This window comes from Tachyglossus aculeatus, chromosome 5, assembly GCF_015852505.1.
Source record: "Tachyglossus aculeatus isolate mTacAcu1 chromosome 5, mTacAcu1.pri, whole genome shotgun sequence".
In the NCBI taxonomy this organism is placed as follows: domain Eukaryota; kingdom Metazoa; phylum Chordata; class Mammalia; order Monotremata; family Tachyglossidae; genus Tachyglossus; species Tachyglossus aculeatus.
This window is the reverse complement of record NC_052070.1, coordinates 18045699-18334056: the sequence shown is the minus strand read 5'-3', so window position 1 is coordinate 18334056 and position 288358 is coordinate 18045699. Positions and strand designations below refer to the sequence as shown.

General features: G+C 45.5%; 2 protein-coding genes and 2 non-coding genes across 4 annotated transcripts; 1 reads left to right on the top strand and 3 right to left on the bottom strand.

The window, feature by feature from the left end:
• Window positions 1-46436: 46436 nt before the first annotated feature.
• On the bottom strand, window positions 46437-46574 carry LOC119929081. The gene has a single exon (XR_005451223.1). It is a non-coding gene; the product is annotated as a small nucleolar RNA SNORA7 (small nucleolar RNA).
• A 14417-nt stretch (window positions 46575-60991) lies between these two features.
• LOC119929200 lies at window positions 60992-61129 on the bottom strand. The gene has a single exon (XR_005451336.1). It is a non-coding gene; the product is annotated as a small nucleolar RNA SNORA7 (small nucleolar RNA).
• A 17234-nt stretch (window positions 61130-78363) lies between these two features.
• Window positions 78364-265497, bottom strand: MTCL1 (microtubule crosslinking factor 1). The gene is given in 16 exon segments (XM_038746495.1): window positions 78364-79574; window positions 93446-94994; window positions 97596-97627; window positions 103595-103894; window positions 116588-116833; window positions 126072-126239; window positions 139363-139554; window positions 147118-147348; window positions 151002-151124; window positions 160213-160368; window positions 161459-162616; window positions 162618-162794; window positions 170919-170978; window positions 240174-240332; window positions 244231-244455; window positions 265414-265497. Coding segments are annotated over 16 exon segments (5007 nt in total). The 5' UTR covers window positions 265450-265497; the 3' UTR covers window positions 78364-79379.
• A 452-nt stretch (window positions 265498-265949) lies between these two features.
• On the top strand, window positions 265950-268945 carry LOC119928745 (basic proline-rich protein-like). The gene is made up of 3 exons (XM_038747261.1): window positions 265950-266936; window positions 267024-267742; window positions 268249-268945. The coding sequence occupies exons 1-3, from the start codon at window positions 265950-265952 to the stop codon at window positions 268943-268945; spliced, it is 2403 nt and encodes an 800-aa protein (XP_038603189.1).
• Window positions 268946-288358: the final 19413 nt, after the last annotated feature.

The window sequence follows — 288358 nt, the reverse complement described above, 5'->3', positions numbered from 1 at the left end:
GTGTCCTTTTCTTGTGTATACTGCTGCAGCAATGTTTAGAGCGGAAGGTTCATTCCCTTGAGCACTAAGAAATCTGCCAATCTGCGTAGTTCCTACAAATGTGATCCCTGCACCGCAGAAGTGCATTTTAAACATTTATGTCCCTATCAATTTAGATTGCCAGGCTCAAAAGTAAGACTCCATTAAGCTATTTCTACCCTGTTCTTGGTGGATTCCCCAGAGAACTGAATTGTGTTCCATCTTGGAGAGAAACCGGGATGTGGGCTTGGATTGATGTGATGATGATGATGGTATTTGCTCAGTGCTTACTCTGTGCCAGGCACTGTACTAAACAGTGGGGTGGACCCAAGCAAATCAAGCTGGACTCAGTCTTTGTCCCAAATGGGGCTCACAATCTCAATCCCCATTTTACAGATGAGTCAACGGAGGCCCAGAGAAGTGAAGTGACTTGTCCAAGGTCACAAAGCAGACAAGTGGAGGAGCTGGGATTAGAACCCACGACCTTCTGATTCCCAGGCCTGTACTCGATCCATTATGCCATGCTGCAGGCCGCTCTCTCATTTGAGCTGGGATCGTTGTCATTTTTGTTATGGTATTTTTAAATCAATCAATCAATCGTATTTATTGAGCGCTTACTGTGTGCAGAGCACTGTACTAATCGCTTGGGAAGTACAAGTTGGCAACATGTAGAGACAGTCCCTACACAATGGTGGGCTCACAGTCTAAAAAGTACCTACTAGGTACTTTAAAGTACCTACTAGGTACTATTACCTACTAGTACCTACTAGGTGTCAAGTACATACTAGGTGTCAAGTACCTACTAGGTGTCAAGTCTGGTTCTAAGCACTGTGATAGACACAAAGTTTATCAGGTTGGTTCACAGACTAAGTAGGAGGGAGAACAGGTGTTCAATCCCCATTTTACAGATGAGGAAACTGTGGCACAGAGAAGTGAAGTTACTTGACCAAAGTCACACAATTAGTCAGTCAGTCGTATCTATTGAGCACTGACTGTGTTCAGAACACTGTACTAAACACACGGGAGTGTACAATATAACAATATAACTGACATATTCTCTGCCCACAACAAGTTTATAGTCTACAGTTTACAAAGCAAGTAAGTGGCAGAGCTGGGATTAGAACCCAGGTCCTTCTTACTCCCAGGCCTATGCTCTTTCCACTAATAATAATAATAATAATTGTGGCATTTGTTAAGCACTTACTATGTGCCAGGCACTGTACTAAGCTCTGGGTTGGATACAAACAAACCAGGTTGGACACAGTCCCTGTCCCCTGTGGGGCTCACAGCCTTAATCCCCATTTTACAGATGAGGTAACTGAGGCCCAGAGAACGAAGTGACTTAGCCAAGGTCACACAGCAGATAAGTGGCAGAGCTGGGATTAGAACCCATGACCCTCTGACTCCCAGGCTGTTGCTTTATCCGCTACGCTGTGCTGTTTCTCATGCGTGACCATTAGGTCATGCAGCTTTCCTGTGATGTGGCCATGGGAGCTTTTGTGATTCTGGTGGCTCTGCTCAGCCATGCTCCCCTTCTGGGGGAACATGACCCATGACCCCTCAGGACCCTGGGCATAATTCACATTTACAGGATTTCCAAGGAGGTCCAGGGTGAGGGTGTCTGTGCATAGCCGCATAGCACTTACTTGCCGTAAGGCCCTGCTGAGAAATCACCTCCTCCAGGAGGCCTTCCCAGACTGAGCCCCTTCCTTCCTCTCCCCCTCATCCCCCTCTCCATCCCCCCATCTTACCTCCTTCCCTTCCCCACAGCACCTGTATATATGTATATATGTTTGTACATATTTATTACTCTATTTATTTATTTATTTATTTTATTTGTACATATCTATTCTATTTATTTTATTTTGTTAGTATGTTTGGTTTTGTTCTCTGTCTCCCCCTTTTAGACTGTGAGCCCACTGTTGGGTAGGGACTGTCTCTATATGTTGCCAATTTGTACTTCCCAAGCGCTTAGTACAGTGCTCTGCACATAGTAAGCACTCAATAAATACGATTGATGATTGATAATGACTTGCCTGCTTTGTGACCTTGGGAAAATCATTGAACTTTCCTGTCCTCAGTTTCCTTATCTGTAAAATGGGGATAAAATTCCTGTCCTCCCTCCCTTTTAGACTGTATCCCCCTTGCCAGACAGGAACTGTGTCCTTTCAGGTTATCTTGTATGATAATAATAATAATAATTTTGGTATTTGTTAAGTGCTTACTATGTGTAAAGCACTTATTCTAAGCGCTGGGGAGGATACAAGGTGATCAGGTTGTCCCAAGTGGGGCTCACAATCTTAATCCCCATTTTACAGATGAGGTAACTGAGGCACAGAGAAGTTAAGTGACTTGCCCAAAGTCACACAGCTAACAGTCGGCGGAGCCAGGATTTGAACCCATGACCTCTGACTCCCAAGCCCATGCTCTTTCCACTGAGCCTGCATATATGTATATATGTCCTGTATATATGTATATATGTTTGTACATATTTATTACTCTATTTATTTATTTATTTATTTTACTTGTACATATCTATTCTATTTATTTTATTTTGTCAGTATGTTTGGTTTTGTTCTCTGTCTCCCCCTTTTAGACTGTGAGCCCAATGTTGGGTAGGGACTGTCTCTATATGTTGCCAATTTGTACTTCCCAAGCGCTTAGTACAGTGCTCTGCACATATGATGATGATGATGCTGACTCCTGCTCTTAGCACAGTGCTTAGCATACAAGAAGTGCATAATAAATAAAAGCAACAACAACAAAAAACAGCCCACCGCCCACCCAGGGGGAGAGGAATTGGCTGCAATAACTGCTTGAACCCAGTTTCCCCTGTGCATCAGGGAACATGGAATTCCTAAGTAGAGACAGGAAATAAGTCTCCCCAGGAATTCTCTGGCTCCAGCAGAGCTCAGTTTTCATTGCGCCATCACCATTTAACTGAGAGCAGAGCTACACAGTTGACAATTAGGGAGCACATTCAAAACCAGTCAACCTGGAAATAAAATACTGGCGCTGAGAAATGCTACAGTTCAGCTTTAGAGCTCGCAGGCTTTCTTTTTCTTGTTCAGTGTAGGACTATCCCGGGAAGTGGTGCCCATGCTGAAAGCCCAATTTTTCGCCATTCTTACCATGGTGATTTGTACACACAGTAGACCAAAGAACATAATGAAAAAAGAAAAGGAAATCAGGGATGAGGTACTTATAGACAATTTCCTTTCTTCCAGAGGAGTTTTAGAAGTTCTAAGCTCTTGAAAATGTGTAATAAAACTCTCCATAAATAATTGTGGTGTTTGTTCAGCATTTACTATGTGCCAGGCACTGTACTAAGCACTGGGATCAATATAAGCAAATTGTGTAGGGCAGAGTCTCTGTCCCACATGGGGCTCACAGCCTTAATCCCCATTTTATAGATGAGGGAACTGAGGCACAGAGAAGTTAAATGACTTACCCAAGGTTACACAGCAGACAAATGGCAGAACCGGGATAAGAACCCAGGTCCTTCTGACTTCCAGGTTCGGGTTTGCTCCTCCAAGCCGCACTACTTCTCTATAGATCACGGGCCTGGGAGTGGAAAGTCATGGGTTTTTAATCCCGGCTCTGTCATTTGTCTGCTGTGTGACCTTAGGCAAGCCGCTTAACTTCTCTGGGCCTCAGGTACCTCATCTGTAAAATGGGGATTGAGACTGTGAGCCCCATGTGGGACAGGGACTGTGTCCAACTCGATTTGCTTGGGTCCACTCCAGTGCTTAATACAGTTCATGGCACATAATAAGGGCATAACAAATGCCATTATTGTTATTATTATTAATAATAATTATAATAAACACAGGAACCCTAGCAATGTACAATATGCTTACTAAATTTTGGACTCTTCCCTCACTTCTCTGGTCCATTCACATTCACAGGCTGGGTTCTTCTGGCTGAAAACAGGGAGACAACTGCACAGACAGACCAGCATGGCATACTGCAATCCAGACAGAAGCAGGATGCTTCAGTAGAATGGTGAGACAGAAAGGCAGAAGTGAAAACATGACCAACTGCTGCGAACTCCACACACAACAGCACAACAAAGAACAATCTTTGTGTGTGTACAGGTTGATCAGGACTGTGGGTCCCACGTTGACCTTTTAATCCACCTATAGGTGAATTCTTCCATGCCAGTATGAGAAGCAAAATCGTAGTTCCTTCTTCATGACAGAAGTATTTATTGAATGTTCACCGTGTGCAGAGCACTGTACTAAGTGCCTGGGAAAGTAGACAGACACATTCCCTGCCCAAAACAAGCTTACGGTCTAGAGGGGGAGACACACATTAATATAAATGAATAAATTACGGATATGTACGTAAGTGCTATGGGCTGAGGGAGAGGGTGAATAAAGGGAGTAAATCAGGGTGACACAGAATAGAGAAGGAGAAAAGGAAATGAGAAGAATGTTAGGATAATCTCCTACTAGGCCTCTAGGTTTAGGCCCTAACTCCTGTAAGGAATGTGAGATTTTCTGTATTGCCTCAGACAGGGACCTAATCAATTAATTAATTAATTAATTAATTAATTAATTAATCCGTTTCCTCATCTGTAAAATGGGATTCAATGCCTTTTCTCCCTCCTAATTAGACTGTGAGGCCTATGTGGACGGGGGCTGTGTATGATCTAATTAATTTATACCTTGTAGTTGCTTAGTGCAGTGCCTGGAACATAGTAAGTGCTTTACAGATGCCACAAGTATTATTATTATTATTATTATAACTAGGCTTTAGGCATTTAGGAATAATAATGATTATATAATTACGATTCTAATTAGACTTTGGGAATTTGTTCTCTAGTTGGATGTAACTTGACAGTTGCCTGTCCTGAGTCGGACTAATTGTTAACTGTGACCTGCTTTGCCATTACAGATGCAACTAGATCAATTTCTTCCTCACACAGGAGATGTATCAGTACCTCCTGAAAGTTTTCCAGGAATTGGATTATCAATTCTGAAGCGTAATGTCTTTAAGGGCTGTATGTCTGCACCCCGGACCCTGAAATAGCCTGTACATAAAAGCATATCTCAGGAAATAGCTCAGCTTGTCTGGCTCCCATGGTAGGGGATGAATAGCTAAGCTCAGCACTGGGTTGGTATGGGACACGATTCTTCTCGACCCCCACCTGCCCTAGGCAGCATGATCCAATATGTTGCATATTTACACACGGCCACATCCTCGCAACGACGGAATAAACATTGAGTAAGGGACAGAGGCTCTGTTGTGGCTTCTGGGATCAAGGGGAGGGATGCTATTTCCTGGTAGTGGGAGTAATTACGTCTCTTTCCGATATGAAATACTTAGCGTTCACGGGTCCTGCGGTCTTTAAGGAGCTTTATTATCATTAAGAAGCTTTATCATTGTCCCCTAGTCAGGTGTTTTACTGCCTGCTTTGCTCCAATTCTCCGTTCAAGGAGGCCTTCTCCCCCAAATAAAATCCTTCTGCAAAGACATCTACAAGCTCTAACCACTAGCCCACATAATTCTCACTTTCCTTTTCCTCCTCCAGCTTCAGGCTATTGGGGTGACCCTTATTAGGATCAGGTGAAAATCCAGCCCCCACTGGGGCACGTGAAGGCATGGAAATGGGTCTCCGACCTCTTATTCAGCGTGGCTTAGTAGATAAAGCCTGGGCCTGGAAGCCAGAGGACCTGGGTTCTAATCCCGGCTCTGCCACTTGCCTACTGTGTGACCGTGGGCAAGTCACTTAACTTTTCTGTGCTTCAGTTACCCCATTTATCTGTAAAATGGGGATTGAGACTGTGAATCCTACGTGGGACAGGGACTGTGTCCAACCCGATTTGCCAGTATCCACCCCAGCTCTTAGTAAAGTGCCTGGCACATAGTAAGTGCTGAACAAATACCACAATTATTATTATTATTATTCCTGCTCTCAAACAGAATTACTTGTGCCTCAGTTCACAGAGCTAAACAACTCACCCAGGAACAGAAACTTCACAAGATCGCGTTAAGTGACTTGATGCCATCTGCCAGTTGTGGGCGTGGATGGTCTCTATTTGTTGCTAAATAGTATTTCCCAAGAGCTTAGTACAGGGCTCTGCACACAGTAAGCGCTCAATAAATACAATTGAATGAATGAATGAATGAATGCAATTATCTGGGAATAAACATTATTTTTCTGCACAGAATTCTTTCTTGGCCAGGAGCTGGGGCTGAAGTCTAGTGTCCAAGGAGCCCTGCATAGTCTTTTAGGTGGAGATTTGTGACACAGGGTGTCACAGCCCAGTTGGGTCCCAGGAACATTCCAGGAAGGGATAGTCTGGTTTATTTTTATTTTCATGTGAATCCAATAATGAGAAGCCCCCTAGTCAGGTGCTTTACTGCCTGCTTCGCTCCAAATCTCCCACAAATAAAATCCTTCCCCAAAGACATCTACAAGGTCTAACCACTAAGCCCACATAATTCTCACTTGTCTTTTCCTCCTACAGGCTCAGGCTATTGGGGTGCCCCTTATTGGGATCAGTGAAAATCCTGTTACACCCCCCCATCAGCCCCCCAGCTATCCCTGCCCTCCTAATCCCTGATGGCTCATACTCTCCAAACTTGCCCATGATTGCCTATACTGTCTCTGACCTTTGGCTACTACTTAATGGACAGAGTGCGGGTTTGGGTGTCAGAAGACCTGGGTTCTAATTCTGCCTCCACCCCGTGTCTGCCATGTGACCTTGGGCAAGACACTAAACTTCTCTGGGCCTCAGTTACCTCGCCTGTAAAATGGGGATTAAGAGTGTGAGTCTCATGTGGGACAGGGACTGTGTCCAATCTGATCAACTTTTATCTCCCCCAATGCTTAAAACAGTGTTTGGCACACAGTAAGCGCTTAACAAGTACCATAGGTTTTTTTTTAACCAACCCCTTATTTCTGACTGATAATAATAATTATTATTTTATTTGCTAAATGCTTTCAAGTCCCAAGCACTGTATGAAGACCTGAGGTAGATGCGACACAATCAGGTCAGGTATAGTTGCTGTCCCACATAGGGCTTACAGTTTAAGTAGGAGGGAGAACAAGCATTGAATTCCCATTTTACAGCTGATAAAATGGAGGCTCATAGATGTTAAATGACTTGTTTGAGGTCACATGGGAAGAATCCAAGTGGTCCGATGCCCAGGCCCATACTCTTTCCGTTAGGCCATGCTGGTCCTATAGATCACGCTATTTTTGTGGTGACCTCTGGATCATCACACTTTGCATTCTCACTGAAGTTTCCCAAATCAAAGCCCTAGACAAAATTACGTCCCTCACAGTGGCTTCTCTTTTGTCCAATTTAACGCCTTGACCTTTCTCCAAAATATTCATCATCTTCATCACCATAGATTGTAAGCTTGTTGAGGGCAGGGAATGTGTATCGAATCTGTTATATTGTACACTCTCATGTGGCTCAATGGAAAGAGTGTGGGTTTTGGAGCCAGAGGTCATGGGTTCAAATTATAATAATAATAATAATAATAATAATAATAATAATAATAGTATTTGTTAAGCGCTTAGTACGTGCAAAGCTCTGTTCTAAGCTCTGGGGAGGTTACAAGGTCTAAGTGCTGGGGAGGTTACAAGGTGATCAGGTTGTCCCACAGGGGGCTCACAGTTTTAATCCCCATTTTACAGATGAGGTACCTGAGGCACAGAGAAGTTAAGTGACTTGCCCAAAGTCACACAGCTGACAGCCGGCGGAGCTGGGATTCGAACCCATGACCACTGACTCCAAAGCCCGGGCTCTTCCCACTGAGCCATGCTGCTTCTCTAATCCCAAATCCCCACTCTGTCACTTGTCAGCTGTGTGACTTTGGGCAAGTCACTTCACTTCTCTGTGCCTCAGTTACCTCATCTGTAAAATGGGGATGAAGACTGTGAGCCCCACGTGGGACAAACTGATCACCTTGTACCCTCCCCAGCCCTTAAAACCATGCTTTGTACATAGTAAGCGCTTAATAAATGCCATTATTATTAGTAGTAGTAGTAGTACAGTGCTCTGCATACAGTAAGCGCACAATAAATGTGATTTGATTTATTGATCATTAAAAGTGCTGAGTGGCCTACCAGAGTTATGTTCCCTTACTCTGGGCAATCCCATTCCCTATTCCTAGCCTCACCTTTAAAGTAGGAATGATGTTCTGAGTTCTTGCTATATATCTGAACTCCCAAGTCTTCTCTTAGAGAAGCAGCATAGCCTAATGGATAGAGCACAAGCCTGGGAGTCCTTGTCTACTGTGTGACCTTGGCCAAGTCACTTAATTTCCCTGTGTCTCAGTTACCTTATCAGCAAAGTGGAAATGGAAACTGTGAGCCGCATGTGGGATAGGGACATTGTCCAACCTGATTAGCTTTTATTTACCCAAGCATTTAATAAAGGGCCTGGCATTTAACAAATACCATAAAATAATAATGGATTTCTACTCCTTCAGTAGTGGTGACAGTGGAACAACACAACAACAATACTCTATTTATTTATTTATTTTACTTGTACATAGCTATTCTATTTATTTTATTTTGTTAGTATGTTTGGTTTTGTTCTCTGTCTCCCCCTTTTAGACTGTGAGCCCACTGTTGGGTAGGGACTGTCTCAGTATGTTGCCAGTTCGTACTTCCCAAGCGCTTAGTACAGTGCTCTGCACATAGTAAGCGCTCAATAAATACGATTGATGATGATGATGATGAACAAGATCGCTAGCCCTGATGGGGGCAAGTGGGCTTCCAAGTGCAATGCCCTGGGACTGAAAATCAGCATGCCATTCCTAATTCCAGCTGCCCCACCAGTACTGGGTTTGTTAAATCATTTTAACTCAAGCTTCGCTTTCTCCATCCTTGAAATGGTGCAAGCTCTGTTTACTCCCTGGATAAAGAGTTTCTGCTGACAAACTGTACTTTTCCTTAAGAGAGGACCTGGTCTTACTCGGGTGAAGGGAGTGGATGTCCCAATCTTTAGGAGATGCTCAATTCTTTAGCTCTCATTTAGTCACCGGCCCCTTCAGGACCCTAGTGAGAGGGATGCCTGAAAGAAGTAAAATATGTCACAAAATGGGCACTCTGCTTCCTCTAGTTGGTAAGCTCCTTGTGGGCAGGGAACATGTTATATTGTAATAATAATAATGATAATTATGGGTTTTGTTCATTCACTTATTCATTCAATCGTATTTATTGAGTGCTTACCGTATGCTAAACGCTTGGGAAGTACAAGTCGGCAACATATAGAGATGGTCCTACCCAACAACGGGCTCACAGTCTAGAAGGGGTAGAAAGACAACAAAACAAAACATGTAGACAGGTGTCAAAACCATCAGAATAAATAGAACTATAGCTATATATACATCATTAATAAAATAGAGTAGTAAATATGTACAAGTAAAATAGAGTAATAAACATGTACAAATATATACAAGTGCTGTGCAGAGGGGAAGGAGGTAGGGTGGGGGGAGATGGGGAGGAGGGGAGGAAAAAGGGGACTCAGTCTGGGAAGGCTTCCTGGAGGAGGTGAGCTCCCAGTAGGGACTGAGTTGTTAAGTTTTGTATTTTAAGTTTTGTTAAGTTTTTTGAGTTTTGTTAAGTGCTTACTATGTGCCAAACACAGTTCTAACAGCAGGGGTAGATACAAGGCAATCAGGCTGGACACAATCCCTGTCCCACATGAGGCTCACAGTCTTAATCTCCATTTTACAGATGAGATCACTGAGGCACAGAAAAGTGAAACGACTTGCCCAAGGTCACACAGCAGACCAGCGGTGGAGCCGGGATTAGAACCCATGTCTTCTGACTTCCAAGCCCATGGTCTTGCCGCTATGTCTTGCTCCTTCTCTCTTCACGCAGTAAACACTCAGTGAGTGCATTTATCTGAATGAACGAATGAATGTGCAGCCCTGAGTCAGCCTGGCAGCTGGCTATGAGGTAATACATATGTACATATTTATTACTCTATTTATTTATTTATTTATTTTACTTGTACATATCTATTCTATTTATTTTATTTTGTTAGCATGTTTGGTTTTTTTTTCTCTGTCTCCCCCTTTTAGACTGTGAGCCCAATGTTGGGTAGGGACTGTCTCTATATGTTGCCAATTTGTACTTCCCAAGCGCTTAGTACAGTGCTCTGCACATAGTAAGTGCTCAATAAATATGATTGATTGATTGATTGATTGATAAAGGAGCACAGACTTTGAAAGAGGATGACACCCTTCTCCCACCTAAGCAATCGCAGTGGCCCCAAAGTAGGGACTGAAGCAACACTGAACCAAATGCCGACATCTCTAAGCTGGCATAAGCACGACCTCAGTCAGTTGATCCTATCTGTTGAATGTTTATTATTGTAATAACAATAACATATTGTTATTATAACAATATAACAGACACATTCTCTGCCCACAGTGAGCTTCCAGTGTAGAGGCCCTCCATTCAAAATGACTGTAAACTTGTTATGGGACGGGATTGTGTCTCCTAATTCTGTCGTATTGCACTCTCCCAAGCACTTAGTACAATGCTCTACACATAGTAAGCACTCAAAAAATACCATTGATTGACTGGACTATAAGTTCTTATGCAAGACTGTTAGTTTTTCCACTGGACTTCAAGTTCCTCAGGTCCCTTAAGGACAGGGATAAGGGTCTCTACCAGTTCTATTGTACTCTCAAACAACCAATCGGTGGTATTTATTGAGTCTTACTGGATGCAGAGCAGTGCATTAAGTGCTTGGAGGAATACGATACAACAGAGAAGGTAGACATGTTCTCTGTCCACAAAGAGCTTACAGTCTAAGAGCAGCCCAATGCTAAGCACAGTGCTATGAACAGAAGTGCCCAATAAATAGTATTGATTGATAGAATGATTGTTTAATAATAATAATAATGATGATGGCATTTATTAAGTGTTTACTGTGTGCAAAGGACTGTTCTAAACACTGGGGAGATTACAAGGTGATCAAGTTGTCCCATGGGGGGCTCACAATCCTAATCCCCATTTTACAGATGAGGTAACTGAGGCCCAGAGAAGTTAAGTGACTTACCCAAAGTCACACAGCTGACAATTGGTGGAGCTGGGATTCGAACCCACGAACTCTGACTCCAAAGCCCGTGCTCTTTCCACTGAGCCACACTGCATTGTCTGAGTCCCCTCCCCAACCTGCACCCTAAGCTTTAGTCGCTGATGAGAACTACTTGGTGAGGTAGGGAATGAGACGGTGCATTATCCCACTACAAATACTTATCCGGCCAAGAAAGGCCGCCAACACCCTTGGCTAAGAGTTTGACAGTTCGACCTGGGAGATTCAATTCTATTTAAAATGAACATTTAGTGCAGGTGATTTTTAAGTAAGGTCCACGAGCCATAGGAAAGAACAAAACTGACTCCCCTTCACCCCACTGCCTCCCACCCCTGAGCTTCTTCTAAATGCACAGTTGGGAACCTTATGGGCAGCTCTTAAGCCTGCTGTCACTAAGGCAAACAAGATAGAGGGGGAAAATTCATTCCCAATGCCGTTCTGTGGTGAAGCACTTAGTTCTTTTGAGCATGGCCTTGTAGATCTGCTGAACAGGGACAGCTCTGAAAGGAATGGTTTGGAAAGGAAAAGGGGATTCTGGAGTGCGGCTGAATAAACCTCATTCTCTATTCATTCATTCATTCAATCATATTTATTGAGCGTTTACTGTGTGCAGAGCACTGAACTAAGAGCTTGGAAAGTACAAATCAGCAACATATAGAGACGGTGCCTACCCAACAATGGGCTCACAAGCTGTTGAGTGGCTTTACCTGGAGAAAGGAAAATATTGGCATTGTAACTTTTCCCTATGCCTCAGAGAGAAATTGAAGTGGCATCTAGCACAGTTGGTTTGCAATTTTCAATTGTGCCTGAATCTAGGGTTTGTCAGAAAAAGCAGCCTTCAACTTGCAAAGTCATGCCAGGGCATGTTCTTGCTGAACAGACATGCAAACTAAAGAGAGAAACATGAAGGTAAAAAATCCATTTGATCATTCTCTGCTGAGTAATGGGTAGTTTCAACAAAGGTTTCCATGGCACAGCAAATCATTCTGACAATGTGGGCAAAGTTAGGGCTTTTAAGGAGGTTTTCAGAATGGCAGACACCTTGGCCTAGTTCCTCTTTCTCATCATTCAATTGTATTTATTCAGTTTACTGTGTGCACAGCACTGTACTACTACTAATAATAATGATAGCATTTATTAAGCACTTACCATGTGCAAAGCACTGTTTTAAGCACTGGGGAAGTTACAAGGTGATCAGGTTGTCCCACAGGGGCTCACAGTCTTAATCCCCATTTTGCAGATGAGGTAACTGAGGAGCAGAGCAGTGAAGTGACTTGCCCAAAGTCACACAGCTGACAATTGGCGGAGCCGGGATTTGAACCCATGACCTCTGACTCCAAAGCCCGGGCTCTCTCCACTGAACCACGTGCTCTCCCCAGTGCTTGGGAGAGTACACTATAACAATAAACAGACACATTCCCTGCCTACAACAAGCTTACAGTCTAGAGGAGGAGACAAACATTAATTATAAATAATAACAATAATAACAATTATAGCGGTACTATGTGCCAATCACTATTCTAAGTGCTGGGGTAGATACAGGGTAATCAGGTTGTCCCATGTGGGATTTACAGTCTTAATCCTTGTTTGACAGATGAGGTAACAGAGGAATAGAGAAGTGAAGTGGCTTGTCCAAGGTCACAGAGCTGACAAGTAGTGGAGGCGGAATTAGAACCCACATCCTCTGACTCCCAAGTCTGTGCTCTTGCCATTAGGCCATGCTGCAAATTACAAAGATGCTGAGGGGCTGGGAGGGGGGATGAATAAAGGGAGTAAGTCAGGGTGAGGGAGAGGGAGTGGGAAAAGAGGGAAAGAGGGCTTAGTCAGGGAAGGCTTCTTGGAGGAGATGGACCATCAATATGGCTTTGAATGGGTGTGAAGAGAAACCAGCAGAGCTGAGGTTTGAGTTCAGAGGCTTTAAAATAGGGTACATATCTACATCCCCTCTCAGGATCACACCTGGAGAGTTTCCAGTGCTCTACCAGTCTTGGCTATGGGAGGGAGAGTCAAGCAGAGGCCTATCCATTCCACTCCTAGCTTGGGCAGCAGTGGCATAGGAGAGAATCAAGGGTGGAGACTCAAATTTACTGCATGCAAGAAGGCAATGGTAAACCACTTCTGCATTTTTACCGAGAAAACTCTATGGATACACTACCAGAACGATTGCAGATGGAGGTGGGGTGTTCTGGGAGAGATGTGCCCATGGGCTTTGATATTTATTTATTATTTATTGAGCACAGGTATTTAATCCCCATTTTACAGTTGAGGAAACTTAGGCACAGAGAAGTGAAGTGACTTGCCCAAGGTCGCACAGCAAGCAACTGGTAGAGCAGGAATTAGGACCCAGGATCTTATAGGATAAGTGGGGAAGGGGAAATATGCTTTGAGTGAAATCTGGAGGAAGGTGGGGGATTATTTCTTAAGAAATAATCTCTTATATTGTACTATCTCAAGGACATGTAAGCTCCAAATAAATACCACTGATGACGAAGAAGGTTGAAAACTCCTTCATTAGGGCATCTAGACTGTGACCCCCTTGTTGGAAAGGGATTGCCTCTATCTGTTGTCGAATTGTACTTTCCAAGCACTTAGTACAGTGCTCTGCACACAGTAAGCACTCAATAAATATGACTGACTGACTGACTGACTGACTGACTGAATGAATGAATGAATGGGGACTCTTCTGCAGTTCCCAAAAATCCATTCTGCTTTTTCTCTGTCAGGTACGTGGCCCGGATCTAACGGCTCCTATAAAACTGAAAGTTCCCAGAGCTGACAGAACAAAAATTTCCAGGTTGACACAGTCAGTATGTGTCCTTTAGTCCCATTACTGGGGTAAAAAAGTGTCCATGTCTTTCATTGGAACATTCACTGCTGCTCTTAACCTTCACTTTCCTTGTGTTTGTTAGTTTGTATTGCCGCTCAAGAATGCTTCATCTTAAATATTGTTATCCCAACTGAATGCTTCTCATTCTTAAGGGCTCCTACTGAAGATCTGTTTTTGTTGAATTGGAACAAAGAACTGCTTCAGTCCCCTAGTCATTGGATGAGCAATATTTACCCAAAACAGAGGCAGGAAATGAGAATTGGCTGAGGAGATTTAGATGCCTCATCAGTAAACAGAGAAAGAACGGAAACTCTGTAAAGCCCTGACACAGCGCTGGACCCCCAAAATTTTCAATGATTACTTTGGACTACTATGAATAATTTTCTGTTGTTTCCTCCATTAGTGTGTAAGTTTCTTGAGGGCAGGGAACATGTGATTTCTTTGTTCTGTACTTGCCCTGTACTTGTACTTGTCTAGTTCAGGGCACTGAACCAAGCTGGCATCCAATAAATACTACTAATTCTACAACTATTATCAAGAAGGCTTCATTTGAGGGCAGTGTGCTTTGTGGAGACTTAGACTCAGCCCCACAGTATTTATGTCCGTGTCTGGAATTTATTTATTTACATTAATGTCTGTCTCCCCTTCTAGACTGTAAGCTTGTTGTCGACAGGGAACGTGACTACCAACTCTATTGTATTGTCCTCTCCTAAGAGCTTAGTATGGCGCTTTGCACACAGTAAGTGCTCAATAAATATGATTGATTGATTGAATGATTGATTAATGGGAGATGGATTAAGCCAACCCTTTAATCTCCACAGCCAGTCCACAGTGCATCAAAATCCATATAGATGTTCTGGTCTGGGGAGGCGAGACCAGACTGGGTCTTTTGGGGAAGCCCGGGCAATCTGGTCCAAGTTTCACTGGGTAATAATAATAACACTTATGGTATTTGTTAACCATTTACTATGTGCCAGGTTGCTCTCTGTGCTGGATGGGAAGTGAAATACGAATCGTCTAATTTTCTTCACATCAGATCTGAGTTCCTTTTAAGGTTTTAAGCATTTAAAATAGAACCAGAATTAACTGAATGTATATTTTTAATATTTTATTTTGTTAATGATATGCATCTAGCTTTACTTCTATTTATTCTGATGACTTGACACCGTTCACATGTTTTGTTTTGTTGTCTGTCTCCCCCTTCTAGACTGTGAGCCTGTTGTTGGGTAGGGACCGTCTCTATATGTTGCCGACTTGTACTTCCCAAGCACTTTGTACAGTGCTCTGCACACAGTAAGCGCTCAATAAATATGATTGAATGAATGAATGAATGAATAAATCTGATCTCATAAAATGTGAAAGGATAGTTATAGTTTTGGTTTTCGAGTTGAATAGGTGAGCCATATTTTCTCCTGGGGCTCCTGAGGACCCAGAGGTGTCTACTCTATTGTCTTGTGCGTATAGCTTTAATTCTATTTGTTCTGACGACTTTGACACCTGTCTACATGTTTTGTTCTGTTATCTGTCTCCCCCTTCTAGACTGTGAGCCCGCTGTTGGGTAGGGACTGTCTTTATATGTTGCCAACTTGTACTTCCCAAGTGCTTAGTACAGTGCTCTGCATACAATAAGTGCCAAATATATACGATTGAATGAATGAATGAATACTCTTCACTGTGGGAGCCAAACCAAGCAGCTGACAATAATAATGATAACAATAATAATAATTATGGTACTTGTTAAGCACTTACTCTGTGCTAAGCACTGTTCTAAGCATGGTCTAAGCACTGGGGTAGATAATAATAATAATAATAATAATAATGGCATTTATTAAGCGCTTACTACGTGCACAGCACTGTTCTAAGCACTGGGGAGGTTACAAGGTGATAAGGTTGTCCCATGGGGAGCTCACAGTCTTCATCCCCATTTTACAGATGAGGTAACTGAGGCACGGAGAAGTTAACTGACTTGCCCAAAGTCACACAACTAACAATTGGTGAAGCCAGGATTTGAACTCATGACCTCTGACTCCAAAGCCCGGGCTCTTTTCACTGAGCCACGCTGCTTCTCCAATAGATACAGGACAATCAGGTTGGACACAGTCCCTGTCCCAAATGGGGCTCACGCTCTAAATCTCCATTTTACAGAGGAGGTAAGTGAGGCCCAGAGAAGTGAAGTGACTTGCCTGAGGTCACGCAGAAGATGAGGGGCAGAACCCAGATTAGAACCCCAGTCCTTCTGACTCTCAGATCCATAGTGTATCCACTAGGCCATGCTGCTTGGTTATTGTGACCTCCCCTCCCTGTGCACACTCAGCTCCCACCACTGCAGCTGAGGAACTCTTCCTGCTCTCAGCATGCTCTGTGCACCCGGGGAAGGGTTTAGAAGCCACTGCTCTGCCTCTTCAGCCCCTCTCTTCCATCACAGCCGAGCAAAATCTGCGCGCTTGGCCCTCTCTCAGTAGCTCTGCACATGCTGGGCTCAAGTCACTGCTCTGTCTTCTTGGCCTCTGGAGCTGACATTTGCAGCCTGGCCTCCCTGAGGGCCCTTAGACCCCCTTCCCATGGCTGAGCAAACTGCCTTCCCCCTTTGGCTGACATCAGCTCCCCTATGCACCATCAAGGAGACCCCATCCCATCCTGCTGCCCATGGCACCCCTGGGAATGAGAATTCTTTCATTCATTCATTCAATCGTATTTATTGAGTGCTTACTGTGTACAGAGCACTGTACTATGTACTTGAGAAGCACAAGTCAGCAGCATATAGAGATGGTCCCTACCCAACAACGGGCTCACAGTCTAGAAGGGGGAGACGGACAACAAAACAAAACATGTAGACAGGTGTCAAAACCGTCAGAATAAATAGAATTATAGCTATAGGCACAACATTAATAAAATAGAGTAGTAAATATGTACATTAAATAAATAGAGTAATAAATCTGTACAAATATATATACAAGTACTGTGGGGAGGAGAAGGAGGTAGGGCGGGGGGGATGGGGAGGAGGAGAGAAAAAAGGGGGCTCAGTCTGGGAAGGCCTCCTGGAGGAGGTGAGCTCTCAGTAGGGCTTCGAAGGGAGGAAGATAGCTAGCTTGGCGGATATTTGGAGGGAGGGAATTCCAGGCTAGAGGAAGGACGTGGGCCAGGGGTTGATGGCGGGACAGGCGAGAACGAGGCACAGTGAGGAGGTTAGCGGCAGAGGAGCGGAGGGTGCGGGCTGGGCTGTAGAAGGAGAGAAGGGAGGTGAGGTAAGAGGCGGGGAGGTGATGGAGAGCCCTGAAGCCAAGAGTGAGGAGTTCTTGCTTGATTCATAGGTTGAGAGGCAACCACGGGAGATTTTTGACTAGGGGAGTGACATGCCCAGAGCATTTCTGTACAAAGACAATCTGGGCAACAGAGTGAAGTATAGACTGAAGTAGGGAGAGACAGGATGACACCTGCAGCTTGAAGCCTCACAGGACTTTGGGAAAGCTAATGGCTGGGCAGCCATGTGGGGTGGACTCTGAATCATGAAGAGATATTCTGCTCCTTACCAAGAAAACTCTATGGATATACTACCAGAACAATTGCAGATGGCAATGGGGCATTCTGGGAGAAATGTTTCCTTGGCATCACTGTTGGTCAGACATGACTCGGCAGCATAGGATAACAACAACCACAGCTCCGTACTACTTTTTGTTCTTATTTTGTGTACTGTATTTTCACCCTAGTCCTTTATTCCATTTTAATGTTTGAGTGTTTCATTGCTTACAATGTGTCTGTCTACAGCCTTTCCCCACCTTCTATAGCCATAGATTCTGAGTCCCTGGAGGGAGAGGGTACAAAACTAATTCCCACCTATGTGCTCTTCACCAGTACCTAGTACAGTGCTCTTCACAAAGTAAGTGCTTAATAAATACCACTACTGCTGCATCTACTACTAATAATAGTGGTATTTGTTAAGCCCTAACTATGAGCCAAGCGCTGTTCTTAGCCCTGCAGTAGATACAAGATAATCAGGTCCCATAAGAGGCTCACAGTCTAAGTAGAAAGGAGAACAGGTATTGAATTCCCATCCTGCAGATGAGAGAATCAAGGCACAGAGAAGTGGAGTGACTTGCCAAGGTCACACAGCAGACAAGTGGCCGAGCCTGTATTAGAATCTGGGTCCTCTGACTCCCTGCCCCTGCTCTTTCCATTAGACCAAGCTACTTCTCCTCTGTGCCCCGGTTACTTCCAGGGCTGTGCTGCCTTTCTCCCCAGCTCCCCGATTCAGTGTGGGAAGGAGGCAAATGCTCAGGAAGCTCAGTGACTCAGTGAAGTGTCTGAGCCTAAGGGTTTCCTGTCAGGGCCCAGGCACCCTGGGGAATGGGTTGAAAAGGAGGTCATGCTCTGGCCTGCAGATGTGTGAGGGAGAAGCTGAGGGGAATTCAGCTGGGCAAGTTCCTGATGACCCTTCTCAGGGTCACTCCTGGAGAGTTTCCAGTCCTCTACCAGTCTCAACTACGGGAGGGAGAGTCAAGCAGAGACCTATCCATTCCATTCCTAGCTTGGGCTAGTGAGTGGAAGGCAATCTGCTACAAGTCAAAATTCACCTGTGCTTGGCAGCAGCAGCATGGGAGAGAGTCGAGGGTGGAGATTTAAGTTTACTGTGCGGAAGGAGGCAGTGGCAAATCACTTCTGTATTTTTACCGAGAAAACTCTATGGATACACTACCAGAACGATTGCAGAGGGAAGTGGGGCATTCTGGGAGAGATGTGTCCCTGGCATCGCTATGGGTCAGAGATCAATCAATCAATCAATCAATTGTATTTATTGAGCGCTTACTGTGTGCAGAGCACTGTACTAAGCGCTTGGAAAGTACAAGTTGGCAACATATAGAGACAGTCCCTACCCAACAGTGGGCTCACAGTCTAAAAAGAGATGATTTGACAACATAAGACAAGACAAGAAAAGAAGAGCCTGGGCCCGTGGGTCAGAGGACTTGGGTTCTAATCCAAGCTCCACCACTTGTCTGCTGTGTGACCCTGGGCAAGTCACTTAAATTCTCTATACCTCAGTTCCCTCATCTATAAAGTGGGGATTAAGACTGTGAGCCCGACTGTGGGACAGGGACTGTGTCCAACCCCATTATTTTGTATCTACCCCAGCACTTTGAACTGTGCCTGGCACATAGTAAGCACCTAACAAATACTACTACTACTAATAATTATGGTATTATTACTCTACTTATTTATTTATTCTACTTGTACATATCTATTCTATTTATTTTATTTTGTTAGTATGTTTGTTTTTGTTCTCTGTCTTCCCCTTTTAGACTGTGAGCCCAATGTTGGGTAGGGACTGTCTCTATATGTTGCCAACTTGTACTTCCCAAGCACTTAGTACAGTGCTCTGCACACAGTAAGCGCTCAATAAATACGATTGATTGATTTGTTAAACTCTTACTATATGCCAAGCACTGTTGTAAACGGTGGGGTAGAAACAAGGTAATCAAGGTAATCAAGACTGTGGGGTTCACAGTCTTAATTCCATTTTACAGATGGGGTAACTAGGCACAGAGAATTTAAGTGACTTGCCCAAAGTCATCCAGCAACAAGTGGCGGAGGCAGGATTAGAACCCACGTCCTCTGACTACCAAGCCCATGCTCTTTCCACTAAGCCACACTGCTGCTTCTTTATTATTTTATGGGACAGGGACTGTGTCCAATCTATCTTGCATCTACCCCAGTGCTTAGTACAAATACTAATGACTCCAACCTGATTTCCTTTTATCCACCCTCGCCCTTAGAACAGTGCCTTGCACATAATAAGCGATAAGTGTTTAAGAAATACTATGGAAAAAAAGGTGGCAGAGCCAGGACTAGAATCCAGGTTCTCCTAGCTCCTAGGCCCATGCTTCAACCACTAGTCCACACTGCTTCCTAGTGAGGATCACCCCCTTCTTGAAACATTAACTTTGACTTCCCCAACGCTGTTGTCTGATCTCTGATCACTCCTAGCTCTCTGATCACTCCTTCTCAATCTTCCATGGCTTCAACTACCAACTCTATGTGGATGATTCCCCAGGCTACCTCTCCAACCCTGACCTCTCTCCTGGAATGCAATTTCTCGTTTCCTCCTGCCTTCAGGACATCTCTAGATTGATGTCCTGCTGACACCTCAAAAATAACATGTCCAAAACAGAAGTCCTCGTCTTCCCACTCAAACCCTATCCTCCCCCTGTCTTTCCCATCTCTATAGTCAGTGCCGCCATCCTCCCTGTCTCACAAGCCTGTAACCTTGAAATTATCCTTGGCTCATCTCTCTCATTCAACCCACATGTTCAATCTGTCACCAAATCCTGTCAGTTTTTCCTTTACATCACCAAAATCCACCCTTTCCTTTCCAACCCAATTGCTACTATGATGATTCAAGCACCTATAATATCCCACTTTGACTATTGCAGCAGCCTCCTCACTGACTTCCCTGCATCTTCTCTCTCCTCACTCCAGTCCATACTTTGTTCCACTGCCAGGATCATTTTTCTAAAAAGACATTCAGTCCATGTCTCCCTACTCTTCCCAGAGTGTCCCATAGCTACATTCATTCATTCATTCATTCATTCATTCAATTGTATTTTTTGAGTGCTTAATGTGTGCAGAGCACTGTACTAAGTGCTTGGGAAGTACAAGTCGGCAACATATAGAGACGGTCCCTACCCAACAACGGGCTCATCAATGAGAAACTCCTTACCATTGGCTTTAAGGCTCTCAATCAGCTTTCTCCCTAATCTGCACACTCTACTGCCAACCTACTCATTGTACCTCAATCCTGTCTATCCCCCCACTGACTCTATGCCCATATCCTCCCTCTGGCATGGAACTCCCTCTCCCTTCACATACAACAGACAACCACTCTCACCATCTTCAAAGCCCTACTAAAATCTCATTTCTTCAATGAGGCCTTTCCTGGAGCAGGATTAGAACCCATGACCTCCAGACTCCCATTCCCATGCTCTATCCACTAGCCCACACTGTTTTCCTGCACTATTATCCCTCAATCAATCAACTGATCAGTTATATTTATTGAGGGCTTACTGTATGCAGAGCACTGTACTAAGCATCTGGAAAAGTACAATATAACAGAATTGGTAGGCAACTCCCCCTCCCTCTGCATCACCTATACACTTGGATCTGTACATCCTAAGCATTCTGTTACTCACCTCAGCTCCACAGCACTTATGTACATAGCCTTATCCCTATCCGTAATTTTTTAAATTTCTGTCTCCCCAGCTAGACTCTAAGCTCCTCTTAGACACGGCAAGTATCTACCAACTCTCTAGTATCGTACCATCCCAATAATAATAATAATCATGGTATTTGTTAAGCGCTTATTATGTGTCAAACACTGAACTAAGCACTGGGGTAAATAAAAGAGAATCGGGTCCCACATGGGGTTCACAGTCTAAGTAGGAAGGAGAACAGGTATTACATTCCCATTCTTGCAAATGAGAGAACTGAGGCACAGGGAAGTTAGGTGACTTGCCCAAGGTCACAAAGAAGACAAGTGGCAGTGACAGGATTAGAACCAAGAACTGAGTAGTGCTCTGCACGCTGTAAGTGCTCAAAAAATACCACTGACTGATTGACTGACCGGGTATTCATGAATTTATCCAAGCCCTTCTTAAACCAGTTGACATTTCTGCCTGTCCAGCTTCCTACAATAGCAAATTCTTTATGCTTACCACCTGCTGAGGAAAGAACAGTTTCCCACCTCCTCACCTCAACCTTCCCCAAAGAACTCTCCGGAGCCGACAGCAGTGAGATCCTTGCCACTCATATTTCACAGTAACGTAGCAGGAAAACACTAGGGAAATAAAAAAAAGTTTTGGCATCTTCCTTCTCCCCAGGTTAGATGACATGATATCGCACCATCCCCTTCCCTGGGTCAGTGGGGAAATAAACCATGTGAATCTTATTGCTAATAGCAGTGTGACCTAGTGGAAAGATCATGGGCCTGGAAATCAGAGGACCTGGGTTCTAAATCTGGCTTTGCAATTTACCGGCTTAGCCCTTTGTTGGGTAGGGACCGTCTCTATATGCTGTCAACTTGTACTTCCCAAGCACTTAGTACGGTGCTCTGCACACGGTAAGTGCTCAATAAATACGATTGAATGAATGAATGATCTTGGGCAAGTCACAACTTCTCTGTGCCTCAATTCCTTTTTTTTAAAATAGTATTTGTTAAGCGCTTACTATTTGTCAAGCATTATTTTAAGCTCTGGGGTAGACAGGAGCCAATCAGGGTGGATACAGTCCCTGTCCCACATCCCACATGTAATGTAATGTAATAATGGCATTTGTTAAGCGCTTACTATATGCAAAGCACTGTTCTAAGCGCTGGGGGGGATATAAGGTGATCAGGTTGTCCCACGTGGGGCTCACAGTCTCAATCCCCATTTTACAGATGAGGGAACTGAGGCTCAGAGAAGTTAAGTGACTTGCCCAAGATCACTCAGGGTCACGTAACAGATCAGGAATTAGAACCCAGGTCCTTCTGACTCTCAGGCCTGTGCTCTATTATTATTATGGTATTTGCTTATTAAGCGCTACGTGCCAAGCACTCTTCTAAGTGCTGGGGTAGATACAAGGTAATGAGGATATCCCACATGGGGCTTACACTCTTAACCCCCATTTTACAGACGAGGTAAATGAGGCACAGAGAAGTTAAGTGGCTTGCCCAAGGTCACACAGCTGACAAGTTGCAGAGCCAGAATTAGAACCCATGTCCTCCGACTCCCAAGCCCATGCTCTTTCCATTAAGCTACGCTGCTTCTTTACTCACTAGGCCACACTTACTTCCTTCAATTGTGTTCCCTCTTACTTTGTGAACCTTATGTGGGATCTGATTATCTTGTATCTATTCCAGTGCTTAGTACAGTGCTCGGCACATAATAAGTGCTTAACGAATACCAGCATCATTATTATTATAATTATGGTTATTCTGTGTAAGCCCCTGGTTTTCAAACTGACTGAACTGGGATCTGCTCTCTGCAGGTGTCTTATTGGTGTAAAGAACCTTGGAAATAGATGTATATCATTCATGTCGAGAATCAACTGAAGTTCATATTTTTCTAAGGACAAGAACACAAATTATTTGCCCTCTGTCCTCTGTGCAAGAAGCCTACAGAAAATCCCAAATAACTTTTATTGCAACAGTTGAAGGTACATGAGGGAATTATATGTGGTGGTAAATATTGTGGTGCTCTGGAGAGATGGTTATGCTATAAAGCTAAGGTGTAATTGCTATCATTTCCTTCACTATTTTTCACAGTATGGTTGCCACTGGAAGAGGCCTGTAATTTTCCACTATGCAATAGTAGTAGTAATAGTATTTATTTAAACAGAGAAGCATTTTGGTCTAGTAAAAAAAGCATGGCCCTGCGAGTCACAGGACCTGGGTTCTAATCCCAACTCCATCACTTGTCTGCTGTGTGACCTTGGGCAAGTCCCTTCACTTCTCTGTGCCTCAGTTACCTCATCTGTAAAATGGGCATTAAGACCGTGAGCCCTTGATGAGACAGGGACTGTGTCCAACCCGATTATCTTGTATTGATCTTAGCGCTTTGTACAGTACCTGGCACATAGTAAATGCTTAACACATACCTTAAAATATATTAAGCGTTTACTGTGTGCAGAACACTGTACTAAACACTGGGAAAGAATGCCCAGGTGGGAATTAAACATTGCCCTTGTTCCTCGGGGTGCTCACAATCTAAAAAATGGTTAATCGTTCCAACAAAAATTTCAGATTTACCTGTTTAAAGGGGAAAATATATCTAAAATATTTCTAATGTTGAATAATTGGGAAACTTCCTGGCTGTTTTTCTTTGAGGTGAACAGGTTTAAAGGGTAAATCAGTTAATGGTACCAGGCTTATCAATTATTTTTAAGAGAGCCGAAAGAACACCTAAATTGCAAAACAAGGTAAGAGAATCTAAAGCTCCTTGAGGTGGGATGAGAATCTTAAGAACGACAGCTACCAAAGAAACAAGTAAACAACCCCGATGTGCTCTCTGGCTAATTTTCGGAAGGGAAGAGAATGAGCCATCTGCCAGAAAAATGCTGCCATGGGAACGGATGGATCTCGGGGCAGGATGAAAAATGTGGCATCATTAGTGGCAGCCTCAAAATAGAAACCTCAGCATTGCACATCCCGTTGTCATGGAGATCTCTCTGCAATCTCACCCTCCCTCCCTGAGGCCAGGCTTCTTTCTGCGGACTTCCATCTGGCTCTGGCCTTTTTATTTTGCTCAGTGACATGAACCCAACTGCTCATTTGTCACCTCAGAGCTGGGGTGCGGTCCCATGTGCTGGGCGAGGGGACCCGGATAAGCAGATGGCATAGCAGGGTAGAGAAGCTGGCAGGTGCAAGCGAGAGTGCGACAATTGTTGGGTGGACACAGCGTCTGGAGAATGAAGACTAATAAGAGCCACATTTGAGGATCATATGTTTCCTAGCTTTTGCCCCAGAAGTCAATGGACTGATTTTCCTAGGGCTTTCTGACTGCTAGAATAAGCTGCTCCTTCTTATACTATTGTTATATTGACTCTCCCAAGCGCTTAGTAATAATAATAATAATAATGATAATGGCATTTATTAAGCGCTTACTATGTGCAAAGCACTGTTCTAAGCACTGGGGAGGTTACAAGGTGATCAGATTGTCCCAAAGGGGGGGCTCCCAGTCTTCATCCTCATTTTACAGATGAGGTAACTGAGGCACAGAGAAGTGATTTGCCCAAAGTCACACAGCTGACAATTGGGAGAGCTAGTACAGTGCTCTATACACAGGAAGTGCTCAATAAATATGATTGACTGACTACATTTCTTTTTCATATTTGTTTTTTGGCAGCTACAGCTGGATCTCCAATGTTTCATTGCTTGGCTAAGCAATTTGGGAATAGAGTCTATTGCAATATATTCTAGCATCTGTCTTCTCTTCTAGACTGCTTTGTGGACAGGGAACACGTCTACCGACTCTGCTGTATTGTACTCTCCCAAGTGCTTAGTACAGTGCTCTGCACATAGTAAGCATTCAATAAATACCATTGATCGATTGACTGTAAGCTCCTTTAGGGCAGGAATCATGTCTATTAACTCTATCATACTATACTATCCCCAAGCTGCTAGTACAGTGCTCTGCAAAGAGTAACCACCCAGTAAATACTATTGATCAATTGATTGTCGAGTCAGTGTCACAAAGTTTAAGTCATTTAAAGAAGAAGGGGGGCTTGGTTTTAGAGAGAACCTCCTAGGGTTTTCCTTAGGGCTCCTCTCATTTCTGACTTAAAATTAAAATCAATCAATCAATAGCATTTATTGAATTCCTGCTGTGTGCAGAAAGCACTGTATTAAGTGCTTGTAAGAGTGCAGTGTAACAGAGTTGGTAGATACGTTCCCTGCCCACAAGGAGCTTTCAGTCCAGACGGAAGTCAAGGATGGAGATTCAGTCGATCAATCAATCCATCAAAGGTATTTATTGAGCACTTATTATTCATTCACTCGTTAATTCAATCATATTTATTGATTAAGTGCACTTACTGGGTGAAGAGCATTCTACTAAGTGCTTGGGAGAGTACAATAACAGTAAACAGACATACTTGTACTTCCCAAGTGCTTAGTACAGTGCTCTGCACACAGTAAGCACTCAATAAATACGATTGATTGATTGATTGATTGATATTTCCTGCCCACAACCAACTTGCAGTCTAGAAGTCGAGGAAGCAGACATTAATATAAATAAAGATGTTACAAAGGTGTGTATAAGTGCTGTGGGGCAGCGAGGGGGAAAGAACAAAGGGAGGAAGTCAGGGAGATGCAGAAGGGAGTGGGAGAAGATGAAAGGTGGGGCTTAGTCAGGGAAGGCTTCTAGGAGGAGATGTGCCTTCAATAAGGGTTTGAAGGCGGGGAATGCCATTTTCTGTCAGATTTGAGGAAGAAGGGCATTCCAGGCCACAGGCAGGACATGAGCTTGGGGTCAGCGGCGAGATAGACGATATCAGGCACAGTGAGAAGGTTAGCATTAGAGAAGCGAAGTGTGCTGGCTGGGTGGTAGTAGGAGAATAGTGAGGTGAGGTAAGAGGGGGCAAGGTGATGGACTGCTTTGAAGCCAATGGTGAGGAGTTTTGGTTCGATGGTTTGATGGTTTGAGTTTTGGTTTGGTTTGTGAAGCAGTGTGGCTCAATGGAAAGAGCCCGGTTTTTGGAGTCAGAGGTCATGGGTTCAAATCCCAGTTCCACCACTTGTCAGCTGTGTGACTTTGAGCAAGTCATTTAACTTCTCTGGCCCTCAGTTACCTCATCTGTAAAAATGGGGATTAAAACTGTGAGCCTCCCATGGGACAACCTGATCACCTTGTAACCTCACCAATGCTTAGAACAGTGCTTTGCACATAGTAAGTGCTTAATAAATGCCATTATTATTATTATTATGTGGCGGTGGAACGACAACCACTGGAGTGTTTTTGAAGAGTGGGGAAACATGTTCTGAACGTTTTTGGAGAAAAATGAGCTGGGCAGCAAGGTGAAGTATGGATTCAAGCACTTAGTACAGTGCTCTGCACCTAATAACACTCAATAAACATGATTGAATGAATGAATGGCTGGAGTGGGGCGAGACAGGAGGCTGGGAGGTCCCCAAGGAGGTTGATGCAGTAATCCAGGAGGGATAATAATAATAATAATAATAATAATGGCATTTGTTAAGCACTTACTATGTGCCAGGCACTTTATTAAGCACTGGGTTGGATACAAGCAAATCGAGTTTGACACAGTCCCTGCCCCATGTGGGGCGCACAGTCTCGATTCCCATTTTACATATGAGGTAACTGAGGCACAGAGAAGTGAAGCAACTTGCCCAAGATCACACAGCAGAAATATGACAGAGTCGGGATTAGAACCTATAACCTCTGGACTCCTAGGCCCACGCTCTATCCACTACGCCATGCTGCCTCTTTGCCACTTCACTCATAGGATGAGTGATTGCATTAATGTGGTAGCAGTTTAGACGGAGAGGAAAGAGCATATATTAGCAATGTTTTGAAGGTGGGACCTACAGGATTTAGCGAAGGAGTGGGTATGTGGGTTGAATGACAGGGAGGAGTCAAGGATAATGCCAATGTTGTGGGCTATGTACTATGTGCAGAACGCTGTACTAAGCACTTGGGAGAGCACAATACAACAGAATTGCAGAAACAGGGCTCCTGCCCATTAGGAGCTTCCAGCCTAGAGACTGGGGTCCTGTAGTCAGCACAGTCTGAATAATAATAATAATAATATTTGATATTTGTTAAGCACTTACTATGTGCCAAGCACTGTTCTAAGCAATGGGGTAGACACAAGACTGTCAGGTTGTCCCATGTGGGGCTCACAGTTCTAATCCCCATTTTACAGATGAGATAATTGAGGCACAGAGAAGTTAAGTGACTTGCCCAAAGTCACACAGCTGACAAGTGGCGGTGCCGGGATTAGAACCCATGACCTCTGACTTCCAAGCCCATGCTCTTTCCATGAAGCCACACTGCTTCTCTGAAGATCTGCCCATTTGCAGGATCGACGAAGGTGATCTCAGGATCAGATTTGGCCATCAGTCAGTGTAGACTTTTTCCTCACATTTGTGACCGTCTGGAGTTAGATTCCACCAGTGTGACTTACAAGTGACTCCATGAAGGAAAGCTTAAACAGGGCCTGGAGACTTCTCCTCCCCAGACTCATTCTCCAGAATTCCAGCAGATCCTAAAGATGGTTCAGCTTCCCCATATTTCCGTGCTCAGAGAAGACGGTTGGCCTTGCGGCGATTCCATTCACGGGACAAAGCTGAACAGTGCAGGATCCAGAAATGAGAATCTGAGTCTCACCCTGCTGGGCGGCTGTTTAATCAATCAATCAATCAATCAATCAATCGTATTTATTGAGCGCTTACTATGTGCAGAGCACTGTACTAAGCGCTTGGGAAGTACAAATTGGCATCACATAGAGACAGTCCCTACCCAACAGTGGGCTCACAGTCTAAAAGGGGGAGACAGAGAACAGAACCAAACATACCAACAAAATAAAATAAGTAGGATAGAAATGTACAAGTAAAATAAATAAATAAATAAATAAATAAATAAATAGAGTAATAAATATGTACAACCATATATACATATCTGTGGGGAAGGGAAGGAGGTAAGACGGGGGGATGGAGAGGGGGACGAGGGGGAGAGGAAAGAAGGGGCTCAGTCTGTTAAGACTCCAGGAGCAGATGGTTAGCGTTTAAAAGTCATTAACAGCGGATGCTCTTTGTGCAAGGAGGGGCGACTTATCTTATGCTAATTGGCATGGATCCACAATATTGCGCAGACGGCATCCGCTGACAATAATTGGCACCTCTGCTGGCTCTCTCAACACTACGTCTGGCCTGAAGGTCTCCTCAGAAAGGAGCTGGGTTCTCCAACCTCTGGTCTACCCTAAGTTTGGTCTAACCTCATTTCCTCTTCTCCCACTCCCTTCTGCATAGCCCTCACACTTGGATTTGCTCCTTTTATTCACCCCCCTCCCTCAGTCCCACAGCACCTGTGTACATAACCATAATTTATTTGTTTATATCAATGTCTGCGTTCCCCTCTAGACTGTAAACTCATTATAGGCAGGGAGCATATTTATCAACTCTATTATATTGTAATCTCCCAGCTGCTTAACTTCTACATCCACAACACTGCACACAGTAATTGCTCAGTAAATACAATTGATTGATTGACTTTTGGAGTAACTCCTTGAGCTCTACGAATTGTTCCCCTTCTCTACTTTCACTTATTGGTTTTGGGGGCTCCAAGCAGGTTTAGCGGTGAGAAGGAATCAGGAGAAAAATTAAGACCCACTAAAGGAAGAAATAATATTATACAAGCTTGTAAATGGCCTGAAGAATTTCAAGCCAACCCAAATTTGACTCTTTGGGAAGTCTGTCAGTCATTCAGTCAGTTGTGTTTTACTGAGTGCTTACTGTGTGCAGAGCATTGTGCTAAGTGCTAGGAAGAACACAATTAAACAAAACAATAGACATATTCCCTGCCCACAGTGATCTTACAGTCTACAGGGGGTGACATATTATAATATAAATAAATATACTTCCTCCGCAAGAGGAAGCATATTTCTGGTTCTCCTATTATCTCTCTGGCCATTCATTCTCAGTCTCCTTTGCGGGTTCCTCCTCCCCCTCCCATCCCCTTACTGTAGGGGTTCCTCAAGGGTCAGTTCTTGGTCCCCTTCTGCTCTCTATCTACACTCACTCCCTTGGTGATCTCATTCGCTCCCATGGCTTCAACTATCATCTCTATGCTGATGACACCCAAATCTACATCTCTGCCCCTGGTCTCTCTCCCTCCCTTCAGGCTCGTGTCTCCTCCTGCCTTCAGGACATCTCCATCTGGATGTCTGCCCGCCATCTAAAACTCAATATGTCCAAGACTGAACTCCTTATCTTCCCTCCCAAACCCTGCCCTCTCCCTGATTTTCCCGTCACTGTAGACGGCACTACCATCCTTCCCGTCTCACAAGCCCGCAACCTTGGTGTCATCCTTGACTCCGCTCTCTCGTTCACACCTTACATCCAATCCGTTACCAAAACCTGCCAGTCTCTCCTCCATAACATTGCCGAGATCCACCCATTCCTCTCCATCCAAACCGCTACCTTGCTGGTTCAATCTCTCATTTTATCCCGCCCGATTGGATTACTGCATCAGCCTCCTCTCTGATCTCCCATCCTCTTGTCTCTCCCCACTTCAGTCTATACTTCACACTGCTGCCCGGATCATCTTTGTACAGAAATGCTCTGTGCATGTAACTCCCCTCCTCAAAAATCTCCAGCGGCTGCCTGTCAACCTACGCATCAAACAAAAGCTCCTCAGTCTCAGCTTCAAGGCTGTCCATCCCCTCGCCCCCTCCTACCTCACCTCCCTTCTCTCCTTCTCCAGCCCAGCCATCACCCTCCGCTCCTCCGCCGCTAATCTCCTCACCGTACCTCGTTCTCGCCTGTCCCGCCGTCGACCCCCGGCCCACGTCCTCCCCCTGACTTGGAATGCCGTCCCTCTACACATTCACCAAGCTAGCTCTCTTCCTCCCTTCAAAGCCCTACTGAGAGCTCACCTCCTCCAAGGGACCTTCTCAGACTGAGCCCACTTTTTCCTCTCCTCCTCCCCATGCCCCCCACCCTACCTCCTTCCCCTCCCCACAGCACCTGTATATATGTTTGTACAGATTTATTACTCTATATATTTTACTTGTGCATATTTACTATTCTATTTATTTTGTTAATGATGTGTATTTAGCTAATTTTATTTGTTCTGACGACTTGACACCTGACCACTTGTTTTGTTTTGTTGTCTGTCTCCCCCTTCTAGACTGTGAGCCCATTCTTGGGTAGGGACCGTCTTTATATATTGCCAACTTGTACTTCCCAAGCACTTGGTACAGTGCTCTGTACACAGTAAGCACTCAATAAATACAATTGAATGAATGAATGAATACCCTTGTATGCTTCTATTTCCATCGTTCTTGTTAAGTTACCCAACTTTGGGCATCCTCCCTTGAGGAAGAGGAGGAAAGATGGATCTTCAGTTCCACCAGAGTACAGACTTGGCTCGTTCTGGGCAAGGAACATTTCTATCTACTCTGTTGTATTGTAGTCTCCCAAGAACTTAATTCAGTGTTCTGCCCACAGGAAATGCTCAATCTAATCTTGGCTTCTCCACGTGTCTGCTGTGTGACCCTGGGCAAGTAAGTTTATTTCTCTGTGCCTCAGTTCCCCCATCTGTAAAATGGGGATTAAGCCTGGGAGCTCCACGTGGAATAGGGACTGTGTCCAACCTTTACTGTTCTATTTATTTTATTTTGTTAATATGTTTTGTTTTGTTGTCTGTCTCCCCCCTCTAGACTGTGAGCCCACTGTTGGGTAGGGACTGTCTCTATATGTTGCCAACTTGTACTTCCCAACCACTTAGTACAGTGCTCTGCACACAGTAAGTGCTCAATAAATACAACTGAATGAATGAATGAATGAATGAATGAACCTGACTCCAGTCTTAGAACAGTGCTTGGCATATAGTAAGCGCTCAACAAGTATAATAATTATTAAATACCATTGAGGCCTTCCCAGACTGAGCCCCTTCCTTCCTCTCCCCCTCGTCCCCATCTCCATCCCCCCCATCTTACCTCCTTCCCTTCCCCACAGCACCTGTATATATGTATTATATGTTTGTACATATTTATTACTCTATTTATTTATTTATTTTACTTGTACATATCTATTCTATTTATTTTATTTTGTTAGTATGTTTGGTTTTGTTCTCTGTCTCCCCCCTTTTTAGACTGTGAGCCCACTGTTGGGTAGGGACTGTCTCTATATGTTGCCAACTTGTACTTCCCAAGGGCTTAGTACAGTGCTCTGCACACAGTAAGCGCTCAATAAATATGATTGATTGATTGATTGATTGATGATGATGATGATGATAATTAGTCCTTTATGGACTGAAACCATGGTGGCACTCTGTAGCCATACTGGTCTCTGGCTACTTTTATTCCCTGTTGCTAGGATCGATTTTATTTCCAGAAAAGCAAGAGGTAAGATTCCTGGACCCTAGGTGACAGGCGATGAGGTGTACCACTGACAGCAAATTGGAATCATATTTTAAAAATGAAATTAAAGTGTCAGATAATCCCACAGAGAAGGGCCAAGAGGTACTGGAGAGGCCTGGAGACAATACTAGTAATAATAATAATAATAGTAATAGTATTATTTATTAAGCACTTATATTCCAAGCATTGTATTAAGTGTTGGGTAGAAACAAGATCAGCTCAGTGGAAAGAGCACAGGCTTTGGAGTCAGAGGTCAGGGGTTCAAATCCCGGCTCTGCCAATTGTCAGCTGTGTGACTTCAGGCAAGTCACTTAACTTCTCTGTGCCTCAGTCACCTTATCTGTAAAATGGGGATGATGACTGTGAGCCCCCCATGGGACAACTTGATCACCTTGTAACCTCCCCAGCACTAAGAACAGTGCTTTGCACATAGTAAGTGCTTAATAAAAGCCATTATTATTATTATTATTATGAGTCAGACAAGTCCCTGTCCCATGGGACTCACAGTTGAAGTAGGAGGTGAACAGGCCTTTAATTCTCATTTAACAAATGAGGAAACTGAAGAACAGAAAAGTTAAGTGACTTGCATAAGGTCATACGGCAGGCTAGTGGAAGAGCTGGGATTAGAGCCCAGGCCCTCTGATTTCCAGCCCAGCACTTTTTCCATTCCACTTCCCCTGGAAAACTTGAGATGCTTTGCTCAGATGCTTTGGGAATAGAGGAGAGTTTGGGCAAAGCAGCCACCAATGAGCCACCCAGTTCTGTTTGGGGAAATGGAAGGTGAACTATTCAGATTAGTCTGAATTGATTTCTGAGTGAGACCTGCCACCTCCACTCCAAAGACCCCTGAAGAAAGTTCTCTCATGTTGTCACCCTTTTCTAAGACTTTAGAAAGATGACTTTGAAATCTTAAAGGCTGTCCTGCTCAAATCTCTATGCTAATGGACTCGATGTGTGAGCTTCTGGATGTCTGGTTGGCATGGCAACAGCCAAAGGCTCATCCCGGAGAAACCAGGGAGTGATGGCCAAGATTCACAAACAAAGTCATATCAATCAATCGTATTTATTGAGCGCTTACTGTGTGCAGAGCACTGTACTAAGCGCTTAGCGCTTACTAAGCACTAAGCAATATCCAGATCCTTCTCAAGGGGACAGAGGGCTACATCCCTGGTTTATTCCTACCCTCAGTAATAGGGAATGGGATTGCCCAGAGTAAGGGAACATAACTCTGGTAGGCCACTCAGCACTTTTGATGATCAATAAATCAAATCATATTTATTGTGTGCTTACTGTATGCAGAGCACTGTACTACTACTACTACTAATAATAATGGCATTTATTAAGCGCTTACTATGTGCAAAGCACGGTTTTAAGGGCTGGGGAGGATAAAAGGTGATCAGGTTATCCCACATGGGGCTCACTGTCTTCACCGCACCTTCAGCCCCACAGCAATCAATCAATCAATCAATCAATCGCATTTATTGAGTGCTTACTGTGTGCAGAGCACTGTACTAAGCGCTTGGGAAGTACAAGTTGGCAACATATAGAGACAGTCCCTACCCAACAGTGGGCTCACAGTCTAGAAGGGGGAGACAGAGAACAAAACCAAACATATTAACAAAATAAAATAAATAGAATAGATATGTACAAGTAAAATAAATAAATAGAGTAATAAATATGTACACACATATATACATATATACAGGTGCTGTGGGGAAGGGAAGGAGGTAAGATGGGGGGGATGGAGAGGGGGACGAGGGGGAGAGGAAGGAAGGGGCTCAGTCTGGGAAGGCCTCCTGGAGGAGGTGAGCTCTCAGCAGGGCCTTGAAGGGATTCAATACCTGTTCTCCCTCCTACTTAAGCTGTGAGCCTCATGTCAGGTGGTCAGTTAGCCGTATTTATTGAGTGTTTACTGTGTGCAGAGCACTGTACTAAACTCTAGGGAGAGTACAATATAATAGATACATTTCTTGCCCACCACGAGCTTACAGTTAAGAGGGGGAATAATCATGTGGGATCTGATTATCTAGTATTTACCCCAGCACTAGGTACAGTGCTTGCCACATAGTAAGTGCTTCATAAATACTAAAATTATTATTAGCAGTAGAAGTACTTTTTCCTCTCCTCCTCCCCATCCCCCCACCCTACCTCCTTCCCGTCACCACAGCACCTGTATATATGTACAGATTTATTACTCTATTTATTTTACTTGTACATACCTGCTATTCTATTTATTTTGTTAATGATGTGCATTTAGCTTTAATTCTATTTATTCTGATGACTTGACACCTGTCCACGTGTTTTGTTTTGTTGTCCGTCTCTCCCTTCTAGACTGTGAGCCCGTTGTTGGGTAGGGACCGTCTCTATATGTCACCAACTTGTACTTCCCAAGCGCTTAGAACAGTACTCTGCACACAGTAAGTGCTCAATAAATATGATTGAATGAATGAATGGCAAAGAGGGAAATAGAAGACAAATGGGAAAGAAGGAAAGAGAAATAAAGAAAAAATAAAGTGGCTGTTGATAAAAGGAATCAGGAGAAAGACTGAGAAAGACCCATCAGCTGTGCTCGTCGTCTCTGCCACTGCCTGTGTCTGGTGGTGGTAGTGGCTCTGGCATTGACACTGCCTATGCCGGGCCAGCTTATCTGGGGCAGTTTCTGGGCCTGCCGTTCACTCATTAATTCATTCAATCGTGTTTATTGAGCGCTTCCTGTGTGCAGAGCACTGTACTAAGCGCTTGGGAAATACAAGTTGGCAACATCTAGAGATGGCCCCTACCCAACAGCGGGCTCACAGTCTAAAAGGGGTAGACAGACAACGAAACAAAACATATTAACAAAATAAAATAAATAGAATAAATATGTACAAGTAAAATACATAGAGTAATAAATATGTACAAACATGTACCCGCTTTGAATCTTGCTTAGCTGGACATGACTTATTCTGGTGGCTCCGAAAAAGCTGTCCATTTACCACTGGACACAGCACCAAAGGTCAGCGACCCCAGCTGAACCAGCCCCACCTGGCCTGGCCTGTGGCTGTACATATTTATTACTCTATTTATTTATTTTACTTGTACATATTTATTCTATTTATTTTATTTTGTTAATATGTTTTGTTTTGTTGTCTGTCTCCCCCTTCTAGACTGTGAGCCCGCTGTTGGGTAGGGGACCGTCTCTATATGTTGCCAACTTGGACTTCCCAAGCGCTTAGTTGAGGTTTCCAACAGCGTCGCAGCATAGGAGAACTCACCCTGGCTGGCCTATGGAATCCTGCCCTAGGTCATTCGGATGACGGAATGGCACTCCCAAGAACTGAATCAGCATACCTTATAGGGGGTGACTCGCCCCTAAAACTCTGAGGAGTTTAAAAAGAACACCTGGAAAGGGCTCAGTTTCCTAGGAGCATTCCAAAATCTGGCCAGGGTTGGCTGAATAATAATAATAATAACAACAATAATAATAATAATAATATAATAATAATTGAGGTAGTCCTCTGCCCATCCGCCAAGCTAGCTCTCTTCCTCCCTTCAAGGCCCTACTGAGAGCTCACCTACTCCAGGAGGCCTTCCCAGACTGAGCCCCTTCCTTCCTCTCCCCCTCGTCCCCCTCTCCATCCCCTCATCTTACCTCCTTCTCTTCCCCACAGCACCTGTATATATGTATATATGTTTGTACATATTTGTTACTTTATTTATTTATTTACCTATTTTACTTGTACATATCTATTCTATTTATTTTATTTTGTTAGTATGTTTGGTTTTGTTCTCTGTCTCCCCCTTTTAGACTGTGAGCCCACTGTTGGGTAGGGACTGTCACTATATGTTGCCAACTTGTACTTCCCAAGGGCTTAGTACAGTGCTCTGCACACAGTAAGCGCTCAGTAAATACAATTGATGATGATGATGATGATTAAGCGCTTACTATGTACCAGACACTGCATAAACACTGGGGTGGATACTAGCAAATTGGGCTGGACTCAGTCACTCTTCCACATGGGGCTCACAACTCAATCCCCATTTTACAGATGGGGTAACTGAGGCACAGAAAGTGAAGAGGCTTGCCCAAGGCCACACAGCAGACAAGTGGAGGATCCAGGATTGTAACCCATGACCTTCTGATTCGCACAGAGCATTTTGGAAACCAAAAATCCTTTTCCCACTGAAAAGGAGAAGCAGTGTGGCTTGTTGGAAAGAGCATAGGTCTGGGAATCGGGGCACATGAGCTCTAATCCTGCCTCTGACGGTTGCCTGCTGTGAGATCTTGGGCAAATCCCTCAGTGCCTCTGCGTCTCAATTTCCTCAACTGTAAAATGGGGATTAAACATTAGTTCTCCTTCCCCCTAACTTTGCAAGCCTCATGTGAGACAGGGACTTTGTCTGATCTGGATATCTTGTATCTACCCCATTGCTTAGTAGTCTTGACAAATATGCCGCAATTATTATTACTGTTTCCAATTGCATTCCTGCCCTTCTCAGAGTCACACCTGGAGAATTTCCAGTACTCTACCACTCTCAACTGTGGGAGGGAAAGTCAAACAGAGGCATATCCATCCGATTCCTAGCTTGGACACTGGCTACCAAGTGGAAGGCAACCTGCTACAAGTCAAAACTCACCTGTGCTGGGCAGCAACTGCATGGGAGAGAGTGGAAGGCGGAGAGGTAGATTTACTGTGCGGAAGGAAGCAATGGTAAACCACTTTTGCATTTTTACCAAGGAAACTCTATGGATATACTGCCAGAATGATTGCAGATGGAGGTGGGGCGTTCCGGGAGAGATGTGTGTGGCTCAGTGGAAAGAGCCCTGGCTTTGGAGTCAGAGGTCATCAATCAATCAATCGTATTTATTGAGCGCTTACTGTGTGCAGAGCACTGTACTAAGCACTTGGGAAGTACAAGTTGGCAACATATAGAGACAGTCCCTACCCAACAGTGGACTCACAGTCTAAAAGGGGGGAAGGTCATGAGTTCAAATTCTGGTTCTGCCAATTGTCAGCTGTGTCTCTTTGGGCAAGTCACTTCGCTTCTCTGAGCCTCAGTTATCTCATCTATAAAATAGACATTAAGACTGTGAGCCCCCCATGGGACAACCTGATCACCTTGTAAACTCCCCAGTGCTTAGAACAGTGCTTTGCACATAGTAAGCGCTTAATAAATGCCATTATCATTGTTATTATTATTATTATTATGTGTCCATGATGTTGCTATATGTCAGAGATGACTCGACAGCATAAGACAATTGCACTCCTAGCTAATAAGGAGGAGCTGGAACCTATAGAGGGAGTTCAAAAGTTCTATATGAAATACTAGTCTCCAGGTGTTCAGTGTAATGCAATATATGCTGGGATTGCAGGCCCAGCATTCTTATGGGGACCAAGCTAGCCTGCTCGTATCTCAGTTTGGTTTGGTTGCCCCGGGCACAGAGGTGAGAAAGAGGAGCCCGCTGTGCTGACCCCTGCCCATTTTTGAAGCAGTCCTAGGACTATTTGCCCAGGGCTCTTTTGAGTTTTTAAGTAGCCCTGTTTCTCCCTCACCATCCCCTGCTCCTTCAGTTGCCCCAGTTAAGGAGAATCAGGCCAGGCCACAAGGGAGGAAGGAGGTAGAAGCTATGATGGGGGTGGAGGGAGTTTATTAGCATATTTTTGCTCAGATCCACTTAAATCTGAATGTGGTATAGCTCACAGGTCACTTTCTCCAGCCACAGTCCATTACCACCTACACCCACTCTCTATTACAGCCCCCATCATACACCTCACTGGATTTACCGCTACAAGAAACTTTGCAAGTACATAATGTCTACAAGTTTTAGAATAGTTTAAATAATGTAGAGGCAAGATGCTTATAATGGCTTATTAGAGACAAAAGTTAGAGAATAATAACAATCAAAATCATAGTAATAAGCACCTATAAACACTGAAGTAGATAGATCCCAACCTGCTGTGTGACACTGGGCAAGTCACTTCATTTCTCTGTGCCTCACTTTCCTCAACTGCAAAATGGGCATTCAATATCTTTTCTCCCTCCTACTTAGACTGTGAGCCCCATGTGGGACAGGGACTGCATTTGGCCTGGTTAGCTCATATCCACCCCAGCACTTAGAACAGTGCTTGACAAATACTATGGGCTTAACAAATACCATGAAAAAAAAAAGATCAGACACAGCCGCTGACCCACATAGAGCTCCACAATCTAAAGGGTAGAGAGGTTCATCCCCAACCAAGAGGTGGTAAAACAGTGAGAGTAACTAACCATCACCTCAGGCATCCTATCACCATGACAACATCAGGATAATGGACAGGATAGTCCAGTAGTCTGACCTTTTTGCTCCACTGCACGTGGTCATGTGTTATTACTCTAACCTTGTTCTTATTTTTTAGACTGTGAGCTCAATGTTGTGATGTACTCTCCCAAGTGCTTAGTACAGTGCTTTGCACACAGTAAGCACTCAATAAATATGATTAATAATAATAATAATAACCAATCCATCAATGCTATTTACTGAGCGTTTACTGTGTGCAGAGCACTGTACTAAGTTGGACTAGAGTTGGAAGCCTGAAATGCCTTTCCATGAAGCTGGGAGGGTGGGGAAGGGAGCGGGGTGGATATTAAGCTCCCAGAAATCCTAGTCACAATAGCATCCTACCACCACTGCAACGTCTGATTCTGGTGTCCATGTGGATGGCCCTGCCAGGCTCTCCTTCTCTTTATGGGTGACAGACCATACTGGATGGTGGCTCAGTGTCCTGGATTCAACATAGTGGGGAACCAGTCAACTAATCACTCAATTAATGATGATTATTGAGCATTTACTGTGTGCAGAACACTGTACTAAGCGCTCAAGAGATTACATTATAACAGAGTTGATAGACATATTCCCTGTTCACAACAAACTAGAGGGAAACTAACTCTGCTATGGTATTATTCATTCATTCACTGACATTGACATTTTTTCACTGACACTGTCCTCTCCTGGTTCTCCTCCTATCTCTCTGGCCACTCATTCTCAGTCTCTTTAGTGGGCTCCTCTTCTGCCTCCCATCCCCTAATTGTGGGGGGTCCCTCAAGGTTCAATTCTGGGTCCCCTACTTTTCTCCATCAAGACCCACTCCCTTGGAAAATTCATTCACTCACAAGCCTTCAGCTATCACCTCTATGCTGATGACACTCAAATCTACATCTCCAGCCCTGATGTGTCTCCCTCTCTGCAGTCTCGCATTTCCTCCTGCCTTCAAGACCTCTCTACTTGGATGTCCTCCAGTCATCTCAAACGTAATATGGCTAAAACTGAACTTATCTTCACACCCAAACCCTGTCCTCCCACTCACATTCTCATCACTGTTGACGACATCACCATCCTTCCTGTCTCACAAGCCGGTAACCTTGGGTTTATCCTTGACTCCCCTTTCTTGTTCCACCCACGTATTCTGTCACCAAATCCTGTCAGTCCTACCTTCACAGCATAGCTAAAATCCACCCTTTCCTCTCTATCCATAATGCTACCACATGAATACAATCACCCATCCTATCCCGTCTGGATTACTGCATCAGCCTCCTTGCTAACCTCCCAGTCTGCTGTCTCTCCCCACTCCAGTCCATACTACACTCTGCTGCCTGGATCATTTTTCTACAAAAACGTTCTGGACACGTCACCACACTCCTCAAAAAACTCCGGTGGTTGCTCATCCACCTCGATATAAAACAAAAGCTCCTTTCCATTGCCTTAAGCACTCCATCACCTTACCCCCTCCTAAATCACCTCGCTTCTCTCCTTTTACAACCCAGCTCACACACTTTGCTCCTCTAGTGTGAACCTTCTCACTGTGCCTCCATCTCGCCTGTCTCACCACCAACCCCTTGCCCACATCCTGCCTCTGGCCTGGAAAACCCTCCCTCCTCTAAACTGACAGACATGCAATCTCCTCTGCTTCAAAGCCTATCGAAGGCACGTCTCCTCTGAGAGACCTTCCCAGACTAAGCCCCGCTTTTCCTCATGTAACACTCCCTTCTGTGCTGCCCTGACTTGCTCCCTTTGCTCTTCTCCCCTCCCAGCCCCAAAGCACTTACTGTTATTTTATTTATCCCTTTGCTCTTCCCCCCAAAGCCCCAAAACACTTATTTACATATCTGTAATTTAATGTATTTGTATTGCTGTCTCCCCCACTCGAAACTATGAGCCCACTGGGGAAAGAAATGTCACTGTTTATTGTTGTATTATACTTTCCCAAGCACTTAGTACAGTGCTCTGCACACAGTAAGCTCTCAATAAATCTGATTTCATGACTGAATGAACAGGGACTCTGTCTAACCCAATTAGTTTGTATCTACCCCAGCGGTTAGTACAGTACCTAGTAAAGCACTTAGCAGATATTGCTATTATTGTTATTGTTATTATCATGTGTCAAGCACTGGAAAATGGGGATTAAGACAGTGAGCCCCATGAGGGATATACACTATGTCCAACTGATTATCTTGTATCTACCCCAGTGCTTAGTATAGTGCCTGGCACATAGTAAGTGTTTAACAAATACCATTAAGATGAAGAAGAAGCAGCACTGGCTAGAGACAAGATAATCAGGTCAGACATAATCCCCGTCCCATGGGGCTCACAGTCAGACTAGGAGGGACAACAGGTATTGAATCCCCATTTTACAGCTATTTCCCAGCCCATGATCTTTTCACTAGCCCACACTGCTTTTCCTGGGGGCTCAGGGCAGAACCTGCCCACTAGGGCCTCTCATATTCCAACATGCATGTTCTTCTGCAAAGTTAAGGTTTCCCAAAATACCTGGTGCCGCTGCCTGGGGGATGCGATTTCCCAGCAACAGGAAACAGGGACTCCCCAAAGCAAGGAGCACCACTTCAGCCAACCCTGAATCTTCTCAGTATGGCACCAGCCCATGCTCATTTGCCTTGTAGCCAGATGCCAAGCCGGGCCAGGGCTGCACAGTGTCTATGCCCTGCAGCCCAGGGTGGCCCCGCCTAGCCAGAGGTTGCCTTCATTCTTGGGATGACTACCATTCATTCATTCAGTCAGTCAGTCAATTGTATTTAATGAGCACTTACTGTGTGCAGAACACTATACTAAGTGCATGGGAGAGTACAACAGAACAATATACAGACACATTCCCTGTCCAAACAAGACTACAATCTAGAGGGAGGGAGATAGACTTTAATATAAAAAAAGAAATTGCAGATATGTACATCTCCCACACTGTAAAGATAGTGTGAATGCAGCTTCCTTCCTGCCACAAAACCCTTGGAACTGTCAGCTTCCAGGGACAAGCCTGACTTGGAAACATAATAATAATGATAGTAATAATAATCATAATTGTGGCATTCGTTAAGTGCTTACTATGTGCTAGGCACTGTACTAAGCACTGGGATAGATACAGGGCAAATGGGTTGGACACAGTCCCTGTCCCACCTGCGGCTCACAGTCTTAATCCCCATTTTACAGATGAGGTAACTGAGGCACAGAGAAGTGAAGTGACTTGCCAAGTTCACAGAGCAGACACATGGAGGAGACAGGATTAGAAACCAGGTCTTTCTGACTCGTAGGCCCGTGCTGCTTCTCGGAGCCTAGTGGATAGAATACTAGAGTACTATCCATTAGGGTGAGGATTGCTTGACCCATAGTTCATGCTGGCTTAATCCACTCAGGAGAACCCATGACTACTGCTCTCCCCAATTATATGGCAAGGCACGAGTTGGGGCACGGTTGAAAAAGGGTGGCAGGAGAGGAAAGAGTGCTGGAGAGCCCCAGCTTCTGGAGGGAGGCCTGCAGGACTTGTTCATCCCAAGCAGAGAGAATGACAACATTTGCGGGAAAAAGGAAACAGAAAGAAGCAGCATGGCCTAGGGAATAGGAGCCTTGGTCTGGGACTCAGGAAGACTTGTCTTCTAATCCTGCTCTGTCATTTGTCTGCTGTGTGACTTTGAGCAAGTTGAATTCCTCAACTCCGACTCTCTCCTGGACCTCCTCCAATCTTGATTCCGTTCCCTCCACTCCACCGAAACTACCCTCTCTAAGGTCACCAATGACCTCCTTCTTTCCAAATCCAATGGCTCCTACTCTATCCTAATCCTCCTGGACTTCTCAGCTGCCTTTGACACTGTCGACCATCCCCTTCTCCTCAACACATTATCCAACCTTGGCTTCATGGACTCTGTCCTCTCCTGGTTCTCCTCTTATCTCTCTGACCGTTCATTCTCAGTCTCCTCTGTGGGCTCCACCTCCCCCTTCCATCCCCTTACTGTAGGGGTTCATCAAGGGTCAGTTCTTGGTCCCCTTCTGTTTTCCATCTTGTACTTCCCAAGTGCTTAGTACAGTGCTCTGCACACAGTAAGTGCTCAATAAATATGATTCATTGAATGAATGAATGAATACTCACTCCCTTGGTGAACTCATTCGCTCCCACAGCTTTAACTACCATCTCTATGCAGATGACACCCAAATCTATATCTCTTCCCCTGTTCTCTCTCCCTCCCTCCAGGCTCGTTATCTCCTCCTGCTTTCAGGACATCTCCACTTGGATGTCCGCCCACCACCTAAAACTCAACGTGTCTAAGACTGAGCTCCTTATCTTCCCTCCCAAACCCTGTCCTCTCCCTGAATTTCCCATCACTGTGGACAGCACTACCATCCTTCCAGGCTCACAAGCCCACAACCTTGGAGTCACCCTTGACTCCGCTCTCTCATTTACCTCACACACCCAATCCACCACCAAAACCTGCCAGTCTCACCTTCACAATATCGCCAAGATCTGCCTTTTCCTATCTATCCAAACTGCTACCTTGTTGGTACAATCTCTCATCACATCCTGAATGGATTACTGCATCAGCATCCTTTCTAACCTCCCAACCTCCTGTCTCTCCCCACTTCAGTCTATACTTCACTCTGTTGCCTGGATTATCTCTCTACAGAAACGCTCTGGGCATGTCACCCCTTCCTCAAAAATCTCCATTGGTTGCCTATCCCTTCACATCGAGCAAAAACTCCTCACTATTGTCTTCAAAGATCTCTATCACCTTGCTCCCTCCTACCTCACCTCCTTTCTCTTCCTCTACGGCCCAGCCCACACACTCTGCTTCTCTGCTTCTCTTCTCTTCTCTCCTCATTGCACCTCATTCTCTCCTGTTCCGCCGTCGAGCCCTGGCCCACATCCTACCTCTGGCCTGGAATGCCCTCCTTCCTCATGTCCGCCAAACTAGCTCTCAACCCCCTTCAAAGCCCTATTGAGAACTCACCTCCTCCAGGAGGCCTTCCCTGACTGAGCCCCCCTTTTCCTCTGCTCCTCCTCCCCCCACCATTGCCCCTACTCCCTCCCTCTGCCCTACCCCCTTCCCCACCCCACAGCACTTGTGCATATTTGTACATATTTTTTATTATATTTATTTTATTAATGATGTGTATATATCTATAATTTTATTCATCGATTTTGATGATATTGATGCTTGTCTACTTGTTTTGGTTTGTTGCCTGTCTCCCCCTTCTAGACTGTGAGCCTGTTGTTGGGTAGGGATTGTCTCTATCTGTTGACAAATTGTACTTTCTAAGTGCTTTGTACAGTGCTCTGTATACAGGAAGCGCTCAACAAATATGATTGCATGAATGAATGAAAGTCAGTTCACTTCTCTGTGCCTCAGTTTCCTCATCTGTAAAATGGGAATTAAGACTGTGAGCCCCAAGTGGGACATGGACTGTATTCAATCTGATTAGCTTACATTTACCCCAGTGCTTCGTAGCGTGCCTGGCATGAAGTAAGCACTTAACAAATACCACTAAAAAAAAAACTAAACTCAAGAATCAAAGTGAGACAAGGAAGAAGCAGGGAAATGGATTATTAGCTTTGCAGAAGTGAGTGTTTTGGGGCTTAAATATTTTCATATAGTCTAGAAGGCCTCTTTCTGCAAATTAAATTAAGCACATAATTAGCATTAATCAACAGGAGAGCTGAGAGTTTTCCACAATTGTTGGGTTAGGGATGAGGGAAAAGCCTGGGGGAGGATTTGTGGCAAATTGAAAACGCCGTCAGCAGTAGTCTGAGGATCTTCTTCTTACACATCGGAACAAGTGCCCAGGGATCCATCCATAACAGCTCTCTGACCGGGGCTCCAGCCTACAGAGTTCTCTCATGAGGAGGGAAGCGACCTGGAAAGCAAACCAGTCTCACTTATGCCTGATCAATTTTAATCTTTTAATCCCAGCCCCATTTATGAAAATGTCCTCATACCCTACTATTTCCACTAACCCTTAATTTAGTTTAAAATTGATACAACAGATGATACAACAACAACAGACAATGTTTTAATCCCAGTCCTATTTACGAAACTGTCCTTATACCCTACTATTTCCACTAATCCTTAATTCAGTTTATCTGCCTCCCCTGTAGATGGTAAGCTCCTTGTGGGTAGGGATCATGTCGATCATTTCTGTTGTATCATGCTTTCCTAAGCGTTTAATACAGTGGACAGCACACAGCGACTGCTCAATAAATACCAATAATTGATTGATTAATTGAGTCCTCTCCATCCCCCTTCTGGTCCGAACCTTCCTCTCTCCTTGCCTCCTCCAAATACCAACCCATTTGGACTCTGGGCCCATCTCACCAGCTCCAGGGTAGGTGAGCATATAGTAGCCGAGTCTGTGGCTTATCCACTGCTCTCTCCATTAGCACGGATAATTGAGGGTGAATGATTTTACATTTTAAAAGAGTCACAGACAGTTAATTTTTTCTCTAAAGTAGGGTTGCTGGATGCCCTGGTTTCAGTTCTAGCTGGTCTCCACTTTTGCACTGAGGTTTTTCTGGTTTTTCTAGTTCCACATGCCTCATTTTCCCCAACTGAAAGATTAGATTATCTCTGATCAATCTTGTTTACCCTTCTGAGATACTGGATTGGAGAGACAGATATTTATGAGAAGATTTGACCTCAGAAAAAGGCACAAAAAGTGTTTAAGGTCAAATGAAATGAAACTCATTTTATTTTCATGATAATTGCATTTGGGCTGTGAACTATCTCAGAAATCCAGTCCATTTAGCCAAACAAAAAAAGGCTGTCAGATGCTACGTGAGCCGAGGTTATCCGTCAATTCCTGGTAGATAGGAGGAGGGTGGGAAGACATTAGCTCTGGAGTGTAATTTACCGATGACAAATTGTGAATGATGGAGGAATTATACTCTGTACAAAGGAAAGAATCTCAGGTAGCTGAAAAGCCTCAATGGGCCACAGGGCTCATAAACTAGTAATAAATGATCAGTGAGGCTCAGATAGAGGTCAATTCGGTAGTCCCCCTAGAATCGTACTCTCTATAACCAGTTTTGTGCACAGTACCCTGCATTGCACCCAGGGAGCACTCAGCAAAAGCCATTAGTACTACTTTCACACTTAAATAATTTACTTTTACACACCAAAAGGTATAATTACTGAGCAGGAGCCATACATGAACAATCAGGGGGAAAAAAAATCAAAAGAATAAAAAGGTTAAAAAATGTACAGAGTATTGTGTGGTGTTGCAGTAGTGCACATTGTGTACTCCTGCTACATTAGAGAGAAGCCTGTTGGACATGGTTTCTGATTAGGACTAGGGGATTCAGTAATACATGTGACTGAAATGTACCCCATTCTTCACCCCTTCTGTGAATATGTTGTGTCAGAATTGCTTGTGTGTGTTTTCCAGGAGATTGCATTTGTTTTCCAGCACACAACTGTATTTCAGCATACAACACCCCTAAGAGCAGCAGCCAGGCATCAAAAACTGGAAATTAACTCCATAAACATATACATAAATGTGTTTATAGGCAGCAGAAGTTCTCAAACGCAACTTCCTCTAATTCACGCACTTCTGCCTGAATTAATCAAGGAGTTGTTTTTAAAATGTAAATAAAATTCAACTCTCTGGCAACTGTACCCTGCCAGCAAACCCTAAAGCAGCTGCCTTCCAGAGAGCGATTCCCATACGTCACCTGGATTGGCTTTCCAGATTTGAGATCTTGAAAGATTCCTGGTCCTGGAGATTTGCATAAATCAGAGCTGCCTGCTAAGTAGGCCTAACTGCGTAAAGTCTGGCAAAATAGGTCTCCTTAACCTCAGACACTGAGACTGGAGCAGATAGAATAGAATTATACTGATGAACTTGAACTTTGCCAGTGAAATAATGGGCTTGAGGGTCAAGATCAAGGGATACATTCTCTAGGTCCTCATTGGCAATGAGGAAACAGTACCACATTCCCCATAAAGTTCATTATTTAGGCGCAATCTGTCGTGCTGGCATTTCCAGCCTCAGTAGTGACTGGTGTGAATTATGCTTGGGTGAAAGATTTCCACTGAGGGGGCCATTTGAGCAAGTGAGACTGGACTCTAGGAGGCCAAGCCAGGGGTTCGTAAACAAATTTATGAACTAATTCCCCATTCCCTTAGTGTTTGGATAAACAGGGATTTCTTTAGTTTGGCCTCATGCTCAGGAGAGAAACTCTCTGGCATGAAATCCTAAATGCCTGGAAAATTCAATTGAATTTCACTGAATAACCAAATCAGTGCAGAGCCACATTGAATCCCCCAGTGTGAGGTTGTGCTTTGCTTTGTTTTCGCAGGAGCAGAAATCAATCCCTAAGGTTCACAGCCTTATACTAAATTCTCATATATACACATATGCCTCTTTCCCCTTGTTTAGTCTTATTTTGTCTTATGCTGTCGAGTCATCTCTGACCCATAGCGACTCCATGGACACGTGTCTCCCAGAACACTCCACCTCATCTGAAATCGTTCTGGTAGTGCATCCATAGAGTTTTCTTGGTAAAAATAAGGAAGTGGTTTACCACAGCAGTAAACTTGAATCTTTGCCCTCGATTCTCTCCCGTGCTGTTGCTGCCCAGCATGAGTGAGTTTTGACTTGTAGCAGATTGCCTTCCACTCACTAGCCACTGGCCAAGCTAGGAATGGAATGGGCATGCCTCTGCTTGACTCTTCCTCCCACAACCGAGACTGGCAGAGTACTGGAAACTCTGCGGGTGAGATCCTGAGAGGGGCCTTGTTTAGTAGATGGATATATTTTACCAATGCAGAAACAGAGAACATCTCACAGGGGGGAAGGAACAAAAAGTAAGCTCCAAATTCCATTTTTGTAGGTATTTGTTAAGTGCTTACTATGTGCCAGGCACTTCGGAAAGTAAAACACAACTTGGGTAGATACGAGTTAATCATGCATTCAATCACTCCTTCAGTACTATTTATTGAATGCTTACTGTGTGCAGAGCACTTTACTATGCACTTGGGAAAGTAAAATACAACAACAGAATAGACACATTCCTTGCCCACAACGAGTTTACAGTCTAGAGGGGGTTAGACAGACAGTTGGACACAGTCCATGTCCTACATGGGGCTCATAATTTTAATCCCCATTTTATAGATGAGACAGTCAGTCAGTCAGTCAATTGTATTTATTGAGTGCTTACTGTGTGCAAAGCACTGTACTAAGTGCTTGGGAGAGTACAATACAACAATAAACAGACACATTCCCTACACACAACAAGCTTTCAGTCTAGGGGAAGCTTACAGTCTAGAGGAGAACTGAGGCACAGAGAAGTGAAGTGATTTGCTCAAGGTCACTCTGCAGACAAATTCATTCATTCATTCATTCATTCGTATTTATTGAGCACTTACTGTGTGCAGAGCACTGTACTAAGTGCTTGGGAAGTACAAGTCGGCAACATATAGAGATGGTCCCTACCCAACAATGGGCTCACAGTCCAGAATGGGGAGGCAGACAACAAACCAAAACAAGGAGACACATGTCAGTACCATCAGAATAAATAGAATTATAGCTATATACACATCATTAATAAAATAAATAGAGTAATAAATATTTATAAATATACACAAGTGCTGTGGGGAGGGGAAGGGAGTAGAGTAGAGGGAGGGAGGGGGGCAATGAGGAGGGGAGGATGAGGAGGAGAGGAAAAAAGGGGGGGCTCAGTCTGGAAAGGCCTCCTGGAGGAGGTGAGCCCTCCATAGGGCTTTGAAGGGGGGAAGAGAGCTAGCTTGGTGGATGTGTGGAGGGAGGGCATTCCAGGCCCGGGGGAGGATGTGGGCCGGGGGCGACGGCGGGACAGGCGAGAACGAGTCCCAGTGAGGAGGTTAGCGGCAGAGGAGCAGAGGGTGTGGGCTGGGCTGGAGAAGGAAAGAAGGGAGGTTAGGTAGGAGGGGATGAGGTGATGAAGAGCCTTGAAGCTGAGAGTGAGGAGTTTTTGCTTGATGCGTAGGTTGATTGGTAGCCACTGGAGATTTTTGAGAAGGGGAGTAAACATGCTCAGAGCATTTCTGCACAAAGATGATCCGGGCAACAGTGTGAAGTATAGATTGAAGTGGGGAGAGACAGGAGGATGGGAGATCAGAGAGGAGGCTGATGCAGTAATCCAGTCAGGATAGGATGAGAGATTGAACCAGCAGGGTAGCGGTTTGGATGGAGTGGAAAGGGCGGATCTTGGCAATGTTGCAGAGGTGAGACTGGCAGTTTTTGGTGACAGACTGGATGTGAGGGGTGAACGAGAGCAGAGTCGAGGATGACACCAAGGTTGTGGGCTTTTGATACAGGAAGGATGGTAGAGTCATCAACAGTGATGGGAAAGTCAGGGAGAGGGCAGGGTTTGGGAGGGAAGATAAGGAGTTCAGTCTTGGACATATTGAGTTTTAGATGGCAGGCAGACATCCAGATGGAGATGTCTTCAAGGCAGGAGGAGACATGAGCCTGAAGGGAGAGAGAGAGAGCAGGGCAGAGATGTAGATTTGGGTGTCATCAGCATAGAGATGATAGTTGAAGCCGTGGGAGCGAATGAGTTCACCAAGGGAGTGAGTGTAGATAGAGAACAGAAGGGGACCAAGAACTGACCCTTGAGGAACCCCTACAGTAAGGGGATGGGAGGGGGAGGAGGAGCCCACCAAAGAGACTGAGAATGAACGGCCGGAGAGATAAGAGGAGAACCAGGAGAGGACAGAGTCTGTGAAGCCTATATTGGATTGCATGTTGAGGAGAAGGGGGTGGTCCACAGTGTCGAAGGCAGCTGAGAGGTCGAGGAGGATTAGGATAGAGTAGGAGCCGTTGGATTTGGCAAGCAGGAGGTCATTGGTGACCTTTGAGAGGGCAGTTTAGTTGGAATGTAGGGGACAGAAGCCAGATTGGAGGGGGTTGAGGAGAGAGTTGTCATTGAGAAATTTGAGGCAGCGGGTGTAGATGACAAGTTCAAGGATTTTGGAAAGGAAAGGTAGGAGGGAGATAGGGCAATAACTAGAAGGGGAGGTAAGGTCAAAAGAGGGTTTTTTTAGGATGGGGGAGATGTGGGCATGTTTGAAAGCAGAGGGTAACGGGAATCTAGACTAGGGTACAGGTGTGGGTGTTTGGAGGAGGCAATAGTGAACATTCCTGGCAAAACTAGAGCTATGAATGGGTAGGAGGGAGGTACTGGACTTGGCTCTATACAGTAGAAGTATACAGTACCAACTCTGTTATACTCCCCCAAGTGCTTAGTACAGTGCTCCTCACACAGTAAGCACTCAATCAACGTGATTGGTTGATTGACTGATTGGAGGGGGATGATCAACCTAAGGCCAAAAGAATATCGCCTGCCATTTCATGATGGTGCCACATGGCCTTTTGGCTGGCAGCCCCAGTGGCTTGTAATGGGCCATAATCAATACTCTCCTAGTAAGAAAAGTGGAAGCCACGATTATATCACTTTCTTTGAATAATTCATCATTTCCCTCCAGCATTAGGAATTGAAATCTTGCCAGACACTGAGTCATCTAAAAGGCTGGACTGCCTTTCTTGAAGGAATGTAATTTAGGGCAGGTCTTCACAAGCAAACTTGCAATTATCCAGTCAAAAAACTTGGCTTTTGACTGAACTGAAAGTGAATACCTGTGGATAACAGCTCCCTATTCTCCCTTTCCCTTTTCTATATGGGTAGACCTGGTCTCGGGGCTTTAATGCTCTTGGGAACAAACAGTGCTAAGCGCTTAGTACAGTGCTTTACACAAAGTGTTCAATAAATACAACTGAATGAATGAATGAATGAATGAATGAAAGAAGGGATGCTGAGGTGCTCCTGTTGGGGTTTCCTGGATTCTCAAAGTAGACAGCTCCTGAACAGTAATCATATAGCGTGCAAAGTGCTAAGTATGCTGCCAAACAATTACAAGGAGCTCCCCACTGGAGCCAGTTGGAAACTGATTTGACGCCCCACTGGCTACCTAAACTGGCTACCTAAAGTTACCTGTGGCCTCACCATCATGCCCAAATCAATCAATCCTATTTATTGAGCACTTAATGTGCATGGAGCACTGTACTAAGCTCTTGGAGAGTACAAAATAACAGAATTGGTAGACTTGTTCCCTTCCCACACCTGGCTTACAGTCGAGAAAGGGAGACAGACATTAATATAAATAGATGAATTACAGATATGTACATATGTATGCTGAGTGAGGGGTGAATAAAGAGTTCAAATCCAAGTGCAAGGGCGACACAGGAAATGAGGGATTAGTTGGGAAAGGTCTCTTGGAGGAGACATGCTTTTAATATGGCTTTTAAGGTGGGGAGAGCTATTATTGTCTGTCAGATATGAAGAGGCAGGGAGTTCCAGGCCGGAGGCAGGATGTGGGTAAGATGCTGGCGATGAGATAGATGAAATCAAGGTACAGTGAATAAGTTGGCATTAGAGGAGTAAAGTGTGCCGGCTGGGTTGTAGTAGGAGAGCAGTGAGGTGAGGAAGGAGGGGCAAGGTGATGGAGTGCTTTAAAGCAGATGGCAAGGAGTTTCTGTTTGATGTGGAGGCCAATGGGCAACCCCTGAAGGTTCTTGAAGAGTGGGGAAACATGGACTGAATGCTTTTCTTAGAAAAAATGATCCATACAGTAGAGTAAAAGTATGGACTGGAGTGGGGGAGAGACTGGCGGTAGGGTGGTCAGCTGGGAGGCTGATGCAGTAATCAAGGTGGGATAGGATAAATACTTGATTTAATTTAGAAGCAGTTGGATGGAGAGGAAAGGGTGGACCAAACATGCACAGAGAAGCAGCGTGGCTCAGTGGAAAAATCCCGGGCTTTGGAGTCAGAGGTCATGGGTTCAAATCCTAGCTCCGCCAACTGACAGCTGTGTGACTTGGGCAAGTCACTTCACTTCTCTGGGCCTCAGTTACCTCATCTGGAAAATGGGGATTAAAACTGTGAGCCCCCCGTGGGACAACCTGATCACCTTGTAACCGCCCCAGCTCTAAGAACAGTTCTTTGCACATAGTAAGCGCTTAACAAATACCATTATTATTATTATTATTATTATTGTCATTATAAAAGCATAGCATAATGGAAAGAGCATTAGCCTGGGAGTCCGAAGGTCATGGGCTCTAATTCTGGATCCCCCACTTGTCTGCTGTGTGACCTTGGGCAAGTCACTTCACTTTGCCTAAGTTACCTCATCTGTAAAATGGGGATTGAGCTTTGAGCCCTATGTAGGACAGGGACTGTATCCAACCCAACTTGCTTTGTATCCACCCCAGTGATTGTACAGTGCTACAGTGCCTAGCACACAGTAAGCTCTTAACAAATACCACAATTATTCTTCTTATTGTTATTATTAAGAGATTCATTTCCATGGTCGTGCCAAGCATATATAACTTGCAAGCATGCACTAAGCTTGCACAGTAGACTGCATTCAAGAGGGAGGACATGATCAACATCACTCTGCCCTCTGGGTAATGCTCATATAAAAATAAGACTGTGAACCCAGGGTGGAGAGACAGGGGATTTTTTTCAGGCAGCAGTCTGCAGTGGGGCATGGCCTGTACAGGGAGTGATGTACAGGGGGAGGGGGCTGCCTGTCAATGGACTCAGACATTCAACTCAACACTGCACTTGGATTCACATCCTTTATCCCCGCCTTGAGCCCCCCTAGCACTTATTTGCATGCCCGTAATTCATTTATTTATATTCATGTCTGTCTCCTCCCTTAGACTGTAAACTTGTGGAAAGGGAGCATGCCTACCAATTCTGTTACAGTGTGCTCTCCCAAATGTGTAGTACAGTGCTCTATGCACAGTAAGCGCTCAGTAAATTTGATTGATTGATTACAATGGATCTCTCTTGTTGATGGGGAATTGGGGAGGGTCTGCTGGGGATGTAAACTAACAATCTGTTCCATGCTGGGAACTAAACCACAGACATCACTTGCTGTAGGAGAACCTGGGGAAGAGCTGCTGGGCATTCTGGCTAACAATGGGGATGATGATGATGATGATGATGATGGAGTCTTCCACTGTGAAAGATGAGCGAGACTTGTTTCTCCTTTAAGACCAACAGCCTGTGCAAAGTGATAGTGATTTCCATAGCATCCTTCACACTCTCTTGTCCCTCACTCATAGCATCTTACACACTTATACTACTCATAAAGATTATTTTTGAGAGCCTACTGAGTGTCAAGTGTTGTACTAAATGCTTGGAAAGTTTAACAGAAGCACCGGATACATTCTCTGCCCACAAGGAGCTAACTCCCTAATAGAAAGACAAAGAAATCTTCACAAGTAGTGGAATCAGACTAAATAAAATTGAATGTTTAATAAAATTTACCTACATATATATATACAAAAGGGCTTAGAATGGGTACTATCCTTGATTCAGCTCCCTGCTTCAACCCCTATATTCAGTCAGTCACTAAATCCTGTCTGTTCTGTCTTTGCAACATCTCTAGATCCTATCTCTTTGTCTCCTTCCAAACTGCTATCAGGCTGGTCCAACCACTTGTCATAGTCCATCTCAATTACTGCACCAACCTCCTCTCTGATCTTCCTGTCCCCAACTTCTCCTACCTCTAGTCCATACTTCAGTTTGCTGCCAATATCATTACACTTAAAAAAATTCATTCTGTGCGCAACTCCCCACTGCTCAAAAACCTCCAAGGTTTGCCCATCCTTTTCCACATCAAGCAAAAACTTTTTCACCATCAGATTTAAGGCATTCAATTGGTGTTCTCCCTCTTACCTATCCTCATTCCTCTTCCATTACAACCCAGCTTGTACATTTCACTCCTCGAAAACCAACCTATATACTGTGCCTTGATTAAATTCCTCTTGCTGTTTCTGCCCCTTGCTCTCACACTCCCTCATGCCTGGAACTCCCTCCTCCTTCACAGTCAATGGACTACTTTGCTTTCAATATTGATAATAATAATAATGGCATCTGTTAAACACTTACTATGTGCAAAGCACTGTTCTAAGCACTGGGGGGAATGCAAGGTTATCAGGTTGTCCCACGTGGGGCTCTCAATCTTCATCCCCATTTTACAGATGAGGAGACTGAGGCTCGGAGAAGTTAAGTGACTTGCCCAAGGTCACACAGCAGACATGTGGCGGAGTCAGGATTAGAACCGATGACCTCTGACTCCCAAGCCCGGGCTCCTTCCACTGAGCCATGCTGCTTCTCTAATGATAACAACAATAATAATAAATAGGTGGTGTTTTTAAAGCATTTACTATGTGCCAAGCACTGTACTAAGTACTGGGGTAATAATAACAAAATAATTGTGGTACTAGTTAAGCACTTATTGTGTACAAAGCACTGTACTAAGCATTGGGATTGATAAAAAATATAAGCAGATATAAATCCCTGTCCTTCATGGGACTCCCCATCTAAGATACACATAGATGCAAGATGATCAGATTCCACATGGGGCTCACACTCTTAAGTAGAATGGAGAATAAATATTGAATCCCCATTTTGCAGATGAGGGAGCTGAGGTATAGAGAAGTTAAAGTGACCTACTCAAGGTCACACAGCAGAGAAGTGACAGAGATGGGGTTAGAATCCAGGTGCCCTGACTCTAAACCCTGTGCTCTTTCCCCTAGGCCTCTGCTTCTCTAAGCCCTACTAAAATTACATTTCCTTCAGGAAGCCTTTCCTGACTAACCTCTTATCTCTGTTCCCAATTTTCCCTCCCTTCTGAGCCACCCTTCCCTTTTGTCCTATAAGCACTTATCTACTCACCTGTTCTTATGTCCACGTCCTTAGACTTGATTGTCTCCCCTACCTATAATTTATTTTAATGTCTCTCTCCCCTGCTAGACTGTATGCTCTCCTTGAGGCTGGGATCTTGTCTTCTTACTCTATTGTACTCTAAGTTAATTTGTGCTTAGTTCTTTTTTCATGGTACTTATTAAGCGCTTACTATGTGCCAGGCACTGTTTCAGGCACTGGGGTAGATGAAAATCAGGCTGGACACAATCCATGTCCCACGGGAGGCCCATGGTGTTTAGTGCAGTGCTTTGAACACAGTAAGCACTTAATAAATTCCACTGATGATGATGATGATCATCATCATCAATCGTATTTATTGAGCACTTACTATGTGCAGAGCACTGTACTAAGCGCTTGGGAAGTACAAATTGGCAACATATAGAGACAGTCCCTACCCAACAGTGGGCTCACAGTCTAAAAGTGATTCCTGCTTCCCAGAGCTGTGCTCTTTCCACAGGACCCACAGCAGGGCTTATCATTTCTTCCGGAAACATCAATGGTAATTACATCCCTCAGATTCCAGACATCTATTTTGATTTATAATGGGAGCCACATCATCATCACCCACCTTCTTTGGAAAGCGAAGCGTCAGTCACCATCAGATGGTATTTCCCCAAGCACTCAGTACAGTGCTCTGCACACTGGAAGTGCTCAATAAATGTGACCCCGTTCCTCAGGTAAAGTTTAACTTGGGAGAGTTTGGCCTCAACCACCCAGTAAATGCTCAAGGGAAACTCAATCTTTGGGTTGTCTGAGATCTCCCTAAGCACTATAAATAATTTTGGTATTTGTTAAGCATTTACTTTGTGCCAAAAACTCTACTAAGCACTGGGGTAGACACAAGGTAATCAGGTACCATATGGGACTGACAGGGCAAGTAGGAGAGAGAATGGGCATTGAATCCCCATTCTGCAGATTGATCAATCATATTTTATGAGCACTTAGTAGAGTACTTAAGCGCTTAGTACAATGCTCAAGTGCTTAGTACAGTGCTCTGCACACAGTAAGCACTCAATAAATACAATTGAATGAATGAATGCAGAGCACTATACTAAGAGCTTGGGAGAGTACAGCATAACAACAGTTACATTCCCTGCCCACAGTGAGCTTACAGCCTAGAGGGAGAGACAGACATTAATATAAATATATAAATTGCAGATACGTGCATAAGTGAGCCCCCTCCTTCCTCTCTCCCTCCTCCCCTCCCCATCTACCCACCCTACCTTCATCCCCTCCCCACAGCACCTGTATATATGTTTGTACAGATTTATTACTCTATTTCACTTGTACATATGTACTATTCTATTTATTTTATTTTGTTAATATGTTTTGTTCTGTTGTCTGTCTCCCCCTTCTAGACTGTGAGCCCATTGTTGGGTAGGGACCGTCCCTATATGTTGCCAACTTGTACTTCCCAAGCACTTAGTACAGTGCTCTGCACACGGTAAGCGCTCAATAAATCAATCAATCAATCAATCGTATTTATTGAGCGCTTACTATGTGCAGAGCACTGTACTAAGCGCTTGGGAAGTACAAATTGGCATCACATAGAGACAGTCCCTACCCAACAGTGGGCTCACAGTCTAAAAGGGGGAGACAGAGAACAGAACCAAACATACCAACAAAATAAAATAAGTAGGATAGAAATGTACAAGTAAAATAAATAAATAAATAAATAAATAGAGTAATAAATATGTACAACCATATATACATATATACAGGTGCTGTGGGGAAGGGAAGGAGGTAAGACGGGGGGATGGAGAGGGGGACGAGGGGAGAGGAAAGAAGGGGCTCAGTCTGGGAAGGCCTCCTGGAGGAGGTGAGCTCTCAGCAGGGCCTTGAAGGGAGGAAGAGAGCTAGCTTGGCGGATGGGCAGAGGGAGGGCATTCCAGGCCCGGGGGATGACGTGGGCCGGGGGTCGATGGCGGGACAGGCGAGAGCGAGGTACAGTGAGGAGATTAGTGGTGGAGGAGCGGAGGGTGCGGGCTGGGCAGTAGAAGGAGAGAAGGGAGGTGAGGTAGGAGGGGGCGAGGTGATGGACAGCCTTGAAGCCCAGGGTGAGGAGTTTCTGCTTGATGCGCAGATTGATCGGTAGCCATTGGAGGTTTTTGAGGAGGGGAGTAATATGTCCAGAGCGTTTCTGGACAAAGATAATCCGGGCCGCAGCATGAAGTATGGATTGAAGTGGAGAGAGACACGAGGATGGGAGATCAGAGAGAAGGCTAGTGCAGTAGTCCAGACGGGATAGGATGAGAGCTTGAATTAGCAGCTGATTGATTGAATGAATGAAATTCATTTGAATTGATTGAATGAATGAATTGAATTGATTGAATGAATGAAAGTGCTGTGGGGTTAGGGGTTAATAATAATGAATGAATGAATTGAATTGATTGAATGAATGAAAGTGCTGTGGGGTTAGGGGTTAATAAAAGCTGCAAGTAGGGGAGACACAGAGGGGAGCAGAATAAAAGGAAATGAGAGCTTAGTTGCGAAGGTTTCTCAGAGGAGAAGTGCCTCAATAAAGCTTTGAAGGCGGGTAGAGTTATTGTCAGATTTGAAGAGGGAGGACTAGGCTAGAGGCAGGACTAGGGAAAGGGGTAGGCATGAGATAGATGGGCTCGAGGTACAGTGGGTAAGTTGGAATTAGAGGAGCAAGGTGCGTGGGCTGGGTTGTAGTAGGAGAACAGTGAGGTGAGGTAACTAGGGATAAAGTGACTGAGCACTTTAAAGCCAATGGTAAGGACTTTCCGTTTGATTCAGAGGTGGATGGTCAACCACTGAACGTTCTTGTGGAGTGGGGAAATGGACTGAACATTTACTGAAGCACAGAGAAGTGAAGTGACTCGCTCAAGGTCACACAGAAGGCAAGGGACAGAGCCAGGATCAGAACCCAGGTCATGCTTTTTCTTTCATTCATTCATTCATTCATTTATTTATTAAGCACTTACTGTACGCAGAGCACTGTACTAAGCACTCGGGAGAGTACAAACAACAATAAAAAGACACATTCCCTGCCCACAACGAGCTTACAGTCTAGGCCACACTGTTTTTCTAACGTAGGAACTTAAGAGCTCAATGACTGGCTCTGACAGATAGATCAGCACTTAGAACAGTGCTTTTCACATAGTAAGCGCTTAATAAATGCCATCATCATTATTGTTATTGTTATGAAAGGACACACAATTAATGTCAAAGGAGATGGGTTCTGCTAATTGGGTATTAGATCAGAGTTTTGGGGCTGACAATTTGATTTCTGTGTGTCTCACCCAATTAATACTGGCTCCATTAAACAGAGTGTAAATCTCTGTCTCTCTCACCCTTCCCTACCCCTCTGGTGAACTTTCTTATTATCCCTGGACAAGGTATGCTTTGAGCTCAAGTAACCACGAAATGTTTGGTTTATAAAGTCATTCAGTCGTGTGTTAAAAGAGATGCCCCTGAAAATACAACAGAAGACAACCTTTTGGTGTTCCCAGTATAAACGGAACAGAGATCCCACATTGGCCTTTTAAGCTATACACATAATCATAGATGAACTTCACCACTAGTGACTCTGAGGTCTGAGTGGGACAGGGACTGTGGCCAACTTTATTATCTTTTTCTTTTATGGTATTTATTATGCACTTACTATGTGCTCTAGACTGTTAGCTCATCTCTAGACTGTAAGCTCGATGTGGACAGGGACTTTATTCTTCTACTGAACTCTCCCAAGTGCTTAGTACAGTGTTTTACACAAAGCAAGTGCTCAGTAAATACAACTGAATGAATGAATATGTGTCAGGAACTGTACTAAGTGCTGGGGTAATAATAACAATAACAATAATAATAATAATAATAATGGCATTTGTTGAGTGCTTACTATGTGCAAAGAACTGTTCTAAGCACTGGGGAGGTTACAAGGTGATCAGGTTGTCCCACGGTGGGCTCACAGTCTTTATCCCCATTTTACAGATGAGGTAACTGAGGCACAGAGAAGTGAAGTGACTTGCCCAAAGTCACACGGCTGACAATTGGAGGATCAGGATTTGAACCCATGACCTCTGACTCCAAAACCCGTGCTCTTTCTACTGAGCCACACTGCTACAACCTAATCAGGTTGGACACAGTCAATATCCCACATGAGGCCCACAATATAAATCACCATTTTACAGATAATAACTGAGGCACAGAGAGGTTAAATGACGAGAAGTTAAATCAATCAATCGTATTTATTGAGCGCTTACTGTGTGTAGAGCACTGTACTAAGCGCTTGGGAAGTACAAGTTGGCAACACATAGAGACAGTCCCTACCCAACAGTGGGCTCACAGTCTAAAAATGACTTGCCCAAGGTCACAGAGCAGACAAGTGGCAGGGCCAGGATAAGAATCCGGGTCCTTCTGACTCCCGGGCTCATGGTCTATCCACTAGGCCATATGGCTTCTTGTGTCTACCCCAGCACTTACTACAGTACTTGGCACATAGGAAGGACTTAAATGCAGTTATCATCATCATCCATCATGATTTTTTTTGGTCTCAGGAAATCAATTGGCTCACAACCTCTGTGGCTTAGGAACCAGTAATGTATTGCTTGGAAGGGAAGGGGGATGGTTTGATGAGCAGAATTATTTCACTTTTTCAGTTGTTCTACTCCTTAACTACTCCTTCTCCCTCTAATCCTGCGGACCTTAAACTGAGTTTAGGACATCGGCTCTGCCCTGACCAGTTTGTTTATCCCCCATATCCCCTTAGGACAGACCAGAGTGGGAATACACACAATTCCCAGAGTCTGACAACTTCCCGCTCACTATTCAAGGCAGTTCAGGCTTCACTGCTCCAACCTCTGGCCAAGGGCCACATGCAAACCAGTGGAACCACTAGCCCAGAATTTAGGAAGAGTGGCCTAGTGGAAAGTATACGGAGCTGGGAGTCAAGAAACCTGACTCTGCCACTGATCCCAGGCCTGCCATTCACTTGCTGTGTGACCTTGGGGAAGTCACTTCACTTCTCTGTGCCTAAGTGTCCCAAGGTGACTTTGGGATACCCACCATCTCAGGGGCAAATGCTATCTCTTGACCACCTGAGCTAGCAGGCGGAACTTGGAAGTGTGGGTGGGATACCGCCCCTTCAACCAAAACTGTTAGATTGACAGCCCAAGCCAGGAATTGCCAATTTGTTGCCAATTTGCCAAATTGCCAAATTGTGTTGCCAACTTGTACTTCCCAAGCGCTTAGTACCGTGCTCTGCATACAGTAAGCACTCAATAAATATGATTGATTGATTGATTGATTGAATACAGAAGGTGTCCCTCGCCCCCGTGCCAATCAAACTAGGGATGGAGGATGGGGGAGGGCAGAGATCGGATGAACTGAGGCCGGAAGCCGGAATGGCCTAGGAGCAAAGGTGATAAATACCTGTGGCCTCTGACCTTCCGTGCAGCAGATCGAGAGTTGCAGCAGCCGTCTGAGGGACGCCTCTGCCCAGAACGTGAGAAGCCCGCTCTGCCTGCACCAAGTGAGGAGCCGTGGGATGAGTGAGTGTCCCATCCTGCTGATCGATGAGTATTTTCCACATTAACCAGGTCTAGGGTTTTCTTTCCAGCTTCAAGCCTGCTCAGGTGACTCCTTCCGGGTCTCAGCTGTTTCTCCCATTGGGCTTTCTCACACAGACCCTTCGAATGACTCAGCAACCTTGTCGATCAATCAATCAATCAATCAATTGTATTTATTGAGCGCTTACTGTGTGCAGAGCACTGTACTAAGCGCTTGGGAAGTACAAGTTGGCAACATATAGAGACAGTCCCTACCCAACAGTGGGCTCACAGTCTAAAAGGGGGAGACAGAGAACAAAAGTAAGTTGCTTGAATCACTCCCACCTTGACTTCTCCCCAGGGGAAGCAGTGTGGCCTAATAGATGGAGCACGAGCCCGAGAGTCAGAAGGACCTGGGTTCCAATCCTGGATCCACCACTTGTCTGTGTGATCTTGGGCAAGCCACTCCGCTTTCCTGTGTCTCAGTTACCTCATCTGTAAAATGGGAATTAAGGCTGTGAGCACCACGTGGGACATGGATGTGTCCCACCTGATTAGCCTGTATCTGCCCCAGTGTTTAGTACAGTGTCTGGCACACAGTAAGCACATAACAAAAACTATAGGACTATAGAGAAGCAGCATGGCTCAATAGAAAGAGCACGGGCTTTGGAGTCAGAGGTCATGGGTTCAAATCCCGGCTCTGCCAATTGTCAGTTGTGTGTCTTCGGGCAAGTCACTTAACTTCTCTGAGCCTCAGTTACTTCATCTACAAAATGGTCATTAAGACTGTGAGCTCCCTGTGGGACAACCTGATCATCTTGTAACCGCCCCAGCGCTTAGAATAGTGCTTTGCACATAGTAAGCGCTTAATAAATGCCATTATTATTATTATTGTAAAAAAGGGAGTGTCAGGGATAGTTCATCAATTAAATCCCATAAAAACTTAATAGATTGCATAAGGCCATTTCCAGTTTTAACCTTCTGAATCACCCTTGCACTTGGATTTGTACACTTTATTCACCCCGCCCTCAGCCCCACAGCACTTATGTGTTTCCCTATATTCTCCCATTTCCCTAACAGGAATTTATTTTTAAGTCTGTCTCCCCCTCTAAACAGTAAACACCTTGTGGGCAGGGAACATGCCTATCACCTCTGTTATACTGTACCCTCCCAAGCTCTTAGTACGGTGCACTGCACACGCTAGGCACTCAATCAATATGAATAATTGACTGATTAAGATAAGATTTCTTCAATAACAGAATTACAGAGTCTAAAGCAAAGGGGATTCTTATCAAGTTCTTTAGAAGAACATTTTGGAAGAGGAACCAGGGAGACCATAAAAAACAGATGTTTGTATTCCAATTAACACCTTTTCAGTCTGCAGCATAGGACTAGTAAGAGGCTGTCTCTTACCAACACATTCCTTTCTATCCTCTGCCACTTCACCAGGACAACCAACTCCATTTGGGCTGTCAGGGATGTCTGGATTTTTACAGGATGAGTATTTTCCAATTATAATAATAATTAATAATTATGGTACTTGTTAAGTGCTTATTATATGCCAAGCCCTGTTCTAAGAACTGGGGTAGTTACAAGTTTAATAGGTTGGACACAGTCCCTGTCCCATATGGGGCTCACATTCTCTTAGTCACTATTTTGTCTGCTCTTATGGGGTCAAATCGTCTCTGAACTGTAGCAACTCCATGGATATAGCTCTCCCAGAACATCCCACCTCCATCTGCAATCGTTCTTGCAGTGTATCCAGAGAGTTTTGTTGGTGAAAATACAGAAGTGGTTTACCATCGCCTTCTTCTGTGCAGTAAACTTGAGTCTCTGCCCTTAACTCTCTCCCATGTTACTGCTGCCCAGCACAGGTACGTTTTGACTTGTAGCAGATTACCTTCCACTCGCTAGCCACTGGCCAAGCTAGAAATGGAATGGGTATGCCTCCGCTTGACTCTCCTTCTCATAGCTGAGACTGGCAGAGAATTGGAAACTCTCCAGTTGTGATCCTGAGAGGATAGTACCCATTTCACAGATGAGGTAACAGAGGCCCAGAGAAGTTAAGCGACTTGCCCAAGGTCACACAGTAGATGTGTGGCAGAGCTGGAATTAGAACGCAGGACCTTCTGACTCACAGGCCCGTTCTGTATCCACTGTCTACACTTTATGGACTCAAGTGCCCTTTAGCTTCCAGGAAAATACTTCTGGGCTCACACCATCCATTCCTGAGATTTTTGAAAGACCATCAGATATAGTTTTTGAATCAATTTGGAGCAACAGAAGACTCCCTTGAAATGGGACACTGACTACAAATGGTCTCACCCAGATCACTTCTCTTTGCTAGAAACAAAGGGAACAAAGGATGCATCTGTTTTTAAATGTGACATTCTTTCCAATGTGAAATTCTTCTAAGTTTGTTGCCATGTTGCCTTTAGCCAAAAGTATGAGATGTTTCATTTTCTGAGACAGAGTTGAATTGTGTGTGTGTGTGTGTGTGTGTGTGTGTGTGTGTGTGTGTGTGTCTATACATGAGTGTGTAGGGGGAAGAGGAGGTAGGAGGCAGTGACTTTGAAAGGCAGCCAAGTAGCTGTGTATTACAATCCTTATATCATCTTTTAAAAACTCTCACCCCTTCCCTCCTCTCCTCCTTAACTTCCATCTCCAAGCACTCACTATCCAATGATTTCTTCCCCTCTGCCTTCAAACATGCCCACGTCTCTCCCATCCTAAAAAACCCCTCTCTTGACCCCACTGCCCCTTCCAGTTATCGCCCTATCTCCCTCCCTTCCTTTCCAAACTCCTAGGAAGAGTCATCTACACTTGCTGCCTCAAATTCCTCTCCTCCAACTCTCTCCTGGACCCCCTCCAATCTGGCTTCTGTCCCCTGCATTCCACCAAAATTGCCCTCTCAAAGGTCACCAATGATCTCCTTCTTGCCAAATCCAATGGTTCCTACACTATCATAACCCTCCTCGAACTCTCAGCTGCCTTTAACACTTTTGACCATCCCCTTATCCTCAGCATGTTATCCAAACTTGGCTTCATGGACTCTGTCCTCTCCTGGTTCTCTTCTTATCTCTGTTCCCATACATTCTCAATATCCTTCACGGGCTCCTCCTCCCCCTCCCATCCTCTTACTGTAGGGGCTCCTCAAGGGACAGTTCTTGGTTACCTTCTGTTCTCCAACTGTACTTACTCCCTTGGTGACCTCATTCACTCCCACGGCTTCAACTATCATCTCTATGCAGATGACACCCAAATCTACATCTCCTCCCCTGTTCCCTCTCCCTCCCTCCAGGCTCGTATCTGCTCCTGCCTTCAGGACATTTCCACCTCGATGTGTACCCGCCACCTAAAGCTCAACAAGCCCAAGACTGAGCTCCTTATCTTCCCTCCCAAACCCTGTCCTCTCCCTGACTTTCCCATCACTCTGGACAGCACGACCATCTTTCCCATCTCACAATCCTGCAACCTTGGTGTCATCCTTGACTCCACTCTCTCATTCACCACTCACATCCAATCCGTTACCAAAAACTGCCGGTCTCATATTCGCAACATCTCCAAGATCCACCCTTTCCTCTCCATCCATATTGCTACCTTGTTGGTTCAATCTCTCATCCTATCCCGACTGAATTACTGTATCAGCCTCCTTTCTGATCTCCCATCCTCCTGTCTCTCCCCACTGCAGTCTATTCTTCACTCTGCTGCCTGGCTTATCTTCGTACAGAAACACTCTGGGCATGTCACTCTCCTCCCCCAAAATCTCCGGTGGTTGCCTATCAAACTTCGCATGAAGCAAAAACTCCTCACCCTCGGCTTCAAAGCTCTCCATCACCTCGCCCCCTCCTACCTCGCCTCCCTTCTCTCCTTCTACAGCCCAGCCCGCTCACTCTGCTCCTCTGCCGCTAACCTCCTCACTGTGCCTCAGTCTCGCCTATCCTGCCATCGATCCCTGGCCCACGTTCTACCCCTGGCCTGGAATGCCCTCCCTCCGCACATCCACCAAACTAGCTCTTTTTCTCCCTTCAAAGCCCTACTGAGAGCTCACCTCCTGCAGGAGGCCTTCCCAGACTGAGCCCCCCCTTTTCCTCTGCTCCTCCTCCCCTCCCCGTCACCCCCACTCCCTTCCTCTGTCCTACCCCCTTCCTCACCCCACAGCACCTGTGTATATTTGTACATATTTATTACTCTATTTTATTAATGATGTGCATATAGCTATAATTCTATTTATTCTGATGGCATTGATACACGTCTACTTATTTTGTTTTGTTGTCTGTCTCCCCTTTCAAGACTATGAGCCCGTTGTTGGGTAGGGACTGACTCCATATGTTGCCGACTTGTACTTTCCAAGTGCTTATTACAGTGCTCTGCACACAGTAAGCACTCAGTAAATACAATTGAATGAATGCATGAATCCTTCAATCAAAAGGTCTAATACATTTTAGGGAGGGGTTTCTCTCCCAGAGCCTACCTATCAAGCAGAAGCAGTACAAATGCTTGAAAAATTCTCAATGGTTGGGGGCATGGGAGCTAAATGGCATGGCTTAATATTATTATTATTATTGTTAAGAAATTATTCTTAACAATAGTAGTAATAATAGCAATAATGGTATTTGTTAAGCACTTACTATATGCCAGGCACTATACTAAGCGCTGGGGTAGTTACAAACAAAATCAAGTTGGATACACTCCCTGTCCCAGGTGGGGCTCACAGTCTCAATCTTCATGTCACAGTTGAGGTAACTGAGGCACAGAGAAATGAAGTGACTCACCCAAGGCTACAATGCAAACAAGTGGCAAAGCAGGGATTAGAACCCATGACCTTCTGTCTCCCAGGCCCACCTTCTACTCACTGAGCCATGCTACAATTCATCAACCCAACAGTAACAAATGCCTCTTTGGTCATTTTTATGTATCCTTTTTTCAGGTAAAGAGAAAAGAAGCTCCAATAAGGAAGTAATGTGGCCTAGTGGAAAGAGCATGAGCCCAGGAGTCATTCATTGATTCATTCATTCAATCGTATTTATTGAGTGCTTGCTGTGTGCAGAGTACTCTACTAAGCACTTGGGAAGTACAAGTCGGCAACATATAGAGACGGTCCATACCCAACAATGGGTTCACAGTCTAGAAGGGGGAGACAGACAACAAAACAAAACATGTGGGCAGGTGTCAAGTCATCAGAATAAATACAGTTAAAACTAAATGCACATCATTAACAAAATAAATAGAATAGTAAATGTGTACAAGTAAAATAAATAGAGTAATAAAACTGTATAAACATATATACGGGTGCTGTGGGGAGGGGAAGGAGGTAGGGCGGGGGGAGGAGAGGAAAAAGGGGGCTCAGTCTGGGAAGGCCTCTTGGAGGAGGTGAGCTCTCAGTAGGGCTTTGAAGGGGGGAAGAGAGCTAGCTTGGTGGATGTGTGGAGGAAGGGCATTCCAGGCCAGGGGGAGGATGTGGGCCGGGGGTCGATGGCGGGACAGGTGAGAACGAGGTACAGTGAGGAGGTTAGTGGCAGAGGAATGGAGGGTGTGGGCTGGGCTGTAGAAGGAGATAAGGGAGGTGACGTAGGAGGGGGCGAGATGACAGAGAGCCTTGAAGCCGAGAGTGAGGAGTTTTTGCTTGATGTGTAGGTTGACAGGCAGTCGCTGGAGATTTTTGAGGAGGGGAGTAACATGCCCAGAGCGTTTCTGCACAAAGATGATCTGGGCAGCAGCGTGAAGTATAGACTGAAGTGGGGAGAGACAGGGGAATAGGAGATCAGAGAGGAGGCTGATGCAGTAATGCAGTCAGGATAGGATGAGAGATTGAACCAGCAAGGTATCAGTTTGGATGGAGAGGAAAGGGCAGATCTTGGCAATGTTATGGAGGTGAGACTGGCAGGTTTTTGTGACAGATTGGATGTGAGGGGTGAACGAGAGAGCAGAGTCAAGGATGACACCAGGGTTTCAGGATTGTGAGATGGGAAGGATGGCAGTGCCATCAGCAGTGATGGGAAAGTCAGGGAGAGGGCAGGGTTTGGGAGGGAAGATTTTATAGAAACAGCATGGTCTAATGGAAAGACCACAGGCTTGGGAGTCAAATGACCTGGGTTCTAGTCCTGGCTCTGCCACTTTTCTGTGGTGTGACCTATGGAAAGTCACTGAACTTCTCTGTGCCTCAGTTCCCTCATCTGTAAAATGGGGATTCAATACCTGTTCTTCCTCTTACTTAGACTGTGATCCACATGTGGGATGTGATAATCTATCTACCTCAGCGCAGTGCCAGAGGCTACAGTGCTTGAGATTCATCCATTCATTCAATTGCACCTATTGAGTGCTTACTGTTTGCAGAGCACTGTACTAAGTACTTGGGAAAGTACAAGACAGCAATAAAGAGAAATAATCCCTGCCAACAGTGAGCTCACAGCGATTGAATGAATGCGATTGAATGAATTCATTCAATCATATTTACTGAGCGCTTTCTGTGTGCACAGCACTGTACTAAGCGCTTGGGAAGTACAAGTCCGCAACATATAGAGACGGTCCCTACCCAACAATGGGCTGAATGAATGAATATCAAGCACAATGAGTCACAGTCAACAAGATCACAGACAGACAACAGTACAAATAGACATCAATGTAAATAAATAAAATTACAACTATATGCATAAGCACTGTGGGGTGTGGGGGGGAAGCAAAGGGAGCAAGTCAGGTTGACACAGAAGGAAGTGGGAGATGAGGAAAAGTGGGGCTTAATCTGGGAAGGCCTCTTGGAGGAGACGTGCCTTCAGTAAGGCTTTGAAGAGGTGGAGAGAAATTGTCTGGCAGATTTGAGGAGGGAGGGCATTCCAGGCCAGAGGTAGGACTTCGGCCATGGGTCGGTGGCGAGACAGGCAGGATGGAGGCCCAGTGAGAAGGTTAGCACCAGCGGAGCAAAGTATGCAGGCTGGATTGTGAAAGGAGAGAAGCAAGATGAGGTAGGAGGAGGCAAGGTGTTGGAGTTTTTGGACAATGGTAAGGAGTTTTTGTTTGATATGGAGGTGGATAAGCAAGAACTGGAGATTTTTCAGGAGGGGTGTGATACACAGTAAGTGCTAAAACAAATAACACAGCTATTATTTATAAAGCAGCAGAACCCTGGCCTTTATTTTCCTTTCTTTTCAGCTTTTCCTCTCCTGCTCTTCTCCCTGCTTCTTTTCCACCCTCCTCCCTCAAATTCTCCTTGACTTTACCTTGTTCAAGTCCCCCAAGTCTATTCATGCCTCACTTAAAATCCAGTGCACTCAAGCAGGCTCTGACACATATGCAACTAACAAGTCAGTCAATTGTATTTATTGAGCACTTACTGTGTGCAGAACATTGTACTAAGCACTTGGGAGAGTACAATACAACAAAAACCAGACACATTCCCTGCCCACAAGCTTACAGTTTACAGGGGGAGAGAGCCATTAATATAAATAAATTACAGACATGAACACATGTACTGTGAGGCTGGGAGGGAGGATGAATGAAAGAAGCAAGAGAATGATGGTCTTCATTTGAATTCCCATGTGAAAGGTTGACTTCCCAAGGCAGGGTGTCCCATAGGAACACTTGGGATTCTGCATTGCATGTGCTAAGATTTGGAATACAGAGGCAGGGCTTGCCAAGGAAACCCTCTCAATCAATCAATCCTATTTATTGAGCACTTAATGTGTGCAGAGCACTGAATTAAACACCCCCCCCATCTTTTGTGTAGACATTTAAAGCATTGGCTGATCTCAGTGGCCATCAGTCAATCAGTGCAAAGGCCCAAGTCCATCTTCTCCCGCGTTTTTGGTTTACCTGACTCGTCTACATTTTCAGTTTCCCTCAGAGGCTCCCTAATGGTGCCTGGCTCACATCGATTGACATTTCAAACAGGCGAAAACTAGGCTGTCGTCTCCTTGCAGAATGAGACTCCATTTATCATGTAGCAAGACAGGGGAAGAGGATGCATCTCACTGTTGCTATTTTGGGGCAGTCAATGTGCTCTATTCCTGGACCAGCCTAGAGTTCTCAGCCAATCAATGACAGAGACATGCCAGCCCACCTCAAATGGCCAATCTGATTATTGTGAGAGGCTTCAAACCTGGTTGGCAGACTGACAGCCTGTTTCTAGCCACTTCACATTAACCTGCACCTGTTTAAAGAGTGAAGTGAAATATACGGTGGGAGGAAGGCCACCTTGGACACTTGCTCAAAAAGCTCAATCTCCATATCCTTATGCTCATCAAAGTTGTCAAAAATGTATCCAGACAAAGATGCTTAGTTTCTGGCCTTTAAAAGTAGATTCTGGAGAGCTCTTGTCAATCCACCATACACCTTGGTTCCCAGCTAGATCAGTGGTTGCAATTACTAACACAACTTCAAATCACCTATGGGACTACTTGGGAATTTTGGCTGCTGCTAGTCAGACAGACAGAGAATCCTGGCTTACAGTACACAGAAGCAACATGGTGCCCTCTGAAGAAAGATGTCATCTAGAAGAACATGCACCAATGATACTGTCCCAGTAAGTATGTTGATGATAGTAATAATCATTCTGGAGAGTACCACAATTATTATTATTACAAATGTTATTATTATTATTAGTAATAATAATAATAGTGTTAAGTCCTTACTATGTACCAAGCACTGACCAAGTACTGGGGTAGATACAAGATAATAGCAATTATGGTACTTGTTAGGCACTTACTTTGTGCCAGGCACTAGGGTAGGTACAAGTTAAACAGGGTGGACATGATACCTGTCTCACATGGGGATCACAGTCGTAATCCCCATTTTACAGATGAGGGAACTGAGGTCCAGAAAAGTTAAGTGACTTGTCCAATGCCAAACAGCAGACATGTGGTAGAGCCAGGATTAGAACGCAGTCCTTCTGTCTCCAAGGCTCATTCATTCATTCAATGGTATTTACTGAGCGCTTATTGTGTGCAGAGTTATTTAATCCTCATTTTACAGATGAGGAAACAGTCACCGAAAAGTTATTTGCTCAAGATCACACAGCAGGCAACTGGTGAAGGAGGGAGAAGAATACAGGCCTTCTGACACCCTGTTCTTTCTATTTATACAGTGTGGAATGGATGGTTGCCCTTATATTGGCCTTTTGGGCCAGCTTTGAATGCAATTTAGACTGACCTAGCATATGATTCAGTTGCACTGAGTTCCCAGAGTTTCCTCCAGACTGCCAAACACCAGTAAAGAGTGATCAACATGGTGTCTTTCTATTTATCATACCAAAAAGGGGCTTATTTGAATGGATCATTACCCTCCTGACACACTTTTCAAATGTATGTTTCTTTTAGTCGCCCCACCAGCTCAGGTTGCTTTGGGCAAATCTTACTAAAACAATCACAGCTCTGCACATTTTACTATTTCTTTCCCCAAGAATTTCCCAGTTCATCCTCACTGAACTGAGTCCCCTTTCATCTTTTTCCATTGGTTCTGACTCTGAAATGGAAATACCATGTCAGAAGCCATTTTCCAAGCCATCACCTGCCTAACTGAAACTCGAGTCCATTAGGGACATATCCCAGTAAACTGGCTGGGAGAAAATCTCCTTCCTGAGAAATGATTAGGTTCTTTTCTTCCACCCTACAGAAGTTGAGGGAACCTTCGAGAGGCCAGGACCAGAAACCGCATGAGAGTTTGGATAGAAAAAGCCCCATTTACAAGCTATGTCCTCCACCCCCGACACTGCTGCACCGATCTGAGAGCTGTCCAGGAATCACTGCAAAACCCCAACCCAGAGTAAGAATTGGAAACAAGTAAGAAATGAGAGACAGCATAGCCTAGTGGATAGAGCACTGGCCTGGGAGCCAGAGGGATGTGAGTTTTAATCCCGGCTTCGCTACCTGTCGGCTGTATGACCTTGAGCAAGTCACTTCACTTCTCTGTGCCTCAGTTACCTTATCTGTAAAATGGGGATTAAGACTATGTACCCTATGTACCTGTATATATGTACATATGTTTGTACATATTTATTACTCTATTTATTTATTTTACTTGTACATATCTATTCTATTTATTTTATTTTGTTAATATGTTTGGTTTTGTTCTCTGTCTCTCCCTTCTAGACTGTGACACCGCTGTTGGGTAGGGGCCATCTCTATATGTTGCCAACTTGTACTTCCCAAGTGCTTAGTACAGTGCTCTGCACACAGTAAGCGCTCAATAAATACGATTGATTGATTGATTGATTGATAAGGGACAGGGAATGTGTCCAATCTGGTTAGCTTGTATCTACCTCAGCACTTAGATCAGTGCCTGGCACATAGTAGCTGCTTAATGGATATATAATAAGCGTGGCTCAGTGGAAAGAGCATGGGCTTTGGAGTCAGTGGTCATGGGATCAAATCCTGGCTCCGCCAATTGTCAGCTGTGTGACTTTGGGTAAGTCACTTAACTTCTCTGTGCCTCAGTAACCTCATCTTTAAAATGGGGATTGACTGTAAGCCCCCCAAGGGACAAACTGATCACCTTGTAACCTCCCAGCGCTTAGAACAGAAGTGCTTAATAAATGCCATCATTACTATTATTATTACAGTGCTTGGCACATAGGATGTGCTAGACAAATACTATAAAAAAGTGACTCTGACAATGAATAAAGACAAAGTAAATGACCGAAGACATACCAGCTTGGGTGCTTCCATTGTATCTACCAACTCTGATATACTGTATTCTCCTAAGGGCTTAGTTCAGTGTTCTGCACATAGTAAGCCCTCAATAAATGCAAATGATGGATTGATTTATTCCATTCAAGAGCAGAGCAGGGCAGGCCCAGCTTCTGCAGGGCTTGCCCTTTCCAGAGTAACAGTTTTGCCCATTTGTCTGACCGGCAGAATAGGCTCTGAGGTTTTTCACAAATGGCTTCAGCTCCCCGCAGAAAGCTCGACTTTGGCTGCCTGTTGGGCCAGGACCATTCCAGAGAGGAAAATCTGAGGGATGGAATGCTGAGCAGAAGTGATGGGACACAAGCCCGGAAACTAAACAGATCCTTTGTTCCCACCCCCCAGCTCATGTTCTGTAGCCAAACACCTGCTGGTTGTGACTCTGAGGAGGAGCTTACCTGCATAAGAGTCTAAGAGAGCTAAGAGCATAAGAGCTAGCTCTCTTTCTCTCTTCAAGGCCCTATTGAGAGCTCACCTCCTACAGGAGGCCTTCCCAGACTGAGCCCCTTCTTTCCTCTCCCCCTCGTCCCCCTCTCCATCCCCCTCATCTTACCTCCTTCCCTTCCCCACAGCACCTGTATATATGTATATGCTTGTACATATTTATTACTCTATTTTACTTGTACATATCTATTCTATTTATTTTATTTTGTTAGTATGTTTGGTTTTGTTCTCTGTCTCCCCCTTTTAGACTGTGAGCCCACTGTTGGGTAGGGACTGTCTCTATATGTTGCCAACTTGTACTTCCCAAGCGCTTAGTACAGTGCTCTGCACACAGTAAGCGCTCAATAAATACGATTGATTGATTGATTGATTGATAAGAGTCCCAGGGCTCCTTTGCTCCTCTCTCTGCTTGGGTGTGGGATCTGACACTTTGGCTGGATTCCTCAGCCCTCATTTCAGCAATGCTAGGCCAAGTCAGAGGCTGCCTAGCCTAATGACTGTTCGGTCTGGGAGTCAGGAAACAATCTCTCTAATTCTAATATGTTGGGCAAATAATAATTGTGGTATTTGTTAAACATTTACTATGTCCCAAGAGCTGCACTAGACGCTGGAAATTCTCAGCTGTGTGACTTTGGGCAAGTCACAACTTCTCTATGCCTCAGTTACCTCATCTGTAAAATGGGGATGAAGACTGTGAGCCCTGCTTGGGACAATCTGATCACCTTGAAGCAGCGTGGCTCAGTGGAAAGAGCACGGGCTTTGGAGTCAGAGGTCATGGGTTCGAATTCTGACCCCACCACATAATAATAATAATAATGATGGCATTTGTTAAGCGCTTATCATGTGCAAAGCACTGTTCTAAGTGCTGAGGATTTTACAAGGTGATCAAGTTGTCCCACGTGGGGCTCACAGTCTTAATCCCCATTTTCCAGATGCGGTCACTGAGGCCCAGAGAAGTGAAGTGACTTGCCCAAAGTCACCCAGCTGACAAGTGGCGGAGCCGGGATTTGAACCCATGACCTCTGACTCCAAAGCCCGGGCTCTTTCCACTGAGCCACGCTGCTTCATGTCTGCTGTGTGACCTTGGGCAAGTCACTTAACTTCTCTGAGCCTCAGTTACCTCATCTGTAAAATGGGGATGAAGACTGTGAGTCCCACGTAGGACAACTTGATCACCTTGTATCCCCCCCAGCGCTTAGAACAGTGCTCTGCACATAGTAAGCGCTTAATAAATGCCATTATTATTATTATTATTGTATCCTCCCCAGCACTTAGAACAGTGCTTTGCACATAGTAAGCGCTTAACAAATGCCATCATTATTATTATACAAGATAATCAGTCCCACATGGGGCTCACAGTTGAAGTAGGAGGGAGAATAGGTACTGAATTCCCATTTTACAGTTGAGGGAACTGAGGCCCAGAGAAGTTAAGTGATTTGACCGAGGTCACAGGGCAGAAATGGGGAGGAGCCAGGATTAAGAAGGCAAATCCTCTGACTGCCAGGCCTACTCTCTTTTCACTAGATCATGCTGCTTTCCACTGAAGTAATTTTATTTCAGGGCCTTCATCTTGTAATACTGAGGCTAAATTACCTTCCCCTCCTCCTCTCCTCCTCCCCATCCCCCCCACCCTACCTCCTTCCCCTTCCTACAGCACTTGTATATATATTTGTACGGATTTATTACTCTATTTTACTTGTACATATTTACTATTCCATCTATTTTGTTAATGATGTGCATATAGCTTTAATTCTATTAGTTCTGATGATTTTGACACCTGTCTACATCTTTTGTTTTGTTGTTTGTCTCCCCCCTTCTAGACTGTGAGCCCGTTGTTGGGTAGGAACCGCCTCTATATGTTGCCGACCTGTACTTCCCAAGCGCTTAGTACAGTGCTCTGCACACAGTAAGCGCTCAATAAATACGATTCAATGAATGAATGAATGAATTATCAACCCTGCATGCGACAGGAATGGACTGCTCTGATGATCTTGTGTCTACTTAAGAACATAGCATAGTATTTATGCGTTGTAAGCAGTTAATTAACTAAAGATCCACCAATTCTCATTTCTTGCTTAGGGTCCTTCTGTCAGTTCACACTGAGAGCTGACTCCTTCCCTGCCTTTGCCTTTAGATCTTTTCAAGATGCGGGAGGGTTTCCACAGCTCCCATAGGGGAGCAAAGGGGAGAGAAAAGGTGTCCTGTTTCCAAATGAATAACCACTGTGCAGGAAGTAGTGTGGCCTAGTAGATACAGAAGGACCTGGGTTATAATCCTGGCTCTGCCACTTGTCTGTTGTGTGACTCAGGCCCGCTACTTTACTTCTCTGTGCCTCAGTTCCCTCATCTGTAAAATGGGGATTTAGACTATGAGCCCTATGTGGGATAAGGACTGTGTCTAAGCTGATTACCTTGTATCTACCCCAGCTCTTAGAACAGTCCCTGGCACACAGTAAGCACTTAACAAGTACCACATTTATTATTGTTATTATTATTATTCATTCATTCAATTGTATTTATTGAGTGCTTACTGTGTGCACAGCACTGCACTAAGCGCTTGGGAATATCTTCTTGAAAGTTTTAAATCCCTTCCTAAAATGGGTAACTTGTCTGTTTGGATGGTTAGCCCTTTTCCTCAGCGATGATCATTCTGGAGACTCAGTCAATGGTATTTTTTGACTGCTTACTGTGCAGAGCACTGTACGAAGCACGTGGGAGAGTTTACAATACAGTAGAGTTGGTGGATACAGCGCCTGCTTTCATGGAGTTTACAATCTATTGAAGATGTATTTGCTGAACTTCTCACCCTTTAGTAAGGGAGTGGAATAGGAGAGGACTTCTGTACTGGAATTCTCCCTAAGTTCTGAGCAGTGTGCTTTCCCCCAGTGGGTCATTAATTAGGACTTCACTTATCACAGGAAGGTCCAGGCCTCTTTGCATGCACTGCTTGGCAGGCATTTGGGATTCCCGCTGCCCATGGCACCTACTAAAACAGTCCCAGGCCTGGGCCAAGCTTTTCAAATTGTGCCATTACCTCAAGCGCAAACTTTTTGCAACATACAGTCTTACAGGTGGATAGCTTAATTACCACATTAGTCCTATGAGGGGCTTGTGGGAAACTTGCTGGAGAGAAGCTGTAACCTCCAAGAAGCAGACGAGTTTTTTTAAACAACATAGCTTCTCTAAACTGTTAGCTCATCTCTAGACTGTTAGCTTGTCTGTAGACCGTAAACTCGTTATGGGCAGGAAACGTGTCTGCTAATTCTGTTGTAGTTTGTACTGTTCCAGGTGCTTAATACAGTGTTCTGCACATAGTAAGCACTCAGTAAATACCACTGATTGATTATGCAGGTGTGATGAAGGAGTAGGAAGATGGGGAAGCAGCGTGGTCTAGTGGATAGAGCATGGGCCTGAGAGTCAGAAGGACCTGTGTTCTAATCCCAGCTCCGCCACTTGTCTGCTGTGTGACCTTGGGCAAATTGCTTAACCTCTCTGTGTAAATGGGGATTGAGACTGTGAGCCCTATGGACAGGGACTGTGTACAACCTGATTAGCTTGTTTTTCCCCCAGTGCTTAGTACAACATGCGGAACATAGCACTTAACTAATACTATGACCAAAAAAAGGAAGTTTGGGGGTTTAAGGGACAAAACCCCCAATCATCCTGTGGACTTCACTCCTGCTGACTCAGGTTGGATTGGGGAAGAGGAAGAAAGAAAACAAGCAGACCGTTGCTGGGAATCTCTGGCTTTCATCCCAACTAAAAGTAGATAGTTGGGAAAAACTCCATTATGTGTCTTTTAAATCAAGAACCATGAAGCAGCCAAAAATTGCCTTGGTACAGATTAACAATCCATGCTGGGAAAAGGTCTTTGATGCAAGCAAAGCAGAAAGGTAGCCTCAACCTTAGCCAACAGGCTAACACCTGCAGAGGACGGGGGTCGGATGGGTAAAAGGCTCTGAATTCCTCTGGAGCCTGGTGGCTGCTTTAAAAACCCCAGAGAAGCAGCATGGCTCAGTGGAAAGAGCACGGGCTTGGGAGTCGGACTCCTGACTCCGCCACTTGTCAGCTGTGTGACTTTGGGCAAGTCGCTTAACTTCTCTGTGCCTCATTTCCCTCATCGGTAAAATGGGGATTAAGACTGTGAGCCCCATGTGGGGCAACCAGATTACCTTTTATCCCCCCACAGTGCTTAGAACAGTGCTTGGCACATAGTAAGTGCTTAACAAATACCATTATTATTATTATTAGCCCAACATCACAACTGGTTTAGAGAATAGAACGTGAACCTGGGAATCAGGAGTCCTGGGTTCTAGTCCTAACTCTGCCACTGTCCTCTTGGGGGACATTGGACAAGTCACTTAACCTCCCTTTAGTTTTGTTTCCTCATCCATTAAAACAGGGATAATCATAACTGCCTTATCTTAGCTCACAGGGATGGTGTGAGGATAAAAGTGAAAATAGCATTGTAAAAGCAACTAGAAAAGCAGCCATCCAGATCAAAAAATAATTTCTACTGATAGCTCAGCTATCATCTTATCACCCGGCTGACAATTTAAGGAACCAGCTGCCACTTTAACTGTCACTGAAGTGATCTAAGGGAAAGAGTCAAGGGCAAGATGGATTGTGCCTCTTTGGGAGTGTAATGGAGGGAATTAGACTGTGTAATGTGAGTTAGTGGTGGTGGCAGTCCAGGATAAGAGTGACCAAACATCCCACCAGGATAATAATGATGGCACTTATTAAGCACTTACTATGTGCAAAGCACTGTTCTAAGCGCTGGGGAGGTTACAAAGTGATCAGGTTGTCCCATGGGGGGCTCACAGTCTTAATCCCCATTTTACGTTTTTCCTCCCTTCAAGGCCCTGCTGAGAGCTCACCTCCTCCAGGAGGCCTTCCCAGACTGAGCCCCTTCCTTCCTCTCCCCCTCGTCCCCCTCTCCATCCCCCCATCTTACCTCCTTCCCTTCCCCACAGCACCTGTATATATGTATATATGGTTGTACATATTTATTACTCTATTTATTTATTTATTTATTTATTTTACTTGTACATTTCTATCCTATTTATTTTATTTTGTTGGTATGTTTGGTTCTGTTCTCTGTCTCCCCCTTTTAGACTGTGAGCCCACTGTTGGGTAGGGACTGTCTCTATGTGTTGCCAATTTGTACTTCCCAAGCGCTTAGTACAGTACTCTGCACATAGTAAGCGCTCAATAAATACGATTGATTGATTGATTGATTGATTTACAGATGAGGTAACTGAGGCCCAGAGAAGTGAAATGACTAGCCCAAAGTCACACAGCTGACAATTGGTGGAGCCTGGATTTGAACCCATGGTCTCTGACTCCAAAGCCCGTGCTCTTTCCACAGACAAGGGGCACGAGATTCGAGGTAGGTCTGACAGGATGATATTAAGTCACACAAATATCCTCCTGGGTTGAAGTGGGTGAGATGCAGGTTTCAAGGAGATGCTTTGCACTGAGACTAACCTGCATTTGCCCCTGGGTTTTTCCAAGAAGGAAAAATTCTATTGGAACTCACTGCCCCATTCATTCATTCAATCATATTTATTGAGCCCTTACTGTGTGCAGAGCACTGTACTAAGAGCTTGGGAAGTACAAGTCGGCAACATATAGTGACGGTCCCTACCCTATAGTGGGCTCACAGTCTAGAAGCCCCAGTGAAGCTTCAGGGCTCTGCCACCCCTACACCACAACCTCCGACCACAAAAGACCAAGCTGTCGATTGATCGGCCACATGATCACGGTAAAAGGAAATGAAATGTTTGGATTCCCACCCCTATCCTCCTTCCTGCACTGGGTTTAACTGAATTTGACTTATACTGTGAATCCTCCAAGATTCCAACAAACATAAGATGGATGTGCTACCACAATCATGAGCGGTAATGGGATGAACAGCTCCAGACAGCTCAGAGTTTACCTCCCGTCAACTTCCTTCGTTCCAGATGATGTCCATCCTCCCAGTGAAGTATCCTCAGTTATCAAAGCTGGGATCATTTGCCACGGAAGGCTATGCCCTCATTGGAGTGTAGACCACTTCAGCCCAGGTGAATCCACTTAGGTTTAATATAATTTAGTCACCAGGAGTGGCCTAGTGAAGAAGGTCAATCAGTACAGCTGGCCAATCTCTGCACACAGTAAGCGCTCAATAAATATAGTTTATTGATTGACTGGCTTTCTTAATGTAAAATTGACTCGTGGCTCAGTGGAAAGAGCATGGGTTTGGAGTCAGAGGTCATGGGTTCAAATCCTGGCTCCGCCACTTGTCAGCTGTGGGCAAGTCACAACTTCTCTGTGCCTCAGTTACCTCATTTGTAAAATGGGGATTAAGACTGTGAGCCCCCTGTGGGACAACCTGATCACTTTGTAACCTCCCCAGCCCTTAGAACAGTGCTTTGCACATAGTAAGCGCTTAATAAATGTCATTATTATTATTAAAGGGGAAGACAAACATTAAAATGAATTACAGAGAGGAGAAATAGAGTACAAGATGTGAACAAAAGTGTTGTGGAGCTGGGGTGAATATCAAAGGACTTAAGGAATTCTCAGCTAAGTGCAGGGCAACACAAAAGGGAAATGAAGTCTAGGAAGGCCTCTTGGAGAAGAAGGTTTTTAGGATGGTTTTGAAGATGAAGAGAGTAGTGGTCTGTCATAAATGAAGGGGGAAGGAGTTCCAGGCCAGAGGAAGGGTGTGGGCAAAGGTTCAGTGGTGGGACCCACTCCCTCTGCATAGCCCTGACTTGTTTTTCTGTTCTTCCCCCCTCTGAGCCCTACAGTACTTATGTACGTATCTGCAATTTATTTGTATTGATGTCTGTCTCCCCATCTCTAGAGTGTAAGATCATTGTGGGCAGGGATTTCATCTGTTTATTGTTGTCCTGTACTCTCCCAAGTGTTTAGTACAGTACTCTGAACACAGTAAGTGCTCAATAAATACGACAACGAATGGCTAGGTGAGGCTGAGGTACAGAGGGTAAGTAATCATTAGCACAACAAAATATGCAGACTGGACTAAGTAGATACAAGTTAATTGGATCAGTCACAAGCTGTGTCTCGCATGGGGCTCACAGTCCAAGTAGGACTGCCATAAAGCTGAGGCGTTTCTGTTTGATGCAGAGGTATATGGGCAACTGAGGTGAGCAAGAGTGAATCCATCTTGTAGCACAGAAGCCATTTCACAAGAGACTGTTCGTTGACCCCATGAGCAACAATGTCAAAAGAGGAATTTGAGGAGAAATGGAATTGTAGAGGAGTTTGAGGAGGAATTGAATTGTCCTGCTGTCAGACAGGAGAGACTGTGCAATGAGGGTGCGGAGGGAGGGGTAGCTGTCCCTCCTGGCTTCACCCAGAAACGAGCTTGAGACAGCAGGTGATCAGAGCAGCAAATCAGGACACCCCCCCCCCAAAAAAAAAAAACCCAACAACTGATAAAAGGGAGAAAGAACTGGTCCCCCGGGCCACAGAAAAACCATCTAAGAAATGCAGGTACAGCTAAGACTGGAGTCAGGATGACATGCTGCGGACAGCCGGACTCCTCAAACTTCCCCGATGTGGGAACATCTGCACAAACTTGAGGCAAACAGTTGGACGGGTAGCTATGTTTTCTGTAGTAGAGAGAGTGTGTGTGTGTGTTTGTGAGTGTTTACGCACTTTACCCCTTCTAATTACACTAAGCATGGAATAAAAACTTTTCTGCTACATACAGTGGTGGTTTGGTGTCGCTTTGAACTTGTCAGCAAATGCCTGGCCCACTAGGAGCTCCCGGTTAATTAGGGTTGCTCAGTAGGAGAGGTGAATCTACAGCTCTCTTCCCAGGGGACCAGGAATCTGAGGGAGGTGAATGCATGGATCTCTCCCCAGGGGAGCAGGAATCTAGATGAGGTGAATCTTTAGCAGCCTGGGGGAAGCCAGGCAGGACAAAGATTTCAGGCATGGCTCATGACAGCAACCACTGGAGATTTTTGAAGAGTAGGGAGGTATGGACTGGACTGTTTTTCAGAAAAATGATCCAAGCAGCAGAATGAAGCGTGGACCAGAGAGGGGAGAGACAGGAGGCAGGGAGGTTGGCAAGGAGGCTGATGAGGTAGGGGCGCAATAAATCTCAATGAGGATGATCTTGTAAATATCAAGGCTTTTATTCCACTTCAGAGTGGTCCTTTTCTGCAGACTTCCTTAGACGTGGTCGTTGTTTCCATTTGGTATGTCCAAATCTTTACCACATACCCTTCCCAAACAAGAAAGTTCTCAGTAAACACTGTACATTGTCAGTTGAACTTTTTGACAATAGTTTAAAAATATTTTTGTTGTATCATCAACGTGAGAGGACCAACAATAAAAGTACAGTACAGGGAAATTCACGACAATATTACGGTGAAACCTACTGACTCACATTAAGATGTTAGTAAGAATACAGTAGCAATATGTATATGCACTAAAGTGCTATAAACCCAAAGGCATGCCAGTCAAGTAGAGTATGTGTATTATACAGCTAATGTCATAAGACTTTCTGAGGCCTTCTTTGTCACTTAGGTTTTCTAGTTACCTGTATTCCCTCCAGCTTATAGAATACCATTCTAGTCAACTAGTTTAATGGCTTTCTTCACTACGTAAAATCGACTACTTCAGGGAGCCTGAAGTTCCATAATTTTGTGTTTTTTTTCTTTTAAATGGCGACACGATATCCAAATGGAATAAAACTAATGTAAAATGCCTTAAACAAGAAAATAAATCCAACTGAAATGTAACAGTGCAAATTCAACGAAAAGGCAGTCAGTATGCAGAGAGCGAGTGCATCCGGGAGCTCTTTTTAAAATGTACATTTGTAAAACTCTTACTCTTTAAATGTATATCTTATTTATCCTTTTTGTTAATATACTGTGTGTAGAAAAGATGGAGACAAAAATAGTTTTCTGAGCTATGAAAAAAATTAAGGTATTCCAGGCACGTTAACTGTTTCATTCTAGAAACATTTCTGTTTCACAGGTTGAACATTCAGCAGCTGCGTTTGGTTGAGACCTTCTCTGACCTCGGGAAAACAACTCGATCTCTCCTCGGGTGGAGCTGGGTCACGGTGGAGGGGCGGCTATGCGGATTACGGGGAATTACTGGAGTTGGGATTCATGCAGGCTCGAGTCACTGGATGGGATTGTCCAAGCTTGGCTCCTGGCATCCGGGCTCCTCGGGGGGCTTCGGCTCTCCCGGTGACTGGGGCTGGGAAGCGAGAGGGGAGTGTGCGGCCCAGCGGGAAGGCGGGCGTTGGTTTGCTGGTCTCTCCGGTCGGGAGAAGCAGGGGTCAAGGGGTGGAGCTAGTGCGGAACAAGGTAGTTCCTTCGTGATAGAGAAATGAGAAAGTTATTAACGTTTCTAGAACTTACCGCACACGAGAACACGATCAAGCCGGGACGCTACAAGCACGCAACACGCCTGTCCCCGCATACTCAGTGAGCCTGGCAGTAATGCAACCGGCTCGGCTTTCCCGGCAACTGCTCCTTCACCCTAGAGTGAGCAACTATGGAACACGCCAGTCTGGAAATTCGATAAAGCCGATGGGGGCTGCAATGGCTTGCATGGGCTGGGCTAAGATCAAAATGGACCAGCCCAATGTCAGCAAAATCAAGCCCAAATGGGTCTCTGGATTTCCTCAGCTGCTTCCAAGCCTGGCTTGAGAAAGATGGAAGACATAGGAAGGCATGGGAAACTGAGATGGGAGATGAAGACCAACTGCAACAGCAATGAGATACACACACAACCACACTCCGGCAGCAAAGATACGTACCCTGCAGGAGTAAAGACACACTTCAGCAGCAGAAACACTGCAGCAATGAAGACACACACACTCTGCAGCAGCAGAGACACACATGCTGCAGCAGCGAGACACCCACACAACAAACTTCTGTTGGCTAAATGAGCGAGACGGTTGGAAAGTTGACCACTGCAATAGGAAGAACTTATATGTTCAAAAAGTGGAAAAATTGCCACAAGTGGGGAAATCTTAATTGAGATCTAGTTGTGAGCATCTCCTCATTATAGTGCGGTCGGAGGCAAAGTGGAAGTGTGATTTTTCCTTTACAAGTGTCCCCGTGCACTCAAGTTGTTAATTGTGACCTACATTCCTGAACGGGATGCAAGAAGCCATTGGTATCTATTGTGTCAAAGTTTCATTAGTGTTTTAAGTGACAAAATAAAACAGAAAAAAGGAAATTTGTGTGTTGGTGATTACTCTGTATGTTGAAATGCAAGAAAGTATCAAACTGAAATGGGCCAACTCAATGCTGAGGTTGGCAAAGGTTTGTGTGTGTGTTGGAGGGGGAAATGTTGGGGAAGGGTTAGGTTGACAGGGTGTAGAAGCTGTTTGCAAATAGCAGATGTGCAATTAAATGGCAAGGTGGTAGGAGATGATGGTGGAAGGCTTGAGTCACATAATGCAGAGGGAGAGCTACATGGGGACACTGAGAGCCAGGAATCAGTCAGCTGGTAAATTGGGTACCGGAGGATTTAATAGAATACGACATGCTACATAAAGGGGACAGGATGCAGCTAGATAATACTGCAGTAGCGCAGCAATGCACCAGGCCGAGAGAGCAAGGGGTAGTTCAGTGCTCCAGTGCTTTGAACAGTGCTTTGCACATAGTAAGCGCTTAACAAATACCATCATTATTATTATTCAGCAGCACAGTCTGAACAAGGAGGTTGAGGGGCAGAATGAACCTTCATGGGATGGATCGTGGCAATCAGACACCAGGAGGAACGTCCAGAAGAACTGAACTGTGGTCCGAGTGTGCTGGGAAGGGCAGAGCCCCAGAATGTGGCTGGTATTCCTGACTGGACAGCGGTAAAATGGGGATTAAATAACTCTTCTCCCTCCTACTGACCATGAGCTCCAGGAGGGACAGGGACTGGGCCCGTCCTGATTCTGTGTTTACCCCCCTCTTAGTACAGTACTTGGCACATAGTAAGCACTTAACAAATGTCATAATTATTATTAAGGGACATCATACCACACAAGACCCCGCTTTAATCTACTTGTTTTTTTAGTGGTTGGGATTGCCTATTAAGGGATTGATAACTCAGTTAGCAAATCTTCCAATGACTATGGACGTAACCAAATTGGTGGCCACACCTCCCTTCAGTTAAAATGGCCCCAGAGCTGAGACACAAACCAACAAGGGGGATAGCTACCTCTGTGTCCTTAGGCCACCCCATCCTTTTGTGGAGAAGGGAACATATGGTCTTGCTGTCTTGCGACTCCCTGATCGAACACCATAGGGGCTGAGCTCCCTGCAAGAGGACTGACAGAGGTTTGGTTTGTGTTGCTTTGCATCTCTGCTTCTGCTATTTTCATCTTTTTGCAAAGGGAAGAAGGTTCCCGTGGTTTTGATGTGAATCACCACGGTCCCTGACTCCCACCTCTCTTGACGGGAAGGGGACTGAGTGTTTGAGAGCATGCCTCCCCCTGCATAGCTCTCTTTGAAGTGACTTTCACTCCTGGGCCCTGGGCCCTAGAGCATGCCAATGCTTTTGTCTCACAGGCAATGGGCAGTGAGTGTTAGGCTAGGAAGGCCAGAGAGGAAGAGTGTGGTCTCTTCAGCAACCTGAGGCTCTTCCTCATCCAGAGTTCTCTAGACCACCCCCAGAAAGGGTCCCCAAGAGCTGAAAGGCAGCTGCCACTAAAGATTCTTGCCAGGAAAACTCCTCCTTGTAATGGTGACCTACCCGAGTCTCTGTGGCAAGCCTCTGGCTAGGGGGAGCACAGATGGGACCCTCCCCTGTCTGTTGTCAGAGTGGAATCGACCTTAACCCGACCTGAGGATCAGGGAGCTCTGAAGTCAATCCCCACTTATCAAAGAGGAGTTTGAACCTTTCTCTGAGGGGCCCTGGGTGGAGGGAGGACGCGGAGCTGGTCAGGAAGCAGCCGCTTATCTTGGCCATTACGCTTTGTGCTTTTACAAACACCCGGACGCCAACGAAAAACACTGTGTAATCTGTTCGCTTCAGACAGTTTCGGAAACAAGGTAGAAGAGACTTACAGCAGTGAGGCAGGCAAGGTTAGAGTCCCCAGGGGGTAGTTAGTAAGACAGTTTGGTTCTGGACAGAACAGAGAGGGGAAAAAAAAAGAAAGCAAGTAGGTTGGAAATGAAATTTTCAAAAGAAAAACAGAGTGAAGGTTTTGCAGTCAACAAGAAGGATGACTGGAGATCAAGGTCCACCATCCCCATGGGGAGCTAACAGCCCCTGACAGAACCAGTTAAATTTACTCCCAGGGAGATGCAGGAAATACAGTTTCTGCCTCTGAGCTGAAGAAACGGCCTACCACCTTTCATCCAGTCAGAGTTAGAAGTGATGATCAAGGACACCAATCGTCAGTTCCAACCCAGATTCCCTGGCCCCTCGGGGACTCCCCTGTTCTTCCTTGGGAACACAGGAAGCCCAAGTCATGCATCTGTGCTTCTGAAGCCATTCACGGCCAAGGCTGTTGGGTCAGTGGGGCTTTGTGGCCACAAATGAGGACGATGAGGCTGGGCTGTCATTGCTCACCAGGAGCCATCTCCCTCACCCACTGCAGTCAGGTCTGGAGATAAAGAAGGTTCACCGGGGGTGGGGAGAGGGGTGAGGGAGGAGGAGGAATAGAATACTTTGCTCCTCTCTGTCGGTCCCTGTCACTGTCCTCCTCCTGGCCCAGCAAGGCCTAAAAGGAATGGTGATGGGCCAATCAGCTGGAAATGGTGGCTAATGCTCCTCCCCAATGTTCAATGTTCTCCCTCTCAGGCTTTCCCTTTCCCAGGGGACCCTCCCTTCCTACCCCTGCCCCCAGGAACAAAAACTGGAAAAGGGGAAAATACAGGATTGGAATTTGGGAGACCTGGGTTCTAATCCCAGCCCTGCTGGGTGGCCTTGGGCAAATAATTTAATCTCTCTGTCCCTCAGTTTCCCCATCAGTAAAGTGGGGTTTAAATACCTGTTCTCCCTCTCATTTAGACTGGGAACTCAATTCAGGACAGGGACCGTGCCTGATCTGATTATTGTGTATCCATACTAGTGCCGGCATATAATAAGCACTTTAGAAACAGCACAATTATGATTACATTATAACCTGCATCTGGTGATGAGGGTAATGCCTAGATGCTGATCAGGTCAAAGGGGATGACAGTCTGGAACGATTCAACCAATGTGTTCAGACAGAGGAGGCAAAGGGGTGTGATTAAAAGTTGACCATTTTGAGTGAGGCCACAAAAGTCATTTGATCAGGACACCGAGAGCAAGTCAAAGTACACTCTCAAAGGAAAAATAAATCCAAAGGGGCTACCAGTCAGTACTCCATGCAGGATTTAAATCGAAAGAGGTTGGGGATACTCCATGGTAGACAGTCAGATTGGTTGTCTGGGCACACTGAGAAGGAAATAAATGCAAAATTCAACTTTTTATGCAAAGCATAAGACACAGTTATCCTGCTCCACTAAAGCATTCTCTGCAGCCCACAATGATAATACTTCTCCTTCAGAAGGCAGTGTTACTTTGGTCACCACAGATGCCGTGGGGCAGGAAGGTGTTGGGACGCAATGACCCATCAGTGGTTTCATTTCTAATGTTCAATGGGCACCTAACCGGCATACACACTTCCAGAACAGTAATGCACAGTGGTGGTTAATCCACTGGACCCAAGCACATGAAGTCATTTCTCTCCTGAGCCTTGGGCAGAATTGGGGCATTTACATAAGAACGGGTTTGAAGCAAATGGCACTGCCAATTGGCAAAAACATCACTCACCTGTACATATTCCACCGCTTGGAACAGTGCTTCGCACATAGTAAGTGCTTAACAAATACCATCATCATCATCATCATCATATTGGATCCCCAAGAGAGGGAGAGGTGGAAGGGGAGCAATTCACAGGCACCCTTGTGTCAAAAAGAACACATATGCACCAGCATTTGATCTCCAAATGTAAGCAACTTGAGAGCAAAGTTTGGTTACATATTGGAATCAATGCGGTTAGTTCTCTGGTTCCAGAGGCAGAGCGCTGAACTAGACATGTAAAGTTTACAGAGGGGAAATTTAAAACTCTTCTTTCAGTTTTAAAACATTCTGTGGGCCTTCAATGGTAGAAGCGTGCATTTTTGTGAAAGAGGAAACAGTGGGGACAAAGATATTAATGTCAAATGAGAAGGACCTCAAATGGTTCTCTAAACCAAGGAAACTTCTTGCCATACATTTTCGTCATTATCTGTTTTAATAAAGGATCATTTCTTTTCATTCTCTTTACCCTCAATGTTCAATGATGTGGCTACAAATATCTTGGGGATTCTTTATATTCTGAAGGAAAAAAATATCACTGGTAATTTCATAACTCCGTTAGTGAGAAGGGAAGAGTTTACAGTCACCATTGTGGGCAGAGAATGTGTCTGTTTACTGTTGTATTCTCCCAAGTGCTTAATACAGTGCTCTGCACACAGTAAGCGCTCAATAAATACGACTGATTGAATGAATGAATGAATGAATAAAGAACATCTTTATGGATTTAATCCCTCGGAGGAACTAAGCATATGACTCAGAGAGATGGGCTGTGACGAAATTTCAATTGGTTGAATAACTTTTCCGTCCATTAAGCACGCAGTCGAGGAGAAGTGCAGAGTAAGGGAAGCACTGACTTTCATGTCTGATTTTCTGTTGATGCTCCGGATACTGTACCAGTGTTTGCAGGCCCAATGGTAGCTGTGTTGGCTAAATGCTTATGACTCGTTTATTTTGTTTACCCCATCGCCTTCATCCACCCTTTAGTTCTTGGAAAATGCAAACTTTTAAAAGGGAGGCCTGAAGGAGAACTGTTTAGGGTGGCCTAGTGGAAAGAACACAAGCTTGGGAGTCAGAGGACCCGAGGTTCTAATCCTGGCTCTGCCACCTGCCTGCTGTGTGACCTTGGCTTTGTCATTTAACTTCTCTGTTCTTCGGTTTCCTCATCTATAAAATGGAGATTAAACACCTGTTCTCCCTCCTTCTTAAATTTTGAGTCCAATGTGGGACAGGGACTGAGTCTGGTCTGATTATCATATAACCAACCTAGAGCTTGGCACACAGTAAGAACTTGACAAATACCATAATTATTATTGGTATTACTCTAAATAACCAAGTCTCTAGTGTTAAGCATAGAGAAACTTCATAGGGATGGCAAATACGCCTCAGTGGGCACTGAGGAGTTGTTCCCTGGACCACTAAAGGCGAATCTGACCAAGACCTTGGGGAATAGTAGCCAAAAAGCTACTATTGAGAAGCTGCATAGCCTAGTGGATAAAGTCTGGGCCTGAAAGTCAGAAGGACCTGTGTTCTAATCCTGGCTCTGCCACTTGTTTGCTGTGTGACCTTGGGCAAGCCACTTCTGAGACTTCTGTGTGCTTCCAGTTTCTTAATCTGTAAAACGGGGGTTAAGATTGTAAACCCTTTGTTGGACAGGGACTGTGTCCAACCTGATTATTTTGTAACTGCCCCAGCATTTAGTAGGGAAGGGAAAGTTAGACAGTCTGCTGTGCAAATCCCTGAAATGTCAGGCCTGTGGACAGACGGTGGGGAGGCGTTCTGAACATGACAGACAGGGGCCAGGAGTCATTTCCCACTTCCAAATCCACGGATTTCAGGCCCACTGCTCCACATGCACACAGTGTGGCAGGTCTGTCAGTCACACATCTCTTTCATCCACGTCCACATACTTGGAGAAGATCTCACCTTTCCCAATGTCCTCTTCAAACCCCAAAGACAGCTAAGTGCATCTGCTAGAATTACAGGTATCAGTCCTATCTGCTCACTGATTCTGAGACATCCGCTTAGCATTGTTTGAATGACTAAGCATCGGTTTTGCCCGGGTCCTTGCAGAAGGTCAGTCTAGACCAAGCAGTGTGGCCTAATGGAAAGGGCCCGGGCCTGGGAGTTGGAGGACGTGGGTCATTCATTCATTCAATCGTATTTATTGAGCGCCTACTGTGTGCAGAGCACTGTACTGAGCGCTTGGGAAGTACAGGTTGGCAACATATAGAGACGGTCCCTACCCAACAGTGGGCTCACAGTGTACAAGGGTCCTAATCCTGGCTCTGCCACATGTCTGATGTGTGGCCTTGGGCAAGTCACTTAACTTCTCTTTGCCTCAGTTACCTCATCTGTAAGATGAGGATGAAGACCGTGAGCCCCATGTGGGACAGGGACTGTGTCCAACCTGATTACCTTGTATCTACCCTAGTGCTTAGAACAGTGCTAGGCACATAGTAAGTGTTTAACAAATATCACACTTATTATGATCTTACCATCGGCACTAAATGACTTCTTAGTAGCCTGCTGAAATGGACCAAAATCCTTCAACCCATCACTACTGTTTTAGAAATGAGTTATGAATCCTGTAGATTGTCCTGATGGGGGATGGGTGTCAGAGGGTCTGTATGAATGAGGAATGCCTACCTCGATCTCATCTGTCTCGCCATTGACCTCTTGCCCACATCCTACCTCTGGCCTGGAATGCCCTCCCTCTTCCTATCAGACAGGCAATTGCTCTCCCCCACTTCAAAATCTTATTTAAGGCACATCTCCTCCAAGAAGCCTTCCCTAACTATGCCCTCCTCTCCTCTTCTCCCACTCCCTTCTGCGCCACTCTTCCTGGCTCTTTCATTCATCCTCCCTCCCATCCCCACAGCCTATAACCTGTAATTTATTTATATTAATATCCACATCACTCTCCAGACTTTGAGCTCACTGTGGGCAGGAATGTGTCTGTTTGTTGTTATACTGTACTCTCCCAAGAGCTTAGTACAGTGCTTCGCACACAGTAAATGTTCAATAAATATGACTTATAAGTGCCTGTGTTCATACGAGGAGAGGAGAAGATGGACTGCGATTATCCTGTCAAGATCCTGAAACAGGACAACAAACATCCAGAAAGGTCTCTGTCAACACCTAGGGAAGCCCTCACAGGTCAGCCCTGAATCTATGTCTTAGTGAAAAAACCACGGGCCTAGGAGTCAGAGGACTTGGGTTCTAATCCCGGGTCCACCCCTGCCTGCTGTGTGACTTTGGGCAAGTCGCTTAACTTCTCTGGACTTCAATTTCCTCATTTGTAAATGCACACAGTAAGCACTCAATAAATTCGACTGAATGAATGAATGACTGGGATTCGATACCTGTTCTCCCTCCTAGACTGTAAATTTGTTGTGGGCAGGGAGCATGTCTACCAACTTCATTATATTGTACTCTCCCAAGCACTGAGTACAGTGCTCTTCAAACAATAAGTGCTCAATAAATACCACTGATTGATTGACCAATACTTAGACTGTGAGCCCCACATGGGACAGGGAGTATGTCCAACCTGATGATCCTGTTTTTACCCATGACACTTAGCGAAGTGCTTGGCACATAGTAAATGCTTAACAAATACCACAGTTATTGTTATTAAAAGCTGAGTATCATCAGGGAACTATGATTCAATCTTCTCTGCTGCGGGGCACGAAGCCCCTTCCCACAAAACTCTGGCCTGAGGGGAAAGCCCAGGACTGACCATCTCCAGGACAGAAGATCCAAGGTGTGAAAAACTGATTTGTACAGTCCTTAAAGATTCAAAAGGAGATACCAAGAGGTGCCTGCCTGGAGCTCATCTCCAACCAGCCTCCAGGACGAAGACTTGAAACCACAATGGGCTCTGTGAGTATTGACTGTAACACTAATGATGGTATTTGTTAAGCACTTTCTATGTGTCAGGCACTGTACTAAACACTGGGGTGTATACAAGCAAGTCGAGTTGGATAAGTCCCTGTCCCATGTGAGGCTCACAGTCTTAATCCCCATTTTACAGATGAGGTAATTGAGGACTAGAGGAAGTAAAGGGACTTGCCCAAGGTCACACAGCAGACAAGTGGTGGAGTCGGGATTAGAACTAATGAAGTTCTGACTCCCAGGGTCGTGTTCTATCCACAACAGAGGTCCTTAAGGGCAGGGATCCTGTCTGTCAATCAATCAATCAATGGTAATAACTGAGTGATTACCATGTGCAGAGCATTCTACTAAGCTGTTGGGAGAGTACAATATAACAGAGTTGGTAGATACATTCCCTGCCCAAAACGAACTTACAATCTACCAACTCTACTGCACTGCACTCTCCCAAAATCTTAGTATCATCAATGGTGTGAATTTGTATTTATTAACATTTAATACAGGGCTCAATAAATTTTGGTGATTGATTGGTGTGTATGACAAAGCCAGTGTGTAGATAAAGCTGGAGGGGTAAGGTGCAGCTGCTCTAGCCTGCTCTGCTTCCTACTGTTTTAAAGCCTGGCCAAGGGGACACTTGTCCCTGGACAAGTCACTTCACTTCTCTGTGCTTCAGTTTCCTCAACTGTAAAATGGGGATTCAATGGCTGCTCTTCCTCCTATTTCGACTGTGAGCCCCATGCGGGATAGGGACTGTGTTCAACCTAATTAACTTGTACTTACCCCAGTGCTTAGAACACTATCTGACACATAGTAAGTGCCTAACAAATACCATTAAAAACAAAACAGAAAATGCTTTTTCCTCCACAACCATGAGGCTCTCTAGCTGGCAAAAGAAGACACTGTCATCCATCTAGGACAAGTACCAATCAAATCCAAGTGGTGGGGATTGAATGGCGCTGGCTGGGAAGTTCTGTGGGCCTTCCTCCAGCCAATACTTAATAATAATAATATTAATAATGATGACGGTATTTGTTAAGCGCTATGTGCCAAGCACTGTTCTAAGTGCTGGGTGGATACAAGGTGATCAGGTTGTCCCACGTGGGGCTCACAGTCTTAATCCCCATTTTACAGGTGAGGTAACTGAGGAATAGAGAAGTTAAGTGACTTGCCCAAAGTCACGAAGCTGACAAGTGGTGGATCCGGGATTAGAACCCATGACCTCTGACTCCCAAGCCCGTGCTCTTTCCACTGAACCAGTGTGCCCCACTCTTTTCCAGAGCCAGGAAGAACTCCTGAAACACAAATGGCTTCAACCTTTCATTGTTTTCTTTGTACCTTGTCAATTGAGTTACATTTGTTTACTAGTTACTTTAGGTACATCAATTACTCCTCTAAAGCCACACTCTTCCCTCAGCTTTGCCTATCTCATCAGTCAATCAATTGATGATATTTATTGAGCACTTACTGTGTGCAGAGCACTGTACTAAGTGCTTGGAAGAGTACAATACAATAGAGTTGGCAGATAATAATAATAATAATAATGACGGCATTTATTAAGCGCTTACTATGTACAAAGCACTGTTCTAAGCGCTGGGGAATTTACAAGGTGATCAGGTTGTCCCACGTGGGGCTCACAGTCTTAATCCCCATTTTACAGAGGATTTATTACTCTATTTTACTTGTACATATTTACTGTTCTATTTATTTTGTTAACGATGTGCATCTAGCTTTAATTCTATTTGTTCTGACGGCTTGACACCTGTCCACATGTTTTGTTTTGTTGTCTGTTTCTCCCTTCTAGACTGCGAGCCCGTTGTTGGGTAGGGATCGCCTCTATATGTTGCCGACTTGTACTTCCCAAGCGCTTAGTACAGTGCTCTGCACACAGTAAGCACTCAATAAATACGATTGAATGAATGAATGAGGTGACTGAGGCCCAGAGAAGTGAAGTGACTTGCCCAAAGTCACACAGCTGACAAGTGGCAGAGCCGGGATTTGAACCGATGACCTCTGACTTCAAAGCCCGGGCTCTTTCCGCTGAGCCACGCTGCTTCCCTCTTAAGGGAGCTTAGAAATTTCATCCTTTTGCTCCTCTGACCTGCCCTCAAAGTATTTTGTCTTCAGCCAGGTCAAGGTGGAGGGTGAGCTTTTCAATCATGGGCAAATGGGAGACTCTGAGTTGGATGAGAGGAGGGTTCAGACTTCACCAGAATCTTTCTCCGGCCCTGGGTGACTACTTCCCATATGGAACCTCAGGTATCCATGACACTGCATGGCCCCTGTAAATTGAATACTCTTGCCTGGAACTGGGCTAGGGAGAGGGCCAGAGTTGATGCTTGCTAACTGGATGCCACTACCCTACTCTTCCCCCATCCTTCCCTCTAGCCATCGTAAAAGCGCAGGATAACTGGAGTTCCTCGGTGTTACCTTGAGCGCCCATGGGGTTAGTTTGAAGCTGAGAAGGGATCTTTAGCAGTCCACTACAATCAACCATGTCGTCTAGTGAATAGAGCCCGGGCCCGGGAGCCAGAAAGACTTGGATTCCAAACCTGGCTCCCCCACTGGTCTGCTGTGTGACCTTGGGCAAGCGCTCAATAATTACGATTGAATGAATGAATGAATGAAAGTCACTTCACTTCTCTGAGCTTCAGTTACCTCATCTGTAAAATGGGGATTAAGCCTGTGAGCCCCACGTGGGGCAGGGACTGGGCCTAACCTAACTGCCTTGTGTCTACTCCAGCACACAGTACAGTGCCCGGTGCATAGTAAGTGTTTAACAAAATACCACAGTTATTAACAAGCAACACAATTATTATTAGTAGTACTCAAATGAACGCTATGGGGAAATTTCCCCAGGCAGACTCACAGGGAATCAGAATTGAAATCTTGGCACTATGCTGTTTATTGTTCTTTTTATTATTGTGGTATTTGTTAAGCGCTTACTATGGGCCAGGCACTGAACTAAATGCTGGGGTGGATACAAGCAAATCAGGTTTGACACAGTCCCTGTGCCACATGGGGCTCACAGTCTTAACCCCCATTTTACAGACGAGGGAACTGAGGCACAGAGAAGTGAAGTGACTTGCCCAAGATCACATAGCAGACAAGGGATGGAGTCGGGATTAGAACCCAGGACCTTATGACTCCCAGGCCGATGCTCTATCCACTGAAGCATTAACTGTCCCAAGGTCAGAATTGCTAATGGCTTTACCAGTGCTGACTCTATACTAAATCTGAGAATGGACAGTATTAGCGTTAAACTGAAAAGGTGCTTTCCAAGTCTTGGTTTGGTTTGGTTGAAACTAAGTGTGAAAAAATGTTTACAGCTTTTTGAACAAATTACCACCCCCAATGCCTCTTTTCCAAATGATGTAGAACTGGACACTTTAGACGGTAAAGTCCTCCTGTAGCCTGTAAGTTCTTTGAGGGCAGGGATAACTGTACTGTGTTTTCCTAAGCACTCAGTACAGTGCTCTACACACAGTAAGCGCTCCCATTGATTCAAAACTGGCTGGAATGCCCAAGGCAAAGGGAGGTGAGGAATGGCAGAGTCCTTCATGGCTTAGAGGTCTCAAACATGGGTTGAAGGATGACTGCTTGGCTAATTACTGATCTTGGTTAGCCTCTTTTTTCACGATTCGACAGGGGAAGGAGTAAGACGGTTAATGAACCGGCAGGAGGTGGAAGATCCAAAAACAGTTTTCATCAGAGTAGATGAAAATAGTGCAGTGGGATCTATAACGCTAGATCCAGACCCAGAAAACAACAAAATTAGACATCTCCCATCTACTTATAAATTCCTATCAGTCCAGCACTAAACTCTCAGGAGTTATCTGCAAAAATAAAAGCCAACTCATTAGGAACTCCCTCTCCCATCCACAACAGAGACCTATAGCAGTCAGGAAATAGAGCCAAGAGACTAATAGCGTGACTGGTGACAGTGACCTAATTCTGCTATGGAACTGACAGGCTTCTCTTGCTGCTCTGGTCTGATGCCTCACTGGACAAGCCCTGGGATTGCTCTTGGAATAGAACAGTCTCGACACGCCTAAATAGCAGCTAAAGTGAAGGCCTAGAACTCTGATGGAAGGAAGGGACGGGGTTGGTCCGAGAGGAACAATTAGGTGAACCAAATTCCATGACCAGAGAGGAAAAATCCCAAGAAGTGAGGAGAATCGGATCAAAAAAATAAAAGAAAGAAGAAAATTTAGGTGAAATACCTATCTAAGAACAGTTAGGACTTGGTTGGAAAAACACTATAAAGATCACGGGGAAGGTCTAGCTGATGGACTAGAGGTTTGTCCAAATGACTAGTTGAATTCTTTTTTATCTTTGATTTCTGGTGCTTCTCGTCAGACCTCTTTGTGGACTAACTGAGCGGAGATGGGCAGCAATGCCAACCAAAGGGCCACACATGATCACACCTCTTACCCGAGGGAAATGACCGATGGCCTCAGGAGTCCACTTCCATACCTCACTCTCGAGAAAATTTCATTTGTCACTCTCACTGACTTGGTCTTCCAGTTCAGGGCCATGGAGGTAGCAAAATTATCTGGATGATTTTCTCCACGCAAACAACCCAACTGGATAATTCAGGCCTGATTTGTCCGGGTGAAGTTTGCTGGAGTAAATGAATCAGGTAATTGTTCCATTTGCTGCCTCATTTTAACTGTGCAGGCCCAGCCAAGATCCTAAAAAGGAGAGGTTAGAAGGTGCCTCTGGCACCCATCACAACCCATTATCCTACTCCTGCTGGAGAAGAAACCGAGGCAGCTTCAGACCTCTGCAAGCCCCTGACAAGAACCTGAAGGTGCGGACTGAGCTGGCACAGACCCCGACCCCGAGGAGAAGAGGACTCAATGGACATTTCCATGCCTTTGTTTTAGGGATAAGCACAGGCTGGGAAAGAGCTTGAACAACTTGTCCAAGCACGGCTAAGAAAACTAAGAAACATTTCTCCAGTTTCAGAAATGAAAACTTCCCGACACGATGCGCCTGAAAGTCCTTTTTGTGTAGAGTCTGGGCATAAGGACCAAATTTTGGGTTCACCTTTCTGCAACTCCATTCTGAGTATGGAATTTTGCAGATATGAGCCCTTGGTTTATAACCTGACCAAGAATTTAAATGATAACAGCAAATATTTTCCAACTCCTTTTATAGGGCATTGAGGAACCTGAATTAATTCCAGACGAGACATCCTGATACAGAACATGCATACCAACATTCACACGCTAAATTCTGCTCTCTGCTCCCCAATTCAATTCTCAATTAAAAACCATGGACGCAGTGCGGAGTTCGCTCCTTTTCAGACTCCCATCTCTTAAAGGAAACAAAAATAATTTCTCTTGGTCTTGAACAAGGATAGAGTTTACCCATGGAAGCACCCCCATTTATTCTACCATCCCCGAGCTTGCACTGTGCCCCCCAACCCATTTCCCTCCCATTTTTTCAAGGAGTTGAGGGGCTAGGGGCTTGAGATCCCCGCCGAGTTAACCAAGGGAGGGCAGGCCGCCCATTACCTCAATGGACCCTGGTTCAACTTTGACCATTTCTCCCACGCCGCTGTCGCCGTTCAGACCGGTGGGGATGTGAGAGACTTGTTTTCGCTCCTCCTTTAAGGCATGCTCCAAGAGCCTCTTGTTGAGGATTCTGGTGGCATTCTCCGTGAGCGTGTACCCGGGGGGAGCAGACAAGTCCTGCCTGATGGGCGTGCCCTCCCCACCCCCTTCCTCCCTGCATGTCTCTGGGGCCCCAGGGCTGGGGGATCTACCCCGGGAGCTCGTGCCCGTCTCCTGCCCCGGGCCCGGCTCGGTCACCCAGGCCCGGCCTCCTGAGGCACCCCCTTTCAGGAAGAGGTCGTGCACCACGGGGGTGTGATCAATGATGTTGAAGAGGCTGGAGAGCCCATCGTTGATGGTGGTGTGGACTGGGCTCTCCCGGGTGGTGGTGGAGCGGGCCCAGGCAGACTCGCTGAACCCCTTCTGGGGCGTGCCCGGCCCGGGCCGGGGATTCGGCGTGTCGGCTCTGGGGAGGCCCTTCCGCTGCAGCTTGGGGGACCCATACTTGGGGGAGCAGCACGTGCGTTCAAACTTGGCCTGGACCTTCTCGATGGCGGGAGCTACCTGGCGGCCCCGCAGACTCCGCGAGGGAGACGAGACGGGCGTGGGGCCAGCCCCGGCCTTGGGCGTCAGACACCTGTGGGGGCTGCTGGCGTTGCTGCCTCGCAGGGTGTCCGTCTGCAGGCCGACACTGATGGTCTGGGTGGTTTGGGTGCCCCTGGTCCGGGCGCCGTTGGTCTGGCAGGCCGTGTCCTTGAACTGGGGCTCCGAGGCGCCCGACCGGATGGCGTTCCGGACGGAGAAAGCCACCTCCTTCATGTCGTCACTCATGTTCTTGGACAGGCCCAGGCCGCGCAAGGAGTTGGCCAAACCCAGACTGCAAATGGGGCCCTCGAGGGGCCGGAGACCACCCTCCAGGTAGTCTCTGTGGTGTCTGGGGAGGTCGCAGGACCACCTACCAAACACAAGTTCGGGGCGATCCCCTTTCCCCTCCCCGGCGTTCCCTTTGGCTTTGGGCCCAGAGAACAGGAAGTCTGGGTCCCCCTGGTTCTTGGTCTCCCCGCCTGCGATCACCGAGCCCTCAAACCTCCGGACCCCCGGTGGGCTGTGGAACACCCGGACCCCCATTTTCTCCGCCATGACTTGGCTCCTCAAGGGCTGCTTCTGGCAGTGCTCTGGGCTGGTCAGGGTGTTGGTGGTCATGGTGACGCTTGTGGTCAGGTACCATCCCGATGCCGGGAACGGCTCCAAGGGGACGTCTTCCCCAGATCGCCCCACCTCGGTCCTCTCCACCCAGGCATCTGGAGGTCGCCCCGTGCCCCCACCGTGACTCCCGGTGAGGGGGTAGTCCCAGCTCTTGTTGAACTCTTCGATGTACTTCAGGTCATCAGGGGAGAGTGGGGGAGTGATGTCCTCCTTGCTGCTGGCTGAAGGCAGAGCCTTTTCCGGGAGGAAAGGAGAAATGTCCATCAGACGCTGGAACTCGGACATGGAGGACACGGACACGGCCCTGGAAGCAAACGCAGGAAACAAAGAATAAAATCTCTGCTAGCCCTCCCAGACACGTTGTTTCTATTAAGACTGGTTCCACCACCACCTAGCTTTCTCCTCAGAGAGAAATGATGCTTTGCTATGTTGAATAATCGTTTGACTTTCCAGGGCAGATTCTTGACAAGGTTTTTTTTTCTAAATCCATTGGCAAACACATTAAGCTTGTTCAGTGTTACCAAGGGGTGCTTGAGGAGGGTGGAATTCATTCAATTCATTCAATCGTATTTATTGAGTGCTTACTGTGTGCAGAGTACTGTACTAAGCGCCTACGAAGTACAATAAGGCAATGAAGAGAGACAATCCCAGCCCACAATGGGATTGAATGGAATACAACCGACTGCTCTGGTCTGAGGAGAGCAAGGAAAACCTCCTCTTTACTCATTTAAACTCCCTGAACTTCGTATCACAGTGTGCACAAACAACAAGGATTGATTTGAGGATTTCTTCTCCCTGCCACACCCAGTCTCTTGTGAAAGAGTTCACCAGCTACAAGAGGGGCAAAAGTCTGGTCTACTGAGGGTTGGTGGGGATGGTGGAAGCGGCAGCAGGTGATGAGGACTCAAAAAAGCCCAATTTGGGCTCGTTCTCATTTACAATCAGTTTAAAATAATAGCATATACACTCATCTTCTCTGAAAGCTAAGCAAAAAGGAAAGAGAAAGGCAGGGAATATTAAATTTCTTTTAGAGCACTACCTGATTTCTACTGGGCTTGCCCTGGTTTATAATAGACCAAACTGATGGTGTTGATTCTAATAATTGGACAAAGCAGTGTTCAGAACTGACTACAGAGTGTTGGCTGTAACTAATAGCATCGTGTATCAGTGGAACCAATCTCCAAGGAGTTTAAAGTGCTTGGCACATCCTGAATCCCTGAATTATTCATCCATCCCTGTTTTTTTGATGTTGCTGGTGCCTAGGTAATCTGTCCTCCAATTCAGAAGAAGTACACGACCATAGACCATACTAGACTACTTAGAGAAGCAGAATGGTGTAGTGGATAGACCGCGGACCTGGCGAGTCAGAAGGTCATGGGTTCTAATCCCAGTTCTGCCACTTGTCTTCTGTGTGACCTTGGGCAAGTCACTTCACTTCTCTGGGCCTCAGTTCCCTCACCTGAAAAATGGGGATTGAAACTGTGAGCCCCAACTGGGACACGGACTGTGTCCAACTTAATTTGCTTGCAGCCACTCCCACGCTTAGTACAGTGCCTGGCACAGAGAAAGCACTTAACAAATACCATTATTATTATTATTATTATTATTACTAGACCATACATATCACACAGTGGCACATCCTGGAATAGGATTCTGGAGGCCCATGGGGTTTGTGAGCCTCAGAAGTGTCAAGGTGATTGTTAAAGGGCCAGACACTGAAGTGGAGAGAGAAAGGGAAGGAGAGGAGAGGAAGAGAGGCAGAGAGGGAGGGGGAGAAGATGCAAAGAAGAATCAGTGGTGGCAAAGTTGCTAATCTAAAGGAATGACTGAAACTGAAGGAAGTAGAAAGTGGCAGTAATTGCTAGTCTTCAAATTCAGAGAAAAATCTGTTTTGGGAACAGATTGACTGGACTAGGCAAGGAGGTTCATTCACTCATCATTCTTTGTGGTGGCTGTGGAGTGAACAGGGGAATTGAAGAAAAGGAGGAAGGTGATCAAAACTAGACTGGGAGGAAAATCTGGGGTGGAACAGCTCTTTACTCTTCATTTATGATTTTCTCAAGGTTTGTCTTCTAAGCCCTGCCAACGCCTAGCAAGCAAGTCAACCAAGCTATCTAGGGAAGGACAGCAGTCTCCGGTTGTGGCTGGAGAATTGAGGCCCAGGCCAGTAGCTGTGCCAATTTTTCAGCCACTTCCAGTTTGTCAGTCTGGGCTTGGGGGGCTGGTGGTGAACTCTCCTGGGCAGTTCAGCAACATCATGGATCATTTTTTTCTGGTGGGAGGGAGGGGTCTGTGGCCCCGGGTACTGGCCCGGAGAGCTGCCTGCTGATCCATGAACAATGGTGGTTACGTCCCAAGTACACTTCTCTCTGAAGCTTCTGCATCTCACTCCTTGGATCTGTGTGGCAACCATTTTGGGTAAGGGAAGTGCTAACAACACCCTTGTAACAGAGTTTTCACAAACAAACTTTCCTGTGTGAAAGTTCTTAGCACACCCTAAGGCAGTTTCTCAAACCTGTGAATGGGGGCAGAGGGAAAAAAGAGAATTTTGGTTTTTAGCTGGCTTGGGGAGTTTAACTCTCATTGTGTCCCTCAAAGTGAATTTTGCCCTGCGAATTCCAACAGAACTTGGACATATTTTAAATAATTTTTATTTTGATCAAAAAAGGACTTTTATAAAGCTGAGGATTGGACTGATGGACAGTAAAGGATGGCATTTTGGTTTCAAGTAATTACTGAAATCTTGCTTAAGACATACTAATATCTGATCACGAACTGCTCACGATGCACCGACGTTTAACAGTTACGGAGTTACTGCAAGCAGGTCCAACAACTTCATCAAGATAGGAAACAAAAACCCTAATTCTGGTCAGAAGCAATCATTCACTCCTATCAGCCTGCTTACCTCTGAAGATTTCCCTTATGGGCTTCTTCTTCCTATAAGGAAAAAAAAATACATTCATAGTTTCAGCTATTTCATTTTCATATGGTTGTTAGTACAAGGATGAGATGGGAAACCTATACCCGCTACCGTACCACTTGTGACAATTTTACCGATTGGGGAAAAGACTTCATTAATTTTGATAGTGTTGTAAATATTTTTTCTGGAAAGACTTTATTTGAGAGTATAGTAAATATTTTAGGTTTAGCTCTCCAGATACAGTGTAAGTTCCTTGTGGACGGGGCATGCATCCTTTATTCTGCATTTCCCAAGCCTCTAGTACAGTGCTGTGCTAAGTGGATGGTCAATAAATGAAACTGCTGCAGTTTCAAGAGCACGGGCTTGGGAGTCTAGGGGATGTGGTTTCTAATCCCGGCTCCACCACTTGTCTGCTCTGTGACCTTGGGCAAGTCAACTTAACTTCTCTGTGCCTCAGTTCCCTCATCTGTAAAATGGAAATTAAGACTGGGAGCTCCTCGTGGGACAGGGACTGTGTTCAACCTGATTACCTTACATCTATCCCAGCTCTTAAAATAGTGCTTGACACACAGTAAGTGCTTAACAAATACCATAATCATTACTATTATTAACTACTACTAATACTACTACAGTCATTCATTCATTCATTCAATTGTATTTATTGAGCGCTTACTGTGTGCACAGCACTGTGCTAAGCACTTGAGAAGTACAAGTTGGCAACATATAGAGATGGTCCCTACCCAACACCAAGTTCGTGTCTAGAAGTGGGAGGCAGACAACAAAACAAAACATATTAACAAAATAAAATAAATAGAATAAATACGTACAAGTAAAATAGAGTAATAAATATGTACAAACATATATAGATATATACAGGTGCTGTGGGGAGGGGAAGGAGGTAAGGTGGGGGGGATGGGGAGGGGGAGGAGGGGAAGAGGACGGAGGGGGCTCAGTCTGGGAAGGCCACTGGAGTGTTCTTCAATTTGACCCTCCTTCCTGCCCCATGCACTGGTTTTTTTTCAATGCTATCTGTTAAGTGGCTACTATGTGCTAGGCACTACACTAAGCACTGGGAAAGACACAAGATAGTAGGGTTGAATACAATCCCTGTCCTACACAGGGCTCACAGTCTTATTCCCTGTTTTACAGATGAGGTAATTGAGAGACACAGAGTAGTTAAGTGACTGCCCAAAGTCACACAGCAGACAAGTGGTGGAGAAGGCATTATAATGGAGAAGGCATTAGAACTCAGGTCCTCTGACAGCTTGACCTTTGCTCCTTCTACCACTTCTTCTCAGACTTTGTTCAAAGTCAAAGTTAAATGATTTTGTGTGTCACTGATTACAGAGGGTCTCAAGCCCTCAAGGGAAGGCAGAGCATAGATAGAACCATCTGGGGAGACCTAGGACATGAGCAGCCTGGCACAGAGGAATGAGCACAGGCTTGGGAGTCAGAGGACCTGAATTCTAATCCAGCTCCACCACTTGCCTGCTGTGTGACTTTGGGTAAATCACTTAATTTCTCTATGCCTCAGTTTCCTCATCTGTAAAAGGAGAATTTCATACCTGTTTTCCCTTCTACTTAGTCTGTGAATCCCTTGGAGGACTGTGTCTGACCTGATTAACCTGTAGCTACCCTAGCACTTTGAACAGCAAGCACTTAACAAATATAATAACAATAATAATGATAATTATATTAATTTGAGGTACTCTAGTGTCTATTATATGATAATTTGGACTCTTCTCACAACTACTGGGTTCCAAATCCAGAAAAGACCTATGTGGAATGATGGAAGAACTCATTGTGGGCAGGGAATATGTCTACCAAATCTGTTGGATTGTACTCTCCCAAGAGCTTAGTATAATGTTCTGTGCAAAGTGCTCACCACTGATTGATTGACTGACTGATTGGTAGCTTTTCTGGTTAATAAATGCCAACATTGGATTTACCCACCATATTCTGGGAGGTAGAGTCAGGGATGGGGGAGAAGCCCGTTGTTGGTTAGGGACCGTCTCTGAATGCTGCCGATTTGTGCTTCCCAAGCCCTTAGTACAGTGCTCTGAACACAGTCAGCACTCAATAAATACGATTGAATGAATGATTGAATGAAAGATTATCCAGTTATAGGATACATGTATAGACCTGTTGATGAGTAAACATTTTCCCAAATGTTCTAAACAAACTGCAGGAAAGAACTGAAATTTCACTTTTTCTCCAAGATAGTTAAGAGGTACAGATTTCCAAACTGAGCTCCCACTAGTTTGGCTGGCCAAACTAGGACCCTGCTACAAGAAATCAGGCAGTTAAAATATTTTCTAGAAATTGAAAATATGAGCTACCACTTTAATAGTTTGTCTTTCCCTTCACAATGTGGCCTATTGTACAGAGCACTGGCATGAGAGTCAGAAGGACATTGGTTCTAAACCCAGCTCCTACACTTGTCTGCTATGTGGCCTTGGGTAAGTCACTTCACTTCTCTGTGCCTCAGCTACCTCATCTGTAAAATGGGGATTGAGACTGTGAGCCCCATGTGGGACAGGGACTGTGTCCAACCCGATTAGCTTGTATCCACCCCAGTGCTTAGTACAGATCCTGGCACATAGTAAGAGCTTAAGAAATTCCACTATTATTATTATTATTATCATTGGGTTTGTTAGTTTGCGAAGTATGATGATTGGAGGCTAATGAAATTTCTTTTGGGTGGGACTATTTGAGATTTTCACCTTTTCTGCATTAGTCCTAATAGGTTTGTAGACACATGGGCCAAAGAACTCAGCTCAAGGACTAAATCTCTTCTGAATTACCAACTCTACAGTTCTCTTCTAAGCACCTAGTACAGTGCTTGGCACACAGAACGTGCTCAATAAGTACTGCTGATCAGTTGATTGACTGATTTTGATCTTTTCTAATTTGAGCGACCATCAAGAAAATGTCATTTTTTTTTCTTTGTTCAGCTCCAATTCCAATACCAGTTTTCCAACCATGTTCATAAGGCTTAGGACGATTTTCAGAGTCAATCAATAGCATTAACTGAACATTTACTATATGCAGAACACTATTCTGAAAACTTGGAAGAGTATCTCCTCCTCTGGACTGTACGCTCATTGTGGGCAGCCAACTCTATCATACTGTACTCTCCCAAGTGCTTAGTACGGTGCTCTGCACACAGTAAGTGCTCAATAAATACCATCAACTGATTTATTAATTATAGTAGTTAACAGACACAATCCCTTCCCTCAAGGAGCTTGTGATCTAGTTGTCAAGTCTCTTCAATTAAAAATTCAATTGTCCTGAGGGAGGGGATTCAATCTGTTCCTTTAATTCAGGCCTCCAATGCAAGATTTAAATACTGGTTTCAAAGTAATTTCACACTTCTTCCATTCCCGTTGACAGGCCTTAAAAACACATGGGAAGATATTTACTCCTTTTCCAAGGGTAACACCCTCAGAGTGTTCCTGATATTAAGTTGCTGTTCCCTGGTAACTGTTTCTATAATCAAATTCTTAAACACGGGGTTTCCTAACTCCTTGAAAGACAGACCCAGCTAGGGAGAACTGCTTGGATTAAATAAATTCCAAGAGGTAGCTCAACTCATCCCATTTGCCCGAGTGGCTTGTATCCTGTAAATCAGGCAGTTAGAAACACCACCTGCTGTTTGAGGAACTCTGCCAAGACTTCAGCACAATGGGATAAATATAGGATTCAGTTCAAATATGCAATTTAAGTGTCTGTGTCTTGGTGAGACTGAGTTAAATCCTTTCTTTCATAAACATTAAGATGATTAGAAAACTATATTATTATAGAGTGAAATTTAACATCCCTTTTGTACAAAGGCATTTCAAAAATTCAGGCCCTGTTTTTCAGCCATTACATTATTTAGGGTCAGACTGGTCTGTCTGTAACTGAAAATATAGAACAAGCATGATGGAAATTTCCCGGGTGAGCTTGAAACTTGAATTTTTCTGACTTCTTTTTCAATAACCCATTGTATGGTTTTCTTCCAATCATTTAGTACAGTGCTCTGCACAAGGTAACTAGGCAGGGAATGTGTCTGTTTATTGTTAAATTGTACTCTCCCAAGCACTTAGTACAGTGCTTTACACGCAGTAAGCGCTCAATAAATACAACTGAATGAATGAATGGGTAATTATTCAATAAACACCATTGATTTGCTGATTGATCCTAGCTACTTCCACACACTGTGGCCCTATCAAGATGCCGATTACAAATTCCTACAGGGAGAACTAGTAAGAGTTTGTAGACAGGATCCCCTCCTCTTCAGTTCCTCTGAGGCAAAGGACAGAATCCAGTTGAAGTACAAAAAGAGAGGGAAGTGAGGAATTCAGAGTTCTCTGCCCTGTATCCTATAAGCTTGTTGTGGGCAGGGAATGTGTCTATTGTATTGTTCTATTGTACTCTTCTCAGAGTGCTCTGCACACAGTAAATGCTCAATAAAAAAGATTGACTGACTAATCTTGTCCTATGAAGAGCAATCAATCAATCAGTGAATCAAGCAATGATATTTATTGAGCGCTTACTATATGCAAAGCACTGTACTAAGCTCTGGGAAGAGTACACTATAGCAGAATTAGTAGATACTTCCCCCACCCATAATGAGCTTACAGTCTAAACCAGATCAGTAATTCTGAGGCTTGCAGGTCTACCTTGGGGGAACACTGTCTGAGCTGGCTTCTGGACTGTTGTGGGAGAGGGGAGAGAATGGGTAGGAGGCATTATTCAGCCAACCATCCCCTTCCATGATTCCTCTTCTAGAGCAGCTCACAAGATCCAATACCTCTTAGGCTCATTCTTGAGGAGAGAAATAACAAGATTGGAAATGGGCTAGATAGCGATCTGATGTCTGAAATGCCAATTTAACTGTTCTTTGATTTGTGATTCAATTACTGAGTCGATTTGATCCGTTGTGGGTGGGGAGCACCAGGGGATATGGTGGAGTATGAAGAATTAGTGCTTTGTCCCTTTTCTCTGTTGCTAATCCAGGACTCTTACAACTGTGCCCTTGGATCAGGGAATGGGGAAAACTTTTTTTTCCCTGATTATCTAGTCCAGGCACCCCCCTCTAACTGGTGTCAACTGGGATTCTCACCTTAATTTTAATCTGGGAAGCAAGACTGAAATTTGCTCCTCTGGCCACTACTGAAAGTGAAGGAATCTATTCTTTTCCCAAAGTCCCACTCCCCAAATTCCCACAATCCCAAAGCCTTCCCTCCCCACGATCCTATGGGAATAGCTGGAAAGAAGAAAGGACTTGTGAAGCCAGTCACATGGGCAGCAACTGAGGCTTCAGTAAAAGTCCTGCTCTGGCCTAGTGGATAGAGACTGGGCCTGCGAGTCAGAAGGACCTGGGTTCTAATCCAGGCACTGCCACATGTCTGCTGGGTAACCCTGGACAAGACACTTCACTTCTCTGGGCCTGAGTTCCCTCATCTGTAAAATGGGGATTAAGATTGTGAGCCCCATGTGGGTCAGGGACCATGTCCAACCAGTTTAACTTGTGTCTATTCCAGCACCTAGAACAGTGTTTGGCACAGAGTAAGCGTGTAACATTTTTACATTATTAACATTACCATTATTATCATTATCCTGGCTTTGCCACTTGCTTTCTCTGTGACCTTGGGTAAATCACTTCACTTCTCTGGGCCTCAGTCACCTCATCTATAAAATGGAGATTAACACTCTGAGCCCCACATGAGGCAGGAACTCTGTCCAATTGGATTAGCTTGTGTCCACCCCAGTGCTTACAACAGTGCCTGTTACATAGTAAGCGCTTAACAAGCACTATCATTATTGCTATTATTATTATTATTATCCCTTCTCCTGCTTTAATCTTCCTTTCCAAAATCTCCTTTCCTCCTTTCTACTCCCGCACCCCTGGAAGAGTAGCTAAGTGGGGTAAATCAAGCCTTTGCACTCCCATGGCCTCATTTTCAAGGAATCAGGATGAAGAGAAAACTTCAATTTACTTCATGCAGGCAAGTCACAAATTTCTCCCGCTCCAATCTCCGGGGCTGGGGTTCATCGGGCTCATCATCCAGAGACAGGACATCGAGGAAGAGGTTCTCTGTGGCAGTGCATCGATCCGTGTCTTTCAGTCTGGACAGAGTTCGGTCTTCGAACTGGGCAGCATCTGAGTCAGAATAGGCTCGCTTCCCCATCGGATGAGGTAAGTGGAGGCTTCCCTGGGCTGAGAATGGACGGATGTTGTCCTCTTTTTGGTCACATAGGAAGCTGTCGCCTCTCTGGGTGCTAGTTTCTTTCTGCAACTTCAAAAGATTTAAAGAAGAAATGATTAGTGAGGGCTGACAACTGCACGTGGCTCTTTTGCCCGGTGGAACTTCTCTCACTTTATGAATCAGCTGTTCATTCTGTTACTGATACATAACCTTGTACTTCCCAAGCGCTTAGTACAGTGCTCTGCATACAGTAAGTGCTCAATAAATACGATTGAATGAATGAATGAATAACCGTAATTGGGTATGTATTTGTAATTATGTATATAGCCATAATGTATTGATTTATGTTAATGTCCATCTCCCCCTTTGGACTGTAAGCTCATTATGGAGAGGAAATGGGTCTGCTAATTCTGTTGCACTGTACTCTCCCAAGGTCTTAGTACAGTGCTCTGCACATAGTAAGCACTCAATGAATACCATTGATTGATTGATTGGGCATGGAATGCATCTACCAACTCTGTTATCCTGCACTCCCCCAGGCACTTAGTATAGTGCTCTAAACACAGGAAACATTTAATAAATATCCTTGATTGATAGTGATAGACCACTTCTTAAGGACCACGGATTCCCAAAGTACCAGACTCGAAGGCAAATGTTTATACCAGCTTGCAAGTGGTTTCAAAACCAAACAAGGATCTAACAATTAGCTTTGAACTGGGAATAAGGGGATTTGGGTTCTAATCCCAGCTCTGCCACTAGCCTGCTGGGTGATCTTGGGCTTCACTTTCCTCATCTGTCGAATAATAATTAATTTCCTGTTTTCCCTATCCTCCGACTGTGAATTAGAGACTTTATCTGATCTATTTCAATCGTATTTGATGAATGCTTATTGGGTGCTGGGCGCTGTACTAAGTCCTTGGGAGAATACAACACAACAATTCATTCAATAACAATATACTGTATGCAACAATATAACAGACACATTCCCTGCCCACAACGAGCTACAGTCTGCTTGTACTGGATCTACTCCAGTGCTTAGTATGATTTTGGGGACATAGTAAGTACTTAACAAATATCACAAGTATTATCGTTATCATTGTTATTATTTTTAATTATGGTATCAGGGTCTCTTCTTACCTACCAAGTCATCTCTCCTTTTAACTTTTTTTCTTAACATTTGTTAAGAGAACACAAGGATCGCCTTCCAGCAAATACGTTCAGCTGTCCTAGTGCCCAGGTTTCCATGGAAACCAAATAAAAGGGACACAGAAAGGAGATTGTATTAATTCTTTTAACCCACCACCTGATTTTCAATACGGCCTGCCCTGGATTTTTTCAGTCACTGGGCACATGGGCCAGTTCTGATTTTTTTGACTTCCCTGTGCCTTTTACTTCTGTGGATTGTTCAGGCCCCTAGGGACTGACAGCTATTAAACAGTTTAGTCAATGTGGATCTGTAGGGAACTGTTAAAGCAGGAGGAGCAATCTCCTAGGATCTGAGACCTTGATCAGAAGCCCTTGAAGCCCTGCTGATATTCCAATTTCCCCCCAGAACAATTTGTAGTTACTTTCCTCTCCAAACAGACATGCACAATTCAGATATTTTCCTTTAAGTTTTTCAACTGAAGTTTTTAGAAGTCAATTCCACTGGGTTGACGGCACTCTTAAAAAAGTAAACTATATGAACGATTGAATTCACACTTAGACTGGATTTGAAGGGGCAGCAGAATAAAGATTTTGAGTCATTTGGGAAAGAGACTGAGCCAGGAAATTGTACAATTGCCTAGAAAGAGAGTCAGGGATTAAAAAAAGCAACTCTAGTAGACCACACTGGAAGCACATAGCTGTAGTTTGAACTCTGGCCCATTAATCAGTCAATTAATCAGTCAATGGCATTTACTGAGCACTTACTGTGTGCAGAGCACTTGGGAGAATACAATAGAGTTGGTGGACTTGTTCCCTAACAACAAAGAGCTTATAGCCTAGAGGAGGAGCTCATAGTCTAGAGGAGGAGTTTACAGTCTAGAGGAGGAGCTCACAGTCTAGAGGAGTTTACAGTCCAGAGGAAGATCTTACAATCAATCAATCAATCAATCAATCAATCGCATTTATTGAGCGCTTACTATGTGCAGAGCACTGTACTAAGCGCTTAGGATTTCACTGCCTAGAGGAGGAGTTTACAGTCTATGGGAGGAGCTTACAATCAATCACTTATACTTATTGAGTGCTTACTGTGTGCAGAACCCTGTACAGAGCACTTGGAAGACTACACTATAACAGCTGGTAGACATGTTCCCTTACCCATGTCAAGCTTACAGTCTAATCTGGCCCAAATGCAAGGCACATAGACAAGGGCAGCCCATATTATTATTATTATTATTATTATTATTATTATTATTATTATTACTAAGTGTCAAGCATCATTTCATTTTCAACAGACTTATTCTAAAGCAGATATGGAATCTCATTTTTAAAAATCATCTCCGCAATCCTCAAACTCCAGCTCAGGGCCATCTTCTCCATTCTCTAAATAGAGAAATGAGGACCCAAGAGAAACTTGTCCAAGCTTGTAGACACAGCCGTAGCAAAGATGGGAAGAGCTGCAGGATTTCCAGCTCAGCTCCAGGCAACCGTCCTAATGCTTAGGGCAGATGCCTCACTCCCTGGCTCTCCCTCCCTCCCCAGCCCTAGAAGAAAAGCACCTTGCAGCTGGCTGGCCCCTCTACAAGTTCTCATTTTTAGATGAAGGAAAAAAAAGTTAAAAGGAACAGTGAAAGTGAAAAGAATTGACCTTACAGTGGATGCCTAAAGAAGGGAGCTTGAGCCCATGTGCATTCTTCGAGTGTTTGTCAAGGACAAGGAATTAAAATTCATTAAGCCTGCTGGAAGAATTGGCGAATATGCATAGATGGTAATAACTGCCGGGGGTGGGCGGAGGGTGGGAAAGATGAGTAAAGTTCCGGAACTACATGGCAGAGTGGTAAATCAAGATTTTAAAACTAATTTGGTCGAGCCAATTCACTTTCGGACGTGGAACTGTGTATTTCTGGAAAACTAACTTTGGAGCCTGATATTTATGGCTCAAATCCCTGTAGAGCAGGCAGGACTCTACGCCATCTGGTCAACCCTGAGTGAAACCTGTAGACACCAGCATTTTCTGGAGGCGCCGACGGCAGGCTGAAGATTTAGATGAAGGAAAAAGGAACTGGGAGAGAGAGAGAGAGTGAAGCCAATACCACGGGTAGGTAAGCCCATTCCTGGGTCAGATCAGTGTTCCCTCCAGCCCAGGATTCTATCTCCAACAGGGGCATCAGACCACTCAGTGGAAGCGTGTGAGTGTTACCTATCCCATTGCCTCATTATATGGTTAAGGATATACAATCTGACCATGAAAAGAGGGCAGAGAAAGAAAGAATGAGGTCCATCCAGTGGGGAATTTGTGACCAGATGTCCCGCAATAGGCAGGATGGATATACATTGGAAGTTGAGGAGGATGGGGTATTCTGGCAGGTGAACAGAGTCCCCTCAGCACTGCCAGTGACGAGCAGTGGGATAGAAGAGGTCACAGTCATCCGAGAAACAGTGTGGTCTGACCTTGGGCAAGCCACTAAATTCTCTATGCCTCAATTTCCTCATTTGTAAAATGGGGATTCAATTCCTGTTCTCTCAGACTGGGAATCTCGTGTGGGACGGGAACCGCATCATATCTGATTAACTTGAAAATGTTTTTTTTTAATAATGGCATTTATTAAGTGCTTCCTATGTGCAAAGCACTGTTCTAAGCGCTGGGGAGGTTACAAGGTGATCAGATTGTCCCACGTGGGGCTCACAGTCTTAATCCTCATTTTACAGATGAGGTAAGTGAGGCACAGAGAAGTGACTTGCCCAAAAGTCACACAGCTGACAATTGGAAGAGCCAGAATTTGAACCCATAACCTCTGACTTCAAAGCCCGTGCTCTTTCCACTGAGCTACACTGCTTCCAACCTTTAGCATGGTGTTTGGCACACGGTAAGGCTTCAGAATGACCACAATTGTTATTATTATAATAAGGGTCACTTTAAAGCCACTGCCATCACCATGAAAACATCGGTTTTCCCAAAAGCCACTCAGCTTCACTGCCGGCTCCACCACTACTTCCACCAAGGCGGTAGCACCAACAGCAGCTGACTTTTCTTTTTTCCCATTTCTTCTCTCTTCTTGCAGAGAAGCAGCATGGCTCAGTGGAAAGAGCACGGGCTTTGCAGTCAGAGGTCATGGGTTCAAATCCCAACTCCGCCAATTGTCAGCTGTGTGACTTTGGGGAAGTCACTTAACTTCTCTGTGCCTCAGTTCCCTCATCTGTAAAATGGAGATTAAGACTGTGAGCCCCACATGGGACAACCTGATCACCTTGTATCCCCCCAGTGCTTAGAACAGTGCTTTGTACATAGTAAGTGCTTAACAAATACCATTATTATTATTATTATTATTATTATTATCAGTTTTATTATTCTCTCTATCTGCCACTTCACCTGATTTCTCTTTTATTTTCCCCCACTTCTCTTTGGTCTTGCCCCTTAAAGACCCACTACAGACCACTAGAGACCCACTAGAAGCAGCATGGCTCAGTGGAAAGAGCCCGTGGGTTCAAAGCGCTTAGTACAGTGCTCTGCACACAGTAAGTGCTCAATAAATACGACTGAATGAATGAAAATCCCGGCTCTGGCAATTGCCAGCTGTGTGACTTTGGGTAAGACACTTAACTTCTCTGGGCCTCAGTTACCTCATCTGTAAAATGGGGATTAAGACTGTGAGCCCCCCGTGGGGCAACCTGATCCCCTTGTAACCTCCTCAGAGCTTAGAACAGTGCTTTGCACATAGTAAGTGCTTAATTAATGCCATTATTATTATTATTATTATTATTATTATTATTATTATGTCCAAGGTGACCAGGCATTTGGAGTGTTTGGAGAAATAGCCTCAGGTCCACTGACAATGTAGGGCCACAGAAATTCTACAGGACTGGAGCACAACATTTAGCCCATCTGAACTTAGTCCACTGAACTGAGTGCTGTGGGGAGTTAGGCAGGGAGCATGAGAGATGACTCTTAAAAGGCAAAAATAATGAATAATAATTATGGCACCTGAGAGTCAGAAGGTCATGGGTTCTAATCCCAGCTCCGCCACTTGTCTGCTGTGTGACCTTGGGCAAATCACTTCACTTCTCTGTGCCTCAGTTACCTCATCTGTAAAATGGGGACTGAGACTGTGAGCCCCACACGGGACAGGGACTGCGTCTAACCCGATTTGCCTGTATCCATCCCAGCACTTAGTACAGTGCCTGGCACACAGTTAGTGCTTAACAAACACCACATTAATAATTATTATTATTATATGCCAAGCACTGTTCTAAGTGCTGGGTTAGATAAAAGTTATCTACCCTAGGCAAGATATCCTCTGCGAGCCACTGGAGGGATAGGAATAACATGGCAAAACAGTGTGATCTGGTGGAAAGAGGATCTGGGTTCTAATCCTGTCTCTGCCACCTGCCGATTGTTTGATCTTGGGTAAGTCACTTCACTCTCTGTGTCTCAATGTCCTCATCTGTAAAATGGGGATTCAATACCCATTTTTCCTCTTACTTAGACTGTTAATTCCATGTTGGGCAGGGGCTCTGACACACAGTAAAGTGCTTCACAAATACCACAATCAGTATCATTCATTTAGGACCTTGCAGTAGAATTCAAATAATAAACATCGATCAGGGAAGCAGTGTGGCTCAGTGGAAAGAGCCCGGGCTTGGGAGTCAGAGGTCATGGGTTCTAATCCCGGCTCTGCCACTTGTCAGCTGTGTGACTTTGGGCAAGTCACTTAACTTCTCTGTGCCTCAGTTACCTCATTTGTAAAATGGGGATTAAGACTGAGCCCCACGTGGAACAACCTGATCACCTTGTATTTCCCCCAGTGCTTAGAACAGTGCTCCACACATAGTAAGAGCTTAACAAATACCATCATCATTATTATCAGAAATCATGCAGAAGCTGCATCTCACCTCAATGAACCTAAAGAAAAAGTAACATCATGAATAATCTTTCCAAAATAATCCCCGCTGCCCACAGAGGGTAACATCCTCACGTTAACTGAAGACTCCAGGTGTCTCATGGGTTTTCCTTTTATTCTACAGCCCAATCAACCAGGGTTTATCAGTGAGTCATCTGAGCATCCATAGAGTGTGCAATGCTGCAATAACAAGTCTGCACACGAACTAGTAAATTGCCAACTCCAAAGGAGGCCGCAGTTCCTAGCCTGAATGTATTTCGTGGTGGTAGCATGTAGTTGAAGTCATAACAGCTCTCTCCCAGTGAATGTAGTTCAATCTAAGGTGAAGATTGAACACAAGGGCCTTGCTGCAATGTGGCTCCTGCAATCAGGCATCAGATTAAATGTCTTACACAGGGGACAGTTTATGTAGGAACTTCAGCTATGCAAGAAGTCTATGAACTAGGCTCAGGGGACCGCCTGACCATCTGCAGGAGGTTTCCGTATGGGAGGTTATGAGGCTTCTAAATCTGCTAAGCCCACTGCTAATCATTACCTGAGGGACGTTCAGTAGGGCTTACTGCTTCCTCGGAAAGAAATGCGTGATCATGAGCAAATGGCATAGGAGCCAGCTCCCCAAACGTGATCAATCAATCAATGAATGGTGTTTACTGAGCACTTACTGTGTGCAGAGCACTCTACTATGACTGTGAGCCCATGTGGGACAGTGGCTGTGTCTGACCTGATTACCTTGTATCTAACCTAGTGCTTAGAACAGTGCTTCACACATAGTAAACACTTAACAAGTACTATTATTATTGTTATTATTATTATGTGCTTGGGAGTGTACAATGTAATAGAGTTAATAATAATAATTATGGAATTTGTTAAAGGCTTACTATGTGCCAGGCACTGTACTAAGTGCTGGAGTGGATACAAGTAAATCGGGTTGGACACAGTCCTTTCTCCATGTGGGGCTCACAGTCTCAATCCCCATTTTACAGATGAGGTAATTGAGGCCCAGAGAAGTGAAGTGATTTGCCCAAGGTCACACAGCAGACAAATGGCGGAGCCAGGATTAGAAACTATGACCTTCTGATTCCCAGGCCTGTGCTCTATCCACTATTCCATGCAGACATGATCACTGCTCACAGGAAGCTTACAGTCTACAGGAGAGTTGGATACAAATTATACATAGTAGGGAATACCCTACTGCCATTAGATTGCCGGGGTCGACACCAACACTTGAGACCACAAAGAACCTTGGGAATAGACCAGCTTTATTCATCTTAGAAAGCCACAGTAGCATGTCTGTAGCACGAGATACATCATTCTCTAAAAACAACAGTCAAAGCTTCAACTAAAGGGTTTAGGGTCCATTCTCTGACACTAAATTGCAGAAGGAAGCTTGAATCTTATATGTAGGTTAATAATCCATACATAACCTGAAAATTTAAGTTATACAAGGCTGCCAGACTAGTGTAAGCAGCTTGCAGTGCGGCGAGGCCTTTCTAAGAGAAAACAATGGGTACCCACATGGACATGTCCCTAGGATAATAATAATGACATTTATTAAGCACTTACTGTGTGCAAAGCACTGCTCTAAGTGCTGGAAGCACAGTTCTAAGCGCTTAGCGCTCCTGCCTCCTCAGTTGCCCTAAACAGAGCCCAGCAGATGTTTTATACGTTCAATACGTAACTGTGATGGGCACATTCCCAAGGCCTTTGCTTCAGGGGATTTCTTGTGATTCGGATGATTTGGGAAAGAAAGCAATCTAGCCCCCATCCACGCAGCTCCAACTCTGATTTTAACATGGATGTCAGAAAGGGGGAAAATTTCCTATTACAACCCAGCCTGCATACTTTGCTCCTCTAACATCAACATACTTGCTTTACCTCAGTCTCATCTATCTCCCTGCTCACCCCCTCAGCCACGTCTTGCCACTGGCCTGGAACACCTCCCACCCCCTTCAAAGCTAACAGACGATCACTCTCCCCACCTTCAGAGCTTTATTAAAAGCACCTCTCCTCTAAGAGGTCTTCCCTGACTAAGCCCTCATTGCCTCTTCACCCAATCCCTTCTGCATCACCCTTGCACTTGGATTTGTATCCTTTATTCACCCCACAGTCAACCCCACAGCACTTATGTCCATACCTGAAATTTATTTACTTAGATTAATGTCCACCTCCCCCTCTAGACTGTAAGCTCATTGTGGGCAGTGAAAGTGATTCACCAACTCTGCTATATGGTTCTCTCCCAAGCACTTAGTACAGAGCTCTGCGCGCAGGAACTGCTCTATAAATACGATTGGCTGACTGATTGAAAGAGACTCATGATGGTCTATCCCTATTATAGTGATAAGGCTGCAGGGCAGCGATCCTCTAATTTGGATCTCTTTTTAAGGGCTTCGAGGGACTTTGGGAAATCTTCCCCTGTGGGTTGAACATGAGAACTCTATTGAGCCTGGAAGCAGCATGGCTTAGTGGAAAGAGCACGGGGTTGGGAGTCAGAGGACATGGGTTCTAATCCCGGCTCCACCACTTGTCTTGTTGGGTGACCCATCCAGGCCCAAGAAAAAATGGCCAAGAAAAAAACCTTCCTGGTCCCTGGCACCTATCTCTGTCTCTTTTCTTGTTTCTGCTTTTGACTCTCACTCTTTCTCTCTCTCTTAAACACACACACAAACACCCACATGACAGCTCCTCTCTAGACTGGAAGCTCGTTTTGGGCAGGAAAATTGTCTACTAATTTTGTTGTACTGTATTCGCCCAAGTGCTTTAATATGATGCTCTGAACACAGTAAGCACTTAGAGAAGTGGCATGGCTTAGTGGAAAGAGCAAGGGCTTGAGATCAGAGGACGTGGGTTCTAATCCCGGCTCCGCCACTTGTCTGCTGTTTGACCTTGGGCAAGTCACTTAACTTCTCTGTGCTTCAGTTACCTCATCTGTAAAATGGGGATTAAGACTGTGAGCCCTATGTGAGACAACCTGATTACCTTGTATGTACCCCAGCGCTTAGAACAGTGCTTGGCACATAGTAAGTGCTTGACAAATATCATTATTATTATTATTATTATTATTACATTTTTAGTGAATACCACTGATTGATTGATTAAATACCACTGATTACTACTACTATTATTATTACTTATCCTGTCTTTTGATATCGAGTCATTTCCGACTCATAGACATATCTCTCCCAGAATGCCCCACCTCTAACTGCAATCGTTCTGGTAGTGTATCCATAGAGTTTTCTTGGTAAAAATATGGAATTGGTTTACCATTGCCTCCTTCTGCCCAGTAAATTTGAGTCTCTGCCCTCAACAACAACTCTCTCCTCGACCCCCTCCAGTCTGGCTTCCGTCCCCTTCATTCCACGGAAACTGCCCTCTCAAAGGTCACCAATGACCTCCTGCTTGCCAAATCCAACGGCTCATATTCTGTCCTAATCCTCCTCGACCTCTCAGCTGCCTTTGACACTGTGGACCACCCCCTTCTCCTCAACACGCTATCTGACCTTGGCTTCACAGACTCCGTCCTCTCCTGGTTCTCCTCTTATCTCTCCGGTCGTTCTTTCTCAGTCTCTTTTGCAGGCTCCTCCTCCCCCTCCCATCCTCTTACTGTGGGGGTTCCCCAAGGTTCAGTGCTTGGTCCCCTTCTGTTCTCAATCTACACTCACTCCCTTGGTGACCTCATTCGCTCCCACGGCTTCAACTATCATCTCTACGCTGATGACACCCAGATCTACATCTCTGCCCCTGCTCTCTCCCCCTCCCTCCAGGCTCGCATCTCCTCCTGCCTTCAGGACATCTCCATCTGGATGTCCGCCCGCCACCTAAAGCTCAACATGTCAAAGACTGAGCTCCTTGTCTTCCCTCCCAAACCTTGTCCTCTCCCTGACTTTCCCATCTCTGTTGACGGCACTACCATCCTTCCCGTCTCACAAGCCCGCAACCTTGGTGTCATCCTCGACTCCGCTCTCTCATTCACCCCTCACATCCAAGCCGTCACCAAAACCTGCCGGTCTCAGCTCCGCAACATTGCCAAGATCCGCCCTTTCCTCTCCATCCAAACTGCTATCCTGCTCATTCAAGCTCTCATCCTATCCCGTCTGGACTACTGCACCAGCCTTCTCTCTGATCTCCCATCCTCGTGTCTCTCTCCACTTCAATCCATACTTCATGCTGCTGCCCAGATTATCTTTGTCCAGAAACGCTCTGGGCATATTACTCCCCTCCTCAAAAATCTCCAGTGGCTACCAATCAATCTGCGCATCAGGCAGAAACTCCTCACCCTGGGCTTCAAGGCTGTCCATCACCTCGCCCCCTCCTACCTCACCTCCCTTCTCTCCTTCTACTGCCCAGCCCGCAACCTCCGCTCCTCTGCCGCTAATCTCCTCACTGTACCTCGTTCTTGCCTGTCCCGCCGTCGACCCCCGGCCCACGTCATCCCCCGGGCCTGGAATGCCCTCCCTCTGCCCCTCCGCCAAGCTAGCTCTCTTCCTCCCTTCAAGGCCCTGCTGAGAGCTCACCTCCTCCAGGAGGCCTTCCCAGACTGAGCCCCTTCCTTCCTCTCCCCCTCGTCCCCCTCTCCATCCCCCCATCTTACCTCCTTCCCTTCCCCACAGCACCTGTATATATGTATATATGGTTGTACATATTTATTACTCTATTTATTTATTTATTTATTTATTTATTTTACTTGTACATTTCTATCCTATTTATCTTATTTTGTTGGTATGTTTGGTTCTGTTCTCTGTCTCCCCCTTTTAGACTGTGAGCCCACTGTTGGGTAGGGACTGTCTCTATGTGTTGCCAATTTGTACTTCCCAAGCGCTTAGTACAGTGCTCTGCACATAGTAAGCGCTCAATAAATACGATTGATTGATTCTCTCCCATGCCCAGCACAGGCGAGTTTTGACTTATAGCAGATTGCCTTCCATTCACTAGCCACTAGCCAAGCTAGGAATGGAATGGATAGGTCTCTGCTTGAATCTCCCTCCCGTAGTCGAGACTGGTAGAGTACTGGAAACTCTCCCCTGAGAGGGGACTATTACTACTACTACTACTACTACTACTAATGGTACTTGTTAAGCACTTACTATGTACCAGGCATTGTACTAAGCCCTGGGGTGGATACAAGCCAATTGGGTTGGACAAAGTCTCTATCCCACACAGGGCTAACAGTCTCAATCCCCATTTCACAGATGCGATAACCGAGGCACAGGGAAGGTCACACAACTGAAAAGTGGCAAAGACTCCAAGGTCCATGCTCTTTCATTCATTCATTCATTCATTCATTCATTCAATCACAATTTTTGAGCACTTACTGTGTGCAGAGTACTGTTCTAAGCACTTGGGAGAGTACAATATAACAATAAACAGACACACACCCTGTCCGCTACTACTAAAACAATTCTTCTGGGGTTGGCGACAATAACTTCATCTTAGGCAGCAAGCTGAGATATCAGGCTGTCCTTTCCTAGACAAACCAGGTAAGACTGTTAATTTCCATGGGGGATTTAGAATTTAAGTGCCTTCAAATACATTACATAAAAACTTTGATATACAAAAACCTGGTACATTATAGAATGAAGTATGAAATTACCCTCAACGTGGAACTTACTTCTCATGTGTTAGTAATTCAACCAAGGTAATTCAGTGCTTTGCTCTTCTCTTCCCCGGAGTCTTATACTTTGCACAGCAGGAAGCCTTCCAAGCAGCAAGGTACACTAAAATATTTTTTTTTCATTCTAATAAAGACCTCAGGCCCCTGGCCTAGACCAGTCATGTCACCCTCTCCCTTCTGTGCCATCTAAAATAATAATGATGATATTTTTTAAGCGCTTACTATGTGCCAAGCACCGTTCTAGGCGCTGGGGTAGATACAAGGTTATCAGGTTGTCCCATGTGGGGTTCAGAGTCTTAATCCCCATTTTACAGATGAGGTAACTGAGGCCCAGAGAAGTTAAGTGATTGCCCAAAGTCACACAGCTGACAAGTGGCGGAACCGGGATTAGAACCCACATCCTCCGACTCTCAAGCCCGTGCTCTTTCCACTAAGCCAAGGGACCTCTGCCCTTTGGGCATTTGGTATTCACCCCACCTTCTGCCCCACAGCACCTTTGTACATATTCTTTATTTAAATTATAAATAATTTATTTCTATTAATGTCTGTCTCCCCCTCTAGACTGTAAGCTCCTTGTGGGCAGGGAACATGTCTACCAACTCTGTTCATTCATTCATTCAATCGTATTTATTGAGCGCTTACTGTGTGTAGAGTACTGTACTAAGCGCTTGCACTGTACTAAGCTCTGTTAAATTTTATTCATCTCCCCTCCCAGTCCCACAGCACTTATGTGCATATCTGTAATTTATTTATTACTATTAATGTCTGTCTCCCCATTCATTCATTCAATCATATTTATTGAGCGCTTACTGTGTGCAGAGCACTGTACTAAGCACTTAGCACTAAGCTTGTTGTGGGCAGGGAATGTGTCTGTTTATTGTTAGAATGTACTCTCCCAAGCATTTAGAATAGTGCTTTGCACACAGTAAACACTAAATAAAAATGATCAACTAGCTGACTACTCTCCCAAGCACTAAGTGCAGTACTCTGCATGCAGAAAGCACTCAATTTCTTTTATGGTATTTGAGAGCCTACTATGTGCCAGGCACTGCTCAGTAAATACCACGGATTGATGGACCGATTGATTGACTGATGCCCAAGGCTGATTTGCACCCATTTGGTGGGAATCCATACCTGCTCGATTCTCCAGAGGAGCTCCTTCTTCTGCCAGTCCCATTCCCGCCGGTCCCGGTCCAGCTGGTTGAGAAGCTCCACCTTTTCCCTGTTCCAGTTCTTCTCGCTGTGCTGGACTTGCCAACGCAGATCCATGACCAGCCCGTGACTGTCTGCCAGGAGCTTCCTGTGCTCTTCCCTCTCCTTCTTCAAAGTCCCCTTGGTATCGCCAGCCTCGCCCAGAAGCCTCTCACTTTCCCTCTCCAGCTGGCAAGGAAATAAGCAGGGGTAAGTGCCTCCTCCTTTGGCCATCTCCAGGAGAAGGGGAAATTCATTCATCCATTCATTCAATCATATTTTTTGAGCGCTTACTGTGTGCAGAGCACTGTACTAAGCGCTTGGAAAGTACACGATAGCAATCAAGACAATCCCTGCCAACAGCAGGTTTACAGTCTAGAGGGGGAGGTGAGACAGATATCGAAACAAACATGAATCAATATAAATAAGTAGAATTATAGATGTATATATTTAGGCATAAGTATCGTGGGGTGGGGAGTGGGGGAAGAGCAAAGGGAGTGAGTTGAGGTGATGCAGAAGGGAGGGGAAGCTGAGGAAAAGGGGGCTTAGTCTGGGAAGGCCTCTTGGAGGAGGTGCATCTTCAGTAGGGCATTGGAGGGGGAAAGGGCGACTGTTTCGGGGAAATGGTTTCCCCAAACCATGAAGCAGCCTGGCATAGTGGATAGAGCACAAGTCTGGGAGTTAGCAGGATCTGGGTTCACAACATCGCCAAGATCCGCCCTTTCCTCTCCATCCAAACCGTTACCTTGTTGGTTCAATATCTCATACTACCCCAACTGGATTACTGCGTCGGCCTCCTCTCTGATCTCCCATCCTCCTGTCTCTCCCCGCTTCAGTCTATTATTCACTCTGCTGCCCGGATTATCTTTGTACAGAAATGCACTGGGCATGTCACTCCCCACCTCAAAAATCTCCAGTGGTTGCCTATCAACCGTCGCTTGAAGCAAAAACTCCTTATTCTCGTCTTCAAAGCGCTCCATCACCTCGCCCCCTCCTACCTCACCTCCCTTCTCTCCTTCTCCAGCCCAGCCTGCATACTCCAGTCCTCTGCCACTAACCTCCTCACTGTGCCTCGTTCTCACCTGTCCTACTGTCGACGCTGGCCCACGTCCTACCAATGGCTAGGAATGGCCTCCCTCCACCCATCCGCCAAGCTCTCTCTCTTCCTCCCTTCAAAGCCCTACTGAGAGCTCACCTTCTCCAGGATGCCTTCCTAGACTGAGCCCCCTTTTTCCTCTCCTCCTCCCTTCCCCATCGCCCCCACTCCCTCCCTCTGCCCTCGCCGTCCCCCTCCCCTCAGCACTTGTATATGTTTGCACATATTTATTACTCTATTTTATTAATGATGTGTATATAGCTATAATTCTATTTATTCTGATGGCATTGACACCTGTCTACTTGTTTTGTTTTGTTGTCTGTCTCCCCCTTCTACACTGTGAGCCCATTGTTGGGTAGGGACTGTCTCTATATGTTGCCGATTTGTACTTCCCAAGTGCTTAGTACAGTGCTCTGCACACAGTAAGTGCTCAATAAATACGATTGAATGAGTGAATGAATGAATGAATGAATGAATGGATGGGTTCTAATTCCAGCTATGCCACTTGTCTACTGGGTGATCTTGGGCAAGTCACTTCACTTCTCTGGGCCTCAGTTACCTTATCTGTAAAATGGGGATTGAGACTGTGAGCCCTATGTGGAACAGGGACTGTGTCCATCCTGATTAGTCTGTATCTATCCCAGCACTTAGTACGGTACCTGGCACAAAGTAAGAACTTAACAAGTACTCTTAAAGCAAAAATCAAAACAATAAAACCCTCAATGCCGTCAAGTTCACGCCCAATTTTAAGAAAGTTCTCCCATCCCAAAGGCTCAACCAAACAGAGGAGAACAAAGACTGAATAGGATACAGTTTTTGTGAAAATTCAGAAAGTAGCATGGCTTGCAAGTCAGAGGATGTATGTTCTAATCCTATCTCCATGACTTTTTTTCTTTGTGACCTTGGGCAAGTCACTTAATATCTCTGTACCTCAGTTTCTTCAAGTGTAAAATGGGGATTCAGTGCCCATTCTCTCTCCTACCAAGACTGTGAGCCCCATGCGGTACAGGGACTATGTCTGACCTGATTATCTTGAATAACTCCAGCGCCAGCTCAGAGTTAAGTGTTTAACAAATACCACAATTATCATTACTATAATTATCATCAACACCATCATTATCATCATCATCACAGGATAAGAATAGTCTCACCACCTAAAAAACTATTCCCTACACGTTGGAACTGCCCTATACTGATAAGGAGACAAGTGACTAAATCTTTTTCTTGTGTGTGTGGTATTTGTTAAGCATTTATCATGAGAAGCAGCATGGCTCAGTGGAAAGAGCACGGGCTTTGGAGTCAGAGGACATGGGTTCAAATCCCAGCTCCACCAACTGTCAGCTGTGGGACTTTGGGCAAGTCACTTAAATTCTCTGTGCCTCAGTTACCTCTTCTGGAAAATGGGGATTAAGACTGTGAGACCCCATGGGACAACCTGATCACCTTGTAACCTCCCCAGCACTTAGTACAGTGCTTTGCACATAGTAAGTGCTTAATAAATGCCATCATTATTATTATGCACCAGACACTGGGGTGGATACAAGTTAATCAGGTTGGACACAGTCCCAGTCCCACATGGGGCTCACATTCTTAATCCCTATTTTCAGATGAGGTAACTGAAGCACAGAGAGTTAAGTGGCTTTCCCAGCAGCTTGACCTAATGGATAGAGCATGGGCCTAGAAACTGGAAGGATCTGGGTTCTAATCCTGGCTCTGGCACTTGTCTGCTGTGTGACCTTTGGGAAGTCCCTTCACTTCTCAGTGCCTCTGTTCCCTCATCTGTAAAATGGGGTTAAGACTGTGAGACAGGGACTGTGTCCAACCCAATTATCTTGAATCTACTCCAGTGCTTAAACAGCGTCTGGCATATAGTAAGTGCTGAACAAATACCACAATTATTATTATTATTATTGTTTCCCAAGGTCACACAGCAGACAGGTGGTGGAGTGGGATCAGAGCTCAGGTTTATCAAGTCCCAGGCCCATGCTCCTTTCACCAGCTTGTGCTGTTTATCTTTAATTTCTGTGCTGAGACTAAAAGTGCTTAGCTCACCTCCTCCAGGAGGCCTTCCCAGACTGAGCACAGCACTTGTATATATTTGAAAAGATTTATCACTCTATTCATTTTACTTGTACACACTTACTATTCTATTTATTTTGTTAATGATGTGCTTATTGCTTTAATTCTATTTCTACTGATGATTTTGACACCTGTCTACATGTTTTGTTTTGTTGTCTGTCTCCCCCTTCTAGACTAGGAGCCCATTGTTGGGTAGGGACCGTCTCTATATGTTGCCGACTTGTACTTCCCAAGCGCTTAGTACAGTGCTCTGCACACAGTAAGCACTCAATAAATATGATTGAATGAATGAATGAATGAATGGTCACCTTGGACATAGAAGACAGCCAAAGTTCTCTGCCTTTCCCTCCTACAATATAACCAACGACCTCTGTGCACAGAACAGGGCTGACCTTGCTTGCTACACATAGATCAAACGTGGCTTTAACTTTCTACAGGTGGCCTATTAAATACAAAATCAATTCCCCTTGACCTAAAAAACCCACAAAAATCTGAACTAGCTCATTCAGCTATTTATATAGCACTCAAGGAAAAAAAAATCAATCTTTTTCAAGGGGGAAGAGATAAAATCAAAACAAAAAAAACTACCAAGCTTCTCTGGAGGATGTCATGGGGCATGAAGAGCTACCTAAAAGATTTTCCAAATGATTCCTGGCAGCCTCACTTTCAGCGGAAAACCACGCCCTCTGAATGCCTTAGGGCAGTGATGAACCAGCTTTAGAAGTCACATCACCCCGCTGTTCTCACACTGCTGTAGATACTTTTCATTTCTCACAACAGGCTTCCCCATTTCCTCCTTAGTGTTTTCCTTACCCGCTCCAGCACCCCTTCCTCCATTTCCCTTATAAAGACCTTCTGCTTACTACTGATCTGAGTGTTCAAATGGCGAGCAGTTGGGCAGGTGGTGGTATTGCCTCAAAGAACTTGGTCCACCACACTAGCGTGGAAATAAAATTGTGCCTAGAGAGGCAGCAAGACCTAGTGGAAAAAGCACTGGGTTGGAAATCAGGAAACCTGGGTTTTAGTCCCTGTTCTCCACTACTCTGCTGGGTGATCTTGGGTGAGCAACCTCTTTGGGCCTCAGTTTCCTCATCTGCAAAATAGCGATAAGATAAGGCTTAGGTTGTGAGCTCTGTATGGGAAAATGATCAAGTCCAATTTGATTATCTTTTATCTACATCAGTGCTTAGCACGGTTGCTATGATACATAGTAAACACTTAATACTACTCTTCTTTTTATCATTATAATCATTATTAAGAAGACTCCAGCCTTCCTCGGGACCACAGAGATCATCACTCTGTGAGCCCCACATAGGACCAGGTACTGCCCCCAACCCGATTTGCTTGTATCCAGCCCAGTGTGTAGTATAGTGCCTGGCATATAAAGCTGAACAAATGTCATCATCATTATTATTATTATTGTTGTTGTTTTACATCTGTACCTGAGCCACTCCCCTAAGATCCATTCACAACTCCAGGCCACTGTGTTTCAACTGTGTGGCCTCATGGCAGAGAACTGACTGTAGTACACTGAGATTCAGGACTTTTTGCTTTTCCATTATCTTTAGAACATGTAAGCCCAGTGTGGGCAGGGATTGTCTCCATTTCTGAATTGTACTTTCCAAGCACTTAGTACAGTGCTCCGCACACAGTAAGTGTTCAATAAATACAATTGAATGAATGAATCAAATAAATTGAAGCCACTGTTCATCAGCTGCAGATTCAGTATTAGTAATATTAATGACCTGTGGCATACTCTCGCATGACTGAAGATCTGGTAAGCAAATTTTTCAGTTCTCCAAAGAGCTGTTTACTTTCCTTTCTCTGCAGTCTGGGTTCAGTCAGAGGAGAAAAGAGTGGGAGGTGTGTGTAGTGGGGAAAGGCTGAAATAAATAACCATCTTCCATGGCCCAGGTATCTTTGCCTCTGCTTCAGTTCTGGTGTCTGAGGAAGGGCAAGGCTACTGGGAAGGAAGGGTTGGCTGGGTTCCCCTTCTTACCTCTGGTGGGATTCAGGGTGTCCGGGTCAGATCCCAGCCAGGGATCAGAAATTAGGCCTCAAATCCCCGAGTCCTTAGATGTCCAAATTGGACTAATACTGATCTCGGCACTTCTCAGTAGAAAAGCAGCACGGCTTGGTGGAAAGAGCATGGACCTGGTTTCTCTTCCCAGAGCTGCCACTTGTATGCTGTTTGACCTTGGGCAAGTCACTGGGCCTCAGTTTTCTCATCTGGAAAATGGGGATTAAATCCTCCTCCCTCCTCCCTAAATTATTGGACAGATATATTGGACAGACCCCATATTGAACAGATACTGTGCCTAACCCATAAGCACTGGTGGTTCAGTGGTAGAACTGTCTCCTGCCAGGCAGGAAGCCTGTGTTTGATTCCCGGCAAAAGCACCCAACATTCCCTCTATAACATAAACTCGTTATGGATAGGGAACATATCTGCTAATTCTGTTGCAGTGTACTTTTCTAAACCCTTAGTATAGTGCTCCACACATAGTAGGCACTCAATAAATACCATTGATTGATTTACCCCAATCTTTAGAACAGTGCTTGTCACATAGTAAGCACTTGACAATGCTACAAAAAATACCTGAGTATTGTGTGTGTGCACATGTGTACATGTTTGGGTAAAGTCGGTTACGCCATATTGCACATTTTGTTATATATTTTGGGATAGAATGCTTCTCAGAATTAGGGAACACTCTTCCCACAGTACATGTCTCTATATGTGGTGCAGTGCTGAAAGAAGCTGCTCTGACATGCAGGCAGTAGCAGACGCAGTGGAAATACTATGATGCAAGTTTCTGTTAGAGCAGAACTGTCTGTACTGGTCATAATTAAGAAGGGAAGCCAGAAATCTATGCACCCAATTCTCTAGCAAATCACCTTGATTTTCCGGCATCAAATCATCCTGAGGTGCTTAAAGGCAGCAGAAAGAAACTTTATCGATCATCCCAAGGCTGGATGCAGGCGTTGCATGGTGTTCCTACACTACCACCCCTGCTATCTCACAGTGCGGCCAAGGATGTTGTCCCGGCCTGTCCAGTTTCCCTTGTGAAACCAGGCTGGGGTGACAGGGTCTGAGCAAACCCTTATTCCTGAAGGTACCAGGCTGTCAGAAGAAAGCTTCCCTGCTTGCCCTGTGTGGTACAGCCTGGCAGGGGCTGACGGGTGAGACCCAGGTACCTGGACATGAGGTCAGTTTAGGTCAGATCTCGCTGCTATGAGCCAGAAACTAGGTTCACATTGTTGGGGCTTGGTTTAGGATATTGGCCCAACAGGCTCCAGGCTAGGGGAGACAAGGATTCTGGGCAACTTTTTTGGGAAGAAAGGGAAATTTCCATTTTGCTGCCTCTCCCGGGGCCAGCATCCACACTGCCATTCTGTGCCTAGGACTGGGCTTTGCTCTCCGCTCTTCCTTCCACCTCTGCTACCATGGCTCACGGTTGGCAAGTGCAAGACAGAGGGTCTCACTGTAGCTACTGGGACTTCTTCAGTAGCTGTTCGTCCACACTCCTGGGGATGGAACTATGGGGTCCCATGCCACAAGTTTTAGATTTGGGCTCAGAAAACCATCCAGGCGGTCTTTTGGCCTGGATCCACACACATATTTATACACACACACACACACACACACAGCCACCCCCCCGCCCCATTCTGAGGAATGGCTTTCTACCCTGCTAACCCCGTCAGAGTAGAGAGAAGCAAGAAAAGTCTGTCTTTGAGCCCAGTCTAGCTGAAAAATTTCTCCTGCAAGGAATGTGCAAGTTCTTTCCTTCAGTCAATGTCACCTAGAAGGCTGCTTGATGGCAACCATAGACTCCAGCATAATTTTAGCTCTTGGTTTTGCCCACAGGCTCACTGAAGGGAAACTCTATAATCATCTCCTCTGCCTGGAGAAGCTCTGGCAGGGTCATGACAGGGATGTCGTGGGTCTGAGTTCCAAGCTGAAACATATTTTTTTCCCAATGACAGATACGGAGTGGACAATTCCACCCCAGCTCTCCACACCTGGCTCTATCTGGAAGCGGAAGCTTATTCAGCAGCCCCCGAGCAAACTTTGGAGGTCACCAAATGATCGGGGACATCAAAGGAAAAGATGCTTTCTCATCTCTGCCGAATTCTTTAACTTCGTTTGAAGAGTCAAAGAAAGCTGCTAGATATCTGTTCACAGAGAAAGGGTGCAGGGACAGAGAGCATATTAGCCTGGAAGTCAGGAGGCCAGGGTTTTATTTCTGGTGATGGTAGTCCTGTAACCTATCTGGACCTTGGTTTCATCATCTGTTAAATGCATATGATGATTAAGACATCCCTTGTTTCCTATGTGCCAAACAAAGTGGAGTCAAGCCATGAATTGGAAAGGGGAATAAAAATAATAATAATAATAGCAACAAAAATAATACTTGTTAAGCACTTACTATGTGCCAAACACTTTACTAAGCCCTTGGGTACACAGAAGATATTCAATCAATCAATCACACTGATTTAATGCTTACTGTGTGCAGAGCACTGTACTAAGTGCTTGGGAGAGTACAATATAACAGCATTGGTAGACACATTCCTTGTCCAGAACAAGTTTACAGTCTAGAGGGACAAAATAATCAGGTCGGACACAGTCCATGTCCCATATGAGGCTCACAGTCTTAATCTCCATTTTACAGATGAGGTAACTAAGGCACAGAGAAGTTAAGTGACTTACCCAAGGTCACACAGCAGATAAGTGGCAGAGCTCTTTCCACTAGGCCCCCTTGCTCAGGTCCAACATAGTCACTGTCCCTCAGAGGGCTTACATTCTAAGAAGGAAGGAGAACAGGTGTTGAATCCCCATTTTACAGATGAAGAAACTGTGGCATGGAGAAGCTAAGTGACTTGCCCAAGGTTCCACAGCAGGCAAGTGGCAGAGCTGGGATTAGAACTCAGGACCTCTGACTCCCAAACCACGTCTCTTTCCACTAGGCCACCCTGCTTCCCCAGGCCATTTCCTTACTTTTGATCTGACTCAGGAAGCAGCTTACTTCTCTGATCCAGAGTCATACGAGCCAGGCAGGAGGTAGACTGTCTAATAATCTCTTCCAAAGGCAGCCAAGCATCCCTTTCAACTGGCTCAGTCACTCTGACAGGAAATAGACCCAATCTACTCGTTTAATGTTGCCATTAATGCACTACTTCCTCTGCCAAGACCCTAAGAGAGGCTGCTTTCAAGCCACAGGCAGGCAACTCAGTCAGGAAATCAATCCACTACCATTTTCTGCTTGCATTAGGACAATAAAACACCACCCAGAGGAATGAATTAAGTGGCCTTTAGGATTACTACTAAATACCACTACTAATAATAATGGTAATAGTAATAATAATGATGGTACTTATTAAGCCCTAATACAGGCACTTTACTGAGCACTGGGTTACAGTTAAATTAATCAGATCAGACACCGTTCTTATCTCTAAGAGGGAAGGAGAAAAGGTATCCTAGCCCCATTTTACAGATGAGAAAACTGTAGCACAGAGACATTTAGTAGCTTGCCCAAGGCCAATACTAGAGCCAGAACTAGAACCTGGGTCTCCTCACCTCCAGTCCTGTACTCCTTAACTGTGTGTGACCTTGGGAAAGTCACTTACCTTCTCCTTGTCTTACATTCCTCAACTGTAAAATGGGGATACCTGTTTTCCCTCCTACTTGGGCTATGAGCCCCATGCGGAACAGGGGCTGAGTCTGACCTAGTTAGCTTGTACTTGCCTCGGCACTTAGAACAGACTTTGACACAGAGTAAGCACTTAACAAATACCATTAAAAACAAACAAATAAACAAAAAAACCTCTCAGGAGCCTCTTTTGGTTCCACAAGCTTCCTCTTAGGATTGATTCAAGGCTTCACAAACTGCTTCAAACAGCCTGAGTCCTCACTGAAGAAAACAAAAATGCCAGAGCCAGGAGAAAAGACACAACTGCCGTCTTCCCCTGCCTCTCCCCTGCACCCATGCATGACAAAGTGACGAAAAGCTCAAGAGAAGCAGCATGGCCTAGTGGATACAGCACAAGTCTGGGAGTAAGAAGGACCTGGGTTCTTATCCCGACTCCACCACGTGTCTGCTGTGTGATCTTGGGCGAGTCGTTTCACTTCCCTGAGCCTCAGTTACCTCATCTGTAAAATGAGGATTAGGACTGTGAGTCCATAAGGGACATGGACTGTGTCCAAACTGGTACATAGTAAGCGCTTAACAAATACCATTTAATAGAGAAAAATACCTGTTCCAAGCGGCACTTTAGCTCGGTCCACTCGACCTGCCACGCGGCCTTGTCACTGGCATAGCGCTGCTGCAGCCCGAGCCTCTCCCTCTCGTCGTCCCGCAGCTCGGAGCGGAAATCATCCAGCAGGGACTTCAGGGCGTTCAGCAGCTGCCGGTTCTCCACTGCCTGTGAAGACACACTGATCAGTTTACCCCCGCCGCACGCCCTGGTCGCTCAGGCCCTGACCTGGGATTGGGAGGTGGGGCAGGGAGGGGCAAGTGGAATTGCGGAGGAACACTCCACTCGGTTCAGCAGGTTCATTCATTCAAAATATTTACTGAGCGCTTACTGTGGGCAGACCACGGTACTAAGCGCTTGGGAGTGTACAGTGTAAGCTCTTCCTCTAGACTGTAAGCTCATTGTGGGCAGGGGATGTGTCTGTTTACTGTTGCATTGTACTCTCCCAAGTGCTTAGTACAGTGCTCTGCACACAGTAAGTGCTTAATAATAATAATTTTAATAATAATTTTGGTATTTGTAAAGCGCTTTCTTTGTGCCAAGCACTGTTCTAAGCGCTGGGGGGGATACAAGGTAATCAGGTTGTCCCACATGGGGCTCACAGTCTTAATCCCCATTTTACAGATGAGGTAATGGAGGCACAGAGAAGTCAAGTGACTTGCCTAAAGTCACACAGCTGATAAGTGGTGGAGGCGGAATTGGAACCCATGACCTCTGACTCCCAAGCCCAGCTCTTTCCACTGAGCCTCGCTGAATGAATACAATATAACAATAAAGAGACACAGTCCCTGCCCACACAACCATCATCATCAATCGTATTTATTGAGCGCTTACTATGTGCAGAGCACTGTACTAAGCGCTTACAGTCAGATTAACCAGATTACAGATTACAGTCCAGAGGAGGAGCAGGTGGGGATGGAAAAGTTGAAGGACTTGGACTTGGTGAAAAGAAGGAGCAGACATTCAGCACAACTGGGGCTATCAGCAGTATTTATTGAGCACCTCCTGGGTGCAGATCACAATCCCCAGAATTTGAGAGAGGACCGTTGGATTAGTACAATGCCTGGCACAGAGTAAGCGCTTAACAAATACCATCATTATTAGTAGGCATGACCCCTACCCTCAAGGAGTTTACGATCCAGTGCGGAAGGCTGACACACATAATAAATTAGATGCATTTATAAAATAAATAGTAAAGACTATAAGAAATATGTATGTCAGGACTAGGGGGCAGGGTAGGAGTATATAAGTGCTTAGGTGGAGTGGAAACTCTGAAGGGAGGGGATATTTCATATTAATCAGGGACAACTTCAAGAGGAGATGTGATTTCAGAAGCGCCTTGAAGATGGAGAGATCTGTGGTCTGCCAGATGTAAGGGGAATGAAGTGGGGACAGGGAGGGAAGTTCCAGCTTCACTGGCAAACACTGTTAAAAAAATCCATCTTTTAACCCAAAGAACAGATATATATATATATATATATATACATATATACACACATATATATGTATATATATATACTTTTATATCTCTCTCTATATAAAATATGATATACATATATACATCCTTATATATATGATATACATATATATTCTTATATATATTCATTCATTCATTCAATTGCATTTATTGAGTGCTTATTGTGTGCAGAACACCGTACTAAGCACATGAGAAGTACAAGTTGGCAACATATAGAGATGATCCCTACCCAACAATGGGCTCACAGTCTAGAAGGGGGAGACAGACAACAAAACAAGACATGTGGACAGGTGTCAAGTCGTCAGAACAAATAGAATTAAAGTTAAATGCACATCATTAACAAAATAGAACAGTAAATATGTACAAGTAAAATAAATGGAGTAATAAATCTGTACAAACATATATACAGGTGCTGTGGGGAAGGGATGGAGGTAGGGTGGGGGGGATGGGGAGGAGGAGAGGAAAAAGGGGGCTCAATCTGGGAAGGCCTCCTGGAGGAGGTGAGCTGTCAGTAGGGCTTTGAAGGGAGGAAGAGAGCTAGCCTGGCGGATGGGCAGAGGGAGGTTATTCCAGGCCAGGGGGAGGATGTGGGCTGGGGGTTGACGGCGGGACAGGTGAGAATGAGGTACAGTGAGGAGGTTAGTGGCAGAGGAGCGGAGGGTTCGGGCTGGGCTGTAGAAGGAGAGAAGGGAGGTGAGGTAGGAGGGGGTGAGGTGATGGACAGCCTTTAAGCCAAGAGTGAGAAGTTTTTGCTTGATGCATAGGTTGACAAGCAGCCACTGGAGATTTTTGAGGAGGGGAGTAACATGCCCAGAGCGTTTCTGCACAGCAGCGTGGCTCAGTGGAAAGAGCAAGGGCTTTGGAGTCAGAGGCCATGGGTTCAAATCCCGGCTCCGCGAACTGTCAGCTGTGTGACTTTGAGCAAGTCACTTAACTTCTCTGGGCCTCAGTTACCTCATCTGTAAAATGGGGATTAAAACTGTGAACCCCCCGTGGGACAACCTGATCACCTTGTAACCTCCCCAGTGCTTAGAACAGTGCTTTGCACATAGTAAGCGCTTAATAAATACCATCATCATCATCATGATCCGGGCAGCAGTGTGAAGTACAGACTGAACTGGGGAGAGACAGGAGGATGGGAGATCTGAGAGGAGGCTGATGCAGTAATCCAGTCGGGATAAAATGAGAGACTGAACCAACAAGGTAGCGGTTTGGATGGGGAGGAAACGGCGGATCTTGGCGATGTTGTGGAGGTGAGACTGGCAGGTTTTGGTGACTGATTGGATGTGAGGAGTGAATGAGACAGCGGAGTCAAGGATGACACCAAGGTTGCGGGCTTGTGAGACGGGTAATGCCATCTAAGAAAACAAAGTTTAGTATGTGTACGGGTGTTGGTGAGATGTACTTATTCGTAATATTCTAATTACATCCCAACAACACCCATACACATATTAAACCTTTTTTCCTTCCATTACAACATTGGACAAGAATGTTGGAAATCCTGTAGGTCACATTACATTTCTTAAGGCAGAAAGACCATTGTAACTTCAGCTTCCATCATGTACCACCTACTCTGAAAAAATTTTCCACCTGGTTTAGCAAGTACAATAAAACAACTCTACATGAGACTCAGATTCCACATCTCGACTCTTCATTTAGCATGAAATTTTTCTTCTCTGATAGCCCAAGTGAAGCATTTAGAGTACATTTTCTAAACCCATCTGGTGCACCAGATAAAAAGAACTTAAGCGTCAACAGAGGAAATGATTACAGGTGACTCACTGATTGCCTGGATCGCAGATCAAGCAGTGAGCTGGACTGGGATTAGAACGCATTAGAAAAGAAGAGTTGCAATTAGGTCACCAGCAAGTGGGTGACTGCAAACACCTTTCCCTTTCCTACACTTCATTAAAGACTGTAATCTTTGCTGCCCAACTCGAGATGTTCTGTTTGACAGGGTTTACTGAAAGTGTTAATATATTCCTCTCTCCCATTTGCCTTGCCTTGCACCTCTATCTGAAATACAGACTTCTGAATCATCCTAACCTGAGTAGCCACTGCTCAAGCTCACCTGGCCCCTGGCTACCTTTTTGATGGACCCTATTCTGTTGGGTTTGCAAAAATTGGAAGCCAGGCTGACAGTCATCAAAAACATGGCACCCCAAATCCAGGACGTTGCCTTTTCTAATATTCAGCCTTGATACCTTTGCGTAAATGGATGGGGCAGAGGTTTAGGAGCCTGATGTTTGAGGGAGGTAGAGAATTGTACGGGTTAACAGCCTATATTCTGCTTTTAAAAAACAAACAAAAACTAACCAGTTATGTTCCTTGAGGGAGAAGAGTCATCACAACAGTCCTATCATGCTGCTGAGAAACACATGAGAATAAAAATAGATCTAGTTGTGATGAGAAATGGGGCCATATGTTTGCAATTACTGGAGTATATGTGTACATATAAATATATACAGAGCGAGCAGTTTACATTTGCTTTACAATATTTTCATCCTGAAATTTTAAATAGAAAAATCAGAACATGCTCCAACACAGACACAGTGGTAAAAGAGAACCACAGAAGAGAACAAGGGTTCCTTGAGGAGAAACAGCTGCCTCGGTGTGGTTTCTTAGACATTGGGGATAGCTCTCCATGAACTCCGCCATTTGTAATCCTAAACAAGATTATCTAAACTAACATTTAATACTATTTTTTACGGTATTTGTTAAGTATTTACTATTTGCCCGAGGTCACACGGCAGGCAAATGGCAGAGCCAGGACTCGGAACCAAGTGCTCTGATTCCTAGCCCTATGCTCTTTCCACTAGGATCACGCTATACTGCGTTTCTAACTTTATGCCCCCCTGGGTCAGAGTAATCTCAATTTAAACACCCTGCCTTTCATGTTTGAATAACAGAAGCAGTATGGCCTAGTGGAACGTGAACGGAACTGGGAGTTGGAGGATCTGGTTTCTAAACCCAGATCTGCCACTTGTCTGCTGTGTGACCTTTGGTAAATCACAACTTTTCTGTGCCTCAGGTTCTTCATCTGAAAAATGGGGATTACATTCTATTCCCTGCTACTTAGACTGTGAGCCCTCATGTGGGACAGGGATTATGTCCAACCTGATTATTTGTATTTACCCCAGTGCTTAGTATGGCAAGTAATAAGTTGGCAAATAGTAAGGACTTAAGAAATACCATAAAAATTATCATAATTATGGACCAACCAATTTTTCCCATCTGGAATTACCTTCCAAATCACACATATACTTGTTTAACAATGAGTGAAGAGCAGAGTGACCTAGTGGAAAAACCATGGGTCTTGAAATCAGAGCATATGGGCTCTAGGAAGCGGCAAGGCATAGTGGAAAGAGCACAGGCCTGGGAATCAGAAGGTCATGGGTCCCAGCTCCACCACTCGTCTGCTATATGACCTTGGGCATGTCACTTAACTTCTCTGTGCCTCAGTTACCTCATCTGCAAAATGAGAATTGAGACAGTGAGCCTCACATGGAACAGGGAGTGTGTCCAACCCAATTTGCTTGTATCCATCCCACCACTTGGCATAGTGCCTGGTACCTATTAAGCACTTAACAAATACCATTATTATCATTATTATTATTTTTATCTGTAAAATGGGGATTCAATACCTCTTCATCTTTCTACATAGACTGGGAGCTCCCTGTGGGACAAGGACTGAGTTCAACCTGATTATCTTGTGTCTACCCCAGCATTTAGTACAGTGCTTGGACATAGTAAGCAGTTGACACATACCACAATTATTATTTAGAGTACCAAGACTTTGATCTGGAGCAACTCCATTGGTGACCCTTGAGAAGGCATGGAAACCTAAGCACGACACAGGATCTGTGTCACAGTAGTTTGGTCTCAGTGTCCTCATTAAAATACAAAAGTTAAAATTATTTTATTAATTGAAGTTTATCCTTTTCAGGGTGACTGCATTAATTCTTACACTGAAAATGACTGCATATGAGGCTAATTGAATTTTTGTTCCTTAATGGAAGTTGCAGGCTGCTACTCAGTTTCCTTAATGAATGAGGCCAACACCCCAAAGAAATCGAATGATGGTGCAATCCACAGCCTGGGGAAGCAATCAGAAGAGGTGTCGCCTTCCTCACAGAAAAGCTTTCGAAAGTTTGGAATACCAAGAAATGGTTCGGAAGTAGAGATAGGGCTTGTATGGACAGCATGGCCCAATGGATAGAGCATGGGCCTGGGAGTAAAAGGGACCTGGGTACCAATCCAGGCTCCACCACTTGTCTCCTGTATGTCTTTAAGCAAGTCACTTCTCTGTACCTCAGGTGCCTCATCTGTAAAATGGGGATAAAGACTGTGAGTCCCATGCGGGATAGGGACGGATCCAACCCTATCAGCTTGTATCTACCCCAGGAGTTACAACAGTGATTGCCACATAGTAAAACACTAAACAAATATGATCATCAGCAGCCGCAGCAAATGAATTAGAACAGCAAGGATCCAGTTTTATGGGCAAAAAATTCACCTTAGCATGTTGTTCTATGCATCAATGTTTTCAGCCTCACTCACACCTATGGATCTGCATATATACACATATATGTATACATATGTTAGTGTATATATGGATATGTATGTATATAACTCTCTCTCTCTCTCTATATATATATATATATCAAACCAATGCCAGTATTACTTCATCAATCATTAGTTTTAGGGATTAGTTTTTCATCAGCCAAGGCAATTTTTGAGAACATGATGTCTCTTCATCTCCTGACTGTAAGCTTGTTGTGGGCAGGGACGTGTCTACCAACTCTGTTGCACTGTACTCTCCCAAACACTTAGTATAATGCTCTGCATATGGGAAGCACTCAATAAATGCCATTGACTGATTAATTGATAAGACTAGAGGCCAAAGGATACATGTTGTTCAGGACCTCCTGTGTACTTAGTTGTACATTTAAGGTAAATGTATCCTCTGGAACTCATAAAAACATGACATAACTTTTCCACTCACTGTTGTTGGGCTATACCACAAGCAATATCAAATAAGCACACTAACTGGGAAACTGAGTTTCTAGTAAGTTGCTTTTTATCTCTCAGGGTCACAAAACCCACTTTATCTACGACCAACCTACTTAGGTGGGATCAATTCTAGTAGTGCTTACTTTACTGGTGGGAAGAGAATTTGGGGTCTATTTGATGGAATGATGGTTGTTTCCCTATAAAATTTGCTAATTCCTTATTAGTGTTCTCTGTTCCAGATCTACTAGTTTTGCTCTTCTTCCACCACAACTGCTGCTAGAGAAAACAGGCCATGAAACCCCTGGAAAATATAAAAGGCTGAAAAGCATTGCTTTATCTCATAGTCAGGAAGCCTGCCTCAGGATCTAGGTTTCATTCTATACTTGCTCCCTCACTTGGTTTTAAGATGCAGTGTGATGTTGCTTCTAGCTACATGGTGACAAAGCACTTCATATACATTTCCTAGATGACGCAGGCCGGAAAATAAACTTATCGCTCTGCCCTCGCTAATCCGTGGGAGTTCTGTGAGGTGCTTGTTAAAAATATCTTCTTTGTCAGCACTGGTGCTGAGACATGGTCTACTTCTGAGCCCATTCCCTTATGTGACATTAGCTGGGAATGCCCTATTAGAATGGAGCTTTTATCAACAAGGTGTGGTGGAGAAGCCTGGGAGTCAGAAGGTCATAGGTTCTAATCCCAGCTCTACCACTTGGCTGCTGTGTGACCTTGGGCAAGTCACTATCTCCTCCTGCCTTCAGGACATCTCCATCTGGATGTCTGCCCACCACCTAGAACTCAACATGTCCAAGACTGAACTCCTTGTCTTCCCTCCCAAACCCTGCCCTCTCCCTGACTTTCCCATCTCTGTTGACGGCACTACCATTCTTCCCGTCTCACAAGCCCGCAACCTTGGTGTCATCCTCGACTCCGCTCTCTCATTCACCCCTCACATCCAAGCCGTCACCAAAACCTGCCGGTCTCAGCTCCGCAACATTGCCAAGATCCGCCCTTTCCTCTCCATCCAAACCGCTACCCTGCTCGTTCAAGCTCTCATCCTATCCCGTCTGGATTACTGTATCAGCCTTCTCTCTGATCTCCCATCCTCATGTCTTTCCCCACTTCAATCCATGCTTCATGCTGCTGCCTGGATTGTCTTTGTCCAGAAACGCTCTGGGCATGTTACTCCCCTCCTCAAAAATCTCCAGTAGCTACCAATCAATCTGCGCATCAGGCAGAAACTCCTCACCCTGGGCTTCAAGGCTGTCCATCACCTTGCCCCCTCCTACCTCACCTCCCTTCTCTCCTTCTACAGCCCACCCTGCACCCTCTGCTCCTCTGACGCTAATCTCCTCACTGTGACTCATTCTCGCCTGTCCCACCATCGACCCCCGGCCCACGTCCTCCCCTGGGCCTGGAATGCCCTCCCTCTGCCCATCCGCCAAGCTAGCTCTCTTCCTCCCTTTAAGGCCCTACTGAGAGCTCTCCTCCTCCAGGAGGCCTTCCCAGACTGAGCACCTTCCTTCCTCTCCCCCTTGTCCCCCTCTCCATCCCCCCCATCTTACCTCCTTCCCTTCCCCACAGCACCTGTATATATGTATATATGTTTGTACATATTTATTACTCTATTTATTTATTTATTTATTTATTTTACTTGTACATATCTATTCTATTTATTTTATTTTGTTAATATGTTTGGTTTTGTTCTCTGTCTCCCCCTTTTAGACTGTGAGCCCACTGCTGGGTAGGGACTGTCTCTATATGTTGCCAACTTGTACTTCCCAAGCACTTAGTACAGTGCTCTGCACACACTAAGTGCTCAATAAATACGATTGATTGATTGATTGATTCTCTGGACCTCAGTTACCTCACCTGGAAAATGGGGATCGAGACTCTGAACCCCATGTGGGACAGAGACTGTGTCCAACCCGATTAGCTTGAATCCACTCTGATGCTTAGTACAGTGCCTGGCACACAACAAGCGCTTAACAAATACCATAATAATAATAATTCTTATTATTATTAAGAAAGAAAGGATTTGTTGCTCTACCCATTGCAGCCATCTTAACTAAGATTCACCCCACAGTCATGGTTCATAATTCGTGTACGTACTCATCTACGAAAGAACAGTTATTTAAGGCTGGACTTGAACACCTAATTCTAACAGAAGTTTAGTGAGGCAGAACATTCGATGATATTTACTCTCTTCTTCCTTGATCCAACTCAATCAATCAATCATATTTATAGAGCACTTACTGTGTGCGGAGCATGATACTAAGTGCATGGAACAGGAATTCAGTAGTGAGGGGTGACTGGCAGGGCTCGCCTATGCTGTTCAAGCTACCCATCATAGTGGATAGAGCAAGGGTCTGGGAGTTAGAAGGTCATGGTTTCTAATCCCGGCTCCTCCACTTGTCTGCTGTGTGACCTTGGGCAAGTCACTTCACTTCTCTGGGCCTCAGTTACCTCCTCTGTAAAATGGGGATTAAGACTGTGAGCCTCATGTGGGACAGGAACTGTGTCTGACCCGATCACCTTGTATCTACCCCAGTGTTTAGTACAGTGCCTGGGACATGAAGGGCATGAGGGGCTCCTGACTCAATGCAGCAGGCACTGGGCTACTGCCCATTTTGTCCAAGGGTTCAAATGCCTATGTGCTTGAGGAGAGATACGTTAAGCCATAACATAGCTATGAAAATAAGCCCTGGCTAACATGCCTAGGCTTGAATGCAGTCAAGGTAGGCCTGAGGAGACAGACAGTAAGAAATTGAGAAATGTAATTCTGATCCTCTCCTTTGCTCCCTTTCCTTAGTAAATCATGAGTCTAGGTTTTCTTACTGTGGGCTGATACATGTGCTTTCTTGGCCTATGACACAGGGAGTTGGGGAAGAAGATGGGGATGAGGAAGAGCAGAAGGTAGACATAAAGGCTCAAGGGAGAGATACCGGTGGCGGCAAAATGTACAAGGTCACGGCAGACCATGCGGCCAGAGCAGAACGTCAGCCGTGTCGATCGGTGAGCACTGTGTGTGACCTAAACTCTACAGTGTCCAAAGAAATGCTGCCATCTTGCTTAGCTAATTGAAAAGACTAACAAGGAGAGCCCAAGCGAAATGATTGGGATCTGGCCAGCCCTAACAGTATGGGAATCCATCCCCTGGAAATTCCCTAAGCCGCATTTCGTCACCAAACAGGCCCTGAAGATGCTTTCAAACAGGCAGGTCCGAACACCAACCCAGCTAATAACACCGTCGGTTCACGTGGGATCCTGGCCTGGTAAGGAGAGCTCATATACTCATAAAACCAACCGTTTCCTATGGCACAGCTCGTTACATTAGATCTTGTTAATTGGTTGCCTTCAGTAAAGGCTTTATGATGATATTACATAATAATAATAATAATGATAATAATAATGGTGGCATTTGTTAAACACTTACTGTGTTCAAGCCCTGTTCTAAACACTGGGGGTAGATACGAGATAATCAGGTTCCGCATGGGGCTCACAGTCTAAGTAGGAGGGAGAACAGGAATTGACTCCCCATTTTACAGATGAGGAAACTGAGGCACAGACAAGTTAATCAATCAATCAATCAATCGTATTTATTGAGCGCTTACTATGTGCAGAGCACTGTACTAAGCGCTTGGGAAGTACAAATAAGTTAAGTGACTTGTCCAAGGTCACACAGTAGGCAAGAGGCAGAGCCGGGATTAGAAACCAGGTCCTCTGACTCTTAGGCCTATGCTTTTTCCACTAGGATACACTGTTTCTCCATTACATATACAATGATATATATTAATTAATCCCTTTTAGACTGTGAGCCCCCTTTTAGACTGTGAGCCCACTTTTGGGTAGGGACTGTCTCTATATGTTGTCAACGTGTACTTCCCAAGCGCTTAGTACAGTGCTCTGCACACAGTAAGTGCTCAATAAATACGATTGATTGATTGAATTATGATATTATACATCATATATATATGATGTACATAATATAATTAATGATATTATGGTTGGGTCAACTTTCTAGGTTAGCATAATCTGTGGCCTAGCAATCACTTCACTGAATCTTGACCATTAAAATTCATATTTGCAGAGCGCTATCTTTCAATAATAATAATAATAATAGCATTTGTTAAGCGCTTACTATGTGCAAAGCACTGTTCTAAGTGCTGGGGAGGGTACAAGATGATCAGGTTGTCCCACGTGGGGCTCACAGTCTTCATCCCATTACAGATGAGAGAATTGAGGCTCAGAGAAGTGAAGTGACTTCCCCAAGATTACACAGCAGCCATGTGGCAGAGCCGGGATTAGAACAAACGACCTCTGACTCCCAAGCCCGGGCTCTTTCCATTGAGCCATGCTGCTTTTGCAGTATGAAACCCAAGAGAAGCTGATTTTAAGCAGGCTATTAAAAGTTTTACTGGGTCAAGCTGCAGCAACTGTTGAAAGAGCAGTGAACAGAATCCAGAGGGGAAGCTGTAATGATTCTCTTTAAGGAACAGCAACTTCAGAGCTCATCACAATGTACATAACAATGCAATTTTAGAATTTTTGTTCTTGGCTGGGAAACTATGTGACAAGCACTGTACTAAATCCTGGGATAGGTACAAGAGAATCAGGTTGAATACAGTCCGTGTCTAACATGGGCCACACAGTCAGTAAACATAAATATATGTGGGTGTGGGTGTTTATGTACACACACAAACACACGCTTGTTGTGGGAAGGGACCATGTCTGTTTATTGTTATGGCGAACTCTTCCAAGCGCTAAGTACAATGCTATACACACAGTAAGCACTCAGTAAATACAACTGAATGAATGAATACATTCATTCATGCTGAGAAGCAGCGTGGCTCAGTGGGAAAGAGCCCGGGCTTTGGAGTCAGAGATCATGGGTTCAAATCCCGGCTCCACCAATTGTCAGCTGTATGACTTGGGGCAAGTCACTTAACTTCTCTGTGCCTCAGTTCCCTCATCTGTAAAATGGGGATGAAGACTGTGAGCCCCCCGTGGGACAACCTGATCACCTTGTAACCTCCCCAGTGCTTAGAACTGTGCTTTGCACATAATAAGCTCTTAATAAATGCCATCATTATTATTATTATTACACATAAAACGATTCTTTGGGTTTGAGGAGGGCACTAGAGTCGGTGAGATAATATCAGTGTGTATGAATGTGGCTGGCAAGATTGATGCATGATTGACAGTCCAATCCTTTTTTGTGTTGAATGACAGGATGAGAGAAGCAGATTAGCCGTACATCAAAAATTGAGCCTCCAAGACAGGAGAGAGTGCAAGCGGCTATATTGACAGTGTACTTGCAACATTACATCTTAGTGGGTTTTGTGTGGCAAAGTATAGGTTGTGAGAGACCCTTCCTTTGTCTCTGCTAGGGCCCCCGCCCAAAGGTTCAACAGAAACTGCAGGGCCTAGAAGATAAAGCATGGGCTTCGGAGTCAGAAGGACCTGGGCTCTAACCCGCCCCGCCACTTAATAACAATAATAATGATGGCATTTGTTAAGCGCTTACTGTGTGCAAAGCACTGTTCTAAGCGCTGGGGAGGATACAAGGTGATCAGGTTGTCCCACATGGGGCTCACAGTCTTAATCCCCATTTTACAGATGAGGGAACTGAGGCACAGAGAAGTTAAATAGCTTGCCCAAAGTCACATAGCGGACAAATGGCAGAGTCGGAATTTGAACCCATGACCTCTGACTCCCAAGCCCGTGCTCTTTCCACTGAGCCATGCTACTTGTCTACTGTGTGACCTTGGATAAGTCACTTCACTTCTCTGTGCCTCAGTTACCTCATCTGTAAAATGCGGGTTGAGACTCTGAGCCCCATGAGGGACAGGGACTGTGTCCAACCTGATTAACTTGTACCTACCTCAGTGCTCAGTACAGTGCCTGGCATATAGTAAGTGCTTAACAAATATCATAAAAAATAAAGGTAGGGATGGTCTCTAATCTTTTTCCCTGCTCTTGCCAAGGGGCATTTACCAGAGCTTAGGGGACAGATGGAACGTTCTGTGACAAGAAACTGTTCTCCCTCCTCTCCTGTTTCTGTCACTGTGCTTGGGAGAGGGCCGGGAATAGCGGAGGAGAAGATGGAGAAGGAGAGGGAGGAGAGAGGCATGTGTTTGGGACGGGAAATGTGTACAAATGCAGTTCATTCATTCTGACTGCAACAAGGGGATGCTCTCCCTCTGGGGGTTTGGCGATCATAGGAATCGTTAAGAGGGTTGTGTTCCAGCAGATTCACACAACTCCTTGCCCTTCAGATATTACATGGAAAATCCCTCCTGGTGTGGAAGGTTGTTGATTTTTGGTGCTCTCGTTCGGCTGAACAGAAGGGGACAGTGTGTACATTTCTGTGCATGGGGATTTCGTTCCCCTGGCTCCTTTCCCCTGTTGGGTCAGAAGGTGAGAATCTACGGCACTGCCAATGCAAGCGGAGAGTGGAGATTCTACTGGTCATCAGGGCATGGGTCTGGGCAGGATGCCAGTTTCAGAAGTCAAATTTGGCACTGGTCACCTCTGCTGGACTGATGGTGAGGATCACATGGTTACCCGACCAAACATCAACTCTACCCTCAGGGTTTTTATGGAAACTTTTCAATGCGGCAGCAGCTTGTCTGCTGCGTGACCTACCTTCTACAACTCCGCAGAAGGGCTGTGCCTGGGCAGAGTGCTGCTCCCAGACTCCTCATTCAGGAACTTTAAGAGGAACTCCACACTAGGAAGGGGTGTACTGGCTCAACTGGGGACAGTTCATACCCCGACCCTCCCCCAACATCCAGCTGGTACCTGCTTCTGGTGCTGCAGCAGCTCCGCGGTCTGCAGCTGTGGGCCACCGCCGTCCCTGGCTTCCAATAGGTAACGTTGGGAATAATCCACCATGCTGAGGGCTAGGCCCCTCTCCTCCTCATCCTGCTCCGGCTCCTCTCCCTTCTGTTCAGGCTGGATACCAAACTCTGGCAGGGACTCAGCATGCTCCGTCTAAAATGACAACCGACAGCCAGAGATAGCCATACTAGGAAACGTGGGAGAAGAGAGAGGGGTAGCAATCTGCATATGCTTCCAAAGTGAATGGCATGGTCCTGGTCGGCATAGGAAAGTCTTCCCCTGTGGCTTATGCTGAATTGACAACTGGAGGAATAAAAACAGATGTAAACTCACAAGGAGTCAGCATGGCCTAGTTGCAAGAACTTGGGAGTCAGAGGATGTGGGTTCTAATCCTGGCTCCGCCACTTGTCTGCTGTGTGACCTTGGGCAAGTCACTTCACTTCTCTGTACCTCAGTTATCTCATCTGTAAAATGGGGATTAAATGTGTGAGCCCCATGTGGGACAGGGACTGTGTCCAGGTTTGTATTTACCCCAGTCTTTAGAACACTGATTGGCACATAGTAAGTGCTTAACAAACACCATAATAATAATAATACTTACCATTATTATTATTAATATTATTATTAAGGGGTCCTATCCACTTAAAAGAGGTTTGTTTTTCATCAGCAGATTGGATTGGAGAAAAAAAGTATTCCCAAAATATTTCCAGTCCTATGGCCCCACCCACCCCACTGGGGCCTCCCTGTCTCCCTCTGTGACCTTTCCCGCCACATCCTGACCTTTGGTGATACATTGTTTCAGAGGTCCAGGCACAGAGCCAGAAATGCCCACTGCTGGGTAGGGACCGTCTCTATATGTTGCCAACTTGTACTTCCCAAGCACTTAGTACAGTGCTCTGCACACAGTAAGCGCTCAATAAATATGATTGGATGAATTGCACTAGGCACCCCTTGCTTATTGTCTGATGGACACTGCTGCATGAAGGATTTCCATAAAAACGCTGAAGGAGAGGCCTCCATAGTGTAAGTCACCTGATCCTGGTCTGTGGGAGTTACAGATCCGAGTTACATCACACGACCCTCCTCAATTCCCTCTGGTACCACCAGAAGGTTAGGGCTGGGAGGCTCGGAGGAAAAATGGAAAGGCCCTCACTGGTCTTAGAGAAGCAGTTTGGCCTAGTGGATAGAGCCCAGGCCTAGGAGTCAGAAGGACCCGGGACTCAGAAGGACCTGGGTTATAGTCCAGCTCCACCGCTTGTTTGCTTGGAGTCCTTGGGCAAGACATTTCACTTCTCCATGCCTCAGTTCCTCATCTGTAAAATGGGGATTAGGACTGTGAGCCGTGTGGGACAGGGACAGTGTCCAGACCAATTATCTTGTATTTATACCAGCGCTTAGAACTGAGAACAGTGCCTGGCACATAGTAAGCACTTATCAAACACCAATTATTATTATTACTATAATTACTACTACTAATACTAATAATAATTCAACCTGTGGAATTGTTAGAAGCTGCCAAGGGCTGGTTCTCTTTCAAGCCCCTTGTTTTCACTTCTTTTTCTGTCTGAGTCTCTGTGCACTTCATTCTCCTTGCTAATTTTCCCTGGTGTTGCTTTTATTGAGCACCATGAGCTCTTCAGAGGGAAGATGCTGCCTAAACCCAGTCAACCAAGCAAAGGAACAAAATTGCCAGTGCTGCGTGAGGCAGGAGCCACAGGACTGAATTATCATTGGTTCCAAGGAGCTTCTGCTCTGGGCTCCACAGATTGACCCAAAGTCCTAGGGACCCCAGGTATTTGTGTGCACACATATGCCTCCGCCGTGTCAGGCCAAGTTACTACTGGAAGTTCCTTTCCTTCTACTCTAACAGGTTCCGAGTTGAGGAGTCACTCTCATCCCTAGCTTCAAATAGCCACTTGGCTCCGAGCAGTTGGTGCTCAGACCAGTATGAGGGCCTTCCACTCCTCAAACCCTCCTTGCCCACCTGAGACCGCTCCCTACCCATCAACTCTCTAGTTTGGCCACTGAGGGGTCCCAGACTAGGGTCACGTTTAACCCTCTCTGGAGAAGTCTCCCTGGAAACATCATGCCCATCAATCCTGGAGAGAGGAGGATCAATTTAGAGCAGATTAGAGTGAGGCCAAAGAGATTATGAAGCCACTGAAGGAATGGACCTAAAAAGATTCAAAGGAAGGAAAAAGATCTAGTGAATTACCAGAGCAAGCAGACTGATGAATGCTGAGGTAAGGAACAGAAGTATTTGAATTGCCTCCATCAGGGACATTTACCCATAAAGACGGATGAGACAACAAAAGATGCATTGCTGCCTTGGTTAGGGGAACAATTAGATCTGTTTCTTCACCTCTAGTATCTACATGTCAGATTCAAGATGAGCATTGATTTCAGTGTCTTGACATTTGGTATGCATTATGTGGATCTTTAGAATGTCACAGAACGGATGGCATAGGTTTTGAATCGTTTGTAGTTAATTACTGAGTTTATTGATTTTAGCATTTTCATAGCACATGGAGATCCAAGGTAAAAGGAGAAAAGACAAGATAAAGTAGATCCCTGCTGCATGCAGGACTTTAATTTTGGTTAATTGAACTTATGCAATAGCTAATGCCCAGGGAGGAGAGCAAAAACTGAGAGAAAGTGATCAGAAAGAGTAAGGTCATCCTCTAGAATGTAAGCTCATTATGGGCAAGGAACATGCCTGTTAATTCTGTTGTACTGTGTTTGGGAGAGTACAATACTCTCCCACGTACTTAGCACAGTGCTCTGCACATAGTAAGCTCTGCACTGATTGATAAAAATATGAGAAACAGAATAATGAGGAAGCCAAGTCAACATTGACGTGTGGTTTTGAGTGCCCCAATCTGGAAAGATCTATCAAGAGCACTTATTGAATACATACTGCATGCTGCAGAGCACTGTTCTAAGTGCTTGGGAGAGTATGGAAGAGTTAGAAGGCATGGTCCTTACCCTCAAAGAACTAGTGATGGGGTTAAATAAATAAATAATACACAAATAAGACAAGCACATCACAGATAGGAAGAGTAACAGAGTATTAGTTTTGTACATAAGAGTTACAGGGACTGTGGGAACTTTGGTGCAGAAGCGCTGAAGTGCCAGTTGGGGTTATAAGGTAGGGTGATTGAAGATTAACTGGGGAAGATGACCTGGAAGAGATTTAATTGGATGGACTTCAAAAATGGGGATACAAACTCTGTTGGATACGAAGGAGATTGAGGCAGATGTCAGGGTGTGAAAAAGAGGTTGGCAGTGAGAAAGATGAAAATAAAACACAGTGAACAGGTTAGCTTGAGAGGAATGAAGATTGTGAGCTGGGGTATCAAGGGAGAAGACAGTGGATAAGTAGGAAGTAGCTAGCACACTGTGCTTTAAAGACAATGGTCAGGAATTTTTGCTTGATGTAGACAGGTATTACCAACCATTGGTAGTGTTTTCAAACAGAAAGATGTGTGCAGGATGCCTTCTTATACAAATCATTCAGGTAGCAAAGTGATGTAATATTAATGTCTATCTCCCCCTTTAGACTACAACCTTGTTGAGGGTAGGAGATAAGTCTACTAAATCTGTTGTACTGTATTCTCCCACGTGCTTTAATCTTGTACATAGTAAACAATCAATAAATACAATTGATGATGATGATGATCATGATGATGATGACATGAGAACTGGAGAGGGGAGAGACTTTGAGCTCCCCAAAGTCATTCCTCCCCCTTCTCCAACCCCCATGCTGTCAACCCTCTCCACTACTCTCCTATCCTTCCCAGCAGTATCTTCAGATGAGATCTCCTCCTTCCTCTCAAGTGCTATTCCAGTCACCTGTACTTCTGACCCCATTTCCTCTCATCTTATGAAATCTCTCACCCCTTCTCTCCTCCCCTCCTTAACTTCCATCTTCAACCGCTCACTCTCCACTGGTTTCTTCCCCTCTGCCTTCCAACATGCCCACGTCTCCCCCATCCTGAAATAACCCTCTCTTGACCTCACCTTCCTTATAGTTATCGCCCTACCTCCCTCCTACCATTCCTTTCCAAACTCCTTGAACGAGTCGTCTACACCCGCTGCCTCGAATTCCTAAACGCCAACTCTCTCCTCGACCACACCCCCCCCGCCCAATCTGGCTTCCGTCCCCTACACTCCACCGAAACTGCCCTCTCAAAGGTCACCAATGACCTCCTTCTTGCCAAATCCAACGGCTCCTACTCTATCCTAATCCTCCTCGACCGTTCAGCTGCCTTCATTCATTCATTCATTCATTCATTCAATTGTATTTATTGAGTGCTTACTGTGTGCAGAGCACTGTACTAAGCGCTTGGGAAGTACAAGTTGGCAACATATAGAGACGGTTCCTACCCAACAGCGGGCTCACAGTCTAGAAGGGGGAGACGGACAACAAAACAAAACATATTAACAAAATAAAATAAATATAATAAATATGTACAAGTAAAATAAATAGAGTAATAGAGTAATAAATACAACAGACAACAAAACAAAACATATTAACAAAATTCAACACTGTGGACCACCCCCTTCTTCTCAACATACTATCCAACCTTGGCTTCACAGACTCCGTCCTCTCCTGGTTCTCCTCTTATCTCTCTGGCTGTTCATTCTCAGTCTCCTTTACGGGCTCCTCCTCCCCCTCCCATCCCCTTACTGTAGGGGTTCCTCAAGGGTCAGTTCTTGGTCCTCTTCTGTTCTCTATCTACACTCACTCCCTTGGTGAACTCATTCATTCATTCAATCGTATTTATTGAGCGCTTACTGTGTGCAGAGCACTGTACTAAGCGCTTGGGAAGTACAAGTTGGCAACACATAGAGACAGTCCCTACCCAACAGCGGGCTCACAGTCTAGAAGAGCGGGCTCACAGTTTACACCACGGCTTCAACTATCATCTCTACGCTGATGACACCCAAATCTACATCTCTGCCCCTGCTCTCTCTCCCTCCCTTCGGGCTCGGGTCTCCTCCTGCCTTCAAGACATCTCCATCTGGATGTCTTCCCGCCATCTAAAACTCAATATGTCCAAGACTGAACTCCTTATCTTCCCTCCCAAACCCTGCCCTCTCCCTGACTTTCCCATCACTGTAGACGGCACTTCCATCCTTCCCATCTCACAAGCCTGCAACCTTGGTGTCATCCTCGACTCTGCTCTCTCGTTCACCCCTCACAACCAATCCATCACCAAAACCTGCCATTCTCACCTCCGCAACATCGCCAAGATCCGCCCTTTCCTCTCCATCCAAACTGCTACCTTGCTGGTTCAATCTCTCATGCTATCCCAACTGGATTACTGCATCAGCCTCCTCTCTGATCTCCCATCCTCCTGCCTCTTCCTACTTCAGTCTATACTTCACTCTGCTTCCTGGATTATCTTTCTACAGAAATGCTCTGGGCATGTCACTCCCCTCCTCAAAAATCTGCAGTGGCTACCTATCAACCTTTGAATGAAGCAAAAACTCCTCAATCTTGTCTTCAAGGCTCTCCATCACCTCGTCCCCTCCTACCTCACCTCCCTTCTCTCCTTCTACAGCCCAGCCCGCACCCTCCTCTCCTCTGCTGCTACCCTCCTCACTGTGCCTTGTTCTCGCCTGTCCCACTGTCGACCCCCGGCCCACATCTTCCCCCTGGACTGGAATGCCCTCCCTCTGCACATCCACCAAGCTAGCTCTCTTCCTCCCTTCAAAGCCCTACTGAGAGCTCACCTCCTCCAGGAGGCCTTCCCAGACTGAGCCCCCTTTTTCCTCTCCTCCTCCTCATCCCCCCCACCCTACCTCCTTCCCCTCCCCACAGCACCTGTATATATGTTTGTACAGATTTATTACTCTATTTTACTTGTACATATTTACTACTCTATTTATTGTGTTAATGATGTGCACCTAGCTTTACTTCTATTAATTCTGATGACTTGACACCTGTCCATGTTTTGTTTTGTTGTCTGTCTCCCCCTTCTAGACTGTGAGCCTGTTGTTGGGTAGTGACCATCTATATAATAATGATGGCATTTGTTAAGCGCTTACTATGTGCAAAGCACACTTCCCAAGCGCTTAGTACAGTGCTCTGCACACAGTAAGTGCTCAATAAATACAACTGAATGAATGAGAGAATGGAGGTAGGAGGTTGGCGAGGAGGCAGAATATAGCAAGTGTCTGTTTTCAGCATGGATAGAGAAGGAAGGATGATAACAATAATAATAATAATAATGGTATTTGTTAAACGCTTACTACATGCCAAGAGCTGTTCTAAGCACTGGGGGAGATACAAGGTAATCAGGTTGTCCCACGTGGGACTCACAGTCTTAATCTCCATTTTACAGATGAGGTAACTGAGGCACACAGAAGTGATGTGGCTTGCCCAAAGTCACATAGGATAATTTTGAAAATTTTGTAGAGGAAGAATCAGCTGGATTTGATGATAGATATAATGGTGGTGGGGGAGGGTACTGAAGGACAGGGAGGAGTCAAGGTTAATACCTAGGTTGCAGGCTTGAGAGATGAGATGGATATTGGTGTGTCAACTGTGATGGAAAAATGTGTTAGAGGAGAGGATTTTCAGGGGAAGATGAGTTCAGTTGTAGACATACTGAGCTTGATGTGCTGGCGGAAAATCCATGTAGAGATAGATGTCCTGAAGCAGCAGGGCCTAGAGGATAGAGCCTCGGCCTGGGAGTCAGAAGGACCTGGTTCTAATCCCAGATCCACTACTTGTCTCCTGTGTGACTTCGGGGGAGTCACTTCTCTGTGCCTCAGTTACCTCATCTGTAAAATGGGGATTAAGACTGTGAGCCCCAAGTGGGACAGGGACTGTGTCCAACCTCACGATCTTATATCTACCCCAAAGTTTAGTGCAGTGCCTGGCACATAGTAAGTGCTTAAGAAATACCATAAAAAGAAGCAGGAGGTGCAAGACTGCAGTCAGGGAGAGGGGTCAGGGCTAGCGATGTAAATTTGGAGTCATCAATCAACCAATCAATGGCATTTACTGAGCATTTACTTTGTACAAAGCACTATACTAAGCACTTGGGAGAGTATAATACAACAGAATTAGCAATCACATTCCCTGCCCATTACAAGGTTACAATCTAGATAGGGAGACAGACATTAATATGAATAAATAATTTATGATATATAATTTAAAGGTAAGTGCATATATACTTTGGGGCTGGGGGGTGGTTGAACATCAAATGTCCCAAGATCTCAGATAGAAGTGCACAGATATGCACAGTCATCCTCATAGAGGTGTTTATTGAAAACATTCATTCATTCATCAGTATTTATTGAGTGCTTACTGTATGCAGAGCACTGTACTATGCACTTGGGAAAGTACAATACAACAATAAACAGTGACATTCCCTGCCCGCACCGAGCTCACAGTCTAGAGTGGGGGAGACAGACAATACAAATAAATAAAATTACAGATACGGAAGTGGATGAGGTAGTGAGTGTAGATGGAGAAGGTTAGCAGAACTAGATAGCACGATTGGGGTACTCCCACAATGAGTGGGAAGCAGCATGGCGAAGTGGATAGAACACAAGTCAGAAGGTCATGGGTTCTAAACTTGGCTCCATTGCTTGTCCACTGTGTGGCCTTGGTTAAGTTCACTTGCTCTATCCATGCTTTATCCCCTAGGCCCCGCTGCTTCCCTCCCCACCCATCGAGCCACCCACCCAAGGGAATCTCACCTCTGCCGAATCTTCTCCTTCCCCCTCCACTCGTTTGCCCTGCCGCCAATGTTTCAGCAGCCACTTGAGTTTGACGTAGAGGAGGAACGTGTTCTGCTTGAAGTGCCTGAGCTCCCGCTGCATGAGGCTCTTCTCCTGGCCCCAGGTCTTTTCCTCCAGCTTGTTCTGTAACGTCAGACTCTGCACTTCAAGATCCTTCCTCCGTAGGGCCTGTCGGTGTTCTTCCTCCATCTTTACAACGGCAACGGACATGGCGTTAATGGGGCAGCCTCTCCTACCAGACCCTGGGCAGACTGAAACCTCTCCCCGTCAGATTAAGGTGAGATGCTGGAATGGACAGACCCGCTGTTCTCCCAGAAACTGCAGAGAATAAAAGCTACCAGGGTTGGTTTGATTAACTCCTCCCCCTGGCCTGGAATGCCCTCCCTCCACACATCCGCCAAGCTAGCTCTCTTCCTCCCTTCAAAGCCCTACTGAAAGCTCACCTCCTCCATGAGGCCTTCCCAGACTGAGCTCCCTTTATCCTCTCCTCCTCCCCAACCCCCCTGCGCTACCACCTTTCCTTCCCCACAGCACCTGTATATATGTTTGTACAGATTATTTATTTTACATGTATATATTTACTATTCTATTTATTTTGTTAATGATGTGCATTTAGCTTTAATTCTATTTGTTCTGACAACCTGACACCTGTCCAAGTGTTTTGTTTTGTTGTCTGTCTCCCCCTTCTAGCCTGTGAGCCCGTTGTTGGGTAGGGACTGTCTCTATATGTTGCCAACTTGTACTTCCCAAGCACTTACTACAGTGCTCTGCACACAGTAAGTGCTCAATAAATATGATTGAATGAATGAATGAATGAACTCTGTCTACCTAAACCCCTGAAGAGATGCAACAAATACTCACTGGATGTAACAAATGTTTCTGAAGAGTGATTCTGGGACACATCCCCCCTGTACCCGTCCAAGAGTGACCCACTTTCCACCCTTCACTAGTGTGCTTAAAGCAGCTTTCTTCATTTCCCTTTGTGCTAGTCAGCAATGCCCTCTCCCACATGTGGGGAGACACAGGCTCATCTCTAAGACAGCAGTTTGTAATGTGTCCAAAAGCTCGACTTTTCTCCTTCATTTCTGCAAATCTGTACCTCCTCCGAAGAATAATTCCCTGCTTCAAGAGCTAAATGTTTCTATCCTTCAGCTCTGGATCAAGCCCTGGACCTTGAACAGAAGTTGGATGAGCAGGGTTATAGAAATGAAATCATTCATGGGAAAAAGACCCAAAATGGTGGAAGCTTCTTTTGGCTTTGGCCTTTCTTCTCTGCAGGAAAGAAAATCTTTCTGGTTTATAACACTAGGTCTATCACAAGGTCTATCAACACACTAGGTCTATCAATCCCTACCATCAGGAGTTCTAGGAGTTCAAAACCTCACTATTTGAAGATGCTTAAAACACCTGAACAAACAAGTGCCCATGTAACATCTTAAATCCAGTCCTACGTAATTACGTAATTAGCAGCCTAGGATAAGTGGGTGTCAGCTTGATCTAGAGCATTAATAAGGCACGGCTGCCCAAATCAATACAATTACAAATTCACAATTTCAAGGCCAAACAATCTGATGTACTCTGTGGGCTTTGCCCACGTTCTTTCTTCTCCATACCAATTCCATTTTCTTGAAAGCAGAAGACAATTTTTATCTAATGAGAGGGGCTTAATTCCTGTCTTGACAGAATTCAGGGCAAACAGGATTTTTCCGTTCTGGTGTGAAAATGCATTCTAGTTCCTCCTAATCATTATTAACATAAGAAACCTCCTCCGGGAACCTCAGTGGAAGCATCCAGGCTCAGGAGTCAATAGTTTAAAAGCCCATTTCTGAATCTGGAAAAACCAGCCATTACTACTCTGCATGATAGCAAATTCACTTTATCCTCTTTCAGCTCATGTATAATGCAAAACACAAATGCCACTAATCCTCCATGTAACCTGAAAATCCTTTCTTGGAGAAGATAAAAGAACTGACAAGCAAATTTAGCCATTCTTACGTAAAGGAGGTACCTAATAATGAAAGCCTCCAAAGAGATGATTTGCACTAATGCTTTTGGCTTCCCACCTGATAAGCTGCCAGGAGCCGGGATGGCTCAGATAAGCAGTTTCTGACCTATTTCCATCTGCAGCCAAATGAATACCAAGAAGGTTCTGTTTAACAATCCACTTTTGTAATTGCATTCTTGAATGAACCAGGATCATGTGCTGGTCTCAGGAATTTAAATCATTTGATGGGCAACTGAAGTTTAATTTTTTTTTTAAAAGGGGTCTATCACTTAAGAATAAGAACAAAAGAGCTTTCACAGCTCTATGTGGCTTTATGTTCACAAAGCTTTCTGTGGGCAGGGAATATGTCTATCAACATGGCTTAGTGGAAAGAGCACAGGCTTGGGAGTCAGAAGTCGTAGGTTCTAATCCTGCTCCGCCACTTGTCCGCTGTGTGACTTTGGGCAAGTCACTTAACTTCTATGTGCCTCAGTTCCCTCATCTGTAAAATGGGGATTAAGATTGTAAGCCACACCTGGGATGACCTGATTACCTTGTACTTACCCCAGCACTTAAAACAGCGCTTGGCACAACTCTATATGTTGCCAACTTGTACTTCCCAAGCGCTTAGTACAGTGCTCTGCACACAGTAAGTGCTCAATAAATACAATTGAATGAATGAATAGCAAACGTTTAAATACCATTATTATTATTATTCATTCATTCAATCATGTTTATTGAGCACTTACTATGTGCAGAGCACTGTACTAAATGCTTGGGAAAGTACAATATAGCAATAAAGACAGACAATCCCTGTCTGGAACCAACATCTCTGCATTGCACTCTCCCAAGCGCTTAGTACAATGCTGTGCACACGGTAAGTGCTCAATAAATACCATTGGTTGATTACTTAATCAGAAAGAGGGCTGGTAAGGTTGGAATCTCTACAGGGAGACAGTTGGGGGCTCGGGAGGGCGGTGGGGGGTGGGGGTGGGGGGCTTTCCCGATCTTGATTTCTGAGTCACTCAGGTGGAAAGGCTGAAAAAGGATTTAAGCAATGAGGGATAATTAGCTGCAAGGCATTGATCCTTCAATCATTAGAAGACTGGATGAACTCATAAACTGATTTTTAAAGACAATATTTTGGTGGGGCCCTATTTCAGTCTGTTTCTTAGCTTATGTCTAAATAATGAAACTGAGAGGAAAAGTCACCAGAATAAAAAACTTAAAAGCAGCATTTGTTAATGTCCAAATGCCTCCCAGAGTCCTCATTTTGCCAGACTTTGCTGACTGAAATTGCAGTCAAAGGGAGTCGAGTTGGACTTCAGGAAGAATTTCATGCCTGTTGCAACACACCAGACTCAAATGTGGAGTCCTCCTCCCTGTGTATTCCTGATGGGCCTCTTTCAGGGTCCACGGGGGTTAATTAGAAGACTCGTGTGTCCCTCTAAGTGGCTCAGATAGACATCCCTTTCAGATTAGGACAGACTTTGTCCCACAGTAGTAAATAATTATGGTATTTATGGAGCATTTTTTATGTGCCAAAGAACTATACTAAACTATGGAGACATGATAATCAGGTCAGACACCAATTCAGTCCTATCTGGGGCTCACAACCTAAGAGGTAGAGAGAGCAGGTATCTTATTCTTCTTTTACACATGAGGAAACTAGACCAGAGAGATTAAGGGTCACACCCTAGGTCAGTGGCAGGGCTGGGATTAGAACCTGTGTCTCCTGTCTCAAACTTTTTTCCCTAGATAATGCTGTCTTTTTACTATTTCGTCTTTTATCAGGGGGAAACGGCATTGGGACTTGCAGTGGGGAGACCCTGGGCAAACTCAGTGCCCCAGTATTTACCTGAATGATCCTGTCGGTAAACTTTTCTTGCTCCTCTCGGTGAAGCCTGGTCTCCTGCTCAAGATGAGCCTGAAGCTCCTGTATCGATACACTCTGTTCAGGGAAAACAGGGGCATCCCTGAGCTGAGCGGCAGGACAAAGGGACAGCTTTAGTGGAAAGCAATTGTGACTCTGTATTAATAATCTACTGGACAGACATCTGCACGAGGCATGGATACAGACATTCAGCAACACGGCACGGGTGGGGGCTGCAGCAATGGAGTGAGACTGTGAGGGGGATGTCTGCACGGTTCCTGAGGGAAGGAATGCGTCAGGTCCTTTTTGGTTCAAGAAGCGACCTGTGTTACCTACCTCCCTTTCTAGACTGTAAACTCCTTGGGAATAGGGATCATGTTTACCAATTCTACTTCAACATAATGTAGATTGTTAGTCCCTCGGGGGAGAGGGTCAGGGTCTAATTCCCACCTGTTCACTCTTTCTCAGCATTTACTCTGCACATGGTAAGCACTTAATACTGTTACTACTACCACTACTCTCCCAAGTGCTTAGTACAGTGCTCTGCACCTTTAATTCCGCTGACTGATTAATCTGTTGTAAAATGGTACAAGAGGATTTCCATTCTTCATCTTTTAGGTAGGATAAGAGCCATCACTATCTGTCCCCCAAACAGTTCTAGAGCCCTACCTTAGGAGGCCGTGGATTTTTGCAAGGCTTAGAAATGGTGTCCAACCATCTGCCATCTACTTTCAGTTAATTACAAATGACAGGGACTTCTACAGTCCCAAAACTTGGGCATTATAATTTCACTAGGGGATAAGAAATTTTAACCCAATCCCTTTGCATCCCTACTAAGATGGTCTAAAAGAACTTGCCAGTATCTGCAGAAATGACTTTTTAAGTAGCATGCCTATTCTGCACAGTTTGCATGGCTTTTCTCCTCTTTATATATAAGGGGCTTAACTCCCACATCCTCCCCATGCAGAATGAAGGATGCATTTCTCTTGTAGCTGCAAATGATACTGGAGTGTCCATCACTCAATAATGCTTGTAGGGCTCAGCTCATTCAGGCCAAGCCCAACTAAGGCCAGGACTCAACCAGCAAGGAGCCAACTGGGTCCTGCTTAATATTATTGTTAGACAGACAGAATGATAAGTGTGTGTGGGGTGGGGGTGTGTGTATGAATCAACGCTCCAGCCTCCAGAGCCCATTCTAGACCCCAAACCTGAGATCTAGCTGACCCAAACCTCATTAGAGAAGCAGCGTGGCTCAATGGAAAAAGCACGGGCTTTGGAGTCAGAGGTCATGGGTTCAAATCCCGGCTCCACCAATTGTCAGCTATGTGACTTTGGGCAAGTCACTTAACTTCTCTGTGTCTCAGTTACCCATCTGTAAAATGGGGATTAAGACTGCGAGCCCCCCGTGGGACAACCTGATCATCTTGTAACCTCCCCAGCACTTAGAACAGTGCTTTGCACATAGTCAGAGCTTAATAAATGCCATCATTATTATTAGTGTGAGGTCCATATCAATCAATGGCATTTATTGAGTGTTTACTATGTGCAGAGCACTGTAGTAAGCAATTGGGAGAGAAAGATGTAACAAAGTTGGTAGACACATTGCCTCTGCCCACAGTGAGCTTACTGTCTGTGTCTGCTCTGGCTGCCGACCAGGCCTGACCTCACTTTGAGGGAGACACGGTCTTCCATTCATTCATTCGATCATATCTTCTAGACTGTGAGCCCACTGTTGGGTAGGGACTGTCTCTATATGTTGCCAACTTGTACTTCCCAAGCGCTTAGTACAGTGCTCTGCACACAGTAAGCGCTCAATAAATACGATTGATTGATTGATTGAGCACTTACTGTATGCAGAGCACTGTACTAAGCGAGGCAGAGTGAGTTTCACACTTGTCCCTTGGATGGGACCAAGGATTATGGGACGGGATTAAGGGTTGGCTTTGCTCTGAGGCCCCACTGCCATCTGTCCTTTGCCAACTCACCTGCTCCCTGTTCTTTCCCAGAACCACTCAAGGGCTGAATGGTTGAATATGCCGCCTTTCCTCTCCTGCTGTTTAGGACAAAGGGTCAAATACTGGGGTTCAGCAGGGGGCATTGGACGCCTTGGTCTTTGCTCATTTCGGGGCTGCCCCCTCCCTGGCCCAAGGAGGCCCCAAAGAGGGGAAAGGGGTGAAAGTAGGCCGGCTCTGCCTTGTTGCAAGTCCCCTTCCTCTTTCTGTGTTCTGTGGCCCCGTCTGAACCAGGCAGGGCTCTGCTAACTTTTAACCTTCTGCAAGGTGTTTCAGTTGTGCTTAAACTTGCAACGATGTAATGAGAAGATCATGAAGATATGTAAAACTTATTTTAATGATACCTGGGCTTCCTTCTCTATTGGTTTGTGAGTTCCACTATATGGAGCCAGCCCTCTCTAAAAGGAGGAGAAACACTGGAAATGGGTTGATGCGGTGGGTGTTTTAAATAGTTACTGTGACTCCCACCCATCCCGCTTCAGGTCTGGGTGAAGGCCTTCCCCTTCATGCCAACACAAGACCAGAAAACTGAGAGGGTAATTTTGCAATTCCACTTTCCTTCATTTTTGAACATTTACTGTGAAGAATAAACCACACTGGGCCACAATTGCCAGTCAAGACACCAAATGTCACTCCAGTGTTACAGTGAAGGACGTGGTCACGGAAACAAATATGAACGGAAGTCAACACAACAAATAACTACCATTTTCCCGACAAGAGAATGACACCCCGAGAATGACTGGCCCCATCCCACCCTTGCAGTTCTTTCCCTAAACTGTTCCCACTTCTCATCCTTGGATCAGAGTTTCCAAATCCTAGAGGTTAAACCACCTCTGCCAGGCACCTCGGCTAATAATTCTGTGGCAGACTAATTCATTCTGACTCTTTCATCTAGGCAAGGCACATAGTCCACACTGTCACCACCACATAGGCACCACAGAAATATGACTCAGTGAATCACCCATGCCCAGCCTCTCACTGGTTTCTTTATAGCCTGCGTTCCCCCCCCCCCGTATAGTGTAAGCTCACTGCAGGAAGGGAACTCGTCTTCCAACTCTTGAAATGTACTCTCTCAAGTGCTTAGTGCAGTGCTCTGCACAAAGTGAGCACTCAATACAGAGCACTTATGCTGCTGATGATGAACATTTCCATTCAGAAGAAGATCATGCCTCTGGTATTTGTTTAATGGACTTACTGCACACCCAGGGAGCAAGAATCTCCCCAACCCTCTCGAAAGATGACGAGAGAGGATGAGTGACAGACTCTAAGAGGATCACAGAAACAAATGTTGAGCTCGGAAGAGTTTTTAAGGTGGTGACTATGGTGAACCGGAGTCTAAAAACACAGCTAACCTAGACCCTTTCATTTCTAAATCCACCTTGCAATCTCTCCTTCTCTCTCAAAAGTACCTTGAATGGCATAGCCTGAGTTTTCTACTTTTGTGTGCTCCAAGTCACCAGGTACAATATTCTGAGTCACGTAGGTGCTCAGTAAATACTGATAATGATGTTCAACTCTGGGTTTTGTTTTATTTGGTAAGGTGGTGATAGGAACTGGTGGTGGGGAGGAGGCTGCAGGGTGATTAGGTTTGAGAGCATTAACACTGACACTTAACTCATGCACAAACATAGTGGTGGCTGGATTCTACCAAACTTCAGACCCAACCAGGATTTCCACCAGTAATTCTGTCTGAGAACTCGGCTCAGTTTGCCTTCAGTTGGTTTTACCACTGTGCTCTTCAACTCTGGTTTATGGCATCAGTTCCATAACAGAGTAGTATCAAATCTCATATGATTCTCTCTTGGAACTTTACAGTTCAAGAATAAAGGATTTCAGATGAGTGTGGGGAAGAGATTGGGAAGGGCCTTCTGGGAATTCTGATTGAGAAACTAAATCCTTTGGACAGTTGTGCCAATATTGTACTATTTGACTATGACCTCTCCTCATTCCAAACAATATTTAGGTACCCTTTAGATGCTACACTCTCAAATCTATAGGCACCACAGAAGTGTTTTCCCTCAGTTACACATTCAATTCTCTCAGTGAACACTGATTGATAGCAGGAACATTCCCTTAGGGAAGAATTTAGTTTTCATTATTCAAAATCTTCCAAACCCTCCTGAGGTGGCTTGGCAAACACCCACACCCTATTAAATCTGGCTCTTTAGGGACTGTCAACTAATAATGTAAATTTACCTGGAATGATTTCCCAACATATCGCACATTATTTCCAAGAGGAATAGTGGAAACAAAGTTGGATTCAGTGGCATAATTTTGCATCTTGGGAATTTTATACTGTTTTTTTCAGGACATGTGAACACAGTGCTTAACTATTTATTTATTTTTTAATAGCATTTGATAAGTGCCTATTACATGCCAGGCAGTGTACTAAGCACTGGGTAAATACAAGCTGATTAGGTTGGACATAGTCCATGTCTCACATGGGGCTCACAGAATTAATCCCCATTTTACAGGTGAGGTAACTGAGGCCCAGAGACATTGAGTGACCTGCCAAGGTCAAGGTTTATGTTGTCAATATGTTGTCATTTGGGAAGAATGAGAACACAATGAAATGAATATTATTCCTCCTCAGCCAGACTACTCCCATGAGAATAAAATGTCAGGTAGTGGCAAGGGAAAAACAGACAGAAAATCTGTGGTGCATATCGTGGATAGAATGCATGGCCTACTGGATAGAGCATGGGCTGGGAGTCCAAAGGACCTGGGTTCTAGTTACAGCTCCACGTTGGTCAAGTCACTTAACTTCTTTGGGCCTCAGTTACATCATCTTCAAAACGGGGATTAAGACTGTGAATGCCATATGGGACATGGACTGTGTTCAACCTGAGTAGCTTGTATCTACCACAGCACTTAGATCAGTGCAAAAATACTACATATATATACTACACACATATATATACACACATACATATATGTGTGTGTGCATGTGTGTACACACATATATATCAAATACTTTATCTATCTATCTATCTATCTATCTATCTGTTTATCTATCTATCTATCTATCTATGTGAGAAAACTTTGGGAATTTTTTGAAGGGCCCAGGAGACACTAGTGACATTATTCTACAGTTCAGGGTAAACTCTGAAACTTCCTCCTCCTCTTGCGCTGCTTGGATAAAGACAGATTTAAAGGTCTGGTATGAGGGTCTCAGTGTGGAGGCAAAAACAGATCTGCAAATTCATGGCAAAGATTGGTGTAAGACTGCTGTCTGCCAGTTGTTTACATGCAATGTAAACACACTGAAAAGTACAGTGCTAATTTTACTAATTATTTTCCTTTTAGCCCCATGCTACAGGCTACGATATAAACATCTGTCTTGTTTCCCAGTTACTATTGCAATAATCTGAGTCTGTGCTGTGCCACTTAGGAAGAATGCAACATAGTATTCTCCAATTTTGCCATCTTGCTTCCCAGCACTCTGTAGATTTTGGTTGATTCCTTCCCTTCCCATTATGGCTACAGTCTCCACTAAATTTTGGAGAACTGAGCTGGAATCAAGCATTCATCACTCTTGATTCCAGACTCTCCTTGGGAATTAGTTTAAGTTCCTTGAGGGCAGGGACTGTGTCCATTCGATTGTGTTGTACTTTCCCAAGGGCTTAACAGTGCTCTGCTCAGAGTGAACACTAGACAAATGCCACTGATGATGGATTGAATACAGTTTTGTTTTAAGAAAGGGAAGGTTTGTTCCTAATATGCTTTGAAGTATTCTAGGATTGTGAATTCAACTGAATAATTAGTAGTAGTAGTATTTATTAAGCACTTATTGTATGCAGAGCACTATACTAAGCACTGAGAGAGCATACAGCAGAGGGAATTAGACACAACCTTGTTCCCAGTGGGGAACCTCCCAATCTAATCCTTAGCCCACTATTGTATTCTAGTAGAAACTAAAAAGACAGATTAGCACTGTAGACAAAGAACAAACAAAAACACATATTGCGCCTGGGTTAGATCACAGGGGAAACAGAGGATTTGTCTGCTCCAACAAGCACCCTTAGCATCTTTGTGTAGAAGAGAAATAACCAGGTAAGAAATCCATCCGGAATAGTTCATTTTCAAAACTCAGGCTACACATATATTTTAAAAAATACACTGGAGTTTCTAGCTACAGAGCTACCATTTGGCAATCCTGAAATGTGCCCTGTTCTGTTTGTGGATAGTTCCAGACACCCATTTCTCCTCATCATTTGGCTCCCCCAGCCTGACTCACTACAGGTGGTTGACACCTTTCCGAGAGAGTGGGATTCTGATGGTTGTTACAAAAGTCAACGGGCTGGCTGCCCAAAGTCATCAGGACTTTTCTGGTCCATGGATGGGGAAGGAACCATCTGCCCCCGAAGTAAGTTCATCCAGGCCCAACTTTTCTTTCAGGTTCACTCTGGGTGTGAAATTTCAGGTTAATTCCCTCAAAACATCTACAGAAACAAAACATACCATACCTTTTTGGTCTGGACATACAAATACCTTTTCTGGTAAAAACAAAAAACGTTATCAATGTTTTTTTAATGAAAAAAAAATCACAATTCCTTCCATTAGGGATCCTGCAGTGAAGCTCACAGGTGTGTAGTGGCCATGCAGGGGTGGCTGTGTAGCCTCTTCCCCTGTGGCATACCAGGGCAACACATGGGGCAAGGCCCGCTCAGCACATCAGTAACAATAATTAATAATAATTTTGGGATCTATTGAATGCTTATTATGTGCCAAGCACTGCACTGATCATTAGGGTAGGTACAATATAATAATAATAATGGCATTCATTACGCACTTACTATGTGCAAAGCACTGTTCTAAGTGCTGGGGAGGCTACAACGTGATCAGGTTGTCCCATGGGGGACTCACAGTCAATCCCCATTTTACAGATGAGGTAACTGAGGCACAGAGAAGTTAAGCGACTTGCCCAAAGTCACACAGCTGACAGTTGGCAGAGCCGGGATATGAACCCATGACCACTGACTCCAAAGCCCGTGCCCTTTCCACTGAGCCACGCTGCTTCTCAGCTTCTCATCTATATACAGATGGGACTCATGGTCAAATTAGAAAAAAGAACAGCTACTGAACCCCCATTTTACAGATGAGAAAACTGAGGCTCAGAAAAGTGAAGTGACTTGGCCACGGTCACAAAGCAGACAAGTGGCAGATTCAGGATTAGAACCCAGGTCCTTCTGACTCTCAAGCTTCTGCTCTATCCTCTAGACCACACTGTACCGACTTGCAGATGTCACACCTTCCCCATCCATCCTAGACCCTCCAGGTGCATTTCCGAAAATGCTTCTCAGTTGAGTTGTTGTAATTAGCTATGGGCAGGAAACATGGCTACTGACGCTGTTTCATTGTACTCTCCCAAGTGCTTAGTACAGTGCCCTGCACACAGTAAGCATTCAATAAATTCGAATGACAAATGTGTGTGTGCGTGTGTCTGTCTTTGTGTGTGTGTGTGTGTGTCCCCTTCATACTCTGGAAGAAGGCACCACTTATATTGAATTTCACATATGGGGGAACGCATGAACTGCTAACGTATTGGGTCAAGAGGAAAATTTCAAACTAAAATATTTCAGATAATGCCGGTGCTTGGTGAGCCCAGTTAAAGCTCTTCTTAGAATAAGACCAGTTCCCTTAGTAACACATTTAACCTGAGGCCTCGCCACACATAATTCCTCTGCCTTCCCCATTCCCCAGTTTCACACAGCATTGAAGCTGAGGTCAAACTCCCAGCTGCTGAGTGATTTTCTGTTATTTATGGTTCTCAGTTTAGACTGGCTCTCTTCCCCACTCTTCTTCCCTTTGCCACTGAGGATGTTCTGCTCCAAAAGACCTTGGAAGCATCGACAGCCAAATGAAGGGCCTTTGCCTCAACAAGAAACTGGGAGTATTCTCTATCCTTTTCCAGTTTGGAATCGGTTAGTTTGGCCTGTATGTAGTCCTCTTGTCTTGAACTACTATTAAAGTACAAAGATCACGGGGCCCCAAAGAACATCTTTCTGTCTCCAGATGGTATTACTTGTGTCTTGGAGTTTTAATTTACACAGCGGCTGACAACTGTCACATGACAGTTAGGAAGTTATGTGGCTCTGACAACAGGTGATAGTTTTGTTCATAGGAGATCCTGGTGAGTCTCCAGACATCCGGGAGACACCAGTGTATAGGCCCTAATTAATGCTCTAATTAAGTTAATTGGCAGCAAAGGGGCCAGCGGGTTTGTCACTGCTGGGGTATCAAGGGAGGCCTGGTGGAAAGAACACAGGACTGGGAGTCAGAGGACCTGAGTTCTAATCCTGGCTCTGCCACTTGCCCACTAGGCTAGTTACTTAATTACTCTGGGCCTCAGTTTCCTCATCTGTCAAATGGGGACTCAATACCTGCTCTCCCTCACCTTAAGACTATGCGCCCCACGTGGCAAAGGGACTATGTCCTATCTGATTGTCAGGTATCTTCCCCAGGGCTTAGTAGAGTGCGTAGTACATAGTGAACATTTAAAAAATACCCAAACTCAAGTTATTATTATTATTACTTGTTCTATGATGGGACCTAAGCAACAAGGTAATTATAGAGGGCAATCTACCCTTGACCAAAAAAGACCAGCCCGATTGTCTACCTGGTTTTCTCTGTGATTGCACAAGTAGCCTACAGAAGATTCCAAATGAACCTCACTAATAGTGTGACTCAGAACAGCTACAAGGTGTCCAGTTTTAACTGAAAATTTGGTGCCTGGGCTAGAAGTCAGGCATACAGTATTCTTGTCTCTCTTCCAATAGAGTCTGGCCATGGAGGGAGGGAAGGAGAACAGAAGTGGCAGAGAGAGAGATGGAAACAGTAGGTGAGAGAAGAAGATAGAGGAAAGCAACAGGGAAGGTGAAAAGAAGGAGACAGGAAAAGAAAGAAAGATCAAAGTAGATAAAGAATGCAAATGGCCAAGGGAGCCTCCATGCTTTTGTGAAAACCTGTATTCACTTTGTCGCTGGCGGTTCAAAGGTGGGAAGGCCTCGATGGTTTTGAACCCGCCCCAGTTTGTCTGTTGGACTCAGATTTCACAAAGCTACAACAGGAGTTGCCCCTTTGGCCTGCGGGCAGCTCCTACTCCTTCCACTGCCGGGCAGCGGGGAGAAAGGAGGAGGGGGATGGGAGGAAGCGGCTCACTGACCACTAGCCGACGTGCTGACCTCTAGACTGAAACAGCCCTTGTCTCCTGGCCTGTAGGTTTTAATGTCTCCATCAGCTCTGCGGTGAGGTTCAGCCATGGCCCGAAGGCGGTGAAACTCCTGCTCCTCTCCACGGTCCTGGCCGAGCTGTGCCTCCAGCTGATCCCTCAGTCTGGACTGTTGGGTGCATGGGCAGTGGATAACAAAAGCAAAGGACAGGGGGCAAGAAAACAAAATGGGTAAGGAAGACGACTGAAAAAACTACCAGACAAAGAAAAGCATGAACAGAAAAACCAACTTAAACACGGTGGCATAAGAGAGTGAAGAGAACAAAACCAAGATGAGGAGGAGCAAAATGACGGGCTGAAACATCTGAAAAGCAAAAAGAGAAAAAGAGAGGAAAAAAAGAACGCAAAAACACTGGTTATGAGGCGCATGCAATGTGGGGAGGGGGAATGCATGGATCAAAACCAACAGCAAGCATACGAATCGTGAAGGCTGTGGGAGACAAGGCTCTTCCGTCCTTACTTGTGCTGAGCAGCAAAAGCCACACTCCAGGGCGGAGGTCTGGCCATCCACCCGTGGGCGATGCGTTAGAAGAGGAGGGTGCTCTTCTCTCGCTAGACAGCTCCTACCTCCCTGCTGGCGGGGGTGGGGGCAGGAGCAAGCGGGCAGCAGGCTTTTTCCAGAAAACATCATCCTCTCTTAGAAATTTGCTTCTCTCCCTTTAGTTTTTCCCCCATTGCCAGGTGGATGGGGTGAGTCCTCACTTTAGAGAATGTGCTTTGGCCCCTTTTGGTATAAAAGGGGACTCAGATGCCGGTTAGCAGTTCTGCTAATTCCTCTGACAGGACAATCGAGTTTCTGGCTTTTGATTTTGATTTTTTTTTAATTCCTCTTGGCTTCTTCATCCGGTCCTGTGGGTGGGAGGGGCAACGAAACCGCGCAGACCCCTAGAGTTTCCATTTGGGATTAGCCTTGTTCCGTGAGGAAGTGCCTCTGAACCAAAGTGGCGGAGCGTTAAAAGGGAGCGGGCAGTGGGGGGGAGAAAAACAAAACCATAAAAACAAAACAGAAAAGAAAAAAACAAACAAAAAAAATCCAACAAACCATAAAAGATTTGGTGGGCACTTTAGGCTTTAATACCAGGCAGACTGAAAAATCACAACAAAGCAGCTGTGAGCAGAACGAGCTCGAGTGCAGCGATGCCAGCGAGAAGGAGAAACAGCAAGACAGGGCGGGGAGGCAACCCAAACAGCCCCCTTACCTGGAAGTCTGTGATTAGCTCCTTCCCCAGGGTCCCAATAGGGGAGTCCCGGGACACGGAGGTCATCGTGGAGAGGAAGCTGGAAGACTCTGTGAGGTGAGGGAGAGGAGACAGATCCTCCAAGCGCTCTTTCAGGCCTTCCCCGACATGGTCCACCTTCTCCAGAAAGGCCTGGAGCTCCTTCCGGAAAGCCTTCATCCTGGCGTTGATGGTGTCCAAGAGTTGGGGTTCGCTCTTGCCTTCCTCCGTCCTCTCCCCCAGGCCATGGCCCGGCGGCTCCTGGGCCCTGCCACCGGCGCCACGCAGCTGGGCGTCGTAGACCAAGATGTCGGTGTCAGTGATGAGGCGCTCCACCACCCTCTCCAGCCGCTCCGCCTCCCGCTTGATGCTCATCAGGGACTCGGTGTCTTCCTTGGCCCTCGCCAGCTCCACGAAGCCCGGGTCGCTTCTCTCCGACGGCCTTCCGCTCCCGAAGCCCGAGGTCTTCTCATAGAGCTCGTCCGAGTCGCTCTCGCCCCCGACGGGCCCTTCCCTCTTGGGCTGCGGCGGGCGGCCCTCCTCCCCGTCGCTCTCCTTCTTGCCTGCATCGCTCTCGGCATCGCTGTCCCGGGGGCTGGGCCCGGGCAGACCCAGGTGGGCGGCCAAGTCGTAACGCTGCACGTTGGACAGCAGCACCCGGTTCTCGTACTGCAGCTTCATCACCTTCCCGCTCAGCTCATTGATCTGCAGGCGGGCCGACTTGAGCTCCTCCTGCAGAGGACCCCCAGCCCCGCCTCTGCAGGCCGGCTCCTCCGGCCAGCTGGGCTCCTGGCCGGGATCGAACTTGAACTTGCTCAGCTCCTGGGTCAGCTGCTGGTTGTGGTCCTCGATCTCGGAGATGGACCTCCGCAGCAGTTCCGCCTCCTCTTCCACAAACTGCAAGTGGCGCCGCAGCTCCGTGGCCGACTCCAGCGAGTCGCCGTACGGCGAGGTAGGGATGCTTGGGATGTGGTCCCGGCTCAGACACTCTCGCTCATACTGACCCCGCAGGTCCTCCATCTCCGCCTTGATGCCCCGGTTCTCCACCTCCAGCTCCACGATCTTCCGGCCCAGGATGTTGGCTTCCTCCTCCACCAGCTTCAGCCGCAGCTTCAGCTCGGCCTCTCGGGAGCTGGGGGGGGCCCCCGGCCTCTCCGGTCGGGAGGGGGCTGTCCACGTCGCCATACAGGGACTTGTACTTCTGGAGTTCCTGCTCCAGTTGGTCTTTCTCCTTCCCTAGCTTGGCCATCTTTTTGCGCATCAGGGCGGCTTCCTCTTTGGCAAACTGCAGCTGGCACTTCAAGTCAGCACTGTCATCCTGCCAGGGAAGAGCAGCCCAAGAGGAGAATTATTGGAAAATACCACATGCTCAGTGTTTTTGATGGTTTCCTGGAACCAGAGAGAAACACACACACACACACACACACACACACACACACACACATATGACACACCCTGCACTGTTAACTTAGACACTGGGAAGGGACCCATCATGCTAGGCATAAGCCTACTCTGAGAACGGACCGGGTGAGTCAATTAAGTGACTCCCCTGTGTCACTGTGGGCCAAGGAGAAAAAAAATCAGCATTCAGAAGAACCGGCAGGACCATAAATGATGACTCCAAAAGAAAACGGGAGGAGGACACACAGCTGAAGCCCATTTCTAGTCTGTAACCTGAGACCCCTCCGGGCTTTCTACCATCTTCCTTTCTTTCCAATTCATTCTTCCACTAGATCACCAGCGGCTTGAGGGCAGGGATCACGTCTGCTGACTCCACTGTACTTTCCCAAGCGCTCATGCTCTGCACATAGCAAGTGTACAATAAATATTATTCACTGAAGAGATGAGTCACCGGCCCTTACGAATGAGAAGCCAAAAGCACTAGCTAAAGACTGGGATGGAGAGAGCCATTTCCTTAGTCAGCTGTTTCTCTTTCCTCCAGAGTAGGATAATGATAATAATAGTAATAATGATGGTATTTGTTGAGCGCTTACTATGTGCCAAGAATTCATTCAGTCATTCATTCAGTTGTATTTATTGAGTGCTTACTGTGGGCAGAACATTGTACTAAGCGCTTGGGAAGTACAAGTCGGCAAGATATAGAGATGGTCCCTACCCAACATCGGGCTCACAGTCTAGAAGGGGGAGACAGACAACAAAACAAAACATGTGGATAGGTGTCAAGTCATCAGAATAAATAGAAATAAAGCTAGATGCACATCATTAACAAAATAAATAGAATAGTAAATATGAACAAGTAAAATAAATAGAGTAATAAAGCACTGTTCTAAGCACTGGGGTAGATACAAGGTAATCAGGTTGTCCCACTTGGGGTTCACAGTTTTCATTCCCATTTTCCAGATGAGGGAACTGAGGCACAGAGAAGTGAATTGGCTTGCCCAAGGTCATGCAGCAGACAAGTAGCAGAGCTGGGATTAGAACCCATGTCCTCTAACTCCTAAACCCGGGCTCTTTCCACTAAGTCATGCTGCTTCTCAATATATTCATTCATTTATTCAATCGTATTTATTGAGCGCTTACTGTGTGCACAGCACTGTACTAAGCACTTGGGAAGTACAAGTTGGCAACATATAGAGACGGTCCCTATCCAACAACGGGCTCACAGTCTAGAAGGGGGAGACAGATAACAAAACAACACATATTAACAAAATAAAATAAATAGAATAGTAAATACGTACAAGTAAAATAGAGTAATAAACCTGTGCAGACATATATACAGGTGCTGTGGGGAGGGGAAGGAGGTAGGGCGGGGGGATGGGGAGGGGGAGGAGGGGGAGAGGAAGGAGGGGGCTCAGTCTGGGAAGGCCTCCTGGAGGAGGTGACCTCTCAGTAGGGCTTTGAAGGGAGAAGAGAGCTAGCTTGGCGGATGTGCGGAGGGAGGGCACTCCAGGCCATGGGGAGGATGTGGGCCGGGGGTCGACGGCGGGACAGGCGAGAACGAGGCACAGTGAGAAGGTTAGCGGCAGAGGAGCGGAGGGTGCGGGCTGGGCTGTAGAAGGAAAGAAGGGAGGTGAGGTAGGAGGGGGTGAGGTGATGGACAGCCTTGAAGCCGAGAGTGAGGAGTTTTTGCCTGATGCGTAGGTTGATTGGTAGCCACTGAAGATTTTTGAGGAGGAGAGTAACATGCCCAGAGTATTTCTGCACAAAGATGATCCGGGCAGCAGCGTGAAGTGTAGACTGAAGTGGGGAGTGGGGTCAAGCACCAGTAATACTGCCTGTTCATTGCGGCGAGACGAACAAAATAGGGACTTAGGAAACCAAACTGTACACTTTGTACAGTTCTGCAGTAGCCACAATGCTCTCAGTTCAGGATGGAAATTATAATTTTTCCAATCCTAGTGTCTTTGCCCTGGGGGAAAAAAACCCAGAAACATACATGGAAGAATCTGTGAGGTGAAAACACCATTTCAAAAATAATCAAAGGCAGCATGTAAAGCGGGGCTCTCAAGAGGAGCACTAGCCCAGGGCAATAAGAGAAGAGAAACGGTGTGGCCTAGTGGAAAAATCACGGGCCTGGGAATTGGAGGTTCTGGGTTCTAATCCCAGTTCCACCATAAGCGCTTAGTACAGTGCTCTGCACACAGTAAGCACTTAATAAATACAATTGAATGAATGAATACATCTGCTATGTGACCTTGGGCAAGCCACTTAACTTCTCTGTGCTTTGGTTACATCATCTGTAAAATGGGGATTAAGACTGTAAACTCCACGTGGGACATGGACTATGTCCAACCCAATTATCTTGTATCTACCCCAGTGCTTAGTACAGTGCCTGGCACATATAAAATGCTTAATACCATTAAAAAAAAGTTATCTGTATTTTAGTTCCAGCCCTTTCACTAGCTTATGTACACATCTTCAAACTCTATTACTTCCCCCGACTTGTAATGTATTTTAATGTCTGTCTCTCCAACTCAATTATAGGCTCCTCGGGGGCAGGGATTTTATCTATCAACTCCATTGTACTCTTTGGTGCTTATTACAGTGCTCTGCACAGAACAGGTGCTCAATAAATTCTACTGATTGATTGATCATAGTCAAGCTACTTAATCTCCCTCTTTGCCTCATTTCCTCTTTGCAATTTTAGCATCTTAATGTCCCTAATGGAGATGTAATGAGCACAAAAAAAGAAGATAATGTCATATGAGAATGAGCTTTGGAAGCAGTGATGTTAAGAAAATTCCAAGCATTTTCTTTGGGATGGTAATTACCTTAAATATCCTACTTCAAACCCTAACCAGCTCAGCTCTTTCAGATTCTTTCCCCATAAACAGTAAGGGGGAACATTGCACTTTTACTTAAAATTCTCCTTCCCTAGTACCCCCGCAGTACATGTGGCAACCTAGCTGCAAATTAACTGAGAAATTAGAAAGTTGATGCTAAACCGTGACCTAAAGAGCAATTTTATGGCCAAATCCTCTTAAGAGAGTGAGTGCTTTCCTTAGGGGTTCTTAGAGGTGTGGAACTTTGGCTATTGTGGAACCAGACATCAAACTAGATTTAACCAAGTCACTTTCTGGCAGGCTGGTAAGTTGATCTCTGGAGCTAAGTCTGTTTCACCAGCTCAATTAGAACATTTTGAAGGTTGACTGCTTTTAGTTTCAGAAAAAATGCTACAATTCAGTCAGCGATGTCAATGATTAGGACACGAAAGCACTGTGCATTCTTCAAAATTTCAGCTGGAAATGTTTGGACCAGAAATGAAATGCTTTGAAGAAATGCTCTAGATTGTAAGCTCCTCTCTAGACTGCAAGCTCCTTCATTCATTCAATCCAACTTATAGAGCGCTTACTGTGTGCAAAGCAGGGAACACATCCCCTGTGGGCAGGTCTACCGACTCTGCTATATTATACTCTCCCAAGTGCTTAGTACAGTGTTCTCCACACAGTAAATGTTCAATAAATACCAATGACTGACTTAAGAGACGGAGCAACAAGTAGGACCCAACTCAATTATACTCTTCTGTGCTTAATACAGTGTTCTGCACAGAACAAGTGTTCAGTAAATACTATTGATTGACTGATCATGGTAGGGCTCATTCTCTGGAAGTATGTTGGGTCTCAGACAGGCCAATGGATCTTTCAGGCAGTTAAGCTTCCACTCGGTACCTCAGAGTAAAAATTAGCTAGCTCCGGATACCCTGAAAATGCAGGTCCACGAACACCTGGGGAGAATCAGGATAAATTTCTTTTTACCTCATGAAGGGAAACCGATCCCAAGTCAAGATATGAGACCCAGGCTCATGTACAGTTCTCCATGCTATTATCTTGTCGTGAGCAGACACCCAGATATTAACACCAGTTGGGATAGGCCATCCTTTGTAACCCAACACTCTGCAAGTGCTTCCTCCCTTATGTATTTTACTCTCCCAAGCACTTAGCAGAGTGTTCTGCACACAGTAAAGCACTCAATGAATACCACTGATTGCAAAACAAAGACAAATTGAGGGAAAGTAAGTCTCCTGTGGGGAAGCATCTGGGTGGGAGCTCAGCAGTAATGAATTTTTGTAACAGCCGAGTTCCTCGGTTCCACTTAGGGAACTGCTGAGGTATGAAAGTATAGGTCTTCATGGGCCCTCAGCCTATGAGCCAAGAACTCCAAGTTTTATTCTGGGAGGAGGAAAGCAACGTGATTTCCAGCATTGGACGACTAGAAATGTCTGTAAAGCCAGGATCCCCTTTCAGAGAAAAATGCATTATCGACAGCGCTGTTGGAAGAAATGGAAGTTTAAAAAGCACACCCAGAATAAGCTCAATGATAAGCATGCTATCTAGCCCGTTAAAAGCATTAGTGTTAATCGTAACACACTGGCGAGAAATTTGGTTCCTTTTTTATGACCACATATTCTTAGAATTTTCTAAAGCGAACAATTCAAGGAATGTTTTCCTATTTTTTCCCTTAAAAACAGAATAAACAAGAAAACAGACTATGTGGACTGTGATGTACATTACCAAAAAAGGACTCGGTTTTGCAGATGAAGTAATGAACTTTAAATGGAGAAAGCATCTTTTTCAAATACAGTTAGGGTAAGTTTCAGTGAAGCCAGACTAAGTGGAAGTGCTTGATTAAATAAATAGTCTGGGAAGCCGGCATGACTGAATGGTTAGAGCAATGGATGAAAAGACAGGGGTGTCCAGTCCTATCATATGTCCTTCTATGTCTTCTCTGGGTGACCATCGTGAACAGGGTCAAACCGCTTCACTATGGCCTCATTTCCCCACCATTCTGGTATCTACAGGTATCTAGATACAGATATACACCCCTCTTCCCATATTCTGGATGTATCCATATTCCCCTGATTTTTGCTGTTGCAAAAAATGAACCTCAGAGCTCCTAAAAACAAAGGGATTTTCAGTGGAACAAACCGAACTGAGAACAAATGTTGGGAGAATTGATGATCACATTCCAAAGGCACTTTCGGTTCCTTTCGAGGTCTGTTCCAAGTCTGAAAGTTACTTTGTGATGGTAAGAAGCTCGTCTCTAGACTGTAAGCTCGTTGTGGGCAGGGAATGTGTCTGTTAATTGTCGTACTCTCCCAAGCATTTAGTACAGTGCTCTGCACACAGTAAGTGCTCAATAAATCAGACTGAATGAAGATCCAGGACCCGTGCACTTGCCCCAACCTGGAACACAGCGGCCTTTAACACTTATTTTGAGTGATTTTTTGATATTTAATTCTAGTTCTTTAGAAGAAAAGACAAATTTGGCATATCTGCCAGGAGAGAATGGCAGGAAAACAGGACATGTGATTTTCTTTGCACTTACAAGTGTGACTAGAAGGAGGTTCCCTAAAGCCTGAATTACACTAATCCCAGCAAGTGGCAACCCCAACCTCTGCAGAAGGCAGCAGATGGTCATTGTGCAGAGTCCTGTCTCAGCTGAGAATCCTCAATTTTCCCAACCCACCCCCAGCCTCCAAGGGAAGGCTAGGCCTTTGGTCATCCCCTGGAAAGAATGCCAGGCTCTGGTTTCAAGCGATCATCAGATACGCTCCAGGAATGTAGTTCGGTGGGCTGTGGAAAGCCAGAGAAGACGCATTTGGAATTCCCAGATGGAAAAATCCTTTCGGCGTGCGGGAAAATGCAGGCAGGACACGGGGGGGCGGGGGGGGGGATACACACACAAGACCACCACCACTACCACCAGCTGGGAAGGGCTTTGCCAAGCAGTCGAGATGGACATTGATAGATTCACTTGCTTGCAAATCTAAAGTCCCATCACCTCCACCGGCCCCATAAGCAGGAATGCTCACATCCTACCTTGCGTCGGGGAACCGGTTTCCTTTGCGTTTTGACTCCTGACCTGCCGTTCCCAAGACGCTCCAATCCACCATTCTGCTGAACAGAAACTCCTTTTGTTCAAACGTACTCATTATCGAGTGCAAGCCCCAGATGGTCCCATTTCGCTTTACCTCACGGCCCTGCAAGTAATGGTGTTTCCACTGGGCCCGCTGAAGTGACAAGTCAGAAACCTGCTGTTCTTGGCCTACTTAACCCGGACAGAGAAATCAGCCTCTAAAAAATGGCACCCGTTAAGTACTTACTATGTGCTGAACACTGTTCTAAGCTCTGGGGTAATTACAAGGTAATTAGGTTGGACACCGTCCCTGTCTCACATTGGGCTCACAGTCTTAATCCCAATTTTACAGATGAGGTAAATGAGGCCCAGAGAAGTGAAATGACTTGCCCACAGCACACATGTGGTGGAGCCAGGATTGGAATCCGGGTCCTCCTGACTCCCAGCCTGTGCTTTATCCACTAAGCCATGCTGCTTCTCTAGAGATCAAACTCTTTCCTGCAATGAGATGATAAGTGGAAATCGAGATCCTGACCAATGAATGTTTAAATGCCTAAAAGAGAAAGTAGGCTAAGTTCCAATTGGTAGATTGCAGTGCCCTCAAATACCGACTCACTGGGAAGAGGGAGTGTGAAAGTTTCTCATTTACTTCAGTCCTGCTGTTCAGGGGGGCTCTGAGCCTCCTGGAAAGAGAAGCAGCATGGCATAATGGCTAGAGCATGGGCCTGGGAATCATTAGGACCTGGTTTCTAATCCCACTCCATTATCTGTCTGCTGTGTGACTTGACTTCTCTGTACCTCAATTACTTTATCTGTAAAATGGGGATTAAGACTTGATGCCCCATATAGAACATGGACTGTGTCCAACTTGATTAACTTGTATCTACCCCAGCATTTAGTTTAGTGCCTGGCACATCGTAAGCACTTAACCAATACCGGAAAAGACAATTAAGTGCTAAAGTTGAGGTGAGGTGAAGGACAGAGGGGTGAGCGATCTCTTCCTTGGATGAGCAGATAGCAACTGTCCAGTGGGGAGTGGCTCAGTGGAAAGAGTACGGGCTTTGGAGTCAGAGATCATGGGTTCAAATCCCGGCTCCACCACTTGTCAGCTGTGTGACTTTGGGCAAGTCACTTAACTTCTCTGGGCCTCAGCTACCTCATCTGTAAAACAGGGATTAAGACTGTGAGCCCCCCGTAGGACAACCTGATCACCTTGTAACCTACCCAGTGCTTAGAACAGTGCTTTGCACATAGTAAGCGCTTAATAAATGCCATTATTATTATTACTATTAGCTACTGCTTCTTCCTGCCCCAGTAACCTCTCTACTCTCCTGAACCCCCAAAACTTCAATTAAAAAAAAAGAGAAAGGAGTCCAGGATTCCAAAATACTGAAAAGCCAAGGGAGATTTCCTTTAAAAGTAGTGGGATCGCAGGAAAAACCCCGATGCTGCCATGTACCTGGATTTCTTCAAGCCTACTCTGTCCTACCCCGGTAAGGGAGCCAAATGGCTACTGTGAACCTCTGACTGAGGACACCTGAAATTTCCCAGGGAGGAAGAGGATGCCTCCGGGTGTCCTCCCACAACCTCACAGTTGCACCCACAACTTGGCCCTCCGCTGGTTGTACTTTCTCCCTTACCTCTCAAGCCTTGTACTTTCCTGTGGGTGATGGGGAGAATCTGGCACATGGTTTATTTTATTATAGAAACAGTGATTTTTTAACTTAACATACTGTTCTCCCCGCATAGAAAAACACACCACGCACTCCTTATGCTTGGACCCAAGCCTAGAGTAGGAGTATTTTTACGTGTGAACTATTTTGAGTGCCTAAACACTTAACACAAAAACTTTGTCACGGATTATAATACTGAAAGTGTCCTTGAGCTGCAATTTAATTAGGCTGCACTGCAAAGTGATTTCTTCTTCTCTCTCCCCATCCCCCTCAAAGAAAAGCATTAAAGCATTAGATTATTATTGTCTTTGGAAAAAAAATAGAAGATATTTTATAAGGACTGGAAAAAAAACGTTGTTTCTAAGTGATGGATCTATTCACACCTGTAAAGGAGATACAGGGCAGGAAGACTCAATGTTAACAGAATTACCATATTTGCTTGAATTTCTTACCTGACTGAGTGTTTTCTTTTCTTTGTGTGTTTCCCTGCTGCCTCTTCTCTTCATGGAACTCTGAAATGGACAAAAGGAACACCCCATTACTAACAACTGACCCAAAACCCAGGTGTTCTGCAGGCATCACTGCCTTCATGAGGCAGTCATAATAGTTTTACTTCTTCACATAACTGAGTCATTTTATAGCCATTATTGAATAATGCTTGTTATCATTAAAATGCTCCAACACCAACCAAGTGCTAAAGATAAGGACATAAAACATGAGAAGCTTATGGCAAAGCAAAACTTCCAAAGGCACAGTTCCACAGAAATGTCCACAGATATTGTTGATATCTCGCCCTTTCTAATTTTCCAATCACCAAGCCCCATTTGGTCTCAAAACCAAATCTACCTTCTTTTAATGCACACATCAATGTCCTTACCACTGCCTTCTCCCCTGAACTCAATTCCTTCGCTCCCCTGACTCTTCGCCGATCTCGTACCACTAACTCACAGCCCTGGATCACTTCCACAGCACACCTCGTTCGCTCTTATGCATGAACTGTGGAGCACTGCTGGTGGAAATCTAGACACCAGGCTGACTTGTCCATCTCAAATTCATTCTCACCTGTTTTAATTCAGCATCCTCATCCGTCCAGCAACAACCGGTCACCATCCTCATCGACTCCCATGTCCACTGACTGAGTCAGCTGTTTCAGACTTTTAACTCGAGCTTCAACCATCCCTCCGCCTTCCCCATCTCTTGTCCCAGTGGCCTTGATGCCTATTTTATTGCTTAAAAATGAAACCATTAGGGTTGATCTCCCCAAAATCTCCCCTGCTCCTCTCCAGTCCCACCATCCTCCTGTCCCCTCTTCAGCTCCCACATCCTTCCCAGCAGTACCGCAAGAGGAGGTAACCCAAGGTAACCCACCTCCTCTTAAAAACTACTCCCTCCACCTCGCCTCTGATGCCATCCCTCTGCACCTTATTAAAACACTTGTCCCCTCCCCTCTTCCATCCCCAAAAGCTGTATTCGACCACTTATTTTCCTTTACCTCCTTCCTCACTGTTTTCGAACATGGCCCCGTATCCTCTATCCTAACAAAACCCTTTCCCTGAACCCACACACTCTTCAGTTGTCGTCTCTTCTCCTTCCTACATTTCCTTCCCAAACTCCTTGAGTGAGTTGTTCACATTGATTCCCTCCATTTTCTCTCCTCTAATTATTTAAACTCCCTGAAATCTGGCTTTTGCCCCCTCCATTCCTTTGAAACTTCCCTCCCTATGGTCTTTAAATGACCTTCTTGCCAAATACAGTGTCATCTTCTACTCCTCAATCTCTCATCTTCTCAGCTGCATTTGACACTGTCACCCACCCACTTCTCCTAACCTTGTCTTCACTGAAACTGTCCTGTCCTATTTCTCCTCCTCTCTTTGGGTGCTCCCTTCTCAGTCTCTTTTGCCAGCTCCTACTCCTACTACAATCCTACTACAACCCAACCTGCACACTTGACTCCTCTAACACCAACCTACTTGCTGTACCCCAATCTCGTCCATCTGGCCATCGACCCCTTGCTGACGTTCTCCCACAGACCTGGAACTCCTACCCTCTTCATATCTGCAGTCCACCATTCTCCCCACCTTCAAAACCCTTCTAAAATTGTATCTCCTCCAACAGGTTTTTCTTGACTAATAGCCCTTTATTTTCCCTATCTGCCCTCCCCTCCGCGTCAACTATTAATTTGACTGTGAACCCCTTAAGCACTTTGATACTCACCCCAGCCCCGCAAGACTCATGTAAATATTCTGATTACTACTTCCCCTATCCCTGCCCTGTCTTTCCATGTAGACTATAAGCTCCTTGTGGGCAGGAAGTTCATCTTTGATGGTATTGACACCCATCTACTTGTTTTACTTTGTTGTCTGTCTCCCCCTTCTAGAATGTGAGTCTGTTGTTGGGTAGGGATTGTCTCTATCTGTTGCTGAATTACACTTTCCAAGTGCTTGGTACAGTGCTCTGCACACAGTAAGCACTCAATAAATACAATTTAATGAATGAATTGTTTTACTGTACTTTCCCAAACACTTAGTACAGTGTTCTGCACACAGTAAACACTCAATAAATCAATAAATTGATGGTATTCATTGAATGTTTACTCTGTGCAGAGTACTGTAGTAATACAAAATAGTTGGTAGACACGTTCCCTACCTCACACAATCAATCAATCATATTTATTGAGCTCTTACTGTGTGCAGAGCACTGTACTAAGTGCTTGGGAGAGTACAATATAATAGAGTTGGCAGACATGCTCCCCGCCCACAACAAGTTTACAGTCTAGAGGGGGAGATGGACGTTAATATGAATAAATGAATTATGGACATGTACATAAAATGTACCAACTGTGGCCTGGGGTGTGCGGGACACGGCAGACTGTACAAGAGAGACCCGATCCAGGTCCAAGAAGAGAAACAATAATTAATAATTAATGGTGGTACTTGTTAAGCACTTAGTATGTACCATGCACTGGGGTAGATACAAATTAACAAGGTTGGACACGGTCCCTATCCCACATAGGTCTCATAGTCTTAATCCCCATTTTTAGCCATGCTGCTTCTCGAAATCTGACAGACATAATAATAATGATGGCATTTGTTAAGCGCTTACTATGTGCCAAGCACTATTCTAAGCACTGGGAGGGATACAAGATAATCAGGTTGTCCCACGTGGGGCTCACAGTCTTAATCCCCATTTTACAGATGAGGGAACTGAGGCACAGAGAAGTTAAGTGACTTGCCCAAAGTCACACAGCTGACAAGCAGCGGAGCCAGGATTAGAACCCATGACCTCTGATTCCCAAGCCCGGGCTCTTTCCACTGAGCCTTGTTGCTTCTCTGTGATAAGACATGATAGACATGATAGCCAGAGTGTAAGTGGAAGCACAGCTTTGGCAAGGTGCTCTCAGTATCCAGTTGTTCTACATTACAATGAGAAGCAGCATGGCCTAATGGATAGAGCACAGGTCTGAGAGTCAGAAGGACCTGGGTTCTAGCCCGGGCTCCGCCACTTGTCTGCTGTGTGACCTTGGGCAAGTCACCTCACTTCTCTGGGCCTCAGTTCCCTCACCTGTAAAATGGGGATGAAGACAGTGACCCCATTGTGCGACACAGACTCTGTCCAACCTGAGTACCTTGTATCTACTCCAGAGTTTAGAGCAGCACCTGACACAGAGTAAGTGCTTAACAAATACCATAAAAAAGGCCCTTTCCAGCTACTAAATAAAATGAAATGAACTACGGTTGGATGGTTAGAAGGAGAATGTTTAAAGTCTTTGTGTCAGTTCAGGACATCCTTTCCATGGAGCTAGCACTCCTTTCAGGCAATTTCACAAAGACTCTGACAAGCTTTTAATTGAGGAAGACACCTGTGGATGACAACGCTGCACTTAAAATTCTGTTTGGTAGTGAAATGTGGCAAATAATTGCAGAGCCGAGTGTTTAAAATCATCAGCTGGTTTACTGGGACAGAGTTTTGATGAACAGGGCAAGTGATTTTCATGATTTTAAAAGAAAATCTTTACCTCTGAAGAAATTTGCCTTTTTATAATGCTATTCTACAAATCCAATTCATAAAATTATTCTTGGGGAGTTCTTGGGGTGCACTCTGGCTTAGTGGAAAGAGCACAGGCCTGGGAGACAGAGGACTTGGGCTCTAATCCCAACTCGACCACTTGACTGCTATGTGACTTTGGACAAGTCACTTAATTTCTCTATGCTTCCGATACCTCATTTGTAAAATGAGGATTAAGACTGAGTCCCATGTCCGGCATGGAGTGTGTCCAATCTGATTATCTCGTATCAGTAAGTGCTCAATAAATACAACTGATTGATTGATCTACCCCAGTGCTTAGTATGGTGACTGGCACACAGTAAGCACTTGACAAATACCATTTACAAAAAAACCCAGATTCAGTCCCTGGTATTCTCATTTGAATTGTGTGGAACTCAGGAAATGGGGGTATGGGTAATTCGTGGCTTAGTGGCAAGAGTACAGAAACGCTCTGGGCATGTTACTCCTCTCCTCAAAAATCTCCAGTGGCTGCCTGTCAACCTATGAATCAAGCAAAAACTCCTCACTCTCAGCTTCAAAGTTCTCCATCACCTCACCCCCTCCTACCTCACCTCCCTTCTCTCCTTCTACAGGCCAGCCTGCACCCTCCGCTCCTCTTCCGCTAACCTCCTCACTGTACCTCGTTCTCACCTGTCCCACCGTTGAGCCCCGGCCCACGTCCTTCCCCTGGCCTGGAATGCCTTCCCTCCACACATCCACCAAGCTAGCTCTCTTCCTCCCTTCAAAGCCCTATTGAGAGCTCACCTCCTCCAGGAGGCCTTCCCAGACTGAGCCCCCCTTTTCTCTCCTCCTCCCCATCCCCCTGCCCTACCTCCTTCCCCTCCCCACAGCACTTGTATATATTTGTACAGATTTATCACTCTATTTTACTTGTACATATATACCATTCTATTTATTTTGTTAATGATGTGCATATGGCTTTAATTCTATTTGTTCTGATGATTTTGACACCTGTCTACATGTTTTGTTTTGTTGTCTGTCTCCCCCTTCTAGACTGTGAGCCCGTTGTTGGGTAGGGACCATCTCTATATGTTGCCGACTTGTACTTCCCAAGCACTTAGTACAGTGCTCTGCACACAGTAAGCACTCAATAAATGCAATTAAATGAATGAATGAATGAAAGAGCCCGGGCTTGGGAGTCAGAGGACGTGGGTTCTAATCCCGGCTCTGCCACTTGTCTGCTGTGTGACCTTGGGCAAGACTTCACTTCCCTGGGTCTCAGTTTCCCTCATCTATGAAAGCCCCACATGGGACAACCTGATTAGCTTGGATCTACCCCAGCACTTAGAACAGTGCTTGGCTCATAGTAAATGCTTAACAAATATCATTATTATTATTATTATTATTCAATCTGTGTAAAGGGGATCAAAGATTTCAGAAGTAAGATTTTTTCAGAAGTCACCACATTTCCCTAAAAGTTCCTCTACAAGAAACAAGTGAGTTCTGCTATCAGATCAGTGTATTTCAAAGTAAACAAAACTTAACCTGATGTAGGCATGTGTTATTTTCTTGTTCACACTCCTACACGTTTTCTTTTTTGCTCCTGCCTTTTGAAGTGAAAACTGTTGCCAAGATCTTCTCTTCTATCCACCTGTTTCCTCTTTGTTTTGCATAGTAGCGTAGCCAGAAAAAAAAAGAATTGTAGTAATACTCCCCAAAATTGTGCCTAGAAGGGTAATGTAAGTACACATATCTCCTCTTTTTTATGGAAGGGTGGGAAAAGTCAGATAGTGTTTTTTATTTTTTTATGTTAATTTGTATTTTTAGAGCCAATATGGAATGGGCTGACGGTGTATTGATAGTGGAGTTTAAAGTGCTAAGGGGGGATTTTTTTGCTTTAGTTGGAACCCAAAATGAAAACTATTGTCTTGCTTTGTAATTCCATTGGACACAGACTGATATTCCAACTTTGTCAGTTCTCCACATTGATGCTGTCTCCTCTTCTACAATAGGCAGAGGGCAAAAGAGCTAGATGCTGACCATCTGGATTATTCTATTGTCTACCTCCCTTTCCAGTTTTCTACACTGATGTTGTCTCCTCTTCAGAGGCAGAGGGCAAATGAGGTGGCTGAGCTACACCACCTCCCAAAGTAGATAATTTACCAAAGATTGCCAAGAGAAGTCTGTGTACATTTGAGGACCCCTAATGGATTTCTAGTGACATACTGATAGGATCTGAGTCTATTCCCATTTGATGTTTTTTAAATCTAGAACTCAGAAGTTCTGTTTTTTTATGGTATTTGTTAAGCACTTAATATTCGCCAGATACTGTACTAAGTTCTCGGGAGGATATGAGATAATCGGGTTGGACACAGTCCCTGTCCCACCTAGGGCTCACAGTCTCCGTCCCCATTTTACAGAGGATGTAACTGAGGCACAGAGAAGTAAAGTGACTTGTCCAAGGTCACACAGAAGACAAGTGGTAGAGCTGGGATTATAGCCCAGGTCCTGTGACTCCCAAGCTCTGTTCCATTAATCATCCATGTACCTGGTCTAAGACATCAGGAGTGCTATTGGTTATCATTCCAAATGAAAACCATCCATTTATTTATGTTAAACAAACCATCAGAAAGTGCCAGTTTGGATTCTTTAAATTATTTCCTTCCTTGACACCCTTATGAATGAAGTTTGGATTAGGGAGAGGGGGAAAGATGAGGGTTTTTTTCCCTCTAAAGGCTCTAATTCCATTTCCCCTTATCATTCATATATCAATGCTGCCTTCGCTGCTGCTGCTGCTGGACCTCTATGGGCTAAATGTAAGCAAAGACAATGACTTGATAATTCAGTCTGGTTGTCACCCAGAATATCCTGTGGGGGAAAAGGCAGCAGGCTGCTACCTGTCTGTGCAATTCTGAAAATCCTGGGTGTGGGGAAGAGAACCCCCAAGTCCTGAAAGCAGAGGTAGTGGACCTTCACCTCACTGTCAGTTCTGGCTGAACTGACCACTTGAGATGGATGGTGCAATGCTGGGCTGGGGACACTTGCCTAGCAATACAATCAAACCCACTTAAAAAAAACCTGGAATTTGTTGAGCACTTACTATGTGTCAGGTACTGTACAAAACACGGGGGCAGTAAGGTAAATTGGGTGAGAAACAGTGCCTGTCCCATGTAGGGCTCACAGTCTTCATTCCCATTTTACAGATGAGGTAATGGAGACACAGAGAATTGAAATGACTTGTCCAAGTTCACACAGCAGACAATAGAACGCAGGTCCTCTAACTCTCGGGCTCATGCTCTTTCCACTAGGCAACATTGCTTCATGCTTCACTGCACTCCCACTTCACTCACTGGGCAAAAATGGGATTCTTTTGAGAAAACACATCCACCCTCTATCCATACCACTCAGATAAGCTTAAAGGCAAAGGGGTATTCCAAAATCACTTGTTGTGTCTATGAGCTTGAAAACCCAGATGGCATAAAGACACTTTTATTTGCTAATGAATCAGGCTTGTTTCCTTTTTATGTTCTTTCCCCACAAAAGCAAAACAGCATGAATTTGAAATTCCCGTCTGGCTGCTGCTCTCCCCTCTGCCAGCCTAACAGGCAAATCTACCTGATATTGAGGCAGGGGCTAGAAAATGTGCCATTATAGCCAATTGCTCTTGTACGGGGTGGCTTGTCTCAATTGCAAGAGTCCAAACCCGGTTTCTGCTTTGCAGCTGATTCTGGCTCAGGGAACAATTCCATTCAAAATCAACTGTTCAGGGTGAAGAGTTGCCTAGATTATCTCCTCCTCTAGACTGAAAGCTCCTTGTGGGCAGGGAACAGGTCTAACAACTCTGTTGTATCATACTCTCCCAAGCGCTTAGTACGGTGCTCTGCACACAGTAAATGCTCAATAAATACCAGTGATCGATGGCTTGATTGAGCTCTAGGTATAGCCTTGGCCAAGCATTGCACTACTGTCACACCCTGAACCCCGACCCAAAACTTATCAAAACAGGGGTGCCACAGGAGTATTCAAACCTAGATTTGTATTTCTCTCAGCCCAACTCTGCCCCATGGGCCAATTAATAAATCGATGGTATTTATCGAAACCTTACTATGTTCACAGCACAGTACAAACACTTGGGAGAGTACAATACAGCACACAGGCATGGTCCCTGCCCTCAAGGAGCTTACAACCTAGCACCAAACAGGGTTCCTCCAGAGATGAGGCCAGAAATCCCTAGAGAGATTGAGTTAATACAGATTTTGCTTTCCTCTAGACCGTCAGCTCCCTGTGGGCAGGGAACATGTTTACAACTCTGTTGTACTGTACTCTCCCAAGTGCTTAGTACAGTGTTCAATAAATATGATTGATTGATTTTGAAAAGGCCCACTTTGGGCCAGCGGGTCAAGGCCGATATAATCCCAGAAGTCCAAATTTAAGGCTGCAAACATCTGGAGGCTCACCCATGAAACTGATGATGGCATTTGTTACACCCTCACTATGTGCCAGGCACTGTACTAAATGCTGGGGTGGACACAAGCAAATCGAGTTTGACACAGTCCCCGTCCCATGTGGGGCTCACAGTCTCAATCCCCACTTTACAGATGAGGTAACTGCAGCACAGAGAAGTGAAGTGACTTGCCCAAGGTCACACAACAGACACGTGGTGGAGCCGGGACTAGAACCCATGACCTTCTGACTCCCAAGCTCATGCTCTATATGCTCTACTATATCACGCTGCTTCTCCAGAGGAGGGCTTGGTGGATGGGTGAACGATGGCAGCCTGGGCTAGTGGTTTTCAATTAGGGCAGGATGTTAACCCGAAGTGGACAATTTCCTCAAAGGCAGCTGGGAAAACTGGGATTTCTTTAAACTAGTGGCTTGCGTATGCACTAGAGCTTGGAGATGGATTGCCTTTAGTCCTTGATCCCAGCCAGCGTTAAGAGGAGGATTTAGAATGACAATAATATGTATGTGAGAGAATGAACAAGAAAAGCAGTGTGCCATTTCTCAGAAAGCAGCTATTATAATGAAATATTAACCTATTCATCATTCGCTTAGTTTTTCAAATGACAAGACAACTCCCTCTCCTGGACTCCATTCCTTAGATTTGCCCGACTGGTTCTTCTTTTTCTTCTTAATATTATTATCATTATTATTATGACGGTATGTGTTAAGCACTTACTGTGTGCCAAGCACTGCTCTAAGCACTGGGGTAAGACACAAGCTAATCAGGTTCAACGCTGTTCCTGCCCCACATAGGACTCACAGTCTAAGAAGGAGAAATAGGATTTAACTCCCATTTTACAATTGAGGAAACTGAGGCATAGAGAAGTTAAGTAGCTTGCCCAAGGCCACACAGCAAGCACACTGGCAGAGTCAGGGTTAGAATCTGGGTCTTTTGACTCCCAGGCTTAAGCTCTTTCCACTGGGCCATACTGATTCTTGTGATTCCTTCAAAGGCACTGCTTCTTCTTCCCCAAGCTCGGTCATATCTCATTGATAGTGATAACCCCGACTCTTCTCTGCCCGACAACTTGTCAGCAATTTTGCGTCCTCCAGTAGTTTCACCTTTCATCTGCCCAATCTATTGCTCACCCCATGATCCAGCCAGAAACCCTAGTCTGTCGCTAACTCAGGATCAACATGACACAGATAGAGTCCTTGTCTTTCCCTGACCCAACTAGCCCTCTTGTTACAGTGGGGAAACCAGCTTCTAGCATAATCCCCAAATGAAAGACATCTTCAATTCTTTCCTCCTCTTCACCTTTTGCATTTAGTTCCATATTTATTTATTACTATTTATGGATATAAATGTCCGTGTCCCCCTCTACAGTGTAAGCTCATTGTGGACAGGGAAAGTGTCTACCAACACTGTTGTATTGTGCTCTCCCAAGCGCTCAGTACTGTACTCCATCCATATTAAGCACTCAATACCATTGATTGATTAATCAATTTAAAAATGAATAACCCCATAGCGCTACCTCCACCATACTGAACATACTCCCTCTATTTTTCTTTTTTTTAACTTGGCCTCACCGCAATCCCTCCTGCCCCATCCTTGCTATATGTGAGTCCTTTATTAATAATAATAATAATAATAATAATGTTGGTATTTGTTAAGTGCTTACTATGTGCCAAGCACTGTTCTAAGCACTGGGGCAGATACAAGGTAATCAGATTGTCCCACGTGGGGCTCACAGTCTTAATCCCCATTTCACAGATGAGGGAACTGAGGCACAGAGAAGTTAAGTGACTTGCCCAAAGTCACACAGCTGACATGTGAGGGAGCCGTGATTAGAAAAATAATAATAATAATAATAATAATGACATTTATTAAGCACTTACTATGTGCAAAGCACTGTTCTAAGCACTGGGGAGGTTACAAGGTGATCAGGTTGTCCCAAGGGGCTCACAGTCTTAATTCCCATTTTACAGATGAGGTAACTGAGGCATAGCGAAGTTAAGTGACTTGCCCAGAGTCACACAGCTGACATGTGAGGGAGCTGGGATTTGAACCCATGACCTCTGACTCCCAAGCCCATGCTCTTACCACTAAGCCACACTGCTTCTCTTTACAACCTGCGCTGCCCAGAGTCTCGATAATAATCATCATAATAAAAATTGCCATTACTGTGGACACTGCTATGTTGGGTAATAATAACAATAAATACGTTATTGTTGTTATTATTATTATCATTGTATTTGTTAAGAGCTTACTCTGTGTCAAGCACTGTTGCAAGCGCTGGGGTAGATATGTGATAATCAGGTTGGACGGAATCCCTGCTCCACAGGAAGCTTACAGCCTAAGGATGGGACAGTGCATGGTCCTGGGAGCCAAAAGGACCTGGGTTCTAATTCCAGCTCCGCTACATGTCTGCTCTGTGACCTTGGGCAAATCACTTCATTTCTCTGGGCCTCAGTTACCTCATCTGTAAAATGGGGATTAAGACTGTGAGCCCCATGTGAGACAGCGACTGGGTCCAACCTGATTAACTGTATCTGCCCCAGCATTTAGAACAGTGCTTGGCACATAGCAAGTGCTTAAAAAGGACTATTATTGTTATTCTCATAGGATGGGACAGAATGAGGAGTCAGGGAAGGCTAGGGAGGAGATGGCAGCCAAGTAGTCCTGTCCCTCCTCTTTACTTTCAACAATGGCACACAAATGTGGGGGCCAAATGCCTAATTTTCAATACCATTTGATGAGGCAGCTCTATGAGACATGTCCCAAAGCTCTTCCTTCCAAAGACCTACCTCTCACCGCCTTCTAAAAGAACCTCTTGCTAGTGGCACGTAAAGCAGAGCTGGCACAGGGAGAGGTCTCGTGCCATTATCGTTTCACAGCACAGCTACATCCAGATCAACAAGACTGTCGAAAACGTTCCACAAATGCCGCAGCCTGAAGCACAATGAAATTTCATATACTTTCCTGAACATTTGTATTTGCTACCTTTTATGGTCAGGAAATTAACGCTAGCTGGGATTTTGCTGAGATCCTCAATGTGTCCCTCTGTAAAATACACATCAGGGCTGGTGCTGAGATCCTCAATGTGTCCCTCTGTAAAATACACATCAGGGCTCGTGCTGTTTATAAACACTTTGAAGGCGGCTTTTAAACACTGACCAAAACTTTTGATAAATTTTCTTCAAAATATTTCCCATGCTTTTAAGTAAACCACATTTTGCTGAGATGCATAGGTGACAGCCAACATTTTGCATTGGCAGCTGGGGCTCAGTTTGGTTGGAATTGTTAAGCGCTTACTATTGAAGCAGTGTAGCCTACTTGATAGAGCACGGGCCTGAGAGTCAGAAGGACCTGGGTTCTAATCCTGGCTCTGCCACTTGTCTGCTATGTGACCTTGGGCAAGAAACTTCACTTCTCTGTGCTTCAGATACCTCATCTGTAAAATGGAGATTAAGACTGTGAGCCTCATGTGGTACATGAGAAGCAGCATGTTGTTTTTTTAAATGGCATTTATTAAGCACTTACTATGTGCAAAGCACTGTTCTAAGCACTGGGGAGGTTACAAGGTAATCAGGTTGTCCCATGGGGGGCTCACAGTCTTAATTCCCATTTTACAGATGAGGTAACTGAGGCCCAGAGAAGTTAAGTGACTTGCCCAAAGTCACACAGCTGACAATTGGCAGAGCTGGGATTTGAACCGGTGACCTGACTCCAAAGCCCGTGCCCTTTGCACTGAGCCACACTACTTCTCAAAGTGGTTTAGTCGGTAGTGGTTTAGTGGGTACAGCATGGGCCTGGGGGTCAGAAGGTCATGGGTTCTAATTCCAGCTCTGCCACTTGTCTGTTGTGTGACCTTGGGCAAGGCACTTCACTTCTCTGGGCCTCCGTTACCTCATCTGGAAAATGGGGATTGAAACTGTGAACCCCACGTGGGACAAGGACTGTGTTCAACTCGATTTGCTTGCATCCACTCCAGGGCTTAGTACAGCACCTGACACATAGTAACTGCTTAACGCATAGCATTTTATTATTATTACTATTACATGTCTCACATGATTATCTTGTCTCTACCCCAGTGCTTAGTACAGTGCCTGGCACATAGTAGGCACTTAACAAATACCATTAAAAAAAAATCAGTGTGCTACCTTGTCTTTCTGTGTGACTAAAACTGTGAAAAGCAAGTTGGAAAGTCTGGCAATGAAAGTCAATATAGGAGAGGAAAAGAGATATAGAATCTTATCAAGGTCTTCTGAAACAGCAAATTGAGATGTAACTACACTGGGTGTCTGGTATCTAAGGTGTTGTTGCTTCAGTCTAAACAACTCCTCTCCCAAATGGGCAAGGTGCCCTGAGACTGCAACTCTCTGAAAAGGCTTCTCAATGGTAAATCTATCTTTTATCATTACAGTATGTTGCACTTTGAACGCCCTAATATCCCTACCCTATACTTTCCGCAAGCAATCTGACAATGTAACAGTTACAGTAAGTACCTACTCTGAATTATCTAATGAAAACCACACCAAAAAGTCAACCTCATTTTCTCTTCTGTTGGAAAGCAGTAGAGAAACAACCTAACACTTCTCCCTTTCCTTTTTAGGATGATTACTAGAGGACCATCTGCTCCAGTGTCGATGTGTGTAAGACACATGTAGTCGCACGCCAAGCATGCCAAAATTAAAGAAAGGGGGCGAAAGAGAAATCACAAAACACTGAAGTTTTCCAAGAAGACTAAAGTAGAAGAAGCTTAACTCTCCAATTTTGATCATGCCCCAGAATGGTAGTAGCAGCACCCTTATGTATGCCAGAGAAGAGGTGGAAAGAAATGACACTAAACTCCTGGGTGGCCAATGCAGGTTTACCTAACATCTGTGTATGAAAGACCCGAGACGAGGGAGAGCTCCGGAATATTGCCAAATGGAGTCGGCTCTTGAGAAAAGCTTGTAACTTCAGATGATATGTCTTAACAAATATTTAAAATTCCTCATAAACACACAGGAGACGTGCATAGGAGGTGACAGCCTAAGGCACATGGAAGTTTCTTGGGCTTTTATTTTCCAAGCACTCAGATAGCCAAAGCCACCAGACACAAAGCCAGCTAACTACCCATGAGGAGAGTCAAAGCCTCAGGTCTCCCCTACTCTGGTCTCCGTTTGGATGATTAACCAGTTGCTCATCAACAACTCTCTGTTTACACATTGCATCCTGCCCCTGGGCCTTCTAAAATGGTCTGTTAGCAGTAGGGAAATGGGAGAGCAATGATTCAGCATGTCTATACTAACAGCTGCTCCTATACAGTCCTGGAGTCAAAGTCTCCTACTGTATTTTTAACACGATATCAACACAGAAATAGAAACGGATTCTGCTATCTTCGGTCTCTGCACAGCTGAATGTTACCGACTTGTCGATCCTTGAAATAAATGAAATTTCCTAGGCAGGTGATCTCACAGTGTTGGAGAATAATCAAACATTGTACCGACTCCATCTTTGGCTAAGGGACCGATCCGTTCCCATCGGGGCTGTGTGATGGGCTGTTGCTTTGTGACTTCAACAGCCCCTCTCTCCTTGGTTCAGGGTTGGGTGCACACTCTGCCCATGAAATCCAGGCTCTTCCACCATCAGACTTGAGCCCCATGCAGTGCTGCAGTAAGGCACGTGGAACTGTCCCCGGGGGGCACTGGATTTTTCTCCTCTCCAACTGCTGGACCTTTCTCTAGCCATTTTCCTTCTCTCCCATCCTTTCTCCCTCCTTCCTCTCATTTATTTCTCCTTCACTTCCTACCCATGACTCTCCCTCCCACATACAGTCCTCTTTCTCGCACTGCTCTGCAGGCCTGCCAGTTGCATGCTTAGGCACAGTTTAGCCGGGTTGGTGATCACCACCTTTTTCCACTGTCATCCCTCCAACCATCTTTATACCTATACACTTACTATTCATTCATTCATTCATTCAGTTCACTGCCCTTGTTTTTATCATTTGGACCTATGCTTTTACTCTTTTACCTATTGTAAGCTTAGTGATTCATGTCTCCATTAGACTGTAAGCTCCTTAAAGACAGGGACTGTGTCTTTTGCTTCCACTGGATGTAGCCAAGTGCCTAGTATAGTGCTCTTCCCACCATCAGAACTCAATAAATGCTGTTGAAGATGATCCATCAATCAATTGTATTTATTGAGTGCTTACTGTGTGCAGAGCACTGTACTAAGCGCTTGGGAAGTACAAGATGGCAACATATAGAGACAGTCCCTACCCAACAGTGGGCTCACAGTCTAAAAGATCCTAACATGCTTGCTGATCCCATGCTGACCTTTTTTTTTATGGTATTTGTTAAGCGCATACTATGAGGATACAAGTTAATCTGGTTGGACACAGTCCCTTGTCCCACATAGGGTTCACGGTCTTAATCCCCACTTTACAGATGAGGTGATTGAGGCACAGAAAAGTTAGGTGACCTGCCTAAGATCACACTGTAGACAAATGGCAGAGTCAGGATTAGAACCCAGGTCCTTCTTCCGACTCTCAGGCCCTTGCTCTATCCAGCCAGTAGGCCACACTGCTTCATGATCTGCTTCTGCTTTGTCTCCTCCACCTCCAAAATGAGCACTAAATATGACATGTTCTATTTTTCCATTATGCTGGCAGCTCCAGAGGCCATTAGTACACACCACTGCCCTGAGCAGGTTTAGATCTGAAATCCTGTACTGGAGCTTTCCTCTCTCCTCCCCACACCAAAAGCAAAGGCTCCTATTGCATGTCCCCATGTGTAGGGGGATATCTCCCTACCTAAGAATTGCAAAGACAGCCTTAGCCCTGGAACCCTTTCTTCAAGCTGACTAAACATTTAAGCTTCACTGAGTGTTTGACTGAAATTCTGTTAACTACAACCTAGAGAAGTAGTGTTGCCTAGTGGAAAGAGTATGGACCTGGGGATCACAGGGCCTGGGTTTTGATCCCAGCTCCACTACCTGCCTACTGTGTGACTTTGGGCAAATCACTTAACTTTTCTGTGCCTCAGTTTCCTCATCTGTAATATGGAGACCTGTTTTCTCTCCTACCTAGGCTGTGAGCCCCACATGGAAAAGGGCCTGGGAGTAACTTGAATATCTGTATCAACCCCAGGACTTAGTACAGTGCTTGGTACATAGTAAGCACTTTAAAATATCACAATTATTTTATTAATAATGATGGTGTTTGTTAAGTGCTTACTATGTGCTGAGCCCTGCTCTAAGCGCTGGTATTGATACAAGTTATCAGATTGTCCCACGAGGGGCTCACATTCTTAAAACCCATTTTACTGATGAGGTAACTAAGGCACAGAGTAATTAAATAACTTGCCTAAATGCAGCTGACAAGTGGCCGAATTGGGATTAGAACCCGCATCCTCTAACTCCCAAGCCCGGGTTCTTTCCATTAAGCCATGCTGCTTTCTTACTCTCTGTACCTGTTTACTTACCTGTAAAATAGGGATGGAATTCCCTGTTCTCCCTCCAACTTAGACTCTGAGCTCCACGTGGAAAAGGGACTGCTTGGTACATAATAAACACTTAAAAAATACTATTATTACTATTTATGAACTTTGAAAGCTAAAATCATCCATCCAGTATCCCATCTATCACTTGAAAGCTTCAGACTAAAAGGTGTTCCTCCTCCATAGGCTCCCTCTGTCCCTAAAGTTCCTTTCCACTTGCATGTTGATCATTTTTCTCCAAGGAAGGAAAATGTCTAGAATTGCAGGACGGTAATAGAGTCTGGAGCTTAGGAGTTTCCTCTGCTTATGTACACTCAAACCAAGAACATATTTGGAATTCAGCTTGTTTGCACAATAGGAATTTAATATATAAGGAGTCTGGAAGAATGAAGGCCCTTAGTTCTCTGCCAAGAAATATGACCCATAAATGTTGGGTCCTTGGTGTATATGTATAAATAGCTCCAGGGTCTGGGGATCTCCTGGGTCCTACCAAACCCCAACAGCACAGGTGTGCCTCTGAGGGTGAGGGAGCCTGAGAAGCAGTGTGGCCTAATGGAAAGAAAGAGGGCCTGGGAGACAGAGGAGCTGGGTTCTAATCCCAGCTCCACCAATTACTATGCCAATTGGTTGCTGTGTGACCTTGGGCAAGTCACTTAACATCTCTGTGCCTCAGTTTTCTCCACTGTATAATGGGGATTCGATATCCTTTCTCCCTCGTACTTAAGACTCTGAGCTCCATGTGGGACAGGGACTGTGTCCGACCTAATTAACTTCATTCAGTTGTATCTATTGAGTGCTTACTGTGTGCAAAGCACTGTGCTAAGTGCTTTGTACCTACTCCAGCATATAGAACAGTGACTGACACAAAGTAAGCATTTAACAGGTACCATAAAACACCAAAGAAGGACAATAGATGGGTCCCCACTGCTCCCTGCAGCGAGCAACAACGAGGAGTTTGTGACAGTGAGGGGTTCTCGGATCCTGGCAGTGTGATCAGAAATCAATTATTACACCAATTGTACTCAGTGAGGACCTACTGTGGGCTGAGCACTGTGCAAAGTCCTTTGGAGAGGACCACTGAGGCCAAAGACATCATGATGATAATAATTGTGGCAGTCAGTCAGTCAATCATATTTATTTAGCACTAACTGTGTACAGAGTACTATATTAAGCACTTCAGAGAAGCAGCATGGCTCAGTGGAAAGAGCATGGTCTTTGGAGTCAGAGGTCATGGGTTCAAATCCCAGCTCCGCCAATTGTCAGCTGTGTGACTTTGGGCAAGTCACTTAACTTATTTGGGCCTCAGTTACCTCATCTGTAAAATGGGGATTAAGACTGTGAGCCCCCCGTGGGACACCCTGATCACCTTGTAACCTCCCCAGTGCTTAGAACTGTGCTTTGCACATAGTAAGTGCTTAATAAATGCCATTATTATTATTATTATTATTGAGAAAGTACAATATAACAGTATCCTTCACTGCCCACAACGAGCTTACAGTCTAGAAGGGGAGTTGTTAAGCACTCACTATGTGCCGAACACTGTACTAAGTGTGGGGGTAATTGCAAGATATTCAAATCAGACATAGTCCCTGTTCCCAGGGGTCAAACAGTCAAAATCAAAGGGAGCGTGAGTACTGAAGCCCCACTTTACAGATCAGGAACCTGTGGCAGAGAGAAAATAAGGGACTGTCCCAAGGTCAAACATCAGGCAAGTGATTAAAACCCAGGTCCTGTGACTTCCAAGCCTGTGCTCTTTCCACTAAGCCATGCTGCGTCTAATGATTTGTGCCCTCAAGGTACAAGGCAGTTGAAGTTCAGCAAGGGTGGGACTCAGCATGGTATCCAGGATAACAGGAACCAGAAAAGCAGGAGAATCTTGGTCTAGTGGATAGAGCACAGGCCTGGGAGTTGGAAGGTCGTGAATTCTAATCCCAGCTCTGCCACATGTCTGCTGTGTGACTTTGGACAAGTCACTTCACTTCTCTGGGCCTCTGTTACCTCATCTGTAAAATGGGGATTGAGATTGTGAGCCTCACATGGGACAGGGACTGTGTCCAACCCGATTTGTTTGTATCCACCCCAGTGCTTAGTTCAGTACCCAGCACATAGTAAACGCTTAAAAATACCATAATCATTATTATTATTATTGTTATTATTCATCACGTTGGAGAGGAAAAGGAAGAGAGGAAATGAGGAGTGGGAAGAGAAAAGAGGCACAGAGAGAGTAATAATAATAATAATAACAATAATAATAATTGTGGCATTTGCTAAGCACTTGCTATGTTTCAAGCACTGTTCTAAACACTAGGGTGGATATAAGCAAATCAGGTTGAGCACAGTCCCTGTCCCTCATGCATCTCACAATCTTAATCCCCATTTTACAGGTGAGGTAACAGGCACAGAGAAGCAAAGTGACTTACCCAAGGTCACACAGCAGACAAGTGGCGGAGCTGGGATTAGAACCCAGGTCTTTCTCACTCCCAGGCCTACACATTATCCTCTACACCATATTGCTTCTTGTCACGAGCACAACATCACGAAAATCCTATCTTTTCTCACCATCAAAACGACAACCATGTTCATCCAATCACTTATCCTGTCTTGCCTTGATTACTGCATCAGCCTCTTGGCTGACCTCCCTGCCTCCTGTCTCTCCCCACTGCAGTCCATACTTTACTCTGCTACCTGGATCATTTTTCTACAGAACCGTTCAGTCCATGTTTCCCCATCCTCAAGAACCTCCAGTGGTTGCCCATTCACCTCTACGTCAAACAGAAACTTCTTACTTTAGCCTCCTTAACTGAAGTTTTAAAGCACTCCATCACCCTAACCCTCCCTAATCCAGCCCACTCACTTTGCTTCTCCAATGCCAACCTACTTGCTGTACCACAATCTTGTATATCTTGCTGCTAATCCCTCGCATACATCCTGCCTCTGACCTGGAATGCCCTCCCTCTTCATACCCGACAGGTGATCACTCTCCCCTCCTTTTTTTTATGGCATTTGTTAAGTGCTTACTATGTGATAGGCACTGCATTAAGCTCAACATGGTCCCTGTCGAACTTAGATAAGTTCGATAAGTTAAATAAGGCTCTAAGTTGGAATGAAAATAAGTATTGAATCCCCTTTTTACCGAGGAGGTAACTGAGACACAGAGAAGTTAAGTGAATTGCCCAAGATCACCCAGCAAGCAATGGGCAGAGCTGGAATTGGGACCCAGGTCCTCTGATTCCCAGGCCCAGGAGTAACCTCAAAGCATTTTTAAAAGCCATCTCCTCTTCACTTAACCCAAGTGAAGATTAGGAATTCATACTGTGAAATGGATGGGAGTATAAAGTTCGAATGTTCTGCCCACATTAAGCACTCAATTGATTGATTGATTGATAAGAGGAATAGGCTCATATTAGGAGCTAAAGAGTTTCCCAAACAGTCTGGAGTTCTGGCAAAGAAATCTCCTTGGTACCCTGAAGAAAACAATTCAAATCAAAGTGAAATCTGAGAAGGGACTAGGACCAGGCAGGAATCCACTTGTGTCACACTGCCTAATCAGTTCTGAGCCTCTTAATCATTTGTCCATTTCCCTCCCTCAGCACGTATCACTTTGCTGACACTGGGGAAGCTCATTTTGCACTGCCCTTCCTAGTAAGTTCCACCGCCAACTTGCCCAGGTCAGGCCCAGCCCGACCCATATTCATTCATTCATTCAATGGTATCTATTGTGCAATTACTGTGTGCAGAGCACTATACTAAGCACTTGGGAGACTACAATATAACATTAAATAGACACATTCCCTGCCCACAAGGAGCTTAAATACCGAAGTCCCAGAGGGAATGGGGCCTCTTAATGGCGCTTTTGTGTCTCCATCTGAGAAGCAAACATGAGTAATAGAGAGAAGCAGCAGTGCAGCAGTGCAAAGATGAGAGGGGAGAAAGAGGGAGACCGTCATTGTGGGTGTGAGCACCTAGAGGAAGCCAGTTAGCACATAATAATGTTTGTGCATTTGTCCTCTCCCCCTCGTCCCCCTCTACATCCCCCCCATCTTACCTCCTTCCCTTCCCCACAGCACCTGTATATATATTTGTACATATTTATTACTCTATTTATTATTTTACTTGTACATATCTATTCTATTTATTTTATTTTGTTAGTATGTTTGGTTTTGTTCTCTGTCTCCCCATTTTAGACGGTGAGCCCACTGTTGGGTAGGGACTGTCTCTATATGTTGCCAACTTGTACTTCCCAAGCGCTTAGTACAGTGCTCTGCACACAGTAAGCGCTCAATAAATACGATTGATTGATTGATTGATTGACTGATTGTCCCTGGGCTTCTATCTGGGCTACTCTAATGCTGGAAATATTCTCGATGTGTTTATTACTGACTATCCAGTGTGCTCTTGGATATTGGTCAACTGAATATTATCTCTCTACAATGAAAAATGGCCCATGGGCTGCATAGCCTCTTTCAGTGAATCACAACCACATCCGGAGTTTGGGCGCTGACCCAAATTCCCCTGCAGAGGCATAGTTATAGTGGAACTCTCCCACCCTCCCAGCTACGAGCATAAGGTTACACCAGTTTCTCACACTACAGTGGGAAGAACCTGGATTGACTGAGCCCTTCCTAAGTAGCATGATGTAGTGGATAGAGCACTGCCTAGGAGTCAAAAGGTCATGGGTTCTAATCCTGGCTCCGCCACTTGTCTGCTATGTAGCCTCAGGCAAGTCACTTCACTTCTCTGTGCCTCAGTTACCTCATCTGTAAAATGGGGACTAAGACTGTGTGCCCCATGGAGGACAGGGACTGTGTCCAACCCAATTTACTTGCATCCACCCCAGTGGATTAGTACAGTGCCTGGCACATAGTAAGTGCTTAACAAATATCACAATTATTATTATTATTATTCATTCTGTTAAAGCATTTGTTTATTGGTGGGGTGAATCCAGGGAAACCTCCTTCCCAGCCTGCATCACTTTTTTTCCTTCTTTGATAGGCTCGGATGCGGATTTTGACTGCAGGGCTTGGGAAGGGGGGAACTACCTAATCCTGGTTCTGCTACTTGTCTGCTCTGTGACCTTGGGCAAGTCACATCACTTCTCTGTGTGTTGGTTACCTCATCTGTAAAATGAGAATTGAGACTGGGAGTCCCATGTGGGACAGGGACCGTGTCCAGCCCTATTTGCTTGTATCCACCCTAGCGCTTAATACGGTGCCTGGCCCACAGTAAGCGCTTAACAAATACCACATTTATTATTATTACCAAATGAGAGATCAGATGGGTGGTTGAAATTTTTCTTGCTCCCTACTGCAGGCTAAAGAGGGAAGTGGCCAAATACCTTGACGGTCATTTGAGGTGAGTTCTGGGTCTCCATTTATAACAAAACTAAAAGGGGAGATGGGGCTTGACATTTGAGGGCTCCATCATGTGCTACGGGGAGTGGGCTGAATGTCTTTGGGCATAGGAAGTGGTATCCTGAGGACCAAACCGCTCTAATGATGCAAGAGCAGGGTGTGTGGGCACCCAGAAACATCCTACCTGAGAGGGCCCACACTGATACCTTCTGTAAACATTTAAGTAGTTTTAATAAAACCTCCAGACATACCCTTGGGGATTTGGAGCAACTGGTCAATGTAAGCTCATTGTGGGAAGGGAATGTTTCTGTTATTGTTATATTTTAAGCTCCCTCTAGACTGTAAGCTCATTGTGGGCAGGGGATGGGTCCGTTTCTTGTTACATTGTACTCTCTCCTCTGCACAAGGTAAGCACTCAATAAATACAGTTGACTGACTCTCCCAAGAGCTTAACAAATATCACAATTATTATTATTATTATTATTTATTCTGTTAAAGGATTTGTTTATCGGTGGGGTGAATCCAGGAAAACCTCCTTCCCAGCCTGCATCACTTTTTTTCCTCATTTGATAGGCTCTGATGTGGATTTTGACTGCAGGGCTTGGGAAGGGGGGAACTACCTAATCCCAGTTCTGCTACTTGTCTGCTCTGTGACCTTGGGCAAGTCACTTCACTTCTCTATGTGTCGGTTACCTCATCCGTAAAATGAGAATTGAGACTGGGAGTCCCATGTGGTGCTCTGCACATAGTAAGCACTCAATAAGAACAATTGATTGATTGATTGGTGTATTCTTCCACCAGTTCTTTCGGTAGTAATGCACCAGAATATACGTGGCCCATGCAGCAGATAGTTATCATCTAGCAATTTGATTCCAATTCTTCTTGCAGCTTGGTATTTTCACTTCTCCTCAGTTTAAAGTAGGTTTGCAGTGTCCCATTTTAAACGTAATTAGAAATGTCTTGCATTTCATTCTACAGCTGTTGGCATTTTAGAGACATCTCCCCATTTATAATGAGCCATGCCTGAAGCAGCATGGCCTAGTGGAGAGAGCCCGGCCTTAGGTCATGCTGCTTTGTGCGTGACATTATAAAAGTGGGGGTGCCCCTTCTAGTGTCTCAACACCGGGGCTTGAATCTCCTCTACAAGTTGAGGGAATGGGGAGGGACCAGGTTATGTGGGGGCACGGGTTGACAGAGACATAATAATAATAATGATGGTATTTGTTAAGCACTTACTATGTGCCAAGCACTGGGGTAGGTACAAGGTTATCAGGTTGTCCCGCGTGGGGCTCACAGTCTTAATCCCCATTTTACAGATGAGGTAACTGAGGCACAGAGAAGTGTGAAGTGACTTACCCAAAGTCACACAGCTGACAAGTGGCAGAGCCAGGATTAGAACCCACGATCACAGATTCCCAAGCCCGTGCTCTTTCAGTGGAAAGCCATGCTACTTAAGAATGAAACCACGTTTATAAGTGAGTTCGTTAACTTGACTGCAGCACCCCTGAGCGAATCTAGGCTAGTTTAGATACACGCAGACACTGAATTAATGTCTCACAAGCCTGCAACCTTGGTGTCATCCTTGACTCTGCTCTCTCGTTCACCCCTCACATCCAATCCGTCACCAAAACCTGCCGGTCTCACCTCCGCAACATTGCCAAGATCCACCCTTTCCTCTCCATCCAAACCGCTACCTTGCTGGTTCAATCTCTCATCCTATCCTGACTGGATTACTGCATCAGCCTCCTCTCTGATCTCCCATCCTCCTGTCTCTCCCCACTTCAGTCTATACTTCACAATGCTGCAAGGATTACCTTTGTGCAGAAACACTCTGGGCATGTTACTCCCCTCCTCAAAAATCTCCAGTGGCTACCAGTCAACCTACGCATCAAGCAAAAACTCCTCACTCTCAACTTCAAGGCTGTCCATCACCTCGCCCCCTCCTACCTCACCTCCCTTTTCTCCTTCTACAGGCCAGCCCACACCCTCCGTTCCTCTGCCGCTAACCTCCTCACTGTACCTCATTCTTGCCTGTCTCGCCGTCGACCCCTGGCCCACGTCCTCCCCCTGGCCTGGAATGCCTTCCCTCCACACATCCGCCAAGCTAGCTCTCTTCCTCCCTTCAAAGCCCTACTGAGAGGTCACCTCCTCCAGGAGGCCTTCCCAGACTGAGCCCCCTTTTTCCTCTCCTCCTCCCCATCCCCAGCCCTACCTCCTTCCCCTCCCCACAGCACCTGTATATATGTTTGTATAGATTACTCTAGTTTACTTGTACATATTTACTATTCTATTTATTGTGTTAATGATGTGCATCTAGCTTTATTTCTAGTTATTCTGATTACTTGACACCTGTCCACATGTTGTCTTGTTGTTTGTCTCCCCCTTCTAGACTATGAGCCCCTATTGGGTAGGGACTGTCTCTATATGTACTTCCCAAGCGCTTAGTACAGTGCTCGGCACACAGTAAGTGCTCAATAAATACGATTGAATGAATGAATCTCAATCAATCAGTGATCACTTTAGAGCACTTGTGTGCAGAGCACTTTTTTAAGTGTTGGGAGAGTACAACAATAAAGTAGCTAGACAGGACACCTGTCATCATCATCAATCGTATTTATTGAGCGCTTACTATGTGCAGAGCACTGTACTAAGCGCTTGGGAAGTACAAATTGGCAACATATAGAGACAGTCCCTACCCAACAGTGGGCTCACATCAAGGTGTAGAGTTTGCAATCTCCCATTTACCATTCTATACTCTGCTGGGTTTGGTGAGTATGAATAGAAGTGGATTTTTTTTTTAATTACCACCCATCTCGGGGTTAAGATTTCTACCTCTGGACTGTAAGCTCATTGTGGGCAGGGAATGTGTATGTTTATTGTTACATGCTACTCTCCCAAGTGCTTAGTATAGTGCTTTGCACACAGTAACTACTCAATAAATATGACTGACCGAATGAATAAACTCTACGACGCTCTAGACCACAAAGGGGCACCTGTATATATGTTTGTACATATTTATTACTCTATTTATTTATTTATTTTACTTGTACATATGTATTCTATTTATTTTATTTTGTTAATATGTTTTGTTTTGTTGTCTGGCTCCCAATTCTAGACTGTGAGCCCACTTTGGGTAGGGACCGTCTCTATATGTTGCCAACTTGTACTTCCCAAGTGCTTAGTACAGTGTTCTGCACACAGTAAGTGCTCAATAAATATGATTGAATGAATGATTGAATGAAAGGGAAAAGGATCTAAGCAAAAGCAGGTTGTAAGCTGTTGAAAATGTCTTGAGGTCCCTGGCGGTGTTGTAGGAGCAATAACCTGAAGCTTTACCCTTTGCGAGTGCTTGGAGTTGTAGTTTCGATCAGTTCCCTGCCCCCACTGACACTCACCCACTGGTAGAAGACAACAAGTTTTTAATTAGTCAGCACCTTTGAGTCCCTCCCCAGGATTTGCACAAGTTTAAATCCAAGCTTCTCTTTCCCCTAAATGCAAGAGAACTAAAGAACACTAGCGTCGCTACAGCAAGTTGGAACTGATCCCTGGACAAGGATTTACAAACGCTTTTAAAGAATCCATATTGGCAAGGAGTCAGGTTTTAAGGAAAATGATCACAATCCCATCTCCACTTAATTCTACTTCCATCAAGAAAATGAGGAATGAAAGGATGCAAATCCCTCAATCAGCCACGGTTTTTCAGGCACAACCTGGGTGGGGTTAATTGAGCGTGGCTTCTTAGTGCAAAGGAGCCAGGGAGCAGTGACCTCCTAGAAATGAGAAGAGAAGGTTCTGAGATTCAAGCGCTCCATTGCATCACCTCCCGCCTTAGGCTAACAGAGCAAACATTTTCTAGCCCCCACTCTCTTCAGCTGCCAAAATAAGAAACTGGATCTACAAAAAAAGATGTGATGTCAGATGTTGCCTGATTTAAGCCCTGAAGCCTGCAGAGGAATCATGGGTGAGAAATAGGTTGACCCAAAAGTAGCTGCAGTGGATTTTGCTGATGTCAGGATAATGTAACTAGGATGTTACCTAACAGTTGCTCTTCAATTGCAACTTTTTGAGTGGATAAACACCATGTGTAAATATGAACCTAAGAATGTGACAGGAAACAGCTGTTCTCAGCTGTATCAGAGACAAAGTCACTTTATGAGACCAACCAAGGAATCGTGGCCAGCTAACTGAATAATCTGCTACTGGGTATATGTAAAAACTCAGTGGATTTTACTGATGTTGCCATTCTGCTAAAAAGAATTATTCCAAGAATATTTGCAGAGAAGATAGATAAATCCAAGAGTCTAGGAGAGCAGCTGAAAGAAATATGGGGATTGAAATTCTGCAAAGTCAAACCACCTACCTCCCCAAGCTTGGGATGGTGTCTCTCATGGTTTTATTTATTCATTCATTCATATTGATTGAGCACTTACTGTGTGCACAGCACTGTATTAAGCACTTGGAAAGTACAATTCGGCAACAGAGACAATCCCCACCCAACAATGGGCTCACAGTCTAGAAGGGGGAGACAGACAACAAAACAAAACAATACTGGCCTCAGTTCAGAAGGCCATTAGATACGATAGATATTCAGAGATAACAGATACTTGGAAATCACTTGCCTAATACCCCCCCATTTTTATACTGTGTAAAGACCAGCTTCACCTGGGAAATATAAATGATCACTTCATGCACTAATAATGTCTATTCCTATCTACCTCATAGGGATTGTGAGGGGAGAGTGAACTCCCAGAGAAGGCCTTTGAAAACAAAAGTGTACTACAGCAACATGTCCACCCAACTCTTTTATATTGTACTCTCCCAAGCGCTTAGTACACTGCTTTCACACAGTAAGTGCTCAATAAATATGATTGATTAATGATAGGTAAACTTGGTCCCCTTCTGGAAAACCCAACACAGCTTGTCCCCAAAGCAGCTGAGGTGCAGGGAGGGAAGTATGAAATAACAGGATGTCTGCCGGGGCTACACCACCAGTGGGGAAGGTTTATAACCAAAGAACCACGTAGGGATTGGGAGCACTTAGAACAGTGCTTTCCACATAGTAAGCACTTAATAAATGCCATTATTATTATTATTATTATTATTGGCCTTTGGTTAAAGGCTAATCCACCATTTACCAATCTCCCCTACCCCACTTATAGACCGTGAGTCCTCTGAAAGCCAGGAACTAGGTCATATTTATCCTTTCTTTTATTCTTCCCCCAACCTCAGTAGGGTGTTTACCCACAGTAGGTGCTCAGTAAGTATCACTTAATGAAATATCTAGTGACGCCCTCTTAAAACACAGTCGGATGTACATAGTGAAGAAAAGAGGTAAAACTAGAGGCACTAGCGTTTTGTAAATGTGAATTCCAGCCATCCCCACCTTCTCCCCTCCTTAACTTCCATCTTCAACCGCTCACTCTCCACTGGTTCCTTCCCCTCTACCTTCAAACATGCCCACATCTCTCCCATACTAAAAAAACCCTCTCTTGACCCCACCTCACCTTCTGGTCATTGCTCTATCTCCCTCCTACCATTCCTTTCCAAACTCCTTGAACAAGTTGTCTACACGCACTGCCTCAAATTCCTCAACGCCAACTCTCTCCTCGACCCCCTCCAATCTGGCTTCCGTCTCCTACATTCCAGGGAAACTGCCCTCTCAAAGGTCACCAGTGACCTCCTTCTTGCCAAATCCAATGGCTTCTACTCCATCCTAATCCTCCTCGACCTCTCAGCTGCCTTTGACACTGTGGACCATCCCCTTCTCCTCAATATGTTATCCAATCTTGGCTTCACTGACTCCGTCCTCTCCTGGGTCTCCTCTCATCTCTCCGGCTGTTCATTCTCAGTCTCTTTTGCGGGCTCCTCCTCCCCCTCCCATCCCCTTACTGTAGGGGTTCCTCAAGGGTCAGTTCTTGGTCCCCTTCTGTTCTCGTTCTAACTCACTCCCCTGGTGAACTCATTCGCTCCCACGGCTTCAACTATCATCACTACGCTGATGACACCCAAATCAACATCTCTGCCCCTGCTCTCTCTCCCTCCCTCCAGGCTCGCATCTCCTCCTGCCTTCAGCACATCTCCATCTGACTGTCTGCCTGCCATCTAAAACTCAACATGTCCAAGACTGAACTCCTTGTCTTCATCATCATCATCATCATCAATCGTATTTATTGAGCACTTACTGTGTGCAGAGCACTGTACTAAGCGCTTGGGAAGTACAAATTGGCAACATATAGAGGCAGTCCCTGCCCAACAATGGGCTAACAGTCTAAAAGGGGGAGACAGAGAACAAAACCAAACATACTAACAAAATAAAATAAATAGAATAGATATGTACAAGTAAAATAAATAAATAGAGTAATAAATATGTACAAACATATATACATATATACAGGTGCTGTGGGGAAGGGAAGGAGGTAAGATGGGGGGGATGGAGGGGCGGACGAGGGGGAGAGGAGGGAAGGGGCTCAGTCTGGGAAGGCCTCCTGGAGGAGGTGAGCTCTCAGTAGGGCCTTGAAGGGAGGAAGAGAGCTAGCTTGGCGGAGGGAGGGCATTCCAGGCCCGGGGGATGACATGGGCCGGGGGTCGATGGTGGGACAGGCGAGAATGAGGTACGGTGAGGAGATTAGCAGCAGAGGAGCGGAGGGTGCGGGCTGGGCTATAGAAGTAGAGAAGGGAGGTGAGGTAGGAGGGGGCAAGGTGATGGACAGCCTTGAAGCCCAGGGTGAGGAGTTTCTGCCTGATGTGCAGATTGATTGGTAGCCACTGGAGATTTTTGAGGAGGGGAGTAATATGCCCAGAGCATTTCTGGACAAAGGTAATCAGGGCAGCAGCATGAAGTATGGATTGAAGTGGGGAGAGACACGAGGATGGGAGATCAGAGAGAAGGCTGATGCAGTAGTCCAGGCGGGATAGGATGTCTTCCCTCCCAAACCCTGCCCTCTCCCTGACTTTCCCATCACTGTTGACGACACTACCATCCTTCCCGTCTCACAAGCCCGCAACCTAGGTGTCATCATCGACTCCGCTCTATCGTTCACCCCTCAAATCCAATCCGTCACCAAAACCTGCCGGTCTCAGCTCCGCAACATTGCCAAGATCCACCCTTTCCTCTCCATCCAAACTGCTACCCTGCTCGTTCAAGCTCTCATCCTATCCCCACTGGATTACTGCATCAGCCTCCTCTCCGATCTCCCATCCTCCTGTCTCTCCCCACTTCAGTTCATACTTCACGCTGCTGCCCTGATCATCTTTGTCCAGAAATGCTCTGGGCATGTTACTCCCCTCCTCAAAAATCTCCAGTGGCTACCAATCAACTACACATCAGGCAAAAACTCCTCACCCTCGGCTTCAAGGCTCTCCATCACTTCTCCCCCTCCTACCTCACCTCCCTTCTCTCCTTCTGCAGCCCAGCCCGCACCCTCCGCTCCTCTACTGCTAATCTCCTCACTGTGCCTCGTTCTCGCCTGTCCTGCCGTCGACCCCCAACCCACGTCATCCCCCTGACCTGGAATGCCCTCCCTCCGCACATCCGCCAAGCTAGCTCTCTTCCTCCCTTCAAAGTCCTACTGAGAGCTCACCTCCTCCAGGAGGCCTTCCCAGACTGAGCCCCCTCCTTCCTATCCCCCTCCTCCCCCTCTCCCCGCCTTACCTCCTTCCCCTCCCCACAGCACCTGTATATATGTATATATGTTTGTACGTATTTATTACTCTATTTTATTTGTACATATTTATTCTATTTATTTTATTTTGTTAATATGTTTTGTTTTTTTCTCTGTCTCCCCCTTCTAGACTGTGAGCCCACTGTTGGGTAGGGACCGTCTCTGTTGCCAACTTGTACTTCCCAAACGCTTAGTACAGTGCTCTGCACACAGTAAGCGCTCAATAAATACGATTGAATGAATGAATGAATGAATGAATATGAGGTGCTAGAGGAGGTTGATGAATTGATGTGATTCTGGTTTGGGGAGTTAGTCGGGGAAGCTTAATGGAGAAGCAACATGGCCTGGTGGAAAGAACACAGGCCTTGGAATCCGAGGATCTGGGTTATAATTCCCACTCTGCCACTTGCCTAATGTGTGAACTTGAGCATGTCACTTAACTTCTCAGTGTCTCAGCTTCCTCATCTCTAAGTTGGGGATTAATATTTGTTCCCTGTCAGGCTTTGATGGTAAGCCCCATGTGGTACAGAGACTCTGTCCAATCTGATTGTCTTGTATCTTCAAATAGATGGTCCACACAGCAGAGTATAGCACAGAACGATGAGGAGTGAGGCTGGAGACAGGAAAACCAGTAAGAAGGCGGATGCAACAATCCAGCTATGGTCAGACAATAGCTTGGGCAAAGGAGGTAGCGATCCAGGAAAAGAGAATTGGGCAGGTGCAGGAAATGTTGTGAGGTAAGATTCAGCTGAGTTTAGAAGTAGCTTGAACATGAGAGTTTAAAGAAAACGAGGAGTCCAGGAGGCTACCAAGATTATAGGCCACTGAAACTGGGAAGCTGGTGGTATCATCAACAAAGATGAAAGTTGGGAGGAGAACAAAGTTTAGGAAGGAAGAGGAGTAATTCAGTTTTGGTAAAATAAGTCAGAAACATAAGAACTTACTTTTCATTCATTTAATCATATTTATTGAGTGCTTACTGTGTTCACAGCACTGTACTAAGCGCTTGGGAAATATAATCAGCAACATATAGAGACAGACTCTACCCAACAATGGGCTCACAGTCTAGCCCATGAATCTGTGAAGATAACAGGCCTCATCAGCCTTCAACTACCTAGAGAAGCAGAGTGGCTCAGTGGAAAGAGCACGGGCTTGGGAGTCAGAGGTCATGGGTTCAAATCCCAGCTCCACCACTTGTCAGCTGTGTGACTTCGGGCAAGTCACTTCACTTGGCTATGCCTCAATTACCTCATCTGTAAAATGGGGATTAATACTGTGAGCTCCATGTGGGGCAACCTGATCATCTTGGATCCTCCCCAGTGCTTAGAACAGTGCTTTGCACATAGTAATCACTTAACAAATACCATCATTATTATTATCATTACTACCCGCAAAGCTCATTCCCAACAAGAGCCTTAGAGTAAAAGGCTTAGAAGCAGTGTGCCCTTGTGAATAGAGAACCAGCCTGGGAGTCAGAAGGACCTGGGTTCTAATCCCTGCTCCACCATGTGTATGCTATATGACCATGGGCCTAGTGGAAAGAGTATGGCCCTGGGAGTCAAAATACCTTTGTACTAATTCCAGCTCTGCCAGTTGTCTGCTGTATGACCTTGGGCAAGTCACTTACCTTCTCTGTGCCTCAATTTCCTCATCTGTAAAATGGGAATTCAATGTACTCCCTCCTATTTTGACCGCGAGCTCCATGTGGAACAGTGACTCTGCCTGACCTCATTAGCTTGTACCTGCTCAGTGCTTAGTACAGTGTTGGGCACATAATAAATCCTTAACAACTACCACAAGTAACGTTATTATTGGTGGGCTCAGTGACCACATTCCAGCAGCTCTTATGGAGAGGGAGCACTCATGGCACAGAGGGAGGGAGAAGGAAAAGACCCTTTAGACTGTAAGCTCATGGTGGTCAGAGAACGTGTCTACCAACTCTGTTATACTGTACTCTCCCAAGCACTTAGTACTGTTCTCTGCCAATAGGAAACACTCAATAAATCCAATTGATTGACTCAGGCTGCCTGGATGTAGGTTCTGTTCCCTGCTCAGAAAGGCAAGACCTTTCCTCGGGAACAACCCGTTTCTTCTCTTGGAAGAGAAACTATCTTGCAAGCTTATGCACAGCCCGAACATAAAAGCCAACACTTCCTGCTGACTCATTCCAAGAACAATTAAACTGTTCATTATCTACTTCCTATTAGCTCCCGAATATCCATGAAATGACTTTTGAAATACAAACTCTAATCAGGAACTTCTTTATAATGAAAAGTCTTCCATTAAAGAGCGCCCAAACATATCTAATAGTATGCACCAACAATGACCATTTTTCAAGTCTGCTCCTCCTTTTTTACGGTATTTAAGTGCCTACGACATTTCAGGCACTGTACTAAGTGCTGGGATAGATATAAGACAATCAGGTTGGACACAGTCCATGCACCACATGGGGCTCATAGTCTTCATCTCCATTTTACAGAAAAGGTAACTGAGGCACAGACAAGGTAAATGACTTGTCCCAGGTCACATAGCAGACAAGTGGCAGGGCTAGGATTAGATAATAATAATAATAATAATGATGATGGCATTTATTAAGTCCCTACTATGTGCAAAGCACTGTTCTAAGTGCAGGGGAGGTTACAAGGTGATCAGGTTGTCCCACGGGGGGCTCACAGTCTTAATCCCCATTTTACAGATGAGGTAACTGAGGCTCAGAGAACTTAAGTGACTTGCCCAAGGTCACACAGTTGACAATTGGCGGAGCCGGGATTTGAACCCATGACCTCTGACTCCAAAGCCTAAGTTGTTTCCACTGAGCCACGCTGCTTCTCTAGATCCCAGGTCCTTCTGTCTCCCAGGCCCCTGATCTATCCACTAGGCCCTGTTGCTTCTCCTCTTCCTCCCCCTTCCTTTCCTCCCCTCCCAGCAATGTTTTTTCCTTCCCATCCTCAACTTCCTCTCTCCCTCAAGCCACCTACGCCTTGTTTTGTTTCTTTAATCCTCCTTCTTCTTATCCACATTTTACAATTTAGCTGTGTGATTGCTCATCTCCTCTCTCCTTCTCCAATCTTTTTACTCCTAATAAACCATTTGTTTCCTCCCCCAGGTTGGGCATTCTCTCCATGTAAAAGATGCCAGCTGCCTCCACCCACAGTAGCCAACCTGGAGAGTGGCTGAATTGCGATAGTGAAGAAGTGTAGTGAACTTGATCCTCTAGGCAGTTCTTCGGTTAGGTGAAGAAGACTGATGAACCAGGAAGCAACCTCAAAATCACACGGTGCCATACAGACCTTTCATTCATTCATTTATTCAATCATACTGAGTGCTTACTGTGTGTAGAGCACTATACTAAGTGCTTGGAAAGGACAATTTCAGCAATAAGTCTCTCTGGGCAGGGTAGAGCACTGCCAGAGTATTGAGTGGCCCTTTTGTTCAGTCGCGTTGGGAGCATGAACTTCTTTCTCCCCACCAACTCCTACTCCCTTGGTACACTGGGAGAGCCACCGACAAAATTATCAAAGAATCAGAAAGAGATGCTTTTCTTGAAAGGGTCACATTAGGCAGTTCATTAAGTTATTTCCCCTGAAACCTTCATCTTAAAACCCTTTATCATTATTTTTAAAAGTTTCATAGAGAACCCCTGTTCTACCCAGGGAGCTTCCCCCAAACCCTTCAAACCATTCCCATTTTACGATCCTGGGTAAAATCACGTCTCAAGATGACTGACAAGAGGAATGACTGTCAGCTTTCCTGCAACCACTTTTCAGAGTAACTCTCAAAAATACTTTGAATTTCAGCAGAGTTGGTGACAGAGGATCTAAAAGCACTCAAACAAATCAAAAGCCCCTCCATTCCAGAATTAGCATGGCCTAATGGAAATGGCATAAGCATGGGAGTCAGAAAACCTGGATTCTAATCTCAACTCTTATGATTTGCTTGCTGTATGATCTTGGGCAAGTTGCTTAACTTCTCTGTGCCCCATTCTAGAGAAGCAGTGTGGCTCAGTGGAAAGAGTCCAGGCTTGGAAGTCAGAGGTTGTGAGTTTCAATCCCGGCTCCGCCACTTGTCAGCTGTATGACCTTGGGCATGTCACAACTTCTCTGTGCTTCAGTTACCTCATCTGTAAAATGAGGCTGCTTAGAGAAGCAGCATGGCTCAGTGGGAAGAGCACAGGATTTGGAGTCAGAGGTCATGGGTTCAAATCCCAGCTCTGCCAATTGTCAGCTGTGTGACTTTGGGCAAGTCACTTAACTTCTCTGGGCCTCAGTTCCCTCATCTGCAAAATGAGAATTAAGACTGTGAGCCCCACATGGGACAACCTGGTCACCTTGTAACCGCCCCAGCGCTTAGAACAGTGCTTTGAACATAGTAAGTGCTTAATAAATGCCATCATCATCATTATTATTATTATTATTATTAAAATGGGGATTAAGACTGTGAGCCCCACGTGGGACAACCTAATTACCTTGTATCTCCCCCAGAGCTTAGAACAGTGCTTGGCACAAAGTAAGCGCTTAACAAATATCACACATATCAAAAACGTGTTCTCACTCCTACTTAGACTGTGAGCCCTATGTGGGACAGGGTCTGTAACCAAAGTGATTATCTTGTATCTACCCCAGAATTCAGTACAGCGCTTGGCATATGGTTAGCTCTTACCAAATACCACAGTGATTATTGTTATTTAATAACAAAGAGAAAGAGATGCATACAAACTGCTCAGGGTCACAGCAAGGCTTCAGGGGCTTCAAAGCTTCTATTCTTGCTGGTGTTAATCAGTCAGAAGTATTTACTGAGCACTTACTCTGTGCAGAACTCTATCTGTCATGGAGGCGGGGCTGGAGGAAAGGGAGAGGTAAGGGTGGAGGAAGCAGAGCCAACATGGCAGTGATGCAAAAACTCCCCCAGAAGTATATCACTGCCACCAAATCTGCACAGCCCTCTCTAGTAGGACTGGGGGTCCATCAGGAGGATCAGGGCATCTATATGAAAATAGTCATAAAAAATGTAGCAATTTTACACTTTGCCTCATCCTCCCCAAACACAAACTAATACCAAAAATCTCTCTGTATAAGGGAGAAAACATAATTTTCCACATATTGAACCAGTGGCTATTTTCATTTCCTTGGAAGACAATGTAATTGTGCTTTTTTTTTGGTACTTGTTAAGTGCTTACTTTGTGCCAGGCACTGGTCTAAGCACTGGGGCAGATAGAAGATAATCAGGTTGGACAGAGTCCCTGTCCCACATGGGACTCACAGTTTAAGTCAGATGGAGGAGGATTTAATCCCCATTTTACAAATGAGATAACTTAGGCATGGAAAAGTTAAGTGACTTGCTCATGGTCACACAGCAAAGTGGCAGAACTGGAATTACAACACAGGTCCTCTGGCTCCCAGGCTCTACTAGACCCTAGGACACACTCTTGGTTCTTGTCAATGTAATGTACTCACCCTGCCTTGTTTTCATCCCTCCTGCTGCCTGCCTCTTGCTTCCATTGCACACATCCTCCTCCTCCTGTCTGAAACCCCCTTTCCTGTCACATTCAGCAGATTCATTCATTCATTTGTTCAATCAATCATATTTATTGAGCACTTACTGTGTGCAGAGCACTGAACTAAGCACTTGGGAAGTACAAGTTGGCAACATATAGAGACGGTTCCTACCCAACAACGGGCTCACAGTCTAGACAGATCAAAGGACTCCCAATTTTCAAAGCCCTTCTGAAATCACATCTCCCCTGGAGAGGAGAGATGAGGTAACTGAGGCACAGAGAAGTTAAGCGGCTTGCCCAAGGTCACACAGCAGGCAAGTGGTGGAGCTGGGATTAGAACCCATGACATCTGACTTCCAAGCCTGTGCTCTTTCCATTAAGCCACGCTGCTTCTCCCAAACCACTGACTGATTGACTAGAGGCAGAGAATTAGAGACTGCTATATGACAGCCTAAATTCATGGGACTTTGTCTTGATTCACGGAGCAGTACCCAGAAACTTTTCCCAACTGCTTCTTTGGTGTGATGTTACTGCCTTATATTCCTGGGAGTTCAAACAGAAGCAGCATGACCTAGCGGATACAGCACAGACCTGAGAGTCGGAAGGTCCTGGGTTCTAATTCCGGCTCCACCCCTTGTCTGCTGTGTGACCTTGGGCAAGTCATTTCACTTCTCTGCACCTCAGTTACCTCATCTGTAAAATGGGGATTAAGACTGTGAGCTCTATGTGGGACAGGGACTGTGTTCACCCTGATTATCTTGCCTTTATACCAGTGCTTAGTACAGTGCCTGGCAAATAGTAAGTGCTCAACAAGTACCATTTAAAAAAGATCCTGTGTTTGCATCCTCCAGTCTTGTCTTTTATTCACTTCTGCCCAGATAGTCCACTTTGCCCTTCTTCAAAGTCCACTGCATTTCTACTGAAGATCCCTCTTGTAGTACCCGTTGCCTTTTAAGAACTGTCTGAAAGCTTGCCGGTCTTTTAGACTGTGAGCCCACTGTTGGGAAGGGACTGCCTCTATATGTTGCCAACTTGTACTTCCCAAGCGCTTAGTACAGTGCTCTGCAAACAGTAAGCGCTCAATAAATACGACTGATTGATTGATTGATTGATTGCCGGTCCTTCTGCAGGTCATTTGTTTGGGCTGCACCTTTTTGCCTTTGGCACTTGTCTCCCTGGCTGGGTTAGAGGACATTTGATAATCCGGGATTATGTGGGATCGGCTTCAGCTAAGGAAAGATCTGTGGGATTTCACTTTCCATTTTTTGAGCGTCAGCAGCCCAGGGCACTCACCAAACAAGTCCATCGGGACTCCCGCAGGACACGTTTTGAAAAATACACCCTTAATTCTCCCGCTCTTTGAGCAACGGCAAGGAGAACATAGGCATTCCTGCAGGTACACAATGTCTCTGCAGGCCTCTGTATGAATAGGAACCCACTCCCTCTTGATTCTTGCTAACAGTCATCATAACTGTCATTCCCTCCTCCCTCTCCCCATCCCCCCTTACCTCTCTCCCCTCCCCACAGGACCTGTATATATGTTTGTACGTATTTATTACTCTATTTATGTATTTTATTTATATATATTTATTCTATTTATTTTATTTTGTTAATATGTTTTGTTTTGTTCTCTTCTAGACTGTGAGCCCACTGTTGGGTAGGGACCGTCTCTATATGTTGCCAACTTGTACTTCCCAAGCGCTTAGCACAGTGCTCTGCACACAGTAAGCGCTCAATAAATACGATTGAATGAATGAATGAACTGTGGAATTTGTTAAGCATTTACTCTGTGCCAAGCACTTCATTTCTCTCGTACTAGATACAAGATAATCAGTTTAGACACAGTCCCCTTCCAACATGGGGTTCACAGTCTAAGTAAGAGGAAGAACGGGTATTTAATTTCCATTTTACAGAAGAGGAAACTGAGGCACAGAGAAGTTCAGTGACTTGTCCAAGATCACACAGCAGGCAAGTGGTAAGAGTTGGGATTTAGAACTCAAGTCCTCAGACTCAAGTCCTCTGCTCTTTCCACTAACTCTCAAGCCCCCTCCTAGAGCTTTGAAACTCTCCACTGCAGGCTATCAATCAGTCAGTGCTATTCACTGAGTGCTTACTGAGTGAAGAGCACTGCACTGAGATCTTGAGGAAGTGTGATACAATAGAGTTGGTAGACGCAATCCCTGCCCACAAGTAGTTTACAGTCTATGAGATCTGCTCTTTCACCCCACTTCTGCTCCTAAATTGCAGAGAAGCAATGTGAGTCAGAAGGACCTGAGTTCTAATCCCAGCTCCACCACTTGTCTTCTGTGTGATCTTGGGCAAGTCACTTCACCAGTCTTTCCGGCTTTAAAGCCTTATTGAAGGTACATCTCCTCCAAGAGTAACTAAGCCCTACTTTTCCAGACTAAGCCCCACTTTTCCTCATCTCCCACTCCCTCTGTACCTCCCTGCCTTGCTCCCTTTACTCTTCCCCCCTCTCCCTGCCCCACAGCACTTATAGACCTATCTGTAATTTTATCTATTTGTATTGATGCCTGTCTCCCCCACCTCTAGCCTGTTGTGGGCAGGGAATGTCACTGTTTTTTTTTTGTAAGCACTTAGTACAGTACTCTGCACACAGTAAGCACTTAATAAATACAACTGAATGAATGAATGAATGATCTGTGCCCCTGTTACCTCATCTGTAAAATGGGTATTAAAACTGTGAGCTCACGTGAGACAGGGTCTGTGTGCAACCCAATTTGCTTGTATCTACCCCAGTTCCTGGCACATAGTAAGCACATAACAAATACCACAATTATTATTAGTACTTAATTCAAGGTGAGGGCACTTACCCTCTATGGGCAAGAGTGTGCTGTTCAGCTTCCTTGGGAGGAAGACATTGGCCTGCCAACTGGGCAGCTGGGACCAACATCCCATGGAGAAACCTTCCAGCCCCTCCCACAAGGAAGCTTTTGGCCCTGCACGACAGCTCACACAGGATCCCATCTTCTGTCCCAAAGGTCCACAGTTTCAGTGAAACTCCCTCTATTCAGACAGTTCGTTCATTCATTCAATCATATTTACTGAGCGCATATTAAGTGCAGAGCACTGTTGTAAACTCTTGTTCTGGTGGGGGCCTCAGTCTCCTCTTGAAGGAATGCCATCACTGTTGTCCTAAACCCCTAGGGTGCCCCAATGCTCAAGGGGAGCCAAGAGGCAGCTGCCAAGTCAGGGCTACTGCCCACAAAGTTGGGAGGACCAGATCTGGTTCTAATTCACGCTCTGCCACTTGTCTGCAGTGTGACCTTAGGAAAGTCACTTCACCGTGCCTCAGTTACCTCATCTGTAAAATGGGGATTGAGACTGCGAGCCCCATTGGTGACATGGACTGTGTCCAAGCTTATTACTTTGTATCTACCCCAGCACTTAGAACATTTCCTGGCATTTAGTAAGTGCTTAACAAAGACCATAGAAAAACAAAAATTGGTGAGTAGACACTGGGATGGGTGAAGCAAGGGGACTGTTGGGTAACAGTGATGCTCTGGGAATAACTCTTTCTGCTTTGGTGGTGAAAGATGAAGGTGCCAATCCAGAACCTTGCCATAGGGACAGGAATGGCTAGTTAATAACAGCAACGATAATAATGACCATGATGGAATTTAAGCACTTACTATGTGTCAGGCACTGTACTAAGCGCTGGGGTGGATACAAGCTAATTGAATTGGACACAGTCCCTGTCCCATATACAGTCTCAATTCCCATTTTACAGATGAGTCTAGACTGTAGATTCTCTAGACCGTAAGCTCATTGTGGGCAAAAATGTGTCTGTTGCTATATTGTACTCGCCCAAGTGCTTAGTGCAGTGCTTTGCCCACAGTAAGCACTCAATAAATAACACGACTGAATAAATGAAGGAGGTAACTGAGCCACAGAGAAGAGAAGTAACTTGCCCAGGGTCACAAAGCAACAAGTGGCAGGGCAATTAGTACCTATGACCTTCTGACTCTCAGGCCCATACTCTATCCACTTTGCCATGCTTGTTCGTCCAAACAGGATTGGCGGGGATGAAGAAATAATAATAATAATAATAATAATTGTTATTATTATTATTATGGCAGTTGTTAAGTGCTTACTATGTGTGAAGCACTGTCCTAAGCGCTGGGAGGATACCAGGTGATCAGGTTGTCCCACGTGGGGCTCACAGTCTTAATCCCCATTTTACAGATGAGGGAACTGAGGCACAGAGAAGTTCAGTGACTTGTCCAAAGTCACACAGCCGACAAGTGGCGGAGCTGGGATTAGAACCCATGACCTCTGGCTCCCAAGCCCGTGCTCTTTCCACTGAGCCACGCTGCTTCTAAGTGGCCACGGAAGTGGTGCAGTTGCTTTCACAGTCATCAGAGCCTCAGCTGTGCCCTGTGACTGGCTAAGCGTGTAGACAGTGTGGGGCACGCCTTCCATCATGCACACAAAACAGACACAGGGGATCAATATGGATAGGCATTCTTCTGGGGGCCTGCTGGCTGGACAATCCAGCAGGGAGACAGGAGGGAAAAAGAGGACATGTGTCACTGGCCTTAGGCAGGTAATTTTGAGAACGCTGGTGGTTGGCGAGTATTGATGCCTGGTCCATTAGGACTCCACGTGGCCCAAGGTCAAGTAGCAGACAAGTGTTAGAGCCAAGATTAGAACCCAGGTCCTCTGAATCCCAGACCCACTCTCCTTCCACTAGGCCATGCTGCTTCTCAATAATCTTTCAATCAGCGGTTTTATTATTACATTAGTTTTGTGTTTATTAGGCATAGGGGAAAGGGTAGAGGCCTGTGACTGCCTACGTTCTCATTTTTAAATGATCTCCCTGCACTAAGGTGTGTTGATGAGGTGGGTTTCAAGTAGTAAATATTTTAGTGAAGAACACTTCTTGCATGTTTATTTTTGAAGTCCAACTATATATTCATGCTGCCCCACTCTGGCTAAATAACATCAAGTCATACTGGATATTTTCTTTTTATCTGATATTTGAAATTCACCGTTAAGGAGTTTGTTTGAGGTGCATGTGCCAGGCTTTAGCCCAAGGCTTGGTAATGGATTTAAAGCAGAGACTAGACAGCTTAGGAAGAACATGGCTATATTTGGAAAAGATAATTGGCCATTTCCTTTCACGAGTATTGCCTGAGGTGACATACCCTAAATGATGCCCTGGTGACCTGAAAGAGTGAATTTCCCTCCCTAAGCATCACCTTACCCCAAGGGAGAGAATCTGGTCCACTGGGGGTAAGTTGAGAAATGGAGAAAAGGTTTCCTATATGTCAGAAATGTCAATCAATCAATCAGTAGTATTTATTGAGCACCTACTATGTGCAGGTCACTGTTCCAAGTGCTCATGAGAGAATACCAGAATTAGCTCTGCAAACAAGGATCTTACAATCTCACAGTTGAAGGCACTAGAATAAATTACAGGTATGGAGCAAGGAATAGGAGCAACATGGCCCAGTGGAAAGAGCATGGGCCTGGAGTCAGAGGATTTAGGTTGTAATCCCATCTCTGCCAATTGACTGCTGTGTGACCTTGGGCAAGTTACTTAACTTCTCTGTGCTTTAGTTACCTCACCTATAAAATGGGGATCCAGTACCTATTCTCCATCCTCTGTAGATTGTGAGCCTTATGTGGGACAGGGACAGTGTTTGACCTGATTATCTTCCCCAGCACTTAGAACAATACTTGGCATATAGCAAAAGATTAACAAATACCAGAATTATCATCATCGTTATTATTAATAACTAATATTAATGATAATAATAAATTTATGTAAGTTAAATTCCACAGTGGCATGTTAGTACCCATGAGTTTAGGGTATGTTGAACATTTGATATTCTCCCCACCTCCAACTCCACAGCACTTAAGTATATATCTTTAAATTATACATACTTGTACTTATTTATATATATATATGTCTGTCTCCCTCTCTAGACTGAAAGCTGATTATGGGCAGCATGTTTATTGTACTCTCCCAAGCACTTAGTACAGTGCTCTGCACATAGTAAGGGCTCAATAAATACCACTTAGTGATTGAATTAGGTCATGTGGAAGTGCTGCAGTGGCATTTGATAGGGGATTAGGGTGGCGAGATAGATTATTCAGGGAAGACTTCCTAGAGGAGGTATGATTTCTGTAGGGCTTTGAAGATGGGGACAGCAGTGGCCTGGTGGATTTTTAGAGGGGAACGTGTGTGCCAGAGGTAAGTAGCAGAAAAAATGAGAACGAGGTACAGTGAGTAGGTAGGTTTGAATGAAAAGAAGCATGTAAAGTGGCGGAGGGGGGCAGGTGAAGAATGAGGGTAAGTAGTGGAGTGAGAGCTGATGGGTACTAATCCTAACCCTGATTATATCCCCGGCTAAATCAGCCCTACAGAAACGACTACTCAGTTGTAGATTGGAAAGTCTAAAAAGCAGTCTCTGTTCTGCAAGGATTCTTTTCTTTTTTTAAAAAAAATGCTATTTGTTAAGCGCTATGTGCCAGGCACTGTACTAAGCAATGGCCACTGTACTAAGTGCTAGTATCATTGTGTGGCCTCTGCCCATCTATCTTAGTAATCTATCTAGGAAGCAGCATGGCATAATGGATAGAGCACGAGCCTGGGAGTCAGACGGTCATGGGTTCTAATCCTGACTCCATCACTTGCCTGCTATATGGCCTTGGGCAAGTCACTTCATTTCTCTGTGCCTCAGTTACCTCATCTGTAAAATGGGAATTAAGACTGTGAGCCCCATGTGGCACAGGGACAGTGTCCAACCTGATTTGCTTGCATCTACCCTGGCACTTGGTACAGTGTCTGGCACATAGTAAGCGCTTAACAAATACCACAATTATTATCTCAATTCCTCACGTCAACAATCAGTCCATAGTATTTATTGAGAGCTTCCTATGTGCACAGCACTGTACTAAGTGCTTTAGAGAGTACAACAGACACATTCCCTGCCCACAGTGAGCTTAAAATCTAGAGAGGCAGCAGGATCTTGTGGAAAGAGCATGGTCTGGGAGTCAAGGCCTGGGTTCTACTCAGTGGATTTGGTTTTTATTTTTAAAAATTTAATTACAAGGTAGAATCAATCAATCAATCATATTTATTGAGCACTTACTGTGTGCAGAGCACTGTACTAAGCGCTTGGGAAGTACAAGTTGGCAACATATAGAGACAGTCCCTACCCAATAGTGGGCTCACAGTCTAAAAGGGGGAGACAGAGAACAAAACCAAACATACTAACAAAATAAAATAAATAGAATAGATATGTACAAGTAAAATAAATAGAGTAATAAATATGTACAAACATATATACATATATACAGGTGCTGTGGGGAAGGGAAGGAGGTAAGATGGGGGTCGGAGGGTAGAAGGGTCCCATCTTTGTTTTCTTCATGGCTACTACTCCCAGGATGGAAATCAAATTGGGAAACGGCTAATGCACTAGATAAATTCCCTATATTTCATCGCTGACCACATCCTCCTCCTGGAATTCCCTCCTCTTCCATATGTGCCAGACCACCACTCTTCTTGCTTTTAAAGCCATATTAAGGTCACATCTCCTCAAGGAGGCCTTCCCCCATTAAGCACTTTTTCCCCCTCTCCCTCTCATATCATCTATGTACTTGGATTTGTGACCTTTGGGTATTTGATATTTGTCCCACCTTCAGCCCAACAGCACTTATGTACATATCTGCAAATTATAAATTATAAATATTTATTTATATTAATGTCTGTCTCTCCCTCTAGACTGTAGCTTGTTGGGAACATTTCTACCAACTGTGTTATATTGCACTCTCCCAAGCACTTAGTACAGGCTCAGTGAATACCTATGATGATGATGAATTACACAGAGTGGCATGGATGGCATTTAGTTCAGGTCTTTGCTACTCAAAATCAGTAGTCTGATTTTAGACTGTGAGCCCACTGTTGGATAGGGACTGTCTCTATATGTTGCCAACTTGTACTTCCCAAGCGCTTAGTACAGTGCTCTGCACACAGTAAGTGCTCAATAAATGATTGATTGATTGATTGATTGATAGTCTGCTACATAATAGGACATTCAAAATCAGTATCTAGTACCCCATGGCTGTGAGAGCCAATCACACCCAGGAATGAACAGCACTGTCAGAGAAGCAGTGTGGTCTAATGGATAGGGCACAGGCCTAGGAGTAAGAAGGACCTGGGTTCTAATCCCAGGTCCACCATATGCCTGCTATGTGACCTTGGGCAAGTCACTTAACTTCTTTGGGCCTCAGTTACCACTTCTGTAAAATGGAGATTAAGACTGTGAGCCCTACGTGGGACAGGGTTGTGTCCAACTCAATTACCTTGTATCTTCACCGGTGGTTATTATAGTGCCTGGCACATAGTAATAATAATAATAATAATTTTGGTATTTGTTAAGCACTTACTATGTGCCAAACACTGTTCTAAGTGCTGGGGTAGATACAAGGTAATCAGGTTACCCCACATGGGGCTCACAGTCTTCATCCCCATTTTCCAGATGGTGGAACTGAGGCACAGAGAAGTGAAGTGACTTGCCCAAAGTCACACAGCTGATAAGTGGCAGAGCTGGGATTAATGCCCATGACCTCTGACTCCCAAGCCTGCACTCTTTCCACTGAGCCATGCTGCTTCTCATAGTAACCACTTAAATACCACAATTTTTATTATTACCCAAAGTCAATCAATGTGATTTATTGTGTGTTCACTATGTGCAGGACACTGTACTAGGCACTCTGGAGAGCACAATATAACACATTTGTATTGTACAACAGAGCTTTCCTGTTTCCTCTTGAGTGGTCCCTAAATTTTCCTTCAGTAGACATCTTCTGGCACAGAAATATGCAGTCGGATCTTTCATGTTGTGCAGCATGAAACTCACTTGAAATCTAAGTGTGTGGCATTAACCCCAGGATAAATGTCTCTTAGGATAACACTCATTCTCAATGTGCATTTTTTAGGGCTGAGGTGAATCATTCATTCATTCAATCATATTTATTGAGTGCTTACTGTGTGCAGAGCACTGTACTAAGTGCTTGGGAAGTACAAATTGGCAACATATAGAGATGGTCCCTACCCAACAACGGGCTCACAGTCTAGAAGGGGGAGACAGACAACAAAACAAAACATGTAGACATGTGTCAAAGTCTTCAGAACAAATAGAATTAAGGCCATATGCAAATCATTAACAAAATAAATAGAATAGTAAATATGTACAAATATGTAGACAGGTGTCAAAATCATCAGAACAAAGAGAATTGTAGCTATATGCACATCATTAACAAAATAAATAGAATAGTAAATATGTACAAGTAAAATAAATACAGTAATAAATCTGTACAAATATATACAAGTGCTGTGGCGAGGGTAAGGAGGTAGGGCGGGGAGATGGGGAGGAGGAGAGGGAAAAAGGGGCTCAGTCTGGAAAGGCCTCTTGGAGGAGGTGAGCTCTCAGTAGGGCTTTGAAGGGAGGAAGACAGCTAGCTTGGCGGATGGGCAGAGGGAGGGCATTCCAGGCCAGGGGGAGGACGTGGGCCGGGGGTCAACGGCGGGACAGGTGAGAACGAGGCACAGTGAGGAGATTAGCGGCAGAGGAGCGGAGGGTGCGGGCTGGGCTGGAGAAGGAGAGAAGGGAGGTGAGGTAGGAGGGGGCGAGGTGATGGAGAGCCTTGAAGCCCAGGGTGAGGAGTTTCTGCCTGATGCACAGATTGATTGGTAGCCACTGGAGATTTTTGAGGAGGGGAGTAACATGCCCAGAGTGTTTCTGGACAAAGACAATCTGGGCAGCGGCATGAAGTATGGACTGAAGTGGGGAGAGACACGAGGATGAGAGATCAGAGAGGAGGCTGATGCAGTAGTCCAGACGGGATAGGATGAGAGCTTGAACGAGCAGGGTAGCAGTTTGGATGGAGAGGAAAGGGCGGATCTTGGCAATGTTGCGGAGCTGAGGCTGGCAGGCTTTGGTGATGGCTTGGATGTGAGGGGTGAATGAGAGAGCGGAGTCGAGGATGACACCCAGGTTGCAGGCTTATGAGACGGGAAGGATGGTAGTGCCGTCAACAGTGATGGGAAAGTCAGGGAGAGGGCAGGGTTTGGGAGGGAAGACAAGGAGTTCAGTCTTGGACATGTTGAGTTTTAGGTGGCGGGCAGACATCCAGATGGAGATGTCCTGAAGGCAGGAGGAGATGCGAGCCTGGAGTGAGGGGGAGAGAGCAGGGGCAGTGAATGTAGATAGAGAACAGAAGGGGACCAAGAACTGACCCTTGAGGAACCCCTACAGTAAGGGGATGGGAGGGGGATGAGGAGCCTGCAAAGGAGACTGAGAATGAACGGCAGGAGAGATAAGAGGAGAACCAGGAGAGGACGGAGTCAGTAGGAAGCCAAGGTTGGATAATGGGTTGAGGAGAAGGGGTGATGCAGGTAAAGACTCTACATTCATGTAATGCTTCGTGAGCTCCAAGTCAATCTCATTTCCTTTAGTTACAGTGGTGCTATGTATGCCTCAGAGGTGTAGCTCAGGTGAAGCTTTGTTAATATCTTAGTGCAAGGGCCAATTAGGCCTAGTCTCCGGTTTGCAGTAGAATGAGTGAGAGGGGAGGCTTCAAGCCCCCCGATTACTGCATGCCATGCCTGGAAATCCATCTCAAGCCAATGCTCCACCATGTTCCCTCTGCCTTTTCAGTTCCCATCATCTGGCTGCAATTACTGAAGCGCCTGTTGCAGGATGTCATTCATTCACCAGTAATTACTGAACACCTACTGAGTGCAGAATGCTGAATTAGGGGCATGAGAACATACAATAGAAGGGAAAGACAGTCCCTGCCTTCTAGAGGCTCATGGGGATGAAATAATGAAATAAAATAAACCAGTGGTACAACACAGAATCTAACTGAACTATTTTAAAGGAATTCACCAAATCAATCAATCAATGTTATTGCCAATTAAGAGGGTTGCTGTCCATAAAGACACATTTCCTTCATGATCTATGTTTCACCACTCAATAAATCAGTCACATTTATTGAGTGCAGAGCTCCATACTAAGCTCTTGGGAGAGTGCAACACAACAATAACAGACACATTCTCTACCCACAACAAGCTAACAGCCTAGAAGGGGACAGAGACATTAATATAAATAAATTGCGGCTATGTACAAAAGTTATGTGGGGCTGGGGTTGGGAGGGGGTGAATAAAGGGAGCAAATCAGGGTGAGGCCGGAGGGAGTGTGAAAAGAGGAGATAAGGGCTTAGTCTTTGAGATATGCCTTCAACAAGGCTTTGAAGGTGGGGAGAGTGATTGTCTGCTGGATATGAAGAAGGAGAGTGTTCCAGGCCAGAGATGTGGGCGAGAGGTCGGCAACGAGATTGATAATATCGAGTTATAGCGAGTAGGTTAGCATTAGAAGAGTGAAGTGTATGGGCTGGGTGTCAGTGGGACAGTAGCAGGGTGAGGAAGGAAGGAGCAAGGTGATTGAGTGCTTTAAAGCCAATGGTGAAGAGCTTCTGTTTGAAGTAGAGGAGAATAAGCAATCACTGGAGTTTTTTGAGGCGCGGGGAAACATGGCCAGAACGTTTTTGTAGAAAAATGATCCAGGCAGGTGGGTGAACTATGGACTGGGGTGGGGACAGACAGAAGGCTGGGAGGTCAGCAAGGAGGCTGATAGAGTAATCAAGGTGGGATAAATGCTTGGATTAATATGGTAGAAGTTTGGATGGAGAGGAAACGGCTGATTTTAGCAATGTGGTGAAGGTTTAACTGACAGGTTTAACTGATTGAATATGTGGGTTGAAAGAAAGAGGAGTCAAGGATAACACCAAGGTTATGGGCTTGTGAGACAGGAAGGATAGTGGGGCTGTCTACACTGATGGGAAAGTCATGGGGAGGACGGATAAGAATTTTTGTTTTGGACATGTGAAGCTTGAGGTGCCAGGAGAACGTTCAGATAGAGATGTCTTGAAGGCAAGAGGAAAGGTGAGGTTTCAGGGAGGGCGAGAAATCAGGGCTGGAGATATAGATTTGGGAATCATCCACATAGAGGTGGTAGTTAAAGCCATGGAATCGAATGAGTTCTACAAAGGAGTGGGTGTACATGGAGAATATTAGGGGATGCCCAATTGAACCTTGTGGGACATCTACAGTTAGGAGGTGGGAAGCAGAGAAGGATCCCACAAAGAGACTGAGAATGAGTGGCCAAAGAGATAGGAGAACCGAGAGAGGATAGTGTCAGTGAAGCTGAGCTTGGATAATGTTTCCAGGAGTAGTGGGTGGTCGACAGTGTCGAAGGCAGCTGCGAGGTAGAGGAGGATTAGGATAGAGTAGAGTCCATTGTATTTGGCAAGAAGGAGATCATTTGTGTCCTTTCAGAGGGTGGTTTCTGTGGCGTGACAGAGACAGAACCCAGACAGGATGGGGTCAAGGAGAAAATGGAGAAGAGAAACTTGAGATAGTGGGTGTAGGCAAGTTGCTCAAGGAGAGGAAGAGTAGGAAGAGAGGAAGGGTAGGAGGGAATTGGGGCGATAACTGGAGGGAGCCGTGGGGTCAAGGGAGGGTTTTTTGTTTTTTTTTAGGATACGGGAGACATGAGCATGTCTCCTCAAGAACGTCCAGTGGTTGCCCATCAACCACAACAGCAAACAGAAACTCATTATCATTGGCTTTCCTGTCACTGTACATGGCACTACCATCCTTCCTGTCTCACAAGCCCGCAACCTTGGTGTCATCCTCGACTCCGCTCTCTCGTTCACCCCACATATCCAATCCGTCACCAAAACCTGCCAGTCTCACCTCCACAACATCGCCAAGATTCGCCCTTTCCTCTCCATCCAAACCACTACCTTTCTGGTTCAATCTCTCATCCTATCCCGACTGGATTACTGCATCAGCCTCCTCTCTGATCTCCCATCCTCCCATCTCTCCCCACTTCAGTCTATACTTAACTCTGCTGCCCAGATTATCTTTGTACAGAAACGCTCTGGGAAAGTTACTCCCCTCCTCAAAAATCTCCAGTGGCTGCCTGTCAACCTACAAATCAAGCAAAGACTCCTCACTCTCAGCTTCAAGGCTCTCCATCACCTCGCTCCCTCCTACCTCACCTCCTTTCTCCAGCCCAGCCGCACCCTCTGCTCTCCTCCTCACTGTGCCTCGTTCATGCCTGTCCTGCCATTGACCCCCGGCCCACGCCCTTCCCCTGGCCTGGAATGTCCTCCTTCCACAAATCCACCAAGCTAGCTCTCTTCTTCCCTTCAAAGCCCTACTGAGAGCTCACCTCCTCCAGGAGGCTTTTCCAGACTGAGCCCCCTTTTTCCTCTCCTCCTCCCCATCCCCCCACCTTATCTCCTTCCCCTCCCCACAGCACTTGTATATATTTGTACAGATTTATTACTCTATTTATTTTACTTGTACATATTTACTATTCTATTTTGTTAATGATGTGCATATAGCTACAATTCTCTTTGTTCTGATGATTGACACCTGTCTACATGTTTTGTTTTGTTGTCAGTCTCCCCCTTCTAGACTGTGAGCCATTGTTGGGTAGGGACTGTCTCTATATGTTGCCTACTTGTACTTCCCAGGCGCTTAGTAAAGTGCTCTGCACACAGTAAGCACTCAATAAATACGATTGAATGAATAAATGGCTTTAAAGCACTTGCTATGTACCACACACTGTACTAAGCACTGGGGTAGATACAAGCTAATCAGGTTGGACATAGTTCCTGTCCCACACAGGGGAGGGTTCCACATCAACAAGACTGAAATCACTCCTGTTTGAAATGGAATTTAATGAATTTGTGTGGGAAGTAGTTCTCCTCCATCCTTCCTAGCCTAGTCCTCCCCATGCCAGCAGGCTTCATGGACCCTCCCCTCACACATCCAGGGTTAACTCCTGAGCCCCCAGCCCACCCCAAACTGAAGCAGCGGGAGAATGAAAGAAAGTCCATCTGCTTTACAGAATGTATTAAAAATCTAGGAAAGGAAGAATATTCCAGAGTTAAGGTTCCTTTCTATTTTCTTTCTTCTATTTTCCTTCCATCTGACAGATTTGGTTTTGAAGGTCATCCCTCAGTGGGGATGCTGCTGTCTTCACAGTTTCCCTCTGCTGTTTCTTCTCCAAACTCTTAACTTTTCCTGATAGGTGTCTTTTCCAGCTCTTCAATCACTACAATTTTTCTCTAGGCCCTATTCAGTCTGTTCACATCTGTCTCTAGCTCTGGGGACACTACACTGGGCAAATATACTCAACTGAAGGACTCATCAATGCTGACTAAGGGGTGGAATTACTTCCCTGTTCCTAGATTCATTCATTCAATCATATTTACTGAGCGCTTACTGTGTGCAGAGCACTGTACTAAATGCTAATGCAATAATCCTATTGATACATTCCAATGTCATGGCTCACGCTTCAGCTGGGACCCCTGTAACTACCTTAGGATTCTCACACTGCATCATAATTGAAATTCATGAGCCCCCAAAAGCCTTTTTCTCCATATTTGATGCCAATTTGCTTGGGAAAAAATTCAAGGTAAATGAATTATTTTAAATCAGCCAAAGGGCGCACACAATAAAAAATTGTTTTAAGGCTGTTTGACTGGGGCTAAACTCAGAAGTGGTTGAGTGTGATCCATCTGTTGGGCAGGGTCTAAATCTCTTTCTTGTAACTTTTGACAAAAAGAGCTACTCTAGTTCAGAACACTGTTCTCTGCACAAAATATATTTTGATTCATGCATCCCTGCCCTATTACACCAACGAGCAAACAATACTGAAAGGAACTGCATTTACCAGTGTCCAAAACAGAACTAATCTGTCTGTTGTAACAGAAGGAATCAATGACCGTTTCATTAAAAGTAGGAAGAGGGTGTGCCCAAAGCTGAGGGTAAAGGAATACCATTGAAGCAGGCTATTTGCTGACTTATCCAAGCAAGCAGAGACCCCACCATCCCTGACATTACACCCAATCGCTGCAGATAAGTCAATCTTTCCCTGCCAATCCCTCTCCTTGTCATTCATTCATTCACTGTTGTATTAATTGAGCGCTTACTGTGTGCAGAGCACTGTACTAAGTGCTTGGGAAGTACAAATCGGCAACATGTAGAGACAGTCCCTATCCAACAATGAGCTCACAGTCTAGAAGGGGGAAACAGACAACAAAACAAAACAAGTAGACACGTGTCAATACTATCAGAATAAATAGAATTATAGCTATATACACATCATTGATAAAATATAGTAAATATGTACAAATAAAATAGAGTAATAAATATGTTGAAATATATACAAGTGCTGTGGGGAGGGGAAGGGCAGGGGGGTGACGATGGGGAGGGGAGAAGGAGGAGGGGAGGAAAAAGGGGGGACTCAGTCCAGGAAGGCCTCCTGGAGGAGGTGAGCTCTCAGTAGGGCTTTGAAGGGAGGAAGAGAGCTAGTTTGGTGGGTGCGCAGAGGTAGGGCATTCCAGGACAGAGGAAGGACGTGGGCCAGGGGTTGACGGCAGGACAGGCGAGAACGAGGCACAGTGAGGAGGTTAGTGGCAGAAGAGCGGAGTGTGTGGGCTGGGCTGGAGAAGGAGAGAAGGGAGGTGAGGTAGGAGGGGGCGAGGTGATGGAGAGCCTTGAAGCCGAGAGTGAGGAGTTTTTGCTTGATTCGAAGCAACCACTGGAGATTTTTGAGGAGGAGTGACATGCCCAGAGCATTTCTGTACAAAGATAATCTGGTCAGCAGAGTGAAGTATAGTCTGAAGCAGGGAGAGACAGGAGGATGGGAGATCAGAAAGGAGGCTGATGCAGTAATCCAGTCGGGATAGGATGACAGATTGAATGAACAAGGTAGCGGTTTGTATGGAGAGGAAAAGGCAGATCTTAGTGATGTCATAGAGGTGAGACCGGCAGGTTTTGGTGATGGATTGGATGTGTAGGGTGAACGAGAGAGCGGAGTCAAGGATGACACCAAGGTTGTGGGCTTGTAGATGGGAAGGATGGTAGTGCTGTCTACAGTGATGGGAAATTCAGGGAGAGGACAGGGCTTGGGAGGGAAGATAAGGAGCTCAGTCTTCGACATGTTGAGTTTTAGATGGCAGGCAGACATCCAGATGGAGCTGTCCTGAAGGCAGGAGGAGATATGAGCCTGGAGAGAGGGAGAGAGAGCAGGGGTGGAGATGTAGATTTGGGTGTCATCAGTATAGAGATGATAGTTGAAGCCATGGGAGCAAATGAGTTCACCAAGGGAGTGAGAGTGAATATAAATAGAGAATAGAAGGGGACCAAGAACTGACCCTTGAGAAACCCCTACAGTAAGGGGTTGGGAGGGGGAGGAGGAGCCCGCGAAGGGGACAGACTGAGAATTCATTCATTCAATCGTATTTATTTATTCATTCAATCATATTTATTGAGCGCTTACTGTGTGCAGAGAACTGTATTAAGCACTTGGAAAGTACAATTAGGCAACAGATACAGGGAACCCCTACCCAACAATGGGCTCACAGTCTAGAAGGGGGAGATAACAAAAGAAAACAAGTAGACAGGCAGCTTACTGTGTGTAGAGCACTGTACTGATGCAGTGCTCTACACAGTGCAGTGCTTGGAAAGAATAATTCAGCAACAAATAGGGACTAATAGGGACAATCCCTACCCAACAATGGGCTCACTTATTTGTGTGCAGGGCACTGTAATAAGTGCATGGATGAGTGCAATCACAATCCCTTTTGAGCCAGTTTCCTGCCCCACCTTCCCAACTCAGACAAAGTCATGGTTAATCGGAAGGACAGGGATGGACTGAGGTAAGATGATTGTGTAGCCCCTTCCCAAGTTGCAGCTGCCACCACCACCACCTCCCTGTCCTTCTGTCCCTATCCCCTTCCCCATTCCCGCAGCTTCTTCTAGGGGGAGCAAGAAGGATTATGAGCAGGAAGGGAAAGTTGGAGCAGTAGGAGCAGCCAAGCTTGCACAAGAAGCAGCGTGCGTAGTGGATAGAGCGCGGGCCTGGGTGTCAGAAGGTCAAAGATTCTAATCCCAGCTTCACCACTTGTCTGCTGTGTGACCTTGGGCAAGTAACTTCATTTCTTTGTGCCTCAGTTGCCTCATCCATAAAATGGGGATTAAGACTGTGCCCAACCTGACTAGCCCAGTGCTTAAAACAGTACTTGGCACATAGTAAGCACTTAACAAATACCATTACTATTATTATCAGCAGCTGTCAATATGATTAAACTTTAACAAAAAACAAATGGAAGCTGTGGGGGAAGAGAGTTGGGGAGATGGGGTTGGAGGTTTGGGATGGAGGGTTGGGGTGGCAGAAAATTCACGGGGAACAAAATAGAGTGGGAAAAGGCTTAAAAATTGCTTTTACTTTCATGTAAAGTTTAGCCATCATGTTGGGGCTGGTTCTGGAACAGATCTTAACATACTGCACATAAGTCTTGGGGAAACTTAGCCTACAGTGCAACCACATGCTCAAAAAGCATCTGTCGTGAACAGAGAGAAAGGAATGGCTTACTCTACTTCTGTCTGGATCTGGGTAGTTTGAAGGGCTACTTATTTCCCTAGAAGCAGTGTGGCCTAACAGAAAGAGCCTGGGAGTCAGAGGCCCTGAATTCTGATCCTGGCTCCACCATGTACCTGCTGTGTGACTGTGGGCAAATAACAACATTTCTGTGTCTCAGTTCCCTCATCTGCAAAATATGGATTCAACACTGTTCTCCCTGCTACTTAAATTGTGAGCCCCATGTGGGACCTGATTTTCTTGTATTTACCTCAGCACTTAGTACAGTGCTTTGCACATGGTAAGTGCTTAACAAATATCATTGTTATTATTATTATTATTATTATTGTTACCTGTTGGTTTTCTGAAACTATCTGAAGCTAGCCCTCTGGTAATAATAATAATAATAATAATAATACAATAATAACAATAATAATAACAATGGTATTTGTTAAGCACTTACTATATGCCAAGCACTGTTCTAAGTGCTGGGGGAGATACAAGGTAATCAGGTTGTCCCACGTGGGGCTCACAGTCTTAATCCCCATTTCACAGATGAGGTAACTGAGGCACAGAGAAGTTCAGTGATTTGCCCAAAGTCACACTGCTGACAAGTGGCGGAGCCAGGATTAGAACCCACGACCTCTGACTCCCAAGCCCGTGCTCTCTCCACTAAGCCACTCTGCTTCTCAATCAATCAATCAATCGTATTTATTGAGCACTTACTGTGTGCAGAGCACTGTACTAAGCGCTTAATGACATGAGCAGGAAGGCTACTGATGATCCTTGGGAACACCAGACAAGGAGGTGCACAAACACAGAGCATGGGTTTAGGAGTCAGAGGACCTAAATTCTAACTCCGCCTCTGCCGCTTGTCTACTGTGTGACCTTGGGCAAGTCACTTCACTTCTCTGTGCCTCAGTTACCTCCTTTGTAAAATGGGGATTAAGACTGTGAGCCCTATGTCAGACAGGAACTGTGTCCTATCTGATTAGCTTGTATCTAACCCAGTGCTTAGAACAGTGCTTGACACATAGTAAGCACTTAATAAATACCATCATTATTAATGTGATGACATCACATGAACCATTTTGTTGGAAACCCCCCAATTGTGTGTGATCCTGGAGTAATTCTCCAGTTATTGCACAGCCTTTGAATTTCCCTTCCAGATCTGTGTGAATCTGCCATCATGTCAGAACTACACACCTTGGCAATAGCTTCTGGTACTATATCAATACAGAACGAGAGAGGGACCACTGAAACCCTGGATGCCCTTTGCGAAACCAAACCACTGGTTACTTTAGAGTCTATTTAGGTTCACATCTAAACAAGGGATTCTTGGGGCTTGGCTGTAGGGATTAGGGTTACAATCTCCCCTGTTAGAGTATAAACTCCTTGTGGGCAGGGAACATGTCACTTAATGATTCTGTACCTCAGTACAGTGCACCATACCAAGTGGGTGCTCAATAAATGCTACTACTACCACTAATAATTGTGAAATTTGTTAAGGGCTTACTATGTGCCATGCACGGTATTAAATGCTGGGGTGGATACAAGCAAAGCAGGTTGCACACAGTCCCTGCTCCATTTGGGGCTCACAGCCTTAATCCCTATTTTAGAGATGAGGGAATTGAGGCACAGAGAAGTTAAGTGACTTGCCCTAGGTCACACAGCAGACACATAGAGGAGCCAGAATTAGAACCCAGGTCCTTCTGACTTTCAATCTCTCTGAGCAGTCTCCGAGGATGACTTTTTTGTTCCTCTGCTCATACCCAAATTTTTAGGTGAAATGGGGAACATCCTCTATGGTTTTGTAAAATAGACCAAAATAGATCTGTTACATACATTTTGAACAAGACTATCATAACACCTGTAAATGTCGATTATTTTTCACCACATAAAATAATAAAGGAAGCTATGAGCCCCTGTGTTATCAGGGGCTACACTGGGTGGAACACATGAAGAGAATGAGCAGCAGTAGGATACCCAACCTACAGCCGTATGGTAAACTGAAATTAGGAAGAAGAGTAAGGAAGACAGGGCCACCTTTCATTGATACAATCAAAGTTTCAGACAAATAATAATAATATTTTTGGTATTTTTTAAGAGCTTACTAGGTGCCAAGCACTGTTCTAAGCACTAGGGTAGATTCAAAGTAATCAGGTTGTCCCACGTGGGGCTCACAGTCCTAATCCCCATTTTACAGATGAGGTACCTGAAGCACAGAGAGGCTTAGTGTCTTGCCCAAAGTCACACAGCTGATAAGTGGCAGAACCAGAATTAGAACCCATGACCTCTGACTCCCAAGCCCGGGCTCTTTCCACTAAGCCACACTTCCTCTCAGTCACTCAATCATATTTAATAATAATAATAATGATAATACCTGTATATATGTATATATGGTTGTACATATTTATTACTCTATTTATTTATTTTACTTGTACATATCTATCCTATTTATTTTATTTTGTTAGTATGTTTGGTTTTGTTCTCTGTCTCCCCCTTTTAGACTGTGAGCCCACTGTTGGGTAGGGACTGTCTCTATATGTTGCCAATTTGTACTTCCCAAGCGCTTAGTACAGTGCTCTGCACATAGTAAGTGCTCAATAAATACGATTGATGATGATGGCATTTATTAAGCGCTTACTATGTGCAAAGAACTGTTCTAAGTGTTGGGGGGATACAAGGTGATGAGGTTGTCCCACGTGGGGCTCACAGTCTTCATCCCCATTTTACAGATGAGGGAATTGAGGCACAGAGAAGTTAAGTGACTTGCCCAAAGTCACACAGATGACAAGTGGCAGAGCCGGGATTCAAACCCATGACCTCTGACTCCAAAGCCCGGGCTCTGACCTCTGACTCCAAAGCCCGGGCTCTTTCCCACTGAGCCACGCTGCTTCCGTATTTACCAAGCACTTACTGTCAGTCAGTCAGTTGTATTTATTGAGTGCTTACTGTGTGCAGAGCATTGTACTATGCGCTTGGGAGAGTAAAATACAACAAATAAACAGACACTTTCCCTGCCCACAATGAGTGAAGCACTGTTCTAAACGTTGGGGAAGTACAGTCTAACAGAATTGGTAGACACGATCCCTGTGTCTAGTCTAGTATGCAAGCTCCTAACGGGCATGGTTCGCGATTACAAACTCTATTGTACTGTGCTGTTCCAAGCACTTAAAAAGTGCTCTGCATACAATAAGTGCTCAATAAATTACACAGATTAATTGGTTATTCAGGGCCCCTTTCATCATAGGTACTGGAATGTTAATTTGCACTCTGCAGATTTATGGAAAAGAAACCTGCATAGATAGAATGTAAGACCGGAGATACAGAGAAACGAAGTTCCATTGTATTTCAAACTAATTATTTTTAGAACAAAAATACATTGTCTAATTCAACTTGACAGATAATAATAATAATCATGGTATTTGTTAAGCACTTCCTGGATGCTAAGCAAAGTTCTAAGCGCTGGGGTAGATATAAGGTAATCAGGTTGTCCCATATGGGACTCACAGTCTTTATCCCCATTTTACAGATGAGGTAACAGGCACAGAGAAGTTAAGTGGCTTCCCCAAGGTCACACAGCAGACTACTGGTGGAGCCAAGATAGTACAGTGCTCTTCACACAGTACTTGCTTAATAAATAAAATTGATTTATTGATTCATTGACAGTTTTGAAAACAAGGACAACAACATGAAATGTTTTGGGACAGTCTCCACAGTATAGACATGAAATTATTGAGCTAATAAAACACACTTGCCCTAAGTTTTTTATTTTAACTAAAATAAATTTACTGTGAAAAGATCTGAATTTCTCCTGACATAATGAAAGGAGCCACTAAATACTGTGCTGATTAGTTGTCTGTACACTGATAAAACTAGCTTCAACTATGAGGAATAAATATGGGCAGAAAACATCAGCCAATATATTGATGAATCAAACTACAGAGAATAATTTTATTACGAGAGAAACTCACAACTGACTTGCCTTCGTCTCAGTGTTTCTGAAAAGAAAAATCACTGGAAAGTGAGACACTATTTGTGCCACATCCTCCCCGAATTGTATTCTTTTTCGACGAGCTATTGGATTCATTTAAGCTTATCAGTGGAGTGCTGACATTTCCTATACTTCATATCTTCAGAGAAGCTGCACCTTTGCACTTCACAAAAAAAACATTGAAACCTCTTGTGCAATTGCCCAGTGCACTGCAACCAGGAAAGAAATGACTCCATTCAAGCAAAAGTTTTGTAAATATCAAGAGACAAGGAGGCAAAAGTGAAAACAGGACCAGGCATCACAGACATTAAACATGATAACAACAACACAATGAGGGGCAGCCATTTGATGTACACAATGAGGCCGGGACTGTGGGACCCACAATGACCTTTCCAGTCACGCACGTGCTCACAGGCGATGTCTTTTTTGCAAATAGAAGACAGTTTACAAGAAAATATTTTTTTTTTAAGTAGTTATTTGGACCGTCCCATCTGTAGCGGGAAATAGTCATTAATCCATGCTACAAAGTGCAGACGATCAATAACTTGTGGCCTTTTTGTTTGTTTGTTCTCTCATTGATTTTCTGGTAGGGCTGGAATGACTTTACCTGGCTGGATCTAATCTAAAGACAGAGGCAAGACGATAAGCAGCCAAGGCAACCAACCCTCTCCCAGTCCCCTTCACCCCGCCAACCAGAGTTCCACATGTAGCAACAGGATTCCCTCAGATGTGCTGCAAAGAAAATCAGTGCCTCATTCATTCACTGCCCGCCAGCCAAATGAAAGTCCTCTGTGTGTGGCATCCTCTGCGCTTGCTCCAGGTGCCAGATTCCCCTCACGTCAGTTGGAGTGCCGTGCCCAGAAATCTAATCCCATTTCACTCAGATACCAACGGGTTGGACCGCCCACCTCAAATTCCCTAAATTCTTTTGTCCCAGCCAAGCTGCTCAAAGCCCACGTCATTGCTCGCAGTCACACACAAGCAAGAAAGCCGATACGCGGCTCGAAACCAGTTTCCCAAGGTAATGATTATGTCTGCAGGAAGTGACACTCTGGAAGTGACTGGTTTTCTGTTTCTCGGGCCCCAGAGCCCCATCATGTCCCAAGCACCAAGTCCTGGATGTTTGCCATGATGCTTCACCCGAAGACCAAAAAGACTAATGGTTTTGGATGCTACGCAAATTTCTACTGTGACACTCATGACAAAACACAAAAACTTACTCATTTTAGGAAGGTTAATACATTTCACAATGCTTCCTTAGCAGCCACCCCCTTCTGGAAACATGATCTAACCTTGGTTCCATTGACACTATCCTCTCCTAGTTCTCCTCCTATTACTCTGGATGCTCATTCTCAGTCTCTTTTGTGGGCTCCTCCTCTGCCTTCTGCCCCCTAACTGTAGGAGTCCCTCAAGGCTCAGTTCTGGTTTCCTCTCTATTCTTCATCTACACCCACTCCCTTGGAGAACACAATCACTCCCACAGCTTCAATTACCATCTCTACAGGGATGATTCCCAAATGTACCTCTTCAGCCTTGATATCTCTCCTTCTCTGCAGTCCTTCATTTCCTCCTGCCTTCAGGATATTTCTACTTGGATGTCCCACCGACACCTCAAAACTTGGCATGTGTGAAACAATATTCTTTTTTCTCCCACCAAAGCCCTGTCCTCTCCTTGACTTTCCCAGTATTGTAGGCCCCACCATCCTTCTTGTCTTGCAAGCCCATACCTTGGCATTATCCTCAAATCCAAGTCACCTCTTTTATTTATCCCACATATTCTCTCTGTCACCAAGTCCTGTCAGTCCTACTTTCACATCATCTTTAGGATCTTCCCTTCCTCTTCATCCAAACTGCTAACATGCTGACCCAAGCACTTATTTCCCATCTAGAATATTGCAACAGCCTCCTCACTGACCTCCCTGACTCCTGTCTCTCCCCACTCCAGTCTTTCCTTCACTCGGCTGCCCAGATCAATTTACTAAAAAAGAGTTCAGTCTCCTGACTCCTCAAAATCCTCCAATGGTTGCCCATTCACCTCCACACTTCTTACCTTTGGCTCTAAGGTACTCAATTTGTTCTCCCCTTCCTACCTTATCCCACTGATTTCCTACTCCAATGCAATCTTTAGATTTGGCTCCTCTAGCACCAACCGACTCCCTGTATCCCTATCTCACTATTGACTTCTTGACTACATCCTTTTCCTGGGCTGGATCCCCTTCCACTTCACATCCTACAGACCACCATTCTCCCCACCTTCAAAGCCCTCATAAATTGCCTCTCCTCCAAGCAGTCTTCCCTAAGTTCTCATTTCCTCTACCTCCCCTCCCCTCTGCATCACCTATGTACTCAGATCTATATGTACCCCTTAAGTACTTTTTATATGGTACTGATTAAGCACTCACTATGTGTCAAGCACCATACTAGGCACTGGGGTAGATACTAGCTAATCAGGATGGACACAGTCCAAGTCCCACATGTGGCTCAGTCTTAATCTCCATTTAACAGAGGCAGTAATTGAGGCAAAGAGAAGTTGCAACTTGCCTAAAGTTATACAGCAGACAAGAAGAGGAGTGGAATTAGAACCCAGGTCCTCTGACTCCCGGCCTGTGCTCTTTCCACTGGGCCACATTGCTTCTCAAGCACTTGATATTCACCCCACCTCAGTGCCACAACACTTACATTTTCCTGCACTTTGCCACTTCCTCCTATCTGCAATTTATTGTAATATCTGTCTGTCCTTCTAGACTATAAACTCTTTGTGGGTAGGGATTGTGTCTAGAAATCCTGTTGCAAATCTTAGTACAGTGCTCTACACATAGTAAGCACCCAATAAATACTATTGTTTGACTGATCCACGCAATCCCTAATCCTTAATTTCAAGAATTTACCTAAAACCATTTAACTTGGATTGCTAATCAATAAATCAATCGGACCAAGAATTACACATAGCAGTCAGTCATCAACTTGCACCTGAAATGAAACATATTTTTCTGAAAAACACAGGCTACTTCCTTTCCTCCTTGTAACCTGGCTTTCCCCCCTCCAACAAAAAAGTGTCCAGGAAATTTCCAATTCAGAATCCAAATTATTCAGAAATATATGCCGTATATAGCTCATTCATTTTAAAAAGCAGCTTTGACAGCATCTATCACTTGGATTCATTTGCTTCTTTCTGTTCTTACAAGTGGGGCTGCTTTTGCACATTTAACAGTCGTCCCCAACAGTCAGAATTGTACTCCTGCCCCTCAATAAGTCAGGCCAGTAATCAGGTTATCAAGCCACTGGGCAGAGTTTAGAAGAGTCTGGAGATTGGTGACAAATACCAAGGTATCGTTAGGGGAAAAGGGATAGGGGACAGCATCACTGCTGCTACCGACCCCACGGACACAAATCAATCGGTCACATTTACCGAGCACTTACTTTTTGCAGAGCACTGTAATAGGAGCTTGGAAGAAACAAAATTGTTAAAAAAAAAAGTGGAGCTTTTTATGGTATTTATTAAGCACTTACTATGCCTCCAGCACTGTACTAAGATCTGGAGGAGACATAAGATAATTGGGTTGGCACTAATCCCTGTCCCACATAGGCCTCATAGTCTTAATCCCGATTTTGCAGATGAGGTAACTGAAGCCCAGAAAAGAGAAGTGACTTGCCTAAAGTCACAGAGCAAACAAGAGTCGGAGCCAGGATTAGAACCCAGTTCCTCTGGCTCCCAGTCCCATGCTCTTTCCGCTTTCCCCACAGACTGACAATCAACTGTCCGAGTGTCCTCTGGAGTGGTCTGTCACTACTGAAAATGAAGGTGGGGAGAGAATAGGGTGTAATTACAGGGAGGACAGATTGCAGTTTTCCGGAGAGAAATGCATCCTGGCAACCGGGAAAGTCAGTAGCAACCATTTAACTCCCGAACCTGATGTGGTATTCCAAGTAGTAACATTATCTGGGCAGAAAAGTCAACTGAGGTCAAAGCTGTGCTCATGGAAGGTGCTGTAATACACCAAAATAAGATTCAGCTACTCCAGAGCTACATCAGGTCTGCACTACCAAAGGAGCAGACTCCCAGAACTCCAGGAGAACTACCAGAATGTTTATCAGCAGATGCACTGTTTATCCCTCAACAAACTTCCTATTTTATACTGTAACTACTTTGCCAAGATCACTGACAAATCATTGCTGTTGAGAGGGGGTTTAGTTGATTCACTAGACGGAGTATCCAGCAGTAATGACTTTTGTGATCAGAAATTATTCCTTGGATGATTTTCAAACCTGTTATTCACCAGGAAACAAATGATGATGAGAACAAATTCCTTAGAAGCCTATTTATAGCCCAAACTACTCAGAGCAATTGCTGAAGTATTTCCTATCAAATTTTCTTGGATTATTTAGCTAAGGGATGAAGATCCCATGAACCTGGGGTTTGGCTTCATGTTCCCCTTATCATATATACATTGAGTCAAATTAATTTTTTTCTCCTTTTCCTGACAATGATGAGGAGAAGGATCCATATGCTTGCACTTACCACTAAAGCACAGTTTCTGCTGTGTGATTTGGGCAGAAACAGGCAGGGTGAGTCACATAGCGCTCAATGTCAAGCTAGTACATTCTTCCTTCCGTTTAGCAAGTTACTCCCTGAAAAACATAAATTCTATCTCCGTGTTACCACCGTACGAGTCCAAGAATAAGATAAAACTTTTTCAGTTCTGTCAGAAGTGAGATTAGAATAGAGAGCACTAGGATGATGATAAAGTCAGACCTCAGAAATCTCTATACTTACATCCAAACACTGTTCCTCGAGAAAATAAAAATAATGATATGATGATACTTGTAGCGCTTACTACATGCCAAGCACTGTACTATGCACTGGGGTAAATACAAGATAATCAAGTTAGACCCAATCTCCATATCCCTTCAGGCTCGCAATCTAGGGGACCTTGAATAATGTCATCACAAGCACGAGCCTAGAAATCAGAAAAACCTAGGTTCTAATCCTGGCTCCACCACTTGTCTGCTGTGTGACCCTGGACAAGTCATTTCACTTATCTGGCACTCAGTTAACTCACCTGTAAAATGGGGATTAAGATTGGGAGCCCCTTGAGGGCCATGGATTGTGTCCAACCTGATTAGCTTGTATCTACCCCAGGGCTTAGTACAGTGCCTGGCACATTGTAAGCACTTAGCAAATACCATAAAAATACAAATAACAACAACAACAACAAAACAATGCCCCATCCAGCCCAGAGTTATGTTTCTCAAAGCAGCCATTGGATGCTTGGAGAATCTATGTAATGGTGGCCCTCCTTGAAAACCAACTTCATGGTTATGGACATTCCATCTGATAATCAATAGCTTTCCCTCTACATCCCTAACTTCCTTCCTAGCAACGCATTAGGGACCTCTTGCCCATGAATGTATCCTTCTTGAAGCAGCGTGGCTCAGTGGAGAAGAGCCCGGGCTTTGGAGTCAGAGGTCATGGGTTCAAATCCCAGCTCCGCCAAATGTCAGCTGTGTGACTTTGGGCAAGTCACTTAACTTCTCTGGGCCTCAGTTCCCTCATCTGTAAAATGGGGATGAAGACTGTGAGCCCCCTGTGGGACAACCTGATTACCTTGTAACCTCCCCAGCACTTAGAACAGTGCTTTGCACATAGTAAGCGCTTAATAAATGCTGTCATTATTATTATTATTATTATTATTATTATTGAACCACCTAACAGTTTCTCCTTGCAGAACTTCTTGTAGTTATAAATTCCATATACCCTTTACTTGTCCAAGCTGAGATGGAAGCTTTACACAGGGTTTCTACGCATTGGGCCCACTTCCCATGTACTAGCTCCTGGAACATCTCCTAATAATAATAATAATAGCAATTATGGTACTTGTTAAGCGTTTACTATGTGCCAAGTACGTTCTAAGCTCTGGGGCAGATACAAGGTAGTCAGGTTGGGTACAGTCCCTGTCCCACATAGGGTTCACACTCTTAATCTCCATTTTATAGATAGGTAACTGAGGCCCAGATAAGTGAAGTGACTTGCTCAAGGTCACACAGCAGACATTCATTCATTCATTCGTATTTATTGAGCACTTACTGTGTGCAGAGCATTTTCCTAAGTGCTTGGAAGGTACAATACAGCAATAAAGACAATCCCTGCCCACATCGGGCTTACAGTCTAGAAGGGGGAAGACACACATCAAAACAACTATCAAGGAAAGAAAGCGGAGATGGGAGGGATGGAGGGAAAGAAAAAGGGGTAGGGGGTCTTTGTGGAGAACAGGCCCAGGTCTGCAGGGATGGGGACGGGGGACAACAGGGAAGGGAAGGGGGTGGATGGAGAGCGAGGGGCATCAGAAAGTGTGTGTAATAACAACTGAGGTATTTGTTAAGTGCTTACTATGTGCTAGGCACCGTAACTAAGAGGTGGGACAGATACAAGCAAATCAGGTGGAAACAGTCCCTTCCTGGGGGCCAGAAGCACACCTCTCCCCCACCCCCTCCACCCCCATCCCCCCAGCTAACACACACACACACACACACACACACACACACACACACACACATCCTTCAGAGATTCTGACACCTCCCTGAGCCAGGCTGGGACAGACAGAGGGACCTGACAATGGCCACCTCAGGTCAGAGGGCTCAGGAGGAGCCAGGATCAGAACCCATTAACTTCTGATTCTACCTATATAACTACCTGCATATATGCATATATGTTTGTACATATTTATTACTCTATTTATTTATTTATTTATTTTACTTGTACATATCTATTCTATTTATTTTATTTTGTTAGTATGTTTGGTTTTGTTCTCTGTCTCCCCCTTTTAGACTGTGAGCCCACTGTTGGGTAGGGACTGTCTCTATATGTTGCCAATTTGTACTTCCCAAGCGCTTAGTACAGTGCTCTGCACATAGTAAGCGCTCAATAAATATGATTGATGATGATGATGATGATTCCCAGGCCTGTGCTCTATCCACTAAGCCACGCTGCCTATAGTTCATGATTTAGGGATGGGCCAGAGTCCAAAAGCAGAATGGATTGGAGCACATGGAGCAGGTGAGGGATGAATGAATGATGCTGCTGCCAACCACCCAAATGTCTTCCACAAACATTGAATTCAGAGGACAGGATGAACGACAGTTTCCCCACCAGCTTTCACAGACACTTAAAAAAAAAAACCCTACAATGTAAACTCTTGAGATTTTTACCCACTTGTTTTGCACACTTTTCATATTTGTTAAGCCCCTACTATGTACCTGACACTGTACTAAGCACTGGGGTAGATATGAGTTAATCAGGTTGGACACAGTCCATGTCCCACATGGGGCTCACGGTCCTAATCCCTACTTTACGGATGAGGTAACTGAGGCACAGAGAAGTTAAGTGACTTGAGAAACATCATTCAGCAGACAAGTGAAGAGAAGCAGCAGCTTGAGAAGCAGCGTGGCTCAGTGGAAAAGAGCCCGGGCTTTGGAGTCAGAGGTCATGGGTTCAAATTCCGGCTCTGCCACTTGTCAGCTGTGTGACTTTGGGCAAGCCACTTAACTTCTCTGGGCCTCAGTTCCCTCATCTGTCAAATGGGGATTAAGACTGTGAGCCCCCCGTGGGAGAACCTGATCACCTTGTAACCTCCCCAGCGCTTAGAACAGTGCTTCGCACATAGTAAGTGCTTAATAAATGCCATTATTATTATTAATATTATTATTGTTAAGTGGCAAATCTGGGATTAGAACCCAGGTCCATGCTCTTTCGACTAGGCCACACTGCTTCTTCTTTCTATCTCATTCCAGAGAATGCTCTGCCAAACCCAATCCTGTCTCATGTCTCTCCAAGACATCATTACACCCTTCTCCTCATCTAGTTCCCTCACCTCCCGCTGGTTAAGCATGACAACGCTAAGAAAATGAACCACTGTAAGAACTGTCCAGTGGGAAAAGCACACGTCTAGAAGTCAAAGATCTGGGTTCTAGAACCACTGACCTGCCGTGTGACCTCAGACACATCATTTAGACTTCTAGACTGTGAGCCCTTCTAGACTGTGAGCCCACTGTTGGGTAGGGACTGTCTCTATATGTTGCCAACTTGTACTTCCCAAGCGCTTAGCACCGTGCTCTGCACACAATAAGCGCTCAATTAATACGATTGATTGATTGATTGATTTAACCTCTCTAGCCTTAGTTCTCATCTGTGAAACGAGGATAAAAATACTTTTCTCTCCCTACCCCAAATGGATGTGAGAATAAAATGAGATCATAGATGTGAAAGTGCCTTACAAAAAATAAAAGCGCCTTACCAATTCAAGGAGTTATTTATTATTACACCTAAAGAGGGCAAACGTTTTAGAAGATGTGTGAAAATGCTCCAAGTGAGAACCTTTTTTTCTTTGTTTTAATGGTATTTGTTAAGCACTTGCTATGCATCAGGCACTGTAATAAGCGCTGGGGCAGGTAGAAGATAATCAAGTTGGACACAGTCCATGTCCCACATGGGGCTCATAGTCTTCATCCCCATTTTACAGATGAGGTAACTGGCACAGAGAAGTTCATTCATTCATTCACTCATATTTATTGTTTACTGTGTGCAGAGCACTGCACTAAGTGCTTGGGAGAGTACAATATCACAATAAACAGACACTGCCTGCCCACAACGAAGTTAAATGGCTTGCCCAAGGTCACAAAGAAGACAAGTAGTGGATCTGGAATTAGGACTCAGGTCCTTCTGACTACCAAGCCTGTGCTCTATTCACTAGTTCACGCTGCTTCTCCACCCATCCTTCCAGTGGTTTTCCTTGGGATTGTCTGCAGACCATGCAGACGATCCCCCTCCCTCCCTCTGCCCTACCCACTTCCCTTCCCCACAGTACTTGTATATATTTGTACATATTTATCACTCTATTTTATTTGTACATATTTACTATATTTATTTTATTAATGATGTGCATATAGCTATAATTCTATTTATTCTGATGGTATTGACACCTATCTACTTGTTTTGTTGTCTGTCTTCCCCTTCTAGACTGTGAGCCCGTTGTTGGGTAGGGACCGTCTCTATATGTTGCTGATTTGTACTTCCCAAGTGCTTAGTACACTGCTCTGCACACAGTAAGCACTCAATAAATACAATTGAATGAAATGGAAAAGGCTAAGAAAAGGGACATTAATCACCTATGTATGCCATAGTGCTTAACGCCAGATATTTGTGGATATTACCAGTGGCCCACTGGGCACATGGCATGTCAGCTGCAAAAGAATATCAGCAAGATACCCACATCAGTCCAGGATGGACAAGCTAATCATCTCTGCAATTACTCAGGAGAAACTTCCTCTCAAGGGTCACGCTCGCCAGCATCAAAACAAAGATCTCTCAACAAAAGGGCTCCCGCGTACTGTCGTCAAAAGGAGGACTGCCACAACAACTTACAGGAAGAGGAATTCTGGAAAAACATTCCTGCGTACTCTCATGAAAAGAAGGAGGAATCAGTTCTATTTCCATCACCAGAAAAAGGACCTTTCTGTTCCTATATAATGTCATCAAAGGACAGGAGGGATTTACTCATCAGGCAGGACTCTGTGATGACCAGAGAACTAAGGGAAGGAGTGTGGGAAGAATTTGGGATTTCTTTAGCTACAAAAAGCACACTCCTTTGCTGTAAATGAGTGTATCCACCAGATTATACTGGGATGGTGCAACCTGGCATGTGGGGCCAATTTTGTGCTTATTAATGATCTATTGTGAACCATGATCCCAGTGGAGGGGGGTTCCCTTTGGCTATGGTATCCTAACTGGATGGTCTTACTCTCTGAATGGTTCAGTGGTAACGGCCAAGTCTCCCTCATATTCTCTCTCTCCCGCCTCTCCTTCCCTCCTTTCTCCCTCTCTCACCCACCACCCGCCCAGCTCTTTTTCTCTCTCTCTACCCCAAAGCTTTCAACAGCAAGAAGAGGTTATCAGCTGCTCTCCCTGGCAGGTCCACTGAGAATAAATCCCCCTTTCTTCCCCACTGCCCAGCTTTATTCAAGCCTAGCTTAACCATTCCCTTCTGCAGCTGCTGCCCTGCGACTAATCCCCTCTTGCCTTTGTCTGTTTCCACGGGGCATCCTTTGTGGAGCAGCTTGAGCTCTGGGACGACCACAGCCTGACTTACTCCGGTGGCTGGCTCAGCCCCCAGATCTCTACTCTTCTCCCTTCCGCCAGCACAGACAAAGGACAACCAGAGAATACACAGCAGCTGCAAAGGAGCTGGGTTTCCCCCCCTACTACAAACCTGCTCTACCCAGTTTTGTCAACTTTTGTGTAAATATTCCGCTCCTCCTTACTACCACCCACTGTCCAGCAAGCCAGGATGCTGGGATTTTGCTTGAGGCAATAATACTTGCCCATTTACCTAGGAGATTGAAAAAAATATCACGAGGATCCTAAAATTCAATCGTATTTACTGAGCACTTACTGTTGCAGAGCACTGTACTAAGTGCTTGGGAATGTACAACAGAACAAAAAACAGTGACATTTCCTGCCCACAACGAGCTTACAGTCTAGAGTAGTATCATTATGACTATAAGCAAGCAGTGGAAAAGATTTAAAATCAAGGTGATAGGTGGGTGAGCCACCATTGACTATCCCAGCTGGGAGGGAGAGCCCCTCCACCGGATTGCAAAACTTCTGAGCATTCTGGGACAGGGCTTGTGTCCAACCTAATTATCCTGTAACTACCCCCGTGCTTAGTACAGTGCTTGGCACATAATAGGCACTTAGCAAATACCACAGTTATTATCCTTTGAGGCCCCTGGGACCCAGTGGATTATAGACTGTTGACTTTCCCATCAACCTGCCTACACTCTTGCACAGACTTGTAGACAGAAAACAGTGCTACAAGAAGGAAGATGCAGTTTTTTCTCACCAGCTCATAACTATGATTTTAGGATTCAATAACAGATACCCTCAGAATGAGAGAAACTTCACTCCCCTGGCCTTTGGTTTTATGAAGGAATGAACCTTGCTCAGTGTATCAGCTAATCTTAACTTTTTTAGTTTGTCACATTTTCAGTTATAAAAGATGACTACTTCAGAAAATCCCAGAGATGGGAGGAAGGACCAAGAGATAATCTGGTCCAGTTCCTTAGCTTCAACCAGGAGAAAAATAAAGTGCACCAGGACAGATGACACTTGTTCTTTCCTCAAAGATCTCACTTGGAAGTCTGCTCCCACGTTGGATCATGCTGATAATCAAGAATTCCTCTTTATGTCCAACAAATAGCTCTCCTCTAATAAAATACCAATTTTTCTTGCTCTCTTGGAGAACACCTCCCATCAATAGTCTCTATTGAGCATTTACTGTGTGCTGAACAATGTACTAAGTGCTTGGGACAGTACAATACAACAAAGTTGGTAGACCTGTTCCTGCTCCCCATAAAAACGCTTCAAGGACCTAAATCTATTAAGCTACTGCTCAGTTTTCTCCCGGCTAATAACTTTTCAGGTATCAATGTTGAGCCTTATTGGTCTATAATGCCCAGGATTTTGGTATTTCTCCTTTAGGAAGATGAGTATATTTGCTATTTTCCAGTCCTCAGGGATTTTCTCACGGTCCACAAATTCTCAAATCATTTTCTTTAATACTCTTCCTGTTTCTTCCCTTATTCCAATTTGTTTTAGCAAACTTCCCTCCCAAGATGGAAATTAGAGAAGCTATTTTAAGAGCCAGAGTGGCCTAGTGAAAGGAGTGTGGGCCTGGGAGTAAGGAGAACTGGATTCTAACCCCAGTTTTGTTATTTGCCTGACCTGGGAAAAGTCATTTACCTTTTCTGTGCCTCAGTTTCCTAATCTATAAAATGGAGATTCAATACCTGTTCTCCTTCCTGCTTAGATCGTGAGCCCCATAAGGCACAGGAACTATGTGCAATCTACTTCCATATCTTAGCAACTATCATCATTCTAGTCTATTATCATTATCATCATTATTATTATTATGAGGGACCAGGGAGCTTGGTATGACAAAAGCTGAGTGTGGGAAGGGAAAAACCCTTAAATCCAAAGGCATGGCTTTCTGTTCTTGCCTTTGCCAAGAGGAAATGCTCTTGTGAACATCAGAAGCTAAAGTACGCAGCAGCAGCCTGGCCTTTCCCTGGCGGCTGTCAGGAAACCTCTCCTTATCCACTTCAGAGCTATATCCATCCATCATTTTTTGCCTCTAGCTCTTCAGACCAAGACCATGTCAAGAACTCGGATTTTGTGAGACCCAATGTTCTGGCAACATCCTCTACTGCTCTAGCAGTCCAAAAAACAACAACAAAAACCTGACACAGCATCAACATGATTTTTCACATCTTCATTGATGAGAAATTGGGCCTCATGCCAGTAGTCTCAGAACGAGTTTGTAATCATGCCAGCTCTCTGGACCGTAGACAGGAGCTCAGAGGCTAAATGACTGATTTTATTTCTACTGAACAATCCACGGACTGGTTTGAAAAATCTCTACAATAGTAGTGGGCTGACATTCAGGTACTAAAATCAAGGTACTACAGAACATCAGATAAAATGGCGGCCTTTCCTTCCAGTCTCTCTTCCAGACACCCACCTTGCCCACATTCCTCTACTTCGTGAACCGCCTTATTAATAACAAAAGTCACTCTCCCCCATTCACTGCAGTCACATTCATTTATTAAGAGGCTGTAACAGGCAAAGCTCTGCCCTGAGCCTTAGACAGAACATGTAATTGTTTATCAAGAAAGGTCTCTGGCCTACAAAGGGCTCACAATCAGAAGAAGGGGGAGAAGAGGGAGAGAGACACGGAGGAACAGCAACCAAAATTTCACAACAGAAGACTCAATTGAAAAATAACAGGAAAAAATAAGTTATTTGCTTCTTGAAGGAGTTACCCAATGGCTGTTTCTGTACTGATGGGATCGTCTCCATAAGTGAACATTATGCATCATAGTAGAACACGTGGAAATGTAACCGTAAACTCAGATTTAATATACCGTGAACAATCGCTTAACTGTCACCGAGCGGAAAACCCCAAATGAGAGACCCACTGTTTTCAGTTCTGTTTAAATATTCCTCACTGAATGTAGGAAAGTTTGGCCCTGGCAAAACTAGAAGGTGACTGTAGGGATCAGCTTTTGGTCACTGTACTCTACCAAGCACTTAAATTCAGTGTTCTGCACACGGAATATGATCAATAAAGAGAAACAGCATGGCCTAATAGATGAATCATGGGCTTGGGAGTCAGAAGGACTTGGGTTCCAATCCCGGGTCCACCACTTGTCTCCTGTGTGACCTTGGACAAGTCGCTTAACTTCTCTGTGCCTCAGTTACCTCATCTGTAAAATGGAGATTAAAACCGCGAGCCCCATGTAGGACAGGGTCTGTCCAACGTGATCACCTTCTAATAATAATAATGATGGTATTTGTTAAGCACTTACTATGTGCCGCACACTAGGTAGATACAATCTAATCAGGTTGGACACAGTCCCTGTCCCACATGGGGCTCAGAGTCTTAATCCCCATTTTACAGATGGGGTAACTGAGGCCCACAGAAGCGAAGTGACTTGCCCAAGATCACACAGGAGACAACTGGTGGAATCGGGACTAGAACCCAGGACCTTCCAACTCCCGGGCCCATGTACTCTCCACTAGGCCATGCTGCTTCCCAGCGCTTAGCACAGTGCCTGGCACATACTAAGCACTTAAACACCATAAAAAAAATGAATACAACTGATTGATTGGTCAAAGGCTTCCGATGGTCTGCATCCCCAGTCACTAAGCGTAGGCCCAGAACCGGGGATGCTGTGGGCTTTTACCTCTTTTAACCTGTCCAGCTCGTTCTGGAGAGCTTGCTTGGATATCTCCACCTCAATGATCTGCTGTCGGAGAATCTCATTTTCATCTTCTGCTTTAGCTCGCTTTTCCTCTACACTCTCCAGTTCATGGTGCAGTCTGACAGATACATCTTTGGCTACCTGTGTAGAACACAATATGCATTATTATCATGCGGTGAACTTTGCACAGGAATGGGGTCTAACCAGGCCAGCTTTGAAAAGTCTGGCGATGGAAAATTGACACACACTGAACTGCATCAAGTAGCAAGAATGTCGGCAGTCCAAAAATATTTTCAAATAGATCACAGCATCCCCTTGAGAAATGTACTACTTCAGCTATTTCACATTAAACTGGGGCACTGGGTTGGAACACAATGTACAAGTTATCAAAGGAAGATATACATTTCTTGAGTTGACCTATTCAGAGACTGATTATTTTACAGCATTTCACTATGAATGTAGTTTTTAACCCAACCTCACCTGCCTTTTCAGTTAAGTTCTGAATGGAACTTAACTGTTTTCATGTCCTATTGGGAAAGAAAGTCGTACCCATTAAAATAATATTTCAAAAACCTAAGCTACAACAAAGCAGAAAGTTATGCGGGCCTTTGAGGAGATAAATTCCTTAATAATTGACAGCCTTGCAGCACTGGGGAAATCTACTTTTCATACTCTGGAAGACCCCCACACACATCACCATCTAAATGACACTTTTAACTGCTGAGCCTTTAAAATTTTACGGAACTGCAAAGGTCCTTCCCTGGTCTCATAATGAAAAATTAAATGGGATTTCACAAATGCTTTAGATATAAAAGTGGGAATAAATGCATAATCATTCAATAAACGGTCTAATATTTTAGACTATTTGACAACCTGTGAGTTCAAAGATTAAACAAAAATGGGAATGGAACTTCAAATTTCTCAGTGTCCCAGTTTCAGCTATTGGAATATGGAGAAAACCTGTACAAATTTTGTTTTTCCTCTATCTCCTCAATCTTAGGCATGAACAACATCACTAATGTCTCTCATGGCATTGTAAGAATTTCAGATTAAAGCATCTCGAAAAGAAAATCCTACTGCAAAACTTCACTATTTTTAACTAAAGAGGGGGTGGGTAATAAATCTAGTTTGAATGAGTAGATTATTTAAGTTGTAATGTAGAGTTAATACACTTTTAATAAAGTACAATGAGAAAGTCTCTGGCTCTCTCTCATTCCTTCATTCAATCGTATTTATTGAGTGCTTACTGTACGCAAAGCACTGTACTTAGTGCTTGGGAGAATACAGTATAACAATAGACACATTCCCTGCCCACAGTGAGCATACAGTCTCTCCCTTCTGGGTCAATTAATGCACTTGGATCTATGCCCTTTGGGCATTCGATGTCTGCTCCATACTCAGCCCCACAGCACTTATGTACATATCCACAAATTATTTATTTATGTCAATGTCTGTCTCCCCCTCTAGACTGTAAGTTAGTTGTGGGCAGGGAACGTTTATACAAACTCTGCTGCATTGTGCTCTCCCCAGTACTTAGCACAGTGTTCTGCACACAGTAAGTATGCAGTAAATGCCACTGAATGATTGATATGAATCCCAATGCAAGGTCAATGCAGAAGGGAGAGGGAGTAGGCCAAATGAGGGCTTAGTTGGAGAAGGTCTCTGAGAGGAGATGCAGTTTTAATAAAACACTGAAGGTGGTCTGTCGCATATGAAAGTTTCAGGCCAGAGTGCGGATGTAGGCAAGGGTTTGGTGGTGGGAAAGATACGATGGAGTTACAGTGAATAGGTGGAGCGAAGTGAGCAGGCTGGGTTGCAGCAGAAATTCAGTGAGGCAGGACAGGAGGGGGGAAAGTGGTAGAGTGCTTCAAAGACAATGGTAAGGGGTTTCTGTTTGATGTGGAGGGGATGGGCAACCACTAGCAGTTCTTGAGCAGTGGGGAATCATGGACTGAACTTTTTTTTTTAGAAAAATGATCCACGCAGCAGGGTGAAGAATGGACTGGAGTGGGGAGAGAGAGGAAACAGGGAAGTTAGCAAGGAGGCTGATCAATCAACCAATCACTGATATTTATTGAGTGCTTACTGTGTGCAGAGCACTGTACTAAGCACTTGGGATAGTACAACAGAGTTTGCAGTCAAATTCGCTGCCCATGACCAGCTTGCAGTCTAGAGGCTGATGCAGGAGGTCAGGAATATAAGTGCTTGGATCAGTGTGGTAGCAGTTTGGATAGAGAGGGAAGGGCAGATTTTAGTGATGTTTGGAAGGTAGAACTGACAGTTTGGTGACAGAATGAATACGTGACTCCAAGACTCTCTCCCTACTATCTGTCTTTGCTCCTCTCCAACTACAACCCAGGCCACACGCTTTGCTCCTCTTGCACCAACCTACTTACTCTTCCTCGATCTCATCTTTCACACCCTCCCTCCTACGTGGAGCTTCCTTCCACTTCACATCCAACAGAACACTACTGTCCCCTATTAAAATCCTATCGCTCCCAGGAAACCTTCCTTGACTCATCTTCCCTCCCTTCTTTATCTGGACCTCCTAAGCCTTTTTTATAAATCCGCCTCCCCACCACAGCAATTATGCACATATCCTTTCACTCTGTAAATACCATTGATTGATTGCCAAGTTCTTGCGGAGTCTTTGCCAAAGGCAGAACTGAGATGAGAAACCCAATCTCCTAAATCCATTGTACCAACAACAGGGCTAGCATACAGTTCTGCAGGGGCGTGGGTAGATCTCTGAGCCTTACTTTTCTGGCATCTCTACCAGTCTTCCTCTTTCTCTGACTGTCTTTTTAAATTGATCTTTAGGGCAGTTGGATTGATAGTCTTTCTTTGTATTTCTTCCCAAGAACGTCTCCCACAACCTCTGCATATTCTCCTGCCTCTGGTTAGCTGAGGCTTGGGCAACCAGTGTGTGTGTAGCAATTATTCTTCACTGACTATAATGTAACAGAGTGAGATTCTAACCATATGTGCCAAGGAGGCTGAAAAGACAGAGACATGACTTATGTTCTGTTCCTCGGTGTGTTTGCATAAAGACCGTTCCTCGCTGCTGCACTAAGGGAACTATCTCTATTTTCCATCTTGCCTCTTGGTAACCAAATCTTGATGATGATGATGAAAATAATAATAATAATAACATTAATAATAATAATGGCATTTGTTAAGCACTTACTACATGCCAGGCACTGTATTAAGCGCCGAGGTAGATACGAGCAAATCGGGTTGGGCACAATCCCTGTCCCATGTGAGGCTCACAGTCTCAATCCCTATTTTACAGATGAGGTAACTGAGGCCCAGAGAAGTGAAGTGACTTGCCCAAGGTCACACTACAGACAAATGGCAGAGCCGGGATTAGAACCCATGACCTTCTCACTCCCAGGCCCGTGCTCTATCCACTAGGCCATGTCTGATGAAGCCCTGGCTCAAGAACAGCATCCCCCTTTCTGACTGCTGCCCACCAAGTTGGCCTGCCTGCTGTGATGGTCTTTCAGCAGTCCATCCTATAGATTCCTAAATAATAATAATAATAATAGTATTTGTTAAACACTTCTTATGTGTCAAACACTGTTCTAAGTCCCGTGGTAGATACAAGCTACTCAGGTTGGACACAGTCTCTGTCCCACATAGGCTCAAAGTCTTAATCCCCATTTTACAGATAAGGGAACTGAGGCACAGAGAAGTTAAATGACTCGCTCAAGGTCACACAGCAGACAAGTCCAGAGCCGGTATTAAAACACAGGCACTTCTGACTCCCATGCCTATGCTCTATCCCCTAGGCTTCTCATTGGCATAACTCTAGGTCCTCCTCCATTAGAGTGCAACAAGAAGCTAGAAATGTCCGTACTCTGAAACTTATTTTGACTTTTAATTCCAAGGTCCAAAAAGGTTCGAGTGCCCTCCCACCCCAAGGGACAGGGATCAGGTCTAATTCCCACCTCCATATTCTTTCCCACTGCTTAGAAGAGTTCTCTGAACCCAGTAAGCACGTAATAAAGAGTAGGACGACTCAAGGCCCCCGCCTCACCTTTAGATCCTGCTCCAGACTTCTAATGAGCTCGCCATCCACCTGGCCCGTCTGAGCAACCTTCAGGCTCTTCTGCTCAGCTTTCCTGAGACGGTACTGCAGAATTCGGCAGTTTTTGTTTGCGTGGTCCAATTCCCGCCTGAGTTCCTGAAGCTGGTAAACATCTTCTTCTAAGTAGCTGTCTCGCATCTCTTCCATTTCAGCCCGGAGTTCATCCAGTTCATCCTATTGGGAGCCCAAACACAACAGTTGTTCAGGTCTATGCCATCAAAAAAAAAAAAAGAAAAATCACCAGAAATCCAGCTTATTAATAATAATTATTGTTATTATGGCATTTAATTGCTCACTATATGCCGGGCACTGTACTAAGCTCTGGGGTGGATGCAAGCAAATCGGGTTGGAGACAATCCCTGTCCCACGTGGGGCTCACAGTCTCAATCCCCATTTGACAGGTGAGGGAACTGAGGCCCAGAGAAGAGAAGTGACTTGCCCAAGGTCACACAGCAGGCAAGTGGCAGATCTGGGACTAGAACTTATGACCTTTTGACTCTCAAGCCCGTGCTCTAGCCACTACGCCATGCTGCTTCCCAAGATATATAAGCTCTACGGGCACTCCCCACACTAGATTTCCTACAGCAACCCAGCAGTAGGCTCTCTGGCTGTACAAGAAAGGATGAAAGCCATTATAACTCTCCCTCCATTCCCAGGTTAGCCACGAGTGACCCTAGAAATGATAAACAGTCCATGATTACCAGACCAAACCCTCAGAACCAATTATGCTGTAATTCTTTCCTCCCTCAAACAAATTAAGATGAAATTGGCACAGCACTGAGTCATGACCTTAAATTACAGTTTACTACTATCAGAACTATAGCACAGCCTCACGCTGTTTGGTACACAATCCTAAGCATGAAAACCTCTCTTTGCTTTGAATAACTCATACCACGTGGATTGCTCAAGTTTTTACTTTTTCATGGTATTTGTTAAGCACTTACTTTGTGCCAGACACTGTTCTAAGCACTGGAGTAGATATGAGCTAATCGGGTTGGACACAGTCCCTGTCATAGTCATTCATTCATTAATTCATTCATTCAATCGTATTTATTGAGGTCTTACTGTGTGCAGAACACTACTAAGCATTTGGAAAGTACAATTTGGCAACAGATACAGACAGTTCCTACACAATAAACTGGCTCTCAGTCTAGAGGTGGGAGACAGACAACAAAATAAAACAAGTAGACGGGTGTCAATACCATCAGAATAAACAGAATTATAACTATATACACATCATTAATGAAATAGAGTAATAAATATGAACAAATATACACAAGTGCTGTGGGGAGGGGAAGAGGGTAGGGCAGAGGGAGGGAGGGGGGCGATGGGGAGAGGAGGAGGAGAGGAAAAGGGGGGCTCAGTCTGGGAAGGCCTCCTGGAGGAAGTGAGCTCTCAGTAGGGCTTTGAAGGGAAGAAGAGAGCTAGTTCGGCGGATGTGTGGAGGGACGGCATTCCAGGCCAGAGGTAGGGTGGGGGCCAGGGGTCGATGTCAGGACAGGTGAGAACGAGGCACGGTGACGAGGTTAGCGGCAGAGGAGCGGAGTGTGTGGGTTGGGCTGTAGAAGGAGAGAAGGGACGTGAGGTAGGAGTGGGCAAAGCTCTGAAGCTGAGAGTGAGGAGTTTTTGCTAGATTCGAAGGTTGATAGGCAACCACTGGAGAAGGGGAGTGACATGCCCAGAGCATTTCTGTAGAAAGGTAATCCTGGGGGAGAGACAGGAGGATGGGAGATCAGAGAGCAGGCTGATGCAGTAATCCAGTCGGGATAGGATGAGAGATTGAACCAACAAGGTGGCGGTTTGGAAGGAGAGGAAAGAATGGACCTTGGCGATGTTGTGGAGGTGAGAACAGCAGGTTTTGGTGACAGATTGGACGTGTAATAATAATAATAATAATAGTGATGGCATCTGTTAAACGCTTACTATGTGCAAAGCACTGTTCTAAGCGCTGGGGGGGATACAATGTGATCAACTTGTCCCACGTGGGGCTCACAGTCTTAATCCCCATTTTTACAGATGAGGGAACTGAGACAGAGAATTTTAGAGGCTTGCCCAGTGTCATACAGCAGACACATGGTGGAGCAGGGATTAGAACCCAGGTCCTTCTGACTCCAGGCCCGTGCTCCATCCACTCACGTTTCTCTACTGAGAACCTAACTATGCCACCTGAGGATGCTCTCAGCAGCATGGCCAAGTGGTAAGAGCACGGGTTTGGGAATCAGAGGATGTGGTTTCTAATCCTGGTCCACCACTTGTCTGCTGCATGACCTTGGGCAAGTCACTTCACTTCTCTGTGCCTCAGTTACCTCATCTGTAAAATGGGGATTAAGACCGTGAGCACCATGTGGGACATGGACTTTGTCCAACCAGATTAGCTTGTATCTACCCTAGCATTTAGAACTGTGCTTGGCACAAAGTAAGTGCTTAACAAATAACATAGTTATTATCTTCCCTTACGGATGTGCAGGCTTTGGCTCCTCCTCCTCCCCATTTTTTCTTCTGCATTGAGAGGCCTGAAACCCACAAATACAACCCAAACCCTTTGTGGAGCGGGGAGGGGTTAAAGAGGAGACGCTGAAGAGGATTCAGGCATAAACAGATTATTGCATTACACCCTCAACACCATTACCGGTAGTTGTCTCAATTCTAAATTATCCCTCGCCAACTCATTTGGAGTAGTTCTGAGTAGGCACAAGTTTCACTGAGACTTGGAAGAATATGTCATAAAGAAGAAAGATTAAGGGCTGGAATGCATTTGCTAAGAGTGGGATTTCATGTGGTTAAAATGTACCAGGATTAGGATAATCTCCCCATTCCTTTCATCACTGCCAACTGACGATTTCAAGATAAAGCTCTGTCACACACCTGGTTCCTTCCGGACAAACCATTATACTGCTATTCAGTGGCTCTAGGCTTCTTATGGTTGCTTGTTAATGCTTCTCTCAATTTACAGGAGGGAGATTTCAATGGTAGCAAAATACACCCCAAATTCTCCTAAATTAAATCTTCCTGGAAGGCTGGCATTTGAACTGCCAAATTATATTGAAGAATCTTTTTGGGCTTTAAAGGGTAAACACAGAAGGCTTAATAAATTAGTAAGATACTTGGAAAAACATTATAGAACACTGCAGTTTCATTGCACTGGTATGTTTTTTCCAGTCCATGTTGTGGCCTGGGCTGAAAATTTTCCAGAAGGAGCAGCTACCATCCTTTTCTCTCCAGGTTGTAATTTTCCTTCTTCTGTTCAGGTCGTTTTGGCACAACAAATGACCCATTTAATGCCCTGAAACTTGATTTGGGAATCTAGTTCAAATGGATCACCCAATTGGACAGGATTTACAATTTCCCCAAATAGATGAATAATTGAAATATTCTGTGTTGCACCTCTGGGAGCACATGTAAAATTACGGTAATGACCAAAGGATATCTAATGGAAAGGATCAAATGGTGCTGGATTTTATACTTCGAAAAATTAAAGTTTAAGCTCATTTTGGACAGGGAACATACTGACCGACTCTGCTGTACAGTACTCTCCCAAAGCACAATAAGTACTCAATAAATAACACAGATTGATTAAGTGTGATTGATTGTCCCTCTAGATGTAGGCTCCTTGTGGGCAGGGAATGTGTCTGTTTTACTGCTGCATTGTACTCTCCCAAGCACTTAGATAACAGTGCTCTGCACACATTAAGTGGTCAATAAATGTGATTGATTGAATGCGAAAATTAGAACGGACTCCGTGGGAAAGTATTTACCTGACTGTATAGGGCTAAATTATTATTCCCATTTTACAGATAGAGAAGTTAAGAATCCGCCAGCTATTAACAAGCTGGGACTAGTCATCTGCCATCTAGTCCAATGGACCCAAATCCCTAGGTCACATCGCTACTGACTACCTATCATCAGGAGCCAGGTGGATAAGAGCCAAACCAATTTAAGAAGATAGAAACCGATAGAACGAACCTGGGGCAGCAATCCGCAATGGGAATCGGAATACCTGAGTTCCATCAGGTCCAGGCTCTTCCCTCTAAGCATCAGAAGACCTGGGTTCTATTCCCAGTTTTGTCAATTGCCTGCTGTGTGACCTTAGGCAAGTCACTTAACTTCACCGTGCCTCAGTTTACTTGCCTGTAAAATGGGAATTAAATACCTGTACTCCCTCCTACTTAGACTGTGAGTCCAGTGTAGAATGGGACTGTGTCCAACTTGTATCTATCCCAGTGCTTGACAAATAGTGAGAACAAATACCATTATTATTATTATTATTTTGTTTTCAGTAGCTTGTCAGGGCCTGAGCACCCTTACTCCTGCTTCTTCCCTTTGCCCTTTCTCCTTTCGCCAAAGGAAGATGTGTGTATTGCTTAAGAAGGGAGGGTTTTCTACCTAGCTGCAAGTTCAGCATGGAGTCAGGAAGGATCAGCCAAGAACCGATTGAGTATCCTTATTTCTGCCGCCTGCCATTCCCCCAGTCCCCTCCTCCAACAAATATCGCCTGCCCCTTGCCTATAGGACTGTTATGCTCATGAGAATAAAACATACATTTTAGGCTTTAAGTGCTGCAGAAAGTGTGGCAAAAAGCTGAATTATTACTCCTTTAAATCACGGTAAATTTAAGCCCTGTGCCCTCAGATCAGACAATCCCTAACCCTCATTCATTCATTCATTCATACAATCACATTTATTGAGCGCTTACTGTGTGCAGAGCACTGTACTAAGCGCTTGGGAAGTACAAGTTGGCAACATATAAAGATGGTCCCTACACAACAAGGGGCTCACAGTCTAGAAGGGGGAGACAGACAACAAAACAAAACACGTGGACTGGTGTCATCAGAATAAACAGAAATAAAGCTAGATGCACATCATTAACAAAATAAATAGAATAGGAAATATGTACAAGTAAAATAGAGTAATAACTCTGTACAAACATATATACACGTGCTGTGGGGAGGGGAAGGAGGCAGGGCAGGGGGGATGGGGAGGATAGGGCTCACGATCCAAGAGGAACGAAGATCAGTCCTCATTTTTCAGATGAGAAAAAGAAAGCTCAAAAACTTGCCCAAAGTCACGCATTAAGGCATTTGTCAAGTGCTTACTATGTGCCACGCACTGTCCTATGAGCTGGGGGAGATACAAGGTTATCAGCTTGTCCCACATGGGACTCACAATCTTAATCCCCATTTTACAGATGAGGGAACTGAGGCACAGAGAAGTGAAGTGACTTGCCCGAAGTCACCCCTCTGACAAGTGGTGGAGCTGGGATTAGAACCCACAACCTCTAACAGTGCTTGGCACATAGTAAGAGCTTAACAAATACCATCATTATTATATTATTAAAGCCAACGTTTCTGGAATTTGAAGTCAGGTGTTCCGGCTCCCAGCCTCCTGTTCTCCCCACTAGACCTTGCTGCCTCTCTAATTTATGAAATCTCTCCCACAAATCAGCAAGGCCCAAAAATCCCTTGAAGACGCTTTTACTATTATAACACAGAGCTCAGCTGAAACTCAGAATCCTTTTGGGCAAAAAGTGCATCATCTTTTCCCTCCATGGACATTTCCTCCAGGATTGGCAACCCACCCATAAAACAAGAATGTGATCTTCCTGACCCTGTTCTTCACGCTGCGGGATTACCTTAATTAGTTAGCGTGGGAGATTAGCCCCTGGACCAGTACACGTGGGCAGAGGGCTGTGTGTGTGTTTTATGCTGCTTTCGCTATCTTTGTCACTCTTGTAGCATTTTCCAAGAATGGACGGAGGTGAGGCTCTGCATCTTGTTAATTGGATCAAGCAGCTTCTTTTGCGGACTTTTAGTGTACTTCTGGGCAGAAACTCAGAGAGGGTCTATCATCGGAGCTGATCTTTCACGGACTTCCAAGGACACTAAGTACGCAAGACTCTGAGAGAAGACCCTCCCCCTGCCTCCAAGTCCTGGTGTGGAAACAAAATGTAAATATATGTCCCGGCCTTTCCCTAGCGGTTGGGAGACTGGTTTACTTTGGGATACAGGAATTAAAAAAAAAAAAATAGATAAAGCAAACAACCTTGGCCACACTCCCGGACAGAATTTTTCAACAGTAGCATTTTTCTGCTATTATGATCATCGACTTTACTAAATCACTAGTACATTGAATTATCTGCTGCTCAAATAATGATTGCAAATTGTTTGTTGCCACAGGCCCGTGGGGCCGCTGTGTACAGGGCAAACATGTATCTCAGTGTTCTCTTTTATTCAAAAAATAGGTAGCCAGGGCAGCCAGCAATCCCGATGTTAGCTGCGGGAAAGAATGATCTGTAGGTGGGTGGGAAACATGGGAGTTAAATCCCAATAAGATACGAAACGCCTTGGCAGCTAGATACCAGCCCACCTCGTTTGTAGACTAGATGGCCAAAATTTGGGCCATCATTTCACGTCTAAGTCATACAAAACTTGGACTTAAAAGGAGAGGGAACTAGAGAAAGAGGCCAATCAGTCACATTTTAATATCACTCCTTATGCAGGCTACAATTCGGAACTCTGCAGCAAGAAAGAAAAATGGTGTTATTCATACTTACAAAAATCTCACCAGAAATGCAAAATAAAAAGTGCTGCTATGGACTGGTAGGAATGGCCTAGTAAGCGAATATTAGGCAAGGTTTAGCTATGTGATCTGCGTGGCTATGGAGGGTCTATGGCTTTGTGTCTTGGCAGGGTGAATTCAAATTTTAATGAACCAGAAGCACATCTGAAGTTCTGACCAGGTGTTCTAATTTAGAAACATTTGCATTTCAAAAAGAAAAAAAACAAAAACAAACCTAAAAGTAAGACTCCTTTTCTATTTAACTGTTTAAGTAAAATTTTTAAATTTTTTTAAAGTCTCTTCAGAAACATCTTTAGAGACTTTCCAAGGAAATGAAAAAGAGTGATAGAAGGGGAAAAGATACACTGCCATAGTTGCGGTGTGTGTAGAATTTGCTATGGGTGATTCCTTGTTACTGTTCTCAGGTACATCGGTGGTGACCCATTATGTAATTAAAAGGGGAATTTAACTGTAACCAAACATCGATTTTATTCCCTTGTTAATTATAAATCCTCAAAGTAAGGACTCGAGAATGAGACTGTCAACCCAGACTCCTTCCCAGCAAAGAGCATATTAAATCTCACTGCGGGCACCGAATTAGTAAAGTGCTGTTAACATGTGTTAGATGGGGGAAGTCAAGCTGAAAATTTGTTTATTTCAATATTTATGAGAACCTGAAAGAAGGCAGTTTTGATTTTGTAAATTTATAAAACAACCCCTGCCCCTAAAACAAGTCCTCAGAATTCCACCTAATACCACTTCCTTTTCCATAAATTTCCTTTAATGGCCCACCATTTAAAAAGTGGGAACAGTCATCTGGCATTATCCGACAAATAGTGTGGTCTACCGGGAGCTTCAGACAAACTATTCTCCCACAGAATATACAAATAGCCCACTTCATTTCCCCCTGGACAACAGCAATGTTTTCAGCAGAGCCACAGCTGTGACTAACAAGGCAGAGGGACCTGCTAGCATTGTTTACCAAACTGATTTTCATTTCAACAGCTGATGGACTGCAGGCCTGTGCAGTAAGCTACACGATGGTGATGCCAAGGATTATTACGGCTATTCTTTGACTTGACTAATACAGATTAGGTGTGGAAAGGAGCGTGTTGGCAAGGGATTGGGAATAACGTCTATTCTAATCAACCTCAAATCTATATTAGTTCTTGCAAAACAAAGGGGGAAGGGAGAGGAGCACAAAGAAACGTTGTTACCACTCACACCTGCCTAGCAGAGATTTTGCTCCATCCAAACAAGGTGGGGATTCTGCACAGGCAACAGCGGGGTAAAAGTCCTCATCCAGAGACTCTCTCTGAATCATTGCCAATACCCCAGACATTCAAATTAAAAGGGCTAGGGTGAATAGCCAGTCAGACATGAAATAAAACCAGGGGAAAGATGAGGACCCAAATGGTTCTGGTTTGGAGTGGACAGGGTTTTTCCCTACTGCTAACAGCATAAGAAAAAAAAACCCCACCAGAGCCAAAAGCAGTGGTGAGGGCAAGCCAGCCCTGTTAAAGGGCATATTCTGAAGGGGCCTGTTGGCACTAGTGCAGAGACTATTAACATTCAGCTCATTTTAAAAAATATGTCACTGAGGACGGTAACAGAAGAAATGCTGAATCTTTTTTTCGATGTTTAGTTGAGTGTCCACACGTGAAAGATGCCATGCAGATCCAAGGCACTGTTGGGGGTGAGGAAGAAGCATATACTGAGGCTTTTTGCCCCATGTGTACATAAAGGTTTGACTTGTTTTGAATCCTAAAACTGGGAGAATTTGAATACTCGGTTTCAGTTCCTTACCTTGTCCTCTAAATACCTACGCGTTTATAAGAAGGATTGGAATTAATCTGCAGTAAACAAAAGGACAGAAAATTCCAAATAATTTTACTTTGGGCTTTTTCCATCGTTAAACGGGGGGTGGAAAGGACACGATATTGTGGAAAGCAGTCCAAAAGAGCTTCTTTGCATCACCGGTCATTCAATTCAACATTTTTGGTTCCTAGCTGATGAACCACACAGAGGTCTTCTATTTGAAAGTCAGTTCAAAACTAATTATCCCCACCCCCCAGGGATCTGTTGATATTCTTTGGCTTGATTTCTCATGTGGCCAACCCAGCTTAAGCTGTTGGGACATACTGCGAAATAATGTCAAGACTATTGCCTTAGGAAGCAATGAGCTACACTACAAGATAACAGTCTAACTGGGTTTCCCAGACTAAAATTCCTGGACAAGAGAGGCCAGTTAAAGACAATCAGTGATTATGTGTTCTCCCACTAGATTTCACACTTGAAAATGGTTGGATGCTAGAAGAAAAACATGCAGAGTTCCCAAAAAGGACTATACTTTTCTTCAACAGATACTACCTGATCGACTCAACCCAACTTCATCCCCTGGTCAAGAAAACATACATATTCACTTAGCTACAGAGTCTACTCATATAATTTGCACATGAAAAAAAATGACGTTTCGGAAAAGCATCTCTTTTGGTCTTTAATATTGATGAGTGCTTACACAGGGGCATACTGTATGTAGGCATTCACTGCCACTTCAGAAAAAAATAGTACTGCAGGCGGATTTTTCTAGTGGTATTCCAAAAGAAACTGAAGACAAATATCTAATAGAAATAAACACTCGATCATTTATCAGATTGAATTAGGCTGGTTTAAATCATCTTCCCATAGTTCTCTCCTCCTATAAATGGGAGAGGATAGGAAATGGGATATTAGTGAATTGGCATTAGACTATACACTTTAGAGAAAACGGCAACTGAACATCATTCTCAAGAAATTAGCCAATTCCATTGGGATTTATCTAGTCACTTTATTTAATGCTGACAGCTCCTTATAGCACCAACTCCAACTAAATAAGGTAGGAGGTGGGGATGGGAAGACGGGATGGGGAGAGAGAGAGAAACAAAGTCACTACAGGAGTAGAGAGGTTGAAAACATTCTGCACCCATAAAAGGGTCAATGCAAAACGTTCTGTCATTAAAAGAATATCCTGGGCATAAAAATACGCCTACAACCAGATTCTCAAAAACAATAACTACTTCTCTTTCTGTTGGCCCAATTTTGTGGAAAAAAATGCTAAGGGAAGGACACAAGTGTTCTCAAGAATAAATCTGGGAAATATGTGGGATTGCTTAAAAAATAAATGAAGGAGTTACTGCAGTTGGCAAGTTACAATACAAGAAGTATCAAATATGGTTGAGGATAGAGAGCGTAGCATCTGAACCTTGCGACATAAAGTAACTCATGGCCTATGTGGGAAGACGAACTAGTCAAAACCAAGTACAACCACCATTTTCCCATCATCACTATTTACACACGTTATTCTCTCCCTCTCTCAGCCCACTTTACGAGTTCCTTCATAGACGGAATGGCTCCTCTTGGCCTATCCTGCTCGGCACCATTAGAAGCTCAGCTCTGAAAGGCCAGGCCTCGGCTGTGGTGGGAAAGCAAGCCTGTCTGCCTCGGCCCCTCAGGGTCTCCGGGAAGAGAAGGTTGTGTCAACGGTTGACATTACTCCTACCCGGCAACAGGATATGAAAAAAGACAATCCAACCCAGATGGACCTACACGTCCAGATCGAAGCTTCTGCAACCTAGAACTTGCTTTGGTCAGAAATTCAAGAACTCGGATGTGTGACCTAGTCTTGACAGACGCCAGCCCAGGCCACGACTCCCCAGATATTTCCATCACTGATCACACAATTCCAGAGAGTAACAGATTAGTAGCAGCAATGACTTCAGTGGGAAAATAAATCCATTTTCTCAACTAACTGAAGCCCTAAGAGATTAGGACAGCGGTAACAATTTAACTAAGCCTCCTTTACTCCTCCCCATCTGAACTGCTTACAGGTGACATGGTTTATGCAAATATACAAGGCCACCAGTTTCCACTGGTCTGGCTCGCTACTACCCAGAAATTGCTATGGCGACAGAGTCAGTGCTGGGTTATGGTGTGTTTTCAAGAATGTTGAAAATACAAAAGTTTCAAAGAACATGACTAAGGGCAAACTGAGGCAGCCAGCCATGTCCTGAAAACTACCAAGGGAAACCCATCTAAGTTCATTCATTCATTCATTCAATCGTATTTATTGAGCGCTTACTGAGTGCAGAGCACCGTACTAAGCGCTTGGGAAGTATAAGTTGGCAACATATAGAGACGGTCCCTACCCAACAGTGGGCTCACAGTCTAGAAGGGGGAGACAGAGAACAAAACAAAACATATTAACAAAATAAAATAAATAGAATAAATATGTACAAATAAAATAAATAAATAAAACAGTTCTTCCTGAAAACAGTGTCTCTGGTCCAGCAGTTTTACTGCACACAAGGTGTCTGCCCTCAGCCCAGCCAGCCCAGTTTTGGAGCCCCAGAGCTGTTGCTGTCCCATTCAGGATGACCCCCGCCCTTGCCCTGGCCTTGGGTCAATACTTGGGTCGAAACAGCGTGGCTCAGTGGAAAGAGCCCGGGCTTGAGGGTCAGAGGACATGGGTTCTAATCCCAGCTCCACTACTTGTCTGCTGTGTGACCTTGGGCAAGCCACTTCACTTCTCTGTGCCTCAGAGACCTCATTTGTAAAATGGGGATGAAGACTGTGAGCCCCACGTGGGACAACCTGATTACCTTGTATCTATCCCAATGCTGAGAACAATGTGTGGCACACGGTAAGCGGTTAACAAATACCATCATTATTATTAGTAGTAGTAATAGTAATTATTACTGGGAGCAGAAGAGGGAGGAAGGGAGTGGGATTCTGGCAGCCAAATGAGACCCCACAACTCTACCGCCCCTCCCTCCTAGAAGGGGCTGATCCAGATTGTGGGTAGGAAAGGCCCCTGTTTATCGTCGTATTGTACTTTCCCAAGCGCTTAGTACAGTGCTCTGCACACAGTAAGCGCTCAATAAATACGACTGAATTAATTCTGCACACAGTCAGCGTTCAATAAATACAACTGAATGAAAGAAGGAATGTATGAATGAATAAAGGGAGGAAAGAGAAAGAGACCCTCTTCCGGACTGAAGTTTGTGCAAAATGGACAGCTCCCTTCGGGTGCACCCTGAGGTCTTCTCATTCCTCGTTGGGGAAGGAAAGAAAATGCACATTTTGGGGCTGGAGGATTGGAGGGAAATCTCCCTTTCTCTTCTCCAAAGCGATTTTGGCAGCTACCGACTCGACCCCAGATAACCCCGGGAGATTTTGAGTTCCTGCGGCGGCGGCGGGCCCTCCCTACAATCCACCCCAGCGCTTACGTGGCTTAGCGGAAAGAGCCCGGGTTGGGAGTCAGAGGATGTGGGTTCTAATCCCCACTCTGCTACGTGTCTGCTGTGTCACCTTGGGCACGTCACATCACTTCTCTGGGTCTCAGTTCCCTCACCCCTAAAATGGGGATGAAGACTGCGAGCCCCACGTGGGCCAATCTCTTTACTTTGTATCCACTCCAGCACTTAGAACAGTGCGAGGCACAGAGTAAACCTTTAACAAACACCATCATCATCATCAGTAGTAGTAGTGCCTGGCACATAGTTAAGCGCTTAATAATAATAATGAAGATGATGAGGGTATTTGTTAAGTGCTATGTGCCAAGCACTGTTCTAAGCGCTGGGATAGATCCAAGGTAATCAGGTTTTCCCACATGGGGTGGCGGGTGGGGGGTGGTGTCACAGTCTTCATCCCCATTTTCCAGATGAGGTCACCGAGGCCCAGAGCAGTTAGGTGACTCGCCCCAGCTCCCACATCAGGAAAGTGGCGGAGCTGGGATTAGAACCCACGTCCCCTTTTAGACTCCCCCCCTTTTAGACTGTGAGCCCACTGTTGGGTAGGGACTGTCTCTATATGTTGCCGACTTGTACTTCCCAAGCGCTTAGTACAGTGCTCTGCACACAGTAAGCGCTCAATAAATACGATTGATGATGATGATGACGTCCTCTGACTCTCAAGCCCGGGCCCTTTAAGCAATACTATTCAATATCAGAATGGACAATTATGACCATTCATTCAATCGTCTTCATTGGGCGCTTACTGTGGGCCGAGCACTGGACTAAGCGCTTGGGAAGTACAATTCGGCAACATTCATTCAATCATCTTTATTGGGCGCTTACTGGGTGCAGAGCACTGTATTACACGCTTGGGAAGTACAATTCAGCAACATTCATTCAATCGCCTTTATTGGGCGCTTACTGTGTGCAGAGCACTGCACTAAGCGCTTAGGAAGTACAATTCGGCAACATTCATTCAATCGCCTTTATTGGGTGCTTACTGTGTGCACAGCACTGTACTAAGCGCTTAGGAAGTACAATTCGGCAACATTCATTCAATCGTTTTTATTGGGTGCTTACTGTGTGCAGAGCACTGTACTACGTGCTTAGGAAGTACAATTCGGCAACATTCATTCAGTCGTCTTTATTAGGCGCTTACTGTATGTAGAACACTGTATAAGCGCTTGAGAAGGACCAATTGTTAACATATAGAGACGGCCCCTTCCCAACCACGGGGTCGCAGTCTTTGAGGGGGGGGGGGGCGCTTTGGGATCCAGGACCGAGGTGCAGGGGGGGACGGACCCCGCCGGCGTGCACCATAATAATAATAATAATAATAATGATGGCATTTATTAAGCGCTTACTATGTGCAAAGCACTGTTCTAAGCGCTGGGGAGGTTACAAGGTGATCAGGTTGTCCCCCGGGGGGCTCACAGTCTTCATCCCCATTTTACAGATGAGGGAACTGAGGCCCATTCATTCATTCAATCGTATTTATTGAGCGCTTACTGTGTGCAGGACACTGTGCTAAGCGCTTGGGAAGTACAAGTCGGCGACCTATAGAGACGGCCCCTACCCAACAGCGGGCTCACAGTCTAGAAGGGGGAGACAGACAACAAAACAAAACATATTAACAAAATAATATAAATAGAATAATACCTATGTGGCTCAGTGGAAAGATCATGGGCTCTGGAGTCGGAGGTCATGGGTTCGAATCCCGACTCCGCCACATGTCTGCTGTGTGACCTTGGGCAAGTCACTTAACTTCTCTGAGCCTCAGTTACCTCATCTGTAAAATGGGGATTAAGACTGTGAGCTCCACGTGGAACAACTTGATCACCCTGTATCCCCCCCAGAGCTTAGAACAGTGCTCTGCACATAGTAAGCGCTTAACAAATGCCATCATTATTATTATTATTATTATTATATGTACAAGTAAAATAGAGTAATAAATCTGTACAAACAAATATACAGGTGCTGTGGGGAGGGGGTGGGGAGGGCGAGGAGGAGGAGAGGAAGGAGGGGGCTCAGTCTGGGAAGGCCTCCTGGAGGAGGTGAGCTCTCAGAGAAGTGACTTGCCCAAAGTCACCCAGCTGACAGCGGAGCAGGGATTAGAATCCACGACCTCTGACGCAGTAAGCGCTCAATAAATACGATTGAATGAATGAATGAAGCTCTAGTCCGGCTCCGTCCACTGAGCCATGCTGCTTCATTCATTCATTCATTCAATCGTATTTATTGAGCGCTTACTGTGTGCGGAGAGCACTGTACTCAGCGCTTGGGAAGTACAAATTGGCAACATATAGAGACGGCCCCTACCCAACAGTGGGCTCAGTCTAGAAGGGGGAGACAGACAACAAAACATATTAACAAAATAGTAAAAATAGAATAGTACATACAAGTAAAATAGAGTAATAAATCTGCACAAACATATATACAGGTGCTGTGGGGAGGGGGAGGAGGGGAAGAGGAAGGAGGGGGCTCAGTCTGGGAAGGCCTCCTGGAGGAGGTGAGCTCTCAGAGAAGTGACTTGCCCAAAGTCACCCAGCTGACAGCAGAGCAGGGATTAGACTGTGAGCCCACTGTTGGGTAGGGACCGTCTCTATATGTTGCCAACTTGTACTTCCCAAGTGCTTAGTACAGTGCTCTGCACACAGTAAGCGCTCAATAAATACAATCGAATGAATGAAATTAGAACCCACGACCTCTGATGCAGGAAGCGCTCAATAAATACGATTGAACGAATGAATGAAGCTCAAGTCCGGGCTCTGTCCACTGAGCCACGCTGCTTCATTCATTCATTCAGTCGATCGTATTTATTGAGCGCTTACTGTGTGCACGGCACTGTACTCGGCGCTTGGGAAGTACAAGTCGGCGACATCTAGAGACGGCCTCTACCCATCAATCGATCAATCAATCAATCGATCGTATTTATTGAGCACTTACCCTGTGCAGAGCACTGTACTAAGCGCTTGGGAAATACAAGCTGGCAACATATAGAGACAGTCCCTACCCAACAGTGGGCTCACAATCAATCAATCAATCAATCGATCGCATTTATTGAGCGCTTACCGTGTGCAGAGCACTGTGCTAAGCGCTTGGGAAGTACAAGCTGGCAACATATAGAGACAGTCCCTACCCAACAGTGGGCTCACAATCAATCAATCAATCGATTGTATTTATTGAGCGCTTACCGTGTGCAGAGCACTGTACTAAGCGCTTGGGAAGTACAAGCTGGCAACATATCGAGACAGTCCCTACCGAACAGTGGGCTCACAATCAATCAATCGATCGTATTTATTAAGTGCTTACCGTGTGCAGAGCACTGTACTAAGCGCTTGGGAAGTACAAGCTGGCAACATATAGAGACAGTCCCTACCCAACAGTAGGCTCACAATCAATCAATCAATCGATCGTATTCACTGAGCACTTACCGTGTGCAGAGCACTGTACTAAGCGCTTGGGAAGTACAAGCTGGCAACATATAGAGACAGTCCCTACCCAACAGTGGGCTCACAATCAATCAATCAATCAATCGATCGTATTTATTGAGCGCTTACCGTGTGCAAAGCACTGTACTAAGCACTTGGGAAGTACAAGCTGGCAACATATCGAGACAGTCCCTACCCAACAGTGGGCTCACAATCAATCAATCAATCAATCGCATTTATTGAGCACTTACCATGTTTAGAGCACTGTACTAAGCGCTTGGGAAGAACAAGGTGGCAACATCTAGAGACAACAGCGGGCTCACAGTCTAGAAGGGGGAGCCGGATGACCCCGTGTCCGTGCCGGGCGGCTTTTAGACTGTGAGCCCACTGTTGGGTAGGGACCGTCTCTCTACGTTGCCAACTTGTACATCCCAAGCGCCCAGTCCAGTGCTCTGCACACAGTAGGCGCTCAATAAATCATCATCATCATCATCAATCGTATTTATTGAGCGCTTACTGTCTGCAGAGCACAGTACTGAGCGCTTGGGAAGTACAAGTTGGCAACATATAGAGACAGTCAATCAGTCAATCATATTTATTGAGCGCTTACTGTGTGCAGAGCACTGGACTGAAAGCTTGGGAAGTACAAGTTGGCAACATATAGAGACAGTCAATCAGTCAATCGTATTTATTGAGCGCTTACTGTGTGCAGAGCACTGTACTAAGCGCTTGGGAAGTACAAGCTGGCAACATATAGAGACAGTCCCTACCCAACAGTGGGCTCACAATCAATCAATCAATCAATCGCATTTATTGAGCGCTTACCGTGTGCAGAGCACTGTACTAAGCGCTTGGGAAGTACAAGCTGGCAACATATCGAGACAGTCCCTACCCAACAGTGGGCCACAATCAATCAATCAATCGATCGCATTTATTGAGCGCTTACCGTGTGCAGAGCACTGTACTAAGCGCTTGGGAAGTACAAGCTGGCAACATCTAGAGACAACAGCGGGCTCACAGTGTAGAAGGGGGAGCCGGATGACCCCGTGTCCGTGCCGGGCGGCTTTAAGACTGTGAGCCCACTGTTGGGTAGGGACCGTCTCTCTATGTTGCCAACTTGTACTTCCCAAGAGCTCAGTCCAGTGCTCTGCACACAGTAGGCGCTCAATACATCATCAATCGCATTTATTGAGCACTTACTGTGTGCAGAGCACTGGACTAAGCACTTGGGAAGTACAAGTTGGCAACATATAGAGACAGTCAATCAGTCAATCGTATTTATTGAGCGCTTACTGTGTGCAGAGCACTGTACTGAGCGCTTGGGAAGTACAAATTGGCAACATAGACAGTCCCTACCCAACAGTGGGTTCACAGTCTGAAGGGGGAGACAGAGAACAAAACCAAACATACTAACCAAATAAAATAAATACGATTGATCGATTAATTGATTGATTGTCTTAAGATAATCGTTCTCGGAGCGCAGCTCCTCCATCTCCCTGAGCAGCTCTTCCCTACCCAACAGTGGGCTCACAGTCTAAAGGGGGAGACCGAGAACAAAACCAAACATACTAACCAAATAAAATAAATACGATTGATTGATTGATTGATTGACTGATTGTCTTACCTTAAGATAATCGTTCTCGGAGCGCAGCTCCTCCATCTCCCTGAGCAGCTCTTCCCTACCCAACAGTGGGCTCCCAGTCTAAAGGGGGAGACAGACAACAAAACCAAACACACTAACCAAATCAAATAAATACGATTGATCGATTGATTGATTGATGGTCTTACCTTGAGATAATCGTTCTCGGAGCGCAGCTCCTCCAACCCCCTGAGCTGCTCTTCCCTACCCAACATCATCATCATCATCATCAATCGTATTTATTGAGCGCTTACTATGTGCAGAGCACTGTACTAAGTGCTTGGGAAGTACAAATTGGCAACATCTAGAGACAGTCCCTACCCAGCAGTGGGCTCACAGTCTAAAGGGGGAGACCGAGAACAAAACCAAACATACTAACCAAATCAAATAAATACGATTGATTGATTGATTGTCTTACCTTGAGATAATCGTTCTCGGAGCGCAGCTCCTCCAACTCCCTGAGCAGCTCTTCCCTACCCAACAGTGGGCTCACAGTCTAAAGGGGGAGACCGAGAACAAAACCAAACATACTAACCCAATAAAATAAATACAATTGATTGATTGACTGTCTTACCTTGAGATAATCGTTCTCGGAGCGCAGCTCCTCCATCTCCCTGAGCAGCTCTTCCCTACCCAACATCATCATCATCATCAATTGTATTTATTGAGCGCTTACTATGTGCAGAGCACTGTACTAAGCGCTTGGGAAGTACAAATTGGCAACATCTAGAGACAGTCCCTACCCAACAGTGGGCTCACAGTCTAAAGGGCGAGACCGAGAACAAAACCAAACACACTAACCAAATAAAATAAATACGATTGATTGATTGATTGATTGTTTTACCTTAAGATAATCGTTCTCGGAGCGCAGCTCCTCCATCCCCCTGAGCAGCTCTTCCCTACCCAACATCATCATCATCATCAATTGTATTTATTGAGTGCTTACTGTGTGCAGAGCACTGTACTAAGCGCTTGGGAAGTACAAATTGGCAACATCTAGAGACAGTCCCTACCCAACAGTGGGCTCACAGTCTAAAGGGGGAGACTGAAAACAAAACCAAACATACTAACCCAATCAAATAAATACGATTGATTGATTGATTGATTGACTGTCTTACCTTGAGATAATCGTTCTCGGAGCGCAGCTCCTCCATCTCCCTGAGCAGCTGTTCCCTACCCAACAGTGGGCTCACAGTCTAAAGGGGGAGACCGAGAACAAAACCAAACATACTAACCAAATCAAATAAATACGACTGATCGATTGATTGTCTTACCTTGAGATAATCGTTCTTGGAGCGCAGCTCCTCCATCTCCGTGAGCAGCTCTTCCCTACCCAACATCATCATCAATCGTATTTATTGAGCGCTTACTATGTGCAGAGCACTGTACTAAGCGCTTGGGAAGTACAAATTGGCAACATCTAGAGACAGTCCCTACCCAACAGTGGGCTCCCAGTCTAAAGGGGGAGACAGACAACAAAACCAAACATACTAACCAAGTAAAATAAATACGATTGATCGATTGATTGACTGATTATCTTACCTTAAGATAATCGTTCTCGGAGCGCAGCTCCTCCATCTCCCTGAGCAGCTGTTCCCTACCCAACAGTGGGCTCACAGTCTAAAGGGGGAGACCGAGAACAAAACCAAACATACTAACCCAATAAAATAAATACAATTGATTGATTGATTGATTGACTGTCTTACCTTGAGATAATCGTTCTCGGAGCGCAGCTCCTCCATCTCCCTGAGCAGCTCTTCCCTACCCAACATCATCATCATCATCAATCGTATTTATTGAGCGCTTACTATGTGCAGAGCACTGTACTAAGCGCTTGGGAAGTACAAATTGGCAACATCTAGAGACAGTCCCTACCCAACAGTGGGCTCCCAGTCTAAAGGGGGAGACCGAGAACAAAACCAAACACACTAACCAAATAAAATAAATACGATTGATTGATTGATTGATTGTTTTACCTTAAGATAATCGTTCTTGGAGCGCAGCTCCTCCATCCCCCTGAGCAGCTCTTCCCTACCCAACATCATCATCATCATCAATCGTATTTATTGAGCGCTTACTATGTGCAGAGCACTGTATTAAACGCTTGGGAAGTACAAACTGGCAACATCTAGAGACAGTCCCTACCCAACAGTGGGCTCCCAGTCTAAAGGGGGAGACAGACAACAAAACCAAACATACTAACCGAATCAAATATGATTGATCGATTGATTGATTGATGGTCTTACCTTGAGATAATCGTTCTTGGAGCGCAGCTCCTCCATCCCCCTGAGCAGCTCTTCCCTACCCAACATCATCATCATCATCAATTGTATTTATTGAGCGCTTACTGTGTGCAGAGCACCGTACTAAGCGCTTGGGAAGTACAAATTGGCAACATCTAGAGACAGTCCCTACCCAACAGTGGGCTCCCAGTCTAAAGGGGGAGACAGACAACAAAACCAAACATACTAACCAAATAAAATAAATACGATTGATCGATTGATTGATTGACGGTCTTATCTTAAGATAATCGTTCTCGGAGCGCAGCTCCTCCATCTCCCTGAGCAGCTCTTCCCTACCCAACAGTGGGCTCACAGTCTAAAGGGGGAGACTGAGAACAAAACCAAACATACTAACCAAATCAAATAAATACGGCTGATCGATTGATTGTCTTACCTTGAGATAATCGTTCTTGGAGCGCAGCTCCTCCATCTCCCTGAGCAGCTCTTCCCTACCCAACATCATCATCAATCGTATTTATTGAGCGCTTACTATGTGCAGAGCACTGTACTAAGCGCTTGGGAAGTACAAATTGGCAACATCTAGAGACAGTCCCTACCCAACAGTGGGCTCCCAGTCTAAAGGGGGAGACAGACAACAAAACCAAACATACTAACCAAATCAAATAAATACGATTGATTGATTGATTGATTGATGTTTTACCTTAAGATAATCGTTCTCGGAGCGCAGCTCCTCCAACTCCCTGAGCACCTCTTCCCTACCCAACATCATCATCATCATCAATTGTATTTATTGAGCGCTTACTGTGTGCAGAGCACCGTACTAAGCGCTTGGGAAGTACAAATTGGCAACATCTAGAGACAGTCCCCACCCAACAGTGGGCTCCCAGTCTAAAGGGGGAGACAGACAACAAAACCAAACATACTAACCCAATCAAATACGATTGATTGATTGATTGATTGATGGTCTTACCTTAAGATAATCGTTCTCGGAGCACAGCTCCTCCAACTCCCTGAGCACCTCTTCCCTACCCAACATCATCATCATCATCAATTGTATTTATTGAGCGCTTACTGTGTGCAGAGCACCGTACTAAGCGCTTGGGAAGTACAAATTGGCAACATCTAGAGACAGTCCCCACCCAACAGTGGGCTCCCAGTCTAAAGGGGGAGACAGACAACAAAACCAAACATACTAACCAAATCAAATACGATTGATTGATGGATTGATTGATGGTCTTACCTTGAGATAATCGTTCTCGGAGCGCAGCTCCTCCACCTCCCTGAGCAGCTCTTCCCTACCCAACAGTGGGCTCCCAGTCTAAAGGGGGAGACAGACAACAAAACCAAACATACTAACCCAATCAAATACGATTGATTGATTGATTGATTGATTGATGGTCTAACCTTGAGATAATCGTTCTCGGAACGCAGCTCCTCCATCTCCCTGAGCAGCTCTTCCCTACCCAACATCATCATCATCATCAATCGTATTTATTGAGCGCGTACTATGTGCAGAGCACCGTACTAAGCGCTTGGGAAGTACAAATTGGCAACATCTAGAGACAGTCCCTACCCAACAGTGGGCTCACAGTCTAAAGGGGGAGACAGACAACAAAACCAAACATACTAACCCAATCAAATACGATTGATTGATTGATTGATTGATGGTCTTACCTTAAGATAATCGTTCTCGGAGCGCAGCTCCTCCACCTCCCTGAGCAGCTGTTCCCTACCCAACAGTGGGCTCACAGTCTAAAGGGGGAGACCGGGAACAAAACCAAACATACTAACCCAATCAAATACGATTGATTGATTGATTGATTGATGGTCCTACCTTGAGATAATCGTTCTCGGAGCGCAGCTCCTCCATCTCCCTGAGCAGCTCTTCCCTACCCAACAGTGGGCTCCCAGTCTAAAGGGGGAGACCGGGAACAAAACCAAACATACTAACCCAATCAAATACGATTGATCGATTGATTGATTGATGGTCTTACCTTGAGATAATCGTTCTCGGAGCGCAGCTCCTCCATCTCCCTGAGCAGCTCTTCGTCGTCGTCGTCGTCGTGGGCCTCATCTCGGCGGTCGGGGCGGGCGCGGGTCCCGGGGGTCCGCTCGGAGGGGCCGTCCGACACGTCCGAGCTGCTGTCGGTCAGCGGCGGGAGGGGGGGGGGCCGGGGCCGGGGAAGGGGCCGGGGAAGGGGCCGGGGCCGGGGCCGGGCGGGCCGGCAAGACCCCCCGGCCGGCCGCTCTCCGGGAGGGGGCTGCGGCGGGGGCCGCGGGCGGGGGTCTCCCGGCCCTGCGGACGGACGGCGCGGCCCTGGCTGCCCCGCCCGCCCCCGCCGGCCTGTCCTTGGGCCCCGGGCGGGGGCCCGTGCGGGCCGTGCGGGCCGTGCGGGCCGTGGCGGCGGCGGCGGCGGCGGGGGGCCCCGGGAGCCCCCTGGCCGTGGGCGCGGGTCTGGCCGGGGACGGGGCGCGCTGCGGACGCTTCCTCGGCGGCGGCGGCGGGGGGCCGGCATCAGCGCCCGCCTCCATGGGGACGCGACACGCACACCCGCTCCTCCTCCGGAGGCGGCGTTGCCGTTGTGGTTGCGGGTCTCCCCGCGGGCTTTCTCATCCCGCCCGCCCGGCTGCGGACACACACACACACACACACGCCCGGCCCGGCCCGGCCCGCAGCGGGGAGCGCAGGCCCCGCCTCTCCCCGCACCGACACGCCCCCCCCCGACGGACACGCCCCCCGACGGACACGCCTCCCGGACGGACAGGCCCCCTGGCGGACGAGGCCCCCCCCCCCCCCAGGTGGACACGTTCCCAGACGGACACGCCCCCCCAGACGGACACGCCCCCCGACGGACACGCCCCCCCCAGACGGACAGGCCCCCTGGCGGACGAGCCCCCCCCCCCAGGTGGACACGTTCCCAGACGGACACGCCCCCCCGACGGACACGCCCCCCGACGGACACGCCCCTCCAGACGGACACGCCCCCCGACGGACACGCCTCCCGGACGAACAGGCCCCCTGGCGGACGAGCCCCCCCCCCCCCAGGTGGACAGGTTCCCAGACGGACACGCCCCCCCAGACGGACACTCCCCCCGACGGACACGCCCCCTCCAGGCGGACACGCCCCCCCCGACGGGCACGCCTCCCGGACGGACAGGCCCCCTGGCGGACCAGCCCCCCCCCAGGTGGACACGTTCCCAGACGGACACGCCCCCCAGACGGACACGCCCCCAGACGGACACGCCCCTCCAGGCGGACACGCCCCCCGACGGACACGCCCCCCCGACGGACACGCCTCCCGGACGGACAGGCCCCCTGGCGGACGAGCCCCCCCCCCCAGGTGGACACGTTCCCAGACGGACACGCCCCCCAGACGGACACGGCCCCCCGGCGGACACGCCCCGCCGACGGACACGCCCCCCGACGGACACGCCGCCCGGACGGACACGCCCCCCCCGACGGACACGCCTTCCGGACGGACAAGCCCTCTGGCGGACGAGGCCCCCCCCCCCCCAGGTGGACACGTTCCCAGACGGACACGCCCTCCCCGACGGACACGACCCCCCGACGGACACGCCCCTATAGACGGACACGCCCCTATAGACGGACACGCCCCCCCGACGGACACGCCTCCCGGACGGACAGGCCCCCTGGCGGACGAGGCCCCCCCTCCAGGTGGACACGTTCCCAGACGGACACGCCCCCCCCGACGGTCACGACCCCCCGACGGACACGCCCCTCCAGACGGACACGCCCCCCGACGGACACGCCCCCCCCCAGACGGACAGGCCCCCTGGCGGACGAGCCCCCCCCCAGGTGGACACGTTCCCAGACGGACACGCCCCCCCGACGGACACGCCCCCCGACGGACACGCCCCTCCCGACGGACACGCCCCCCCGACGGACACGCCTCCCGGACGGACAGGCCCCCTGGCGGACGAGCCCCCCCCCCCCCCCGGTGGACACGTTCCCAGACGGACACGCCCCCCCAGACGGACACGACCCCCCGACGGACACGCCCCTCCAGGCGGACACGCCCCCCGACGGACACGCCCCCCGACGGACACGCCCCCCCGACGGACACGCCTCCCGGACGGACACGGTCTCAGACGGACACGCCCCCCTGCAGACGGACACGCCCCTCCAGACGGACACGCCCCTCCAGACGGACACGCTCCTGCCGGACACGCCCCCCCGACGGCAAAGCCTCCCAGCCGGACACGCCCCCCCGACGGACACGCCCCCCCGACGGACACGGTCTCAGACGGACACGCCCCCCTGCAGACGGGCACGCCCCTCCAGACGGACTCGCCCCCCAGTCGGCAACGCCTCCCAAACGGACATCATCATCATCAGTCGTATTTATTGAGCGCTTACTATGTACAGAGGCACTGTGCTAAGCGCTTGGGAAGTACAAATTGGCAACATATAGAGACAGTCCCTACCCACCAGTGGGCTCACAGTCTAAAAGAATAATAATGAAGCATTTATTAAGCGCTTACTATGCGCAAAGCACTGTTCTGAGCCCTGGGGAGGTTACAAGGTGATTCAGGTTGTCCCACGGGGGGCTCACAGTCTTTATCCCCATTTTACAGTTGAGGGAACTGAGGCCCAGAGAAGGGAAGTGACTTGCCCAAAGTCACACAGCTGACAGGTGGCGGAGCTGGGATTCGAACCCATGACCTCTGACTCCAAAGCCTGGGCTCTTTCCACTGAGCCGCGCTGGACATGCCCCCAAGAAGGACACGGCCCCCCGACGGACACGCCCCCCCCGACGGCAACGCCTCCCAGACGGACACGCCCCCCCCCCTCGCGGACACTCTCCCAGACGGACACGCCCCCACCAGAGGACACGCTCCAGACAGACACGCCCCCCAGACGGACACGCCCCCCCCGGCGGACTCGCCCCCCAGACGGTCACACCTCCCCCAGACGGGCGCGCCCACTGGAAGACACGCCTCCCAGATGGACCCGCCCCCTGGCAGACGGACACACCTCCCAGATGGACAGGCCCCCTGGAGGACGTGACCCCCAGGTGGACACGTTCCCAGACGGACACGCCCCCCCCGACGGACACGCCCCCCCCGACGGACACGCCCCCCGACGGACGTGACCCCCCAGACGGACACGCCCCCAGACGGACGTGCCCCCCCGACGGACACGCCCCCCCGACGGACACGGTCTCAGACGGACATGCCCCCCTCCAGACGGACACGTTCGACGGACACGCCCCCCCCAGACGGCAACGCCTCCCAGACGGACATGCCCCCCAGACGGACACGCCCCCCCCAGGGGGAAACGACCCCCCAGACGGACACGTCCCCCAGACGGACACGCCCCCCCAGGGGGACACGATCCCCCAGACGGACACGTCCCCCAGACGGACCTGTCCCCCCCGACGGACACGCCCCCACCAGACGGCAAAGCCTCCCAGACGGACATGCCCCCCCAGACGGACACGCCTCCCTCGACGGACACGGTCTCAGATGGACACGCCTCCCCCGACGGACACAGTCTCAGACTGACACGCCCCCCCAGACGGCAACGCCTCCCAGATGGACACGCCCCCCCCAGACGGACACGACCCCCCAGACGGACACGTCCCCCAGATGGACACGCCCCCCCAGACGGACACGTCCCCCAGACGGACCTGTCCCCCCGACGGACACGCCCCCCCCAGACGGCAAAGCCTCCCAGACGGACATGCCCCCCCAGACGGACACGCCTCCCCCGACGGACACAGTCTCAGAGGGACACGCCCCCCCAGACGGCAACGCCTCCCAGACCGACATGCCCCCCAGGCGGACACGCCCCTCCAGACGGACACGCCTCCCAAACGGACAGGCCCCCAAGACGAACACGGCCCCCCGACGGACACGCCCCCCGACGGCAACACCTCCCAGAGGGACACGCCCCCCAGACGGCAACGCCTCCCAGATGGATACGCCCCCAGATGGACACGCCTCCCAGATGGACACGCCCCCCAGAAGGACAGGCCCCCCCCACCCCCGACGGACACTCCCCCAGACAGACACCCCCCCAAGATAGGTACACCCCCAGACGGACACACTCCCAGATAGACATGGCCCAGATGGACACGGCCCCCCGACGGACACGCCCCCCCGACGGCAACACCTCCCAGAGGGACACGCCCCCCAGACGGCAACGCCCCCCCGACGGCAACACCTCCCATACGGACACGCCCCAGATGGACACGCCTCCCAGATGGATACGCCCCCCCAGAAGGACAGGCCCCCCCCACCCCCGACGGACACTCCCCCAGACAGACACCCCCCCCCAAGATATGCACACCCCCAGACGGACACACTCCCAGACAGACATGGCCCAGATGGACACGACCCCCAGACGGCCCCTTACCCAGATGGACCCGCCCCTTGACGGACACTCCCCCAGACGGACAGACCCCAGACGGGCACGCCCCCAGAAAGACGCACCTCCCAGATGGATACCCCCCCCCCCGAATGACAGGCCCCCCAGAAGTACACTCACTCATTCATTCATTCAATTGTATTTATTGAGCACTTAATGTGTGCAGAGCACTGTACTAAGCGCTTGGGAAGTACTAGCTGGCAACATATAGAGACGGTCCCTACCCAACAGCGGGCTCACAGTCTAGAAGGGGGAGACAGACAGCAAAACCAAACGTATTAACAAAATAAAATAAATAGAATAGTAAATATGTACAAGTAAAATAGAGTAATAAATCTGTACAAACATATATACAGGTGCTGTGGGGAGGGGAAGGAGGTAAGGCGGGAGGGAGGGGGAGAGGGAGGAGGGGGAGATGAAGGATGGGGCTCAGTCTGGGAAGGACTCCTGGAGGAGGTGAGCTCTCAGACACTCCCCACATACAGCAACGCCTCCCAGATGGACACGCACCCCCAGAAGGACACTTTTTAGACTGTGAGCCCACTGTTGAGTAGGGACTGTCTCTATATGTTGCCAACTTGTACTTCCCAAGCGCTTAGTACAGTGCTCTGCACACAGTAAGCGCTCAATAAATACGATTGATTGATTGATTGACATGCCCCCCGTACGGCAACACCTTCCAAATGGCTGCGCCCCCCCCAACAGCCTCATCCCCAAGCAACACTCTCCCCAACCCCCAGGCGACCACGCCCCCCCAGACGGCCACGGCTCCCCATACAGTAGTAATAATAATAATGATGACGATGGTATTTGTTAAACGCTTACTATGTGCGAAGTACTGTTCTAAGCACTGCGGGGTGTGGGGGACAAGGTGAACAGGTTGTCCCACTTAGGGCTCACAGTCTTTATCCCCATCTAACAGATGAGGCGCAGAGAAGTGAAGTGACTTGCCCAAGGTCACACTGCGGTTACGTGGTTGAGTCGGAATTAGAACCCACGACCTCTCACTCCCAAGCCCGTGCTCTTTCCACTGAGCCAGACTGCCCCCCAGACGGCCATGCCCCCAGTCAGCTAAGCCCCCAGGAAACCACACCCCCAGATGGCTATGCCCCCCAGGTGGCCCCGTCCCAGACAGCCCCGCACCCGATTTATTCATTCAACATAGTCAATCGTATTTATTAAGTGCTTACTATGTGCAGAGCGCTGTATTAAGCGCTTTGGAAAGTACGCTATTTTCTTGTATTGATTGTTGTATTTATATTGATGTCTATTTGTATCCGTGTCTGCCTCCCCACCTCTACACCGTGAGCTCATTTTGGGCAGGGAGGGTCTCTATTGTTGTATTGTTCTTTCCCAAGCGCTTAGTACAGTGCTCAAAAACTACGATTGAACATTGTTCTTTCCCAAGCTTTTAGTACAGTGCTCTGCACATAGTAAATGCAATTGAATACAATACAGCAATAAAGTGACAGTCCCTGCCCACAGGAAGCTCACCTTCTAGAGGTGGGGGAGATAGATATCACCTCAAATAAACAGACATCAATAGAAATAAATAAAATGACAGATATAGACATAAGGGCTGTGGGACTGGGAGAGGAGGGAAGAGCAAAGGGAGCGACTCAGGGTGATGCAGAAGGGAGTGGGAGAGGAGGAAAAGTGGAGCTTAGTCTGGGAAGGCCTCTGGGAGGAAATGGGCCTTCAGTAAGGCTTTGAGGAGGGAGGGTGTTCCTGGCCAAAGGTAGGATAATGATGATGATGATGATGATGGCATTTATTAAGCACTTACTATGTGCAAAGCACTGTTCTAAGCGCTGGATGTGGGCGAGGGGGTCGGCGGCCAGTCAGGCGAGATGGAGGAACAGTGCAAAGGTTAGCACCGGAGGAGCCAAGTGTGTGCGCTGGGTTGTAGAAGGAGAGAAGGTTGTAGAAGGAGAGAAGCCAGGTGAGCTAGGAGGGGATAAGGTGATGGAGTTAAGGGCCCCCAGCCAGCCCCCTAACGGGCCCCTCCGGGGTGCCAGGCCATGGCACGGGGCTTTGGCTCCCTGGCAGTTGGCTTTGGCTCCCTCCTACCTCACCTCCCTTCTCTCCTTCTACAGCCCACCCCGCACCCTCCGCTCCTCCACCGCTGATCTCCTCACCGTACCTCGCTCTCGCCTGTCCCGCCATCGACCCCCGGCCCACGTCATCCCCCCGGGCCTGGAATGCCCTCCCTCTGCCCATCTGCCAAGCTAGCTCTCTTCCTCCCTTCAAGGCCCTGCTGAGAGCTCACCTCCTCCAGGAGGCCTTCCCAGACTGAGCCCCTTCCTTCCTCTCCCCCTCGTCCCCCTCTCCATCCCCCCATCTTACCTCCTTCCCTTCCCCACAGCACCTGTATATATGTATATATGTTTGTACATATTTTTTTTACTCTATTTATTTATTTTATTTGTACATATCTATTCTATTTATTTTATTTTGTTAGTATGTTTGGTTTTGTTCTCTGTCTCCCCCTTTTAGACTGTGAGCCCACTGTTGGGTAGGGACTGTCTCTATATGTTGCCAATTTGTACTTCCCAAGCGCTTAGTACAGTGCTCTGCACATAGTAAGCGCTCAATAAATACGATTGATGATGATGATGATGATGGCAGTTATTTTCCACCATAGAATCTCCCAGAACAAAGTAATGCCAGAATTCGGGCCATGGTGTAGTGGATAGATTCATTCATTCAATTGTATTTATTGAGTGCTTACTGTGTGCAGAGCACCATACTAAGTGCTTGGGAAGTAAAAGTCGGCAACATATAGAGACGGTCCCTACTCAAACAATGGGCTCACAGTCTGGAAGGGGGAGACAGACAACAAAACAAAACATGTAGACAAGTGTCAAAATAATCAGAACAAATGGAATTATAGCTAAATGCACATCATTAACAAAATAAATAGAATAGTAAATATGTACAAGTAAAATAGAGTAATAAATCTGTATAAATATATACAAGTGCTGTGGGGAGGGGAAGGAGGTAGGGCGAGGGGGATGGGGAGGAGGGGAGTAAAAAGGGGGCTCAGTCTGGGAAGGCCTCCTGGAGGAGGTGAGCTCTCAGTAGGGCTTTGAAGGGAGGAAGAGAGCTATCTTGGCGGATGTGCAGAGGGAGGGCATTCCAGGCCAGGGGAAGGATGTGGGCCGGGGGTCGACGGCGGGACAGGCGAGAACGAGGCACAGTGAGGAGGCTAGCAGCAGAGGAGCTGAGGGTGTGGGCTGGGCCGTAGGAGGAGAGAAGGGAGGTGAGGTAGGTGGGGGCAAGGTGAGAGAGCGCCTTGAAGCCAATAGTGAGGACTTTTTGCTTGATTTGTAGGTCAACAGGCTACCACTGGAGATTTTTGAGGAGGGAGTGACATGCCCAGAGCGTTTCTGTAGAAAGATAATCCGGGGGGAGAGACAGGAGGATGGGAGATCAGATAGGAGGCTGATGCAGTAATCCAGTCAGGATAGGATGAGAGAGTTTTCCACAGAGACCGTTAAGTACAATGCTCTGCACACAGTAAGCTCTCAACAAGCCCGCTGTTGGGTAGGGACCATCTCTATATGTTGCCAACTTATACTTCCCAAGCGCTTAGTACAGTGCTCTGCACACAGTAAGCGCTCAATAAAAACGATTGAATGAATGAATGAAATATGATTGAATGAAGTGCTCAGTAAATATTTCTGATTGATTGATTGTTCTCTCTCAAAGCTTAATACAAAACCCGATTCACAGTAAGGTGTTTAAGAAATACTATTGGTTGATTGATGATAATTCTTCCCCTCTTCCTAGAAATTTTGGAATTAGCATCCGTGGCTTAGTGGGAAAAGCATGGGCTTGGGAGTCAGTGTACAAGGGTTCTAATCCTGGCTCTGCCACTTGTCTGCTGTGTGACCTTGGGCAAGCCACTTAACTTCTCTGTGCCTGTCACCCGTCGTCCGGGTAGACGGGTTCGTTCAGTAATTGAGGCCCCGGGTATGAGGCCCCAGGTTCGTTACCCGGCATCTCCACCTCTCCTTTTTTCCCCTTCTAGACTGTGAGCCCATTGTTGGGTAGGGACCGTCTCTATATGTTGTCAACTTGTTTCACAAGCGCTTAGTAAAGTGCTCTGCACACAATAAGCGCTCAATAATTACGATTGAATGAATGAATGAATAATAATATTAGCGCTTCCCTAATGGGAGGAACACATGTATACATTACTCGTGCGTGGCAGAACCCCCAGTTCCCACCCAGGTGGAATTCCCTTACAATTTGTTTGAACTCATGTGCACTTCCCACTTGAGAGGAATCCACTTGAGTTACACAACCAAGGGGGAAGCCCCTAGCTCCAACCCATGAGGATTTTCCATTTGGGAATTTTCCATTTTCCATTTGGGATTTTCCATTTGGGACTCAATATGTCCAAGACTGAACTCCTTATCTTCCCTCCCCAACCCTGCCCTCTCCCTGACTTTCCCATCACTGTAGACAGCACTACCATCCTTTCCATCTCACAAGCCCGCAACCTTGGTGTCATCCTCGACTCTGATCTCTCGTTCACCCCTCACATCCAATCTGTCACCAAAACCTGCCAGTCTCACCTCCGCAACATCGCCAAGATCCGCCCTTTCCTCTCCATCCAAACTGCTACCCTGCTGGTTCAATCTCTCATCCTAACCCGACTGGATTACTGCATCAGCCTCCTCTCTGATCTCCCATCCTCCTGTCTCTCCCCACTTCAATCTATACTTCATGCTGCTGCCTGGATCATCTTTGTGCAGAAACGCTCCGGGAGTGTTAGTCCCCTCCTCAAAAATCTCCAGTGGCTACCAATCAACCTATGCATCAGGCAAAAACTCCTCACTCTCGGCTTCAAGGCTCTCCATCACCTCGCCCCCTCCTACCTCACCTCCCTTCTTTAACCCAGCCCACATCCTCTGCTCCTCTGCCACTAACCTTCTCACTGTGCCTCGTTCTCACCTGTCCCGCCGTCGACCCCTGGCCCATGTCCTCCCCCTGGACTGGAATGCCCTCTCTCCGCACATCCGCCAAGCTAGCTCTCTTCCTCCCTTCAAAGACCTACTGAGAGCTCACCTCCTCCAGGAGACCTTCCCAGACTGAGCCCCCTCCTTCCTCTCCCCCTCCCCATCCCCCCACCCTATGTCCTTGCCCTCCCCACAGCGCCTGTATATATATTTGTACAGATTTATTACTCTATTTTACTTGTACATATTTACCGTACTATTTATTTTATTTTGTTAATATGTTTTGTTTTGTTGTCTGTCTCCCCCTTCTAGATTGTGAGCCTGCTGTTGGGTAGGGACCATCTCTATATGTTGCCAACTTGTACTTTCCAAACGCTTAATACAGTGCTCTGCACACAGTAAGTGCTCAATAAATGCGATTGAATGAATGAATGAATTTGGGTGGAATCCATTCATTCGTTACATACCCATGGCGAAGCGCCTGGCTTCCAGCCCCACGAGTGTCCAGTGGGACGGGACACTTCCCCATCCCAGGGCTCCTCACTTGGTGCAAGCAGAGCGGGCTTCTAACACTCTGGACAGAGGTGCCCTGCAAGTCTCCATCCTCTGCATAGAGGGCCAGAGGCTGCAGGTATTTATCACCTGTGCTCTGAGGCCATTCCAGCTTCCGGACTTAGCTTATCCAATTTCTGCCCTCCCCCTCTCCTCCATACCTATTTTGATTGGCACGGGGGCGAGGGACACCTTCTGTATTCCCAGCTTGGGCTGTCAATCTAGCAATTTTGGTTGTGGAGGCGGCATCCCACCCTCACTTCCAAGTTCCGCCTGCTGGCTCAGGTGGCCACGAGATAGCATTTGACCTTGAGACGGTTGGTACCCAAGGACAACCTTGGGACAGTGCCTCAGTTACCTCATCTGTAAAAATGGGGATTAAGACTGTGAGCCCCAGGTGCAGCAACCTTCTAGTGCTTAGAACAGTTTCCAGTGCTTAGAACAGTGCTTGGCACTTAGTTAGTGCTTAACAAGTACCATCATTATTATTATCCCCTTTGGAGGACAAAGTGTCAAAAGGTCAAACTGCATGACAGCGTGACTTCCCTGAGGGGCAGCATGGCTGAACGTGACATATCTCCCTGCATCCACAACCGGACCCTGCCCCTCCCTACACAACTATTCCCCTGCCTCCCCCCGTTAGACTGTAAACTCCTCCTCTAGACTGTAAGCTCGTTGTAGGCAGAGAATTTGTCTGTTATATTGTACTCTCCCAAGCGCTTCGTCACGGATGCTAATTCCAAAATTTCTAGGAGGAGTGGAAGAATTATGATCAATCAACCAATAATATTTCTTAAATACCTTACTGTGAGTCGAGTTTTGTATTAAGTGCTTAGTTCAGTGCACACAGTAAGCACTCTAGAAATACAACTGACTGACCGACTGAGGCCGTCACAAGCCTCTGCCAGGGCCATGGCTTAGTCTGGCCCGAAGGTGGAATTGGAGTTCAGTGGAGCCAGCTCCGTAAGGGAATGGGGGACATTCCCTTGCCTCAGTTTCCAGTGATGGGGAAACCCAGGGTTGCGCCTCCCATCAGAGCACGAGGCTCGTTATTTTGTGCCAAATGTGTTGTTTCACTTTTTCTCGTTTGGTCTCATTTCAAGCTTTCTGCACGTTTACTAAGCTCAGAATGAGGGATTGATGCCCATTAATTAATGTTTTTCTCTGCTTAAACTTGTTTCACAGTATGGCAACTGCAAAGGAAAATCAAACCTGCTTAGAATTTTTTTACATTTTTTTCAAGGCTGTAAGTTTGATGCCAGGAGGAGTAAATTCCCTGCAGTATAGCAACATGGCAGAGACTACAGTTAATTGCCTTCTCTCTCTTCACTGTCCCCCTTCTTCCCTTCTCCATGAACACAATTCGTCTCTTTTCCCAGTTTCATTGACTTCCCTCCACTCTCAACCTCTAGTTCTCTACCACTGGTGTTCGGAAACATGTGCAAGATGAAGGATGAAGAGAAATTAATTCAATCTATTGTTAAAATACAATTTGGACAGTTCATTTTTTTTCCTAGAGAAGGTCCTCATACTTCCGACACAGTTGGTTTCTGAAAATTACATCTTAAATCAAAACACAAGTTGGAAAAGATTTTCTCCTAGGAATAGTGTTATAAATGGGGGATTGATTCTTGAACCAAAATGAGTAAAATCCTATTTTTCACCAAAATTATCCCCAAATTACCAGGTTGAGTACAATTATAGGTGAGTATGGATTTACATGTCAACAAAGTTGAAAGACAATGAGGAGTTTACAGTGCTCTGCATACAGTAAGCGCTCAATAAATATGATTGAATGAATGAAAGAGTTGAGATTGACACCCAGGTCATGAGCTCGTGGGACAGGAAGACTGATGCTGTTATCTGCTGAGATGAGAAAGTTAGGAGGAGGAGTGGGTTTAGAAAGAAAGATGAATAGTTCAGCCTCGGACATTCATTCATTTTATTCATTCAATCATATTTAGTAAGCGCTTACTGTGTGCAGAACACTGTACTAAGCGCTTGGGAAGTACCAATTGGCAACATGTAGAGACGGTCCCTACTCAACAACGGACTCACACAGTCTAGAAGGGGGGCTCACACTCTAGAAGGGGGGGTGTGTGCTCACAGTCTGTGGGATATCCAGGAGGAAACGTCCTGAGCCAAGAGGATATGCAGGATTGTGAATTAGATGAGAGGTTGGGGTTGGAGAGTAGATTTTGGAGTCATCCACTAGAAGTGATAGCTGAAACCATGGGAGTGGATAAGCATCCTACCAGAGTGAGTATAGAATAGTGCCTGGCACATAGTAAGTGCTTAACAAATATTATCATCATTATAGCAGGAGAAGAGAAGGGCACAGAGAAGCAGTGCAGCCTAGTGAATAAATCACAGACCTGGGAGCCAGAAGACCTGGGCGCTAATCCCGGCTCCACCACCTGCCTGCTGTGTGACCTACCACAGTGCCCCATCTACACCAGTGCTCAGAACAATGCTTGACACAAATACTATTTGAAAAAAAAAAAAGCAAATACCTGAACTGTGGGGAAGGAGGCAAAAGAAGGGCCAGTGAACCAGAAGAACCATGTAATGCCACAAAATCAAGGCCAGGAAGTGTTTCCAGGAAGAAGGGGTAGTCTGTGGTATCAAAGGCTGCACAGAAGTCAAGAGGTCAGAGAGGATTAGGACAGAGTAGATAGAGCCTCTTGGATTTGGCAGAAAGTGCTTAAATATTGGTACACTTAATAGTAGATGTATGTCAATGGGTGGTTTGTGAGTACATGAGTGGTGTGGTGGTAGTTGGGAGGATAAAGATGAGGGAGAAGAAGGATTAATTGGGAAAAGCCTCCTGGAGAGATACGCGGTACTTTCCATGCTGTGTACAAGAGAGAACTGTTGTTTGGACTGCAATAAGAAGTTTGAGAGTAAATTCCCTGGGGACAGGGAATTTGCCTTATGTTTCTGTGTGATTAAAACCACATATTGCATTCAGTAGGTATTAATTACTTCTAGATTGTAAGCTCATTGTAGATAGGGAATGTGTCTGTTTATTGCTATATTGCACTCTCTCAAGTGCTTAGTACAACATAAGCGTTCAATAAATATGATTGACCGACTGACATTAATGACTACAACCTCATCGACAGTTTACACCTTAGCTCAAAGTCGGCCATCCTATCCTGTTCTTGATCGCTACGCACCAGGCTGATCTGCTATTGCCTCCCCACATTCTACAGCTATACTGAATCATTTGAAGTTATCTGTTGGTCATTCAGCACTTGTATTCTGTCTGCCCTTTTGATGCAGGCCATTTCAGCATCCATACATCAGCAGGTTGAGAATCTCATCTCTTTATAATGATATTTATGTTAGCCACTGCTCTAAGCGCTAGGGTAAATACAAGATAGTCAAGATGGACATAGTCCTCTGTCCCACATGGGCTCACTCACAGTCTTAATCCCCATTTTACAGATGAAGTAACTCACTTCACTTCTCTGTGCCTCGCTTGCCCAAGGCCTCCCAGAGGACGAGTGGTGGAGCCAGGATTAGAACCCAGGTCCTCTGACTCCCAGGCTCAAGCTCTTTCCACCAGGCTTCTCTACTCGACACCTCTGAATACCACTACAGAGCTTTACCCCTCTCTGGGTCACACCTGGAGAGTTTCCAGTACTCGACCAGTCTCGACTACAGGAAGGAGAGTCAAGCAGAGGCATACCCATTCCATTCCTAGCTTGGGCAGTGGCTCGCGAGGGAAAGGCAATCCCCTACAAGTCAAAACTCACACGTTTGGTGCTTGGCAGCAGCGGCATGGAAGAAAGTTGAGGGCAGAGACTCAAATTTACTGTGCGGAAGGAGGCAATAGTAAACCACTTCCATATTTTTACCAAGAAAACTCTATAGATACACTACCAGAATGATTGCAGATGTAGGTGGGGCGTTCTGGGAGAGATGTATCCGTGGCCTCGCTATGGGTCAGACATGATTCAACAGCATAAGACCAGATCAGACAGAGCTTTATTGTAGAAAGCATGGCCTCAGGAATGGAAAGTTTAATACATTCCATGACCTCATGGTTGATGATTCCAACTTCACATTTGGTGTTGGGTATGGCTCACTGGTGACTGATGAAACTTCTTGAGACATTGGCTGTAACGTCTTTAGCTGTCCCCATCTCGCTGCCATTTACTGTTGAGCACGACCAGTGTTCTTTAGATCCTTTGCTTGGTCCGGAATTGGATATCATGTTGGTGATACCCAGTCTTCCAACCTTCCAAAAGATGAGCTGGCTCCGGGAAGCAGCATGGCGTGGTGGAGAGAGCACGGGCCTGAGAGTCAGAAGGTCATGGGTTCTAATCTTGGCTCTGCCACTTGTCTGCTGTGTGACCTTGGGCAAGTCACTTCACTTCTCTGGGCCTCAGTCACCTCATCTGCAAAATGGGGATTGAGACTGTGAGCCCCACGTGGAACAGAGACTGTGTCCAACCTGATTAACTTGTGCCTACCCCAGAACTTAGTGCTTGGCACAGAGTAAGTGCTTAACAAGCACCATAATTTTATTATCATTATTATTAGAGTTGGTAGACCCTGCCCACAGTGAATTTACAGCCTAGAGGAGCTTACAGTCTGTGGTTATTAAACCCTGCTGCAGTTACAGTGGAAGGAGCCCTGCTCTGACCACCAGGAGACCTTGATTCTAGTCATTGTTTTGCCTGTTGGAAGAATGTCACCAGAGTGAAAGACACTTCCTTACTTCTTGCCTCCTTGCTTCCGTAGAACAGTGCTTTGCACTTAGTAAGAGCTTAACAAATGCCATCATTATCATTATTATTATAGTAATGACGGTGGAGTCTGAAAGCCTGTGGCATTCCCTTGGCACACATAAATTAAGGAATAGCTTGTGCAGCACCTAAACCATCACTCCCCAGAGCTTGACTATTCTTAGATTGGACATCTTCTTTAATGAGTTCATTAGAGCAAAGGCTCTTTGATCTGTTAGCTCGGCAGAATCTGAAACCAACTTGGATTCTGTTGGTAGAACCCTGTGGCTATGTTTCTGGTCCTCGCATGGAAACTGTTGGGAAGAAGAGCTAAGCTAAGCATGAATCCTGGCCCAAACCCTAGCCTGGGGAATAGGAAGGAGATCAGTAATCTTAGAGTGAAAGCAATATAAACTACAGCAATAGAGAGAAGCAGTGTGACCTAGTGGAAAGACCACGGGTCTGGAGACTGTAAGTTCCCTCTAGACTGTAAATGCATTGTGGACAATGTGCCTATCAACTCTGTTATTCTGTAATAAAACTACTAATAATAAATTATGGTATTTATTAAATGCTTACTATGTGCCAGGCACTGTACTAAGCACCAGGGTGGGTACAAGTAAATCGAGTTGGACCCAGTCCCTATAATAATAATAATAATGGTGGCATTTATTAAGCACTTACTATGTGCAAAGCACTGTTCTAAGCACTGGGGAGTCTACAAGGTGATCAGGTTGTCCCATGGGGGGCTCACAGTCTTAATCCACATTTTACGGATGAGGTAACTGAGGCACAGAGAAGTTAAGTGACTTGCCCAAAGTCACAGAGCTGACAATTGGCGGAGCCGGGATTTGAACCCATGACCTCTGACTCCAAAGCCCATGCTCTTTCCACTGAGCCATGCTGCTATCCCACATGGGGCTCACAGTCTCAATCCCCATTTTACAGATGAGGTAACTGAGGCCCAGAGAAGTGAAGTGACTTGCCCAAGGTCACACAGCAAACAAGCGGCAGAGCTGGAATTAGAACCCATGACCTTCTGACTCCCAGGCCCATGCTCTATAATAATAATAATAATAATAATAATAATAATAATAATAATGGCATTTATTAAGCACTTACTATGTGCAAAGCACTGTTCTAAGCGATGTGGGGAGGTACAAGGTAATCAGGTTGTCCCACGGGGGCTCACAAGGTTCATCCCCATTTTACAGATGAGGGAACTGAGGCCCAGAGAAGTGAAGTGACTTGCCCAAAGTCACCCAGCTGACAATTGGCGGAGCCGGGATTTGAACCCATGACCTCCGACTCCAAAGCCCGGGCTCTTTCCATTGAGCCACGCTGCTTCTCCCAAGCTTCTCCCACGCTGCTCTATCCACCACTCCATGCTGCTTCTCTGTTATGTACTCTCCCAAGCGTTTAGTAGAGTGCTCTGCACACAGTAAGTGCTCAATAAATACTATTGTTTGAATGATTAAGTGAGATGACCTGGATTCTAATCTTGCCTCTGCCTTACCTGCTTTGTGACCATGGGTAAGTCCTCTAATGTCTCTGTGCCTCGGTTCCCTCATCGGTAAAATGGGGATTCCGTACCAGTTCTCCCTCTTACTTAGAATGTGAGCCTCATGTGGGACAGGGACTGTGTCCAACCTGATTATCTTGTATCTACCCCAGTGCTTTGTACAGGGCTTGACATCAAATAAGCATTTATCAAATGCCACCGTAACTATAAACTCATTTAAATCCTGCTTGCTACCTTGCAAGAATTCATTTCCAGGGCAAAGAGAGTTGAATTGATTTCATTGTCAATTCACGTATACTGAGCCTCCCAAGAGTGGCCCTGGTCAAGGAGTTTCAAATGGAATTGCAAACTAGGTTTCATTCCCTTTGAATATTTTGAAAATCAAGAATGGCTGAATAGCCTACAGGAGCTTTTGAGAACTGTGAGAAAAGGTGCTAAACCTGCAAAGAATCACAGTTTGCACTTGTAGCAAAAAAGAATGTGAGTCTTACACCTCCTGAAGAGCCTCAACATGGAGTGAAGAGGTCACTGAGAGATGGTTGAACTTAGTTCTAAGTTTTTAGTTGCAACTTTCCTAAATGTGTCATTAACGTTCTTCCAGCTTCTGCGCTTCTTAACCTCTAGCAGTGTCCAGGGCAAGAGCAGGAAAACAAAGTCAAAAGCAGAATCGCCTTTGTACCATCTCTCACTGTGGTCAGAAAGGAGACGGCCAAGAGCCCCCAACCCTTCCTGGAAAGAGTGCTGATCCACAGGTAGGAACTCCATTTTTTAAAAATTTTACAGTATTTGTTAAGCACTGACTTTGTGTCAAGCACTGTTTATAATAATAATAATGATGGCATTTATTAAGCACTTACTATGTGCAAAGCACTGTTCTAAGCGCTGAGGAGGTTACAAGGTGATCAGGTTGTCCCTCGGAGGGCTCACAGTCTTAATCCCCATTTTACAGATGAGGTAACTGAGGCCCAGAGAAGTTAAGTGACTTGCCCAAAGTCACACAGCTGACAACTGGCGGAGTCTGGATTTGAACCCATGACATCTGACTCCAAAGCCCGTGCTCTTTTCCATTGAGCCATGCTGCTTCTCTTCTCTTCTGCTTCTCACTGTTTCTAAGCACTGGATTAGATACAAGTTAATCAGGTCAGACACAGCCTCTGTCTCACATAGAGCTCACAGTCGAAGTAGGAGGAAAAGCAGATATTGGATCCCCATTCTGCAGAAGAGGATAATAATAATAATATTAATTATGGTATTTGTTAAGAGCTTACGATGTGCCAAGCACTGTTCTAAGCACTGGGGTAGATACAAGCAACGTGGCTCAGTGGAAAAGAGCATGGGCTCTGGAGTCAAAGGTCATGGGTTCATATCCCGGCTCTGCCAATTGCCAGCTGTGTGACTTTGGGCAAGTCACTTAACTTCTCTGTGCCTCAGTTACCTCATCTGTAAAATGGGGATTAAGACTGTGAGCCCCCCGTGGGACAACCTGATCACCTTGTAACCTCCCCAGTGCTTAGAACAGCGCTTTGCTCAGAGTAAGCGTTTAATAAATGCCATCATCATCATCATCATCATCATACAAGGTAATCAGGTTGTCCCATGTGGAGCTCATAGTCTTAATCCCCATTTTACAGATGAGGTAACTGAGGCCCAGAGAAGTGAAGTGGTTTGCCCAAGGTCACACAGCAGACAAGTGGCAGAGCTGGGATTCAAACCCACGTCGTCTGATGCCCAAGCCCGGGATCTTGCCACTGAGGCGCACTGCTTCTCAATGGATGCACAGAGAAGTTAAGTGATTTGCCCAAGGTCACACAGCAGACAACGGTGGAGCCAGGATTAGAACCCAGGTCCTCTGGCTCCCAGACCCCTGTTTTCTCCACTTGGCCATGCTGCTTCCTACCATCCAGGCCACCATCTCTAGACTCAATCCCCCTCTAGACTGTAAACTCTTTGTGAGCAGGGAATGTATTTGTTTACTATAGTAATAATAATAATAGTATTTGTTAATTGCTTACTATGTGCCAAACAGTGTTCTAAGCGCTGAGGGGGATACAAGGTAATCCGGTTGTCCCACGTGGGGCTCACAGTCTTAATCCCCATTTTACAGATGAGGGAACTGAGGCCCAGAGAAGTTGTGACTTGCCCAACAGTGTTCAATGCTTAGAATAGTGCTTTGCACATAGTAAGTGCTTAACAAATGTCATTATTATTATTAAGTGGCAGAGCCAGGATTAGAATCCATGACCTCTGACTCCCAAGCCTGGGCTCTTTCCACTGAGCCATGCTGCTTCTCTGTATTGTACTCCCCCAAGGCCCCAGTACAGTGTTCTGCACAAAGTAAGTGGTCAATAAATACTATTAAATAAATTAATGAGTTAATTAATGTGACCTCTTTGCTCTCCTGTCAGCCCATCCCAGATCAATCGCTGCAACCTGCCAATCTGGCTAACATGGAAAGACACCACTGTTTCCCCAAGGGGCTAATATGTTGAAAAGACGATACAGGTGTAGATACAGGCAAAATAATACTTTCCACTTAATCTCCCAAAGAGCTCAAAGGACTTACACATGCATTTCTCTCCCGGAATTATCCTTGACACATCCCTGAGAAGTGGAGGGCTAAAGATTTAATCCTCTATTTAGAAATGGAAAAGGTGAGGATCAGAGACATTAAGTGACTTGTTCAAGGTCACACAGCAATTTATTAGCATTCAGGGTTCCTGTATCCCAGTCCAAAGCTCTAACCACTGAATCGCGCTGCCTTCAGTTGCGAAAGAAAAAGGGGAAATGTTCACCGTTTTAATAAGGACAATATTACCAATAATACCAAGTGCTTAGTACAGTGCTTTATACACAGTAAGCATTCAATAAATACCATCGATTGGATAGTCGGTGAACCCCTTGACTGTTCCTATGGGGGTGGGAACCAGGAGGAGACTGCTGTGTAAGATTAAACTACACATTAAATTGTTTCTGTAATATTTGAGTAAAACAAAGAGCTCTGGGCCAAAAGGTGGATGCAAGCCATTCTCTTCATCTCGAAAAGAAGTAGCGTTAGCCATGGAGCTGGCCCCAAAAGAGGCAGGCTTCCAGCGGCAGAGGGAACTAAAAACTTGGAGGGAACTTATCCAAGCTTATTCCAAGCTAAGAGATCTTAAGAATAGGCAGATGGAGTTGCAAACTCCACAAACAAATAAAGGGATTGCCGAGACCATTCAATTTCCCGTTTTAAGGTTGGGAGCATCTGCAGAATTCTGAATCTGAGAGCAGTGGGATGGGCGTCCCTGCTTTTCTGGCAGACATTCAGCATAGCGTGAAGATTATAATTAGACTTTTATGTCATGAAAGTCAGCTTTAAATGCCCATGACAGCCAACAGAAGGGGCATGATTGATGGGAATGAAACTCTGCAATTCTACAGAAAAAGGAAAGCAGGGAATGAGTTTGCAAAGTAATATTAAATACTGCTAATATCCCATGTGTCAGAAACATTACTATTCATAACTTAGGCTCTAGGTCCATTTTATAAAATATTATTTTCCATTAGGGAGAGTCAGAAGATTTCTGAGCACAAACTCTGCTGAAGGATTTACAATGTGCTAGAGTTAATACAGAAGGAGAGGTAAGAAACAAGTGCCAGATAAGGAGATTAATTGGTCACCGGCTGAATTGGCTTCAGGGGCTGGGATTTACAGGTCCTTGAAAAGTGCCGAAGGCAGAAGCAGCATGGCCTAGCAGAAAGAATAGGAGCCAGGGAGTCAGAGGACTTGAGTTCTAATCCCGTCTCTGCCACTTGTTTGGGTTGTGACTTGGGCAAGTCACTTACCTTCTCTGTGCCTCCGTCCCCTCTCCTGTTAAATGGAGATTAAATACCCTTTCTACTTCCTACTTTAGCTCTGAGCCCCATATAGGGACAGGGACTGTGTTCAATCTGATTAACCTGTACCTACCCCAGTGCTTAGAACAACGCTTGACACATAGTAAGGACTCAACGAATACAATAAAAAAGGGAAGTGAAGATATTGTATAGCAAATAACATTACAATATTTCTTCTTAAATCATTTTCCATAAACACTGATCCAGGAAATTCTTCTATAACCCAAAAGCTGTGTTCTTGAAGATTTAAGAGAAAAGCATGCTGGGAAAGCCACTGATTCAGTGGGAATTAGTAGGGAATGGGTAGATTGAAAATGCCACCAGGAATGACTTTTTTATATAAATGTCTATGCTATTTTTATGTCCATGATAAGCAGAATGCTTGACACCCTTGACACTCGTCATTTTACAGTGCTAAATACAGTAAAGTTATAAAAATGCAAAGACAAAGTTCTGCCCAGTTCAATACAGTAAGGCTGAGGTAGCAGCTGGGAATCAGGGCAGCCTCATACCTTGCCAACCACACGAGCATGCACGCAACACTTTATTCCTACAGTGAATCTACTTGTGCCGACTTGGGATTGTGTTACACCCAGAACAGACTTGTACTGAGAGGAAAAATGACCTAATCTCTCCATTGTGTTATATCCCAATTATGGATTTAAAACACGTGGTCAATTCAATTCAACTCAATCATATTTATTGAGCGCTTACTGTGAGCAGAGTACTGTACTAAGTGCTTGGAAAGTACAATTCAGCAACAGAGACAATTGCTGCCCACACTGGGTTTACAGTCCTCCAAATGGGTCGGCCTGGGGTGGGGGGCCTGACCCCAGTGGGACCTTCTGCAGCATGGAGATTTAGAAGGTCATGGGTTCTAATCCCAGCTCCGCCACTTGTCTGCTGTGTGACCTTGGACCAGTATTAAGAAGGGAGCTGGTGGAAGAGGGAAGGAGTTTCCCAAGGGCGGAGACATAAAATGGGCTGTTTCCCCACCTTCTCATTCAGAATCAAGTTATGATTTGAAATTCAGTTTATACATTTGTGGTTTTACATTTTTCCCCAAGGACTTTTGCCCTTGAGAACGATTTGTAATTACTTTTTGAAAAAAGAACAACACTTTAGTTTAAATGCACCACTGGGCAGGTTATTTTGAGCTACTGGTGTAGCCAGAAAGAAGCGTGGAATCATCAATCGTATTTATTGAGTGCTTACTATGTGCAGAGCACTGTACTAAGCGCTTGGGAAGTACAAATTGGCAACATATAGAGACAGTCCCTACCCAACAGTGGGCTCACACGAGGCAAAGATCCAGTTAGGAAGAAAAGTAGCAATCAATCAAGCATATTTATTGACCACTTACTGTGTGCAAAGCACTGCATTAAGTCTACAAAGTTGTTAGACACATTCCCTGCCCACAAGGCGTTTACAGATTAGTATATTCATAAAGAACTGGTCCCCCTGGGGCCGCGGAACAAAGAAAAAAAATATCCAAGACCTGCGCTGAGACACCTTTTTGGGGCCAAGGCCAAAGCACCTAAGGCTTGAACCAGGATGCCATGCTGCGGGGGACCAGACTCCTTGAAACTCCTCTGACATAGGACTATCTTCAGGAAACTTGGAGAAGCCAGTCGGATTGATGAGGGAACTGAAGCACAGAGGAAAGGAAGTGACTTGTCCAAGGTCACACAGCAGATAAGTGGTCTAGTAGGGATTAGAACCCACGACCTTCAGACTCCCAGGCCTGGGCTCTTTCCACTAAGGCATGCTGCTTCGGCTCAGCCCATTCTGCTCTTTAAACTCACCACTGATTTCCAGGAGGAAGTGGACCCCCGCAAGGTCAATCTGGGGGTAGGAGCCCAGCCCAGCCAGTACACTTAGCTCCTCTGCCAATCACCTCCTCACTGTGCCTCATTCTTACCTGTCCCGCGTTGACCCCTGGCCCACATCCTACATCTGGCCTGGAATGCCCTCCCTCCTCACAGCTGCAAAACTAGCTCTCTTGCCCACTTCAAAGCCCTTCTGAGAGCTCACCTCCTCCAGGAGGCCTTCCCAGATTGGGTCCCCCTTTTCCTCTGCTCCTCCTCCCTTCCCCATCAACCCTACTCCCTCCTTCTGCCCTACTCCCTTCTCCGCCCCACAGCACTTCTATTTGTGCATACTTATTATTCTATTCATTTTATTAATGATGTGTATGTATCTATAATTCTATTTATCTAGTTTGATGTTATTGATGTTATTGTTTTGTTTTGTCGTCTGTCTCCCCCTTCTAGACTGTGAGCCCGTTGTTGGATAGGGATTGTCTCTATCTGTTGCTGAATTGTACTTTCCAAGCGCTTAGTACAGTGCTCTGCACACAGTAAGCGCTCAATAAATACAATTGAATGAATAAATAAATCAGGGATATGTACATGTGCTGTGGGGTTGGGGGAGTGAATTAAGGATGCAAATCCAAGTGCAAGGGTGACACAGAAGGGAGTAGGAGAAGAGGAAATGAGAGTTTAGTTGGGGAAGGTCTCTTGGAGGAGATGTGCTTTCAATAAGGCTTTGAAGCTGAGGAGAGTGATCATCTGTCAGATATGAAGAGGGAGAGAGTTCCAGGACAGAGGCAGGATGTGGGTGAGGGGTAGCCCGTGAGATAGACGAGATTGAGATACAATGAGTAAGTTGGCTTTAAAGGGACAAAATCAGGAGGGTAAGGTAGGAGGGGGCAAGGTGGTTGAGTGCTTTAAAACAGATGGTAAGGAGTTTCTGTTTGATGTGGAGGTGGATGGGCAACCACTAGAGATTCTTGAAGAGTGGGAAGATGTGAACTGGGTGTTTTCATGGAAAAGTGACCCAGGGGGCAGAGTGAAGTTTGGAATGGAGTGTGGAGGGACAGGAGGCTGGGAGGTCAGT

Bases quoted from the DNA above. Each gene is read 5' to 3' on its own strand.
- LOC119928745 (XM_038747261.1), top strand. From the start codon at position 265,950: ATGGGGACGCGACACGCACACCCGCTCCTCCTCCGGAGGCGGCGTTGC. The intron at 266,937-267,023 runs GTGGACACGTTC...ACGCCCCTATAG, and splicing joins CGAGGCCCCCCCCCCCCCAG to ACGGACACGCCCCCCCGACG. The intron at 267,743-268,248 runs GCAACGCCTCCC...ACACTCTCCCAG, and splicing joins ACGGACTCGCCCCCCAGTCG to ACGGACACGCCCCCACCAGA.